General features: G+C 54.6%; 10 protein-coding genes and 1 long non-coding RNA gene across 20 annotated transcripts; 5 read left to right on the top strand and 6 right to left on the bottom strand.

Annotated features, from left to right (window-relative positions):
* The first annotated feature begins 3206 nt into the window (after positions 1-3206).
* On the top strand, positions 3207-18060 carry LLGL1 (LLGL scribble cell polarity complex component 1). 3 transcript variants are annotated; one of them, XM_059878285.1, is made up of 23 exons: positions 3207-3356; positions 6510-6607; positions 8412-8493; positions 8584-8714; positions 9749-9907; positions 10001-10163; positions 10244-10376; positions 10666-10720; positions 10811-10965; positions 11040-11263; positions 11428-11495; positions 12417-12570; positions 12653-12757; positions 13131-13423; positions 13562-13706; positions 13782-13935; positions 15278-15573; positions 15964-16228; positions 16310-16424; positions 16629-16738; positions 16930-17050; positions 17194-17280; positions 17493-18060. In XM_059878285.1, the coding sequence occupies exons 1-22, from the start codon at positions 3276-3278 to the stop codon at positions 17270-17272; spliced, it is 3186 nt and encodes a 1061-aa protein (XP_059734268.1). In that variant the 5' UTR covers positions 3207-3275; the 3' UTR covers positions 17273-17280; positions 17493-18060.
* Positions 18021-30100, bottom strand: FLII (FLII actin remodeling protein). Of its 2 annotated transcripts, none has more exons than XM_024980804.2 (30): positions 30008-30100; positions 28388-28498; positions 27928-28037; positions 26766-26846; positions 26364-26449; positions 26120-26281; positions 25864-25967; positions 25466-25641; positions 25223-25380; positions 24583-24667; positions 23963-24110; positions 23665-23801; positions 23312-23524; positions 22998-23177; positions 22314-22396; positions 22124-22198; positions 21842-21925; positions 21566-21737; positions 20967-21071; positions 20685-20876; positions 20229-20417; positions 20006-20145; positions 19685-19916; positions 19417-19571; positions 19264-19324; positions 19059-19187; positions 18823-18929; positions 18626-18731; positions 18454-18519; positions 18021-18369 (listed from the first exon to the last, which is right to left on the bottom strand). In XM_024980804.2, the coding sequence occupies exons 2-30, from the start codon at positions 28452-28454 to the stop codon at positions 18235-18237; spliced, it is 3738 nt and encodes a 1245-aa protein (XP_024836572.1). In that variant the 5' UTR covers positions 28455-28498; positions 30008-30100; the 3' UTR covers positions 18021-18234. The 2 variants fall into 2 exon arrangements, with proteins under 2 accessions (XP_024836572.1, XP_024836571.1); XM_024980803.2 differs by having other exon boundaries at positions 27928-27999.
* A 708-nt stretch (positions 30101-30808) lies between these two features.
* MIEF2 (mitochondrial elongation factor 2) lies at positions 30809-34982 on the top strand. 2 transcript variants are annotated; one of them, NM_001434841.1, is made up of 4 exons: positions 30809-30884; positions 32406-32563; positions 32718-32898; positions 33286-34982. In NM_001434841.1, the coding sequence occupies exons 2-4, from the start codon at positions 32417-32419 to the stop codon at positions 34338-34340; spliced, it is 1383 nt and encodes a 460-aa protein (NP_001421770.1). In that variant the 5' UTR covers positions 30809-30884; positions 32406-32416; the 3' UTR covers positions 34341-34982. The 2 variants fall into 2 exon arrangements, with proteins under 2 accessions (NP_001421770.1, NP_001071393.1); NM_001077925.2 differs by having other exon boundaries at positions 32718-34982.
* A 1255-nt stretch (positions 34983-36237) lies between these two features.
* Positions 36238-57861, bottom strand: TOP3A (DNA topoisomerase III alpha). Of its 2 annotated transcripts, none has more exons than XM_059878096.1 (19): positions 57257-57555; positions 51047-51106; positions 49923-49996; positions 49092-49167; positions 48287-48395; positions 47633-47776; positions 47361-47531; positions 47104-47204; positions 46615-46689; positions 45454-45536; positions 44727-44934; positions 43702-43887; positions 43492-43621; positions 42411-42524; positions 42163-42328; positions 41411-41551; positions 40720-40842; positions 39502-40190; positions 36238-38490 (listed from the first exon to the last, which is right to left on the bottom strand). In XM_059878096.1, exons 3-19 carry the CDS (start codon positions 49985-49987, stop codon positions 38312-38314), a joined length of 2760 nt encoding a protein of 919 aa, XP_059734079.1. In that variant the 5' UTR covers positions 49988-49996; positions 51047-51106; positions 57257-57555; the 3' UTR covers positions 36238-38311.
* Positions 57862-58067: 206 nt separating this feature from the next.
* Positions 58068-67109, top strand: SMCR8 (SMCR8-C9orf72 complex subunit). The gene is made up of 2 exons (XM_003587411.5): positions 58068-60933; positions 63214-67109. The coding sequence occupies exons 1-2, from the start codon at positions 58571-58573 to the stop codon at positions 63665-63667; spliced, it is 2817 nt and encodes a 938-aa protein (XP_003587459.3). The 5' UTR covers positions 58068-58570; the 3' UTR covers positions 63668-67109.
* On the bottom strand, positions 66747-95562 carry SHMT1 (serine hydroxymethyltransferase 1). Of its 2 annotated transcripts, none has more exon segments than NM_001015553.1 (12): positions 66747-67872; positions 68095-68205; positions 68671-68787; positions 69664-69786; positions 70618-70734; positions 71703-71915; positions 72319-72400; positions 72783-72943; positions 73250-73365; positions 74877-75022; positions 75917-76031; positions 81828-81947. In NM_001015553.1, coding segments are annotated over 11 exon segments (1455 nt in total). In that variant the 5' UTR covers positions 76013-76031; positions 81828-81947; the 3' UTR covers positions 66747-67699.
* Positions 95563-120539: 24977 nt separating this feature from the next.
* Positions 120540-141193, top strand: PRPSAP2 (phosphoribosyl pyrophosphate synthetase associated protein 2). 4 transcript variants are annotated; one of them, NM_001081513.1, is made up of 12 exons: positions 120562-120638; positions 125078-125172; positions 125395-125545; positions 126409-126461; positions 126980-127046; positions 128840-129012; positions 130695-130810; positions 133513-133568; positions 134683-134831; positions 135867-135937; positions 137110-137256; positions 140452-141193. In NM_001081513.1, the coding sequence occupies exons 3-12, from the start codon at positions 125427-125429 to the stop codon at positions 140608-140610; spliced, it is 1110 nt and encodes a 369-aa protein (NP_001074982.1). In that variant the 5' UTR covers positions 120562-120638; positions 125078-125172; positions 125395-125426; the 3' UTR covers positions 140611-141193. The 4 variants fall into 4 exon arrangements, with proteins under 4 accessions (XP_024835544.1, NP_001074982.1, XP_024835543.1 ...); XM_024979775.2 differs by lacking the exon at positions 120562-120638 and adding an exon at positions 122054-122284 and having other exon boundaries at positions 140452-141189; XM_024979776.2 differs by lacking the exon at positions 125078-125172 and having other exon boundaries at positions 120540-120638; positions 140452-141189.
* Positions 135420-137182, bottom strand: LOC132343052 (uncharacterized). Its single transcript, XR_009491712.1, has 2 exons — positions 137066-137182; positions 135420-135875 (listed from the first exon to the last, which is right to left on the bottom strand). It is a non-coding gene; the product is annotated as an uncharacterized lncRNA (long non-coding RNA).
* A 6033-nt stretch (positions 141194-147226) lies between the features above and the next one.
* SLC5A10 (solute carrier family 5 member 10) lies at positions 147227-202250 on the top strand. Its single transcript, NM_001001442.1, is given in 15 exon segments — positions 147227-147374; positions 150321-150392; positions 150647-150751; positions 151052-151111; positions 151752-151856; positions 156343-156448; positions 156709-156789; positions 158366-158571; positions 163921-164056; positions 195329-195436; positions 197760-197910; positions 201113-201281; positions 201398-201613; positions 201758-201815; positions 201932-202250. Coding segments are annotated over 15 exon segments (1794 nt in total). The 5' UTR covers positions 147227-147260; the 3' UTR covers positions 202039-202250.
* FAM83G (family with sequence similarity 83 member G) lies at positions 158175-186617 on the bottom strand. Its single transcript, NM_001205516.1, has 5 exons — positions 186111-186617; positions 173695-173862; positions 166464-166588; positions 164564-165809; positions 158175-159116 (listed from the first exon to the last, which is right to left on the bottom strand). Exons 1-5 carry the CDS (start codon positions 186615-186617, stop codon positions 158709-158711), a joined length of 2454 nt encoding a protein of 817 aa, NP_001192445.1. The 3' UTR covers positions 158175-158708.
* Positions 202251-202259: 9 nt separating the features above from the next.
* GRAP (GRB2 related adaptor protein) lies at positions 202260-223253 on the bottom strand. Its single transcript, NM_001102173.1, has 5 exons — positions 223106-223253; positions 217305-217402; positions 212677-212799; positions 205164-205332; positions 202260-203393 (listed from the first exon to the last, which is right to left on the bottom strand). Exons 1-5 carry the CDS (start codon positions 223181-223183, stop codon positions 203208-203210), a joined length of 654 nt encoding a protein of 217 aa, NP_001095643.1. The 5' UTR covers positions 223184-223253; the 3' UTR covers positions 202260-203207.
* Between the last annotated feature and the right edge of the window lie 20540 nt (positions 223254-243793).

Genomic DNA, 243793 nt, shown 5'->3' with positions numbered 1-243793 from the left:
GATTTGGCAAAGCATCTCAGGCAAGGAAACAGCAACTGCAGGTCTTCTGAGGAAGAAGCCCACCTGGTACCTGTGAAGACTGGAGAGGCGGCCAGTTCTGAGCCGGCTTGCCAGGGACAGATCCTGCTCAGCCTTGGGCTCCACTCCTGCTTAAATTAACTCATTGAGTCCTTACTGCGTTTTACAGATGGGGAAACTGATGGCCAGGTAAGATGGCTTACCAGAGGGTACCCAGTTGGCAAGAGGATGTCTTGGGATCTGAAGCCAGACCTAGGTCCCACCTCAGAGCTAGGCGGGACCCTGGGGTGGCCGAGGAGAAGGAGGAGGAGGAGGAGGATGTAGGGAGAGGCCACCCCACCCAGGAAATGCCGAGAAGTCCCAGCCCGTCCCTGGCCCGAGGCTGACCTGAGGCTGGGAGGCTGCAGGATGGACCAGCTTTCCCTTCCAGTGCTGACTCAGGTGCCCTCCTGCTCCCCCACCTCCAGGACAGGTATGGGGGTCACCCAAGGTCAAGAAGACCCTGTGTGCAAGCCCTTGCCTGGGCTCCCCTGAGTCTGCTTCCTGCTCTGAGCAGGCTTGGCCCTGCTGCCCCAGGGCAACCGTGGTGATCACAGGCTGGGCCCAGGCTCTCGGGGTAGGGGAGGTACAAGCAGTCCTTGGTGCCCCAGACCTGCCCTGTGCCTCTCCTAACCCTGCCTCATGTCTCAGTTTACCCATTTAACTCCTTTCAACCTGATCCGATGGGGCCAAGCTGGGGCCTCAGAGTCACCTGGTAAAGGGCTGTTTTAAAGTCCAGACTCGGGCCCCATTCCACAGGCATTCACACAGGTGTCGGGAACCCCCTCTTGCCTGGGGCCCTCGTGTCTCTCCCTCCTGCCTTCTCTACTGTTGAACTGCCCCTTTCCACGACACCTACCCCAGGTCAGATGCCTCTTCTGGGTTCCCAATACCCCCGGCATTCCCAGTATAGCACAGCAAACTCCGGGTTGCTGTGGTCTTCACTCAGTTCTGTGTCCCTCTAGACTGTGTGGAGGGGGAGGCATGGCTGCCCTTTCAAAGACAGAAATGGAGACTGAGAAAGGGCAAGGACCAGGGTGACAGAGGGGCGGAGCTCAAACAGCAATTACCAAGAACTCTAATGACAGCTGACTCCCACATGACACTTCCTGTCTGCCTGGCACAGTCTGGTCTCAGGGCTTTACAAATACTAATTCACCTCTTGTTCATAATGACCCTCTAAGGCAGGTAGAGGCTGAGCACCACAGAGTTAATGCTTTTGAACTGTGGTGTCGAAGACTCGAGAGTCCCTTGGACAGCAAGGAGATCCAACCAGTCAATCCTAAAGGAAATCAACCTTGAATATTCATTGGAAGGACTGATGCTGAAGCTCCAATCCTTTGGCCACCTGATGTGAAGAGCCGTCTCATTAGAAAAGACCCTGATGCTGGGAAAGATTGAATGCAGGAGGAGAAGGGGACGACAGAGGACGAGATGGTTGGATGACATCACCAACTCAATGGACATGAGTTTGAGCAGGCTCCAGGAGATGGTGAAGGACAGGGCAGCCTGGCATGCTGCAGTCCATGGGGTCACAAAGAGTCGGACATGACAGCCACTGAACAACAAAAACAAAGGCAGGTACTAGGATTACCCACGTTTTTTACAAATGAGGAAACCTGAGACACAGTTTAAATGTCTTGCTCTAGGTCACACAGCTTCTAAAGGCAACTAAGGATGTGAATTAACACCTTCCTAATACTTCTCTATGTGAGGCCTTCACTTTGCAGAAGAGGCCACTTAGGGCTCAGGCAGTCAAAATCAGCCGAGAGTGGGAGGGCACGCACCAGAACCCAGGCCTCAGAGCACCCGAGTTGGGTGCGGGCAGTGGCCGGAGAGGCCTGATGCTTCTCAGTGCAGCCAGCTTGCACCTTTGCCTGTGAGCATCTGTCTTAGCTTCCTCGTCTAGAACACTGGGCTTTCCTCCTTCCCAGGACTGTTGAGAGCACTTAATCAGCTGAAACCAGGAGAGGGGTGTGAACAGTGCTTGCCACACCTGCAGACACTCAAGCCTTGTTCTTATCATCTTCCCTCCTCTCACTTTCCTGCTCCCCGGCTCACCCTTTTTCCAGATCCAATCCCAAGGAAGGGCTGAGCAGGGCTGACATGGGTGGGGTGTGGGGGCTGGGCCTGTGGCTTGGCAGCTGCCTGGGGTCACAAGTCAGGCACGCCTCCCTTGACACAGCTGGTGGGGTCTGGGCCAAGTCTGTCAGCCCCACCTAAGCTTCTGGGACCCTGAGCCCAGAGCAGCCTATTCTCAGCCTTGGAAGGGAAGGTTCAGCCTTCAGGCCATTATCCAGATGAGAAAAGGAAGCCTGGGAGGTGGGTGGCGATAGGCCATCCTCTCTCAGAGTGGAGGGGTGCAGCTTTGTTTTAACAGTTCTCTGCGCAGGGAGGCCTTCCCTCCATCTTGGAGAAGGCCGGATCCAATCTCAGGACCAAATGCCAGCTCCCGAGGAAAGGTCTCTTCTCCCAACTGGGTCTCCATCCTTCTCTTCAGCTCGTGGTGCGCCTCGTGGTGGCCCCCGTGAGGCCACCAGAGCTTCTTAATGGAGGCCACCAGAGCTTCTTAATGTAGGATCCTGGAGATGCAGGAGTTCCCCAGGGGCTGGGGGCGGAGGAGGGCATTCCCGACCGACCACCCAGCTGGGACAGGAGCGTGGCGTGGGCGGTACTCTGGCCCGCTGGGGTATGGTCCACGTGGGGTCCCGGGAAATCCGTCAAACAATACAACTGAGCAATCACTGGGCCAATAGCGCAGATGGGGAAACTGAGGCTGGGGGCTAGGGAGTCACCCGGGTCAGAGCTTTCCTGGCTTTAGGGACGGGGCTGCCTCATAACCTGGGTGTGCTCATCGCTGGTTCCTGGCAGGAAGGGAAAAATCTTCTCCGCGTTAGGAAACACGCGCTGCCACTCAAAAACCAGTCCCCAGTCATCCACGCCGAAGCCCCGCTTTCGGACTACAAGTCCCGGCAGGCCCCGCGCCGCGGCGCACGCGCGGCGGGGCGTGCTCGCGGGCGCCCACTGAGTGCCAGGGAGGGGCGGGGGCGGGCGGTGTGAGGGTCGTCCATTGGCCGAGCGGCGCGTCCGTCGGACAGCCCCGCCCCGTGCAGGCCCTGCCCCGCCGCGCCCGCGCCTGGCTCCCGCCCGCCCGCGCCTCAGGACCGGCGGGGCCGCGCGGCGCATCCTGCGGGCGGCGGCGGGCGGCCGGGCGCAAGATGATGAAGTTTCGGTTCCGCAGGCAGGGCGCAGACCCGCAGCGCGAGAAGCTCAAGCAGGAGCTCTTCGCCTTCCATAAGGTGCGGCGGCGGGCCGGGGGCAGCTGGCTGGGGGCGGGGGCGGGGGCCTGGCCGGAGCCACGTCGGGCCGGGGGAGGGGGCGCACGCCGGGCCGGGCCGCCCAGCTCCGCTCCGCCCGAGCCGCGCGCCTGCATCCCTGCCCTCCGCTTCCTCCGCTCATGTCTCCGCGCCTCGGACTTCGCTGGCCTCTCCCCGAGGGGCCTCTCCGCCTCCGTGCGGCTCTCAACTCTCGCTCTGGTTCCACTCTCTGCCTCTTTATCTCTTTCTTGGGGACCTCGGCGCCCCTGCGCAGCCTTTGGGCCCGATTTGTTTTGCTTTCGCACCCAGGACGGTGGGGAGGAGTGCTGAGTTGGGGCAGATGTTGGGGGGTGGGGCTGGGAAATCCCTTCCCGGTTCCTCTCCTCCCTTCCCCCACTGCCTGGGACTCCCGCCTGAGCTGTGCCCGGCCTGCCCGGGGCTCCAGGGGGGATGCCTGGCCGTGTAACCCACTGCACTTCGAATCCTGGGGTCTCAGTTTCCCTTGCGATGAAATGGGGCCACGGTCTTCCCTGCTGCGGACTCTATCGCGGGGGCAGCCGACCCACCGCTTCTGGAGCCTTGGCGGAGGTGGGGGTGGAGGGCTGCTCCTTCCTTTCTTTCCTGGGTAGGGCCAGAGGGGCCACGGGAAAGGGGCTGCCTTCAGCCCCGCCTTCCTGCTCTGGTGTGTGGTTGAGAGAGGCCCGGCCTGCCGCTTGCTAACTCCCCCCAGGGGTGTCACTTCTGGCCTCAGTTTTACACCCAAGCCCTCTGATCACATGCCCCCTTGCTGCTCTTGGGGCTTCGAGTCGTTATGCTCACATGAGGGTGACAAAATTGAGGTTCACAGAACTGACGACCTGGCCAGAGACAGAGTGAGCGGGGGCTTGGTCTTTGTGTGCCCTTGTCAGTGGGGTTTGACTTCAGCTTGAGAGCCAGGGCCCCTTGCAGGGGCTGCTGTAGATTCCGAGAGGCTGGCAGGAGACCCTGGTCCAGGGAGACGCTCTTTGGGCACTGCTTCTGCACTGGCCAAGGCCGGGACGTTTCTCAGGGCAGGCAAGGTTTCCCAGGTGGCAATAGAGGGTGCCAGGATCCTCGGGCTTGATGGCCAAGGGGCCCAGAGGGGAGGCTAGTGCCCAGGGGTTCCCAGGTGGCCCCTTCCTATGCTGAGTGACTGAGGGTGAGCCCCTGGAGGTGAGAGGACAGCGTGGTGGGGCAGGCGTCATGCTAAAGTGTCACTTCCTCAGCCAGGGAGTCGAGGTGTGAAGTGGGGGCCCCAGAAAGGTGGAGGGGAGGCGCTCCCCCATCTGGCCCCTGGTGGCAGAAGCTGGGCTCCCTGCTAAGGCGGGCGAGGCCGCATTCTGAGTGGGCAGCAGTGGTAGGAGGCGGGTGGACTTAGGCTGAGGGTCACTAGAGGGACTGGCAATTGATCACTAGAAAATAGGTCCCCGGGACTTCCCTGGTGGGCCAGTGGTGAAGACTGTGCTTCCACTTCCTGGGGCTCAGGTTCGATCCCTGGTCCAGGAACTAAGATCCCACATGCCGCGTGGCAACACCAACAAGCAAAAACAAAAAGCCTCAGATTCCCAAGTGGCCGGGGGTGGAGGGTGGTCGGGTGAGTGTGGACTTTGGGCTGTCTTGGGTCCAAATCCCAGCCCCTGCCCCTGGTTGCCTGTTGTGTGTCCACTCTGTATCATCTTAACACATACTGCCTTGAGGGGCCAGTGTCCTAGCTGGGGAGACAGTGAGAAGACGAAACAGGGAGTGGGGTGTGCAGCTGGCAATGGCTGGGCTGGTGGTCAGTGCTGTGGAGGAAGTCAGGCCGGTGAGGGTGTAGAGGAGCAGCTGCTGAGCTGGGGGAAGGCTCCAAAGTGGGGAGGGCACATGCCAGGTAGAGGGATTGTGGTGGGTGTTCTGGTCCTGAGGCAGGAAGCTTCCATGGTGGACTGGAGGAGAGCGGAAGGCCAGCAGCCAGGGGTCCATGGAAGGGAGGTCGGAGAGGGCCAGGTGGTAAGGACTAGGCTTTTGACTTGGAGTGAGCTGGAGGTCCCCGAGGGTCCTGAACAGAGGAACAGGCTGCAGGACCTGGTCAGGTCCAGTGTGGGCACAGTGGTGCCAGTGTTTGCCCCCTCACCCTGGTCCAGTGGTCCACTCTGTCCTCAGGTGGGCTCCCTAGTGCCTGGATGGGAAGCTGAGGCTCGGACAGTGCTGTGACTTGCCCAGGGCCGAGCCAGCTGCTCAGACGACTCAGTCCTTGCCTGGATGGGCTGGGGCTGGAGAAGGACACAGGCCTCAGGGGACTAGGGGTTCTTATAAAACCTGTGTGTTGATGACGCAGTGGTCAGGAGGAACTGGCAGCCACGTGTGGTATCCCACCTTGGTACTGGGGGCTGGGGGCCCAGGGGTGCACCTTCCCGGGGAGGGCTCCTAACCAGGCCTTGGGGTTGACTAGGGCTCCTTGTGCTGGTGGGCGGGTGGGAGAACTAGGGCTTTGCCAGGAGCAGGGAACCCGGTGGGAGCTGTTCCACTGACACCCCCAGTGTGCAGCACTGCCTACTGCCCTGACCAGGGATGGGTGGGAGCCATGTCCCCCAGTTTCCAGGTCGGAGCCTGAGTCTGGGAGGTGCGTGACACCTTCAGGGACTGGGCAGGAAGCACCCTCTGTCTGGGCCCCCCTCTTCCTGTCTCTGGGGCTGGGAGTGGGGAGCAGCCCTGGTTCAGGGGAGTTAAGAGCCTCTGCCTAGCCAACCTTGCGTGTTGGTCTCTGACTGCCATGCAGAGCCTATGTGGGGTACCAAGGACTGCACCCCACTTCAGTCTGCCTGGGCGAGTGGGGTGCAGAGCCCACCCCGTGGGGCAGCTGGGTTTGCGTCTGTGCCCGCGCATCCTCCCTTGCGAGCCGCATTCTGTTTGTTGTCATGGACCCAAGTGTCGAGTGGGACGGGCCTTGGCTGGGAAGGCCTGTGGTGGTGCCAGGGCTCAGGCCCTTCCTCACCTGCGGGAGGTGTGGTCATCCATTTCACAGCTGAGGACACTGAGGTCCGGGGGCCGGGCATGCAGCAGGGACAGAGCTGGAGACTGCCATGGGTGGGCCTCGGGTGGGGGCTGTGCCTTGCAGACACCCCCACCTCCCTGCAGACCGTGGAGCATGGCTTCCCCAACCAGCCCAGTGCGCTGGCCTTTGACCCTGAGCTTCGTATCATGGCCATCGGCACCCGGTCTGGGGCCGTCAAGATGTATCCTTTGGGGTCGTGGCTAATGTGTGGGGCGCCGGGCCGGGCCCCTGGTGGAGGTCGTGCAGCTGCTGCCCTGAGGCGGCGCCTCAGAGATGAAGGAGTCCACAGCTGCCCATCGCTGCAGCCAGTTACCTCGGCAACCCGCCTGTTGTCCCAGCAGCTGTGACTGGGGAGGTAGGCCGGGGCTGGCAGCACATGGTCCCCAGCAAGGGTGGTGGGAGGACCAGGGTCACAACAGGCCTTACCCTGGGAACTGGGTGCACACACGTGTGCCGGCCTGAAGACACGTGTGTCCAGCTGAGGGCTGGGGGCAGTGCCAGGCTCGGCGTGGTGAGCGCGGCGCGGCCCCCACCTGGACGCTGGCCCCGCACAATGGGCCTGTGAGCCGCACAAAGGGCCATTCTCCTGAGAGCTCCAAGGGGAGGGGGTGGGGCGGGGGGAGGCTGGCAGCTGGATGCCTCCTTCCTGCTGTGGAGCAGCCCACCCCCACTGCACGAGGTGAGCCCCCCAGGTGGGGCCCAGGTGCAGGGTGTGGCTGGCCACTACAGGGTGGGATGGGGTCTCCCCATCCGGGACTCAGGGCACTGGTCGGGCAGTTGTGAGTTTGCCAGCTCCAGGGACCAAGGGGAGGGGCTGGGTCTAGGTGCCCCCTCCTCTTCCGTGGACCCCGAGGCATTTGTGGGACAGGGAGGAGACGGTGCCCTGGTCGTCTGCCCCAGGCTGCTGCCTGCCCAGGAGTCCCCTCCCTGCCTGCTGCTCCTGCCTCCAACTGCTGCCTGCCTGTGGGAGCCGTGGTCCCATGGCCCCTTCTCCCCGGCACAGTGTGTCTCTGCCGGTGGCGGGGTCTTCCTTGCACACACACCAGCCCCTCATGCTGACAAAGGATGGGCGGCCAGACGGCCTCAGAGGAGGACGAGCCCCCGTCCCCCAGACCACTCCTACCCGTGTCCTGTGTTAGGAAACTGAGGCTGGTCACAGGGGCCATCCCACTCCCGAGTCTGGCCCGTCTCCCTGGCGACCTGGTTCCCGCCCAGCACTCCTGCCCCTCTTTTGTCCCCTTGTCTGTGTTCTCCCGGCTCCAGCTCCAAGCAACGGCTCCTGCCTTGTCTCCCAGCAACGTTGCTGACCCCAGCCTAGTCTTCCCCGCTGGGGCCCCTTGGCCCGCCGTCCACGGTGAAGCTTGAGGTTGCTGGGACGCTGGCGCTTACACTGGGCACTTGTAGCCAGGCATCCACCTCTCCAAGTCCCTGGGGCCTCTCCCCACTCAGTGAGGCTGCCAGCCCCATGAGGGCATGGATTTCCTGGCCTGCGGCTGGCAGCAGCCTGTGGTTGTGGAGAGGCAGCCTGGACTCTGCTCTGCCCCGGGCTTCCTGGGCCTGGCCTCGCATCTCTGCCCATGATGCCAATGTGCCAGGCCAGCTCTTGCGCCCACAGACCCGTGAGGCTGACTTAGAGCCGTGAACTGGGCCTGGGCCGGGTGTGCCGGGAGAACTTGCGTTCTTAGGTGTCCTGTGTCTGCCCCAGGAGGCAGGCGAGCAAGTCACTGGCCGGTTTTACAGATGAGGAAGGGAAGGCCATACGCAGCACTGACTTGCAGGACCGAATGGGTCTGCATCCTGAGCGTAGTGCTTCTTCCGTAGAGGAGCCCCCAGACCTGGGAGGGCCCCAGGACAGGGCTAGGTGACACCCCTCCCCGTGTCACCGGGGGCCTGATGCAGTGGTCCTGGGGAGGAGGGGCTAGGTGATCCCTGGTGTTGGTGTCCTGGCCTGTGCCTGCTTTCCACCCTTGACCCGTCACCCTCAGCTACGGTGCCCCTGGTGTGGAGTTCACGGGCCTGCACCGAGATGCGGCCACTGTCACCCAGATGCATTTCCTGCCTGGTCAGGTGAGCCTCGGCCCTGCTGCCGGCCCCCAGAAACCCCCTGCCCCGCCCCCGATCCCAGTCAGCTCAGTCCTGGTCTTACTCACCCGCCAGGGTCGAGTCCTGACCCTGCTGGATGACGACAGCCTCCACCTGTGGGAGATCGTCCACCATGATGGCTGCGCCCACCTGGAGGAAGCCATCCACTTCCAGGCACCCAGTCGGCCTGGCTTTGACGGCGCCAGGTACCGAGGGGCTTGGCCGGCTGTGGCTGCCAGATGTAGTGGGGGGCCTGTGAAGGTGCAATGGGGACAGGAAGCTGCCCCAGGGCTGGGACTTGAGGTGGGGTGGTGCACTTCGGGCTGGGCCTGGGTCCAGAGAGCTGCTCTGTGGACTTTGTGGGCATCAGACGGGAGTCCCAGGTGAGCCCATGGTCAGTAGGGAGGGTCTGTGCCCTGGCACTGCCAGGGCCCAGGAGGCCCAGGGTGGGGAGGTTGTGTCCCAGAGCCTGGGGAGCGGCCCTGTGCCCCTGTAGCGAGAGGGGCATCTGGAGCAGGAACTGACCTCAGCACTGGTCCTCTGGACCCTTAGACAGGTGCGGGACAATGGCCCCTACTGTGCGGGGAGGAGAGGGCAGGTCAGAACAAGAAGGGTCTCCCTGGGTTGTGAGGTGCTGGCAGGACGCCCCGGGGGCAACAGCGTGGGGTTCAACCCTCACGGGGAGAGTAGGGGCCTTGCGGTTCCTGGCCCACAAGCCCTTGTTGGAATGGCTGCAGCAAGTCTGACCAGGTCACAAGATGCCCATCCAGCTCAGAAACAGGCTTGTCCTGCTTGGGCTTGGACCCAGCGTGGATCGGAGGTGTTCCAGCTCCTGTGGGGGAGTGATTGGGGGCCCCCTTCAGGGTCAGGAGATGTCTGAGGGCATGGGGCTTCTTGGTGGGGCTTGGAGGCAGAGTCCTGGAGCTTGTGGTCCCTGCCCAGGCGGGACCTGGTTCCTGCCGCTATCCCCTCTGGGTAGGGGAAGGAGCTCCAGGGCTTGTCTCCAAGACCTGGGGACCTATTTTTATCCGTCTCCCTGCCGACGTCCTGGTGAATAATTGAGTGAGCTGGTTATGGTGTCTGCAGCCGCCACCGTGGCCTTCCCGGGGGCCAGCCCCCTGCATGACCAGGGCCCAGCAAGACCAGAGGGGCTGTAGTGAGCTGACAGTCACGGGCCCCCATGCCCTCCCCAGCAGGTGTGTGGGCTCCCACCCTCACCTGCTTCCCCTCGGCCCCACAGCGGCCTGCCCAGCCTCGCCCACATCACAGTGGTCCTGCTGGTGGCTGCGGGTGACATGGCCGCCCTGGGCACCGAGGGCGGAAGCATCTTCTTCCTGGATGTTCCCACCCTGACGCTGCTTGAGGGGCAGACCCTGGGCCCAGACGAGGTTCTGCGAAGGTGAGAGGCCACCCAGCTTCCCTGTGCCCCCTCCACCAGCCCCCGCCCCCCCCACTGGCCACCCCGCCCGCTCACTCCCTCTGCTGCCTTCAGCGTGCCTGATGACTACCGGTGTGGGAAGGCACTGGGCCCCGTGGAGTCACTCCAGGGACACCTGCGGGACCCCACCAAGATCCTCATTGGCTATAGCCGGGGCCTGCTGGTCATCTGGAACCAGGCTGCTCGCTGTGCTGAGCGCATCTTCCTGGGGAACCAGGTGTGTGGGTGAGGCTGGCGGCCACCTGGGGCCTCTGCTCACTGCCGCCAAGCTCACGCCTTTCCCTCACCCCACAGCAGCTGGAGAGCGTGTGCTGGGAGCGCAGTGGCCACACAGTGGTCAGCTCGCACAGCGACGGCAGCTACGCCATCTGGGCCGCGGACACCGGCGACTCCCCAACAGCGCAGCCCACAGTGGCCACCACACCCTATGGTGAGTGTGGGGGACCTGTGTAGGGTTGGCTGTGACCCCAAGCTCCGACTGGCCTCAGTTGGAGAACTTCAGGGGGGATGTGTGGAAGGTGGCAGGACCAGGCCAAAGGTGAGAGCACCCCCTCTGCCCCACGTTGGGTAGCATGCCTTCCCCTTGGGGTGCAAGGAACAGCCGCCCGGTGGGGATGATGGAGGCAGGAGGGGATGGGGCAGTGGTGAGAAATGCGATCCAGGGCCCTCAGGTCCCTGCCTGAAAGCCTGCAAGTGAGGCCAGTGCTGTCTCCCCACAGGCCCCTTCCCCTGCAAAGCCATCAACAAGGTCCTGTGGCGAAGCTGTGCGTCTGGGTAGGTGGGGCCTGCCTGGGGGTAGGGTCGTGGGGGTAGGCTCTCCTGGAGCCCCACCAGCTGCTCATGCGGCTTTCTCACCCTGAACAGCGAGCACTTCGTCATCTTTAGTGGTGGCATGCCCCGCGCCAGCTATGGCGACCGCCACTGCGTGAGCGTGCTCCAGGCTGAAACCTTGGTGACACTGGACTTCACCTCCCGCGTCATCGACTTCTTCACGGTGCACAGCACGCGGCCCGAGGATGGTGCGTACCCAGCCCCCCTCCCAAGACCTAGGCCCCGCGCATCTCTGGCTGCGCTCACCCGCCCCATCCCGCAGAGTTCGATGAGCCCCAGGCCCTCGCCGTGCTGCTCGAAGAGGAACTGGTGGTGCTGGACCTGCAGACGCCTGGCTGGCCGGCCGTACCCGCCCCGTACCTGGCCCCCCTGCACTCGTCCGCCATCACCTGCTCGGCCCACGTTGCCAATGTCCCCGCCAAGCTTTGGGCCCGCATCGTGAGCGCTGGCGAGCAGCAGAGCCCCCAGCCGGCCTCTGGGGCCTCGGTGTGTGCCGGTGGGGAGGGTGGGGCAGGGGTCCCCCGGGGGTACACTGCAGGCTGGGCCCGAGGAGGGGATGTGGCAGGTGTAGGTGGGACATCTGCCGGGCCTTTGCGTCCTGCACGTGGTGCCTGGCATGACTTCAGCTTACACCCAATTCCATCCCCCAGAGCTGGCCCATCACTGGGGGCCGGAACCTGGCTCAGGAGCCATCCCAGCGAGGCCTGCTGCTGACCGGGTAGGTGATACCTCTCCAGCCTAGTTGTGACAGGTATGTGAGCGTGTGTGTGTGTAGGCGAGCAGGGTCTGGTGCCACCTGCGCAGGTGCGAGGCCTGTCCTGGGCCTGGCGGGTGCTGACCTGCCCGCTGACTCAGGCCTGGCCCCTGGTGGGACCAGGTCACCCTCTTCACTGGGTGCACCAGGTGAAGCCTCCCTAGACTCTGGTTTAAGGCCCGTCCCTCCTTGATGAAACTGAGCTCCACCCACTCAGCCTATCCCGGGACCGGAAAATCTGGGCCAGCCCACGCCGAGCTGCCCAGGGTAGGTGCCGGAGAGCCCGGCCTGGGCCTGGCGGGCGCCAACGTGCCCGGTGACTCAGGCCCCACCTTCTTGCCCAGCCCCTGCCGTCTGCCTGTGCCGGGACCCTCAGGCCTCTGGAGGTGTCCCAGCCAGCCCGCAGACTTTGAGCTTCTCCCTCCCTGGCTCTGGGCTGCCGCCGCCGCCCAGGGGCCCTGACCCGGGCTCTATGGCTATGTCCTGGGCTGCTTCCTTCTGGCCTCCCCAGGTTTCCTGCTCCTGCCCTAGCATACTCCTCTGCTTTGGGGGCATCTCTGTCACGTGTTCTGGAGGCCCCTGGGGGCAGAACCCCCATGGTCCTCTGTGCCCTGAGTCACTGCTCCGCACCTTTTCTCATTATTTCCAGTGATATTTCTGCACCTTCTCATCGTCTCTGCAGGGAAGGGCCAGGCAATGTGGCCTGGCATACAGTAGGTGCTCAGTACTTGCTTGCCCTATACAGTTGGTGCTTCCTGTTTGCTGTATGCAGTAGGAGTCCAGTCAGTGTTTGGCTTAGGTGCTGGGGGCCCAGTGAGCAGTTGCTGGCTGAACAGATGTGGAGTGGTGGGGTGGGGCCCTGGGCCTGACGCCGCCTCTCCGCAGCCACGAGGACGGCACGGTGCGTTTCTGGGATGCCTCCGGCGTGGCCCTGCGACCGCTCTACAAGCTCTGCACCGCCGGCCTCTTCCAGACGGACTGCGAGCACGCTGACAGCCTGGCCCAGGCCGCCGAGGACGACTGGCCGCCCTTCCGCAAGGTGCGAGCCCCCCACCCCCTCCTGGCCCGGGGAGCCTGGTCTGGGCTCTGCCCTGTCACCAGTTCCCCTCCCATCCCCGCAGGTGGGCTGCTTCGACCCCTACAGCGATGACCCGCGGCTCGGCGTGCAGAAGGTGGCACTCTGCAAATACACGGCCCAGATGGTGGTGGCCGGCACCGCGGGTCAGGTGGGGCCGAGGTGTTGCCAGGGCTGCGGGGCTCGAGGGCTTCTAGCGGGTCTGCTAGGGTGCTAGAGGGGTTGGCCCGGCAGAAACCCAGAGGTGGGAACGGGGGAGGCCAGCTGGGGCCTTGGGGACCCTCACAGGGTTGGGGCCTGGGCGGGAGCAACCTGTTAAGTGAACCCTGGGAGGGCGGGGCCTGCAGGTCTTGGTCTCCATGGTGTTGCTCAGTGAGGGCCCTGGTATACAGTAGGCACCAGTCAGTGCTTATTCAGAGGATGCTCTCCAGACAGACTCCTGGAAGCACCCTGGCAGTGGTGTCACTGGCTCGGGTGGGGTGGGGGTGTCCTGTCCTCCAAGCTGACTGTCCCCCGCCGCCCAGGTGCTGGTGCTGGAGTTGAGTGACACGCCGGCAGAGCAGACGGTGGGCGTGGCCAGCCTGGACCTGCTGCAGGACCGCGAGGGCTTCACATGGAAAGGCCATGAGCGGCTGAGCCCGCGCCTGGGACCACTGCCCTGGCCAGCCGGCTTCCAGCCCCGCGCTCTCGTCCAGTGCCTGCCACCAGCCGCCGTCACAGCCGTCACTCTCCATGCCGAGTGGGGCCTCGTGGCCTTTGGGACCAGTCACGGCTTTGGCCTTTTTGACTATCTGCGCAGGAGCCCCGTGCTGGCCAGGTGGGCGTGAGCAAGCCCCTCCTGAGGTTCATGGGGGTGCAGGTTGGGGTGCTGGAAGCCTCAGAGGGCCCCGCTGGGGGAGGTCTGCCCCTCGGCTGCTTGACTTGCGCTTCCCTGATGGCCGGCCTGCACCCCCAGGTGCACCCTGCACCCCAGCGACTCCCTGGCCATGGAGGGGCCGCTGTCCCGCGTGAAGTCGCTCAAGAAGTCGCTGCGCCAGTCCTTCCGGCGCATCCGCAAGAGCCGCGCATCGGGCAAGAAGCGCACGGTTGCCGGCAGCAAGGTGGGGCAGCAGGCAAGGTGGGCAGGGTGATGGGGGCGGGGGGCAGGATGGTGGCCCGACCTTGCGCCCCTGCAGTTGCAGGAGGCCAACGCGCAGCTGGCGGAGCAGGCCGGTCCCCAGGATGTGGAGGTGACACCCGTGCAGCGCCGCATTGAGCCCCGCTCAGCCGACGACTCCCTCTCGGGCGTTGTGCGCTGTCTATACTTTGCAGACACCTTCCTTCGAGATGGTGAGACTGGGCGGGGTGGGCAGCCAGGGGTGGTGTGTTCCTTGGTCTTCTGGGAAATGGGTGATGGGGTGGACCCGTGCCTTCTGGAAGGCTGGAAAATACTGTGTGCCTTCTGAGTGCCAGGCTGTACTGGCAACAGGGTACCCTGACCCCCAGCAGCCCCTGGAACAACCCGATGGTGAGGCTCGGTGAGTGGGTGGGGCGGCCTTAGACCTGGGCAGAGAAGGGAGCCCAGGATCTGGGGAAAGTACGGGCTGCAGCACCAAGGCCTAGGCGGATATGAGTCGCCCCGGCAGTGTGACTGGAGCAGAGGGCAGGCCTGGGAGGAGCTGGTTTTGACCCCAAGTGGGCAGAGCTCCAGCAGGTCCTGCCCAGGGCAGTGGTGCGTTGAGGTTTATGGACAGAGCCGCTGATCAATTTAACTTGGCAATGGGGCATTTCAGCCCTGCACTGACTCCCGACCTGTTCTCCATACATCGTGTATCTTGTAAACACGTTTTAAACACAACTTAAAACGAAGGTTACTGGGCAGCTCAGGGTGTGTCTGGCGGACCTCACTTCTGGCACAGGGCCTGTGTTGAAGCCTGGAGCGTGGATACTGATGGCTGGGGTTGCCTGTCACCCTTGGCCCACAGGTGACCCCATTCACCTCAGAAACGCCTTCTCAGAGTTGGCATGGGGTCAGCGTCCAGCTCGTGTGCGCATGGTATCTCTGCATCTTTCCTCCTCCATCTGGGAGGGGAGCCCCCCACTTCTGATGTCATTTGTTGAGGGCCCCTTTGTCTGGGGGGTCTTCCCACTGTCTGCATGTGGCAGCCCGCGGCAGGGGGAGGGGGGCGTGACCTGGTTCCACTGTCTCCCTGAGAAGCGTGGCTTCCTGTTGCTCACCTATTGGTTGCTCGGGTATCCCCTCCCTCCCAGCTAAGATTGTTGCTGAGGTCACCAGGCCATTGAGGGTGCACAGTGTGACTGCCGGGTCCATCTGCACCCCAGTGTTTTTAGCTCACTGTCTACTCAAGAGCCTTCCCTTTCCTACGAGTTGGACTGTGTGGTGTGCATCCTGGATGGGCCCGGGACTTGGTGCCTGGGTGCCCTGCGGGTGGGGCCCAAGTCCAAGTCTTTGTTGGGACTGGTGATGGGCCGCGTCACTGGGATGCTAGGAGAGGTCTGAGAGCTCAGGGTCCAGTTTGATGTGCCTGTGGAGGGACCCTAGAGGGCACTCCTGTGCCTGCAGGGGGCTGGCCGGGGTCACCAGGGATGTAGGAGAGACCCAGTCCAGGGTCCTAGGGCACCAGAGGGGAGGGATGGCACACACCCGCCTCACCAGCCTGTCTCCCTGCAGCGGCCCACCATGGCCCCACCATGTGGGCAGGCACCAACTCGGGCTCCGTGTTTGCCTATGCACTGGAGGTGCCGGCGGCAGTGGCAGGTGGTGAGAAGCGGCCAGAGCGAGCGGTAGAGGCTGTGCTGGGCAAGGAGGTGCAGCTGATGCACCGTGCCCCCGTGGTGGCCATCGCGGTGCTGGACGGGCGCGGCCGTCCACTGCCAGAGCCCTACGAGGCCTCGCGGGACCTCGCACAGGCGCCCGACATGCAGGGCGGCCATGCTGTGCTTATCGCGTCCGAGGAGCAGTTCAAGGTGAGCAGTCTCCGAGACCCCTTGGGGTTCTCGCCTCCTGGATGCCGTCGGACCCTTGGCCTGCATCCACTCCTGCTCACTGGGACCTCCTGAGAGCCTCCAGCCATGGCAGAGGCACCTTGGGGAACCCTGGTGCCCCTCAGGACCCTTGGGTGGTCTGGCAGGAGCTTGTGGTGTGGGGTACTGGCTTCCAACTTGACCACCCAGCATGACTGGCTTTGCCACAGGTGGAGGGGCCTGGGAGGTTTCTGGGCTGTGGAGCTGGGGTCAGGGTGGCAGCTCAGGGTGGGTGGTTCTGGATGGAGGTGGTGGGGGCCGGGCTAGACTGGGGGCACTGGAGTGTGTACTGGCCCGGGCTCCGCTTAGCACCCACTCTACACCCACCTCCAGGTGTTCACGCTACCCAAGGTGAGCGCCAAGACCAAGTTCAAGCTGACAGCCCACGAGGGCTGCCGCGTGCGCAAGGTGGCTCTGGCTACCTTTGCCAGCGTGGCCTGCGAGGACTACACGGAGACCTGCCTGGCCTGCCTCACTAACCTGGGTGACGTGCACGTGTTCTCGGTGCCGGGCCTGCGGCCCCAGGTGCACTATGCCTGCATCCGCAAGGAGGACATCAGCGGCATCGCCTCCTGCGTGTTCACGCGGCACGGCCAGGGTGAGGCGGGCCGGCGGCTGCAGTCAGGGCTCCTGGGAGGCGGGGACGTGGCCCCTTACTGTGCTTCCTGCCCCCTCCTAGGGTTTTACCTGATTTCCCCCTCGGAGTTTGAGCGCTTCTCCTTGAGTGCCCGGAACATCACCGAGCCACTCTGCTCTCTGGACGTCCGCTGGCCCCGAGGTGCCACACACATCAGGTGCGTGAAGGGGTAGCCCCTGGCCAGGGGGTTGCAGCGCTGGGACCAAGGCTGGGCTTGTTCCATCCCCCAATTCAGCAAGCAGCAGGGTGGCCCTCCCCGGTCATCCCTCTGGCCCCAGGGCTCAGGAATGGGAGGGCGGGGGTCTGGCCCTCAAGCCACGAGATGCCTGCCGGGGGTCTGCAGCACAGCCCATCTGTGCAGCCACAGGTCCCGAGAGTCACCCAAGCTGAGCCAGGCTAATGGGACCCCGGGCATCATCCTGGCCCCACAGAGCTGTGATGGAAGCCCCGATCCCATCTGCAAGGAGGCTGGTGAGGAGGCCGCGCGTTAGCTGGGCAGCTTGTCTCGTGGCAGTGGGGGTGTTCTGCAGGAGGCAGCTGCCCAGAGGGTCTGGGGAGGGGTTGGTTGGTGCTATGGTCCACCGTAGGCTGGTCTGGGACCAGGTCAAGTGTGGACGGGGCCTTGGAGCCCTAGAAGGACCCTGTTCACTTCCTCCCTGCAGACACCCCAGAGCCACCTGAGGCCATGCTCTCACCTATGTCCATTGACTCGGCCACCAGTGCCGACACCACACTGGACACAACGGGGGACATGACGGTGGAGGACGTAAAGGATTTCCTGGGGTGAGGAGCTGGCTGGGTCCACAGGAGGGGCTGGTCGCTCCCAACTTCCCTCCCTGACCCTTCAGCCAACCTCATACCCCAGCTGGGCGAAGGACTGAGGAGGGCCTGACCCCAGATCTGCTGACCGCTGCCCCTCCCTGCAGCTCCTCAGAGGAATCTGAGAAGAACCTGCGGAACCTGTCCGAAGAGGAGGCTCGAGCCTGCGCCATCCTGATCAAATGAGGCTGCAGGTGCGCGGCCTGGTCCCCTTGAGTCAGTTACCTCCCCCAGCCTCTCCCGACACAGACCTTGTGGCTCCTTCTGTGTGACCCCCTCCCTCGCCTTGGGGTTCAGGCTGTCACTGCAGGGCCCCCCATCCTGGAGACTGGTGGCACACGTGTGGCAGGCCGCCTGCCCCGTTGGACCTCCTTGGCCTTCTGCTGATCCTGTTTGTCTCTGCTAGGGAGGCCAGAACTGCCAGGTCGCCCCCGCCCTGCTCGGAGCTGGAGCCAGAGGTCCGGTCCTCCATGTAGACCTGCACCTGCTAACTTTGGGGTTCTGTGGGGCCTGCCAGCCTGGCCCTGAGCCTCAGGGACTCCACCGGGCCCTGCCTGCAGGCAGAGGCCACCCGGAAGGTCAGGCGCCACAGGGGAGGCAGCCGGGTCCACGGCTACCACCTCCCAGGCCATGTGCCGTCCCCTCTTCTTTTGCAAACAAAGAGTATTTTTCTAACGCCTGTGCCGGGCACCACAGTCATTTCTAAAACTATTTTGGTACTTGCTCCTGGGCCAGCACCCCCTCGACCACCGTGCTGCGTGCAAGTGTGTGTGTGAAAGCTCCACTCGGGAACCAGGACCAAGGCCTGGCCGTGTGTGCATGTGCGTGTGCGTGTGCGTGTGGGGGTCAGGATGGATTTCCTGTAGATTGTACTCTGGGGGACTTTTTTTCTGTCATTTTTGTTAAATTAGCGTTTTAAAATTAAAAATACTGATTTTTAATATTGAAAATAAAAGCATTTAATATCTCTTAAAGGACAGCCACACCTGCTTTATCCCTGGCAGAAGGGGAGTCACACGTGAGCTCAGAGTGGAGGGAGATTGCTTTGCCAGACCCCTGGAGACACTGGTCAGGGTCACCCCACTGGTGGCGCTGGGGACGGTGGCAGGGGGGCACTTATCCCTCCACAGAGGTGGAGCGCGGTGGCCTTAGGCCAGGGCTTGGCGGAAGGTGCTCCAGGCGTGGAAGCAGCGGGTGAAGGCGTGCTGCTCATTGCCCTTGCGCACGAGGCGCAGGCGGCGGGGCCGCTCGTGCTCCTTGGAGCGCATGTGCTGGATGTACACCTGGGGGGCGGGCAAGGGGTTGGTGAGGGCAGCCCCAGCCTTGGCCCCTCCCCCAGGCCCATCCTTGGCCCCTCCCCCACTCACCTGGCAGGCCTTCAGGCTCAGCTTGATCTCCACCTGGCTGGTCTGGGACCCCACCCACATGTAGACCTGTGGGGACAGCAGGGGACGTGGTCTCCCAGCCTCAGAATGCCTCTTTAGGAACCGTCAGGCTCCCAGTGTGGGCAGAGTCGGGCGGAGGGGGGGCGGGTCTCACCTCTTGGCCATTGTCTAAGAGCATGATGTCATCGTCTGCCAGGTCATCTTGGCAGAAATCAGAGCACTTCTCAGTCACTGCGAAGTAGCCCTTCTCATTGGAGCATCTGGGGGAAGTCAAGGGTCAGGGAGAGGCTGAGGGTCATGGCAGCAGGGCCAGGACTGAGGACGCTGGGAGCGGTGGCGGGGCGACCTCACCGGAAGAGCCGCGTGTGCTTCATGTACTCAGCGTCGTCGTCGTAGGGCTTCTGTGCACCAATGCCCACCCAGAAAAAGTTCTCGGGCTCCTCGCCCTCGTTGATGACCTGGGGGGAGAAGGCTGGTCAGCTCAGGGCCCACTGCTTGCCCGCCCCCACCTGATCACCCCCCCGCCCCGCCTGGCCCCCCGAGCCCCGCCTCCCTGTCACCTGACCACCCGCCCCAACCCCGGTCACCTGCTTGCTGTAGGAGGCCTCAAACATGCTGTTCAGGATGTCCTCTGCCAGCTTGGCCTCGTCAGGGTCTGACGCCCGGCCCACCCACGCGTACACAATTCCTTGGTTGTCCTCGCTCTCAAAGGGAACCTGGGTGTGTTGGGGTCAGGTCAGGCCCACCCTGCTCCCCACCCTGCCCCTCGGTCCCAGCCACACGAGACCCCACCTTGAGGATGAAGCAGAACTCCGAGTTGAGGAGACTGGAGTCGGTGTTGATTTGGATGCACCTGGGGGAGGGGAGGGGAAAGTGAGGGAGGGGTCAGCAGGGAGCAGCCAGGCCCGACCTCTGTGCACCCACGGCCGCCCCGCAGCCAGGTACCGGGTGCAGAGGGCGCTGCCGTTGGTGCGGATCTGGTACAGGCTGGGCTGCAGGGCGCCCTGGGCAGCCTTCCTCTTGCCCCGGTGGATAATGAACTTTCTCTTGAAATGGGACAGGAACTTGGGGTTCTCCTGCTGCTGCGTCATGCGCACCACCTGCAGGTGTGGAAGCGTCAGGGGCAGCTCCCTGGACCCCCACCCTGCTCCCAGTGGGGCAAGCCTCCCCAGGAATGCCCCCCGCCCAGGGCTCTGGGGCAAGGCTCCCACACCTCCAGCTTGCCAGGGAAGAGGCTCTCGAACTTCTTCTGCAGGCTGAAGGTGAAGGTCAGCCAACCCATGTTGGAGGCCTCACGGCCCTGCCAGAAGTACACGATGCACTGGAAGTCCTCCTCAGGCTGCTTCTCCTCCGCCTCGGCTGCCGCCTCCTTGCCCTCCTTGTCCTCGGCCCCCGCCTTCTCCTCCTCCTTCTCCTCCTCCTCATACTCCACGGGGACCCAGTACCTGCAAGGTCATAGGGCGGTGGGCAGGGCTGAACCGAGGCCCCAGCACCGGGGGAGGGCCGGGTAAGGGGGGGGGGGGGTGCAGGGCACCTGCAGAGGAAGACATAGCAATCCTGCGTGTAGAAGTGGCCGAACTCCTCTTCTGGCAGCCGAGCGAACTTCTTGCCCTCCAGCACGAAGCCCTCCATGCCGTCCAGGTCCTCGTTCCATTCCTCCATCAGCTGCTCGGCCTGCGTACGACCCCACCTGTCACGGTAGGACCGGCACAGCCGGCCCTCCCGCCCCGCCCCCGCGGCCCGGGGCTTGCGCCCACCTCGGCCAGAGCCATGGGCGGCTGCCGCGGCAGGAAGAGCGCCGTGAGGTCTGCCTTCATCTGGTCCTTCTTCTCGGCGTCACGCTTCACCTTCCCCGCGAGCCCCGGGCCCTGCAGCATGGCCTCTGCATTGCGCGTGTAGTCCACACTCAACACGTCGTCCCAATTCTTGAACTTGGCCTTGAACACCTGCGAAAGCACAGCCTAAGGAGGCGGGGTCCGCGGAGCAGGGTGGGGCCTGGGACCTGGAACGGGGCGGGGCCGGAAGGGGCGGGCTATAGGGGTGTGGCCTGGGAGTGGGAGGGGCGGGTAGGAAAGGGGCTGGGCTGGCAGCAGTGCTGGAAGCTGTGTAGGGATGTTATGTAGTCTGTAACCCGTTCATGGGGCGTCAGGGCAAAAACGCGGTCACAGGACCTCGGGGAGGAAACCTCTGAGGGCAGCTGCATTCATCCGCACCTGCGCCTCGGTGCCCTCTAGGCTGCGGCTGACCATGGCGTGGCGTGGTCGGTGGAGCATCCCGCACAGTTCCTGGCCCAGCTTGAGGGCTGCGGCACGCACCAGGCGTGGGGACTTGCGGCCGAGCCAGATGAACACGTCGGACCAACAGTCCAGGATGTACACGCAGCGAGTGTCCAGCAGGCTCTGCAGCTGCGGGGCCCCAGAGGCTGGAGGTCAAGGCCAGGGTCAGCCAGCAGGGAGGGATCTCGGCCCAGGGGCCTAACTCCCTGTGAGTCTCACCAGTCGCATCCGAGGCATCAGTTCCACTTTGGGCCGCTTCTTATGTTCCACGGAGAGCTTGTAGTTGATCTGTGGCAGCTCCAGGTAGCCCAGGCCCAGGCCCACCTGGCAGGAGCAAGAGATGGGTTTAACTAGGGTGGGTCCAGGGAACACAAGACCAACCCACAGCAGCCCCTGGTTAGGCTGGCCACTGTGCTCAAGTCCACAGCCTGCTCCTCTCCAGACTAGTCTCCCTGTACCCCAACCTCCTTTCCAGGAAATCCTACCAGCAGAAGGGTTGTTAAACCTGCCTTCCCTCTCTGGGTCCTTACAGATTTTCTAACTGGTCCTTTTCCTGCCCACATCACCCCCATCTTCCTGTCACCCACAGAGTCAAGACCAGGTGCTCAGGCCAGGCACCCATGTACTTCTCGGCCTTTCTCTCCAGTCCCACCTTCCTGGAACCACAGAGCCTGATGCTAGTTTCCACGGCCCCACTCAGACCCTGGCATTTCCTGCCCAGGAGGTGGCACCCTCTCCCCACCAAAGTCCAGAATGAGCCCACAGCCACCACAGTGGTGCAAAGGCCCGCCCATATCCTGACCACTGATGAAGCTCACCTTATACAGCTTAGGCTGGGGTGGCCAAAAGTCATCAGGCACGTGCTTCTTGATCTCGGAGGGCTCCCCACCCAGCGTTTCCCAGAACTCTGGGGGCTCCTGGCCCTGTACCAGCAGCGAGATCTCTGCCTTCCCTTTTCGCTCATTCTTGTTAATTTTCTCTGCAAAGAGCCTGAGGGCAGATGCAAAGCCTTAGTGAGGCCCATACCTCCTCAGGTGACCATGTTCCTTTGCACAAAGCACCCAGGATGTCTGGGCAGGGTGCAGTCCTCTTACCTGGCCTTGGTAGTGCTGCTCAGCGTGGCCTGGGCCCCTCGCCACACGTAGATGTCCAGCCCTCTGTCCAGCAGGAAAACAAACCTGGACAGAAGTGGTGGGAGGGGCTGCAATGGGCCACATGCAATAACTGCCCCTGTGCCTCTGACCTCATCCCAAATCCCTCCTTGCAATGTGGGACAAGGGCTGGGCGGCTTCTTATCTAGAGCCCAGCTTTGTCCCCCTACACTTGTGGGGAGGAGGTACGGGGTTAAGCACACCACCTCACATCATGGGGCTCACCTTGGGTCCAAGGAGGCCCCCTTGAGAGGCACGGGCTCCAGCTTGATGTTCTTCTTCCCATACACGCGGTACATCCTGGGGGCCAGAGCGAGAGTGGCTTGGGGGGGCACCAAGGGCAGATTTACCCCAATGCCCTCCCCCATCCTTCCCGACTGAGTCCAGGTCAGTGCCCCTCACACACAAGCCTCACCTGGTCACGTAGTGCGTGTCCTCCACAGTGTAGAAGCCACTGGCTGTTCCACCCTCAATGTAGGAGATGTCGTTGTCAAATACCTGTGAAAGGGTGTGTGACCTTTTACTGAACTGCCCCCCTACCCCCACCAAATACCACCTGTCAGGAGAAGCAGAGTTGTGTACAGATGGATCAGATGCTATGAATCCATGACAGTGTTAAAAAACAATATAAGATCTATGCCTGCAGACAAAAACACACTTGGGGTGTTAGTATACACACAACCATGAACCCGTTTGCTCCTGTACAAGACACAGCATGGTAAGATTCAAGCGTATCAGGGGACAGGACCAAGCACGTTTACAGAACATGGCAAACTTAGGTAAGTACCCAAAATCTTCTGTAGGTGTCTGCATGTAACCAGCTGGTGGCAGGCCAGCATCTCTCACTGACCCAGTTCACTGGATGACTCTGGCCCTGCCCTTGGCCCCACCTCCTTGGTAGCCAGTCCCTTTGCAACTCTTGCTTCAACTTCCCGTCTCTCCTGGCTACACCCCCACCAAGCGGACTCCCAAACTAGCCTGGCCATCTCATCTTCACCTGACCCAGCTCCCAACCAGTGGTCTCATCTCGCTCCTCTGACCTCACCCCATCTGTCCCCGCACTGGACACATCCCTGTCAGCCCCACCCAGCCCTCGCACCTGCAGGAACTCCTCGCTCTCGTCGCCCATCTCCTCGCGCACCGTGCGGCACTCGGCACCCAGGTAGTTGCGCAGATTGACGGCGTGGATGGCAGAGCAAGCCTTCTTGTCGAGTGTGGCCTCCCCGCCGATCCAGTAGTAGATCTCCCAGTTCAGAGAACCGCTGTCATCCAGAAAAGTCTGGAGGCCGGGGCAGCATCTGGGTCAGCCCCTGCCAGTGGCACCGCCATGCTCTGCAGAGCTCTCCCCTCCCACCCCATCCAGAGTGATCCAAGAGACGCCCCCGCGGCCCCTCGCAGCATCCAGACTCGCACCTTGAGCACGATGTAGCAGTCTGCCTCATAGAACTTGCCGTGGAGGTCTTCCTCCACCAGCACAGGCACGAAGTTCTCGATCTGCCAGATGGTCAAGCCAGGCAGCTGGCCCACGTCCTCGGTGAAGAACTCCGAGTAGTCAAGGCGCGGCTTCTCCAGGCCCTGGTCCCAGCGCCGTACCTTGCCCCCAGGCGCTCCGGCCTCCGCGCTCTCCTGGTGGGGGCGGGCACAACACTGACTTGACTCTGCCCATGCCCAGCTCTGGTAGAACGGAGCCCTTCTGCCCTTGTCCCCTCTCCCACCCGGCCTGGGTCCCTGGCGAGCAGAGCCAAGCCCTGGTCTAGCCGGATTACCTCCTGCTTTCTGTTTTTCTCCTGGGCCACATCTGACATGCCCTTCAGCACCTGCTTGGCCTGGTCGTCCTGGGCCGAGTCCTTGCGCCTCCGAAGCCGCATCTTGCGAGCCAGGGGGTCCTTGGGCCCACTCCCTGCTGAAGGGAGGGGCACACGGCTGACCCGGCTGGCTCCGACCCCTTCATCCCCAGGGCATCCAGCCAACCAGGGGCCAACCCCACACCCCCTATCCAGAGAGAACATCCCACCCTGTTTACAGATGAGTAAGTTAAGGCCCAGAGAGGCATCCCATGCTCACCAGCGGCCGCCGCGGCCACCGTGGCAGGGGAGGCACCCGCCAGCCGCAGCTGATTCTGCAGCGAGAAGTCGATGTTGTACCACTCGGCAGCACGGTCCACAGGTTTGGGGGGCATGACCAGGCTGGGGTTCTCCCGCACATCCAGGACCTGCCTCATGGGTGAACAGAGCCAGTGCTGAGCCCCGGTTCTCCCTCAGTGCCCCCAAACCCCATCTCCACCTCTGCACCACCAGGGCCAAAGGGCCCAGGTCCCCACCCTGCCACCCCCGTGGGCCTGGCTTCCCCATCTGCGAAGAGTGGCCTCACAGGCTGGCTGTGAGGCTTAAGTGACAATGCCGAGTGTGATGTGGATGCCGGATAAGCGTCACCCCCTCCCCACCCTGGCACCAGCCAGCCCTCCAGGAGCCCCTGCTGCCCTCTCCCCAGGACCCCATTGCTTGGTCTTTCCTGGGGGTCTGTCCCCACCCCCAGTGCCAGCTGCCTGCAGATAAGCATCACCTCCTCCCCACCCTGGCACCGGCCAGCCCTCCAGGAGCCCCTGCTGCCCTCTCCCCAGGACCCCATTGCTTGGTCTTTCCTGGGGGTCTGTCCCCACCCCCAGCGCCAGCTGCCCGCCAGACCTCAATCTCCGTCAGGAAGTGGATGGCCTCTGGGAGGGTCACCAGGCGGTTCTTGTTGAGGACCAGCTTCCTCAGCTTCGTGCACCTGTGAGGACACGGTCGGGCCTCAGGAGTGGGCAGACAGGGGCCTTCCAGTCCTGGCTTGGAGAGCCAGGTAGGACCAGAGGATCTGAGCAGCCCGGCCAGTTAAGAAACCAGCCAGCTCCAAAGAGCCCAGAAGGCTGGGGGCGGGGCAAGTTTCCTTGTGGCTGAGTGACTGGAGGCCCTTTCTGTGGCTCCTACAGGCAGCATCCTCCACTATGGCCTTCTGAGAACCAGCGACCCCTGGACACGAGCAAAAGGGCATCAAAAACCACACTCTGCCCTCAAATTAGCTCAGAAGCTGCCAGGGGTCTTCTGTTCTCAGTGCCGGGGACCATGCTAGTGGATGCTGTGACCTCGGGGAGCAAAGGCAGCACAGCGTCTCAAAGGGGGCAGCAGTGCAGTCCCTCTGGCCTTGCCCCTTGTCCCTGAAGGGCGCTTGGGGAACCCACTGGCATGAACCCAGTGTCTTTATCCACAAACTCAAGTCAACCCCTCGTGTTCTGTACAATGCACAGAGACCACGGGGCGCGGGGGAGGCCCCACTTCAGCCCAGCACCTGCAGAGGCTCTCGGGGATCAGCTCCAGCTTGTTGTTGGCAGCCATGAACTCCTCCAGGCTGGACAGCTTGCCGATGCCTGAGGGTAGCCCGTCAAAGTCCAGCTGGTTGGAATTCAGGTACAGCCTCTTCAGCTTGGTCAGTTTGCAGATGGCCGACTGTAGGGGACACAGCAGATGTGGGGTCTGAGGTGGGTGCCAAGATGGCCTATGGCCGCCCCACCCTCCCCAGACCTGCACACACGGGCAGCGAGGTCAGCTGGTTCCGGGATAGGTTCAAGGTCTCCAGGTGCACCCACTGGTCGATGCACAGGGATAGCTCCGCGATCTGGTTGCTGCTGAGGTTGAGGCGCCGCAAGCCAGGCAGGGCGTACAGGCACTCGGGTACGCGCGTCAGGTCGTTGCAGGACAGGTCCACATCTGGGCACAGGTGAGCATGTCAGCTGGGGCCCCTAGTGGCTCCAAGGCAGCTATGTGAAGCCTGGCTACCCCTCTGGCTCTGTGGCCTCAGGCACATGATGGGTGGGAACCACACCCCTTCCCCTGGAGGCACCCCTCCCCCTAGAGGCTTTTAGGGAAGTAGGGTCCAGCGGCCTCCTCCATGAGGAAGGAAGGGGCTGAGGGCTCCCGGGGACTGCCCACCTGCGAGGTGGCTCAGGCCCTCCAGGCTGGTGGGCAGGTTGCTCTGGGTGCGCTGTGTGTTCCGCAGGTGCAAGGTCTGCAAGGCTGTCAGTGCTGGGAGCTGCCTGTGGGGAGACGCGGGGAGACACTGCCTCAGGCCAGGGGCAGGGCCCGAGGGTGGGTGTGGGCGGGGTAGGCGGGATGCCTGGTGTTGACAGCTAGGCAGGCGGGTGTCGACCCAGCTAGGCCGGACCCAGTGGGGAGGGCGGGCGCCCACCGGAGCTGGGCATGCAGCAGCGGGTTCCCGTTGAGCACAAGCGTCTGCAGGTGCACGAGCCGGCGCATCTGGGGGGGCAGGCTCTCCAGGCGGTTTTCGCTGAGGTCCAGGTACAGCAGGTCAGTGAGGTTGATGAAGAGCTGGTTGGGGATGCTGTCGATGCTGTGGGCAGAGGGCCAGTGGTCAGGGCTGCGCTCCGCTTCTGGGGTCAGCCATCTCCCCGGCCCAGCCCAGCACGCGGCACCTGTTGTGGCTGAGGTTCAGCACCAGCATGTTCTTGGCGTTCTCCAGCTCCCGCGGGCACTCTGTCAGCTGGTTGTAGCTCAAGTCCTGGGGAGGGAGTGAGGCTGGGTCAGGGGTAGCAGGGCTGACCCCACCCCGCCAGGCCTGCACACGCTCAAGGGTTGGGATGGGTGCTGAGAGGACAGCAGAGGAGGAGGTTTCCAGGCCAAAGGGAGACAGTGTGACCCTGGGAGGAAGGGGCCTAAGTCAGGGAACTGAGCAACCTTGGGCAAGGCACTGTCCATCGGACGTCTCCAGTTCCTTCATTTGTACAATAGGAAAACCATGGCCCCAGGGACCAGGGCAGTGGGGGGAGGGTCACTGAATAGTAGGGTTCACTGCCAGGTGGTGGGTGACCACTGACCAGGACTGAGAGATCGTCCAGCTTGAAGATATCATCAGGGACTCCTGAATTCTTCAGACTGTTGGCTCGAGCCACAATGGCCTGGGGATAAACCACGAGAGTCCATGAGCCCTGGCTTCCACTCCAAGGAGAAGCAGAGGTCAGGGAAGGCTACCTTCTCCGTCAGCCCACGGGAGACCAATCCTGAGTGCTCTCCCACTCTGGTCTTTGCTTGTAGTCCCTCTACTTGGCAAGCCCTTCCTACTCTACCAATGAGCTCCTATTCACACTTCAAAGCCCAACTCAAACGTGCCTCACAGCCCAGCACACAGAAACGCAGGGAACTTTTTCTGATGGAATAACCCCTCTTCCTCCCAGTTCCACAGGGCAAGATAGGGATGGAGCTCTGAGTCAGAGTTTCTGGCACAGACGGAAGAAGGCTGGACCAAAAGCATCTGAGTGTAGACTCACAGCAAGCCTGCTTTCTGTGCCCTTAGGGCTGAAATCTGCTCAGGCTTTCATGGTGCAGGACGTTAGTGCAGGATGGCCGAGGAGGGGGGGACGGACCAGGGGACGGCACCATGGCCACAGGTGACAGAAGGAGAAACAGGAGCCGCCACTGTGGCTCCCTGTCTGCCCAGTGTCTGCATGGTGACACCCTGCCACTTCACGGCGGTCACTGAAGGGCCATCTCGGAAAATGCAGAGCTCAGCTTTAACCCGACTCCAGAGGTGTGCCCTTCGCATCTCAGGGCTCCAACCTAAAGGGAATGACCACTGGAATGGCCTGAAGATCTGGGACGGGAGGTTCCATGGAGAACAGCAGGAGGAATGACCCACCCAGACCACCTCCCCTGCCCTGCCCCAGCTTTATCACTGGGGATAAACCACAGGCAAGTGACCTGCCCCCGTGGTCAGTTTCCTCATCTGTGAACTTGGTGGAGGTTGGGATCACATGAAAGACCCTTGAGAAATAGCTGGAGTGCTGCTCGGCCAGGATCAGCTATCACAGCAGTTCAAAATGGATCAGACTTAGGTTTTTTCACCTTTTCTCCTACGTGTTACTCAACTCAGGTCATTACTGCATGCTCTCTCCCCCAACCCCCCTGACACCAGGTTGGACAGAGGGGCTGGCCTGGCCCCCAGGCCCCACCCTGAGTTCTGCAGTCTTGGGCGGCACTCACCCGCAGCGATGGTAGGCTGGACAGCTCCCCATGCAGAGTGGTTAGGTTGTTGTGGCTCACTGACAGGTGTTCCTGGGCCGGCACAGGGTGCAGAGGCTCAGCAGGGTGGGCTGGGCATCCACAGAGCACCCACTGGCACCACAGCCTTCCCCTGTCCAGGGACCCTCCCATAGAGCCCCCATCCACCACCAGGGCCTTGCCCCACCCAGGGATCTTCCCACAGAGCCCCTATCTGCTACCACAGCCTTGTCCTACCAGGCACCCTAGGCCATCCAGGTCCAGTCTACTCTTGCATCTTTCCTCTTTCGCACACCTAGCCTCTTCTTGCATACTTCCCAGGAAGGGTGCTCATCCCCTCTCCACCAGTTCTGCTTGTGACAGGCAATGTCCTGCACAGGCTCTGCCCACCTGGCTAGCCCCATCCACCAGGACCCTCCCCTGCCTGCCCAAAGCCTCTTACCAGCTTCTGCAGGGAGGCCAACTCCTCTGGCAAGTAGCAAAGGCCGGTGCGGTTTAGCTTCAGCCATCGCAGGCTGGTCATGGCCTTGACGTTCTCAGGGAAGTAGCCACCCTGGGGGAATGTCACAGGTCTGGGACATGGTACCCTTGCTCTGCCACCTTGTGGCCCCCACAGCCCGTGGGAGCCTTTGGGGGGCAGTAGTCACGTCTAGTTGGGTGTGTGACCCCAGACACATCACTTGGCCACTCTGTCTCAGTTTTCTCACCCGTAGAATAGGGCTGGTGAAAGCCCTCTGATGACAAAAGCCTCCTGAGAATCCACTGGTGATCAGGATGGCTGCTGACCTAAGACCCGCCTCTCCTGCTGGATTCTCGGCCCAGGAAGGCTTATTCTAGGTGCCACCCCACAGTCCGCTGTGCGGTCAGATCAACTCAATGTTTTCGCCTTGCATCCAGGCTGTGCCTGTTCAATTTGTTGAACTGTGCCTCTGCCAAGGCCCCACCTGTGCCCTGCCACCCACCCCCTGCATGAGGCCCCAGCTCCCCACCCTTTCCCACACAGGAATATTCATTAGTTCACTCACCCATTTGTCCCCCAGACTCAAATGCCCACCTCAGGACCCCAGCCCTGTGGCCAGAAGCCTGGGGAGGCTTATGCCTTCAGTGCTCTGGACTGGTGCCTTTTCTCCCTACATCCACATTCCCTGCTGGTGACTCACTCTCCTAGACTGGAGAGGACACTTGGTGACTCCAGGTGAGGACGGTGGGGATGGAGGCAGAGGAGTGTGCATGGTGTCAAGGGTGGGTAAATACAGGAAGAAAGGGCCTGTCTCCTCTGCCCTGACCCCAGCCACTGCCTGGACCACTGCACCCTGCAGACCCAGGCTGACGCTCCACTGACGCCAGCCGGGGTCGACCCACTCATCCACCCTGCAGCCCTAAGGACCATCCTGGAACCAAGCCATCTCTCAGGGCCTCCTCTCTGGTCACCAGCCCTGCGGCCTCATTCTCAGTTCTCAAGAACCACTGATCCGCCCCGAGGCTGGGCTGGTGTTCCCAGCGGCCCTGGTCTGCCAGTTCGGCAGCTGCTCAGACAACTGGCACCCAGGGCCTCGCCCACCTGCCCAACACGCCCTCCACAACTAATCCCTGCCTCCAGGGGTTTCAATGTAAGCCCCTCCACCAGTCGAGAAGACGAGGCTCCGAGAGGGGAAGTGACTTGCCTAAGACCACACAGGATGGGGGTGGCGGGTGCGGGTAGCGCAGAGCCGGCGGCGCAACCATGAGTCAGGGCCCGGCTTGGGCTATGACCTCACAGGGGCGGGGAGGGCTGGGGAGGCGCGAGCTCGAGCTCCGACCGGGACCCCCGGCCGGCCTGCCGGGGCCAGGCGCCAGTACCCTCCCCGGTGGGCAGACCCCGCGCGCCCCGCGCGCCCCGGCGCAGCTCCGGGACCCTGCGCGCGCCTGCCCGCCCCGCCCGGCCTGGGCTGTCTTCGCGGGCGCCGGGCGGAGGCCTGGGACGTCGGCCCGGGGCGGGGTCCGGGCAAGCCCGTCTGCGGTACCGGGCGCGCAGGAAGCGGAGGGGCGGGCCTGGGGTCCCGGCTGCCGCCCGGAGGCTCACCTTGAAGTCGTTGCCGCTGAGGTCCACGCCGCGCACGAACGGCAGCACCCCGGTGCCCTCCATGGCGGCGCTGGGCTGAGGGGAGCGGACCGCGGGCGGGGCCTGGCGCTCGGGGCGGGGACCGCGGAGCCGGCGGGGCGGGGAGCGCGCCGGCCCCGCCCCTCAGCCCGGGGCCGCTCGGGGCCAGCTCTGGGGCGTGGGGCCTCGAGGAGCGCGGTGTTCCGGTACCCCGAAGGGCCTTCTCGGCCCGCGGCTGTCCCTGCGTTGGTCAAAGCCGGGGACCCAGGTGGTTCTGGCGGCAGTGGCAGTAGGACGCCCGGATCCTCGTCCGGAGCCACGAGCCTCAGGGAGACGCTCCGGGGCCAGTGCCCACACTCCTAGGCGTCCCGGGTCGTAGGCCAGCCCGGGTGCGCGGTTACGTGCCCGCTTGCCCCTCGAGGGAGGCCTCCCTGGGCCGGCACATGGCGGTCCCAGTAAGTGACAGGACCAGTATACCCTTCACTGGAGAGGCGGCCGCAGACTACAGTGACCAGGAGCTCCACCGGATGCTTCCTTTGCCGGGAAGGAGCTCACGTTCCCACCGACGAGTCCTGGGAGCACGGCCCTGCGCCTTTAAGGAGGTGCTCGCCGAGGAGCCCCGCCCCGAGGAGCGCTCGGCCGCCATTGGCCGAGGCCGCCTCAGGGCGGCACGTGGGCACGGCCTTGAGCGCTCTGATTGGAGTCAGGGCCCATCCGTCTGCGAGCCGGGGGCCCGCGCCCGCCCCAGGCTTCGGCGTTCCACTCCCGGGTCCTGCACGTTCCATTCCCAGGCGGCCCCGGGGCGCGGCCCGAGAGGCCCCCTGCGTCCCCGGGTCGGGGCGCCGAAGCCGCGACGCAGGTACGGCCGGGGCACGGGGCGTGGCCTCCACCGGCCGCGCGGTTCCGGCCGGGAGAGAGCCGGATCGGGCCGAGCTCTGGTCGCTTCTTGGGCCCATCCTGGCGTTCCCCGGGCTTCGGTGTCCTCGCGTCCGGGGCTTGGTGGAGGCTAGGGGAGGCCTGGCCTTTCCCTCTCCCCTTCCCTGGTTAGGGTCTGCGCGCCCCGGGTCAGACAGGCGGGGGCTTTGTGCGCTTTACAGTTTGGAGGCGGTTGGCAGTCCTGATGAAGGAAGCCGCCGCGGGGCCACGCTGGGTCAACCCCCTCCGCCGTCTTTCCTATTTTTAGCTTGGGAAAGGGGGGCGGGTGCGGGGCTGTAGGCCCCACCTGGCAACCGGGCTCCGGCACCCGCTGGGAGCAGGGCAGCCAAAAGTCCTTGGGGCTGAGTTGGCTCTGAGCTCAGCGTCATCTGTTCAGGCATCCTCAGGGTGACAGTTCTGCCTGGCCATCTGACTGGTCCCCTGGGCTTGTCCCTTGGTCACACACACTCTCAGTGCTCAGGACCTGAGGTCTGGGGCTCAGCTTGCTGGGCCTGGCAAAGATACCTGAGGTCCCAGCCATCTGTACTTCTGGGTTCCGCATGTCTAACGGTTTGTCGTGGCACCTGCTCCATCTTACAGACAAGCTAAGAGTATCTGGCACACTCAGGCCCTCAGCTCACCTGCCGTGGCCTGGGCTCTCAGCAGCTGAGACCCCTCTCCACCCACTGTTGTCCCGAGCCTTAGAATCCCTTGTCCAGGGCACTGGACCGACCCTGCTGTGGTCTTTAGAGCCCCCTTACACCCTGTCCCCACAGCAGGGCCTTCAGCCTTGTCTGACACATACCTGTTGACAGCCAGCCCTTGCCCCCCAGGGTATCGTGGGCCATCTCACTTGTCCTGTTCTTTGACTTGGTAGCCCTGCCTCTGGGGCTGCCCTGCTGAGATTTGGGGGTAACTGTGGGCCCCTGAATTTCACTGAGGTTCCCTCAAAGGCCTGAGGCTGTCCAGTGCAGGCTGCCTGGGTCCCCAAGCCGTGGTCTTCTCTGGGCCTTGGTTTTCTCCTGCAGGGCCTGGTTAGGAACCAAGATAGACCTGCTCCTGGGATCATAGGTTGGGTCTGAGTCCCCACCACTCACTGTGTGATCCACAACCTATTTCTTTGTAAATGGGGATGGTGCTGATAAGACCCACCTCATGGTCTTTGGCGACATCAGGGGGCCTGGAAGGTGGGATCGGGGAGATCGTCTCCCTTCTCTGACCTGCCATGGGCCTTAGGGTCTTTCTCTGTGAGAAAGTCATACAGGTGGGTTGTTTGAGGGTTTTGGTGGGGGGAGGTCTCTGGGCCAGCTCTCAGTCTCCTCCCAAGAAAACCTGCAGGTGGCCCCTTTCTCATCGGAAATTCTCTGGAAGCCCCCTTGTGACCCCAACTCTGACTGTAGAGCACCTGCCTGGATGCCAGGCCGGCCCCTCACTGAGTGGCCCCTGCACCCTGGCTCCCTTACAGGCAGACTGACCATGGCGGAGTTCTCCCAGAATCGGAGCAAGCGGCGTGATGGCGAGGTGCTGGGAGGCGCTGTAGACTTCCTCCTGGCCAATGCCCGCCTGGTGCTGGGAGTGGGCGGAGCTGCAGTGCTGGGCATTGCTACCCTGGCCGTGAAGCGGGTAAGGCTGGGCTGGCCTGCTGACACGGACTCCACAGCAGGGCTGGGGAGGTGGGACTGCCTGAGATTGCACCTGCCTCCGCCTCTCCGCCTGGTTGGCTCTGCCGTGGCCACCCAGGCCTCAGATGCCCTCACCTGTGTCCCTCTGCCTGCAGCTCATTGACAGGGCCACCAGCCCCCGGGACGAGGACGACACCAAGGGGGACGCCCCATGCCTGGAGGACAGCTGGCAGGACCTGAGCCTGCTCAAGGCCACGCCACGCCTCCAGTCCCGGCCCCCGCCCGCCGCCCTCAGCCAGCCGGTGCCGCCTCCAGCCCCCTCACTCTCTGCTCCAGGTGAGCGGCACCCCTTCCCCTCTGACCTGGGTGGGTCCCATTTCGGTGATCACATTCGGGAGATGTAGCCCAGGCCCTGCCCTGGTGACCGTGTGACCTGCTCGGGTCCCTGCTCCCTGTGGGCTCCCTTGTGTGTTGGATGCCTTCTCCCTCCTGCGTGGTGCTGAGGCTCCAGCCACCAGGACGTGAGACCATGGGGGCTGGCACCAGAGCGAGGTGGCAGCATTGTGATGGCGGGGGCCCTCACCTGGGGAACTGAGACCTTGGGTTTCAGCCTCAGGGTGTTGGGAGGGGTCTCAGATGGTGAGAATGCGTCACTGAGCTCAGTGCCATCTCAGGTGGTCCCATCCCAGGCGGGTCTCTGACCCGTCCCCCTTCCCTCTTCAGAAGGGCCTGCTGACACAGGGCCCCAGACATTGCCTCTGCTTAGCTCGCCGGCACCGCCGCTGTGTCTGACGTTCCAGGAGAAACTGCTGGCTTTTGAGCGGGATCATGTGACCGTGCCAGGGGCTCACGTGTCTCTGGCCAAGCAGCTGGCGGGCGACATTGCCCTGGAACTACAGGCCTATCTGCGGAACAAGTTCCCAGACCTGCCCTTCGGGGCGCTTGTGCCCGGCGGGCCACTCTACGAGGGGCTGCAGGTGGGAGCTGCCGACCCTGTGCGGCTCTTGGTGCCCCTGGCACTGGAGCCAGGCCTGTGGAGCCTGGTGGCCGGCTCAGACACTGTAGCCCAAGACCCTCGCTGCTGGGCTGTGCGTAGGACTCAGCTGGAGTTCCGCCCCCGTGGGAGCAGCCCCTGGGACCGCTTCCTGGTGGGCGGCTACCTCTCCTCCCGGGTCCTGCTGGAGCTGCTCCGCAAGGCCCTGACTGCCTCCGTCAACTGGCCAGCCATCGGCAGCCTCCTCGGGTGTTTGATCCGGCCATGCGTGGCCTCAGATGAGCTGCTGCTGGAGGTGCAGCACGAGTGCCTGGAGCTCACCGTGGCCGTGCTGCTGGCCGTGGCCGGAGCCCAGGACGGAGACCTCTTGCTGGCCTGGCCCTTGGAGGGGCTGGCTGGGAACCTCTGGCTGCAGGACTGGTACCCGGCTGAGGCTGCCCGGCTGCGGGCCCTGGATGAGCAGGACGCTGGGACCCGTCGGCGGCTGCTGCTGCTGCTCTGCGCTGTCTGCCGCAGTCACCCAGCTCTATGGCGGCTGGGCCGGGACCGCCTGGCTCAGGTGGTTCTGCGCCTGGGCGAGCAGGAGGCTGACTGGGCCGAGGAGGCCCTGGGGGAGCACTTCCTGCAGGCTCTGGAGCTGCTGCTCAGCAGCCTGGAGCGGGCCAGCCTGCCCAGCCACTTCAACCGCAGTGTGAACCTCCTAGATGGCCTGCGGGAGGAAGAGATCGACGACTTGGGCTTTGCGCTGTACCATGGCCTACAGGCCCCCGAGGGGCTGCTCTAGAGGGTGGACGCAGCTGGGCAACAGACACCACTGCTTTTAGCTGGAATGAGGGGGTGTGGGCTGCCCTCTTGGCTTGCAGGAGCTGCCATGAGTCCCAGGCAGGGATGAGGCCACTGTCATTTTCTGTCTCGAGGGTATCATGCTTCCCTTGGGTGCGGGCATCTCCAGGTTGCTGGTGCTTGGGTGGACATTGTTTGGTCCCCCCCCCACCCCCGGGGCTGGAGTCACCTGGGATCCTCAGAACGTAGCTTTTGGCTGACCCTCAGGCCTGTTTTCCGTGCTGTATGCCTGGTTTGCTCTCTAGCCTTGACTAGCGGGGGCTAACCTGGGGGAAGGCCCTTCCCCTCTAGCCTCGGAGGCCCTGGGAGGGCTCTGTCGTCACTGGGGGAGCCAAGGCTCTCTCTGCTGCTCACCTGGCCCAGAGCCTAGGGTGCCCCTGGCTGCTGCCAGCCCAGCCCCCACTGTGCCAACACCAGCTGTCCTCGCTGACCCTGTGTTCTCCCTGGAGCTGGCCGGGGCTTGGGCGGGGGCGGGTGTTGTCTGCCTTCCCTCCCAGGCATCTCTCCTCTCTGGTATCCTTCCTGCCGAAGTAAAGCTATGCCGCAAGGACTGTGAATGAGAATAAAAAAAAACTCAAATGTCCGTGAGACGCATATTGGGCTCTTACATGCAGCCATTTGAGGCTTTGTGAGCTTGGCCAGAGGGGCTTGGGCTCAACCTGGAAGCAGGAGACTGACCTGGAGTGGCATCTAGCTTTAGTAATAGGCACCAGCTGGTCAGGGTTTTCTTTCTTCCAAAAAGCCTGACCCCTGGAGCCCTGTAACCTGGATGGGCGGGGCTGCCAGGGGGCCCTTTGGCCAGCAGTGGTCCACATGCAGAGAGACATGGACCCTCAAGTGGAGGGCAGGCTCCCTGCTTTGTATAGACGGGGACGCAGGCGTGTCTAGGTGTCCCTGTGGGAGCTGTGGCTCCCATGTAACCCCGTGTGGCAAACGAGCCAGGGAGGAGGGCTTGGGGCCACATGGGCTTGGGGTGAGGCCGCCACAGCTGTGCCAGGCCCCTCCTTCTTGTCCCATGTCCTGAGGCGACCCCCTCCCACCTGGGACATGGGGACAAGGCTGGAGGAGGTGCTCTTGGGCACTCTGGTTGCAGGGCCAGTGGCCTCTGCGGATAAGGAGGGACCTGCCTCCCGGGTATTCCCATGGGCTCAGTGGCTCTGCAGAGGGGCAGAGGGCAGGAGACTGGTTTCCCCAAGGACTGTTAGGTCACATGGTCTCAGGAGCTGCTTGGCCTGAGTGCCTTCGGTGGTGAGCAGCTGTGATGGTTGCAAGGGGACAGGCTGGAGGTGGGGCAGCCTTGGCCTCCTCCCTGTAAGATGAGGGGTCCAGAATACCTACTTCACAGGTGGGGGTGGGGTGTTAACCCAGTGCCGGCACAGAGCAAGGCACTCCCGAACCAGTGACCGAGACAGATGGTCCAGTGTCCGTCAAAGTTGGGGGCCTCTGGAAAGTGTCCAGACTAGACAAGTCCTTTCATGGATTAACTCGCAAGCAGGACCCCTTAGGACAGTGCATCACATCCAGAGCCGACGCAGCCAGTGCTTTCAGGCTGTGCAATTACTAAACAGAAAAAGCCCTGATCAAAGTCTGCACAGGCACTCTCTCGCTGAGGCTGCAGACTGGGGCCTGCTGGGCACAGCCACACTCAGGTCCCTGGGGATCTCACCAAGCCTCCTGACCGGGTTGTAGTCAAGGTCCAAGGGCCCTGACGGGCCAGGCTGGAGCTGGATGGGAGAGGGAAGCCCTTGCCTCTAATCCAGGACCACTGCTGTCCCCAGCCTGGTCCCCTCCAGGATGAGCAGCCTTCAGCCTGGTTTAAGTCACATACATCTGACGCATTTGCATTTTTAAGCATATTCTTTTATAATCAGGATAGTCTTTTAAATACTGTCCAAATAAAAAAAATTAAAAAGTTAAAAACCCCAGTAACGTAACTGTTTGGTGGCACTCAGTTCACTAAGGACAGACACCAAAGCTGGTGTCACCAGCCCAGTGCTCCCAGGGCCACCACGGGGCCTGGACGGTGCTCTGGGTGTTCTCAGCAAAGCCACCCACTTCCTGAGCCAGCAGTTCAGCTCGTGGGCCTCAGGTTCGCCCGCCTGTATGACCTCAGGGAACTTTCCAGGCTGACCCTGCACCCCTGCCCAGCATGAATACTGGTGAAGACAGGATGGTGCACCCCTGCCCTGCGGAGCAGGCCCCTCCCACCTTTGAGCTGAACACGGAGGCAGCTCAGGAACCTGAGACAGAGGTCTGGGGGGAAAGGTGGCCGATGCACCCGGAGGGCAGCGGGGCCTCTGCCCAGCATCCTGGGAGGCCTGTGTGGAAATCTCCCTCACAGTGTCCACCCATCTGTGTGATGGTCTCACCACCTGTGCCAACAGCAACCCTGCCCCCAGAACCTGACACCCTGTGAAGGCCCAGCCCAGGACCCCCAGTCCCACTCGGCATTTCTGGTCCTGGTGGGCACGGGAGATCCCCGTGGAGAGATTGCAACCTACAGATGAGTTGAAGGTCGTATCCTTCAACTCAACAGCAAAAGCACAAACCACCCCACTGAAAAACGGGCAAAGGTCTTAAAAAGACCTTTCATTTCTCCAAAGAAACATGAAAGGCCATGTGAGTGGTGAAAAGCATGCCCAACTGCAGTGGTCACTGGGGATATGCAAGTAAAAGCCATGAGATGCCACCTCAGGCCCATGAGGATGGCAATATGGGCAAGGGCACGTCGGCAAGGATGTGGAGAAAGGGGAACTCTGGTGAGAAGGTAAAATGGCGCAGCTGCTGTGGAGAGCTTAGTGCATAGAATTAACTGACCCAGCAACCCCACTCTTAAGTGTGGATCCCCAAAAATACAGGTGTTCAAATAACTTGCACGCAGAAGTTTACAGCTATACTGCTCCCAACAGCCAGGCAGTGGAAACACCCCCGTGTCCATCAACTGATGACGAGTGAACACAGCGGACTAGCTCAGTCAGAAAATCACAGAAGGCACCGCTGCGTGACCGTGAGGGCCACCCCAGGAGACGGGCACCAAGAGGGAAGCAGAGAGGGGCCACGACTATGCGGCTGTTTATGTGAGATGGTCAGCACAGGTGAAAACCAAAGGGACAAAGTGGACTGGGCCACTGGGCTAAGACCAACACCCAGTGACCAGAGGCTCCAGGAGCAGTTCTGGGCAGCCCACTGTCCAGTCCAGGTGTGAGGGCTGGTCTGAGGGAAGGGTTTGGGGCCAGGAGTCCCAGAACAGGTTGCTGCTTCAGCAGCCATACAACTCAGTCATGCTCAGCTTACTCCTACTTATCATCTGAGCTGCAGACCAAAGTCCACCGACTCCCACTCAGCTCCATGGTTCTTGGGAGGCCGAAACGGCAGCATCTGCACCAGTTCTTCTTTGCCCCAAAGGACAGTGGTGGAGCTGGGGGAGGCAAGGCAGGTCAGCACTGCCCAGTGTCCTGCCAAACTTCCCCAGATGCTACACTGCCAGGGTCAAGGGGCTGGATTCTTTACTGAGGCACCTGAGCTGTGGGGCATCCTGGCTGCAGCTTCTTAATAAAGAAGCAAAAACCTTCTGCAGACACAACCTCCAAACAGGAGCCTCTCCCTGGCATCCCACCCTTTCTCAGGCCATCTGTGGGTGGAAGCCCCTTGCAGACAGGGCCAATCTCCACTAAGGCGCTGACAGCACAGCCCCTGTGAGTCACAGAAGGCAGCCTCTGTGGCTGCTCAGCCGTAGACACAGTGTTCCTGGGTCCTGCACACAGGGCCACTGTCCAGCAGAGAGAGATCTGGACCCGGACTCAACAAACAGGCCAAACCCCGAGAGCTGCTGGTGGACCCTGAGAAACAACGTGCTTCCTAAGACATAAGGATGGGAAGAAGGGCAGGGGGCCCCCTCAGCCCGACGCTGCCTCATCTGTTCTGAGGACAGAAGGGACGGGTATGTCCAGGCTGGTGGCAAAGGCTGCACTTCCGGGGTTTCTTGGCTGCAGACCCTGTGTCTGAGGAGCCGGCCCGAGGCCTCTTGCTTCTGGCCTCCAGCCCCTGGGTTCCTCTCCTGCTTCCTGGCCAGAGGGGGCCTCCGAAGGTCCCTGTGGGGAGAATGGAAGGTTGCTGAGTGCAGACGGGAATGCCCTCCGAGAGCCTTGCCACCATGGCCTTGGTTAGGGGCCCATGTCACCTCACATGCAGAGACGAGGACCTATTAGCCCAGCCACCCGATCGCGTGCGCATGCGACAAAGACACGTTGGCTGTAACCAACACTCGCTCCCACCCGCCGTTCGAGGAGCCTGAGCTCTGGACCCTCCCTGTCCCTCAGGAGCCTCACAGCATGGACTGCCCCGTCACCCAGGACCAAAGACACCACCTCCTCCCAACAGGAGACCCTGATGCCCGCCGTGCGGGAGGTGGTCCAGCCCTGATGCCTCCTAGACAGACTGCCTCCTACAAGGCAGACGTGGGTCCCTTGGAGCAGTGGCGTCTCCAACCCCTGGCCTGCACCCAGGCTCCGGGCTCTTCCTGTGTGTGCAGACCTGCCACGTATGTGTCAGGATCACAGCTGTAGGTTAATAGGAATGAGAGAAAGGGAGAAGGCGCCCATCTTACTGAGTAAACAGGCTGAGAAACCACACCAAACGGCTCAAGGACATACAGACATACAAGGCCATTCGGTCTCTCTCAGACACATGACCAGGTACCTTCAGGTACCTCATCTACCTTGACCCTCTGTCTGGGCAGTGGTTCTCCCCACACCCATCTGCGGGGGGCCGACTCAAACCGTGTAACGTGGGGCAGGTTCCAAATGTCAGGGACAGGGCTTCCGTCTTACTACACCAGGCCCCGACACAGACCCTGCCAGCTTCACAACGGTAGGAGGGGCTCCCAGGTCAAGCCCCACCGTGGGGATCCCAACAGGCCACGTGGCCAGTGTGGGCCTCATGGTCCCTGTCTGGGAGGCACGACCACAACCACCACCCAACGGAGACAAGAGCAGCTGTACATGGAGTATTGTGCAGTGCCGGGCATTTGCCCGGGGCAGAGCAGGCTGCCCGTGACCCCGCGGGTGTGAAGTCCTGGTAGGGAGGGCAGCCCCACCCCTCACCTGGGGCCACGTTCTCGTCCACCCACTGGAAGAAGCCGCACTGGTGCTCACGGGGCTGGGCACACGTGTGGAACTGGCGGCCCTGGTTGGGCCCCTCCTTCTGCACGGTGCGCGTGACAGCCGGCTGGCCACACAGGCAGGATGCGCCACCGCTGCCACCACTGCCAGGCCTGCTGGACCCGCCCAAGAGAGTCCCTGAGCCCGGGGGGTGTTCCAGGGGGCCGCCTGGGGGTCTGGACGCTGAGGAGGGAGGCCCGGCTCCTGGGTGGCCGCTGTCAGCCCATAGAAAGAAGCTGCAGCCACCACTGCCACACTTGTAGAACTGGCGGCCCTGGTTGGGGCCCTCCTTCCGGACGGTGAGCAGCAGGGCCTCCTGGCCACAGTTGCAGGTCACCGAGTTGCTCTCACTCTCAACGGCGGGTGGAGGAAGAGTCCTGGTCAAAGCCTTCGAGGGCCTGGTGACGGGGGGCCGGGGCTGGCCCTGCTGGCCACTGTCCATTCTGTTCAGGGACTGGCTAGCCTGCAGGTAGCCGGAGGTCTGGCTGGCAGGCTGGCTGACTCGGGCAGCGCCCTGGGAGAACCTGAGGGCCAGGATCTCCCTCAGGGTCTCATCACACCCGCCGATGCAGCCGACAAATTCTAGGGGCATGGTTGGGGGCAGGCTGCCTCGTTTAAACTTGAACTTCAACCTGTGAGAACAGAAGATGACAAAGCACTCAATCCTTGGGTTAAGAGTCTTCTCCTGGGTCCACAGGGGGCTGTCCCCGACCCCCACCCCAGGGAAGCCACACAAGGCACAGCCACCTCACAAGAGGGAGGAGGGGGCTGGGGGGGTGGGCTCTGGGACCCAGTCAACCGCCCACACCAAGGTGCCTCTGAAAAATGCCTGTCCTCGGGCCCCACTGCAGCAAGGTCCAGGGCCTCTTGGCTTATGGCTTGGTAATGGCGCCCAGCAGCAAGCGGCTCTGCCCTACTGTTAACCCAGATGTTATTCTGGCAACATTGGAACACAAGCTGTTCTCATTTTTTTGCTTTGAAAATAAATTGTATCCTAAAGACCTATCTGTTAGTATGCAATTGTTACAAATTAACAAATATTTAAAAACCTGCTTTCACTTTGAGAATGTGGTAAATCCTCATAAGCATAAGTTCTCTGAGATCCTTGTGATTTCTGACACATGACCAAAGGTCCAAGGGCCAGTCGAGTGTCCATCTCACCTGTAAACTGGGTGCGGCTGGCACACTGGGCACACGCTCACATCCCTGCTGGCCTCCAGCACGCTGTCCGGGAACCAGACAGCCGACCGACACTCAGGGAAGCCCGTGCAACCGAGGTAAAACCTGGGGAGCAAGGCCGGGTCAGATGGGCGGCCCCGACGCTGGGACGGTGCCATTGGTGGGGACACTTATGTCTGATCACAGGTGATACTCAAGCTTCTGGAGACATGGTCCGTGACACCAAGTGACGGGAGGGCCAGCCTGCACTTGTGTCCTTGAAACCCCCTCAATCACTGCTGATGCTGTCTCCTGATGAGAAACCACCAAGCCGCCACCAGCGCCCAGACTGAAGTGGGGCCTGGCTGCCCAGGGTGCCCTCCGAGCCCCCAGCTGGACGCGCCTCAAAGAACACAGGCCTCACCCTCCTGCAGCTCTGTGAGGAGCAGACGGGCTCAGTGGGTCACTGATCAGGAGGCCTGCGCCACCGTCCATGGAGCATCGTCCATCCCCAGGGGACAAGCCCTGCCTCCACCAGCCCTCAATTCCCACGAGGCCTCACACCCGAGGCCACCATTTCAGCACCAGCACCCAGTCTGGGCTTTTAAATAGGACACAGAACCAGAGGATGGGCCTGCATGACAGTACTGGGCCTCAGGGGCGGGGGTAGGGTGAGGCATAGCCAGACACTGACCCGCCACTCTTTCTGGTCTTAAGAACCATGTCCCGGCTGCACTGAGGACACTTCCTGATGGGCTCGGGCACAGCCGGGAGGGCGTCCTGTGGGGCTACCTCTGTAGCCGCCCCGAAGTACTGGGACAAGGCCTCGTCCAACCTGAGGAAACGGAGAGCATTTCAAGTCAGGCGCCCATCATGCACGTGTGACTCACACAGCATTCTCCCACAAACGGGGCCATGGGGGCCACGTGGCCTGCTCCCGAGGTGGCCGCTCCCGAGGTGGCCGCTCCTGGGAGTGATCCAGCTGCAGGCAGGTGCCCCTGCCTCACCACCTGCCCCACAGCAAGCAGACCTTAGGCCATGCACACACTCCAGATAGTCTGGAATCAAGTCTAAATGGCTCGTGCATTTCTTTTCAAAATTGGCATGGAGTAAAAAAATGTGTTATTTCCAACAGAATACATAGACACTCTACTGGCCACGGGCACCCCCGAAGGCCCAAGAAAACGGGGCACACGCCCACACTTGGTGCACCCACAGGCAAACCACCACCTGCTAACTCAGGATGGGATGGAGATGGCATATCTAAAGCCCAGAACGACTGGACCAGACCCTCCTGGCTGTGGCTGCCAGGCTGACAAGGCTCTGGTGTGAGGAGCCAAACAAACGGATGGAGAGAAGGGAAACTGCAGGTGGGGTGAGTGCCTGGCAAGGCCACAGTGCACGGAGCGGCCATCCCCAGGGCCCAGCGGGCCGCCCAGCACTCACTTCCTGGCTTTGGCCACGGCTTCGATGAACACCTGCTTGTACTTCTGCACCTGCTGATGCAGGACCACCAGCTTGTCCTTCTTCCCCTCGCAGATGAGCTTCAGGTCAGCCTCCAGCTCGGCCCGCAGATCAGGCTTGGACATCTCGTAGCCCATGGAGTCATAGCCTGTGGAAAAGAGTAGCGTCGTGTGGCCTGGATACACTGTGGGGCTTCGTGACCATCACCCCCAAAGCCCCCAGCTCCTCACCTTCCACGAGCCCCATGCCCAGGTGCCCAGGGAGAAAGCGCTTATCTGGCGTGAGCCCGACGTACATCCGGGCCTTGATGGTCTCGATGTGCTCAGCGTGCGTGGCGTCCGTACCTGCAGGCCATTCCTGTCACTCAGGCTCATCCTTAGCCCCCAGCCCCACAGGCCCCTTCCTCTGCCTGGACTTCCTACTCCAGGGGACACAACTCCACTCAGAGCCAGCCGTGCAGAAGCCTCGGCAGCAACCTCACCTCTCCTTCACACCCACTCACTCCAGCAGTCACATCCCGCTGTAAATCCCCTGTAAGCTCCTCCCCCCACCTCCCTCTGCAGTGAGGGCTGGGGCTCTGCCCTGCTCCACCCTCTCCCTATACTCCCACCCCTTGTGGCGCTGGTCGCCCTGGACTCAGCTGCCCTTAGAGCTGTGGTGAAAACTGAGGGGCAGCAGGTCAGTCACAAGGAACCCACCTGTAAAGCCTGGGCCACAGGACTAATGGGAAAAAGTATTCTGGCCCAGTTTCTTTAAGAAAAAAAAAAAATCTGATTTTTAAACAACTATGGGAAATACTTTATCAGAAGCTAAGCACATGGTCATCCATGAAGAACCCGAGAGGCAGACTCAGATCGCATGGGGGCCCTGCACGTGCTGAGCAGGTGAACAAAGCCAAGCGTGACTGCCAAAAAACAACCGCCACTCTCGGCTGCCAAGCCGCCAAACCCTGATGCTCCTGAAGAAGAAGGTACCTGTTTTTACGTGGGTCTTCACAGTTTTAAATGTTGGTACCTTGCTAAATATACAACAAAAACCAACAAATCCCTGTGAGGGCCAAGAACGCTGGTCAGCGTGGCCCAGGTGAGCCTGAGTGATGGGGAGCGCCTGTGTCCACCTGCGGACGCACAGGGCCGCGGCCAAGGGCGCCGACTGTGGCGTCACCTGGACCCAGGGGCTCACGGCTCACACACTCTGTGCCCTGAGGCAAGCTCTTCACTGCTCCTGAGCCGCCCTTCAGCTATGAATTACGGAGAAGACAGCCTCACTTCAGCTAAGGAGTACCAGTTACTATGACAACCAGCTACTGACCAATGCCGTGCTTCTCCATGAGGGCAATGAGGTCAGCCTCGGTGAGCAGCTGGGGGGGACTGGTCTCCCCGTCCACCATCTCCACAGTGCTGGGCTGAAAGCAGGTGCCTTGCTCATAGACAGGGAGGGTCTACAGAGGCAGAGACGCAATGGTCAGCCCACCTGGTCCCTGAGCCAGGAATAGGACGGTCCCCCGCCCAGACGCGTCACCTTGTCACTCCAGCGATCATACGGGTACACGTCCAGATAGTTCCGGGCCAGGATCATGAGGCCGTGGGCCACGAAGCGCTCCTGCGCGATGTCGATCTCCACAGTGGTCTCCTGGCCCTGGGCATCCTGCGAGCAGCAGGCCAGGAAGTGGCGGACGATGAGCTCGTACAGTCGCTGCTCATCCCCCTGCGGGCAGAAGAGGAACCCAAGCGCCTCCAGACACTGTCTGGCCAGTGCTGCCTCCCAGCCCAGAGCTCCACACCCGTGTGCAGGGCAGGCAAATCCATGCTGCTTGTGGGTTCAGGCCCATAAACTTCACAAGTGGAGTCCCCTTCCCTCAAGACTGGAAAGCAACTCCTCTGAGGTAAAGCCTGTCTGAGCAGGAAAAAAGGTGAAAGCAAGTTTCCAAGAGGGCCCGTGTATGCAGGACATGCGGCGTGAAGACACTCAGGCAGCCCCAGACCTACCACAAACACAGGGTAACGGTAACCTCTGCCCTTTCAGTTACTAGAGACACAGTGAGGCCCCCTGGCAGGAGCCTGTAAGACGTTCACACTCAGATCCCAAATCCTCCTCTAAGAACGTCTGCAAGGGAGATGTGACATCCACACACACAGCCACGGTGCAAACGCCTGTCGAATACAATCCTTCAAAGCCAAGCCCAGCAAATCCAGCACATGCACACAACCATCAGATGTCATGCTGCATGACCAGCCCAGTCTCAGGGGGAGAAGGTGGGGGCTGTGTAAGGGCTCAGCGAAGGGCCGCTTGGTCTGCGGGAGGGTCAGGGAAGCAGTGGAGGGAGGGGACAGCATGGTGCGGGGCCTGGATGGGCTGTGGGATCCCTCAGTGAAGCCAGGCACAGACTGTGGGAGGAGAGTGTTGATATGACATCTCTTCCCCACAATGGAAAAGAAATTTTCAGTCACGCTGTTCCTGAAGTCAGATCCCACAGAGCAGATTCAACCTAGGCCTGAGCCCTGACCTCCTCGTGGTCCTGAGGCAGCATGGCCAGGAATACCCACCTGCAGGCTGTCAGTGTATTTGGTGGGGTGGATGGGAGGGTGCGCTTGGTCAGACTTATTCCCATTGCGTGGGGTGGGGCCACCGCGCTCTAGAATGTTTCGAGCAAAGGCCCCCCAGCGTGGATCCGGGGTCTGTTGCTCCACCAGTGCCGCCAGGTCTAGGTCTTTGGGGAAAATGTTCGTTTCAGTTCGAGGATAGCTGATGTACCTAGACAAGGCCAAACACACACAATGAAAAACGGCTGAGGTGGTCGAGAAACGACTGAACTGACCCAAGAACACTGGTGACCCCAGTAGCAGCCCATCTGATCCAAGACGTTGCGGTGCCCAACCCTGGGGAAGTCCCGAGACGAGACCCCAAGGGGAGGAGCAGCAGGCACTCCTGTGGGTCACTCCGAGGGGTCAGAGCCGGTTCCAGGCCGCCCACCCCAGCCCCGCCCTCCCACAGGCACACAGGTGCCACACGTGCGGCCTGCCCTGCAGGGTTCCCGCGCCCCGTCTACGAGAGGTCAACAGTGGGATCTGGACGTACTCTGTGGGATCTTATTTTAGGTTGAAGTGACTCTGACGTGCCCTTTCCATTCTAAAAGAAGACAAGGCCAAAGTCTCTCCATGGAGAGCTGGTGACATCTAGACAGTCTGGTTTCCCCACGAGCTCAAGTTCTAAGATGCTTCACCCTGATTTAGACGCATCAAACTCTCTTCCCAAACGAGGACTCAGGCTTACCCTTGGGTGTAGAGCTTTTCTGCAATCCTCATGGTTTCTTTAGCATTTATCCTCAACTTCCGAGATGCCAGCTTCTCCAGCTCCTGTCAGATGTGTGACAGAGCATGGGTCAGAGAACACAACGTCCACACCCTCTTCTTCAGCACCCCTCGGCCATCACCCTGGCTGCGTCACACACGTGTAAAAGGCTGTGCTGGGGAAGGATTCCAGGCCCGTCAGACAGTCAGGCCACAGCCCAGGGGTTGTCGGACTCAGTGCAGAAGCCAGAATGAGTGGGGACAGGAGTGGACACACTCCTGGGCACAGGCACTAAGGGATCTGACGAGGAGGGCTGGACAGGGGCGGGGCCAGGAACTGCGTTTCTAACAACGGGCTAAAGGACTTATTCCACTGCCGCAGTCTGAAACCTGCACTCTGGGGACACCATCCAGACCTCGGGGCCTCCGATGGTGACAAACATCCATGCAGGCATTCAGGGGGTCACCAGCTATCCCTTCCCTTGGTGGGGGGGGCCCTCTGAAAATGCTGCTGGCTACATATCTGAGCACGTCAACCAGCAAGGGATGACGCACGTAGGGCCACTGCACACAGCCTGTAACCCGTGCTGCCCCTGCCGTCCCACAGGCTCCACCTTCAGAGTGAACACACCCTGAACTCTCCTGAAGAGTGGGGGCTGGGAAGCGGCACCCTAAGGTGTCCTGCTAGGTGGCTTTTCCTGGGGTCACAAAATTTGAGACGCCCTATTTGGGGGCAGGTTCATAAAGTGGGTATGCAAAATGAGGTTTACACAGATTATGCAGAAACAAAGAAAATGCTTTTCCACTTTGGTGGAAAAAACTAGCTATTCCAATAACAACGCTGTTAAAAAAGACAGGGAAAACAGAGGACAACACCAAAACCGCAGCAGCAACCACCCAAGGCTGGGACGCTTCGGTGACTTCTCTCCCTGCTCGTTCCCCACGCCCCGCACAGAGCAGTTACGACACGTTTATTAGCTGCTCGAGCACGTCCTGCTCTGGGGTCTGTTTTCCTTCCTGCGTGGCACCAGGAAGACAGATGCCCCTGGGCACATTCTGCAGCAGAAGCTGGTGCCCCCCCACGGACGCCAGGGCTCCTTGGGGCTGGCACAACGCCCCCCACCAACTCCCATCCAGAACGTACCACAGTGTCCAGAGCCTGAGGCCTCCACTTGCTCTTGGCTTTTGACCTGACCTCTACCACCATCGCCCTGGGATCCTGGGAAGATAGGGAAAGCTGAGGTCACCGTGGCCGGCCAAGCATCTTCCCCAGTTCTCAGGGCCTGCAGAGCACCTGCTTCTACCCAGTTCCCCAGCTTCCAGCTCCAGGATCTGTGGTTCCTGGCTGGCCTAGCGGGTCCTTATCTGCCTCTGGCGAGAGTGCACTGTTTTGGGACAGATTCCAGCTACACATTTATTAACATTCCTGGTTTCACCTGAAAGTTCTACAAGTCTTTCCTTCCACAGTCAAAACTGTTTTCATGGGGTCTTACTGGTGCCAAAAGCTGATGTCCTGAGATGCATGCTGAAAACTGCAGTCCCGTGGGACACAGGACAGAGAGGAGCAGCTTGGGAAGTCCCAGGACAGTCTTCCCAAATCACCACCTTCCTAGACCTTCTCAGACCTTCTCACCTCCATGCACATCTGGTAGAGGACGAGACATGCCGTGTGATTGAAGAGACGATGCCTTTTCCAGCTGAACTCTACCACGCCGTCCCTGTGGTCATGAGTCACTGTCGGAGACACAGGAAGGCCATGACTCGGAGAGAGAGGCCCATCACAGGGACAGCAAGAGCCACCTCAGACACATGACAAGGGGGCGAAGACGGCGAGGCACAAACCACCCCCTGGACCAGTACCCGGGCTGCCCCACAGGCCCCGGCCCACACCTCGGATCTTGTGGAAGACTTCTGGCACAAATGCCTGAATGGCTTTGAACCTCTCCACCACGAACCCCAGGGTGGGGAACTGGCAGCTGCCGTAGCTGATAAGCTGCTCTGCCAGCACCTCGGGGAAGATCTTCTGCAGCCGCAGCGTCTGGAACCTGGTGAAGGCCGCCCCTGGCAGAGAGGATGGACAGAAGTAGACACCACAGATGGCAAGGTCATGGCTGGATGCGCGCCCAAGCCCCAGTCCCCCACCCCCATAGCCCCCTCCTCACCGATCCGCAGGTCCAACTCCTGCCTCACATCCACGGCATCGCTCACTCTCTGGTCGGGCTCCGTAAGGTTTTCACATGCCGTCCGGACAGCGCGGGTGGTGATCTCGGAGAAACGGGCTCGCAGCACCTGCAGGCTGGGCTTCACTGCGCAACAGAGGGGGCACGGGGCAGGCTGGTCACACGGGCTCGCTGCTCCCAAACCACCCTGAACCCTGAGGGGGTGAACCAGTCCAAGAGGCTATGGTGTCCAACTTCACTGGTTCAGTTAAATTAGCCATGTGCTGCCTAAGAGGGAAGCCTTGTGGTGGCCAGGCTGAGAGCTGTCAGAAACAGGGGCTGAATGCATCTCAGCAACCAGCTGAAGAAGCCTAGTGAGTCTCGCGAGAATGCCCACGTCCCTTGCTGTCTTGGGCCTTGGGCCTAGGGAAAAGCACCCCCACTCTCTGAAGCCCAACAGTGGCCTTCAGGTCACCCTCTCACTTACCTGAAATCATTCAGCGGATGTCAATGGTTATTTAATGTCCAGGCATCGTACAGCCTGGACCAAACAGGCAACAAGCCCTGGGCTATGGGGGCCAAGCCCTGACACACGCCTGGTGAGTCTGGCAGGGGGACCTGGGCTGAGCACCACCCACTGTGGCCTCAGATACTCACCGGCCTTGCACACGTGGATGACCTCAAACCCAATGTTTTCACCCTCTCTGTCGCAGTCGGTCCAAATCACCAGGGCCTGGCATTGCTGGGCCTCTCGCTCCAGAGTTTTCTGAAACGCCCAGTTGGGATAAGAGGGTAAGAGCAGGCCCTGCGGAGCGATCGCCCGACAGCTCTGCACTGGACCTGCCCACTGCTGGCGAGGCTCCTTGAGATGCCAGCTAGGTGAGGCCTGTCCCCACCGGGGGCACTGAGGAGGCTAGGTCACCAGAGCAGCCAGCCTGCCCGGGAGCTCCTAGAAGACAGGGTTTATACCATGACACCCACGTGAGGAGCCCAGAAACTTGGCTCTAACACACACTTTCAGCTCTAGGAGTTCTGACCATGTCCTGGGTTAAAAAAAAAAAAATCAACCCTGAATTGAGATTCATCCCAAGAAGGGCCCCCAGTCGGGAGTGAACCAAGGACAGGTGCCCCAACAGCCTGAGAAAGCAGAGTTCAGGGCCAGATGGCCACTCAGGGCCTGCATTCTCCCTCCAGTGCGGGGAGCAGGAGCTGCTCTGACAGAAGCACGCTCACCCCCAAGATCTCCTCAGGTGGCCACAGTCCACACAAACGCTCACCCGGGCCCTCAGCCACTTAGCCGAAGTGGCCTCACCTCTACAGAAAGGATGGGAATGTTTTAAACCATGGTGCCTTGTTTAGTGGAAAACCTCAGTTCTAATACCATCAAAATATATAGAAACCTCTCCATTTAATTACGTGGTGGTTGTTCAACTGCAGGGCCACGCGTCTCCCAAGATCCTACCTTGATGTCTACAAAATTCTCTGGGCAGTACTTTTCAATTTCTGCTTCAAACAGGACAAGAGGATTGCAGCTCTGCCTGGAAAGGAAAACACAAAATCCTAACTCAGCGCAGGAGGGAGAAAGCCATCCCAGTGCCCTGGTGGTGCGTTCCTGCCAGACACAGGCCCCGAGAAAAAGCCAGAGGACATGAGTGAGACTGTGACCTTCGGAGAGGCACTTCCCCTGGGGATTAACAGGAGCTGCTGAGAAGAAATTCTGGAGCCCTTTCCTGTATATCTGCAACAGGGTAAACGCAACCCAAGGTCTGGGTGGGGAGTTCCCTAGTTGTCCAGTGGCTAGGACTTGGCATTTTCACTGTACAGCCCTGGTTCAATCCCTGCTTGGTCAGGGGTCTGGGTATTTTGGGGAACACACCTGAAAGCGTGTATTTATTCTAAGCATGTGGTGAAAATTCACAGCAAACAAGTTAATCCTAGGTCACTGCCATGGTATCTGCCGTTTGTGTCTTCCTAGATTCACAGGCTGGAATCCCAACAACTGTGGGATGGTGCCAGAAGGTAGGGCCTCCTGGAGGCCATTTGAGCTCTTATAAGGGGCCCTGGCCGGCTCTCAAGACCATCTAGCGCTCCGACCTCTGGCCTCTGTAAGTGGGAGAAATGTGTTTCTGTCCTGCACAAGACACCCACTGACTGTGTTTTGCTACAGGAGCCGAATGGACTCAGTTATCTTACTGCTGTAAGTTACCTAACACTGACATGCCTCAGACTTCCCGTGATGCTTTACAGGTCACTGTAATAATCAGAATGTTCTGCCCCCAGGGATTGAACTGACCATTTGCGAAACTGCATCCGGAAATCATGGGCCAGCAAGTGTCCTGAGACTGAGGTCATTACCATGGTGACATTCTGAATGAGGACAAAATTCACGTTAGCCTTGTTTTTCTTTAAACGTCAAACTTTTTATTTTGTATTGGGGTACAGCCAATTTAACAATGTTGTGACAGTTCCGGTGAACGGGGAAGGGACTTAGCCACACACAGACGTGTATCCATTTCCCCCCCAAACCCCCATCCCATCCAGGCTGGCACATAACACTGGGTAGAGTGCCACGTGATACACAATAGGTCTTTGTTGGTTATCCACTTTACATCAGCCTTTTAGCAATTAGATTTTGCCAAGTCAAAGTAGGGAACTTTCATAACTTCTATCAAAGAGAAAAAAAGTGGTTCTCAGGGGGCTGGGGGGAAGGGAGGATGAATGGGCAGAGCACAGGGGCTTTGGCGGCAGTGAGAATACTCTGCATGGGGTCCTAATAGTGGGTACAGGTACACATTCATGCAAACCCACAGAATGCACAAGAGCGGGGTGAACCCTAATGTCAACTTGGGACTCCAGGTATAGATGATCTCGTGTATCCCGTCAACTGTAACAAAGGTGCCATCCGAGGGGGTTGCTGGGGGGCTGTGTTGAGGCAGGGTGTGTGTGTGGGAAACCTCTGTACCCTCATCTTAGCTCTGCTGCAAAGCTAAACACACACAACCTCCCCAAACCAGAAGACTGAAAAGAAATAAACAAATACACCTCTTCAAAGCCAAAGCCACAGTAATATTAATACCATTCTAATTCTGGCTCCATGATGCCTTTTATATTTAAACTACAGTATACTAGCTTGTCTCTTGTCATAGACAGCTACATTGGGACCATGTTTTATAAAAAATAGACTTCCTTATGAATTATAAAATGATAACCTGTCACCAGTGATCTTCAGGTCACAGAAACAGTTTTTCTTAAAAGACACTGTATTGTCTACAATGGTCAGGCTAATTCTCCTTGATTAATTCTAAAACACAAGCTCTCTCTTTAGCCATCACTAACACCCCAAGGAATGTACAGCAAGATGGCAGGTGGATCCAAAAGCATCCTTCAGCCACAGGATAGAAGCCCTGCAGCACCTACCTGGCCACACAGATGATAATCAAACTCATAGATCTTGTTGAATCTTGAAAGTCCTTCCCTCTAGAAAGTGAAACAAAAATAGAAAAAAATATATAAAGCACATAAAAGACAAACTGAGTCCTCACATAAGGATCAAGCAAACTCCTGCAGAATATTACAAATGCAACAGAACTTCCTACAGCTAAATACGAGGCGAGATCACTAGGCCCATTTGTGAAGTGGCCCCTCCACACTCAGGGAAAAGCAGGGACCTGGTCATGTCCACTGAGGTCAGCGGACATGTTTCTACAGGTGAGACTGGACTTGTCCAAGATCACGTGACAATTACTCCAGACAGGATTACGACGTGTGTCACCAGTTCTCTGTTCTTCACACATATCTCTACTTCCCAGCCATACAACTGCACCAATAAACAGGACCATGGGCAAGTCATTCACCTTTCTGAACCTCACTTTATTCTGAGTAAAGTCATCTGTAAGGTCCCTCTCTCTGGCTTTGAAATCCAGTGAAGCTGTGAGTCCCAGTCAGGCCTGGGAACCAGCCTACACCTGCCTCCTTAGCTATACTTTTCTGTGAATGAGACCCTCTCAGAGAAGATCCCAGCCTTCAAAAAGGTGTTGAAAGTAACTACATGTGTGAGTTTCACACCAACACAGCACATAAGACAAGACACAAGCAAAGTGGGACTCTGGGAACCTGCAAGCACCAAGGAGGATTGTGTCCAGAACATTCTCCCCCAGCCTCACACAAATTTTCTGTGGGGAACAATGAGTGCAGATCCCTTCAAGCCACAATGGCAAACTTAAAGTGGGAATTTATTTTCATATCTGATACACCAGTTCACTGGGTCTAGTGCCGCTGCTGCTGCTAAGTCGCTTCAGTCATGTCCAACTCTGTGCGACCCCACAGACAGCAGCCCACCAGGCTCCTCTGTCCCTGAGATTCTCCAGTCAAGAATAGTGGAGTGGGTTGCCATTTCCTACAAACTGCAACTGCTGCTTAAGCCCTTTTAGTCCAGAGAAGAGAAACAGTTGAATCAGCAGCATTTCTACCTCTTTCTAAGAACGCATCAAAGCTTCTCAGACAAACTCCTGCATGGGCTCTGATACGTACCAAGGCCCAGACTCTCTGGCTGCCACAGGCTGAGTCCAGCCAACAGCCTGGCCCCAGCCCAGCCCCCGTGGTATGTGTCCATGGTCCCCACTTTCCTGGGAACAGTCTTGAAACTGTGTTCTAATCCTCTTCCGGGGGATGACCTGTCTAATAAGATGTGTGCACCCCAGGGCAAAGCTCTCCCAGGCAGTCTCCGCCAGTGGACTGTCCTGAGGAACCAAAACGTTTTCCTGGCATTTCAAACTTGCCCCCGACCGACTCCCCCTAAGTTCCCAGCTGAGGACAGCACTCAATTATGCATGATTCCATTGACTGGGTAAGGTGCTCAGGAGTGGGCTGCTTAAATTCCAGCAGAGTTCTGGAGCCTAGAGAAAGAAGAAAACTGTGTATACAGACCAAGAAGGTGGCTTCAGTGATCTCTCTGCAGAGTCATCCATGCCGTCAAAATTAGAGAAAAACAAACTCCCCCCCAGACGCCAGAGCAGTCCCTGTTCTAAGCGCTCTACAGGAAGTGATAACGTTGCTGCCACTGAATTTACAAGACTTCTTCTGAATATAAATCCTCAAAAGATCTATGAGTTACTATCAGTGGTCACTGTCCAAGTGGGACTGCTCTGCTTATACACATTTATGTTCTCTGAACTATCTTCAGTAGTTACTACCGTTTAAGTACTACTATTCAGGAGAAAAAAGGTTTTATCTTAACAGTGAACTTCTCTCAAACGTATATATGTTTCTACATACAAGTCTTTTCCATGATGAGTATCTAATTACCTATCATAAAAAAAAAATAATAATAATTACCTATCATAACTACGACTTGATTTTACCCCCTGGTGCCATTACTTGTTACTTCCATTCTTTTCTACTACTAAGCTGCAAAGGCCATCCCCTGATTCTGAGCTCTGCGTGTGGATGTCTGGGCTCCTCCTTCAGAATTTACGTCCCTGAAAGGCAGGGATTATGTCATGGGAAGCAACCCCTGTGTGAGGGCTAAATAAGTGAACAGACCCATCTCTGTCTTAGAGAGTGACATGCATGGGAGAGAGGGACAAGCAGCTGGAACGTGACCCATGACAGAGATCCCAGCATCAAGAGCTGTGAAAAATGCATCTGGAAACAGAGATGAAAATAGATGGAGAGGAGCCTGAGGAAAGACTTCACAAAACAGGTTACTTAACATCACACAGAAAAATTAACCCAAAATGGATCAATGACCTGAATATAAGAGCTAAAACTCTTTCGGTTTGCCAATGGTTTCTTCAGTTCAGTTCAGTCGCTCAGTCGTGTCTGACTCTTTGCGACTCCATGAATTGAGCACGCCAGGCCTCCCTGTCCATCACAAACTCCCGGAATTCACCCAGACTCACGTCCATCGAGTCAATGATGCCATCCAGCCTTCTCATCCTCTGTCGTCCCCTTCTCCTCCTGCCCCCAATCCCTCCCAGCATCAGAGTCTTTTCCAGTGAGTCAACTCTTCACATGAGGTGGCCAAAGTACTGGAGTTTCAGCTTCAGCAACATTCCTTCCAAAGAACACCCAGGGCTGATCTCCTTCAGAATGAACTGGGTGGATCTCCTTGCAGTCCAAGGGACTCTCAAGAGTCTTCTCCAACACCACAGTTCAAAAGCATCAATTCTTCGGCGCTCAGCCTTCTTCACAGTCCAACTCTCACATCCATACATGACCACAGGAACAACCATAGCCTTGACTAGATGGACCTTTGTTGGCAAAGTAACGTCTCTGCTTTTGAATATGCTATCTAGATTGGTCATACTTAGACATGATAGTAAAAGTATAACCAACAAAAGGAAAATTAGATAAACTGGATGTCATCAAAATTAAACTTTTTTGTATCAAAGAACACTATCAAAAGAGAAAACAACCCACAGAATGGATGAGAACATCTGCAAGTCATACATCTAAGGAGGACCTAGTATCCTGAATATAGAAAGAACTCACAGCTCAATAACAAAAAGACAATTCAAAGCTGGACAAAAGACATGGACAGACATTTCTTCAAAGGCAACCCAGCAACTAACAAGCATATGAAAAGATGCTCAGTGTCATCAGTCACTTGGGAAGCACAAACTAAAACCACAAGGTATTTCACACCCACTAGTATGGTGGTGGTTTCGACTGTGCCAAAGCCTTTGATTGTGTGGATCACGACAAACTGTGGAAAATTCAAGAGATGGGAATATCAGACCACCTGACCTGCTTCCTGAGAAATCTGTATGCAGGTCAAGAAGCAACAGTTAGAACTGGACATGGAACAACAGACTGGTTCCAAATCGGGAAAGGAGTACGTCAAGGCTGTATATTCTCACCCTGCTTATTTAATTTATATGCAGAGTACATCATGAGAAATGCTGGACTGGATGAAGCACAAGCTGGAATCAATTGCCAGGAGAAATATCAATAACCTCAGATATGGAGATGACACCACCTTTATGGCAGAAAGCAAAGAAGAACTAAAGAGCCTCTTGATAAGTGTGAAATAGGAGAGTGAAAAAGTTGGCTTAAAACTCAACATTCAGAAAACTAAGATCATGGCATCTGGTCCCATCACTTTCTGGCAAATAGATGGGGAAACAGTGACAAACTTTATTTTTTGGGGGAGCTCCAAAATCACACTGAAGATGACTATAGCCATGAAATTAAAAGATGCTTGCTCCTTGGAAGAAAAGTTATGGCCAACCTAGACAGCATATTAAAAAGTAGAGACATTACTTTGCCAACAAAGGTCCGTCTAGTCAAAACTATTGTTTTTCCAGCAGTCATGTACAGACTGAGAGTTTGACTATAAAGAAAGCTGAGTACTGAAGAATTGATGCTTTTGAACTATGGTGTTGGAAAAGACTCTTGTGAGTCCCTTGAACAGCAAGGAGATCCAACCAGTCCATCCTAAAGAAAATCAGTCCTGAATATTCATTGGAAGGACTGATGCTGAAGCTGAAACTCCAATCCTTTGGCCATCTGATTCAAAGAACTGACTCACTTAAAAAGACCGTGATGCTGGGAAAGATTGAAGGTGGGAGGAGAAGGGGATGACAGAGGATGAGATGGTTGGATGGCATCACCGACTCAACGGACATGAGTTTGAGTAAACTCTGGGAGTTGGTGATGGACAGGGAGGCCTGGCGCGCTGCAGTCCATGGGGTCGCAAAGAGTCGGACTGAGCGACTGGACTGACTGAGGATGGCGATAACTGGGCTTCCCAGGTGGTGCTAGTGGTAAAGGACCCGCCTACCCATGCAAGAAACTTAAGGAGTTCAATGCCTGGGTTGGGAAGAACCTCTGGAGGAGGGCCTGGCAACCCACCCCAGTATTCTTGCCAGGAGAATCCCATGGACAGAGGAGCCTGGAGGGCTCTGGTCCAAGGTCTTGCAAAGACTCAGACACAACACAACTGAAGCAACTTAGAATGCATCCAGAACAGTGATAATTAAAAAAGGAAAAAGTGTTGACATAATATGAAAAAACTAGACCATCAATGGAGAGAATATATTATGTTCCAGGCAGTGTGGAAAATAGTTTGGCAGTTCCTCAAACAGTTAAAGATAGAATTAATTTATGACCCAGCAATACCACTCCTAGGAATTTACCTCAAAGAACTGAAAATGGGTATTCAAATGAAAACTTGCGTGTAAGCGAACATTTACAGCAGCTCTATTCCCAACAGCCAAAAGGTGGAACCAACCCAAATGCCCACCAACTGATGAAAGAATAAACAAAATACGATCTGTCTATACAACGGGATATTATTCAGCTGTGAAAAGAGATGCGGTGCTAACACACGCTATAACGTGAAGCTTCCAAAAATGCTAAGTAAAAGAAGACTGACACAAAAGGCCACATATCACATGAATCTCTTCGTATGACATATCCAGGACACATCTTTGGGGACACAAGGCAAATTAGTGGCTCCCAGCGGCTGGGAAGAGTGGGGAAAGGAGGGTGACTGCTTAATGGCTACGGCATTTCCTCTTGGTGTGATAAAACCTGGAACTAAATAGAGAACAAAACTGGGGGTGTAGTGAACACTGATGAATGGTACCTTCAAGACAGTTGATACTCATCCATGAAACACGTGGCTCTCTCATCCTCTCTTGCTATGCCCACTTGTTCCTTCCCCCAGCACCCTACACTCTCAGCTTTCCAGTTTTGAACTTGCCAAGCTGTTTCAAGCCAGTGGGTTGCCTTTTGTACATGTGGTACATGGAGCAAAGTGTAGTTGCTCAGTCGTGTCCGACTCTTTGCGACCCCATAGACTAGCCTACCAGGCTTCTCTGTCCATGGGATTTTCCAGGCAATAGTACTGGAGTGGATTGCCATTTCCTTCTCCAGAGGATCTTCTCAACCCAGGGCTTGAACCCAGGTCTCCCACGTTATAGACAGACGCTTTACAGTCTGAGCCACCAGGGAAGCCTATGTGGTTCTCACTGCCTGGTAAAACTTCAAGACTGAGGTCAAATGTGCACCCAGAAGTGCTGAGTGAGGGCCTGCTGTACTCCACACACATATTGGGTATGAGGGATACAGCAGGGGACCCAACAGCCACAGCTCTTTCCTTCGGAGCTGAGGGTCCATGAAAGGGCGACGGGGACTCGGATGAGATGAGCAACTTGCACAGCACATTATGGAACTGTAACCAGGAGGTGCATTCCAAGTAGAAAGGGACACAGTGACAGTTTATCACACTGCACCCTGACCCTTCTGGGGGAAAGAAACGTGAAGAAAAGGTTCCCTGAAGAAGAGACATTTAAACGGAGGCCGAAGGATACAGAAAGTTAGCTGTGTAGACAGGCCAATCTCAAGGAGCCTGGAGCCCTAGGAGTTGGCATAGCCTGGGGCTGGTCACCAGGACGCTCAGCTCTGGGAACAGGTGATGCTGTCAGCCAGCACCCGTACAACCTCTGCTCCAGTTCCCACCACCTATAGGCAAGAAGCAGAGGCCTGAGGACCCTGAGATGTGAAAGAAGGGACTTCCACCCGCGCGCCGAGATATGTCCAGAAAACCATTTCGGGGCCCACTTTTGTAACTGAGAGCTTCCTGAACAGCTTGTAAGGCCTCCGGTCACCCCCTTCCCAAACCTTTTCACCGTCTCTCTCCTCTGCGCCTCCCGTGGTCCAGAACAGACACTATCGCCACCTCGCCCGCCGGAACAGGGGCTCGGGCAGGTCGCCGCGTCGGATGCACCCAGACCGACGACCCCGCAGGCTCCAGAGCAAGCCAGGGGAGTTCGGCCGGCGGTTCCGCGTCTCAGACCAGCTTGGCACCCGCCGCCGCCCAAGGCGGACCTAAGGTCTCCAAACAAACTAGAGACATTAACTCCGTTTCTAAACGGGTTTAGCCCGTCGGTCGTAGCAGGCGCCCGGACGCCCTGCCCCGACGGCGGGGACGCCCGGAGGGAGCAGAGGCCGCTCGTCCCCGTCCCGCCCGCCCGGGGACCTCCTCACCCGCCGCATGCGGCCGCCAGACAGCAAGTCGGCTATGCCCTTGGCCGCGTCGTTCTTCTCGGCCACGCAAAGGATTTTCCGCACGCCTCGCAGGGCCACCTCCATGGCGGCGCGAGTCAGGGCCCGAGTACCGGGCCGCGGCAGCCCCCGGAGAGCGCGGTGGGCGGCCGGAAATATCATCCCCGGGCCCAGCGCATCTGCAGCGCCCGCCCCGGGAACCGGGAGTCTCCAGCTGGCCTGCTATCCCGCGCACAGCCCGCTTCCGCCCGCCTTTCAGCCGCTTCCGCCAGCGCTAGTCGCACAGCCCCGTGAACCACAACTCCCAGGCCGCCCTGCGCGGCCGCCTCACTTCCCTGCCTTCCCGCTCCGCTCTCGGGAAACGCAGCTCTCCGGTTCGGAAGTTGACGCGGACGTTTCCGGGTCACGCGGCACGACAGCTCGAGTCATGTGACACCAAGATGGCGGCGCCGCGGTAGCTGGATCCGGGTTGTGGCGTCCGAGGAGCCGTGACGGTTTCTGCCTTCGGGCCGTGGGAGTCGTCACGCTTGGCTGGTCCGTGCCGCAGCCCGCAGCCGCGCACTGGGCAACTGTCCTGAGGTGGGGCTGTTGCCGTGGTGGTGTGCTCGGGGGAGCGCCGGTGACCTCGCTGCGGGTGCCCGCCGCGGTCGCGGGAGGAGGCGAAGGGCAACCAGTCTCCTGGGTCTTCCTGACCTGCGGAGTTCCTGGGGTCTCCTGAGGCCTCCGGAACCCTTGAAGGAGCCACACCTTTGAGGGGCTGCGAGAACTCGAACCTCCGGTTTGTGATTGGCAGCCTCGGACCCCTGAGGACGCAAAGAAGACTGCTCCGCAGGGACTTTGCTTCCTCCTCCAGAGGCCTGGCTCCCCCGCGTTGGCTACCTCCGCATCTGTTCTACTTCCTCTCCATGTTCTTCCCATATACCTGAAAATATGATCAGCGCCCCTGACGTGGTGGCCTTCACCAAAGAGGACGAGTACGAGGAGGAGCCTTACAATGAGCCGGCACTGCCCGAGGAGTACTCGGTGCCGCTCTTCCCCTTCGCCAGCCAAGGAGCCAATCCATGGTCCAAACTGTCCGGGGCCAAGTTCTCTCGGGACTTCATCCTTATTTCCGAATTCTCTGAGCAGGTGGGACCCCAGCCCTTACTGACCATCCCCAATGACACCAAAGTTTTTGGTAATTTTGATCTCAATTACTTCTCTTTGCGGATCATGTCTGTGGATTACCAGGCCTCCTTCGTGGGGCATCCTCCTGGCTCTGCCTACCCCAAACTGAACTTTGTGGAGGACTCCAAGGTGGTGCTGGGTGACTCCAAGGAAGGGGCCTTTGCTTACGTGCACCATCTCACCCTGTACGACCTGGAGGCCCGCGGCTTCGTGAGGCCCTTTTGTATGGCTTATATCTCGGCAGACCAGCACAAAATTATGCAGCAGTTCCAGGAGCTCTCAGCTGAATTTTCCAAAGCATCAGAGTGCTTGAAGACAGGCAACAGGAAGGCTTTTGCCGGGGAACTTGAAAAAAAACTGAAAGATTTGGATTACACCAGGACAGTGCTACACACGGAGACAGAGATCCAGAAGAAAGCTAATGACAAAGGGTTTTACTCATCTCAGGCCATCGAGAAGGCCAATGAACTGGCCAGTGTAGAGAAGTCCATCATCGAACATCAAGACCTTCTAAGGCAGATCCGCTCATACCCTCATCGCAAGTTGAGGGGGTCCAGTTTGTGTCCTAGGGAATCGGAGCACATCCAGGATCCGCCCAGCCAGGCAGCCACTACCTCTGACCCTGAAGAGTCTGCTGACACCGACCATTATGCCTGCAGACCCTCCTACACCCCGAAACTCATCAAAGCAAAGTCCACCAAGTGTTTCGACAAGAAGCTCAAGACCTTGGAGGAGCTCTGTGACACCGAGTACTTCACCCAGACCCTGGCGCAGCTCCGCCACATTGAGCACATGTTCAGAGGGGACCTTTGTTACCTCCTGACCAGTCAGATTGACAGAGCACTCCTGAAGCAGCAGCACATCACCAGCTTCCTTTTTGAAGACTTGGTGGAGGTCAGCGACAGACTGGCTGAGAAACAGGAGAGCACAGTCTCTAAGCCCCATCACTACGGGCCGCCTTCTGAGTCTCCAGAAGACTGTTTGGTTCCTCAAGTATTAATCAGCGTGGGCTCCTACAAATCCAGTGTGGAGTCCGTGCTCATCAAGATGGAGCAGGACCTTGGGGATGAGGCATCAAGGGAAGCGGCCGTGATGGAATCAAGCAGTTTTGACCCCCAGGAGAACTTGGACTACCTGGAGATGGACATGAAAGGGAGCGTTAGTAGCGGAGAGAGCATCGAGGTTCTGGGCACAGAGAAACCCACCTCTGTGCTGTCGAAGTCTGAGAGCCAGTCCAGCCTCACAGTGCCCTTGAGCCCCCAGGTCGTCCGGAGCAAGGCAGTCAGCCACAGGACCATCAGCGGGGACAGCATCGAAGTCCTCAGCACCTGCCCCTCTGAGGCCCTCATCCCTGACGACTTCAAGGCCAGCTATCCAAGTGCCATTAACGAGGAGGAGTCCTACGCAGAAGGCAGCCAGGGGGCCATCCACTTCCAGGCAGGCATCAGCCCACCGGAGGCGGGGGAGGCCGAGGAGGGCAGCTCGGGCCTCGCTTTGCTGCAGACAGATGCCTCCTGCTGCATCGGGAGGGAAGCTGGTGCTCTGCTGGTGCCGCTCTCCACCCCAGGCCACACACTCTCCGATGAGGACGGGGTCGTGAGCGTTCCCCCACAGCGCTACCGGCAGAAGGACCAAGGGTTCCACGTGGACTTCTCGGTGGAAAATGCCAGTCCTTCTTCCCGAGACAATAGTTGTGAAGGCTTCCCTGCTTATGAGCTGGACCCGAGCCACCTGCTGACCAGCCTAGACGGCAGTAAGACCAGCCTGGATGACCACTCCGATGCCACCAGCTATGGGAGCAGCGTAGCCTCCACCAGCTCCGACAGGACTCCCTCCTCCATGCCTCCTGCTGGCCCCTCTTCCGAGAGGCACAAGAAGAGGGCAGGCCAGAACGCCTTAAAGTTCATCCGCCAGTACCCGTTTGCCCACCCAGCCATCTACTCCCTGCTCAGCGGGAGGACGCTGGTGGTCCTGGGGGAAGAGGAGGCCATGGTCAGGAAGCTGGTGACTGCGCTCTCCATCTTTGTCCCTGGCTACGGCCGCCATGGCAAACCCGTGAAGCACTGGCTCTCCTCCCCTTTGCACATCACGGACTTCCAGAAGTGGAAGCTTATTGGCCTGCAGAGGTAACTGGTCACGGGGTGGGACAGGCCCTGACCGTAGGAGATGAGCTGTCAGGTGGCCATCCCTTGGGGTGAGGTTCATGGGTCCTGTGGGGGGCCCCACACCAACTCACTGTGTCACTTTGGGCAGATCCTTTCCAAAGGGACTTCGGTTGCGAAGTGGTTCCTGACCCTGGTCTGTACCTTGTTGTATCAAAACTGTTTGGGAGCAATTTCTAGAATCACAGGCTCCTTGGCCCCACCTGCAGAGATTCTGATCGGGTTGGCTTGGGGTATGAAGTGGAGTCACGTGGTTTGCAGCAAGGTTTGGGAATGACTGGACTTCTGGATCTCAGGTCCCTGCTGAGTCTCTAGTTCACACTATGGTGTAAATGACTGAGGCGAGGTCTGGGTCTTAGGAGGGTAGCAGTGCTGGGAAAGGCAGCCTTCCTGGCTCCCCCTCCACTGTCCTGTCGGCTGTGAGAGCCAATTCCTCCACCTCTTAAAAACTCTGTCTCCACTTCACTCCCTTGTGCTTTAGCAGTTCCTTTTGGGGTTTTCCACTCTGTTTGTCTAGCTTGAAGGACTCCTGTCCTTGAATGTGCTCTGGGCTCAGCCTCCTCGCTCCTCTCCCCAAACCTGCCTTTGCTCACCTGCAACATGCGGGCATTGAGAGGGGTGATAGCTGGAGTCCAGTCCCTGGACCATAGAGAAGGGCATGCTTGAGTTGCTCCCTTGCAGTGGGCACCCAGGCAGGGCCCTCCTCCCTTCTGGGGAAATAGGAGGGTTGCATCACTGAGCAGTCATTTGCCAGATGTTTACTGAGGCTGATAAGTGGCAGCCACTGTGCCCAAGGCTGGACTACAGATGTGTCCACAGTGGGGCATCCCTGTGACAGGCTGCCCTGCTCCCACTCCAGCTGTGACCTCTCCGTGGGCTGGGTGTTGGGCCAATTGTGTCTGATCCCTGTCTGCTGCTCTGATGTCCACGGGGTGAAGACCTGCCCTGAGGAAGGTAGGCTGGGTGGCAGGGGCAGAGCCAGGCCCTGGCCCCTGGCCTTGGAGTCATGGAGGGTTCCTCCAGGAAAGTGGGAGACCCGTCAACAGTGGCAGCTGAGACCTTGGAGGTTGTCTGATGACTCGTGCCGTGAGCCCTCCCTCCCAGAGCTCCTGAGTGCACAGGGGTTGAGAATTGGGACATGTGCCCCCAGAGGGTCCTGCTTGGGTGTGAGCCACAGTGGACAGGCTGGGGGCCTTGCCCTCCAGGGCACCTGTCACTGGAGGGTTGACCGAAGGACCAGGAGGAGAGTGGGGACTGGGCTTGCTGCGGCTTCTCTAAAGGTGTCCTGGGCAGTGAGCAGCAATGAGGTGGGGGGCACTCTGAGGGGATGAACCAAGGCTAGGGCGGGGGTCCTGCAGCTGCCCTTCAGAGCAGGAAAGGGCTGCCCCCTGGGATGCACGTTGAACCTGGGCCCCAGGGGTGCTCAGAGCTGAGGTGGGTGGTGAGCCAGGCCGGCAGGTAGGTTGGACACTGAGATAACGAGGCAGGTCGAGGCCCCTGAGGGTCAGTGCTAGAGGGTCCAAGCAGAGGGTGCCTCTGTGTGTCCACTGCGCTTGGTCCCATGTGCTAAGTCAATATGGAATCTGAGAGCTGGACCCAGGACAGTCCCTACCCCGCCTCCCCTGGCACTCCTTCCCTTGCTGAGCGAACCCCACCCACCTTCTTGCCTCTGACATGCAGGGTGCTGCATGGGTTACAGATCCAAGTCTGCAGAAGCTCCTGGCACCACACTGGTCAGCACCAGGCTCGGGGTAAGGGCCAAGCGCTGTCCTGAGCACCCCGGACTTGCCCTCTGAGGTGACCCAGTAGCTAGGACCAGCATCTGCCTCACAGACAAGGCTCAGAAGTAAAGGGACTTGACTAGGTAACAGAGGAAGAAACAGGTGCACACGGAGGTCAGGGAGGCTGGGTGAGGTTTGAGTTGTCATAAGCCAGGCACAGCAGAAAGGGCCTGGTGTTCAGGCAGAGCAGAACCTGCCCCCCCACTGGAAAGCTTGGCATGGCTGCAGGGGAGTCCCCAGGGAACTAACAGCTGGGCCTCAGAGACCAGCAGAAAGCGGTCATCAGGGCTTCATGAGCCACACTAGGATTTGACCTCCATCATGAGGGCTGAGGAGCCGTGAAGATCTTCGCGACCACATTTGCCTTCCAGAGAGCACCAGCGAGTGGGGCTGGCCGGGGCTGGCCTCTTGAGAGGGGGCCCATCCCAGCTTCTGCCCCCTGACCTTGATCTGTGTGTTTCAGGGTGGCATCCCCCGCCAGTGCCAGTGCCCTGCACGCCCTGAGCCGCTATAGCCGCTACACGAGCATCCTTGACCTGGACCGGAAGACCTTGCGCTGCCCGCTCTACAGGGGCACCCTGGTGCCACGGCTGGCGGACCACCGTACACACATCCGGCGGGGCAGCACCTACTTCCTGCACGTGCAGAGCATGCTCGCACAGCTGTGTGCCAAGGCCTTCCTCTACACCTTCTGCCATCACCTGCACCTGCCCGCGCACGGCGGTGAGGCCCCGGAGCTGGCTGCCAGTCGCCAGGCCAGCTTCCTGCAGCTGACACTGGGGCTAGTGCATGAGGACGTCAAGGTGGTGCGGTACCTGGCGGAGCTGCTGCGGCTGCACTACACGCAGGAGCGGCGCGGGACCAGCCAGCCTGCCCTCAGGTTCGACTACGTGCCCAGCTTTCTGTACAAGATCTGAGTCCAGCCCGCCTCGGTGACTGAGACCTGTGGCCCAGGGTTGGGGAGGGGTTGGCATGACTGAGCGGTCCTCTGAGCTGTTTGGACTCCTGCTGTTGTCAGCGGGAAGGACACCAAGGCAGCAGCCATGGTTCCCAGGTGCCTCTGGGCAAGGGTGGAGGGCCTGGCCCTCTGGCAGTGTCCCTTGGAGGAGAGTGGTTGGCGTCAGGCCCAGAGGCTGGGACAGAAGAAAGTCTCAGTGGTGGATTAGGGCAGCGGGGCAGAGCCCATGTGGAGGACCACGCTGGTTGCGGGCAGGTTCTCTGGACACTCACACAAGCAAGATCAGGGGGGCAGCTGTTGCTTGGAGGACACGGGAAGCAGGACGAGGCTCTTCACTCGGCTTCGTGGAGCCGCCCTCTCAGGGAGGCTCCTGAAGGCACCCTACCCAGGCCTCACCTCCTGACCAGGCATGGAGGCGCCTGTCACTGGGCTCTCCAGTTCAGCAGGAGTGAGCGGAGTCACTGGCACCCAATTTTCAGATCTGTTCTCGGGGGTGGGGAGCCCCGGAGACAAGGCCACGGGGTTCCTCGAGGAAGAGCCAGCCCTGTCCACCCCCCTGGCCAGGTGATCCTACTCTGTTCTTTCAAAGGGTCTGCCGACAGGCTGGAGCTCAGTTGGCAGAGGTCACCCCAGTCCTCACACCCACAGCAAACCTTTGCAACCACTTCACTACCTCGTGGGGTGTCACGGGCCTGGCGGCCGCTGGGTCCTACTCAGCCAGCCACCAGGCTGGGGTCTCCAGGAAGGCTGTGTGGCAGTCTCAGTGATCTGCCTCAGGGGCTGTGCTGGCCTGGAGCGTGGGCACCTTACGGCAGCTTGCTCTGCTGCAGCCCCCCCCCACCCCGAGTCCCCCACACCTTCACCCACCAGGACCCCCGAGGCTCTGACAGTTACCCCTGATGTATATAGATGGGTGGTTTTTGCAATCTTGAGACTTTTGTACCTTCTTTTCCTCATGCTGTTTTTCCTAAAGTAGAGAGAACTCTTGGTGTTACTGCTTTACGTTTCCCCAAATTGTGATAAACACACCTGAACCAGCCACAGTGGTTGCTCCTGAGCATGTGTGTGCAAGCCTGCTGGGGCAGCATTCCGTGTTGTTGGCTCCATGTCACCTCAGTCTGGTGGCTTCTCCCTGCCTGGGCTTCTGCTCAGGGCCTCCATTCCCGCTGGAGGGCTGGTCCTGCTCCAGAGTCTGTGACTGAGGCCCCTTGGGGGCATTGTGTCGCCTTGTCTTCTCGGCTGTGTACCTGTGCTGTCACCTGTGTTCCCCCAGAGGCGTCTCCGGGGATGGCCCGGCAGCTTTTAAATGTGCAGTGTGGGTACAGGCAGGAAGACTGTCCTCCTGTTACTCCCCACTCCCCGCTCCTCGTGTTCTGAGGCTGCTTTGTTTCCAGGTAGGTGGCTGATTGTGTCTACTTGGGCCTCCTGGGACATGAGCTTTTGTGACACCTTACGTCGAGGGAAGATTGGTGGGCCATGGGGCTCCAGTGACCAGATACAAGGTGATCACTGGCCCACCTGTTTTGTTCCTGGGCCATCAGCATGGACTCAGCAGTTCACACCTCTTACTTGGGAAGCTGGGAGGGGCAGCAGGTCAGTCACACTGGCCTCCTTGAAGCAAAAGTCCAATTCTGGAGAGTATTTGTGCAGAAGCTACACCTTAAGTGGTCAGGAGACCCCCAGGGTGTGGAGGGCAAGCCTGGCTGGTGTGAGCAGGCCTGGCCATGGGGCAGCCACAGAGTGGGCACCCGGGAGCCAGTCCCTTGAGCTGTGTCTTCACTTAGAAGTAGCCTTTGCTAACTAGTGGTTGAACTCCAGCATTTAAATGTTGGTTAGACGCCAGCTCTGCAGTGTGGCTGTTTCACAGGCTTGCTTGATGGCAAGTATGTTTCTCTTCAGAGGATCTCGAAAGGGAACCAGGCTCTCCCTGCCCTGCCACAGTTCCGGAACCTGCCAGAAGTGTCAGATGCACCCAGTCTGAGCGATGGTAGCCTGTGCAGCAGCTCATCTTGTTTGCTCTGTAATAATAAGTGTTCAAACACCAAGACACTTAAGAAATCAGGGTGTTAGCACCCCTTGTTCAGTTCTGGTGTCACCTTGGAGGCCCAGGCACCAAAACCTTGAGGTTGGTTTCAGCTTCACTTCCAGTCTGTTACGTGCACCGCGCCCCCCTGCCACCACCTTTTTAAAGTAGTCCAGGTTATGAAGAACCTGCTCAAGCTGGCAGTTAAGAGATTTCCAGAAGCTCCACACCCGCCGAACCCTTTTACAGCCCCTGGGGGGCTTGCTCCTTCAGTAGAAACTGATCCCAGGTCATTTCCCAGTTGGTTCTTAACATCTTGTTTTAGGTCAGTTACCACCTGCAGAGATTGTAAATTTCACCCCCAAACTAGTGACAAGTCACAGGAAGGCTGATAGATTCTCCCCCAAGTGCTGCTGCAGCTCATGACACGTCCCCAGAGGCCAAGCAGTCCAGACGACCCTGCACACAGCTTGCCGCCCCCTCCCTGGCCTGATGTTGCCTGCCCGGCCAGCTTCTCCACTCAGTCCATGATGCTGCCGCTGCCACATGGTCTCCACACAGACAGGAGCCCTCGGCTAGTGGACAGCCTTTCCCATCTCCCTAGAGGCTTGAGAAAGTGCCTTGGCTCGTGCTGTGAAGCAAACCAGCTGGCTTTCTGGCTTTTCCCCAGTGTTGTGATAGAAACTGCTAAAACTGAAATTTTAAAGAAAGACAGCATTAGCAGACAAAGCATCAAATCTCTACTTCTGCCCAGAAGCAAAACCAGCTTCAGCTAGGGTTTGAGCACACTGGCCCTACCTGAGGAGGTTTGGTTACCACTGCTGTGGGGAGGAGGGAGCAGGCGTGTGGGGTGGGCGTGCGGCAGCCTGGGGATGCCCCTTTGTCTCAGGCCGGGCAGTATGACGACCCCACAGCCTCCAGAGGTGGCGGCTGCCCTGCCCGCTGCGCTGGAGCCCCCACCCACCGCTGCGTTCAGGCCACGGTGAGAAGCATAGGGCGTGACCAAGTCGTATTTGTCACTTTTTTAAAGGCTATTTTATTATTGCATGTTCCTTGTCATGTGTGAGTGTGGGTCCCCCGGGTGAGCTGTGGGCACTGCAGGGTGAGAGCACGCTGCACATGTGTGTGCCCACAGCTCTCGGTGTGGCTACACCAGTTTAACCAGTCATGCCAAACAAATAGTATGAAAAGTGTACTTTTTAAGAAATTAATTTATTTGAGTTGAGATATTTTTGAAATACAAAAATTGGTTGTATTTTTTAAAACTATAATTCTTGTAGACATCCTGTGGTTAAAAATTTGACTGTGCTTATTAAAAATGGTCATCTATGTTTTGCACTTGATATTTGTGGAAAATAAAGTTTCTCTGGGAAGGTGACCTCTGGTTTCCTGATCAGGGGAGGGAAATGGTCGTCTGGACCTTGGTGGCTCCAGACTGGCTTCCAGGGTTGCCCATTCCAGACTGGGAGAGGAAACCACAAACATCCCCCTCCTCCCCAGGTGTGAGAGCCGGACTCCCACCTAGCCGGGTGGCACCTGAACAAAATCATCTGACTTGGGATTCTGGTTGAAAGCACAGGCCAGGATGCTCCTTCCTCACTCACATCAGAGCTGAGCCCTTGTCTGGTGTCATAGCAGCAGCTCAGTGCTTCTATTTGTTGCAATGTCGGGAAGCCCAGGGGATCAAGATGGGGTAAAGGTCCCAGTGTCTTCCCAGTAGCTGTGCCCACACTCATCTGGATAATTAAGGTGGAATGGCTAAATTGTATTCCATTTTCCCATGATAACTGTATTTGAAGCTGCAAGAAGGTGAGGTTCAGATTTATACTCCTTCATAACTTGTCCCAGAAGCTTTAAATGTTGATTTGTGCAGCAGGTAAAAAAGGTAGCAAATTCTGAAAAGAGGCCTTTGAGAAGGCCTGTGTGGGGCCCACAGGGTGCTGGGTCCTTGGGCAGGCAGGCGCTCCTCTAGAAGCCAGGCAGGCCAGGCAGCGGGAATAGGGTGGCGAAGCTCTCCACCTCTGCCCTGAGGGCCGCCACGGCCCGCTGGTGCTCCTCGGCCCCTGCCAGCTTCTCCATGAACTCCTTCAGGGTGGCCTTCACCCCTACGGCGTCCTGGATCTGCAGGGTCAGCTCTATGCCTGTGCCAGCGAGAGACACCACTGCCCACGTGCCCAGCAGCCAGCCAACTGCTCTGCCGTCCAGGCCCCAGTGTGTGCCTCCCACCCACGCCCGCCACCCTCTCTGCCCATGTATTCTGCTGGGCGAGGTCCTGTCCCCTGGCCATCACCGGCCCTGACGAGAGCGGTCCTCCCCCGCCATCCCACAGCCCAGCATGGCCAGCAGCCATGCCTCCCCCTCACCTCTGTGAATGAAATGGGCGACCTTTTGGAAATCTTCTTCCAAGAGCCCTCGGGAGGTCAATGCTGGGGTCCCCAGGCGCAGCCCACTGGGCCGTAGCGCGCTTTTATCACCTTCAAGATAAACAGGCTCTGTCCCCCACTGACCCCCCTGAACCAAAAAGGGACGCATAGGCAAAAGGAATGGGCCTGAAGATACCACTCAAGCAGACACAGCCCAAGGGGGCCAGAGCGGAAGGCAGAAGCCAGGAGGTGGAGCCAGGTGTCGGCTGCACTACTTTAAATACCAGGAAGTGGCCTCCTGGACGTGGTCCTTGCTCCTGACACCAGGCATTCACATCTGCATCTGAGATGCATCTCCCACATCTTACTCATGAGCCGCTGAGAAATCCAGTTTTCCAGAGGGCCCCCACCTCCCGCACCCTCTCCTGCTCTGTCCTGGGCAGGCTCAGTGTCTCATCAGAGGGGGCAGGCAGCGGGGGAAAGCCTGGCTCCTGTCCTACACAGCACATCTTGTCCCCAGAGCAAGTCACCATCAGCCCCAAGAGGTCCAGACAGGAGAGGACCAAGGATGCTCACCTGGGCAGGTGTTCTTATTGCAGGCAATGGAGCAGGCTTCCAGCACCTTCTCTGCCCTGCCGCCATCTGTGCCTTTGGAGCGGAGGTCCACGAGGATCAAGTGGTTGTCAGAACCCCCTGGAAACCAGGTGGGAGACATGGAAGGTGATCCTGTGCTGAGCACAGGGATCCCTCTTCCAAAGAAGTGGCAGGGTGCAAGGGGGCTACAGCAGGTGAGGTCAGGAAGGTGACCCCACCACGTGTCCTGCAGGGCTGTCATCACCTGCTGAAGACCCAGGGTCTCAGGGTTTGAGATGAAGCACAGAGTAGTTGAGAAAGGGAACCGGAGAATGCAGAGGGGGCTGAGGGTGTATGGCCAGCCCAAATGGCCCATGGCTGCATCCCAACCCACCAGCTCCCGGAAGCCTGTCGGGGTGACGACCCCCCTTGGGAATTTCCCACTTGTCTCTAGATCCATCTTCAAGGCTCCCTCTAAGGGGCCTCAGGGCAGCGGGCAGGGGGCAATGGAGGTGCCCGGGTAACTGGCACATCATGTGCTTTACCCCTAATCCTGCCAAGGTGATTGTATCTTCAAAGTGGTGTAGGTGAGGGTATGGAAGAACTTTCTGGAACAGCCCCTGGCCTCCCAGGCATCTCTCAAGCACCTGATCTTCACTGTGAATGAACCCTGCATAATCCCCAGCCACTGACTTCAAAAATGCTCATGGCCTAAGCTGACCCTTGGCCCTCGACCCATCCTCCTACCCCTACCCTCACTGCCCCTAACTCCAGTAGTCGTGTGGCTTTAGGAACCTCAGATGCCCATTTGTAAAACAAGACCAGTGATTCGCAAGGATGTTTCAAGGTTTGAATCCAGAGGTCATGTGTCCAGAGCTGGGACTCCTGAGTCACCCCAGAGCTATGGCCACCTGCCCAGGCCACGACCTACTGCCACACCTGGACGGAGATGGGACGAGGAGCAGGGCCACCCCATGGGCTCACTTCCGGCTGTACCTGTGACCACTCTGTAGCCCAGTCCCATCAAGGCCTCGGCCAGAGCCCTGCAGTTGGCCACCACCTGGCGCTGGTAGGCTCTGAATTCTGGAGTCATGGCCTGCTTCAGAGCAACCGCGACCCCTGGCAGGAAATGAAAGGCAGACCGTGAGTCAAAGAAACACCTGTCTCCACTCAGGCATCCAAGCTTCTCAGTGTCACCAAGGCAGGGTTACATCTCCTCCCAAATGATCCCATTTTAACCCTGCCGTTCCCTGGCTGGCTCTCCAGACCTCTCTAAACAAGAGTTTTTCAGGCAGCCCCTGTCCAGCATGAAGTTCCAGACTAAGATCGCCATGGGAGAGCGGCTCCCTGTCCCCAGCAAAGTGGATGTGGGACATGCTTCACTTAGCTGCCACTGCTTTGATTCGAAGTGAAGCAGCTTTCAGAGCAGAGCAGGGGAGAGGAGTGGCCGATCCACCAGTTCATCCAGGCTCCTCTGGATTTGTTCCATCCCAATGGCTGCTTAAAGGGGCACCAAAGATGGAGGAGGATGCAAGCTACCTGCCCGAGTCCTGGCACAGGAGCCTCCAGTCAGCATGTGGAAAGGGCTGGAGTGGCCAGTGGATGGACACCCCACCATCACAGAGCTGGGGCACCTGGGCGCTGAGCTGGGAGTGTAAAGGGAGCCACCCTGCCCAGCCCCAAACCTAAAACTCGCCCTTCACTGCTTCCTCCACATCCCTCCTTGCAAACACTGGTTGAAAGGGAAGTGACACCTTGACCCCGGCTCCTCCACCAACTGCTTTTCTCCAAAGATGGAGAAGTAACTCTGAGGTCATCACAGATTCTCTAAGGCTTGTGTACCACCAGAGAACTGCTTCTGCCTGGGGTGGGGTGGGGTCGTGAGCAAGGTGGGGATCGGGCTGTGGGGGGTGGGTAGCAGCAGGGAAGCCATGGGGTAGGGTGCATTACCAGCAATGGCGTGGTTGTGGGGTCCCCCTTGCAGGCCTGGGAACACAGCAGAGTTGATGAGCGACTCCAGGTTGTAGCGAGTCTCTCTGCCTGTCTTGGGGTCCACACTGCGCACTCCTGGATGAAGGACAACATGGGACATGGGACAGGCTGTCCCCTCTGTCCTCTCCCTGCCTGGACACAGACCTGGCCCAGACCCCACTCCTGGAGCTGACACTGCAGACCAGGGAGGGTGCTTGCTCCTGAGGGGTCAAGGGAGGGGGAACCAAGCTTTAGAGATTAAAGGAAGGATGAAAATATCCCTCCATCAAGACAGGAACAAGGAGTACACCTTCGGCAGTTTCTCAAAGAGCCGTCCAAGATGATGCCTCTGGAGGAGATGGGGCTCACTGGGCCAGAAATGGGAAAGAAGCTTCCTTTCTGAGAATAGTTAAGGATCAGGGATGGGAGCTTCCAGCATCTCCACTGAGCTTCTTGTGAGCCGGGAACTGCTCTGAGCAGCTTCCCTAAATTCATTCATTTAATCCTCACGACAGCCATCCCAAGGGACAGGCGCTATTGTGATGATCCGGAGGTGAGGAAACAAGGCACAGAGGGGCTGCACAACTAGCCCAAGATCACACAGCACTTCTGTGGAAGAGCCAGGCCTTGCTCTGTGACTGGGTCAGTCAAGTACCACCAACGTACAGCAGGGAAACAAATGTCTCCCAGGTGGGTGGGAAAGGCTGCTGGCCTTGGAAAGCTTAAAGCAGCTGGGGAGGGGCCTCCAAGGAGCAGCAGGGCCCTGGAGGCCCAGTGGGCGATGGTGTGTCCAGCCCTAGCCAGGGGCTGGGCAAGGGGGTCTTTCAGGGGTCAAAGAGACTTGGTCCCCAGAGTGGGTTGTCTCTGTTGATGGAGCTTAGTCACCGGTACCATCTAGGGCTGAAGGACCGTGGGACCCTCATCTGGCTTCTCGGGAATGGAAACCCCAAACAAAGGCTCCGTCATCCAGACCCCTCCCCGCCCTCCTGCCCCACGACCTGGACTGCTGTGCTCTCGCCCCCGGCTCTTCACGGGACCCCGACCCCCCCCAGGGATAAGCGCACCCTTCCTGTAGAAGATCATGCCGGCGCGGCAGCCCCGCAGGGTCTTGTGGGTGGTGGTGGACACCACGTGGCAGTGCTCGAAGGGCGAAGGCACCACGCCGGCCGCCACCAGCCCACTGACATGTGCCATGTCGGCCATGAGGTACGCCCCGTTGTCATCAGCGATCTTGCGCAGCCGAGCGTAGTCCAGGTTCCGGGAGTAGCAGCTAGTCCCTGAGATGGCAAGGGTGATGTGGAGTCACCCTTGGAGAGACCTTGGCTGGCAGTCAGCTCCAGTACGAGCAGAGCCCCTGCCCCGCCCACCCAGTGTGCCTGCCTGAAAGCCGGGGCTGCTCCCTCTAAGGTTCGAGAAATCCCATCCGTGCCAAAAGCAACCCTGTCCTCTGCTCCTGTGTCACAGGATCGGGGGGACAGTTTCCCCACTGTTACCACTCCAGCTCGACAGGGGCCAGTGTGTCCAGATGCTTCTGGAGAGCAGGGCAGTACTAACAGTCCCGAGAGAGACGGAGATACTCAGACCCGAGCAGCCCGGCTGCACAGCAAAGCCAGCAGGGACCAGCACGTGGTGGAAGAGCACACCTCCCGTGTGGGGGCTGGGGCCCTGGCCCGCTCTCACCAGCAATGATCAGCCTCGGGTGGAAGAGGCGGGCGTTCTCCTCCAGCTGGTCGTAGTTGATGTAGCCGGTATCGGGATTCACCTGTGGATGTCACAGAGACTGGGCTCACACTGCTCCCTCCAGCCACACGGGCCACTCCGCCAGAGCACACCCAGCTGTTGAGGGTAAGAGGACTCCCTCCCCTTGCCTAGACCCCTCTGCTGCCCTCGCCCCTGACCAGGACTCGAAGGCAAGACAGGCACAACTGTTTAAAACAGTCAGGTATCGTCACTCTCGGACAGGATGCCCTGGGGGGTTCCAGCGAGCCGTGAACACCCAAGGGTCCCCAGAGCAGGGAGATAAGAGACAGTGATGACGAGACTTCCTGAAGTGCCTTGGAAATGAAGCTCCTTATTCCTACAGGCATGGCCAGTGAGGAAGTTTTGAGAAACAAGCCACAGAGTGGAGACACACACACCCGTACCTTGTAGGGCATAGATTCAAAAAAGATGGACGTGGCAGAAATCTTCTTCTTGTCAGTCATGAACCCATGGGTCAGGTGGCCCCCATCTGGCAGGTCCAGGCCCATGATGCGGCCATGGGGCTCCACCAGGGCCGTGTACACTGCGAAGTTTGCTGGGGAGCCTGGAGTGGACAGACCCGGGAGGCACAATTACTCCTGCCCACAAGGCCATCAATCACAAGTGGCCGCAACAGCCTGGCTGCTGCCATGCCCTCTCCTGGACCCAGGTGCCCGAGTAAGTAGCAGGGACATTCAGAGATAGGGGTGGGGTACCCAGGAGGCATGCATGCAGTAGGCAGTTGAGGGGGATGGGGGAGACCTCATCTCCCCCATCTGGCAGGGTGTCCTGCTTATACTCTCCTTTCCAGGGAGCCCCAGGAGGCTGGCAGGAAGGGGGCCACCCAGGCTTGTCTGGACCTGGCCATTACCTGAGTAAGGCTGGACGTTAACCCCCCAGCACTGGGAGTCCAGGCCATAGACCTGCAGCGCTCGCTTCTGACAGAGGACCTCTAGCTCGTCGATGAACTCCGTCCCACCATAGTACCTGCGGAGGAAGGCGGGAGGTATAGGCCCACTGGCGCCACTTCTGCATGCAGGACAGAGGCCAGGCTCCTAGTGGGATGAAGGAGCAAGGGTGAGAACACACACCCTGAACCCACAAGACGGCTTCCACCAGGCCCAGGTGGCCGTGTCTTGCCATCTGTGGGGAGGTCTGACCCCACATCTCGGATGAACCCTGAGGACACTGTCACAGCCATGTGATGGCCTGTGCCAGCTGCCCAGGGATCAATTCATAGCATGTGGAGCAGGACAGTGCTTTCCAGGGGCTGGGAGAAGGAGTTACTGGTTTGGGGGGATTAACTTTGCATTTCTAATAAAATTTTATTTTTTGTTTAATAATTGCATATCACAATGTATCATGCACTTATGTTTTTTTTATTATTTGTGACTAGTTTTGGCCTGGGACGGAAGCCATGCTCTTCAAGTCAACTTGACCTGCCAGAGAATGGGTGCTCCTCTCTCCTCCTGTTGTAGTGGGAACAGAGCTGGGGGCAGGGGTGGTGTGCCATGGTCACCATGCCCTCAGTCCCAGCAAGAAGCAGCAAGGCTGTAGCACCGCATCTCTGGACAGAGGCACCAAAGTATATCCTCCAGGGTCAACTAGAAACACTGGGACCCCAGGCAGCCTGGGGTTTGAACACAAGCTTGGTGTCCCACAATTCCACTTGGTTCCCAAACTGACCACCCAGAGTCAGTGCGGACTGACAAGCTGAGGGCGCAGGCCCACAAGACTGCCCCCACTTCAACGCCAAAGGCAAGTCCCTGGTCACTGGGCCACCAGCACTGCTGCCCCAGTTGGCTACAAATGACCCCCTCAGTTTCAGAAATTCACTTGAAAAACTCAAGACTCAGGAAAGCACCTCACTCGTGATCCCTGGTTTATTGTGAAGGACTCAATTTGTGAACAGGACAAGGTTCAGGAGGGCATGTGACCCTACAACCCCCTTCCAGGGGGAGGGTGTGGGGGTCCAAAAATTATGACTGTCTAATCAGTGTAGAATGGCAGGTGACCCTCCCTTTTCCATGTCCTCTGGGACACAAGTGTGCAATTTTGCAAAAACCACGTGTTAAATTTTGTCATCACCATCTCTGCCTGATGACAACCGTAAGAAACACAAATGAATATGACTTCTCCTGGTTCTCAGGAAGAGAAGCTGACCGAAATCTCTGGTAGGTAAACCCAGCATTTAAAACACTAACCCAGTTTCCAGTGTGGAAGGTCAGTCTCACCTTGGGGTCCCTGCTTACACAACCTTCCTCTGGAGGCTCAGCCGCAGCCAGCAGCTGCTCCTTCGGGCCTGGTTGTTATTCTAGAAAGGCCCAGGGGGACTGTGCAAGTGAGCCCAAGTATCTTGCCCCCAGAACATGGGTGCCACCACCCGCTAGGAATTGTTAAGAGAGGAGGGGACAGGAGGCCCTGCCATTGAGAACCTGGCTGTTTTCTGAAATGTCCACTCTCTTCCTGGGAGGCAGGCCTGGATGATACTCACATACCTCTGGCCTGGGTACCCCTCAGAGTACTTGTTGTTCAGGCAAGAGCCTAGGGCCTCCAGAACAGCCCGGCTGGCAAAGTTCTCGGAGGCGATCAGCTCCAGTCCAACCCTCTGCCGGTTACTCTCCTTCTTAATGATGTTGTAAACCTGACAAGAAGAAAACAGGAAAGGGGACACTGCAGTTTAAAATCTGCTCTGATCTGAGCAGTAACTGAGTAAAGAGAAGAGACGCTTATACTTTCAGATTTTGCCCTCAGAAGCCAAGTGTAACCAGACTAAGATGACTCCCACAGCACCTGAGGAACAAAGGAAATCCTCCTCAAAGCTTTTAGCACCTGGAAGGAATTAATAGAAAGTGAATTAAGGAGAACAAAACAATGGAAGAGAAGATGATCCTTAAAACACGCATCCCACGGAATTTTAAAATTCTGCGCCACCTTGTTATTTTCATCCCTAGATTTCACCAAGTTTCCCTCCTGAACTTTGTTCCTTATTCCTTGCCTTAAAGTAACAGATACCTAGATGAATCCACAGAGACAGAAAACAGACCAGTGGTTGCTGAGGGTTGGGAATCTGGGGGATGGAGGGGGGCAGTTGCTAATGGGTTTGAGGTTTCTTTTGGGGGGATTAAAATGTTCTAAAAGCAATCATGAATACACTAAAAACCACTGAACTGTGTACTTTAAATGGGCAACTTGTATGTTAAGTGCATTCACTTATCTCATGTGTAAAGCTGTTGTGAAAATACATAAATAAAAGATGCTTCTAGAAATGCTCCTCTGAACTGTAAGAAGAGGGTCAAGTCTCAGTGAGCCCACCCCTTCCCCTTTCCTCAGCAGCAGCCAGCACACTGCTCTTCACAGAAACTCAGATCTAAATGCACCCTCAAGGGACTTTCAGCCACTTTGTAGCCACTGTCTATAAACCTGTCCTGTGTCCAAACCACAAGGCTGTCCCAAACACAGCTAATTTCTGGTAAGAATCAGAGGCCTGAACAAGGACCTCCAACAGCAGAACTTGCGAGAACACCCACAGCCTCACCTCGACATCGTTGTCCTTCAGGGGCTGTGCCAGCATCTTCTCGTGCAAGGACCACAAATTGGCATCTCTGGGTGCCTTGTTGACTGGAGCTGCCATTGTGCTGGTTCAGAGGCACCTAAAAATGGAAAAACTTCGAAAATTAAACTCAGTCACAGCTCATCACCACCTGTCAGTTCCCAAGTTGCTGAAGGACTGACACACGTGTGGGCCTTGTCCCAGAACCGCCTGGAGAGCATGAGGACTCTGCTGCAGATCCACCGTGTGGGACCACCTGTGGATCCCTGCAGGTCACTGGCTCCTCAGGAGACCCGGCCTCCTTGCCTTGAGGCTGCTCCAGCCTCGGGGAGTCCAGCACCCTCTCTTCCTACCTGAACTTCTCCTGGTTGTGGCTTAGCTCCCCAACTGAGCCAGCTTCCTGAAGGCAAGGGCTGATGGTTACTTTGTAAAAAATTTCCCACAGTACCCAGCACAGCCATATGAGAGTAATATTTGCCAAATGAACAAGTGAATTGCTGACTTATGCATTACTTTTTCTATTTCTCAAGTAATGAAAATGAGACTCAGAAAAGTATCTTAGTGGAGGGCTGCACAGCCCACTGGCCTTGGAGGAGAGTCTCAAACCCCACACAGGCTCCACCACCTGGTGTCCCGTGGCTGGGGCTGCAAGTAAAGTGCATGCTCTGGGTTGACCCTTACCTCTGGTAAGGTCCACGGGCAGAGGTACACACCTGGACTCGGCATCATCACAGTACAGCAGGCTTGTGTCTTCACATACGTGCCCACAAAGAACAAGAGTCTGAGCTCAGTGCTATTTCAGCTAAAGGGACAGCGTAAATGTTTACAGGAACTGACCTCCTTTAATTGATGGTTGGCAACTTTTCAGTACTTTCTACTAATTAGATAAGCTTTCATTTCAAATTCACTCCCTTAACAGTTACTTAGTGAGGCCCTTCCCCTCAGCAGCCACAGGTCGGGACTGGGAACACAGTGGGACCCAAACAGACTGAAACTTCACGGGGCTTCCTGGGGGAAGGTGAGCAGGAAACAGCAAGCACACTAAATGCAGACAGATAACCAGGCCCACAAGGACAAGCGCTGGTGGCAGGTCAGCTTGGAGGGTGGTGACTAGAGGAGAGGACACCAGGCTGAGAAGGAGCCCATCAGACGCAGTCTCCTGAGAGCACTGTGAGAATATAAATAATTACACACACACACAGGTCTCTGCGATTTCCTAGTGACAGGAACATCTCTTGTTCCAATGATGCAACTCGGGGTGGGAGGCTCCCAAGTTGGGGCTGGTCCCAGAAAGACCAGGCCATGATGAGAAGCATTTTCAGCCCCCTCAACTCCTCCAGAGAGGGAAAGGGGCTGGAAATGGAGTTAATGACCCCCTCACAGGGTTCAGGGAGCTTCTGGGTGGTGCACCCCAACTCCATAGGAACCCTCCCAGCCCTCGCCCTGAACATTTCTCTCTTCCTCTGGCTGCTTGTCTGTGTCCTTTGTCATATCCTTTAATGAACTGGTGAACGTAAGTTAGTGTCTGCCTGGGTTCTGACAGCTCTTCTAGAACATGTTCGAGTCCAAGGAGGGTCCTGGGAGTCAAGCTGGACAGAAGCTGTGGGTCCCTTGGGGACCTGATACTTGTGACTGGCATCTGAAGTGAGGAGGGGCGGCTGTCTGGTGGGACTAACCTGCGGGGTCTGTGCTCACTCTGGCTCACGTTAGAACTGAGCTGAAATGAGCGACACAAGCTGGTGGGGCAGAACTGCTGGGTGAGGGAAAGCTGCCCGGTCATCTGGTGTCACAGGTGCCATCAACAGCAGCTGGGAGAGTCAAGAGCAGACACAGCAGGAAGAGCATGGTTCTCCTGCACAAGGCGCACATGCAGTATCACTTGCTAGACACATATACTCACTAAATAAACCAGCCACACAGTCCCCAGTCACAGTATCCTCCTTAATCTCTGGGGAAGCAAATATCTACCAGCAGGAAGCTTTAACCAGGAAATCCCAAACTGGGGTTTTTGAAGCAGCCATTATTTTAACATGAGCACAACAGGATCAGAAACACGGCCACTCCCGCAAAACCAGCAGTGAGTGCAGGACTTAGGCCACAAATGCGTCTAAGGCAGAAGTGGCCCCAACCCCGGTGCCACGGCCTCCGCCACATCACCCCCCCCCCGGAGGTGCAGGGAGACGAGGTGGTCTGGACACCTGGCCAATGGCTCCTCTGAACTCAATGGCTGCTTCCCATGTGCCCTCAGCAGGTGGTGGCAAACCCACAGAAAACCAGAGACCAAATGGGTACACTCGTCCTACAGTCTTTTTAAAGAGAAAAGTTTCTTTGAAATTCCAACTGCTCAATGTTAAAAAGGATTCAAGCAATACAGAGCAAGTATTTCTCAACCACCAAATAAGTAACTAAAGTCCCTTTGGAATGCTTTCTCCCCCTTCTTCCAGGAAAGTTACACCTGCATCAGCTCCTAGAGGCACTCAGATCCACTCCACTCCACCTCCGCCTGTGGTCTCAGCATCTCCTGTTAAGATCGCCACCCGCAGGGTGGCAAAGCCGACTGCTTTGCCCTCATAGCAAACTCTTTCTTTTATGGCTGCATCGCAAAGCATGTGGGATCTTTTGGGATCAAACCCGTGCCCCGGCATGGGAGCATAGCGTTTTAACCACTGGACCACCCGGGAAGTGCCAACAAACTCTCCTCTCATCTAAGATGCAAACTTGGGAGTCCCAGTTCCTTCTCAACCCCTGGGTGAGGGCTGTCTGTGTGGTTGGCCCCCCTCCAAGGCTAGCAGGGCCCCCTTGCTCCTGCTGCCACTCTCTGGGGGTGTTTCTCACCCTGCATCCTGTTATCACTCAGGTCAAGTCACCCCCACCCCCAAATGGAGTGCTCAGTTCACATTCTTATTAAATCCACCCAAGTTGAGTTCTTTTTAAAGTTCTTTTTTAAAAAAACCAAAAGTCAAAGAGGTCTGAATTCTTTATTAAAACAATAACTTCAGGATTCTTTGTTTTGTTTCAGTTAAATCTGTAATATCTATTACAGCATAATGTATATCTTGCAGCATTCTAAATTACAGCAAGAAAGGCAGAGAACCCTGACAGCTGGCAAACAAGTGAGACAAAGATCCCGAGACTGTCCTCTTTTACATCAGAGGGAAGACCAGAAGATACACTGAGCGTCTATCCTTCAGGTCTGGACGTTGACTGAGAAACAGGACACCTTGCACTTTTCTCACTTTTTTTTGAACTGTGACAGAAGTGCACAGCTCAGTGACATTAAAAACATCCACATTGTCATGCAGCTCCACCACCATCATCTTCAGAATGCTTCCACCTTCCTAAACTAAAACTGTGTCCCCATTAAGCATGCTCCATTCTCTTCCCTTCCAGCATAGGGTAGCAACTATGCTAGTTTCTATCTCTGTGAATTTGACTATTTCAGGGACCTCCTGTAAATGAGGTCACACAATATTTGTCCTTTTGTAGCTGGCTTATTTCACACAGCACAATGGCACCAAAGTTCAACTGTGTGGCGCAGGTGTCAGTTTCCTTCCTTTTAAAGGCTGGATAATAGTCCACTGTTCAGAGAGACTGCTTGTTTATCCATCCACCCATCCATCTGATGCCTGGGCTGCTCCCACCTCCTGGCTATTGCAAGGAACGCTGCAGTGAACACAGGCGCACAAATATCCAGTCCCTACTGTCAGTTTTTTTGGGTTATACCCAGAAGTGGAATTTCCAGGTCATATAGTAATTCTACATTTAATGAGAAATAAGCTTTTGATATTTAGGAGCTTTACTTCACTATCATTAACCTACAATGGATTCATTCGTTCCTTTAACAAATATTTATTAAGTGACACCTGTGTCCCAGGCACTGAGTTAGGACCTCAGAATACAGAGGTCAACAAGACAGAGGCCCTGCCATTATGAGAAGCAGGATATAAAAAAGTAAATAAGTTCACAAGAGATAACATCAGGGAGTGATGACTGTTGCTGCTGCTGCTAAGTCACTTCAGTCGTGTCCGACTCGTAGCGATCCCATGGACTGTAGCCCACCAGGCTCCTCCATCCATGGGATTTTCCAGGCAAGAGTACTGGAGTGGGGTGCCATCGCTTTCTCTGGTGATGACTGTTAGAGGGCAATAAACAGTCAGAGGGCTTGTTTAGACCTGCCATGGAAAGCGCCTGAGCTGAGATCGGAACAGTGGAAAGGAGCCAAGCTTATGAGACATGGGGCAAGAGCAAACACCAGTCCAAAGGCCCGAAAATGGGAAGAGGTTTCAGTTGTCAAGGATCAGAAATAAGGAACACAACAGAGACGAGGAGATGAGATTCGAGGGCCTAAAGTCCAGTGCAGGGATGAGATAAGATCCTCACCTTGGCAGAATAGAGCTCACAGGTTTCAAACTGTGCTCAAGGACCTAGGTCTCATGTTGTTTCCCAGTGTACCTGTTTGAGAAATACCTGTCTGAAACTAACAACAAGAGAAACCCGACTGGAGAAGATCAAGGTTCATTTCGTGAGAGCAGTGGACATTCCATGGGTCGGACCCCCGCCATGCCCCACTTCCCATCAGTGAAGGCCACATCCAAGGGAGCTGTGCTGAACTCACTGCAGAGCCAGCCTGCAGAGTTTGAGTCCCGCTCTCCACTTCCTAATGTGCTGCGGACACCTGTTTCTCAGTCTCCTTGTGCATGACACAGGGATGACAACAGTCCTGAGCTGGTTGGAGTTAAATAAGGTATACAACACAGAGCATTCAGACAGGACCAGGCAGAGTGACTACTCAACAATCAGCAGCTACAGGACATCACCAGTGGTCCAGTGGTTAAGACTCCATGCTTCCACTGCAGGGGCCATGAGTTCCATCCCTCGTTGGGGAACTAAGATCCCACATGCCATGTGGTGTGGTCAAGAGATTTAAAAAAAGAGAGAGAGAGAGCAGCTACTATTATTATTAAAGAGACTTGGGTACCTTAGGGCCATCTTTACTACCTCTAAGCACCCCGGGAAACACAACCTACTGCAGCTGTCACTGTGTCATGCTGTTGGTGTTTCTGTTGGAGAAATGTCACTTACCTGTGACACTGTCCATGATCATCACCTCAAGCCCAGGGAAACAATCCGAGTAAGTGAATTCACTTCCCAGGGTTACCATCCTTCCCATACCCCCAGATCTTTCCTGGGTCTTTGTCACACAATGGGATCAGCCCCTTGTTGGTCCTGAGGAAATTATTGTCTGTGTGTGTGCCCTACTTTACAAAGGAGCAAACAGGCTCAGAAGCTAGGTGGCATATAATAGTGACAGAAGGAATCTGAACTCTTTTCCCTGACTCTGTGCTAAACAAAACCATAATCGCCCACGTCCACTGCCCGTTCCGGCAAGTAAAAAGATTATGAGCCCATAAGAACGTGAACTGGTGTTTCCAGTCTGCCAGCTCTAATCGCGTTTGTGCTTGCCTCAGTTGATCAAAGGTCGCTTAACTTCCTGGACCTCGACGCTCAGGGCCCTGGGCCGTGAACCCCACAGGGCAGCGCTTGTCTCCTAGGCCGGAGTGAGGGGTGGGGGGTGGGGAGGCCAGGCTCGCCCACCACCACCCCAGGGCGGCCGCAAGTGCAGTGGGACCGCGTGGGCTTCGTGGGGCCCCCTCTTTGAGCCTCCCCTTCCCCGTCTGCAAAATGGGCTACAGGAAGCACCTGGATACAGCAGCGCCGGCAAGATATTGGGACGAGGTGACGCGCTGCACTGAAATCTAGAGTTCCACAAGGAAGGCGGCCGCCGGCACCTGCACCGAGCCTTCGAGGTGCGGTCAACCCAACCGCACGGGTCTTGACCTGGGGCCGCGCTCCCCGGCCCCTTACCCCAGGCGCCAGCAAGGCGCTCCACACTCACCCGATCCCGCTTCTCGGAGCCGCGGGGGAAGAAGCACAGCCAGAAACACCAAGCTCCCGGCTGCTGCCAACACCACCTGAGTTGGGACCCGCGCGCTAGCTCCACGTGATCCACGCTCAAGACCCGCTCCCAAATCTGGCGCGCCCCGCCCCGCCCCGCCCCGGCCCCGCCCCAGAGACACCCAATCAGAGCGCGCATCCTGGAGAGCCCCCGAGTAGCCCAATCAGGACGCGGAAACGGGAGAGCTCCGCCCCCAAAGGAGCCCGCGCTATTGGCTACCGCGGGGTCGGGCCTCGCCCAGTACAGCGGAGTGTGTCTTTGCTCACCTGGGCCAGGGGTCATGGTGCCATCCTCTGGGGCTGCAGGCCAGGGGCTGGGGGTTTCCCGGAAGACAAGAGGTTTAGAGGTGAATTCTGTTGCTTATATCTGTCTTCTGCATTGTCCTACTTACAGGTTACCACAGTGGACATTTAAATAGGACAAAGTGGGGTTCCAACTCCAACACTATTAGTCTGCACATATGGAACCCTAGACCAGTCACTTCGCTTTTTGAGTTTCATATTCTCATCTTTGAGTTGGAGATAACTATATCTTCCTGACAGGGCTGTGGAGAGGTTTTGTAGATGTATCTAAAACACTTGACTTTTTGTCTGACACACAGCAAGGGCTCAATAAATAAAAACCGTTGTTGTTATTCAGTCGCCAAGTCACGTCCGACTTTCTGCCACCTCTTGAACTGCAGCAGGCCTGGCAGGCTTCCCTGTTCTTCACTATCTCCTGGAGTTTGTTAATATGTTAACATTTTAACATTAAACCATTGTTAAGAATAATAAAACCAAGGGCCTGCACAATATAGGGAACAAGCTGACGAAGATTCTCTAACTGAAGGAAGGCTGACTTTTGGACTTTCCTTTTTGTCTCTGTGTTGTCAGATTTCAGCAAGAATCCTGCTAAGTCAGTTTAAACAGAACAGCCCGCCCCCACTTCTCCATATCTGATTTGATTCCTCATATTCTACCAGCCTTGGTGATGTCTGACCACCCAGGCCCAGTCAGCTCGGCCAGAATTCCCTTTCCCCTGATGTTTCCCTTGATAATTTTCCATCCACCCACCTCATCCTGCTCCTTGCTATATAAATTCCCACTGCCCTTGCTGTATTCAGAGTTGAGCATAACCTCTCTCCCAAACTGCAAGGTTCCATGCCAGTGGTCCCTACACCAATTGAAATCATGCACCCCGACACCCCCCCCCACCACCACCGAATAAGATCTGTCTTACTGTGTCATTGAATATTTTTTTCTTTAACAGCTCTGGATTTTTCAGTACTCAGTGTACCCACAACATTTTACCTCTTACAATGTCAAGCAATTTCCAAAATATTGTAACAAATGTGGCTAAAATGTGCCAGTGAATGGATTCAAAATTGATTCAGAAAAGTCCAGGGAAAGACAGTGAGACAGTAAGGATCCATAAGAAAGTCAAGAACCTTCAGTTCCTTTTCAAGGGCTCTATATAAAATCCTGAGCCATATCCTCGAGCTGTTGTGCAGATACTGAAACCCCCCACAAGGTGGAAGAAGTTAACAGCACACTGACCACCAACATGTAGACCCTACACTGGTTAAAGCCAAAAAACTGATAACCGAGATTCCCAAAACGCCACCCTGTTACCACCACCAACTAAGAAGAATGATCACGAGCTGATCACATACCCTTGAACCCTCACCCCTAATGTTGTCTTTGAAAGCCTTCCCAAAAGCCACTGGGGAGTTGAGTCTTTTGCACATGAGCTGCAGTAAACTTGGTCCTGCAGCAAACGCTGTATTTTCCTTCAGTACCACTTGGTGCCAGTAGGTTGACTTTGCTGTGCATCAGGTGAACAGATGCAGGCTTGGTTTGGTAATGTCTGTTGTTGCTATTCAGTCTCTAAGTCATGTCCAGCTCTTTGTGACCCCATGGACTGCCGCATACCAGGATCCCCTGCTCTTCACTATCCTCCAGAGTCTGCTCAAATTCATGTCCATTGAGCCAATGATGCTATAGATAGATATTAACAACATCTCTTTTAAACATATATAAATCCTTTTGAAAATTAGATAGGCCTTTTGTCAAGTTTATGACCCAGGAATGTCTTTGTCAAGAACCTGGGAGCCATCACTTTGAAACAGAAATGTGAAGGATCCAGCAGCCATATCTCCAAGTGTCTGTCACTGGGTAAGAACCTCCTTTTAAGATGCAGAACTACTTCCTGTGATAAAGATAGGACAAGGTTGTTATTCCTCTTGAGACAGGTAGGAAGGAGAAGGCACAACCATTAAAGCAGTTCATTGGGTCACAGAGTCGGACATGACTTAGCAACTGAACAACAACAACAGACTTTGAGGATACAACAAAAGCTGCTGCTGCTGCTGCTAACTCGCTTCAGTCGTGTCTGACTCTGTGCGACCCCATAGACAGCAGCCCACCAGGCTCCCCCGTCCCTGGGATTCTCCAGGCAAGAACACTGGAGTGGGTTGCCATTTCCTTCTCCAATGCGTGAAAATGAAAAGTTAAAGGGAAGTCGCTCAGTCATGTCTGACTCTTCTCGACCCCATGGACTGCAGCCCACCAGGCTCGTCCATCCGTAGGATTTTCCAGGCAAGAGTACTGGAGTGGGGTGCCATTGCCTTCTCCGACAACAAAAGCTGATTGGAACCAATCAGGCCCAAGACAGTGGAAGAGTCGACTTCCAGCAGACTCTGAGCCTCAGTCTGTGCTCAATGTAATGCGTTAGCATCTAAATGACACACACACAGGCAGCATAACAGTTTTGAGGCTGACCCTAAGAGGGCAAAAAGTGGGCAGTGGCCCAGTTCCTAGAAATCCCTGCCCCTTCTCCAACCACTTTACTCTTAAATTCTTTCCTGTGTGAAGCCAAGGACCCTCACTTGGTGACTCGCTAGAGACCTTGTTCACTCCTCCCCACCCTTCTCCTGCAACATCTTTTGTGGCAACCACAAAAGGGACATCAAAGGGCATAAAGTGGACCCATCTACTAGGCTGTGGCTGCCCACTGCAGAGGACGGCTGGGACTTAGTCCTGAAGATTTGAGTAGCCCTTAGGTGGCAGCTAATGCTGCCTGGGAGATCTAGTGGAGACCAGCTCTCTGGCCCCAAAGGAGCCCACCAAGCCCAAGGCTTTTCTCTTCATGTTTGTCATTCTCCCCATTACTCCATTTCTTTGGACCTGAGAAGATCCACAGAGTCCACCACTTGGACTTCCAAATTAAGACTGTGGCAACTGGCAACCTGACTGGGTTAGTTTCCCCTCGTGGGTCCTCAAGTCTGATTCCCCCTCCCTCCTCGTTCTTAGTCTTGGCCCAGTTCCAGAAAGTCAGAACTTCATCGGGGGCCCAAATAAGGAGACCATGGGAGTCTCCCACTACATCTGTGGCCCAGCCCTCTCTGAGTGCCTCTCAGGGCTCACAGCCTCATTGCACCCCTGGTTACATGTGAGGGTCTCAGACTTTATCAACACCTGAGCAGAGGAAGTAATCAAGCACCCTCCTCAGGGGGCCTGTGAATCTCTGGCTGAGGAAGCATCCTGGATGGGCACCTTCTCTCTTTGCCCTGGATTTCTCTCATACCCTCCTTCTCTCATCCCCTGCTGGTTTCTTAGCCTGTCTACTGGTCCTTGCACCTCCCTGCCAGCTTTCCCAGCGGGTGGGGGTTACCTCTGTCCTGCTCATTAAAGAAGTGCCCATCCTCAATAGCACAAGGACAACCTCCCAAGGAGGACTTTGACTTTGTCTTGTTACCACTTTCTGGCTTCTGTTCTACCCTGCAGCTCTGTTTGTTAGAAAAATGAAAGTGAAGTTGCTCAGTCGTGTCCAACTCTTTTGGACCCCATGGACTGTAGCCCACCAGGCTCCTTCATCCATGGGATTCTCCAGGCAAGAGTATTGGAGTGGGTTGCCATTTCCTTCTTCAGGGGATCTTCTCGACCCAGGGATAGAACCCGGGTCTCCCGCATTGTAGGCAGACACTTTACCGTCTGAGCCACCAGGGAAGTCTCTTTGTTTATCTTTTCCTTTCTCTGAAAATGAAGGTAATCTGCTTAGTGACACAGGGCCTAGGTCTCCTCCCTCTCTCCCTGAAGGGTTTAGGACTTGGGACTCTAGTCACTTTTTCTGGCTCTTGTTCCTCCCCTTGACTAACCCCAGAGGTCTCCTCAGGCTCACCAAACTGATTTTGGGTGCTTACAGGGCCCTCGCTGTTGTCTTTGCAAGACAAACCTTTTCTCATGGTCTGATGGCTACAAGCCCAGTTTTCCCTGCTTAATTAGACACCTCTTCAGCCTTGATCCCCTAACCTGATCAGTTTGTTCAGTCACTCAGTCATGTCCAACTTTTTGCAACACCATGGACTGCAGCACACAAGTCCTGGACAGCACTTCCCTGTCCATCACCAGCTCCCAGAGCTTGCTCAAACTCATGTCCATAGAGTCAGTGATGCCATTTAACCATCTCATCCTCTGTCGTCCCTTTCTCCTCCTGCTTTCAATTTCTCCCAGCATCAGGGTCTTTTCCAATGAGTCAGTTCTTGGCATCAGGTGGCCAAAGTATTGGAGTTTCAGCTTCAGCATCAGTCCTTCCAATGAATATTTCAGACTGATTTCCTTTAGGACTGACTGTTCTGATCTCCTCATTATCCAAAGGACTCTCAAAAGTCTTCTTCAACACCACAGTTCAAAAGCATCAACTTTTCAGTGCTCATCAGTGTCTTTATGGTCCAACTTTCACATACATGACTACCAAAAAAACCATAGCCTCGACTATACAGACCTTTTTCGGTAAAATAATGTCTTTGCTTTTTAATATAATATCTAGGTTTGTCATAGCTTTTCTTCCAAGGAGCAAACGTCTTTTAATTTCATGGCTGTAGTCACCATCCACAGTGATTTTAGAGCCCAAGAAAATAAAGTCTGTCACTGTTTCCATTGTTTCCCATCTATCTGCCATGAAGTGATGGAACCAGATGCCATGATCTTAGTTTTTTGAATGTTGAGTTTTAAGCTAGCTTTTTCATTCTCTTCTTTCACTTTCGTCAAGAGGCTCTTTAATTCCTCTTTGCTTTCTGCCATAAGGGTGGTGTTATCTGCATATCTGAGGTTATTGATATTTCTCCCTGCAATCCTGATTCCACCTTGAGCTTCATCCAGTCCAGCATTTCACATGATGTACTCTGAATATAAGTTAAATAAGGAAGGTGACAATATACAGCCTTGATGTACTCCTTTCCCAATTTGGAACCAGTCCCTTGTTCCATGTCCAGTTCTAACTGTTGCTTCTTGACCCGCATACAGATTTCTCAGGAGACAGGTAAGGTAGTCTGGTATTCTCATCTCTTGAAGAATTTTCCAGTTTATTGTGATCCACACAGTGAAAGGTTTTGGCGTAGTTAATGAAGCAAAAGTAGATGTTTTTCTGGAATTCTCTTGCTTTTTCAATGATCCAACAGATATTGGCAATTTGATCTCTTGTTCTGCTGCCTTTTCTAAATTCAGCTTGAACATCTGGAAGTTCTCTGTTCAAGTACTGTTGAAGCCTAGCTTGGAGAATTTTGAGCATTATTTTGCTAGCGTGTGAGATGAGTGCAATTATATGGTAGTTTGAACATTCTTTGGCATTGCCTTTCTTTGGGACGGAATGAAAACTGACCTTTCCAGTCCTGTGACCACTGCTGAGTTTTCCAAATTTGCTGGCATATTGAGTGCAGCACTTTCACAGCATCATCTTTTAGGATTTGAAATAGTTTAGCTGGAATTCCATCACCTCCACTAGCTTTATTAGTAGTGATGCTTCCTAAGGCCCACTTGACTTCACACTCCAGGATGTCTGGCTCTAGGTGAATGATCACACCATTGTGATTATCTGGATCATTAAGATCTTTTTTGTATAGTTCTTCTGTGTATTCTTGCCACCTCTTCTTAATATCTTCTGCTTCTGTTAGGTCCATACCATTTCTGTCCTTTATTGTGTCCATCTTTGCTTGAAATGTTCCCTGGTATCTCTAATTTTCTTGAAGAGATCTCTAGTCTTTCCCACTCTATTGTTTTCCTCTATTTCTTTGCACTGATCACTTAGGAAGGCTTTCTTATTTCTCCTTGCTATTCTTTGGAACTCTGGGGTCAGGCCAATAAACTGCCTATAGGACTTATCTCTGTGACAATCCCTTGAAGAGCCCCACCCACTAAAGTCCTTGGCAGCACACTCCTTTCTTACATTTTGGGCTATCAGTGAAGAGTAAAAGTGTGTCTGACTCTTTGTGACCCCATGGACTGTAGCCCATCAGGCTTCTCTGTCCATGGAATTCTCCAGGCAAGAATACTGAGTGGGTAGCCATTCCGTTCTCCAGAGGATCTTCCAGACCCAGGGATCGAACTCAGGTCTCCTGTGTTGCAGGCAGATTCTTTACTGTCTGAGCCACCAGGGAAGTCCTGGTGGGCTATCAGGGAGAAAAATAAACTGCAGCTCCCATGCCTGCACCACCTCAGGGCTACCTTTCCTTGTGAAAACTCATGGGAAGGACAGGGTCCAGGAAGCCCGGATTGGAGCCCTGCCCTGTGGAGAAGGGATGTGTGTGAAGTGCAGCCAGGAAGGCTACCGGAAGGATGAATGTTACTCGCGGGGAAGAGGGCCACCTGTCCAAAATATAAATAGGAGGATCACTGGAAGCAGGACTGCCCTCAGTCCCGAAGGGGACTCAGGGCTCCAGAAGATTGACAGGGCCCAGGACCCTCCCTGGCTCCCAGAGGACACCTGGTCATTCTCCAGAGGAGCTGCAGCAGCCCTTGATGTGGCAGGTAAGAAGATTATTTTCTATTAGGTATGGGGGCAGGCTGCTCTGTGCTGACTGGTTTCCCTGGACAATCCAGTCTAATTCTCAGGAATGAGATTCAGAACCAAGTGATTCAGAATCCCCTCTTCCCCACCCCATGCAACTGCTTGTTAGGAATTTTACCTCTGCACATCAGTTTCTTCTCATGCCTGAGTGCCACCCCCACCTCATGGATCACTGCCTTATTGTAGCAAAGGGGCTTGCATAACTCAATGAAGGTATGAGCCATGCCATGCAGGGCCGTCCAAGATGGATGGGTCATAGTGGAGAGTTCTGACAAACCATGGCCCACTGGAGGAGGGAATGGCAAACCACTCTAGTATTCTTGCCGTGAGAACCCCATAAACTGTATAAAAAGACAGAAAGATGTGACACCGAAAGATGAGCCCTCCATGTTGGAAGGTGTCCAGTAGGCTACTGGGGAAGAGCGGAGGACAATTACTAATAGCTCCAGAAAGAATGAAGCTGCTTGCTGGGAAGGGACCATTCTATTTCAAATGATACTCCACTCTGGAGATCCTCACAGAGAAGGCACTCAGCCATGGTAACCTGCCTTAGTCCCAACCAGAGGAGGTCTCCATTCCAGCCCACATTATTTCTCAAGTGGGCCCCACTGTCTGGGATGCTGAAGTCCCTGGGAAAGCTACTAATTTGCTCCCAGTTCAGAGCCTGTTAAACCCAATGCTGATTACCCATGCAAGAGACTCTGATACCTGAGGCCCAACAAGGTATCCAACTTCTTCTTTTTTTTTTTTTTTACATTTTTAAATTGTTTTTTAAATTTGTTTTAATTTATTATTATTATTTTTTGTATCTTTCAAGAGATTTCATGTTTCATCTCTGCTGTAGGATTTATTGGAATAAAATTGTTAATAATATTCTCTTATCCTTTTAAGATCTAATTGTTATGTCATAAATGTAGAGATGATCTCTCACACATTCCTGAAATTAGTAATTTGTGTCTTCTTTTTTTTTTTTTCAATTTCTTTTAGTTTTTATTTAAACTTTTTTTTTTTTTATATATAGGTCTTTAGTTTCTTTAGGTAGATATATTCCTAAGTATTTTATTCTTTCCGTTGCAATGGTGAATGGAATTGTTTCCTTAATTTCTCTTTCTGTTTTCTCATTATTAGTGTATAGGAATGCAAGGGATTTCTGTGTGTTGATTTTATATCCTGCAACTTTACTATAGTCATTGATTATTTCTAGTAATTTTCTGGTGGAGTCTTTAGGGTTTTCTATGTAGAGGATCATGTCATCTGCAAATAGTGAGAGTTTTACTTCTTCTTTTCCAATTTGGATTCCTTTTATTTCTTTTTCTGCTCTGATTGCTGTGGCCAAAACTTCCAAAACTATGTTGAATAGTAATGCTGAAAGTCGGCACCCTTGTCTTGTTCCTGACTTTAGAGGAAATGCTTTCAATTTTTCACCATTGAGGATAATGTTTGCTGTGGGTTTGTCATATATAGCTTTTGTTATGTTGAGGTATGTTCCTTCTATTCCTGCTTTCTGGAGAGTTTTTATCATAAATGGATGTTGAATTTTGTCAAAGTTCTTAAACCAAGTTCTTAAAATATGGGCTATGACCCTGCCATTTGGACAATTCATTTGTGTTAAACAAAAGCCCACTCTTCGGCCCTGGAAGGAGTCCCCTTGCCGGCAACAATTCTGCTTATAAAAAACAGTGGAGAATACAGGTTTGTTTAAGTCCTGAGGATGTTACTGAAAGCCCAACTTCTCTGTATGCTAGCGCTGAAACAAATCCCAGAGACAGAGTTTTGGATGAAGTCAAAAAGGACAGCTTTATTGCCTTGCCAGGCAAAGGGAAGCACACCACACTTCTCCTCAAAAAGCCTGTGTGCCTCTACTTCAGAGAACTGGATGAGGGTTTATAGCAGTGGGCCAAAGGTGGGGCCAGACAAGACCGGGGTCTCCCAATCTTGATGAGCTTCTCGAATTCCTTTAATCTTGCCTTAGATTGTTTCTTGGCTGCTCTTCCCTGAATTAGCAGCTGTTCCAATCTGCCTTTTGGAACTCCAGGAAGGTCAGGGAGGCTGAAGTCTTACCTACAAGAAATGGGGGACACAAAGACCTCCATGCCTGGGAGCCCCACAGAGTCCAGCTTGGTTTTAAGGGCAGGAGATCCAACCAGTCCATTCTGAAGGAGATCAGCCCTGGGATTTCTTTGGAAGGAATGATGCTAAAGCTGAAACTCCAGTACTTTGGCCACCTCATGCGAAGAGTTGACTCATTGGAAAAGACTCTGATGCTGGGAGGGATTGGGAGCAGGAGGAGAAGGGGACGACAGAGGATGAGATGGCTGGATGGCATCACTGACTTGATGGACGTGAGTCTGAGTGAACTCCGGGAGTTGGTGATGGACAGGGAGGCCTGGCGTGCTGCAATTCATGGGGTCGCAGAGTCAGACACGACTGAGCGACTGAGCTGAAGTGAACTGAATGGGGCAGTAGTCCCAGTTCACCTGATAGTCCCCTTGGGGAACTCCCCTGGTGGCTCAGCTGGTGAAGAATCCGCCTGCACTGTGGGAGACCTGGGTTCAAGCCCTGGGTTGGAAAGATTCCCTGGAGAAGAGAAAGGCTACCCACTCCAGTATTCTGGCCTAGAGAATTCCATGGACTGTATAGTCCATGGGGTCGCAAAGAGTTGGACACAACTGAGTGGCTTTCACTTAGCCACACTTGTCCTGAAGGAAATCAACCCTAAATATTTATTGGAAGGACTGATACTGAAGCATCACCAACGCAATGGATATGAATTTGGGCAAACTCTGGGAGATAGTGAAGGACAGCGAAGCCTGGTGTGCTGCACCGCATGGAGTCAAAAAGAGTTGGATGCAACTTAGCAACTGAACAACAACAACAATAACAACACCATATTGACTAAGTTCCAGAAACTGTAAACTGATTTCCAGAGCTAGACCTAAAGGATGTTTTCTTTAGGATTCTTCTGCACCCAGACTCCCAACACCTCTTTGCTTTTGCGTGGACAAATCCAGACAGCCATGTAATGCCGTGAATGCTCCCACTCTGTGGCATTCAAGTAGAGGAAAGCCATGCAGTTCCAGGAACTCAGTCAACCACAGCCTTGTCCACTACTGCTGCTTCATCGGTGTTCAAGGGTCACATGGTGCCCAGCACGGACTAGGCCAGGGGCCTGTGTCTGCTTCTACACACATTATTGACATCCACAGTGCATTCATGGCCTTGATCCCCAAGGACTACTCTGTGTATCACGCTGTGTACCCTCCTACCTCTTGGGCTGTGTGATGCCCTGTGCCCTCTCCCCTGTGCCCACCCCCTCGGTGCCCCTGTGGCTGTGTGGGTAGACTCAGACCCCTGGGTCTTGCCTCTCCCTGCTCCAAGGCCATCCAAAGCTATCTGGGGTCTCCATTTACCCACTGCCCACACGGCCTGCCCCACAGCTCCGAGGGGGGCAGAACCCTTCGCAGGAGCCTGGTGTGCCCGTCTGTTCCCCTCCAGACTGCTTCTTTCTCCAGCCCAGAGAAAGTCCTCTTCCCAGAGAAAGTCCTCTTGTTTTAGAGGCTCGGTGGAATGGAAAATCATCTGGCTCACCAGTGTATTCCCTACTCTAAATCACAAGGAGAGGAGGCCTTTTTACAAAGGCCTCCCCAAGGCCTCCTCTCTGCCACTAAACCCTTTTCTCTCAAACCATTTGCACTGTGAGGAAGTTCCCAAATGACTTGAAACTCAAGAATTACGACCTTTCTTCTCTCTGCCTAATCTGCTGGCTCTTCCTGATGCTATAGTGGAACAAGGACCCAGAGTCTCAGCCCACATTAGGTGACAAGAGTACACATATGTAAGTAGATCAAAATACTATCTTCCAGGGAAGGACGTCTTACTCAGAGTGGATGCTAGCCAATTAGGAGAGGCCACACAGCTCAGTGAGAGTGGACGCCTTTGATTTTGCTGCAAAGGCACATCGAAGCATGCAAGGTCAATGTGCCGTGTGGCCTTGAGTAAGATGTTCGAGCTCTCTGATTTTTCACCACGTCCACCTTGGACTCCTCTCTTCCTCTGCTTTCCTCCAGGCTGTGGGCTCTCCAGATATGATCTATGATCTTCATTCTCCTACACATTCTCCCAGACCAGCTCCTCTACTCCCAGGTGGTGTTGACCATCTGAGTGAAGTGTCACAGGTGTTGGAGGAGAAGGAGGGAGAAACTCTAGGGTGGGGGAGGTGTGCAAGGTGGGAGAGGGGCTGCCAAAGAGACCCACTAACCCTGCCTGTGGCGGGTAAGGAAGCCTGCCCCAAGGAGGGTCACATCAGACTCACAGGTCTGATTTCTCTGGACAAAAGGAGGTGGAAGGGAGGTAGGCAGGACAGAAGAGCAGGCAGGATGCTGGAGTTCCACCCACTGTTTCCTCCTAGACATCAGGCTGCCTCTGTAACTTTTTATTTCTCCCTATTTAGCAACACTTAAAACAAAAAGGAACTTAAAACTCCACTGTCATCACTTCCCTGTGTGGCCATGCAAAAGCATTATTCTCAGAATGTTAAAAATATGAAACAGACTTCCTCCTCCAAGCATGATACGGTAGAAAAGATCACACTTAACCTACCTTGATAAACAACTAGGAACTGGGCAAAACCTATCAAAGAGCTCCTTGCAGACACTGAACAATCAGGGGTTGGGGGTTTGGACACTCCGGGAAAAGTGGGGTCTGCCCTGGTTGGGTGTGTGGAGACGATCCTTGATGAGGGGATGGCACAGAGGCTGGTGGCCTTGGCGGGTGGAGAGGGTGGAAGTCAGGGCTGGGGAGAATGAGGCATTGCTTTGTGTGTGGAATTCCTTTGAGTTTGCCAAGTATGTGACTTGCATGTACAGAGAAAAACTCTTCAAAGAGGTAGAACAGCCAGGGAATTGTGAGCTGACAAATCCCCAGAGTTAACAAGGAAAGATGTTCAAACTCTGAGCAGCCCGAGGATCTTCCCCAGTGATGGCAGGGGGCATGGGGTGGACACCCTGGAGCCAGCATACCTGAGTAGTAAATCCAAACTACCCCCAGATGGAAGTTAATCTACTCTCCTCTAGCAAAAGTTTGAAACAAGCCTCAGGCAGAAACCAGAGATGATACTGAAGAACCCAAAGCCACCCTCAGCCGGCTCGATCCCACTGACATTTATAGGACGTGCCACCTAACAACAGAACAGGAGATTACACGTGCTTTCAGGTGATGGCGAACAAATACCAAGGTGGACCACATCCTGGGCCGTAAAACAAACTTCAAGAAATTTAAAAGAAATGAAATCAGAGTGTGTTCTCTGATCACAATGAAACCAAAATAGAAGTCAATAGCAGGAAAGTAATAAAATCTCCAACAACCTAAATGCCCACTGACAGAGGAGTGGATGAAGATGTATACATACACAGTGGAATATCACTAGGCCACAAAAAGAATGAAAATTTGCCATTTGCAATAACATGAATGGACTTGGAGAGTATCATGAAAAGTGAATTAAGTTAGACAAAGACAAACATTGTATGATATCAATTATGTGGGCTTTAAAAAATAAAACTAGCCAGTCAGAATGGCTGCAATCCAAAAGTCTACAAGCAATAAATGCTGGAGAGGGTGTGGAGAAAAGGGAACCCTCTTACACTGTTGGTGGGAATGCAAACTAGTACAGCCACTATGGAGAACAGTGTGGAGATTCCTTAAAAAACTGGAAATAGAACTGCCTTATGATCCAGCAATCCCACTGCTGGGCATACACACGGAGGAAACCATAAGGGAAAGAGACATGTGTACCCCAATGTTCATCGCAGCACTGTTTATAATAGCCAGGACATGGAAGCAACCTAGATGTCCATCAGCAGATGAGTGGATAAGAAAGCTATGGTACATATACACATGGAGTATTACTCAGCCATTAAAAAGAATACATTTGAATCAGTTCTAATGAGGTGGATGAAACTGGAGCCTATTATACAGAGTGAAGTAAGCCAGAAAGAAAAACACCAATACAGTATACTAACGCATATATATGGAATTTAGAAAGATGGTAACAATAACCCTGTATACGAGACAGCAAAAGAGACACTGATGTATAGAACAGTCTTATGGACTCTGTGGGAGAGGGAGAGGGTGGGAAGATCTGGGAGAATGACATTGAAACATGTATAATATCATGTATGAAACGAGTTGCCAGTCCAGGTTCGATGCACGATACTGGATGCTTGGGGCTGGTGCACTGGGACGACCCAGAGGGATGGTATGGGGAGGGAGGAGGGTGGAGGGTTCAGGATGGGGAACACATGTATACCTGTGGTGGATTCATTTCAATATTTGGCAAAACCAATACAATATTGTAAAGTTTAAAAATAAAATTAAATTAAAAAAAATAAAAAATAAAACTAGTGACGATAACAACAGTAACTAAAACAGACTCACAGATGCAGAGAACAAATTAGTGGTTACCAGTGGGGAGAGGGAAAAGGGGAGGGGCAAGATACGGGTAGGAGATTAACAGGTTCAAAACTACTACATATAAAATAAATAAGCTACAAGGATATATTGTACAGTGCAAGGAAAATGACCAATATTTTATAATGACTAAGCAGAATATAACCTTTAAAAACTGTGAATCACTATGTTGTACTTCTGAAACTTATATTGTACATCAACTATACCTCAATTTTGAAAAAAAGGAGTCTTTCTTACCGTAGATCTTAGCAACCTCAGCATATGACTTCTTTCTTTCCGTATCAAGTTGAGAACTTTCACCTTTTCACTTAAAGGAAGCGCTCTACGGTGTCTCTCTGGCAGATCTGAGTTGCAGCATCACTACTCTCACACTTTGGGGGCAGTTATTAAGGAAAAAAAGGGTCACTTGAGCACAAGGTCTGTGACACTGCGGCAGCTGGTCTGATAGCTGACACAGGACAAAGGCGTGATTCACGTCCCAGGCAAAACGGCGAGAGATTCCACCATGCTGCTCACAATGGTGTGCGATTTAAAGCTTATGAATTATTCATTTTCGGAATTTTCCTATTCAGTGTCTTAGGACCATGGAAAGTAAAACCATTATAAGGAAGACAACCACATATGAATCTATACATGTGATACAATGGCACAAAATTATACATACATTGTATCAACATTAATTTCCTGACTTTAATACTATACAACAGACAGTTGTGGATGAAAACTGGGTGAAGGGTTCAATGGGCCCACTCTGCATGATCTTTGAAATTTCCTGTAAATCCATAATTATTTTGAAATAAACTATTTTTAAAAATCTCAAAGAGTGTATGAGACTGCAAAAGAGACACCGATGTATAGATCAGTCTTATGGACTCTGTGGGAGAGGGAGAGGGTGGGGAGATTTGGGAGAATAGCATTGAAACATGTATAATATCATGTATGAAACGAGTTGCCAGTCCAGGTTCGATGCACGGTACTGGATGCTTGGGGCTGGTGCACTGGGACGACCCAGAGGGAGGGTAGGGGAGGGAGGAGGGAGGAGGGTTCAGGATGGGGAACGCGGGTATACCTGTGGCAGATTCATTTCGATATTTGGCAAAACTAATACAATATTGTAAAGTTTAAAAATAAAATGAAATAAAAAAAAAAAGAAAAAAAATCTCAAAGAGACTGAACACATCACAAATAATTTAACTGCTTTTCAGAGCAAAGTCCAACACCCTTTAAAGGAAGACACCAAATTCCAGATACTCAACAAGTAACACCTACAGTGTCCAATAGCCGATAAAAAATTAGGAGGCGTGCCTGGAAGCAGAAAAAGACGACCCATAATTAGGAAAAAAAATTATGACTAGTAACAGATGCAGAATGACAGAGGTGCTGAAGCTAGCAGACAAGGACATTGCTGCTGCGGCTGCTAAGTCACTTCAGTCGTGTCCGACTCTGTGCGACCCAATAGACGGCAGCCCACCAGGCTCCTCCATCCATGGGATTTTCCAGGCAAGAGTACTGGAGTGGGGTGCCATTGCCTTCTCTGGACAAGGACATTAAGACAGCTTTATTTTATTTTTGGGCGCGCTGTGCAGTATGCAGGACTTCCCCAATTAGCAATGGAACCTGTGCTCCCTGCAGTGGAAACAGACCGAAACACTGGACACCAGGGAAGCTCAGGACAGCTTTTTCTTTAGTCGATTACTTTAATGAAAACCCAAAAAGATGGTACGGTTCCCAAGAGCTTAACGCCTTTGTTAAAAAACTAAAGATAGTCCCAAAGATCAGCTCCATGGAATATGCTTGTCTAAATCTTCCCCATCCTCTGAGACCACCTCTGTGTTTTCCCCTGGGCATGCACAATGACCTTCTAATTTCTTCTGTACTGCAGTTGTTTTTGGATATCTTCTTTTTTTTTAAAATTACACTGGGTCTTTGTTGCCGTGCATGGGCTTTCTCTAGTTGAGGTGAGCAGCGGTTAATCTTCATTGTGATGTACAGGCTTCTCAATGTGGTGACTTCCTGTTGCAGAGCACAGACTCGAGGCACACGGGCCTCAGTAGTTGTGGCTGGCAGGCTCTAGAGCACGGACTCAGTGGTTGTGGCTCACCGGCTTAGTAGCGCCAAGCAGCATGAGGTAATCTGCCTGGATCAGGGATCAAACCTGTGTCCTCTGCATTGTCAGGTTGGACTCTCATCCGCTGAGCCACCAGGGAACTCCTGGATGTCTTATTTTTCAACGTCTGGGTCACAAAATGAGGAAAAGAGAAGAAATAAAGGAAGGGAAAAAAAGGCCTGGTCCTTTCCATTCCCTGGAAGTCACTTTAGTCAGAGAGGATGTGGCTTGCAACACTAGGTGGAGGAGCAACAAGAGCCCTGTCTGCACATCTGTAATCAGAAGCAGCAATCAGTGGTTAGAGAACAAACGTGCAGTTCCTGAAGAATGTGGTTCTCCCCTCTGCCTGGCTCCTGCCAATCTCACACAAGCTGCTGTAAACACCCATGCACAGCTGCCCGCCACAGCACTGGTGGGTAGGAAGCGGGAACTGCTATTCTGCTAAGAGCTAAAATTGACTCTGATTAGCCACCCTTTTCTGTCCAAAGCTTAACTTGGAAGTTACAAGCCTCCAATAGACTCCAGAGTTCCAAAAGATTTACCTGAGACAGAGTTTGCCTGGGCAGTTCTAGGTGGGGTGACAAATTTTTCTGGCTCTGCTACCTCTCTAACTTTTCCAAATTCCTGTATTTGATTTTTGACAATTTGAATATAATATGCCTTTTGTGGATCTTTTTGGATTTGTCATACTTTTAGTTCATTGAGTTTTTGAATATGCAAGTTATGATTTCATCAAATTTGAAAAGTGTTTGGCCTTAATATCTTTAAATAGTCTTAACTCTGTGTCTGTGTCTCTCCCTGTCTTTCTGTCTCTCTCTCCCTCCTGGGTTCTCATCATGCATCTATTGATACATATAGTGATGTCCCACACACCCCTTAGGCTCTGTTCACTTTTCCTCATGATTTTGTGTCTATGCTCCTCAGACTCAATGATTTCACTTGCTCCATCTTTACATCTGCTGATTCTTGATTCTTTCCTCGGCCTGCTCACATCTGTTCTGATCCCCAGCGAACTTATTTCAACTGTTGTACTCTTCAGCTCCAGTATTTCCATAGTGTTGCTTTTCATAATTTATACCTTTTTAGTTATATTCTCCATTTGTTCATACATCATTCTCCTGGATTTCTCTAGCTTTTTAAGTACATTTAAGACAACTGATTTCAAGTATTTGTCTAGTAAGTTGACTATCTGGGCTCTGCCAGGGACAATTCTTATTAATTTCTTTTTTCTGTGAATGGGACATATTTTTTTTTCCTTTGCACTCCTCATCATTTTTTGTTGTTGTTGAAAACTGGACATTTTTAGTATTATAATGTAGAAACTCTGAAAATCAGATTCTTCCCTCTCCCGAGTCTGTTGTTATTTATTGCTAAGAACTGACGTGTTCTGTTTGTTTTTGGTGACTTTTCCAAGGTATTTTGTAAAAACTATATTCTTTGCCATGTGTCATGACTGAACTCTCAGTTCTATTATGTCAGTGGACAGAGGTTTTCATAAATGCCTGGAGCCAAGGAGAATAAACAATCCTCCTCCCAATCTGTGCAGACTGGATCTGAGCTGGACGCTCCTACAACCTTGGCCAGGCCACCTAGGACTCTGCTTCATCTTCTGCTTATGCAGAGCCCAAGGGTCCGCTAGATTTGTAAGCCTAGGACCCTGGGAGACCTTTTCTGTGTATGCATCTGGCCCTGGGCGTGCTCTTCGTAGTCCAAATACCCTCATAGGTGCCTCAGTCCTTCAAAGCCTTATTCCATCCACCATCTTTCTCCTCAGCCCCCTTCCTCCCAGGCCTTTCAGTCCATCTGCTGCCCTTTTGTCCACTCACCCTTGCCCCAGATGGCTTAGGGGACTCTAGATCTTTAAATATTTTTGACTGTCACTTCCAGGAAAATGGATTTAACCCGAGGTGGGCAAAATCAAGAGACATCTTGGCACCAGGGCCTTAGGGAACTGCCAAACTGGTTAAAACATTCCAGCACAGTGTTTAAGAACAAAGTCCACACTGACCCCTTTCCCAACAGGCCACACCAGGAACACAGGCTGTGGTTTCCACAACCACCTGTGGCAATAAGGGAAGCAAAAACACCACAATCCCCTCATACTGAAACTTAACTCCCCCACTCCTTCATTAAGCACTCCCCTGGTTGCTGTAAGCTCTTGGTTGGATTCCAGAGTTCCAAAATAAGTTAGTTCTGTTGATTTTTGCCTAATGGTTGCTCCATGGAGGGGCTGACCCCTTGAACTCCCTATACTTCTATTTTCTGTTGCTGTCATGCTCTCTTCCTTTGCTTTTTCAAGACTTTTTAAATTAGTCACTTGTTTTCTTTCCAATTACTTCCTATCATGAATAGTGCTATTAAAAACATCTGCAGAAAAACTGCATATCTTCCCCTTGGGAATCATTTCCTTGGAATATATTCCCAAATGGGGAATTTCTAGGCCAAAGCAAAGAACAGCTGCCCGGCTCTTGTTAAATATTACCAGTTGCCCCAGAAGGATTGGCTCAACTTACCATCCTGCCCACACCTCCAATTTTTCTTTGTTTTTCTCTTCAATCTGTTGGCAACGGTCTTATTTTTTATTTTTCTCATACTTACTCTTTACTGTCTAATATGTGCCAAATGCCTTTATCTGCTATCTCTAAACACATCTCCTCAAAGTGAGCATTTTCATTTTTTAATGAAAAAAGCTTGGAAAGTTCAAGCCACTTGAGGTCACATAGCCAAAGGCAGATGAGGGTTCACTGGCCAGAACATTCCTACAGTTTTTATGAGCCCTGTGGCTCCCACACTGGGTGACGACCTGTATCAGGAATGAAAAAATATGCAGATCCAAATTAAAGCCCAGAGGGAAGAGTCCTGGATGATGGTGGCAATGTTAGTGTAGTATTTAAATATCCCCAAATTCCTACATAAAAACAGTTCAACCAGGAAAGCACACCAAAATCTCACAGCCTAGATCTACAACCAAGCCAGGTGGCAGGGAAACTGTCATGACGGTACAAGGACTCAAGAGGGAGCAGTATACCTACGAGCCCTTGTCAAGGGAACCTATCAGAACCTTTTCGGAGGATTAAAAATGGCCCCAAATTTCTTTCTTTCTTTATGGCTGCGCTGCGTTTCGTTGCTGCACTCTGACTTTCTCTTGTGGTGAGCAATGGCTTCTCTTGTTGCCGAGCACAGGCTCTAGAACACAGGCTCAGTAGTTGCGGTGCTTGGGCTTAGCTGCTCTGTGGTATGTGGAATCTTCCCTGACCAAGGATGGAACCCGTGTCCTCTGCATTGGCAGGCGGATTCTTATCCACGGTACCACCAGGGAAGTCCAAAAAATGCCCCAAATTTCTTTAAAACCCCTCCCACTAAGGAATTATGTGGTCTCTCCTTCAACTCGAGTGGGCCCTGCGACTACTTCAACCATTAGAACACCAAAGAATGAGGATAATGTACCCATTTCTAAGCTCAGGAGACAAGAACCCTGAAGTTTCCACTTTCTGTGTCTTGGAACACTTATTCTGGGAAAATCTATCTGCCATGTCACAGGGCAGACTACTCTAAGGAATGTGGAATAAGTAGCCACATGGAAAGGTTGCATAGAGAGAGGTCAAGGCCTATCTAGTTTCTGGTGGTTGTAGCCATCCCAGTCGGGGCACCAGACAGGTGAACCCAGGTGAGCGGCCTTAGGAACATTCCAACCCCAGTTACCATCTGTCTGACTACAACTGCAAGAGAGATCCTCCATGGAAAAACCACCCAGCTGAGCCCAGTCAACTCACAGAACTGTGACAAGGAAACAACTGTTTTTCATGGCTCTAGGTTTTGTGAAGGTGACATAGCAGGAGATAACCAGCACTACCTTGCTACAGCAAGTTTGGTCCTAAGACCAGCAGTGCCAGCATCACCTGAAAGAGCATGAGAAAGTTAGGTTCTCTAAACTATACCCTTAGAATCCAAATCTGCACAGCAGCCTGACCTCCAGTCACATTTAAATGCCACGCTCTGGGCAGCCCTGCCACTACTTGGAGTGGACACCTGGGCACAGCTGCTCTGGCTTCCTTTTGTGGGCAAACTCCGTTTGTTTTTGTCTGTTTCTTGTCTCTAAGTACATTCCTATTGCTACATGCAGGGTGGTAAGGTTTTTTCCCCCCAAACTTTAAAGCTTTTCTTTTGTATTGAGGTATAACTGATTAATAATATTGTGGTAGTTTCAGGTGACCTGCCATACATATACATGTATCCATTCTTCCTCAAACGCCCCCTCCCATCCAGGCTGCCACATAACATTGAACAGAGTTTCATGTGCTATACAATAGGTCCTTGTTGATTACTCATTTTGAATATAGTATGTGTACATGACCTTCCCAAACTCCCTAACTATCCTTCCCCAACCCCAGCAACCATAAGTTCATTTTCTAAGTCTGTGAGTCTCTGCTTTGTAAGCAAATTCATTTGTATCACTTCTTTTTAGATTCTACATATAAGGGATGTCATGTGCTATTTCTCCTCTATCTGACTTATGTCACTCAGTATGACACTCTCAAGTCCATCCATGTTGCTACAAATGGCATTATTTCATTTTTTTAAATGGCTGAGTAATACCAGGGTTGTAAATTTTTTGTTTTTCTTTTTGAAAAACTTGAGAAATAAACTGTATACTGTAAAACTCACTATCCTAAAGCATAAAATGCAGTGGTTTTCAGTAGGTTCACAAGGTTATGCAACCCTCACCACCATTCAACCTCACAACACTTTCATGATTCCCAAAAGGGGTTAGTAGTAATCCCCACTCCTCACCCCCTCCTACACCCACAAACCCAACATCTAGCAACCGCTAATCTGCTTTCTATTGCTATGGATTTGCTTATTCTGCACATTTCACTTAAATTAATAAAATATGTTGCCTTTCCTGTCTGTCTTCTTTCATGTTACATAATGTTTTCAAGATTAGTGTTCATTTCAATGGTTTAGTAAAACTTTGCTCCTAAACAGCTGCATCCTCCCCCTCCTTCGTGCTGTTATTGCCACAAAGTACATCTCTGTACACAATATGCCCACTTGCACAGATTGCTAACTATTGCCTGATGTAGTTGTCTTTTCAGAGAATAAAAAGAGAGGAGTTACAAACCAAAAATGCAAGAATTCACCAGTGTAGTTCCCAAGATGCAGAGCAGCGCAGAGAAGGGTGGGGAGTCACTGAGTTGCTGCACGGGGAACAGCTGCATGCAGGGAAGATCCAGGAATGTCCTCCCTGGCTGCAGAAATGTCTTTCCACCCTGGACTGAGTGAGAAGGGTTGTCACCCTGGTGACTGCCGACGGTCAGGGAGGATGCTGACACGAGGGGGCGAGCCTGACACAGCACTCCATCACTTGGGCCAGGAAGCCCCTCTTGTTAGGTCTCTGTTGCCTGAGCCTGTCAGCACCCCACCGCCTCTGCCCCCCTCTGTCGTCTCACATGGCCACAGCCAATCTACAGCTAAGTCTTTGCACCTGGAAGTCTCCTCACTTGGAATGCCCCTCCCCCAAGCCCATCTGGTGCAAACCTAATTATCCCCCAATATCCAAACCTCCCAGCTCAATCAGAGGTCCAGGACACTCTGCTGCTGTGCCTACACTATGCTGTCATGACTGGTTCTGGACTGGGAGCTCATACGGGGAAGGGCTGGGCCCTCAAGCTCCAGCACGGAGCTCAGCACAGTGTTCTGCAGGGGTCTTAGCCGTACTGATAAATGCTTCCTTTTCATTACTGTATAAGGCCCCACGACACCAGATCATTAATCTACATTCTCCAAAGTCAGCTGATCATGGATGTCATTTCCATTCTTCAGTTATAACACATAATGCTGCCCAGAACATTCCTTTCCATGTATTCTTGTCTGCTCCCTGGGGTTTCCTCTCAGCACAAAGTAACAGAGACATGAACAACAGTGGCTGGACACTGCCCCCCAAAGACATCAAGTCTTCATCCCTGGAGCCTGTAAATATTCCCTTACTTGGTAAAAGAAATGGCAACCCACTCCAGTATTCTTGCCTGAAAAATTCCAGGTTTTCCATTCTTGCCTGGAAAACTCCTCCTAGACTGAGGAGACTGGTAGGTTACAGTACATGGGGTCACAAAGAGTCAGACATGACTGAGCAATTTCTGTTTTACCACGACTTTCACTTGGTAAAAGGATCTCAGCAGATATGATCAAGTCAAGGATGATGAGATGAAGAAATTTTCCTGGATTATGTACGTGGACCCTAAATGTAGTCACATATATCTTTCTGAGTGGGAGCCAGGGGAAGATTACACACATATACACACAGTTGGCAGCATGTTGTTCAGTTGCTAAGTCGTGTCTGACTTTGCAACCCCGCGGACTGCAGCATGCCAGGCTTCCCTGTCCTTCACTATCTCCCTGGGTTTCCTCAAACTTCTGTCTATCGATGCCTTCCAACCTTCTCATCCTCCGCTGCCCCCTTCTCATCCTCCCCAGTCTTTCCCAGCATCAGGGTCTCCAAGGCAGAGATCAGAGTGATGCGATCACAGTCCAAGAAAGGCTCCTGCTCCCAGATGCTGGCAGAGGCCAGGGGCAGATTCTCCCTTAAAGCCTCTGGAGGCGGGGAGGCCCTGCTGATTCCCAGACATGGCCCAGCGATGCTGAGTTCAAACTTCTGGCCTCCAGCACTGTGAGATAATACACGTATGTGGCTTTAGTCCACCCCTGGCGAGCCAGTACACAACCACAGACAGAAGCTGGTGTGTCTCACACATCTGAGTCCAAGTACGGACAGCCCTGGCTGCTATGGTATCTCCACAGACAGCCATGATTCAGGCTGACTCAGCAGTTTCTGCTCTCTCATCCCCGGGGTGCAACCCTGACTTCATGCTCCAAGAAGGCACTCCAGCACCACATCTGATTTCTAAGCAACAGACAAGAAAGGGCAAAGGGCACCCATGAGCTGTTGTTTGAGAGAACTTTCTAGAAACTGACATGTAACACTTGCACTTCATCCCACTGGCCAGAACTTAGTCATGTGGCCTCCCTCACCATCTGGGAACTGGGAAGTGTAGCCTCTACTCCAGGTGACAACCTGACTAGTTGAAAATCAGGAGATGTAAGATGGAAATAACAGATCCTGGGGTTGGCAACAGCTCTCTTTTGGGGCTATTTCCCTGCACTTGTTTTCATTTTACAACACCATGCATTATTTGACTATTTAAAAAAAAATGTTTGAAGTGAAAAATGAAACAAAAAATAAGGTTTAAAAAAGTTTTAAAAATATCACCATGCATTATTTGTAAGTACACAATGAAATGTTTGAAAGAAAAGGAAAACAAAGAAAAGTTTTTTACGTTTATAAAAATCACCATGTGATATTAGTGTACTTTAAAAGTGTTTGAAATGAAAAGGCAAGGGGACCTGGGGTGTAGTGACTCTCTGTGTCCAAGGCCTGGCCCTCCCAAGGGGGGCTGGTCTGGATGCACCCAAAGGAGCTGATTCTAGAGGAAAACAGATTGAACACCCAGGAGATATGATCTAACAGACTTCCTGGACCCCCACCCCAACCCCGTCAAGGTGATTTTCACACCAAAGCCAGCAGTAGGCTCCACAGTGAGTGCCAGCTCAGAGTACGAGGAAAGGAAGGCATCTGCCAACAGGCTTTCTGAGCACTGTGTTGGGCTGCATAGTGTCCCCTATCCAAATTCCTGTTTATCTGAAACCTCACATGTGACTTTATTTGGAAACAGTGTCTTTGCAGGTGTACTTGGTTAAGATTAAGTTATACTGGGGTAGGGAAACCCTAAATCCAATATGACTGGTTCCTCGGAAGAACAGCAGAAACGCAGAGATCCATACACAAAACCTCCCTATGATGAGAAGGTAGAGACTGGAGTGATGCAGCTACAAGTCAAGGATCACGATGGACTGTTGGTACCATCACAGCTAGTAGAGGCAAGAGAGGACCTCCCTGCCACCTTCAGAGGGAGAAGAGCCTTGCCTACACCTTGGCTTCTGACTTTGAGCCTTCAGCACTGTGAGAGAATACATGTCTGTCACCTTAGGCCCCCCAGCTTGGGGCACTTTGGAAGCCTCTGAGACACTGCTCGGAGCCTGAGACACATAGTGAAGAAAGTCAAGACCCTGTCCTCACTGCCCTCAGTCCAGGAGGGAAGCAGACCTGTATCGAAGCCCAGGAGGTTCTGGGGGTAAAGGGCAGAGACTCCTAACCAACCCTATGGTTGGGAAAACCCCCAAGGTTTGGAAGGATGAGCCCTTCTTTGGAAGGACATTTTCCCAGGTGGTGGTCAAGCTGTCCCTTCCCTGTTGTCTTACACTTTGCCCCTGCTCCCTCCCCACATTTGCAATTAAAGCGTCAGAAACCCTTGTCAATTTCTGGGTCACTGCACATCCCACACTACTCTGTACCTCCCCAAGATTACAGCAATTGGGTTATGTCTGAGTCTCTCTAGGCTGCAAGGACCAGGTTTTCCTGATTTTTCAGTTATTCATATCGCCTAGAAAAGTGCCTGGCACCAGATAAGTGCCCAAAGACTGTTGAAGAAAATGAGGTTAAAAAACAAACTAAACAGGGCATGAGGGGTCTAGGAATGATGGAAATGTTCTATAATTGATTCACTGTGGTGATTGCACAAGTTTACTTAAAAGCATTGATTTGTACACATAAAAACAGGTGAATTTTACAGTATGTCAATTCAATCAAGCTGTTTTTAAAAAACCTATTGAGGGAATTCCTTGGTGGTCCAGTGGCTCCCAATGCAGGGGGTCCAAGTTCAATTCCTGACCAGGGAACTAGATCCCACATGTCACAACCAAGACCTGATGTGGCCAAATAAATATTACTGCCCCCCCTCCCCCCCCCCCCCCCGCAAAAGAAAACCCTATTGAACTTGAATGGCTAACAAGGAAAAGACAGAGAGTACCCAGTGCAACTGGACCCTGAGTGCAAATCCGCTCAGCCTCCTTGGAAAGGGTGTGGCAATCAGTATCCACTGACACTAAAAAATGTATACAACTTGTGGCCCAGCAATCCCATTCACAGATATACACCCAACAAAAGTGCATATATATGTGTCCACTGAAACATATGTGAAAGGTTTCCAGCAGTATTATTTACTCATAATGGCCCAAACCAGAAATCACCCAGATGCCCATCAACACTAGAGCAGACAAATGAACGCAGGGACCGCAGAACCTGAGAAAAAATGTGTTCACACGGAAACACAACTACGCACGACGGCGCAGAGGAAGCTCACAAAGGAGTCCATACTGTAGAGTGGCGCCAGTGTAAACGACACACTGAGTCAGGGGAGCGTGGGCGGCACCAGGGGGCTCCTGAGGCCTCAGTCGCTGGCCTCGCAGATTCGTCCAGTTTGTGAGGACTCATCGACTGCACGAGGCGCTTTCCCATATACAGTTAAAAAGCAAAACCCAAAGGACTGACTTGGTAATGGACAGGGAAGCCTGGCGTGCTGCAGTCCACAGGGTCGCGAAAAGACACGACTGAACACCTGAACTGAACTGAAAGGACTGAATGGAGTCTTGCCTCTCGCTTCTCCATCGCCCCCTGACGGCCTCTCTTGGAACTACAGCCCCAGAGGCGCGACTCCTGACAGGGGACTGAGCCGAAAGGAAGCGCGTTCACCAGGACTCTCAGGAGAAAATTCAGCCCCCTTGACGTCCAAAAATCATTCTGGGGACTCACAGGACGAAAACCCACTCAGAGCCAGTGAGCACCCTAATGGCCTCTGAGGTGGGCTGGACCACGTCACCAACCAGGTCCCCCACCCGCACCCCACCCTCCACCAATTCTGGCCTCATCTCTCAGATGCTGGAACCCCAGCGCGAGTCACCTGCCTCCCAGAGTCACCTGCTTCCGAATCTTCGAGGGTCGCTGACATCACTGACTCACCTCAGGGCCGGGTGTGAAGCATGTGACCCAGATCCACCAATCAGGGCCAGACATTCCCTGATTGGTGGGCATGTGATAAGCCTGGCCAATGAGAGCAAGCCTTGGGACTTCTGCTGAGCATGCTGCGGCAAAGGCTTCCCCAAGTCCTTCCGGAAGGAAGCATGCTTAGGAGCTGGTAGCTGGTACCTCGTGTAGTGTCTACAAAAGGAAGCCACCCCGAGGAACAACAGCCATGTGATAGGGCTAGAGCCGCGGGGCCTGGCTGCCTGCCTGGAACCCTGGGTCCAAGCCTGCCTGACATGGAATCTAGGGTTATTTGGTTATGTGGCAGAGTTTCCTTTTTTTCTTTTTCTGTGCCCTGCAACTGAAAGAAGGCAACAGGAAGAGTCTAGAAGAAAAAGCACTTGGATTGGAGGGAGGGACGGAGCCTATAGTCGGAGTGGGGGAGGGGCGCTACATAAAAGGGGAATTTGCGCTATGACTTGAGAGCAGGGAGCTTTAAACAGAAGGAATTAACTCACTGGTAAACCACACAGGAAATGAAAGCAGGTGGTGAACACCTCCATTTGAGATTTTATTTCTTTTGATTTCTTATCATAAAAATTTTCAAGCACTGAAGCATAGTTTGATAAACTCATTATCTGGCTTCAACAAGTGTCAGCCGTTTTGTTTTATTTAACTTTTTTGTCCAGTGATTTCAAATGTTGCTGACATCTGTGACTAGAGGGAGAGCTTTCACAGCTGTGAATCCTTCCTCCAGGAGCTGACTTGTAGTCTGAACTCAGATGGCGTTCCTGTAGGACCTGTGTGTGCTGTTCAACTGCTGTTGAAGGCTGCCTCTCAGCTTGCTGTTCTTGGCTGCTGGTGTAACTCGTAACGTATGGGCCCTAGCTCTGCTGAAGAATGCATGTGACCTCTTACTGTCACATTGCCACCAGACAAGCAGGGAGCCACAGAGCCAGTGGGTACTCTTTGCTGAATCCTCTGGGGCTAGAACCTAGCCCATATGCAGTCATCAGAGACGTGGAGAGCTGTATAGAGTGCTGCTGTACTTCCTGTTCCACATCCTTTCTAAGTCAGCTAGGTGCTGCGTGAGCAGTTAGTATTTTGAGTTTGGATGTCAGCCCTAAACCAAACCCACTGCTGTGGTCTTGTGTGACTTTTCACCTCTAACTAATTAGGCACGCATCTCTCTCTCTTTTCTTTTGGCTGGGTTTTCGTTGCTGTGCTCAGGCTTTCTCTAGTTGCGGTGATCAGGGCTACTGTCTAGTTGTGGCGTGCAGGCTTGTCGTGTTGTGGAGCACAGGCTCTAGGCAAGTGGGCTTCAGTAGTTGCAGCTCTTGGGCTCTAGAGCGAGGGCTCAGTGGTTGTGGCACGTAGGCTTAGTTGCCCCATGACATGTGGGATCTAGTTCCTGGAGCACGGATTGAAGCCGTGTCTATGCACTGGCAGGCACTTAACCACTGGACCACCAGGGAAGTCCCAGGCATGCATCTCTTAAATGTAAGGATATCTTATGCAACCAAAGTGTCATTATCACATGTAGGAAAATTTAAAATTCTATAATATCACCTCACAACCAGTTTATTTTCAAGTTGCCACAACTGTTCCCAAAGTATTCATTATAGCTGCTGTTTAAAAATAAGGATCCAAAGGAATACTGGGAAAGATTCTCTGCTTGACCAAACTTTACTCAGGCTCCTCTTAGTCCTCTTTGGCCCCATCCTTGGGTGTGTCCTCCAAGAGTCTAGTTTTAGCAAGAATCCTGCCAGGTCAGTTTGGCCAGAATTTCCCACCCTTGATCACCCTGGTTATCTGACCAAACTTCTCATTCTCCACTGAGGTGATGCCTGATCACCCCTGCCTGCCTTCAGCAAAAATCTTGTTTAGCCAGAATACTTCTGTATTCCTGATGTTTCCTTAATAATTCTCCATCCACTGGCCCCCACCCTTGTGTTCCCATGGCTTCCTCTTCGTATTCAGAGTTGAGCCCAGTCTTATGATGAGGCCTCTTTCCCCCTGCTGCAATAGTTCCTAAGTAAAATCTGCTTTTACCACTTTAACTACTGGCAGGCTTGGTTTTCTTTGATGTTGTGAGATTGGAGCATTTTATGGACCAAACCCTAAAATGGTGTAAATTACTTCTGCTCATATTCCATTGTCCAGAGTACCATCACACAGTCCCACTGGAATGAGACTGGGAAATGTAATTTATCTGAGTGCCCATGAGGACACTTGTGAGGTGTCACTTTTACTGCAGGAAGAACAAATCACAGTGGTGAATGTTAATGGCTATTGCTGGTCATTTCCCTAGTACCCATTGTCCCCCATCTAATATTACCCTAGTTTTTGTATCCTGAGGGAAATTGAGCCTGCCTTTGAGTACAGCTGGGAGAGGGGACAAGGTGTTCAGATTCCACCTGCAAGGTTGGCAGTTAGAAGCCATCACAGGTTCTTATGTAGACAAATGACATAAGTAAATGTCACTTATAAATGATAAATAAGTGTGAAAGTAATTTTTTAATTTATTTACTTGTTTTTCTTGCTATTTTGGGTCTTTGTTGCTGTGCAGGCTTCTCTCTAGTTGTAGCCATTGGCATGGCTTCTCTTGTTGCAGAGCATGGGTTCTAGGTGCACAGGCTTCAGTAATTGTGACATCTGGGCTCAGTAGTTGTGACAGTGATTTTTTTTTTAAAGGAACTAATCAAGATTCATGCATAAAATGTCTTTTCAATCTGAGGGAGATTACCTTCATCTCATGCAAACAGGCTCCCCAGAAGAGAGATTTTGTGCCTCCCCGGCCCCCCCGCCCCCCGCCCCGACCCCAGCTGAGTCAGGTGGCCTTTAACACCAGTTCGAGGGACAGGTGTGTGAGTCAGAAACGATTCAATGGATGAAGAGGTTCAGGAGGGGAGGGAGAAGGGACTTCTGATGACCTCTGGCACGTGACTTCCCCTCCCCACCCACCAAGATGTGGTTGCCTGAGACCTAACAGGCAAGACAGCTGTCTTGGGTGGGACCTGCTTTACAGAGGATTGTCTTCAAGTTTCTCTGTCAGAGGAAAATGGTAAAAGGCTGTGTTACTGTTCAAAAGCACCCACTGCCACTTTCTGGAAAACTCTCCTCCCCAGCCCCGTTAACAACCGTCTTGGTCACTTGCCTTCCTTTGGCCAATAGATGAGATGAGTTAAAGAAGAAAAGATTCACTCTGACTCTTGTTAAAGAGTGGTAAGGCAGGCTTTATTCAAGAAGAGTTGTCAGGATAAGTGGGGGTTTGCAGTGGGAGAGAGAGGTTGGACTGACTGAGCGGAAAAGTGGGAATTTATAACCAAGGAGCAGGATGGAGTCTCTGGATGGAAAACTAATCAAAGGAAACAGGAGTACTGGAGGATTCTCTGTGTATGTGTGCTCAGTTGCTCAGTCATGTCCAACTCTTTGGGACCCCATGGACTGTAGCCCACCAGGCTCCTCTGTCCATGGAATTTTCCAGGCAAGAATACTGGAGTGGGTTGCCATTCCTTACTTCAGGGGACTTTCCCAACCCAGGGATTGAACCATTACCTCTTGTGTCTCCTGCATTGGCAGTCAGATTCTTTACCACTAGTACCACCTGGGAAGCCCACAGGAGGTTTCCGATTAAACAAGATTTTTGCTGGAGCTAGGTCAGGGAGATTGCACATCACCTGGGGGATAGTGGAGGATGAAGAACTTGATTAGATGTGGAGGGTAGTCAGATATGGAGGATGGGGAATCCTGGCTAAACTGACTTAAGCAAGATTCTTGCTACAGTTGGACAATGCAGAGATGAACATGGAAGTCCAAAAATCAAAACCTAGTAGAAAAAGATCTCAGAGGAGCCTGTGCAGAATCTGGTCAAGGGGAGAATCTTTGTCAGATGTGAGCAAAGGTGACATGCATCACTTCCCAGCAGAAGCTCCTCTGGTTGACACACAACTAGCAACAGTTCTCTCGTTTTCCCTCCACTGCACCAGGGACTGCACCCCACACAGGCACTGCTCCTCCAGACTGGGCATTGAGTGTAGGTGATCTGGATTCAGCTCCCAGGAGATTCATGGTGGACTCACAGTGTGGGGAAAGAAGGACTCTGGTTAGTAGAAACCAACAGTGGTTTGGGGCTCATCTGTTACTGTGGCAGAGCCCAGCCCTTCCTGACCTAGACAGAAATCTTCATTTCTATCCCAGTGGTGCCTCATTGACAGGACAGGCCTTCTGTCGGCTTCTGTGACCACCTTTCTGAGGCTGAGACAGAACTTGTTTCCCTGCAGTCTCTGCCTTGGCCCCCGCTCCAGCCCTGGCCATGAACAGGGCCCAGCTGCTCCCTCCCATGGGATCGCCCTGCAGTGATGTATAGACGAAGGAGCCTCTGCATGGTGTGCGCCCTCTGTCTGCTTTCAGGAAAAGCTTCCACTTCATCTGGCAAGCTCTTCTGGCACCCAATCTAGGACTTAATGACCATTTCAGAATTTTCATTTATATTTGATATCTAAAAAAATTAACACATATGATTTTTTTTAAAACTGTAAAACCAAGATTAATAAATGTTTAATTAAATGCCTATAAAATATAACATTATAGTCAATTTTCTCATCATTAAATTTCATATTCATAAAACTTTCAGGACAGTGAAAAACATGTGGCTTAGATTTTCTCACATTGCCAGAATTCCTCATAAAGTAAGATGAAAGATGTTTCCTTAGAAATCACAGTCAGTCATAGGTTGATTGGACCACTTGTGCCAAATGATTTAGGAAGCAAAACCATAAAAATCCTTTCAAATTTTATTTTGCAGCAAAGGGTTATATTTTCTGCAATATGTGGGTGACTTTTACATATTTAATAGCGGATGTGGAGCAAATGTCCAAAGGGAAGGCCTTGAAAGAAAGTCTTTTGTTTGTTTCCTGCAGCACTTCTCCTCACAGTGATGTGTTGCTGGGCCTCATGTTCTCACATGACTATATAACACCAAAATTTCTTGTCATCTCTTAAGAACTGAGGATTTAGTACAAAAGTCTTGCCTAAGTTAAAAGGGTGAATAAGTTTACAGCGGTAAATGAAAGCCGTTTTCCAAGTGAAGGCAGATAACAGTCCATGGTGCCCTGGAGGGAAAAAAGCAGATATGAGAGGAAAGCAGGTCCCGAGGCTCAGACCTTCCCGAACCTCACCAGGCCAGCAGGACAGAAATAGTGATTGGCTCAGGACTCTTGCCAGCCTCTAGAGAAATCCTGGAATAAGAGGCTTTAGAAAAAAATAAAAAAAATTTATTTACTTAGTTACACTGGGTCTTTATTGTGGCGTGTGGGATCTAGCTCCCTGACCAGGGATCTAACCCTGGCCTCCTGTATTGGGAGCACAGAGTCTTAGCCACTGGACAACCAAGGAAGTCCCTGGGCTCAGCAATTCTGACATATTAATCCTCTACACAGATAGAGAGATTCGAGGTCTCACAGATTCTCATCCAGCCAACGATATTTCTTCCAGAAACATGTTTTCACTTCAGCCACGAAGTGATGGAATGACATGTAACTAGGGGCTTAAACCAAAGATCTACACAAGGTATTAAACATATACCAAGGGGGGCTTCCCTGGTGGCTCACTGGTAAAGAATCCACCTGCCAATGTAAGAGACATGAGTTCGATCCCTGATCTGGGAAGATCCCCCATGCTGCAGAGCAACTAAGCCAGTGCACCACAACTACTGAGCCTGTGGTCCAGAGCCTGTGGGCTGCAACTACTGAAGCCTGAGAAGCCTAAAGCCAGTGTTCCATAACAAAAGAAGCCCACTGCAGTGAGAAGCCTGAGCACCAAAACTGGAGAGCAGCCTCCTCTCGCCACAACTAGAAAAAAGCCTGCATGCAGCAACAAAGACCCAGCACAGCCAAAAACAAACAAACAAACAAAAGATACACCAGGGGAAGTGCTGAATACAACGTCAAAATCAGCAGTAAGTTCTACAGTCTCAGATATAAGTTTCAAGGACAAATTTATTTTCAAAGACTTATTCCAGTTTCAGGAGGCTGGCAAAAGTGTGTGGCAAATTTATCCTGAATGAACTTACACAGCAAGTGCTATGCATCTGCTCACAGTCTATTTAGAAGCGTTTGTGGAGAGGCTGGTCCTGCCGGTCCACCCACATCTGTTGGAAGATGGACTGTGAGGCTGGGGTGCAGCCCACTCCCCACCAAGTACTTGTGTCCAGAGGAGTGAGGGTCATGATTTCCATCCTGCTGGGGGCCAGGGCTCTGATCTCCCTCTGCATCCAGTCTATGATGCCGATGTACACGGTGGTCCCACCAGACAGCTCAGTGCAGACAGACAGGTCCTTCTGGACTTGTACGTCACCCTTAGTGATGGAGCTGAAGGTGTTCTCGTGGATGCCACAGGACACCACACTCAGGAGGGAGGGCTGGGAGAGCGCCTCTGGACACAAACCTGCTCCTTGTGAGCACCTGACTGTCAGGTAGCTTGAAGCTCTTCTGGGGAGAAGAACAGGATGGTTACTGCCCTGTCCCTCCATGCACCTGGCTCTGGGTCCCTTGTAGCCCAGCCTCTCCTCAGCTAGGGCCTCCCTCTCCTGCCCCATCCACTGACTTGCTGTACTGGCCTGGCTGGCAGGTTATGCCTCTAAGTGCCCAGAGAGAAGTGAAAGTCACATTACAGGGAAGTCATGTGGGATGAAGAAGCACTGAAGACCTGGATTTGCAATGGGGTTGGGTTCAGTCTCTCGGTCAGGAAGACCCCATGGAGAGCAGAGCAGGGAGGGGATGAGCATGAACAAGAATAGCAGAGGGAAAGCCACGGAGGCCATGGAAGCCAGCGGTGGAGGGGTGGGGTGTATGTGTGGAAGGAACAGGCAGGAAATGCGTGGGGACAAGTGCACCGGTAGGACAGCATGTAGGACAGAGGATCTGCCCTTGGGGCCAGCAGGTTTCTATAGATACACTTTCTGGAGGCATACTCTACTGATGCTGACGCTGATAATTTGGCCATACGATGCAAATAAAAGACCCTGATGCTGGAAAAGATTGAATGCAGAAGGAGAAGAATGAGATGGGTGGATGGCATCACCGACTGAATGGACATGAGTTTGAGCAAACTCAGGGTGATTGTGAACGACAAGGAAGCCTGGCATGCTGCAGCCCATTGGGTCACAAAGAGTCGGATATAACTTGGTGACTGAACAACAACAACTCTACATAAAGGCTTCCCTGGTGGCCCAGTGGTTAAAAAAAAAAAAAAAAACCTGCCTGCCAATTCAGGAGCCACAAGAGACTCTGGTTCGATCAGTGGTTTAGGAAGACATCCTGGAGAAGGAAATGGCAACCCACTCCAGTATTCCTGCCTGGGAAATTCCATGGACAGAGGAGCCTGGAGGGCTACAGTCCATGGGGTTGCAAAGAGTCTGACATGACTGACTGCCTAAACAACAACAAACAATAACTCTACGTAAAATACAGTATTACCATTGTATGAACTGCTGTCATGCTACATGATGTGATAAAACTTTTGTATCTTTTTTTTTTAATTTTTATTTTATTTTTAAACTTTGCAATATTGTATTAGTTTTGCCAAATACCGAAATGAATCCGCCACAGGTATACCTGTGTTCCCTATCCTGAACCCTCCTCCCTCCTCCCTCCCCAAACTTTTGCATCTTTGTGAAAAATTCCTTCTTGTTCCTTTGCAGGCCTCCCTGACCTGCCTCCTGTCACCATGGATTAGTCTTCCAGGAAATCCCCACAAAGGGAATCACACAGTCTGCAGTCTGCTTCTGTCTTTTGGCTGCACCTCATGGCTTGTAGGATCTTAGTTCCCTGACCAGGGATCGTTAAGGGGGAAAAGGAGGTTAAAAAAAAGTCAAGTGCTTATCTCTCCATGATGAGATAATGGCAAAGATCTTTTAAGTTTTTTCTTCTGGTTTGTTTGAATTGTTTATAATATGTCAATATTAATCATCATGAAAGATAATGAAGCCTTTTTTTTTTCCCCATGGGGGGTTGTGGATTAAAAAGGAGAAAATCCAGAGGATGAAGGAAAGGACACAAACATGGAAACTTCCAAGTTGCCCTTATCTAGTGACCAGGCCCCTGGCCTCTGCAGCCTCCCCTGGCTGAAAAAGCTGCCATCCTCCTCCACTTGTGGAAAAACTGAAGCTTCATTTGTTCATTCCTGATGGCCAGAGATATGAGGGTGGGGAGACAACTGCACAACAGCTTCCTCTGGTGGCCTCTCCACTCTCTGACTCCACGGAAAAGTCATCCTCGACTTGGAATCCATATGTGGCTGCTAAACTTAGTGCCCATTTTTCAGATGAGGAAACCTTCCCTGAGAAAGGTGCCTTCAGCTCTCTGGCTGAGGTCATTTCTGTGGAGGAAGCTGGGTACAGACCCTGGTCAAAATGACTGACAGTCAAGTCCCTCTGTTTTTGTTTCAATAGTCATTTGAAGAAGTCTGTGTTTTCTGGTTTACCACCCTGCTGAAAACCTTCTATAAAACTTTAGCAAAGACGCTTTTCTTTCCTTAAAAAAATGTTGAAGGGAAATATCTTAGGATTGAGTGTCTTGATTCGTGTTCTATGTGCCCTTGAATGTGGTCAGTGACACGATGCAGGCAAACTGAGCATCCATCATGTGCAGGCTCTGCAAGCAAGTATTAAGCTTGGAAATAGACTAACCAAAAACTTCATTACAGTGAAACTGACCACAACCTTTAGATTCTGGTTCTGATCCTTTCTTGCTCATTACCCATAGATGTGTGTCAAGACATTGACAAAAAGAAAAAAAAGACACACACAAAAGACACCACCAAAGGCAGCAACTTAGTACAAAGTTTTATTATTATCTCTCAATTTTTTGTGGCTTGAGTTCGCTCAGCTGGGTGGTTCTCATTTCGGGTCTCTCATACAGTTGAAGTCAGGTAGTGACTGGGGCTGCAGTCACTAGTGGGTCGTCTGGGCTGGATGTCCATCGTGGCTCCCTCCCATGGCCTAAACCCCAAGGATAAAGAAGGAGGGGGAAATAAGGCATCAGCATATGAGGGATTTCAAAATAGTTTGGAGAATGGAAAGTGGATGGATAAGTGGTATCTGATATAATAGAGCAAAGGAAACTGAAAACTACATGCCTTCAATGAGGAGAAACTGATGGGAAACTGGCAATTTCATTGCCAAATCCTGGGAGCATGATATGTGGGAGCTAGCTCATACTGACTTAGCAGAGACGATTTTTAAATTATCAGGAATACTGTCCCTGTGTGGTGCTATTGCCCACCTCCTTTCCATCAGGGGTGGAGGTAATTCTGAAGTCACCCTCAGACATTCCTTGAGTACCACACTTGTGCCAGACACTGTGCTGGGTACTGGGAAACAGTGATCAACAAAAGAGACAAGAACTTGCCCGCCAGGTCTGGGATGGGAATATTTATAAAATGACCATACACACAAATACACAATTAGCAATCACAATAAGCCTAAGGAAGGAAAAGTACACGATTTTTTTTTTCTTAGAGAAGGCGAGTGGTTTAGGAAAGGCTTAAAAATGACAATTGCACTGCTGCTGCCAAGTCACTTCAGTCGTGTCCGACTCTATGCAACCCCATAGACGGCAGCCCACCAGGCTCCCTTGTCCCTGGGATTCTCCAGGCAAGAACACTGGAGTGGGTTGCCATTTCCTTCTCCAATGCATGAAAGTGAAAAGTGAAAGTGAAGTCGCTCAGTCATGTCCAACTCTTCGAGACCCCATGGACTGCAGCCTACCAGGCTCCTCCGTCCATGGGATTTTCCAGGCAAGAGTACTGGAGTGGGGTGCCATTGTCTTCTCCGGACAATTGCACTGAGATGTAGTTTAAGTAGGAGTTGATGGAGGAGAGGGCAGCAGGAGGGAACCTGTCCCCAGAGGCAGAAACAGCATATGCAAAGGCCCTGTATTTCAGGGATAGGGGAACAGGCTGGTGGGAAAGAACAATAAGAATTAAACAGAGGAGAACAGCCAGACCCCTGTGATGATGGAAACCCAGTCCACACTGACTTCAGGAAGGAGGGAAGGAATTCAGTGTTCCATATTCAGGATCCTCTAGTTATTCTGACTGCATCAACTGGACAGGTAGCCCACTGCGGCTCGAGCATCTTCTGGGCTCCCACTGGCTCAGATGCAGATGATACCAACCTTACGGCATGCAGATAACATATGATATGCAGATGACACCACCCTTATGGCAGAAAGTGAAGAACTAAAGAGCCTCCTGATGAAAGTGGAAGAGGAGAGTGAAAAAATTGGCTTAAAACTCAACATTCAGAAAACTAAGATCATGGCATCTGGTCCCATCACTTCATGGCAAATAGATGGGGAAACAGTGGAAACAGTAACAGCCTTTAATTTGGGGGGCTCCAATATCACTGCAGATGGTGACTGCAGCCATGAAATTAAAAGACGCTTGCTCCTTGGAAGAAAAACTATGACCAACCTAGACAGCATATTAAAAAGCAAAGACATTACTTTGCCAACAAAGGTCCATCTAGTCAAAGCTATGGTTTTTCCAGTAATCATGTATGAGTGTGAGAGTTGGACTATAAAGAAAGCTGAGCGCTGAAGAATTGATGCTTTTGAACTGTGGTGTTGGAGAAGACTCTTGAGAGTCCCTTGGACTGCAAGGAGACCTAACCAGTCCAACCTAAAGGAAATCAGTCCTGAATATTCATTGGAAGGACTGATGCTGAAGCTGAAACTCCAATCCCTTGGCCACATGATGCCAAGAACTGACTCATTTGAAAAGACCCTGATGCTGGGAAAGATTGAAGGCAGGAGGAGAAGGGGATGACAGAGGATGAGGTGGTTGGATGGCATCACCAACTCCACGGACAAGAGTTTGAGCAGACTCCAGGAGTTGGTGATGGATAGGGAAACCTAGTGTGCCGCAGTCCATGGGGTCGCAAAGAGTCGGACACAACTGAGCCACTGAACTGAAATGAACTGAACTGATTGGCTCAGAGCCCTGCCCTTGGAGAGAATCATCGAGCTGAGAGAGATGAGTGGCCCTGATTGGTCAGATCCAGTCACTTGGACTGTGAAATGCTGGGTGGAGCCAATGCAGACCCAAATCAGGAGGTGAGATGCATCAGGATTGGGTCAGTGCAGAAGCAGTGGGTGAACCCAAAGCACCCTAGAAGGGGATTCAGTTTTGTACTCGAATCTGTCTGTGGGCTCACTGGCCTCTTCACAGAGGTAAGACCCTGTAAAGCTGTCAGGCAAAGGAAATGACTCCATATCAGAAAGCATTTTATAGTTTATAGTTCATAAATAGAGATGCTTGTATTCCATGTTGTAAATTAGGAGGTTGGACTGTGAAGACCAGCTGCTTTTAGCTGGCTGTGCTGCCTCTTGTGAGCGATTTCAAGCTTCACTCTAGTTAAAAAGTCAAAGCAGAACTGGAGCTGGGGCATGGTATAGGGCCTGACTTAATGCAGACCATGCTGGCAGGCCACCTGGATTGAAGTTCTTGTTCAGGTTGTTTGTTATTTTGTTGTTTAGTCGCTCAGTTGTGTCCTTCTTTTGAGAATCCATGTAGCCCACTAGGCTCCACTGTCCATGGGATTTCCCAGGCAAGAATACAGGTGTGGGTAGCCATTTCCTTCACCAGGGGACCTTCCAGACCCAGGGATCGAACCTGTGTCTCCTGCATTGCAGGAGGATTCTTTACGGCTGAAGCCCTTGTCGTTAGGCAATTTGTTTAATGTCAGTGTTTCAGTTCCCACAACTATTAAAATGAAGATAATAAGATCATCTCATACTTCTGTGAGGGTTAAATAAGTTACAGTGTTTAATATGTGGTAAGCACTTCACCTGACACACTCCATATGTGTTTGCAATTATTATGTTTTATACATATATAAAACACTCAAATTATAAGGAACTCAGGCAAGCACCACTTCCTTACTTTATGGTAAAAGAAGAAAGGACAACAAAGCAAATAACTGTAATTAACCACAATAGAGGGTTTATTATACGCCAAGAACTGTGCTGGAAACTCAGTAGGTGTTATTTTACTTACTCCTCCCAACAATCCTTAAGATGGGTGCTACTATCATCTCCACTTTTCAGCTGTGGAAACTGAGGCACAGAGACGTAAAGTGAGTTTGCCCAAGGTTGATGCTGCTGCTGCTGCTGCTGCTCCTGCTAAGTCACTTCAGTCGTGTCCGACTCTGTGCGACCCCATAGACGGCAGCCCAACAGGCTCCCCCGTCCCTGGGATTCTCCAGGCAAGAATACTGGAGTGGGTTGCCATTTCCTTCTCCAATGCATGAAAGTGAAAAGTGAAAGTGAAGTCGCTCAGTCATATCCGACTCTTCGTGACCCCACGGACTGCAGCCTCCCAGGCTCCTCTGCCCATGGGATTTTCCAGGCAAAAGTTCAGTTCAGTTCAGTTCAGTTGCTCGGTCGTGTCCGACTCTTTGCGACCCCATGATTCGCAGCACGCCAGGCCTCCCTGTCCATCACCAACTCCCGGAGTTCACTCAGACTCACATCCATCGAGTCAGTGATGCCATCCAGCCATCTCATCCTCCCCATCTCATCCTCTGCTGTCCCCTTCTCCTCCTGCCTCCAATTCCTCCCAGCATCAGAGTCTTTTCCAATGAGTCAACTCTTTGTATGAGGTGGCCAAAGTACTGGAGTTTCAGCTTTAGCATCATTCCTTCCAAAGAACACCCAGGGCTGATCTCCTTTAGAATGGACTGGTTGGATCTCCTTGCAGTCCAAGGCACTCTCAAGAGTCTTCTCCAACACCACAGTTCCAAAGCATCAGTTCTTCAGCGCTCAGCTTTCTTTACGGTCCAACTCTCACATCCATACGTGACCACTGGAAAAACCATAGCCTTGACAAGACGGACCTTTGTTGGCAAAGTAATGTCTCTACTTTTCAATCTAGGTTGGTCATAACGTTCCTTCCAAGGAGTAAGCGTCTTTTAATTTCATGGCTGCAGTCACCATCTGCAGTGAAGGTTACAGGCCAGTAAAGACTTGAACCCAGACATTTGTAATTCCAAACAGCAAGTCCGCACTCGCTTTCACGTGTCGGTGATGATCTTGAGTCTCTAGTACTGGAGGCCCTGCCCCGCCCCTCGCCCGATCCGGCCCCACCCCTCCAGTCGGCCCCGCCCCTCTCACGACCTCGCCCCGCCCCTCGTCCGGCCTAGCACCTTCCTACTGGACTCGAAGACCCCGCCCCTCCCCTCGGTGGGTCCCGCCCCCGTAGAGGGGTCTCTCCTGAGGCCCCGCCCACGTGGCCCCGCCCTCAGGCCTCGCTGTCGCCTCGGACGCTGTTCTCGCGCTCCGAGTCGCCATTTTGCTCCTGGACAGGCCGCCTGGGAACCGGCGCTCTCCTCCTTCGGCAGCGGAAGCTGCGGCGGGGCCGGGGCTGGGGTCGGGGCCAGGTAGGCGGGCGGGAGCCGGTGACGGTGGTGGCGCGGCCGGCGGGCCGGGCCTGTGGGTCTCAGGTGCAGGGGCGGGGGGCTCGGCGGGGGCCGGCCGCGTGCCGCCCTCAGCGCGGTCCGGTCTGTCGGGGTCCGCGGGCCTGGCGCGAGGCCGGTCCCGCTGGTCCGGAACCTGCGGCCGCGGGCGGAAGCGCGGTGCCGGGCCGGCCTCTGTCGCCCGGAAAGATGCTTTCTTCCGCGGCCGGGATGTGGCTGCGAGGCAGGCTTCTGCTGTTCAGGGTCCCCCCGCCTCCCCACCGCGACTGCACAGTGATGGTGCGGATTTTTCGCCCTTTTATTGACACTGACGCGGTTTGGGTGTGTAGCTTTTGCAAGGAGTAAGAAATTCAGGATGGAGATTTGGAGTGAGAAAGTATGATTTCTCATGTGTGAAGATGTTCCGTACACAAGTATAAGTGATTCGCCCACATTATTGAACCCCACAAAGTCCTGCCCGTCTTCTCCGTATTCCTGTCCCGACTTGGTCCGTTGCCCTTATCACCCAGTTCAGCTTGGAGGAGATGCAGCTCGGCTCTGCACCCGCTTAACATAAGCACTTTCACACAGTCTCGGATATATACCGTTTTTTATTCTATTGAATGTATATTCAGAGTTTTACTTAATTACCCCCATTATGTAACTTTTCCATATGTTCACGGGTCGTCCTCCTAGAAAAAGCATGCAGTGGCCATCATTGAGCTTTTTCCTTCTTTCCCTACAATAAATTCTCCAAAGGGGAAATACCGAGTCATGTGTTCTTTCTTTGGCACGTGATAAAAATTGTTCTCCAAACAAGGCGAGTTTACTACAGACGTTTTTTTAACCTGGTGTTTGTCAGGTCCTACCCCCCTGTAATGCGGGGTGTTAGGTCACCCTCCTTGGTTTTGGGAGACAAGCTGAAGCTGACCTGGTGTCCTCTGCTTCCAGGAGGGCCACCTGAAGGAAGTATCTTCATCTCCAAGCCTCACCCTGCCCCCTAGCACTGTGTCTGAAAGGGGTCGACTTGTAGTGTAATACCTGCTTTATTGAGTTGTCATAAGAATTCAGAGCACTCAGAAAATGGTATTTAGCTGAAAGAAAACATTCTGATGGAGAGACAGCTGAGTGCCTGGGATCCCAGAGGCATGGGGACTTAATTACATCTAGGCTTTGCCCTTCTAATTCTTTCAGAATTCACATCCCCAAAATGTGAAGAACATCAGAATAAAAATAATAATTCTTTATGGTGCCTTTGAGCTTGCAAACTGCTTTCAACTCTGTGTGTTAATCAGTGCAGCTCAATGAGGTCAGGCTTTATTCCACCAACATGTGTTATCTGCAGACGTGTACTGAGCCTCTCCATCTGCCAGGTGCTGTTCTAGGCCCTGGGTACACAGCAGAGAACAGCATAGTGGAAAAAGTCTCTGTTGTCCTGAGCCTTAAATTTGCTGGGGAAGCTGTTTTTAGCAGGCTTCTATCTCTTGTCCTTAGGGGAAAGCCAAGAATGCGTAGGTGGTAACTGGGGAGACAAATTGGATATTGACACTGCGACTCCAGCGGCAGTGGAGGAGTGTGAATTTCCGATGGAGGGTGTTTACACACCTTGATGCCAGCCTTTCTCATCTGAGGTGTGGATGAGTTTTTTTTACGATGACTGCTAGCACTTACAGAGCAAGTGGTCTTTCAGTGAGGTTTGGTTCATGAGACTTAGCAGATTGCCCTGTCTCATTCAAAGAGAAGTACGACCCACTTTGTGTGAGGTGCTGAGATTCTGTGGAAAGGGTGTGTTTTCATGCGTTATATATAATTCTCACACATTCCAGAGTTAATTTAGGATAAATAAATGTAAGGGCAACTGAAGTTTATGGGAGGAGAAATGGGAATGTTGTCTTTACACTCTGTTAACACTAAAGCCTTGTGCTAATGAACTTTCTGCCCCTCCATCCCGGTGATTATCTTGCTTCTGAGGATTCTCTTTAAAACTCTTCCTGAAGCTTGGTAAAGGACACAATTTGAATTTACAATAGGAAAAGGAGAACTGAAACTAGCAGCTAGTTCTGTTGTTTGACAAGCTCTTGAGATGGACAGTCGGAGAACTTGGCTGTATTGATAACCTGTTCCCAATTTCCCTGCCTGTGGCATGTTGGGGTCTTAGGTTTCCACTATTGAAACCTGCTGCCTGGACTGGAACCCTAGAGAGCATGGTCAGTGATAAAGGACTTAAACCATGATCAGTAATGCCAGGCCCAGGCCAAGAGTGCCATCTTGAGATAGGCTGAGGACTGCCAAGGGGAGAAGGAATTTGAGGTTTCCCATAAATCTTCAAGGAAAGGAGAAGGCCCAGAGGTGGCAGCTGCCAGGAAAGCAATCATTGTGTATTCTGAGGAAGGATTGGAATGGCTGGGACATCCCTCGGTGTGAGCATTGGGTCCGGGCTATTCAGATGTCTGGAGTGGCTTGTTGGTAGGAATCCTAGAGATGGACTGAGTTACTTCTGAGGACTCTTCCTGCCCCTCAGACACTGTGATTCTCAGTATTACATGTCCACTCAAGAACACCATTTTCCTTTAAGAAGCTTCTTATTTGAAGACTGGGGGATGTAAAAAGGTTGCCACCCCCATGCATATTACGTGCTTGTTCAGTAGATAGTGAACATATTACAAGCTGACTCCTCGTAGCTTCGATTTACCAAGGGTATCCTGTATGTGGGGCAGTGTGTTAAGTGCTGTACAGGAGCTCATCTTACAGTGACCCTGTAAGGTCAGTATTCACAGTGGCATGGATGAGGGTGAGAGAGGTTAGTTTATGTGAGATCTTGCAGTAAGTTGAGGGCAAATAGGAGCTAAGATGCAAACCTGGATTGACTCTAAAGCCTGTGTTCATAACTACAGGAGGATGAGTTTTATTTTTGTTGTGGTTTCCTTTTCCAGACCTCTGTTCCTAAACACAGCCATAGAGGGGTTGAGAGGTGGTGTTAGAAGACAACCAGGATCTCCTCCAATTCTGAGTGTTGGGGGTTAAACAGTATTCTTTCTTTCATTTGCACCAGCCCCCCTGCCCAACGCTATGCTATAAAGCTGGGTCGGCATGCATTTTCTGTAGGGGGCCAAGTAATATTTTAGGTTTTGCAGCCCACACCTAACTCTACCATTGCATCCACGGACAGTTTGTAAACAGTGAGCATGGCTCTGTTCCAGTATAGTTTTATTTACAGAAATAACCTGTTTTGGCCTGCATGTACCTTGCTCATCCCTGCTCCAAAGCCGCTTTCCGCTATACACACCAGTGGTCCTTCTTGGTCTCCTTAGGGCTTTGGCCAGTTGTTCATATGTTTCTGTTTGTAATTAATAGGCCAAGTCCAGTGGGGTGGCCCATGTTTCCCATTGTGGAAGGCCTCTGAAGAGGAAGTGTTTTCTCCTAGCCTGCTTGTGGGACCATGAGTCACCCACCTGTGCCCCCTTGGCTCCCCCTGGCAGTTACCGCAGAGGGAAACGCATGCACAGGGAGGCCTGTTTGGGTTGGTGACCTGCGAGTGCAGCCTGGCTGCACCAGGGAGCACTGGCAAAGTTAAAAAGTACAGGATGGGTCTATGCTTTCTCCTTGGGTTCTCAAATATATCGTTTCAAAATAAAGCAGATTAGAGATAGATTTGTATGATGGTCCCTTTTTATGTTACAAATGAATTTTTATACATTTTTTAAAAATGGGGATCACATGTGTGAATGTGTAAACAGCCCAATGGTATCTGTATCAAACCAGTAATAAGAACTATCTCTTCCGGGAGGTGGGTGGGAGGAGCCTGGGATCCGATCGGAGCTGGTGACCTTAGTCTAAATGCTCATGTTTCAGTTTTTTACAAGGAGAAGGTACTTGTGTAATTAAAATTTTAAAATAACAAATAAGATATGGGCTCCAGGCTTTTCCTCCCTCCACCAGCCTTCCAAGAGCATAAACATAACGGCTGCGTTAACGCGGCAGGCTTGCTCAAAAGACTCCTCCATCCCCCCAGGCCTCCTGGGCTGCTGATCCTGCACCCAGTCCTCTGCCTGCCTTTCTCCATCAGGACACTTGCCCCAGAGTGGAAGGAGGAGGAACATGTGGATGACTCTGAAGGCCTCTAGGCCAGGGTCTTTCTGTGTGCCCTGCTGCTGATCAGTTATGTGGCTGAGTCACTTTCCTTCAAGATTATTGTAATCTGCTCAACCTTGTGTTCCAGTTGAGGAAAGTACAGATGACCAGGTTAGGCTTAGACAGGACCCAGGACAGCTGCAAGGCCAGGAGCGGGGTAGGGGTGGGTGGTTTGGGGTAAACAGGTATTACAGGGAAAGCTGGGTGTGGATGGGTTATTTATTCATTGTTTAAGGATCAGTCAGTTCTTGTCCTTGCTAATGGCTCTGCCATTTTTCTGTGTGTTAATCCAGGAGGAATTTTGTTGTCAGAAACTAAAAGGAGGTTGTCGTAATTGACTTTAAGCAGCAAACAGTAAAACACTGAGCTCTTCAGCTCCACCTTTCTTGTAAGTTTATCATTTATTCCCAGTAGTCATGAAAATAATTGAGACATATGATGACATCTTTCCATAAATTCAAATAGACTCCCTACTTGTCCATATACACGTTCAATGTGAAAGACTCCATTATGGTAAAAACTAATTTCCTTCAGCTCATTTGCTGTTCAAGAATATTCAGGTGTATTTCATCTCATATGACCGTTTTTAACATATTTGGTATCTTTCTAGGCACTGAGAATTGGAAAACCAAGAAGGTTTTGATGTTTTGTGTGGCGCCACCTGAATCAGAAGCCAAGATGAACATAACCAAAGGGGGTCTGGTGTTGTTTTCAGCAAATTCAAATTCATCGTGTATGGAGCTTTCAAAGAAGATCGCTGAGTGAGTATAATCACGCTGTTAAAGTCTGTGCTTGTCCAGTGGTGGTTTACGTTTGATATGCATATTGGCGCTGGTGTTAACTTTGACAGCAGCTATTTTACAGTGAATTTGCATGTCATCCGTGCACCAAGGGTTCACCTTTTGTAAACTGTCATCACTCCTACATGTGGATTCAGGAGACATTTACCGGGGACTCCTGAGTGCCAGCGATTGTGTGAGGTGCTACATTTGTATAGAGCTATTTGAGTACAGAGAACAATGAAGGGTCTATGCTATATGTAGGTAGTTCACAGGTTACAGTTCAGTATAATTTTAGTAACTTATTAAATAAATACTGAACCCCTGCTGTGTACTATACTTTGATCTAGATACTGGGGTGTAAGAGTGAACAAGCCGGTCAGAATCCTTCCTTCTTTAGTGGAGGCGCCAGACAAGGAGGAAGTCAACAAACAGACAAACAGGATGACTTCAGGTAGTGATCTGCGCAGGAAAATCAGAGCGATGGGGCAGGTTGTGCCGCCTTAGCTCAGGTGCTCAGGTGCCTGTAAGCCTGTGGGTGGAATGTGAATTGAGAAACAGGAAATGGCAGCAAGTGGGGGTTGGGGCAGAGTCCTCCAGGCAGAAAGGAAAAGGCAGGAATGTGGCCGCGGAGTGCAGGGAGCCCCAGGACAGGATAGGTGTGGGGTGGAGGTGTGACGGGCTAGGTGACCAAACAGTTTGAGACCCACTTTAAATGTTATAATAACAATATCTCTATTTTTTAAATTTGTTTTATTTTCATCAATTTCTAAACCATCTTAATAGTAAAGGTGTTGTATCTGTTTTATTACTGTTTCCGCTTTTTCCGTCTTTCTCTTCTCTAGGCGGCTGGGGGTGGAGATGGGCAAAGTGCAGGTTTATCAGGAGCCTGACCGAGGTGAGTGATCCTGTGCACTTGTGATGGCTTTTTGTGGTACCTGCCATTCTGGCCCGGCCTTCACCCTCCATAACTGAGCAGTCAGCCTCAGTGTCCAGTGAGTTCTGTCTGCAGGAAGGCAGACAGGGGTGGGCCATCATGGTGTTCCCACCCCAACTAATACCAGCTCCATAGAGAATCTGGGGCAGGTCACAGCCGGGGACTTAGAGGCTCATCCTCAGACCTCACCCAAAGGCAGTTGCTGTCAGCTGACGGAAGCGTGAGCTTGGCCTGGGTTGAATCTGTCCCCTGAGGCAGAGTGCATGTGTCTGGCGTGGCCCTGGTGTCAGGTGGCATTTTCAAAGTGTGTTAATCACAGTGTGTTTGTTATCCTCCATGGAATCTAAAGCCTTGTAGTGAGTTTGTAACAGTTCCAGTTTCCATAGTTTATAACCTTGGGGAATGGTGCAGATTTTCTTACGTGTTTTTTTAAAATGATGTGCCTTGTTCACCCTTCTCGTTTCCCCTTTTCCTTCCAGAAACAAGAGTACAAATTCAAGAATCTGTGAGGGGAAAAGATGTTTTCATCATTCAGACTGTTTCAAAGTGAGTAGCTTATCCACCAGAAATGTTGTTGCTTTCTGGGTCTCTGTTTGGGCTTGAATGTCTAGTATAGTAAGAGTTACCCAGACAAGAAGGACTAAGATTGTTTTAAAACTAGCTCGATCTTACTCAGCTGATCTTTCTGACATAGCTGCTGACTTTCCTGTGTCCTTTCGGTGTGGGAATAGCCGCGCGCTGGGGGAGAGGCATGGGACAGTGAGCACCTATGGCATGCAATGTCAGGAGCCAGAGTCTCACAGAGCTTAGAGGGAAGCTCTTTTAGTTCCCAAAGAGAACAAGCAGCAGGAAAGGTGTTTGCTTAGTTGGGTTCTTAAAGCTTTTCCTGCAGATAATTTAAATGTGGTCACTGGGTGCTGTCCTGCCGCATCATAAGTTAAAGGAGAAGAGAGACAGTAGTGAAGGCAGGTGTGCCTCTGTCTGCCGTGACGTCTGGGAGCCGTGTGTTCTAGAAATTGTCGAGTCACAGGCGTGTGCGCTAGGGTAGAAGATTCAGTGCAGTGAGGTGTCTGTACCACTCCTTGATCAAACGCCACTCTGTCTACACATGTCCCTGAAGGCCTCTTAGATGAAAATTTTAACTCAGCAGTTTTTAATAATGTCTAGAAATGAGTTTGTATAGTACATCAGTTTTTAGCCTAGAGATTCCAAAAATTGCTTCATGCTAAATGTGCATTTATATGTAAAATAAGTGCCTCTTTTTACTAAAAGTATAAGAAAATTTTTAAGTGAAGAAAATTATGTCCATTGACTTAAGTTTTCTGTAATCCAGAGAACCTGCTCACCTGAAAGCTCCAGGCTTCCCATTGCTCTTTTGCACTCTCTTATTCACAAACATGTGTCAGGTGTCTGCCATGTGTTAGCCATTGTTACAGGTGTGCAAGAGGCATAAAAGATTAGAATAGATCACAGATCCTGATCTTCATGGAACCTCACAGATCCTGATCTTCATGGAACCTGGGTTCTGTGACATGCAAGTAACATAATGAACAAGTAGATTATCCAGTTTGTCAGGAGGTGATGAGGGCTCTAGGGAAAACCAGCACAGTGTGCAAGGAAGCTGGCGTGACGGTGGCAGGAGGCTGGAGTGAGGATTGATCGGTGGGTGACCTCTGACAAACACTGGAAGCCGGTGCCAGCTGGCAAGGAGGTCATTCCAGGCAGGAATGGGGGGCCCTAGACAGAGGGCCCTCAGGTGGCCATGAGGACTGGCATGGAGGAGGAGTAGGGTGCAGAGAGGGAGTGGGGTAGATCCAGAAGGAGCCTCAGGAGCCCTGTGGGGCCTTGGGCATCTGCCACGGGCCAAGTGGGAAACCACCCCTGGGTCCTGGGCAGAGAGTCTGTGATCTGACCATGACTCTAAGATCAGCCAGGTACTATTCAGAGAGTGGTTGCAGACTGCCAGGGACAGGGGGAATGTGTGGGTGCAGCTGTTGCCATCCTTTGGGGATGTGGGCCTCAGCCCGGGCAGCAGTAGAGTGTGAGATGCTGCCGGTATCTGGACAGGAGGGCAGCTAAGGATGCCTCTAGGGCTCTGTCCTGGATAAACTGGAGTGAACAGTGCTGTTCTTGTTGGGAAAGGAAGTAGAGTCATTGGCTGAGAGGTGGCGTGGGGGCTACTGATGGAGGCCCAAGAAGAGTGGTGTTTGTCTCTTCTGTGTGTCTGGAGCCTGTCTTGGCTGAGGCGGGCGTGGCATCTTGCTGATGCTTAGCTGGGACTGAGAGAGGTCGTGGCAAGTCTGATACCCTCCCTGCTGGTCTTTGCCCTTGGGTTGCAGGGATGTGAATACCACCATCATGGAGCTCCTGATCATGGTGTATGCCTGTAAGACCTCCTGTGCCAAGAGCATCATTGGTGTGGTCCCCTACTTCCCCTACAGCAAGCAGTGCAAGATGAGGAAGAGGGGCTCCATCGTTTCCAAGCTGCTGGCCTCCATGATGTGCAAAGCCGGTGAGGGGCGGGCATTGATGGTTGATGGGGGTCTGGGAGTTGCATTTTTACCTGAGGAATCGTAAAGCTCATCTTCACTGACTCAGAGCGTTGGACAGTGCCCAGAGTGATGTCGCTTCCAGATGGTGAATCTGTAACAGACGCTCATGCTGACAGTTTGCTCCTGGCCCAACTTTCTGAACACAAAGCTCGTGAGGACAACTTATTTTTTCCTAAATTCTTTGTTTAAAAGATTAAAAAGTTGGAATGGCAGGTGGCAGTCCTATTGAGGCTGTTTTTAAAGTAGAAAAGGCATTGGAATCAGCTACTCTAACACAGCAACTCTCTTTATTTTCACCTCTTCTCTTTCCCACAACAGCTTGGCATATTTTGCAAATCCTATGCGTTATTTTGTGTTGTGCATTTTTCAGTAACATCCTAAGTGTCTCTCTTGTTTCTCAATAATTTCAGAGTTGTTACTTTGTGTGTGTGTGTGCACATGCGCACAAATGTGTACTTGTGTATGTGACTATAGAAGGCACACATCAGAGTTTGCACAGAGAAGAGAATAAAGAGTCCCCACATACTACCTTGTAACACACTTACTGCAGAATAAATTTCTCCTATAGCATTTCAAAGAAGGCAAAACCAAAACAGAAAATGACCAGACCTGAACCCAGTGACCTCCAGGCACACCCTGCTGAGAACTTTGCTGAAGGGAGCAGATGGGCCACCGAGCTCCCGAGAAGGTTCCCTGCCCTCCTACCTAGTCTTGCTCATGATGGGCCACCAGGCTTTCTTGCTCTTTTGGGCAGATTTTGCTTTTTACATTTTTTCCAATTGAATGATATGTATGTGTGTGTATGTGTGTGTGTGTTTGTATGTATTTCAATTTCAGATATCCTTCAAGGAACCAGTGGGATGAAGATTCTTCATTTTTTCCAGTTATAGGCATATGAGGTTTACCTTAATATCTGAAGACATTATATCTTAATCTGGCTTTATCATGCCTACTGACACAACTTCAGGGAGAGGGAATCTCCCTCATAGAATTATCAGAGGCGTTTCTCCATCGCTGTGATTTTGGCTATTTTAAATTGGTATGAAAACTGTGCATCTCTCTGTAAGAAGAATCACCAGTCTTTCCCTTCTGAGGAGGGAAAGCCCAGGTCCCCACTTGCTTAGGAGAGGGGGCGTCCCTGTGTTCACCACCCGGATACTCCCCAGAGCCCTTGCTCTTGGGGCTTCAGGGAGGCGTGGTCATTCATCAGCTCCATGTCCAGTCCCTCCCCCTCTCTGGACAGTAGGGGCGGGAAGCCTGGTAATGCCAAGCTTTCTGTCAAGGTGACCAGCCACGTCCAGGAGCCCATCCCCAGAGCTTTCAGGAGCTCTGTGTCAGAGACGGGGTCACAGACCAGATGTGACAACAAGAGAGGCTCCCGGTGCTCTTAGCACTGAGAGAGTGACAAGGGGTTAGGAGTTTTGTTCTGGGGGCAGAGACCAGGATAATAGATATATTTTCTATTATCTCATAATCTCATTGTACTAAGAATCTGAGGAATAAAGATGCTGAGTTTTTGATGAGAGAGTAATTTTAGATAGTAATTTATTCCCTATGGTATCTTGTTTTATGTAGCTCTTATTCATACAGTGCAACTGGTCATGAAACAATCTGTGTGTGTGTGTCTGCTTTGTTTTCAAAGGTCTGACTCATCTCATTACTATGGATTTACACCAGAAGGAAATCCAGGGCTTCTTCAATATACCTGTTGACAACTTGAGAGCATCTCCCTTCCTCTTACAGTACATTCAGGAGGAGGTGAGTTAGCTCAGACTTCTCAACCTTCTATTTAAAGCTGAAAAATGCATCTCGCATCTCCTTGGGCTCAATGAAGAATTAACATTGACGTGTTCTGCTTAAAGTTGACTTTATGAATGTAACTGGTGTCCTTGAAACTCTTCATCTGCGGAGCTCTGAAGTTCCTCTTTTTTCTCTTGGACCTCAGGTGCCTAGAATCACTAGCCTGGGGTGTGTCCTGAATCCCGAATCCTCTTAGTGCCTTCTGAGTTTACCTTCTCTGGCTCTACAATATACACATAGTTGCAGATATCGATTTGGAGGGGGGTGGGGGGTGGGGGCAGAAAGAGTTGATATATTGTTTGTGTTGTTCTGAAACTTTCTTTCCTTTCCTGTTCTGTAACTTTCTTTCCTTTCCCCAACTGGTGTCTCTTGGTCTTCCCATGTTCAGATATATAGGATTACCTCTTTCTTCATGATTGCTACACAGTATCCCAAAATTCAGACCAACTGTAATGGATAGAACTTTCTATGCCAGTGAAAATGTTCACTCTGCCTTCAGAATGGCAGCTGAAGTGCCCAGTGTGACTGGAGAATGGAATCCTTGATTTCATTTGAGTTTAGTTAATGTAAAAATAGCTGCCTGTTTAGGTGTTAAAGCACAAGTTTAAATGAGCCACAGGTTTTTCATCCATTTCCCTCTTGGCTGGATATTAGATGGTTTAATTTTTCATTCTTTTAAGTGAAATATTTTCAAAAAATTTTTAAGTAATGTTGCACTGAAAATTATTTTTTCAGTACTTCAAGTACTAAAAGCAGTACTTGCTTTTCTCAGTACTTAAGTGCTCTTCTGAAATATACTTGGAAGTGGAATCATGATTGAAAAGTATCTACATTTTTAATATTTTACTGCTGCTGCTGCTAAGTCGCTTCAGTCGTGTCCAACTCTGTGCGACCCCATAGACAGCAGCCCACCAGGCTCCTCCGTCCATGGGATTTTCCAGGCAAGAGTACTGGAGTGGGGTGCCATTGCCTCCTCTGAATATTTTACTAGGTACTGCAAAAATTAAGATTGTCTGAAAGGCTGTGTTAATCTGCACTTGGACAGAATTACCCGTGTGAGAGAGTGCTGTATCCTTTTGCTGTGGTTTTGAAATCTCCGCATGGCATGTCTGTGGACATCTTTGACCCATGAACCAGCATCCAGTGAGATGAACCATCTTCATCCATCTCACTGGATGCTCAGTGGGCCTTTCCGTTCCCTATGAATTTTGTTTTCTGTAATTTGGATTTTTCATTTCTTTCTTCAGGAGCTATTAGATGTTGAAAATCTTGTATCTAGTCTATATATTATTTAACTGTTTTTTGTTCAAGTTTTGCTTTCTCCTGTACTGAATTGGTGGGAAAATTCCACGCCTTGCTCTCACCGACATTTTCTTGCAGCCGCATCCATCCTGCCTCTGAACCAGCCAGCTTCTTACTTTGACCATAAAAACCTTCACCTTCATAACAACTTGTTCTTTCTTTATGCGTTTGATTTCCTGTTTTGAGTCCCGAGGAGGAAGTAGACCTGTTTTTATTAAAAAGTCCTTTCTTTTAAAGTTTCCTTTTCGGCTTTAGTAACTGTTCCTTCATTAGTTATTTCTCCTCTTGGTTGGATTTGGTGCTGTTTGATGATGTTCAATGAGGCATGGAAGTACATAAAACAGTTCATAAAGACTCCCAGGAAAGATGAGGAACATGCGAAAATGAAAATATTTTGTGCTATTTATGTGTGTAGATGGACCAGATGGAGAGACATCTTATCCAATTAGGTATATCTATAATAGAACCTTCTTCAAATTCATCAGGGTTTTGTTTGTTTACTAAGTATTGGTTATTTAGTTTTTTCCACATGCTAGGCACTGTGCAGTGTGCTAGATGGTGGTGAGTGCTTATGTTCCAATTCACCAAGCTAGCATAATTGTGAGAAATCAGTGGGGATATATCAGAATGGAATAACATAATTTAATGAAGTGATTAGATTTTAAGCACATGGTTTGAAAATATTGCCCAGATGAAATCAGAAACAGCCAACTGCTGCTCAGCTGAAAAGCATGCTAGTCCTATCCTGTGAGCTCTGAGGCGTTGGTACCGGGTGTCTCTTCAGTTGTCGTCATCCTCATCCAGGTCACTCAAATGCTCAGAGTGAAGGGCTTCAGAGTAGACCAACATTTGCTTATTTTCTTAAGGGCTCTTAGTATCTTTGTAAAGAGTGCTGGGCTGATTCCATTAGCAGGCCGGTTTCTTTCTTCATCGGCTGTGACAGTTACATTAAGTAGTCACTTGTTTAGAAGTTGACAAATGCCTTTGATTCAGGTCCAGTGAATATCATCCTTGGGCTGTGAAACTACATGTAACAGGGGTCTGTGAGAGGAGTTCCTGTTGATTTTATAAAAATGTCTTTGCTGCCACTTAGATATGAGCTTATTACTGATTAACTCTACTTTTTTCTTAAAATAAGTCTATGAGATTCATGTCTTGATGATATTTTTTTTCCTTAGGTAGGCATTTCTTCATTTTCCAAAGAAGAAATTTACTCTGAGTTTTCTCTCTTTTTGGAAAACGTTCAAGTGACCAGCTGACATTTCTGAGTGTGTTGGGGTGTTGCTTTTTATTGACTGTGGAGCTGGTGTGAGCAGCCTTTGGAGACATGGCAGTCACCCAGCCCCTCCTCTTCTCAGATCCCAGACTACAGGAACGCGGTCATCGTGGCCAAGTCTCCGGCCTCAGCCAAGAGGTAGGTGGGTGCTCACAGCTGCTGTGCAAAACCACACCTGAGTCCAGCCCATTGAATCCCCGTGTTCTGGGTCCCATTGCAGCAGCTCCCACTCTGGCCCTTGCTTTTTTGACCTGGGGACTGATAGTGCACAGCCTGTCTGCCGATTTCATTTATTAGGTGATGGTTCATCGTCCTCCCTTGTCCCAGTCCCTGTCTGTGACTGCCGGTCACATTTCCTACCAGGAACTGTCCAGGACTGTAGAGTCCCAGCCCTGCGCTTGGGTAGCTGCTGGTGGTTCATCTTCACATCTGCAATTTAAAATACCAGCAAATATATTTTGAGGTTGTTTACTGCCTTTTATTCAGAGAACTCAGTAATTTATTAACAGATAATTCTATCCAGCCAAGAAGCCACTGATTGGTATGTGTTAAAAAGTGACATTTTACAAAACTTTCAGACGCTACAGGTGTGCAAATGGGGCAGTGCTGAGAGTTCCATGTAACTGGAGTGACTGATGAGACGGGGGTTCAGAACCTGCAGTTGTGTTTGACTGAGAGGATGTCAGACACAGACACGCCCTGGGGGTGGTGTGGGTTCCAGAAAGCAGTGTTGCAATAAAGTGAGTCAATGGACGTTTGGTCTCCCAGTGCAAATAAAGTTATGTTTATACTACACCACAGTCTATTCAGTGTGCAGTAGTGTTATGTACTACAAACATTGTACATCCCTTCATCTAAAAATACTTTATTGCTGAAAAATGCCCCCGTCATCTGAGCCTTCCTACTCCGCTGAGTCGTTAGCACGCTCTGCCTCACGTGTTGGTTCTCACTGTTAACCAGGTGAGCAGGGAGAGTGCATAGCTCCAAGCGAGGAAGCAGAGGCTTCAGGGAGGTGAGCTAGCCTATAGCACAGGCTCACTCGCTGGCTGCGTGCCCACAGGCCCCGCAGGGGCACGTGTGTCAGGTGGGTTCTCCACACTCTGTCCTGGATTCCCAGAAGCTGAGGTGGCTTCAGTCTCCTTTTTCACTAATCCTTTGGGAAACTTCATTTTCTGAGTTCCTGTGATACTTCTCTGTAGACATGAGTGCAAACCACTTTGCGTGGCTGTGACCCATCTCCTGCTCTCCCTAGGGCCCAGTCTTTCGCCGAGCGCCTGCGGCTGGGCATCGCGGTGATTCACGGAGAAGCACAGGACGCCGAGTCTGACCTGGTGGACGGGCGGCACTCCCCACCCATGGTCAGGAGCGCGGCTGCCATCCACCCCAGCCTGGAGATCCCCAGTAAGCACGGAGCCCTGGGTCACTTCCTCTTTGCCTTTAAGGCTGACTTAATTTCTGTATTGAATGTGAAGTACTTCTTGTCTGTTTCTTAAGTTGGCAAAAACTGGTACCTTTTTCTGGCTCTGACAAGTGCATCTCTGATGGCCCCTTAGCAGTGGTCTGTCTGATCCCAGCAAGACCCATGAACATGCCCAGTTTAGACTCACTTGTGGCCCAATAGGGATCACATTTGTCCGCTCAGTAGTGTGTGCTAGAGCAGAGTTTAACACGGGCAGAAAGCTCTAGGTGCACAAGTTATTCATGGTCCTGTTATTTCTGATGTAAAATACTAGACAAGTAAATAGTTCAGAGGGGAGGCCTTGGTGAAGAATGTCTCATCAGCACAACTCATTATGCAGCCCACTGAAAGAATTGACTGGAAACAAGAGAAAACCCGAGGAATGTGTGTGAATAAGGCAGAGTGTCTTATTCACTGTCTTCTGCCTGGGCCAGGAGGGAACATGAGGAATGTGGTTGTGACTGGCTGTTGGAGTTGTGCATAAGTTTGTTTTTGTCTTTAAGAAACTTATTTCAAGCTTTAATAACGCCTTTTCAATGGAAAAAAAAATACTGCTTTTGTTTGAGTCTGTTAGGGAGAAAAAGCTTTTCCTCTAGCCTCTTTAGGTTCACTGCTCAGGAGGCTGCAGTGAAATAAAACTGTCAACAGACAGATTAGCAAGAGAGAAGACAGATTTTAGGAGGAGGTTGGAATCTGGGGCTTAGGGGAAAGGGAGTAGGGCAGGGGCACCGAGGGGAAGACGAATGGCTCCTTAGGGAAGGGCGGGGGGAGACAGGACCATGTGTCTGTCTCCATGGCGATGTCCATGTAGGAGTGGCACTGACCTCTGGTCTGGGTGATGAGAGCCAGGCTTCTGTGTTGTTCCTGGACCAGGATTTATGACAACTGAATTCTTTTGGGGGCTCTGGTTTTAGGCAGATAAAGGGATGTCAGGAAATCAGATGCAGAAACTTGTGTGTGTGTTCTCTTCTGACCAGTGCTGATTCCTAAAGAAAAGCCCCCAATTACAGTTGTTGGTGACGTGGGAGGCAGGATCGCCATCATTGTGGTACGTGCGCCTCTTCTGTCATTACTGGTTGTCATATTTACCCTCGTTAGCTTGTCAGCTCACCTTGTTAATCGTGCTGGGGATGGTGCTATGGCCAGGTAAGTCTCAAGTGGGTGGGTGTCTTAGGCTAAACGTTTGCTTTGGTCCAAAAACTGGGAATTGTTAGGTGACCTCCAACTTCAGTCTGACATGACTCCCAGGACCCTCCTTGGACTCGGACATGTCCTAGAACAGCTCTCAGAACCCAGGCAGACACTAACTTAATGTTCACCAGTTCATTAAAGGATGTGACGAAAGACTCAGATGAGCAGCCAGAGGAAGGGAGAGATGCTCAGGGCGAGGGCTGGGAGGGTCCCCATGGAGTTGGGGCGCACCCGGAAGCTCCCTGAACCCTGTCATTAACTCCATTTCCAGCCCCCTCCCCTCTCTGGAGGAGTGGAGGGAGCTGAAAATGCCAAGCTTCTCATCATGGCCTGGTCTTTCTGGGACCAGCCCCCGCCCAGGAGCCCTCCAGAGTCACCGAGTAAAGACAAGAGACTCTTGTCGTGCTCTCATTACTGAGGCACCTACAAGCACTTTAGAAGCCTGCTGTCAGGATCCAGGGACAGAAACCACCATATGTATTTTCTGTTACCTCGTACTGGGAGTCTGTGAGATTAGAAACCACTAGACTGTGTATTTTGTTGATAGTAATTATTGTCTTCCCACTATAAAAATATATATAAGACCCCATTTCCCATCCACCCAGTGGAGAAAATTTGGAAAATAAGGAAAAGTAGCACCAAAGGGGAAAGAACCTGGTGGAGTCAAAGCATCTCCTAACAGGTACCGTACTGGGCATGGATATACAGGTGCGTGTTCCTGGAGCCCCTGCCTGGTGGGGCGTTGCTCTGGACAGTAGGGACAGAGAGACGAGGGCCCAGGGGCCATGAAGTGACAGCTGTCATGACTGTCCAGCTGGGAGGCCCAGAGGGAACTCCACAGAAGCCAGTGATCTCGCTGTCTGGACAGGTCACCGTGGACAGCGAGCATGTCACAGGAGAATTAGCCCCTTCTCTCTCCCCATGGTCTACACTTACCTCTGCACATGTCTTTAGTCCCTCCTCTTTCCCCATGGTCTAGACTCACCTTTGCACAAGTGCTCATGTCTTTTGCTGCGTCTGTAATGCCAGGATGACATCATCGACGATGTAGACAGCTTCCTGGCCGCCGCGGAGACCCTAAAGGAGAGGGGTGCATATAAGATCTTCGTGATGGCGACCCACGGCCTGCTGTCCTCCGACGCCCCCCTGCTGATCGAGGAGTCTGCCATCGATGAGGTAACAGAGCCAGGCCACGTGTGGGCACAGCTGCTGGTGCACGTGGGCCCCTGACCTGAGGTCACAAGAGCAGGTGGAGAGTTAAGAGTGGCTTCCTGGCATGGGTTCTGTTTTGTTGGTCACTGGCTGTGGCCTCTGCTCCTGACAGTGGCAGTGGGTGGTAGTTTTAGTAACTTCTATTGATGGAGTACACGGTCCCTGCAAGTACTGCCCGGCGTCAGGCACACACCCACCCTGAGCTCGGACACACCCCTGTGGGGAGAGTGAGAGACATGCAGGGACCTCAGGTTGGGCAGCCACGAGGCGCACGTGGGTTCAGACCCTATTTGCCTGATATTGAGGCCCAACTCCCCCTGGACAGATGCCCGTGACATGACAGAGAGGAGGGCATGCTGGCCATCTTCCTACACGCCTGTGGTGCCCAGCTGAAGTGAGCCGGGCAGGCGTCCCTGCCCTGCTGTGTCCACCTTGGCCCAGCGCCTGGCTGGTGAAGTGAACCGAGCAGGCATCCCTGCTCTGCTCTGTCCACCTTGGCCCAGCGCCTGGCTGGTGAAGTGAACCGAGCAGGCATCCCTGCCCTGCTCTGTCCACCTCGGCCCAGCGCCTGGCTGGTGAAGTGAGCCAAGCAGGCATCCTTGCTCTGCTCTGTCCACCTCGGCCCAGGGCCTGGCTGTCTGGAGAGCGATTGTATGAATCACATGTTTATTATCTTTTAAGAAATAAAAGTGCTGTTTCCTGTACATTCCTGGAAGATCAGGCAGAGAGCCAGTCTGAGTCCTCACGGTGGCCAGGTGATTGCATTCTTGGTGCTGGTTTGGCATGATCCCTGGCTGTCCCTTTCAAGTCTCGTGTGTGGACTTTCTTGTTAAGAACTGTCTTGAGGCTTATTTTGGAAGTAGGAAATATGTATTATAAGTAATAACTTGAGAAGTATTTCCATCCTCTTTTTTTTTTTAAAGGCTGACTTTTTTTTTATAGCTTTTGAAAAATGTTTGTTTCTCCTTTTTTAGATGTTTTATCAAATCTTAACTTTTAAAAATAGCAGCTTTATTGAGATATACCGGAAAGTGAAAGTCGCTCAATCGTGTCCGACTCTATGTGACCCCATGGACTATACAGACCATAGAATTCTCCAGGCAAGAGTACTGGAGTGGGTAGCGTTTCCCTTCTCCAGGGAATCTTCCCAACCCAGGGACTGAACCTAGGTCTCCCACATTGCAGGTGGATTCTTTACCAGCTGAGCCACCAGGGAAGTCCAAAGTCCCCACTTATCCACAGGGGATGGGTTCCACGGCCTGCCAGGGGATGTCCAAAGCTGTGCAGGATAGTACTGAACCCTGTGTGTAGTCTGTGATAATGTTTATTAGTTAGGCACAGTAGGAGATTAACAACTAATGATAAAATATAACTATTATAACAACGTACCTTATTGTGCAAATTTAATGCCTTTTTCATCTTAACTAAGCACTTACCACACACTGTAGCCATAACTTTTGTGGCTTGAGGTGCAACAGTAAAACCAGCATGAATTTGTTTCCTTCTACACAATTTCACAAATGGACGATTCATTCTTACCATGGATCTTCACAATCTCAGCGCACAAAATTTTTTTCTTTCCTTGAGAACTTTTGCCTTTTTGCTTAAAGGAAACACTTAGCAGCTTCTCTTTGGTGTATCTGAATTGCCAGTATCACTGCTCTTGTGCTCTGGGGCCATTATTAACCCAGATAAAGGTCCGCTGGTCACAGGCACTGTGAGTCACTGTTGGGGTGGGGTCTGCCAGACAGAGGGATGAGTCCCCTCCCTGATGGGGCACCACAGTGTGAGGTTTTCTCACACTGCTTGGCTCTCTGCATGATTTAAGATGTATGGGTTATTTATTTCTGGAACCTTCCATGTAATGTTTTCAGACCGAGGTTGACGGGGGGTAGCTGAAACCATGTAAAGTGAAAGCTTGGATGATGGATGGGAGGAAGGTCTGTAATTCACATGCCTTATGACTGACCCATTTAAAGTATACGAGACAGACAAATGTCATATATTGCTTATAAGTGGAGTTTTTAAAAAATGGTTTTTTAAATGAGCCTATTTACAAAACAGAAATAGTCACAGATGTAGAAAACAAACTTGTGGTCACCAAGGGGGAGAGAGGGAGAGGGATAAATTGGGAGATTTGGATTGACATATACACACTATGATGTATAAAATAGATGTTCAACAAGGACCTGCTGTGTAGCACAGGGTACTCTGCCCATCAATACTCTGTAATGCCGTGCATGGACAAGAAGCTGAAGAGGAGTGGATGTATGCATATGTGTGATTGATTCACTATGCTGTACAGCAGAAACTAGCACATCATAAGCCACCTATACTCCAATACAAATTCATGAAAAAAATTAAATATATAATAATCTTCAATATTTTCACAGAATTGTGCAACCATGACCACCCTCGCTTTTAGAACATTTTCAGGCTGCCAGTGGAACTCCTTACCCATTGTCTGCCTGCATTTCTTCTCAACCCACTCATCTTTAGGTGGCCGCTGATCCACTGTCTGTCTCTGTAACGGGTCTACCTAACCCGGCCTTCTCATATACATGGCCTTGGGTGTCTGGCTTCTTTCACCAGCATAATGTTTTGAAAGTTCACCCGTGTTACAGCAGGTGTCAGTACCTGCTATTTTTGCCTAGTGGTATTTCATTGCCTGGATGTAGCACATTTTGCTTTCTATTCATAATTTGGGTTGTTTCCTCTTTTTGACTATTGTAAATAACACTATTATGAACTTTTATGTACAGGTTTTCAGGTGGAGATGTTTTCATTTCTCTTGGGTGTCTTACCTAGGAGAAGAATTGCTGGGTCACATGGTAACTCTATGTTTAACCGTTTGAGGAACTTCCAGGCTGTTTTCCGACACAGCTGAACCAGTTTGCATTCCCACCAGCAGTGAGTGAGCCTTCCAGTTTCTCCACGTCCTTGCCCACACTTGCTGTCGTCTGTCTCTAGCTGTCACAGTGGGTGCAAACCTTAACCTCAGATACAGGTTGTGTTCACACTGACTGAACCCGTGCTGAAGGCAGAGTAACCCCAGTCCTGGAAGTAGGACTCAGAAGGGTGAGAATGTGTCACATTTTCAGACCCATCCAGGAGGCTACTTGGTGTTACGACCTCTCCTTTCTTCCTCTTGATTGGCAGGTGGTGGTTACCAATACAATTCCGCATGAAATCCAGAAGCTCCAGTGCCCCAAAATCAAAACTGTGGATATCAGCATGACCCTCTCAGAAGCCATCCGTCGGATTCACAATGGGGAGTCCATGTCCTACCTTTTCAGAAACATAGGTTTAGATGACTGAACACTGTCCTCTTAATAAGTCCTGAGGGCCACACTGGAGTCGTGAGCATCTGTACTCTGAGGCGCATGCCTGGCTGGATGCATTTCATGGGGGCCGGCTGTGTCTTGTTCCTTCCTTTTGTTAATTTCTATGAAGACAGACCCACTTTTTATGTCCATTTGGGTGTTTGTGAGCTTGAGGGGCAATTTTTATAAAAGAAAAACTATATTCTCTTAAATAGAATAAATTAAGACCTGGTTGTATTCAGTTTAACTATTTAAAAAATAACTTGGAAGAAGATTTTTAAGCTCACAAACGGCCTTTATCAAAAGTTGCTGCAGCCCAAGTGCTTTTAAAAAGTTAGTAAAATAAAATGATCTGCTGTATGATACTGCAGTTGAAAAGCCAAAAAGATTATGCTGTTAAATCCAGTAAACTACATTTTTAGAAACGCTTTTCTAGAAAGCATATGGAATATGTGACAGTTATTTATTTTCTGCAACAAAAGAAGGAATAAAAACATACTGTGTTTGTGTGTGTTTTTTTAAATTTTGTGTTTTGGCAATTGTTTTATAACTAAAATAAAGTGGAAGCTGAATATCCACGTGTGGATGTTGAAGTGTTGGTCAGCTTGTGGGGATTTCTGCAGCTTGGCGTGGTGTAGTTGTGTCTTTGGGATGTAATGTTCCCTGTTCTGTTTGTCCAGGGCCCTGCACGTTCATGACGCATAGTCACTTGACTGCGCCAGGAGAGGAGTTGGGACATCAGCATGAGCCACTGGGGTCAGGTCAGGAGTCGGCATGAGCTGCCGTCTGCATCTTGGCGTGGCTTTGTTCTGCTCCTTGTCTGATAGCACAGTCATACTCGAAACAAAACGCACCGCTGCATGCTCTGGGTGATGAGGTGTGGAGGGAGGGGGTTCCAGAGGGCAAGCGCTGTGACCCTGGTCAGTGTCGAGCATCTCATACTGTCTATCAGAGTTCAGAGCCCAATACTCTGCCTTAGAGTTTATCAGGCTGTGAGATACTGGGGTCATCTAACCACAGTCCCCTCCAGCTCATGCACACACAAAAAGAAGACTTTCTTACAAAGAGAAAAATTGCTTTTTTTTCTTCTAAAAAACCTTAAACCTTTGCTTTCTGAGCATGTGCTCAGAAAGGCCTGAGAAAGCCATAAACTTGCACCTCTGTCTGACCTTGGGTTTCTGTGCAAGCAAGAAGTGAGGGCCCCAGTGGGGTTGTAGATTTCCTGGCTGAGCGTTGATGGCATGCCCAGGACTCACAGCCCGCCTGTAGATTGGGAATGCTGTTCTCTCTCTTCTTTTTTGGTTTCAGAGTTTTATGGAAGTATGTGATGACTCACTAGCTGACCACTAAGCTGACTGTCCAGAGATTTCAGTTGCCACAAACAATGAAGAATGCAGACTTTACAGAATCAGTTGAGAAAAGCAGACAGACCCTGTGGATGGAGAAGACCCTGATTTCCATCACATTATATTAGAAATAGCAGTTTTCAACAACAAAAAGTTCTGAGGCATCTAAAGAAACAAGATTGCACCCATGTACAGGGTCTTCCTTGAGGAAGCTCAGACTTTAAACGTACTAGACAAAGACTTTAAATAATTTATTTTAAACATGCTCAAAAAACTAAAGTATAGGAATTATATGTCACCGAATGGAGGCTATCAATAAAGAGGAATAATAAAAATGAATCAAATGGGGAGGATTTGTGGAAGACGGTGGAATAGGAAGCACCAGGAATCTGTCTCCATCTAAACAGTGGCAAATCCATTTCATGATTTTGGAACTCTGGAGACTTGAAGGTTTGCAACTTCCAGGGAAAGTGTTAAACAGTAAATGTAGCTAACTTTTGTAAAATCCAGCTCTTAGTAAAGTTGCCGATACCTGACCCACACTCCCAACCCTGTGGCAGGCAGCTCTGCACACATTCCTGGAGCGATCTCCAGAGTTCGTGGGAGCCAGGATAGGCAAGAAGTCCCCTCCAGACAGCAGAGATCCGTGCTCTGATAACAAGTAGCTACTTCTTGCTGCAGAGGTACAAAGAGGCTGGTAACCATTGTTACTTCACCCTACCGCCCCCATCCCCACCATTGTTGCAAGCTCCACACTGTTCCTGCTGAAAAGGGGGTAGTTCCTAACTCACTCTATGAGGCCAGCATTACCCTAGGACAAAAACCAGACAAAGATATTACAAGAAAAGTAAACCAAAGTCCAAGATCTCATGAACACAGGTGCAAAAATCCTCAACAAAATATTAGCAAATTCATTCCAACAATGTATAAAAAAAATTATACACGACCTAGTGGATTTATCCCAGATATGCAAGACTTCTCAGCAGTTGAAAATCACTTCATATAATCCATCATACCAACAGACTAAAGAAAAACAACAATTATATCAGTCAATGCAGAAAAAGCACCTGAAAAAATTCAACATCCATTCATGACAAAAGCTGAGGGAACTAGGAATAGAGAGGGAACTTGATCTTGTTAAAGAATATCTACTGACAGCCTACAGTGAACGCCATACTTAGTGGTGAGAAGCTAGAAGCTTTCCAATAGGGCAAGAATGTCCCCTCTCATCACTTGTTTTCAATATCGTACTGGAAATCCAAGCTAATAAGACAAGAAGGATTTAAAAGGTACACAAATGGGGAAGGAAGAATTAAAACTGCTTTGTTCTCAGATGATATGATCACCTATGTAGAAAATATGAATCAAGAACAACTCCCAACTCATTACTAATAAGTGATTATAGCAAGATTATAGGATAAAGGTCAGTTGCTTTCCTGTATACCAGCAAAGAACAAGTGGAATTTGAAAATAAAAATATAAAACCATATACACTAGCACCACAAAATGACATATTAAGTATAAATCTAACAAAATAGGCATAAAATCTAAGGGAAACTACAAAACAGATGAAATAAATTAAAAAAAACTAAATGGAGAAATAGCCTATGTTCATGGATAGGAAGACATGTCAACATGTCAGTGCTTTCCAATTTGGTCTAAAGATTCAATGAAATTTCAGTAAAGATTCCACCAGATTATTTCATGGATTTTGTCAAACTGATTCTAAAGTTTACATTGGAGAGATAGAAGACTCAGAACAGCCAAGGCAATAATTGAAGGAAAAGAACATATTCACACTACTTCTCTTCAAGCCAGCTTTACGTTGCCATAATCAAGAATGTGGTGGGACTTCCTGGGTGGGCCAGTGGTTTAAGACTTCATGTCTACTTCAGGGGGTGTGGGTTTGACCCCTGGTCAGGGAACTAAGATCCTACATGCCCTATGGCAAAGCCGAAAACAACAACAAAATATTGTTGAAAGAAAAGACAGATCAGTTGAACAGAATAGAGAATGCTTATAAACAGACCCACATAAATATAGTTAACCAATCTTTACAAAGAGCAAAGGCAACATAGTGGACCAAAAATATTCTTTTCAACAAACGGGGCTTAAATAACTGGATGACAGTGTGAAAGTGTTAGTCACTCAGTCATGTCCAGCTTTTTGCGACCCCATGGACTGTAGCCCCCCAGGCTCCTCTGTCCATGGAATTCTCTAGGCAAGAATACTGGAGTGGGTAGCCATTCCCTTCTCCAGGGGATCTTACTAACCCAGGAATCAAATCTGGGTCTCTGGCATTGCAGACAGATTCTCTACCATCTGAGCCACCAATAACTGGATATTCACATGCAGAAGAAAAAAAAAGGAATCCAGACTTAAATGTAAAAGTCAAAACAAACTCCTAGAAGAAAATCTAGATGACCTTGGTTATGGCAATGGTTTTTTTCAGATATGACACCAAAGGATGATCCATGAAAGAAATAATTGATAAATTGGAATTCACTAAAATTAAAAACTTCTGCTCTGTGATACTCAAGAGTAAAAGACCCGTCATAGACTAGGACAAGTCTTTGGAAAACAATCATCTGATAAAGGACTAGTAAAGAGAACAATTAAATCTCCATTAGAAAATAAAAACCTGATTAAAAATGAACCATAAAACTTGGAAGTGAGATTACAATATGCTTAGATTTAAGTGATTTTTAGAAAGAAAATTCCGGGATTGATTTGTTATTATTGAAATTCCACCAAGACAAAGTAATAGGACTTTGTTTTTGATCAGTTAAATAGACATCAATGTCAACATATAGAATTCTTTCTTCTTAAAACTTGTCCACATATTTTGATCCATTTTTCTGCGGCATTTGGGACAGGAAACCTTTTGAATTTATACTGAAAAAAATGGGGCCAAAGACCTTACAGACACCTCACTAAAGAAAGTATACAGATGGTAAAGAAGCATATGAAGAGATGCCTTCAATCGTATGCCATCAAGAAACTACAAGTTAAAACAACGAGAAGCACTGCACACTTCTTAGACCAACATCTGGGACACTGAGAGCATCAAATGCTGATAAAATGGAACAACAGGAGCTCATTCATCACTGGTGGGGATACAGAAATGACCACTTGGGAAGATGGTTTGGCAGTGTCCTACAAAACTAAACACACTTTACCATGTGATCCGGCAGTCATGCCCCTTGGTATCTCCTGAAAGGAGTAAAAAACTTACGTCCACATAAAAACCTGCACGTGGAGTTTTATAGCAGTTTAATTCATAATTGCCAAAACTTGGAATCCGTCAAAATGTCCTTCAGCAGGTAAATGGATAAACTCTGGTGCCTTCAGACAATGGAATATTATTCATGCAAAAGGAAATGGATTATCAATCCATGAAACAATGTGGAGGAAACTAAAATGAATCTTAATAAGTGAAAGACAATCTAAAAAAGCTACAAACTATGTAATTCCAACTGTATGACGGTCTGGAGGAGGCAAAACTGTGGACACTAAGAGATCAAGTGTTGGTGGGGGAATGGAGAGAGGAATACATAGAGCCTAGATTTTTAGGGCTGCGAAGATGCTCTGTGATCCTCTAATGATGGATGTGTGTCATCATATGTACATCTAAACCCATGGAACACATGACAGCAAGAATCAGCCCTAATGTAAACTCTGGACTCTGGATGGTGATGGTGTGTCCATGTGCAGTCACCAGTTGTGACTCTTTGGCTGGACAGCTGTTTGTCTACCTGTCCTGGGTGAGCTGGCCCAGAGGAGTTGGATCTGCGAGTGTGGTCAGGGGAGGCTGGAGGAGAGTGTAGACTGTGATTGGACTGCCGTGTGGAATTTCTTCTCCATTCCCTCCCCTGCCACCCTCCCCCTGGCCCCATCCATCAGCTCATGTCGGCCGTCTCTCCCAAGGCCTTTTGATCAGACAGTGGAGGGGGTGGAGGACTCTGTCTAAGTGGTATATTTCCTTCTGAGACCCAGGCTATGGAGAGGGGACCAAAGATTGTTCTTTCAGCTACTTCCTCTCTAGGAGACCAGTTTAATAAATCTGGACATTACCCAGTTGGGTCCCTCTGCAGTACGAAGTGACCTTTTGAGTCATGATGCATTTCCAACAATGAGTAAGACATCTGAGAGCTTAGCTGGCTGAAGGTGAGGGTGGCTGGGGAGGACGGTCTGGGCCTGCCTGAGTTTACCGTAAGCAGCGACTTACTTCTTCCCGGTCGAGTCCTGCATGTGAGGGGGATTAATCTTCAAACCCCCCGCCTCGGTTACCAAGTAACAGTCACGGTTGGCTTTGCAAGCCGGTGTTCCCAGTGCAAGCCACTCACTCATTAACACTTCTGGAAGGGCTGCATGTCAGGGTAAACTCCAAGTGCTCTGTGAAGCCACAGGCCATGTCACCAAGAGCTGCCCAGCTGCATATACCGATTTAATCTGTGAGCAAGCATCTGAGCAGGAGGGACATAGTGGACCCAAGCCATCACTGCCACCACTGGGGAGCATCTGGGGTTGATACAGGGCCGAAGCCCAGCTCTGGCCCTCAAGTGGCTGGATGGGGGCAGGTGGCCACCCTCCCACTTCCTTCCCTGACTGTGACCCACAGCACTTACTCTGAGCACAGAACCGGTCAGTGAGCAGAAAGGTTAAGCATGGCCCAGCCCCTGGCAGATGCTTGCTCAATGTGGGGCCCAGTATCCGTGGTGCTGGGAGACCAGGGGACCCAAGGGGATGATCAGGAAGGGGCTCTTGAGCCTGGTCTAGAAAAGAGGACAGGAAATGTGACAAGCCTCTAGTGTCCAACAGAGCACATTCTAGGACTAGGACTGCTGTGCCTGGAAGTGACCCAAGAGATGCAAATCACTGCCAAGGGCCTCGCGGTCCACTTGAGGCCCGAGGGCTGTAGAAGGACATGGCTGCTGTCATGGCAGTATCCCCAGAGGAGGGGCATTTGCCCCCATCCCTCCTGCTCCTTACCTTAATTGCATGTATTTGGTAACAAGCCTTTTCTTTCTGGGACAATTCTGGTTCCTCTGGGTCCACTAGACCCCTTTACATTTCCCAAGTCTCCTTTGTGTGTAAAGAGGCGCCCCTCCCCCAGGGGTCCCCACCGGGGCAGGGGAGGGGATGGGGTGGAGAAGACCCAGCTGCACTTTGAAGCGTGCACTGTGGGCTGGAATGTCACCGTCGTGCTGGTTTAATCATAAATTTACTGCCTGCCAGGAAGCCTTCTGCTCTGGTCCAGCCCTCAGTCCCACTCGCTCAGAGCCGGCTCTGCTGCAGGATGGCTGTGGACAACTCCACCAGCGACGCCCATACCCCCGGGCGGCAGCTGACCGTGGTGGACATTGCCATCATCGCCGTGTATTTTGCCCTGAACGTGGCCGTGGGCATATGGGTGAGAGGACAGTGGTGGCACAGGCTGGGGCGGGCGCTGGGGCGTGGGAACCGTCCGGGATGTCCCTGGGCATGGCATACTCTCTCTGGAGGCCCGATGCCCTTGGGCCCTCGTCCCAGCCCCGGGGAGATTTGCCGGAGACCTTGACCAAGCCCCTTTCTCTCTTTGGCGACAGATTCTCAAGTCTCTAAAGTGAGGAACAGAAAGTGTCTCTAAGGGCAGGTAGAAAGGGATGCTGGGGGCTTCTGTGCAGCTGATAAGCTGGGTGCTTGGCACAGTGTGCAGTCTTCTGCTTCCCCTCTGATGTCAAATGGGCTCACAGAATCACAGGGGTTCTTGGCTGCGCCCACACCAGCTGAGCCAAATCCAGGGCGGGGCAGTGGCATGCAGGGCCTGGGGTCTCTGTTTTAACAACACCATGTCCACCAGCCTTGCCTAGTTCATAAGCCAGTTTCTTCAGCCTTTGAGAAGAGAGAAGGGCTTTAGGCCACCACAGGCTCCAGCAGCAGTGAGGCCATTGCTATGCAGGTGCTGTGCGCATTTCCCCCCCCCAACAGCCCCATTTGCAGGTGAACCCCGGGGCTTCAGGGGGCAGGGACTTGGGCAGTGAACCCAGGACCCTGCCCAGAGGGGAGGGTCTCCTCCATCTACTCCTAATCCTGGGTGGGAGGTGGACACAAGCCAGCCAGTCTTGTCTCCAGAGCTCCCCAGGCTGGTACCCCTGAGCCCTTACTGGCAGTGGTCTTCCTCTCCTGGTGGAGAATGAGAAGCCCCTCTTATCTTCTCTGGCCATGGCCCTAGTACTAGGATCCTTGGAAGTTGCTCAGCTTTTTGACCTTCAGGGTCTTTATCTGTAAGACATGTATCACTGCCTGGTCCTAGGTCCCAAGTTCCCAAATGGGAGAGGTCTTCTACCTGAGATGACCACACATAAGGGACCCTGCTGCTGCTGTCGATCCTGTAGTAGAAAGTGCGAGTGGTGGAGGTAGAGGTGGAGATGGTGGGGGGCAGGGGGCACTGGAGATGATGGTGGAGGCGGGGGAGGGGCTGGTGGAAGTAACAGCCACAGTGACTAGAATTCATTCTCCTGTGATTAAATAGTAACTCTCAGGCAGCCCAGTGCTGAGTGTTGGGAAAGTTGGGTCTGTGTGTTCTGAGAACAGTTACTTAACCTCCTGTTTCCTCAAACACACCTCGTAGATCTGTACACTCGTCTCTCACAGCTGTTCCAAAGACCACAAGAACCCAGTGGATGTGAAAATCCGTTCCAACCAAGTGTACTGTGTTCTTGGGAGCACCGTGCTGGGGGAGGAGGGGCCCCTGCGGTGGAGGCTTTCTTTTTTAAAAAATATTATCATTACTATTTATTAATTTACTTCCTGGTCTTAATGACCCAGATAACCACAACAGTGTGGTCACTCACCTAGAGCCAGACATCCTGGAGTGTGAAGTCAAGTGGGCCTTAGGAAGCGCTGCTACGAACAAAGCTAGTGGAGGTGATGGAATGCCAGCTGAGCTATTTCACATCCTAAAAGATGATGCTGTTAAAGTGCTGCACTCAATATGCCAGCAAATTTGGAAAACTCAGCAGTGGCCACAGGACTGGAAAAGGTCAGTTTTCATTTCAATCCCAAAGAAGGGCAATGCCAAAGAATGTTCAAACTACCACACATTTGTTCTCATTTCACATGCTAGCAAGGTCATGCTCAAAACCCTTCAAGTTAGGCTTCAACAGTACATGAACCAAGAAATTCCAGATGTACAAGCTGGATTCAAAAAAGGCAGAGGAACCAGAGATCAAATTGCCAACATCTGTTGGATCATAGAGAAACCAAGAGAATTCCAGAAAAACATCTATTTCTGCTTCATTGGCTATACTAAAGCCTTTGACTGTGTGAATCACAACAAACTGTGGAAAATTCTTAAAGAGATGGGAATATCAGACTACCTTACCTGCCTCCTGAGAAACCTGTATGCAGGTCAAGAAACAACAGTTAGGACTGGACATGGAACAATGGACTAGTTTAAAATTGGGAAAGGAGTGCATCAAGACTGTATATTGTCACCCTGTTTATTTAACCCCCATGCAGAGTACATCTGAGTACATGCACAGTACATGAGGAATGGGACAGGCTCTGTGACTTAGGTAGCTTGGGACCCCTGGAGCTGGAGTGAGTCAGGACCACTCAGTCAACCGCTGGGAAAGATGAGGTCCTTGTAGGAAGGGAAAATGCTGTGAGAAAGCCGTTGGCAACATCCACTACATCCTTGAGGATAAGAGAACACGATAGAGAAAAGCAGGGGCTAAGACCAGGGCGGCTCTGGAGGTGGGGCAGTGCACCACCTACACAGCTGGACATGGCCATCCTGGCAAGATGGTGAGAGTCCTCAAACTGTACTGTGTTCAGTGTGGCTGGATCATGAGCACAGAAAGAAAGCAGAGGTCAGGGGGCTGTAGTGGGACAGGCAGCCAGCAGTCATATCAGAAGCTTCGAGTGGTGGGCCCAGACAAACCAGCTTAGTTGTCCTGACCGTCTGGGCAGCAGAGAGCAGACAGTTGGAGTCTGGAAGAACCAGGCCTGCATGTTGATGGACTCGTGTTTCAGCAAGTAGTGATGCCTCTTCCTCTTGGGGGCTGGGCGATGGTCTGCGGTGTGGATGCACGTTTGTTCATCCGTCCATCCATCCATTAGCTGATGAGCCTTTGGGTTGCTTCCACCCTCAGGCTGCGGTGAGTTACACAGCTGTGAGCAGCCACGTGAGGGGGTCATTCGAGCACCTGCTCTCAGCTCTCCCGGATGTAGCCGGGAGCAGAACTGCTGGGTCTCGGGGCCACCTGTGTGTCCCACTCTCTGGGGAGCCAGTGCACTATTTCCCACGGTAGTGGCACATTGTTCCCTGCCTCTGGCCCAGCGAAGGCTCCAGTTCCTGCCCCTGTCTTTGCAGTCCTCCTGCCGGGCCAGCAGGAACACAGTGAGAGGCTACTTCCTGGCCGGCCGGGACATGACGTGGTGGCCGGTGAGTGCCCCCCAACCTCTCCCACCCCTCCTTGCACTAGGGCCACATCTGACCCCTAGGTCAGCCTGCATCTGCATCCCTGCTGTCACTTCCTGTGTCCTCCTCACACCCAGAATCACCCCCAGGCCGGGCCAAGGAGGCAGAGATGGGGCCTAGGCCAGCAGGGGTCCCTGAGCGGCCGTTGTGGGAGGCAGGTGGTAGAAGGCGTGGAGAGGGCATGACTGATGCTAGCTCCTCCCCTCTCTCTCCTCCAGATCGGAGCCTCCCTTTTTGCCAGCAGTGAGGGTTCGGGTCTCTTCATTGGGCTGGCGGGCTCGGGAGCGGCTGGAGGCTTGGCGGTGGCTGGCTTCGAGTGGAATGTGAGCTCCAGAGGCGGGTGTCCGCTGTGGGTGGGAGTCGGGTGGGGTGGGCAGCAACCTTGTAGGTGCTGGATGGTGCGCATCAGAGCCCACCCCTCCATGGCCAGAGGCAGTACCCAGCAACCCAGAAGGCCAAGATCCAGGCAGACAGGGTTGATGGGGAAGTCGGGTCTACAGAATGCTGCAGGCAGGGAGCCCTGAGCCTCGGCCATCATCCTTAATGTTCAGGGCTGCAGAGAGGAGGCGGGGACAGTTCTTGACCCTGTATGCCCTATCCTTACCTGCCTCTGACCCCCACAGGCTACCTATGTGCTGCTGGCCCTGGCATGGGTGTTTGTGCCCATCTACCTCTCCTCGGAGGTGAGTCTGCCCAGGGACAGCCCAGCTGGGGGCCTCGGGACAGCCAGGCCTGGGGTGGAGTGGGTGGTGGCGATGGGCAGGACCCCTGGCTTCACACATGAATTGGTAAGTGAAACCACAAGTCTCAGCTCTGGGTTTGTTTCTAGTCCAGCTTAACATTCCTATCGACCCATGGAGTCAGGTCCCCTGGGCCCTCAGCCCAGGGGCCTTGTCTGTTGGTCTCTACTGTACCTGCATGTTGCATCTGGAGGAGGATGCTCCATCTACCTGAGCACACAGGCTGCACACCTGGGCTGCAAGTCACATCCTCAATTATGCCGCTTCTTTGGTCCCAGCCGGGCGTCACTAAGTCTGGTGGTTCACATTTCCTGGATGTCTCAGTCTCGTACTTCCCCATCTAGCCAGAGCTCATCTGGATTTGTTATAACAGCCTTCCAACTTGTCCCCTGCCCCCAGCCACAGCCCCCCATGCATCCCTCCTGTCTCAGCCTGCTACAGCCCAGCCTAAGCCCCTCACCATGTGATCGGAAGTGTAAGCCTGGAATTCTAGGCCTGGTGCTGGGGCTGTGAGATGCTCCGGGCCCAATTGCTAGCTGTGGCCTTGAAGCACTGAGCTTAGCCCGCCGGCCTATGCCCCTAGATCGTCACCATGCCTGAATACATGCAGAAGCGCTACGGGGGCCAGCGGATTCGCATGTACCTGTCTGTCCTGTCGCTGCTGCTGTCCGTCTTCACCAAGATATCGGTGAGCCATCCCTTCCCCCACCAGCTTCTGGCCAGCTTAGCCGTAACATCCCTGCTCTGGGGCCCTCAAAGTGACCGACAGCCCCTGATCAGCCTCTGCCTTGTCTGACAGCTGGGGAGACCAAGGCCCAGAAAGGCACACTGACTTGCCCAGGATCACACAGCTGCACCAGGGCCCTGGGAGGGGGCAGAATGGAGCCCTGTGACTCCTGCTTTGCCCCTGGGTTCTTGTCTGGGCTCTGGGTCCTGGTTCTGGCCAGCCAGGAGTGCCCACTAGGGGGCGCCCAGAGCCTTCTGTCTCTGGCCCAAGGTGGCAAGTGGCTGTCAGCTCCACTGCCAGGCTGACTCCCCTTTCCCTGGGGGACCTGGCCTGGGCACATCCTGTCCACATCCTGGGTCTCACAGGAAGCCAGGATGGGGGAGCTGGTCCCAAGCCCATGGGGCCTCCATGGCCACTCCAGGCCTGTGTTCTCCCTCCTGAGTCCCCATCACCAGCCTGTCCCCAGAGGCCATCCAGCTGCTCCAGCTCTGGCAAGGCTCAGAGGTGGACAGCGGTCCCTGCACAGACCAAGCCTGGTTCCTCCCTCCTGCCTGGCAGCTTCTGCAGGGGTGTCCAGGGCTTCCTCCTCCACGACCCCAACCCCGGGACCCCCGGGAGCCTCGGCCAGGCCTCCACCTGGGCTGCCAGGCCCCTGCTGGGTGGGCGTGGGTTTCCAGAGGGGGGTTGGTTAGTAAGCCGGCCCTGCCTTTTCTCCTAAGAGGGCCTCCCCCAGGGGTTTCTCTTAGAGGGGGCGCTGCTGCCCTCCAGGACAGCTCCCATGTGCTTCCTCCTCCCTCTCCTGCCCCACCTGAGCCCCCTGCCCCTCTGGAAGCAGGGACTCAGCACGGTGGGGGGTGCAGATATAGCACAGGGGGTGGACCTCAGAAGAGAAGGCGGCGTTCCTGCTGGCTGGCACAGAGCTGGGGTCTAGTGGAGAAAGGGATGCTGATGGGGAGGGCAAACGCCAAGGAGGCGGGGGTGGTGTGGGATGCTTTGGCGGTGGTCATGGCAGGGGGCTCAGACCCTAGGGGTCAGACATTTCAGGACCAGAGGAGGAGCCGGTGGGGGGTGACAGGGAGCAGCGGGCCTGGGACTGACCAGCAGTCACACAGCTGGACCGAGGCTGCATGTTGCTCTCAGGGGCTGCTCCCACCCCAGGCCAGAGGGCTGGTAAGAGGTGAGTAAGGGATCTGAGTGTCCAAGGAGCCCAGGGGCTTTGAGCAGGGGTGACACGTCAGGCTTGTGTTAGTGCCGCCACCCTCCCCCACCAGAGGATGCACTTGAGCAGACAGGGGCAAGAGGTGAGGGGCAGGGTCTGCCAAGGCCAACCTCTGGGCGTAAGGGGTCCCCCAGCTCGTTTGTCCTGTTGGTGGCTCTGAGGCAGAGTTCACATCCCACACTCAGAGCCTGGACAGGGTGTCCAGAACGGTGGGGGAGTAAGTAGGGAGAGTCCTTAGAGGACACTTTGTGCACAGCCCTGTTTACAGACAAGATGGTGGAGACCTAGGGAGTGATCAGGGTGAATCAGGCAGAGACCACGGTTAGAGCCCAGAGTGCCGATCACTGTCCCACTTTGTGATGAGGTGTCTCAGTTGTCATCATTCAGTCGCTCAGTCATGTCCAGCTCTCTGTGACTCCATGGACTGTAGCTCACCAGGCTCCTCTGTCCATGGGATTCTCCAGGCAAGAATACTGGAGTGGGTTGCCATTGCTTTCTCCAAGGGATCTTCCAGACCCAGGGATCAACTCCTCATGTCCTGCATTGGCTGGTGGATTCTTTACCACTAGCACCACTGGGGAAGCCCCAGGTGACTCAGTTTACCCACCTATAAAATGGGAGGGAACCCACTGATGTCAAGGCTAGGGCTGCATGGATGAAGTGGGAGGAAAGCAGGGGGAATGCTGATTGCCAGGCCAGGCCTTGGAGGGACTGGGCTCCCCTGACCAAGGCTTTGGGCTGAAGCTGTTTGCAGCTCTGGAGCCCAGCCGGGCCCCTGAGGCCCTGACCTCACTGGGCGGAGCCCCTGGAATGCCCCGTGTGTCCACATGCCCAGGACTCACCCCAGTTCCAGCCTGCTCAGAGACCATAGGGGCCCCCTGCTGCCAGCCTCAGGCAGGGACACTAGTCTACAGAGAGAACCGCCAGATGACCCCAGGGGGCCTAAAGGCTGGAGGGTAGCTGAGCTTCATCACTGTGTGCTCCAGGCCGGTCACTTAACCTCTGGACAATAGAGAAACCCGGTCTGACACCCTGGGTCATTTAGGGGCTCGAGGCCAGTTGCTTCAAACCTCTGCACCTGTGTGCCCCTCTGTGGAGTGGAGCGGCTCCCTCAGGGCTCCCACCTGCCCCACCCCAGCTTCCCCTGCTCTGGGTCTGCAGAGGCCAGGGGGCTGGTAGGGGCTGAGCACCATGCCGGTGGTGCTCCACACGCACCCCCCACTTTACAGACAGGGTCCCTGGGGCTCAGGAGGTAAGGTGACCTGCTCACCAGGTTCACAGACCCAGGGCTCTTAGCTCCTACCCAACTGCAGCTTGCCTGGGCCCCCAGGACAGAGTTCAGCAGAAGGAGGGGTCCAATGGGGCTGGGGGACAACCTGGAGCCTGAAGTTGACTGCACACTTACCTGGCCTCCAGCAGCACCAGGAGCCTTTACAGAGGCCGCTCAGGGTCCCCGAGTCCCTCCTCCACACCCATGCCCTTGCTGTCCCCACCGTCCAACCATTACTCTCGGAAGGAAGTCCCTGGGCTGCAGAGCAGTTTGGGAAGCAGGGCGTCGGGGGCAGGCTGAGTCCTGAATGATGCAGATATGGGAATGTTCCTGGATGGAGGGACCTGGGTGAGCTGAGGCCTGGAGGCAGCAAAGTGCTGGGCATGGAACAGCAGCCAGTCTGGTGTGACCAGAGTCACTTGGGCTTAAAGGCAGAGCCTGAAGGCTGGGCACACAGACTAGGGCTCCCTTCTGAGGTGACTAGGGTCTGGGGAGGGGCCTCTTTTTTTTTGGCTGTTCTGGATCTTGGTTGCTGTGCAGATTTTCTCTAGTTGCAGGACAGGGGCTTCTCACTGCAGTGGCTTCTTTTGTTGTGGAGCACAGGCTCTAGGCACACGGGCTTCAGTAGTGGTGGCACGCAGGCTCAGTAGGCGCAGTTCACGGGCTCTGGAGCACAGGCTCAGTAATTGTGGTGCATGGGCTTAGTTGCCCTGAGGCCTGTGGGATCTTCCCAGACCAGGGATAGAACCTATGTCTCCTCTACTTTCTAGAACCCGCCCCCTGCTCCCATTGCCTGGCCACTCCCATCTCTGATACTTGCCAGGGCCTGACCATAGGGAGGTCCCTTCACCTCCCTGTTCCTGGTCTGATGGAGTGGGGTAAAGAGGGGTGGGGCTTGGAGAGACCTTCCTGCTCTTATATTCAACAGCTCTGGGCTCCTCAGCTTGGGCTGCTCTGGCTCGCTGCCAGGGGTGGGGGCAGAGTGAGGGGCCACTGTTCCTAGAGCAGCTTGTCAGCGTCCCCACACTGGCTGGTCTCTGCTCCAGGAGAGGGGAGCGGGGGAGCCTGGCGAAGCAGGGGCCTGAGAGCCTGACTTCAGCAGGGCTGCTGGACCCCTAGCTGGGCCGGTGCTCTGGCCTCACGCAGACTGTCCCCCATGTGGCAGCTGACCCGTGGCCTTTGGAGCCTCTTGGCCCCACAGGCTGTGTTTTGGAGTATCTTCCTGACATGAAGCAGGTTTGGACACTTGGGGGTGGGGCCCCTGGTCTAGCCCCTGGGTCCTGCAGGACGGGGTCCTCCCTCCTTCTCCGGGCACCCACTGCACAGTGAAGGTGTGTGTGTATGGTCTGTAAGGCCTGTTCCAGCACTGATATTCTCAGGCTCACCCCAGAGCCCTGACTGTCCTGTGCTCCCCAGAGTCTGGGACAGCAGGACTGAGTCCAGTTCAGCCCCTGGGATCAAGCTCCAGCCTGAGACATGGTCCTGGATTCAGTTTCAACCCCATGGGGAGAGTTCAATAAGCAAGAGCGCCCCTCTGTTCCCCCAGCCTGGCCGGCGTAAGCCTGGTCTCTTCTCGGGGGCTCTGCCTAACAAGGAACAGAGCACAGGGACCCATTTTACACAGAAAGACGTGGGTCTGGAGACTGAGACACAGGGTCCTGTGCTCTGAGACCCACTCCTCCCCAAGGAAGCCCTCCAGGACTCTCCTTCTCCATCCCCAGGCAGGAGCCAAAATGAACAACAGGCTGCTCCCTGGTGGGTAGGGGGCGCTTAGGACTTTATTAACATCAGCAATGTCCCCTGCCCACCATTGTCTACAGCCAGGATGCCCGCCCCTGCTCAGGCCAGGCCCTGGTGGGTGAGGCGGTCTCCCCTTCCAAGGCCACTGGGCAGGCGCGTGGTGCTCTGGGTCCTGGGGTCGCCTTGGGCCTCTACACATGCTTCTTTCCCGTCCCCAGATTGACCTGTATGCGGGGGCCCTGTTCGTGCACATCTGCCTGGGCTGGAACTTCTACCTGTCCACGGTCATCATGCTCGCCATCACGGCCCTTTACACCATCGCAGGTGCAGCACCCGGGGACACACGGGAAACTGGAAGCTAGCCCGTGGGGGTTCGGGCACCTCCTCCTGTAGCCTGGGACCTGGCCGGTTTGAGCCAGGCACATGGGCCTCTGCAGCTGCTCAGCCGGCCTGGTTGCTGTGTCCACCTATGCCAGGGCAAGGGGCACGGGTGTGGGACAGCTGTCCCTCCCAGAGCTCGGTGGCCTCCCCGTCCCTCCCCCGTTGAGGCCAGGCGCCTCCAGCTCTGTTGTCTCCACTTGCAGGGGGCCTGACTGCTGTCATCTACACAGACGCCCTGCAGACGCTCGTCATGGTGGCGGGGGCCGTGATCCTGACGATCAAAGGTGAGGGCCATGGGCCTATCTAGTAGCAGGCCCCCCATGTCGGCACTGGGGGTGGGTGTCCCCACGAGGCCAGGCTGTGGGGCCCTCAGCCCCCTGCCAGCCTCCCCTGAGTGGCAGAAGCCTGTTCCCCTCTCACCCCAGCTGCCCTGTGGCACTTCTGTCACCAGCTCAAGCTGGCTGGTGTTTGGCTGCAGAGCTGACGCAGGAAGCAGGGCCATCCATATCCACCCTGGCTCAGTTATGGGAGGTGGGGCTGTGGGTGGTGTGCCCCCACACCACTGGGAGACCACATACTTGCCTGGACATCTGCCCCCACTGTTTGAAACCTTGTACAAGACCCCAAGAAGTGCTGTGGCAGGCAGGACAAAGGCAGGGTGGGAAGAAGGGATTCAGACCAGCATCTCCTGGTCTGGGAACAGGGAGGGGTAAGCTTGGGGGCTGTCCCGGGGGTAGTGAGCTCCCCAACCTGGGAAGCATGCAAGCAGAGCCAGGAAGAGCCCATAGAGGGCAAACAGAGGCCTTTACAGTCTCTTCCAGACTCAAACTCTAGAACCCTTGTTTAGTGTCTGTACCTTTGCTCTGAGCGCTCACCTCGGCCTGGCCTGGGCTCCGGGTGGGAATGACGCTGGGGGCTGTGGGGAGGGGGTGGGGAGCTGGGCCTGGGGCTGCCTGGGCTTTGTGTACCTGCCTCCTCACAGACCAGGGGCCTGTGTCCCTGGAGCCCACTGCAGGAAAGCACCTGGGCAGCCAGGCGCAGTCTGGTTAGGGGTGGTGGGGCAGTGACCACAGACAAAGCAAAAGCCACAGGCTTCCCTGGTGCCTCAGCTGGTGAAGAATCCTCTTGCAATGCGGGAGACCTGGGTTCAATCCCTGGGTTGGGAAGATTCCCCTGGAAAAGGGAAAGGCTACCCACTCCAGTATTCTGGCCTGGAGAATTCCATGGACTGTACAGTCCATGGGGTCACAAAGAGTTGGGCACAACTGAGGGACTCTCACTTTTGGCCCAGACCCCAGGGCAGACAAAGAACAGGGAGTGGTGAACGTGATCTCGGCTCCGGCCAGCTGGCTGGCAGTGTGGCCTTGGTGGCTCTCCTGCCCTCTCGGGACCCTGTTTCCCATCTCAGAGCCATACCCCCCTGCCCCCCAGCCACTCTCAGCTCCACCAAAGTCTCATCCTTCGGAAGCCCCTGGGTCAGGACATTAGCCCTTCCGACTACTGGGGAAAGTCCTCGAGTGCCAAGGAAAAGACGCGTCTGCGTCCTCGAGTCGACAGTGAGCCTGGTGGGGGGCCCCCTCCTGGCCGATGGGCATCCAGAGGCTGCAGGACATGGGGTGCCCACGTGCAAAATGTTCCTTTAATATTATTACTTTAAATACAAATAAAATAGTCTTTTGAATTCACTTTTTTTTAAAAACCCTCTATCTCCATACCTTTCCAGACATTGGGAAAGGTAATGGGAAAAAGTTGAGTCTCCTGTATTTGTGAGACTCCTGAGTTACTTGTGAGATGAGGGCAGTGGGGCCAGGAGTCACAGCCACTGGCCGCTGACCATCACCATCCCACCCGCCCCTGTAGCTTTCGAGCAGATTGGCGGGTACGAGCAGCTGGCAGAGGCCTACGCCCAGGCCGTCCCATCCAGGACCATCTCCAATACCACGTGCCACGTGCCCCGGGCAGACGCCATGCATATGTTCCGAGACCCCTACACCGCGGACCTCCCGTGGACTGGGATGACCTTCGGCCTGACCATCATGGCCGCCTGGTACTGGTGCACTGACCAGGTGAGGGTCCATGTCGCCGCCCTCCCCCATTCCTGCCTTCCAGGGTGCCTGTGGAGGTGCAGGTGACCCAGGAACCCCTTCATGGTGAGCCCAGGCTGGGCAGAGGCCATGGACGGTGTGGGCCCGGGCACGGGGTGCTAGGGGTCCTTGTGGTCCCGGGGGGCATGGGCCCGCCGTTTAGAGTCAGATGGGGCCCACTGGCTGCCACCTGTCCTGGCCTTCAGGTGCTTTGACTGGGACAGTTTGGAGTACGGGATTCCAAAGGGGCTGGGGTGTTCCTCGGTGGCCCTGCTGTTGGCCAGGGCACTGGCATTTCGGGCCGGCCTTGGGCTCCCAGGACCCGGCAACATGCGGGGCCCTGGGCCGCTCTTGGCCTGCCAGTGCTGGGGGCCTGCCATAGCCGGGCCTGCTTTCCTGCTAGAGCTCTGGGCACTGTCGGCAGTGGGGCGGAACTGCGGGGGTCCCAGGGTCCTCAGTGGCCGCGGGAAGCCGTCTTTCTCCCTGGTGCCTGAGGCAGGGGCTCCGTAGTGGTGAAACCGCTGGCCCTGGGGGAGACAGAGTGGACAGGTGAGACCCAGGGGCTGGAGCCAGCTCCATCCCTTTGCGAGGGCTCTGGCCTGCAGTGAGCATGCCTGGTTTTGCTCCCTGGCCCTGCCCCCAACAGCTGGGGCTCCTGGACACATTGCCTTCCCTCCTCTGTGCCTGTTTCCCCACAGGTTCTACGGGAGTGATCCTGCCCTTGTGGTCACATCAAGGCCAGTGCCTGCTCCTCCCCAAGCCCCTGCCTGCCTCCCCCATCTGTAAGGGGTCAGATGGGCCTCCACCTGGGCCTGGTGCCTGGGGGCGGGGTCCCCCTCCCAAGCTGGCACCAGGTGGCCTCAGGGGACCACGCTCCCTCCCTGGGCAGAAGCAGATGATGTCCTGCCTGCCTGAGGGCTGTGGGTACCTTCAGGCAGCACTCAGGTGGGAGGAGCCCTCAGGGGCACTGGCCTGACTGACCACTGTCCCTGATTCTGGACCACGGCACAAGGACCCCACCCTGGGAGTGAGGCCACCTGGCTGGGAGTCGACCCAGCCAGTCATGGTGGAGTGAACGGGGACAGACTTCCTGGGAGGCGGGCCCAGCAGTCCCATCCACAGGACGGGACACTGAGGCCAGGGCGGGTGCCAGCCGGTGAGGGGCACTCTGCATCTCCCAAGTGTAGGTGTTCCATGTGCTCGCCAGGAGACCCTGCCTGGGTTGTAACTGTGGGACACAATCCAGGTGGGAAGGATCCTGGGCCTCAGTTTCCCCAGCTGTGATAAGTGACATGGTCACATGCTCGAAAGTCCCTGTAGGCTGTACCCACTGCAGGCGTCTGCCCAGCACCTGGGAGGACTGAGGCCCAGCCCTGGTGAGTGAGGGTCTGGACGAAAGGCCAGCAGTGGAGGGTGGGCAGGGGGTGCCAGGCAGCCCTGTGGACCAGTCGCAGCCCCTTCCTCACCAGGCACCTCTCATTCCCTCCCCGCTTAGCGTGGGCCTGGCATGGCCCTGCATCCAGGGACGGGACAGCACTCAGGAGATTCTCCCATGAAGGCCGAGTGAGTCAGCACACAGGCTGGCCTGGAGGTCAGGGCTGGATCGGCCTCCTTCCTGGATAAGAAGGTCACACGGGGAGGCAGAGGCACTGCTGACCCCATGGGGGTCCAGAGTGCCAGGAGCTTGGGGCCATGCCTGGCCTCAGCCCAACCTCCCTGTCCCCCTCCTGCTCAGGCTGGGTTTACCTAGGGAACCGCTGGGCCTCAGACCAGATCCCCAGCCACGCAGGTACCCATCCACTGGGTCCTACTCAGCCCCTGATCCAGGCAGCCCTACGGTGTGGTCAGCACCATGTAGCAGCTGTGTGTGCTGGGGCCATGAATGCTTTTCACCTTCTTCAGACATTTCTGTGTCTCCCAGCTTGGCCACAGCGTGTAGGTGACACTCAGAACCCAACAAAACCAATGAAACAGGAGGAGGGGCCTGGCCAGGCACTGGGCTCCCCTCTGGGGGCTGCCGTACCCTCCCACTGCAGCTGCTCGTCTGCACACAGACAGGAAGGGCCCTGGGCCTGCCCACTCTGGCGGTGCTGGAGCGCACTTGGTCCCGTCGTGGCTGTAGTTTCAGATGGACCGTCCCTCTTGGGCAGCAGCTGGGTCTGTCTGCAGAGGCCACAACCTTCAGGATCTGCTGCGGACCGGGCGCCATGTTGAGTGCACAGCCCCTGTCACCCTCGTTCCCATGAGCTCCTCTCTTGTCTCCATCTCACAGCGAGCATCTAAATGCTCCTGGGCCAGCACATGGGCCCTCTGTCAGGGTGACTCGCCGCCAGTCAGCCAGAACTGGGCTTGGCTGGCCACACGAGGCCTCATCCAGGATGTGCAGTAACCCTGAGGGTTGGGGGTCACATCCCACCTTGCAGGCAAGGACACAACACTTCGGGGCAGTCCTGTGGCTGAGCAGGGAGAGGGAGCGGCCTCAGGCGGGGCCTCTATGGCAGCGGTGCTGATGCTGCTGGGGACGGCGCGGTGGTCCTGGCCTGGTCTGCAGGGGCACCACTTCTCCAGCTGTGGAGTGGGGCAACCATAACTGTCCCTCCCCAGTCCCGGGCCTGGCCACCGAGAGAGTATGGAGTGAAATCGCAGAAGATGGCAGGGATTCAGGGAAACGCTCCTGTGAGGAGTGCAGCCCCAGCTCTCGTAATCACAGGACATCAAGGGGAGGGTCTACAGAGAACCACAGCTCACCCCCACTGCAGACAGGGAAACTGAGGCCCAAAGTGAGGAATGGAATGTCCCAAGTCAGAGCTGGTGGAGAGGAGGTGGAACCAGCCTGTCCTGCAACCCCCGTGCTGCCAGCCTGGCACTGGCCATGTTTTAAGAAAAGCAAAGGCAGTTTATTCTGAACTGCAGCAGGGGAGGCGGCTCCCATACCTCACGTTTGGCAGAAACTCAAAGGCAAGCAGAGGAGGGGGAACCTCTGCAGAGGCACAGAGGGGAGGCTGGGGGGGGCGCCGACGGGAGGCCACCAGCCTGGGGACGCAGGAGGCAGAGACTGAAACGGGGCGCCTGTGAGAACTGTCAGGGTCGGAGGACGAGTTGGAGACAACAGTTAGAGAAGCTGCCAGTTATTAATTAGGTCCTGGTCACCTGGGGCTGATCGTTACAAAGTCACCGTGCAGCTTCCTGGGCGGGTGCTGGAAACAGCCATCTGCCTTCCTGCCTGGCTCTGAGAGACATCAGGGCAGTGGTTTCCCAGGCAGGCTGCCGCAGGTCGTGGATCAGAGTACTATAGTTTTTTTCTATTGGTCGAGCCACAAGGCTTGTGGGATCTTAGCTCCTCAGCCAGGGCCTGAACCCAGCGCTAACCACTGGACCACCAGGGAAGTCCCAAAGTTCTATTTCGGTATGCAGCTCAGCCACCGTCCATGCGCTGTTCAGTCTGAATGGGATGGGCTTCCACAGTTAGAATGTGTGAGTATGCCTCCAAGGACACACTTTCGCTTTTGGATCTTGAGGTGACTATAACAAGAAAATTGCACCGAAGCCTAAATTTTCAGGGATCACCATCTCTGATCCAGAGCTCCTTTATCGAGCAAGTTTACAATCTTCAGGGCATTTTCTGAGATGTTTAGAGGGACCTCTGAAGAAGCTCATGACAGTTTCTCTTAAGGGTGCCGAACCTAAATGGGCACCTAGAGGCACCTAGGATGGACATTTGCAATTTCTAGCCTTTAGAAAATCCACTTTCATCAAAGCAAAGGTTTACCCTAAAACAAAGGCTTGTGTCCACGCCTATGCACAACCCTGTGATTCTGCACTTGCTCCCCAGGATGGTAACTGTCCCCAAGCAGCAGACCAGTAGGCACCTAACTGCTAGGTGCTTAATACCTTCACACAAGCAAGAACCCGGGAAAAGATGGAGAAAGATCGCATCGAGGAAGCACCTGAGGTCCTTGGTGAAGAACAGGCTATAGGGGCTTCCCTGCTGGCCAGTGGTTAGGAATCCACCTGCCAACGCAGGAAACACAGGTTCAATCCCTGGTCCAGGAAGATCCCACATGCTGTGGAGCAACTAAGCCTGTGCCTGAGGCCCATGCGCCTAGAGCCTGTGCTCCGCAACAGGAGTAGCCCCCGTCTCGCTGCAACTAGAGAAAACCCAAGCGTAGCAATGAAGACCCAGCACAGCCAAAGATAAAAAAAAAAAAAAGTCTGCAAGCCTCTATTTCCCACGTGTGTCCTTCCCGCCCCTTTGCTTTGATGTAAACGTAGGTAATTTTCTTCAGCTGATGAAAAGGTGCTGGAGGATGAGCCAGGGAGGGTGGAGTCGCCAAGTGAACCCAAGGAATGTTCTAGTGGATTCCATTGGCTGCACCCTTAGAGCTTTGTAAATTGCTCTGTCCCCGCCTGATTTAGCAGAAAAACATCTATTTTAGAGCTCACCCTGACTGGGACCCTGTAATTAATTGCTTCACCAACAGCCATGTCAGAGGCAACTGCTAGGAGCCACTTGTCAAACTCGTGTGTTTGGAAAATAAGTGAAAATCACAAAGAATTTCTACTTTTGAACTGCAGGAAGTGATTTAAACTGCAGAATAGCAACCGAAAAATACTTGCATTTAAAAGTTATAGACTGCACAGCTGGGAACATACTAAAAACCATGGAGTCGTATGCTTCTCGTGGCTGAACTGTGTGTGAATCATATCTCGGTAACGCTGTTTAAAGTCCCATGTTCTTAACAAGTAGAATCGTGGTGTCAGAACTGGAAGGATCTCAGATGCCATCAGTTCCGACTACCCCCTCCCATTCTGCAGATCTGGAAATTGAGGCCCAGATAGGCGTCGCCTGCGGCTGCATGAGAAGTTGCCCTCATGTTGCAGCTTCTAGCTCCTTCCACAACTGACACACAAGCTTCCCCAAACCCAGGTCCTAAAGCTCCAGACCTCTGCCTGGGACACAAAACACAGCTGGAACCAGTGTCTACTCCTGACACTTGCATGAGCCTGCCGGCCTCTCGTGACAGCGCAGGAGGTGGCGGGAGGGTGTGGGGGGTGGTCCCTGACACCGCTCCATGGTCTTCTCCAGCCCTGACAACTGCCTGCCGGAGTGACAGGCCGGGCAGGACCAACACTCCTCTGCTCGACAGATGGGAAGACTGAGTCCTGGAGAGAACCTGGGCCCCAGATGCTCAGCCTGCCAGCAGGGGTGCTGTCAGGGGTCAGGGAGGGTGTATCCAGGGCTGACAGGTCAGCTTCCACTTCACGCACTCCCTGAGCCCCGCGGAGGCGGAATCCGGGGCAGCTGGGACTCACCCTCTCCCCTGCCCCCAGGTCATCGTGCAGCGGTCACTGTCTGCCCGGGACCTGAACCACGCCAAGGGGGGCTCCATCCTGGCCAGCTATCTCAAGATGCTGCCCATGGGCCTGATGGTCATGCCGGGCATGATCAGCCGCGTGCTGTTCCCAGGTACGACACGCTCCGGGGGCGGGACTGCAGGATGCCGAGGGTGCCAGGAGGAGAGGCCAAGGACAGGCAAGATGTTTCCCGGCCTAGGGGAGCGGGGAGGGGCATGGTTCCTGGGCCACAGTCAAAGGGATCCACACGGAGGTAGCTGGATATGAGGTCCAGGCAAAGACCACCTACTGCTGTGTGACCTCGGGGTGTGAAGGAACACCTCTGTGCACCGCCATCCCCTCATCACAAACTCGGGAGCAGACCACTCGCGTGACCCTGCACACTTGTCACTTCTGGGCATGCTACATGTGTCTTCTTCTGGCTCCTGGTCCCTGGCTCAGGCTACCTCTGTGGAATGCTGGGTAGTAACCTGCCGCATGTGAGCCCTGCCTGGTTGCTACCACCCCCCACCATAAGATCTCCCCATAACAAAGAAAGCCATCAGCACTGCGGATGCCCAGCAGGTGGCACCTGTGGGTGCCCAGTCCTGGGGGTGGGGCTCCCAGGACCCCGACCCACCTGTGCCTCCTGGTCCACAGGACGTGCGGCCTGCATTCTCCTCTGGGCGCCTGCCTCTTCTCTCTCCTGACCCTGGGCCCATGAGGAGTCACCCAGGGCTCCACCACAGGTCCCACGGGTCATATGGGGGGCGCTCAGCTGTCGGCGGGGTGCCTGGGCCGGCCCGTTGGCCACCTGCTCCGAGTGGCGTCTCCGGAGACAGGCCGAGCGATCCGTCACCTCAAAATACTCGTCTGACACGGAGGAGGAGGCCAGTGAGGCCCGCCGGGGGCCAGGGCCATGGTCAGAGCTGCCCGAGAGGCTGTCCTGGTCACTCAGGGTCACGTAGTCATCGTCGTCTTCCTCCTCCTCCCCGTCCAGCCCGTTGGGGACCACCTGTCCCTCGCCGTCGGGGTCATCCGGGGTCACAGGCAGTTGCCGCTGAAGCGCGGCGTGGCCTGGGCCCACCGTCCTGGACAGCCCATGGTCCATCCCATTGTGGGGTGATTCCTCCTCTGGAGTCTCCAGGGCCCAGCCAGCACCACCGCCCTCCTGGGCGAGCAGGTCTGCCACTGGGACCGTCCGGGGCTTGGGCACAGGCGGCCGTGGCTGGGCGTCCCCCTGGGGGAGGCTGTTCTCGGCAGGGATGCCGTCTGGCGGGGCACTGGACTGGAGGGCGGGGCCGGGGTCCTGGCTCTGCCTCCACAGCTGAGTCCCCGCCTGGGACGTGTCTCGGATCTTGATACGGTTCATCTGACTGGGCTGGGGGTTCCAAATGTTGGGGTCGATGATGTTGATGTATCCCAGGATGTCGCTGCCAGGCTCGGGGTCGGGCTCCACCCACGTGGGCAGGTAGTCGAACATGTTGGCCCGCTCCAGGTTGAGCAGCCCTGGGTGCACGGGCAGGGGAGGCTCGGGGAGGTCTCCTGGGCGCTCAGCGAGGACCGCACCCCGCACCCCCGCAGGCTTTGCAGTGTCCTGCTTCTCAGACGATGACTTGGCAATCTCGTCGGCGCTCTTGGCCTTGACCAGTGCGTACTTGGGGTTGACGAGCTTCTTGGCCACAGTGCCCGAGGGCACCAGCGGGACTGAGGGGGGCAGGACAATGGGCTCGGGCTCAGGTTCCTTCTCCATGGGGATGTCCTTGAGGCAGACGCTGTGCGACATGAGGTACAGCTCCTGGAACTGCCGGTCAAACATCTCTACCACCTGGCCCGACAGCACGGAGATCACGTTCCGATCCGTCCTGGCGGCCGACCACGTGAAGCTGCAACACAGGGACCTGGTCAGGTGTGGGGTCTGGGCCCTGGATGAGGGAGTCCTCCCCCGCCCCAGTGCACCCAGAGGCCAGTGTCCGTCAGACTGCAGCCACAGAAGGGTTTCAGGAGAAGGGAGCAGAGGCAGAGGAGGGGGCTGGAGCCCCAGGGTCAGGCCTGGTGTGGGACCTCAGGCAGCCCCATGCACCAAGCCCCTCCTGGAGGTGCAGCCTGGACAGGGTGTGTCGTCCAGCACAGTGACTTGTGCCACCATCAGTATCTGCTCGCCCACCCTGTGTGGCTGTGGGCACCTCCCAGCTCCCTGTCCCTGCTTGATGGACCCAGTAGAGCTGGGCCCTGCCAGCCTCATCCTGCCCCCACCCTTAAGCAGCTCTCAGAGTGACCGCCCTGTGAGCCCGGCCCACACTCCACCTCCGGGCTGCTGACACCTCGAGGCTGGAACAACAGTCTGGCAGAGGAAAGTGTCATTCTGCCTGCTTCTGAGACGGGCGGGTGGTGTGCGGGCGGGCCCAGTGCCACTCACACCTCAGCAGTTTGGGGACCAGTGAACCAGAATAACCAGGGTGTCATAGGCAGGCTTAAGGGCAGAAACCAGCTGGGAACTGGAGCCGCCTCTCCCCCATCCCCCGGAATGCCAGAGTCACCTGTAAGAGCCACAGATGGCCCGGTCGCCATCCACGAACATGAACTTCTGGGCCAGGGCACCCTTGAACTTGGTGGCCGACCGCGTGAAGAACTCGGTTCCTCCGCTGCTCCGCACCCTGAGATTCTGGGTTGGAGACAGGAGACGGAATTACACAACCCAGCACTGAGCACCCTACCTGGGCCTGGGGAGGGATCCAGGCGAGCGTGGACAAGAAGGATAAGACAGAGGAAGGGCCTAGAGAAAGCGGTAGTGCATGCGCGGGTCCTGGCCAAGGTGGGTAGGGGAGATGGGTCCAGCCTGGGGAATGCTACTGCAGGTCTCCAGCAGGAGGGGGAGGTGGACACGTTTCAGGAAGGTCCAGCGGATGCCTGGGGGCTGTGTAGTGGGGTATGGGGTTGCCCTGAGAGACCTGGGTCCTGCACTCGGGCAGATCTGTGGCCTTCCCAGCATGGGTGACCGCCGTGCCCACCCCCTCACCCCACCCCCGTCTCCCCGTCACCACGGTGTCCCTGTTCCCTGAGCCCTGCAGGCAGGGATCCTGGCAACCTCCCCCTCTTCCCACAGAGCCAACCCCCTGCCTGGGCATATCCCCCCTTGCTGGGCTGGCACAATCAGCTCAGGAGCCGGCCAGAGAGGTCCCAAGAGACCACGGAAGGGGAGCCAAGACCCAGAGGGAGTAGAGGGTCTCCCAGGAGTCAGAGGCAGACCTGGTCCAGCCCAGCCCCCTGTCAAGGCTAGATTCCTCCTGCCTTTCTCTGGGCGTCAGAGCCCTCCCTCTCTGTAAGTCTGTGGATGTGCTGGGATCCGGGGACGGGCTCCCCTCCCATCAGGAGAGCTTCCTGTTTGGAGGGAGGGGCAGGCATGAAAGCCCAGTGGTAGGGGGACCCCAGGGTGGGCAGGGCAGGCCTGGCTGAGACCTGGGGGTTGAGAGGATAACTGAGGGCACCCTGACGTGAAACCTCAGGGCAAGAGGCAGAGGGGCTCAGGGGGGTCAAGCATCACCCAGCTCGTGACCACCCCAGCTCCCACTCTGGAGGACTGAGCTCAGGAACTCCAATTCTAACACAAGCCCCAGGGACTCTGAGCCTGAAATCCTTTGTGTGCCCCAGTGACAGAGTTCTTACTCCCTCCCGGGGGGCCCTGTTCACACCGGGGGTGCTGGCCTGTCACGCCTTCTGCAACACCATCTGTCACCCTCACCCAGTGACAGCTTACTAAGTCATTCACTGATCCCTGCTGAGGTCCCCAGCCCACAAAGGGGTGACCGAGACAACAAGCCCACACTGGAGAGAGGGGAGCAGATAGGTAATGACCCCGGCTGTGGGCAGCCTCCCGGGAAGGCTGGCATCCAGGCTGATGTGTGACAGATGAGGAAGAGCTGGTCAGGGTGGGCAGAGGGTGCGGCACCCCAGACTCAGGACGACAAAGGCCTGACCGAGAACCAGGAGGACTTTGGGGGAGAAGGGTGGGCTATGGAACCTACAGAGTGGGGCCAGCCAGATGCTGATGAAAGACCCTATGGGGCAGTAGGGAGCCACAGAGGAATGAGAGTAGGGAACAAGGGGCGGGGGGTTCATCCAGGAAGAATGCATGCATTCACAGGGCGCAAAGGCTGACAGTGGAGGGCAGGGTTCTGTGCCTGAAGGAGGGGGGCCTGAGTCCGGCTGGACGAAAGACCTGGAGGCTGTCTCCACTCCGGCCCTCGGCCCTGGGTACTCCACGTCTGTCCCTTCTGTGACGGGTCGCAGACCCCTTGCCTGGGGAGCCCCAGGGTAGGACCCACAGAGGTTGAGGGGCAGGTTCCAGGGATGCCCACCTGGCCGTATAGCCCAGCCCAGAAGGCAGATAAACCTCTGCTCCCAGGCTGGCTTCCCCCACTGCCTGTCTGCATACAACCAGCTCAGCAGGAAACTGGCCGCGGCCCAGGACAATTAGTGCCCGTGACTTTGTACCAAACACTAAACAGGCTCAGGGACCAGAAGTCTGAACAAAGCTCCTGGAGGCGGTGTGAGGCCTTCCCCTGTCACCTGTGCCTGACCGCAGCCCTGCTCCAGAGCTTCTGTGGGTTCCTGGCCCAGAGCTTGGCACACTCAGGCCGCAGCTTCTCCTCGGCCTTCAAGGACTGAGGACTTGAAGGACTCCCCTCCCAGCCAGGACTCCCCTCCCACCAGTGTCTGCCCCCACCCTCCCCGAAGCTTGTCCCATGAAGGGCTCAGAAGGTCACCACCTACAGCTCAGAGTGTCTCAATCCGTCGGGGAGGCAGGCCTCAGCTTCGCCCGATGCTTTGTAAGACTCTAAGTGACTCTCTGACCCTCTCTGGGCCTTAGTTTCCCTGACTGCGTGATGGGGGCCTGGCCTACCACTCCAGGCCTGTCCAGCCCTGGGGCCCAGCAGCAGGCAGGGGCTTGTGGTGGCTCCCCGCCATGGCAGCACCTGGCTGTTTGGTCCTGGGTGGGGGTGGGTCCGGTCCCACCCCGTGGGGCCGGACCCAGATGAGGTAACGTCTCAGGAGCCAGAGCTTGGGCAAGCAGAAGTGGAGGATCCACAAAGCCGCATTGTCTCTGAGCCTGGGAAGCCCCTAGCAGAGCACACAGCAGGTGGGGGACACAAATGGGTTGCCCTGGCCCTGGGTGATCCCCGGATCCTCGGGAGCCTGTTTCCTGATATGTATGGGAGCAGTGATGGGCCAGAAGAGGAAGATAGCTGGGCAGAGCTTCATCCACTCCCAGGGTGCCACCGCCCCAAGGGTGGATGGACGGGGCAGGGTGTGCTGGGCACAAGGGCTCCACGGAGTCTCCTGTGTACACATGGGGCTGGTGGAAGGTGGGGGGACCAGCCCAGACCCCCCTTCCCTGAGCAAGTGGGTCACTCTTGAGCTTTGGTCAAACAGCCCCAGTCCTGGTGTAAAGGGATGCAAGCTGGCCTCCCCCTGCCTCAGTGTTCTCAGCTGTGAAATGGGCCTGTCCACCCCCTGCTTCAGGGCTGCTGTGAAGATTTGAGTGCATCAGGGGAGGGGCTAGGTGCTCAGCGGCTGCTCCCTAAACTGAAGGGGACAAGGAGGGCTGTGTCATGCAACACGATGGGAGTGGCATCTCCCTTCTCTCTCCCTTCTACTCAGAGAGAAGGAGCGGGAGGGACACAGAGGAGTGGAAAACATCTGGAACGGTGTGGACTCGGGCCCAGGGAGGCAGGGATGCTTGGCCATACACAATGGTCAGGTGGCTTAGGGAGCAGACTGATTTGCCCAAGGCCTCCCAGTGGACAGGGTCCAGTCCCCAGGGACTGACGACAGCCCGCACCTGCACCCTGGCGGCTCTTTCACCCTCTAGGCCCTGCTGGCACCTTCTGGGTTGGAGGAGGCATGGGGAGGTCCAGAGACCACGCTGAGCAGGGCTGATGGGTGACAGCAAGTTCAGGCCAGGTTGGGGACAGACAGCTGTGTCCCAGGTGCCTTCTTCTAAAGGGTCTGTTTTATGGGGCAGGGGGAACCAACACTCCCCCTGGCGTCCCCCAGGAATAGTGAAGCTGGGATGGGATGCACCCTTGGGGGCAGGGGACAGAGCAGGGGTGGGGCGCTCCTGGCTCCTCCCTGGGGCCAAGCCGATTGGCTTCGTGACATTCTGGGCCAGGCAGTTCTCTGTTGGGGGCTGTCCTGCGATTGCTGAGCAGCATCCTTGTCCGCCACCTGCAAGATGCAGGTACCGCAGTGCCCTCCGGGTCACGGCCAGCAAAAAGTGCCCTGAGTCCCCTGCAGAGCCAGGCCAGGGTCCGAGAAAGCAGGTCAGGAGAAGGGGAGGCCCAAGTACCAGAAGGGGGCGGGGACCAGCCTGTCCAGGAGGAGCTGGAATCCGTACATCCTCAGCTGGCACTTTCCCATGGCCACCCTGCGTGGGGTTCTTTTGTTCCTCAGAAATGGGTCTAGCCTTCGCCCGGGTGGCTGCTGGTTTTTCCAGTTCAGCTGCACAAAGCCAGCTAGCTTTTCCAAGCAGCCAGGCATCTCACAGCTCTGGTGCCATCCTAAGTGGTGACCTCGAGGCCTGGCTCCCTGGCCTGGGCACCCCTCAGCACCCAGAGTCACCCCAGATGTGCCCAGTCCTGGGCATGGGGTCAGAGGCTGGGGTCGTCTTCTCGAGGTCTGTTCCCATGTGTAGTGTGGGCACTTGTGCCCACGTCCCCTGGGCCTGGGGGAGTCAGGGCCCAGCTGAGCAGGCGGGCGGGGGTCTGGGGACAGCTGGGAGCCTCAGGCGGGGGAGGGGCTGGCGCCAACCCTCCCACCTCCTGAGAGTGGGCTGAGTCCAAGCAATACTGCAGCTGTTTTCAGACGGTGTTGTGTCAGCTCAGGGGTTCGGCTGGGGGGCTGCCCTGAGAGCTAGACGTGAGGGGTCACCAGCCAGACCACAGCTCAGAGGGGCGCGGGGAGCATCGTGGCACTCACACCAGAGCTGGGGCCACGGCTGCCCCAACTGCAGACAGGAAGGAAAGGAGTTCAGGACCCAGTACCCTGCCCTCACAGGCCTACCTAACTCTTCATGGAAGCCCTGTCAAATAAGTGACAATATTCCTAATTTTCAGGCAAAAAGGCTGAGGCCAGAGACCTTAGTGTCTCTGCCCAAGGTTACAGTGCTAGAGGGCAGAGCTGTGGCCCAGGCCTGGCCCCTGGCGTTGCCCTCAGACTGGCGCCCAGCACCGCCATGGTCGTGAGTATGACCCTAGCAGGGACAACCTGCACCCTGGGTCCCATGACCTGAGGGCAGGTCACTGCAGAGCTGGGCAGGGGCGGCAGGCCCAAGGGCGGGCCCCGGGATTACCGGCAAAGGAAGTGCTCCTGGGACAGGTCTGGGCCCAGCCAGCCTGCGGGCAGGGAGGCAGGCTCTCGACAAGGTGACACTTGGCCAGGGCTGGGCCAACAGGAGCCTCTGGCTCCCTGCCCGGGCTGGGAGGGGGTGGACTCAGAGGCGAGAACAAGGCGGCCAGGGTCACACATTCCTTCCAGTGAAAATACCTGGTCGACCCACAGTGTCTAGCTCCAGAGTGTGTCATCCTGTGGACCCGCCATCTTCTGCAGAGCAGGGAAGGGTGAGCGGGGCAGGCTGGGCCACGCTCTGGGCTGGGGCCTCGTTCCCAGCCTCCTGCCCTCAGCTCAGGGCCCGGGGTTTGTAACTCCTGTTGCTGCTGCAGCCATGTGCTTACCCGTCGCTCAGAGCAACTTCAGAGCCATCATTCATCTGCTTTCACCCTCAAACCACCCAACGAGGTATCCTGGTGGCCACGGAGCCCTGGAGGCTCAGGAAGGTGGGCCTCGCACCAGAAGGGGGGCAGCCGCATGGCCAATACCAGGGTGACCGCCTGCCAGGTACAGCCTCAGTCCAGGACACTGGGCACCAAGGGTGTATGGCCCTGTCTGCGCCGACCTCCCATCACTGACTTTTAAGTTCAGCTCCAACTTGGTAGAACGCCTCTGGGCAAGTCACAGGTTCCCTCTGGCCTCAGTTTCCCTGAGCGTCCTGGGAAGCCTGGTCTGGATGGCCTGCCCCACTTGCCCACTTCTGGGAGCTCCGGGCACTTCCAGGAACCTGCATCAGGGTTTCCCTGCTGGAAGAGCAGGGGCACTGGAGCCTCTGCACAGACTAGCCTCCTCCCTGTTTCTTCATCTGTACGTGGAGTGGGGGACTCAGAAGGTAGACAGCTGTGATGTATTCAGGGTCCCTGCCAGGCACGGGGCAGGGGTGCAGCAGGAGGGGGCCGGTTGGCCTCTGAGCACAGGAGTGGGCTGGACGAGAGCCCTGAGGCTCTGTGATCTCCTGCCCACAGGACAAGGCCCCTGCGGTCACCTTTCAGAAGCTACCTCCTCCACACCCTGGACCTCCCAGCCTGAGCTGTCCACCCCGGGAATTGGCACTCAGTACTAATTACACGGCAGGCACCACAGCGGGCCAGCCCACCAGCGAGACCACATAAAAATGTCCCAACAGCCAGAGACTCGCACTGCCGGGAGAGCTCACACCCACTTGAAAGGACTCAGCTGGGACGGGGGTCACTGGACAAAGCCAACTAATTATGGGCGCTGGAACCCAGCCCCTCGTTAAGAGGGCTGGCATTGCCCAAGGCATTCTGACCCATTGGAAGCTATGCTCAGCCAGAGGGCTCGTGCTGGCCCTGCGCCTATGCCTTGCTCACTGGCAGGGGTGACACCTGGCAGTGCCCACATCCCCAGTTGGTAACGTGGAACAGCCACCCCTCCTGCCGGCTGCCAAGAGGGGGGCCTAGTAACCATATCAAGGGCCCAGGACAAGAGCTGTGACAGGATCCGCTGTCGTTGGTCTATACCCTGGGGAGTAAGCTGCACACAGGTGCCAAGCAATGGCTCCCTCCACCCCCAAAGTGTTCTTCGCTAAGTGATGTCTGACTCTTGTGACCCCATTGAATATAATCTGTCAGGCTCCTCTGTCCATGAGATTCTCCAGGGAAAAATACTGGAGTGGGTTGCCATTCCCTTCTCCAGGGGATCTTCCTGACCCAGGGATTGAACCTGGGTGTCCCACATTGCAGGCAAATTCTTTACCGTCTGAATCACCAGGAAGGCCTCAAGTAAGGCACCAGATGCCAGGGTGTCTGAGCAGAAGAGCCTAGCCACACGGGCCATTGACCGCTGCACTGGACCACTGAGCCCAGAGAGGGGAGGTCACGTGCTCCAGGCCACACACAGCAAAGCAGTGCTGGGAACCCAGGCCCAACCTGAGAATTCCGTCTCCATCTCCGGTGTCACTCCCTGGAAGGCCCTTTCTATTCCACTGGCTCCTCAAGTCTGTTTCAACTCTGCAGCCTCCAAGGGAGCCCTCCCTGACCTCAACCCAAGGAAGCTTCCTCTGTTGGGTCCTAAAGACTATGGGTGGATGTGATGTGGAGACAGACTTGGGCTTAGGACTTCCTGAGTTGAAGTTCTCCAGCTGGCGTGTGAGCTGCCAGAGCCAAGGGGTGAGCACCCTGTCACTGGAGGTGAGCAAGCAGAGACAGACAACCACTGTGGCATGGGCTGCTTTGAGACACTGGTGAAGGAGCACCTCACATGGGCTTTGACAGGTAGTGTCCTGTCCCCAGGGCACCGAAGCAGAGGCCATGTGACCACTTGGTGGGCAGCCCTAGACACCGAACTCTACATGCTCAGCCCCAACCCACATGGCAGGTACTCCAAGAATTTGTCAATGAACTGAAAGACTGGCCAGTTCACCTTTAGGTGCCCCAGATGCATGCGGGCCCGCTCACACATGTGCAGGAAGTACTTGACATTGCTCTCGTCCACAATGATGTACACGGCCACCTTCCTTTTGAAGCCAGCATCCAACAGGTCCTTGAAGATGTCCACGTCGGTGAACATGTCCATGACCACAGCAATCACCTGCAAAGAGGAACGGAGACCGTCAGGGCACGCAGCCAGGAGGACAGGTGCCTCCATGCCCACCACCCTCTCCCACACCTGCCCACTCTGGCTCTGCTCCCTGCGGCCTTGGCTCTCCTGGCCCTGAGGCTGCAGGCATAGGACCAACACTCAGGGTGCAAGATGCCCAGTGGGTGGCACAGGCTGGACTCTCTCTCTGGACAGCAGGGGATGGAGGCAGGCCCAGTCCACAGGCCTGCCTTTTCCAGAACACAAGACCACAGAAAACCAAGCCCAGTGACTGGGAGGTGAGGAATGTGGAGGGAAGGGGAAGGTGCTGAGGAGCCCAGAGGAGCTGACTCAAGGCCCCGCAGTGGGAAGGGGGCAAGTTCTGGGGTTCAAGCCCTGGCCGCCCCCACAAAACTGGGTGGCCCTCCCTGCTCCTGGGGCTCAGAGCCCGGTCCTGTTTCCCCTCCTGGGCTGCTTTCCCAAGGCGGGCAGGCCACGCCACGCCTTCCACCCGCCACCTCAGGAAGCTGAGATGAGCCAGACGTGTCAGCACCAGGGAGGAAGGCGGGGGCTGCGGCCGCCCACCGGTCATTGGTCCCTGGACAGGCTCCCTCGCCGCCACCTCTCCAGTCTGGTTTGGACGGAGTCCAGAGTGCATGTGCTCTTCCTGTCCTCTGACCACATCTGTGCCACAGCAGCAGACCTCAGCCTCGGGACTGGCTCTGGGTGGAACCGAGAGGTCAGAGTGCGCCCAGCCCAGTCCAGCTGAGACACGCCCAGGCCTGGCATTCAGGGGCCCTGGTAGTGCAGGGCCAGGGAGTAGGGTGGTCAGCAGGTGCCAGGCCTGGCAGGGCTCAGTGGTCAGCAGGCTTTGGCACTCAGTCTCTCTCCTTTGCCCTCCCTGCCCCACTGGGCAGCAAGGGGAACACAGCAGACCAGGGTCCAGTGCTGCTGAGCCCTCTCACTCACTAAGGCCAGTGCCATGGCTCCATCCTGGGTCTGAGAGCCCCCTGGAAGAGTCTTCCATCGAAAGGCGGGCAGGGTTGTGCACTGGGCCGCACAGTGAGCTGGGCACAGACAGGCTCAAAGCAACCAGGCCCAGGGGAGCCAGAGTTCCCCCACCCCTGCCAGGAGGCCACCTGGCAGGTGGCCCAGGGCCTGCCCGCATACTCCTATGAGCTCACGCGGCCCCTGCAGGCCCAGCAGGGCTCCTCCTGGGCCCCAGGCCCCTGCTGACGCTGGTCACACGTCTGTACCAGAGCCAGTACTGCTGGGGGCCCCTCCCTGCCCTGCCCTCTCTGAACAGACACGCAGCCTCCTCACATGGCCCCAGCCAGGGCTCCTGGGGAACCACAACTCACTGTCTGAGTCCCTCAGGGGTGTTTCAGGCAAGCCCGGGGAGCAGAAATAGTCTGTACAGGGCTGGGGGGCCACGGGGCAGTGGCAGCACCAGCTGAGGGACATGATCTCTGACCCCAAATAGGCTGGGGTCTTGAGAGGAAATGAGCGCCCCATCCCTGGATGTATGCAAAGGCCGAGACTGCTTGAGGGGGTGGACAAGAGGACAGATGGGATGCGGCATCAGAGCTGGTGGGCTCAGCACACCCTTGGGCTCCACCAAGGAACCCAGGGACCCAGAGTGGGGTAGGGGTGGCAGCAGGGACCCTCTTGCCTGGAGATCCTCCCCACCCCCCGCCCCATGGTGACTCCAGCCCTTCTGCAGGCATGGCCTCACATGCCGGCCTGGGGAGGGCTCCGCTAACACACTGCTCCTGGAGCAGGCCTAGGTCCAGGCTCCGCCAACAATGCCAGAAGGGGATGTGCCCTGGGCCCGGGCTGGGGGACATGCCATGACCCAGCAGGACCCACCCCACATGTGCCTTCTCCGCGACGCCCGGGCAGGTGGGTGCCCGGTCTAGGCCGCCAGCTGTTGGGCTGGGTCTGCTGGGGCCTGCCCCTCTCTCCCCAGTAGAGCCCCACGGGGTCCCAGGCATTGGGCTCAGTGCCAGGGGTCAAAGAAGGGCTTGTACAGGTGCCAGCGGAGCTGGAGAGGGGTCTTGGTGCTCGGGAGGGTGGGGTCTGAGGCTTGTCCATGGGGCCCACCACCTTTCTTAGAGGCCTGGAGACCTGAGTGCTCGTCTCTAGGGTCAGAGACTGCAGATGAGAACCCGGGGCCCTGTGCCCCACCCAAAGCAACTTCTGCCTGACAATCGCTACCTCGTCCAGTCCTCAGACATGCTGTGAGGTGCGGATCATTGCCCCCATTCTACAGACGAGGACACTGAGGTACAGGGCCACTCGTTCACTTGCCTAACGACCTGCTCAGGTGGCGTGGCAGGAAGAGAGATGGAGCTCTGGACCCCAGCCTGCCGTCCGGGATGGGTGAGCTGCAGCCTCTCTGGGTCTCAGTTTCTTCATCTGTGAAATGGGGATGATGATGCCCAAGGCTGTGCCTGCTGAGCAACCCCAAGTTCCTATGCTTGGTCTGGGTGCCCCACACAGCCCATCCAGGCAGGCCGCAGCCTCTCACTGTGTCCACGGGTTCTGAGAGGCAGCTCTGACCACTGCTGCCCCACCTCCCTCTGCGCCACCAGCTTGGGGCTCCTATCTCACAAGCTGACTCTCAGCCTGAGGCTTCTGGCACCCCCGCTGCTGCTCATGAGACCCCACCCCCGTGACCACAGAACCCCTCCTGGGGCAGAGGTGCACTGTGGGCAGGGGAGGGTGGGGGAGAAGGGGCAGTGGTGAGGCGACCCGGGGTCTCCCTGCCGCTGGAAGACCATGGCCCAGCCTCTGAGCATCTCTCCCCAGAGGCCCAGAAGCCACAGGGGCTCTGACTCCACCAACCTCTCCCTTCACACCCCAGACCTCGCCTCAGCTGAGCCCACCGTCCTCCTGACCAGGCACCTTCCCCTCCTCCTCCACGCTGGTAACATCTTCCCGTCCTTCAAACCCTGACTCAAAGGCTGCCGTGAGCAGGCCCCACATCTGTTTCTGGAGAAGCCATAGCAACCCACTGAGTGGCATGCCGTCTCTCTAAGGCCTGACCCTGAGACCCAGGACTGCATGGGCAGTTTCCCTCTGCACTGGTCCTGCCTGCCCCCACTCCAAGACCACGGAGATGCCTGCAGAAGCTTAAGGGGCCAGCAGGGGTCTCTCCCCTCAAAGTGCTCCCCAGAGGAAGGGGAGACAGTCACACCCACCTGCCCTGGAGCCCAGAGGTCACCAGAGACACGACGCACGGCAGGCAAGTCCCCAGCATTCACTGGGCACTTTCACCACCTGGAAAAGCAAGAGGTGGGTCTGGATCTCTGGGTCTGTCACTAAGGCTCAGGTGGACACAGGACGGTAGCAGCGTGGGCTCTAGACTGTCCTCCCAGAAAGCTGTGTGACCTCAGGAAGGGCCTTAGTTTCCTTGTGGGGTGATGGCAGCACCCACCTGCATGGCTATTGGCAGGTGAAGTGAACCAATGCAGGCACAGTGCCATTCAGGGTCCAGAAGCTGTGCTCAGCAGACGGAACCAACCCCAGCCCTCTGGACCCACAGCACCCTCAGGTGGACAGGCTGGAGATCACTGCCCACCATTTCTGCTTCCTTTTCTGCCAACCGGAGGGCAACCCATAGGAACACCAGGGGCTTGCTGCAGACTGTCCTAAGAGTGGGTACAGTGCCTTCAAGACCTGGGATTCCGCTTCCAGCCACAAGGGAATATCAGAGCCTGCACTTACCCACCTGCCTTAGCAATAAACACCAGGCAGAAAAGTCTGTGAAGCCGTGGCCAACAGGCAGCACAGCAAGTGCAGGGACCCGGGGCAGAAGGGAGACAAATGAGGCAGTCAGCTGCAGGACTGCCTCAGTCACCTCCAGGACACAGCAGAGTCCCGGGGCTCCCGGAGTTGAGGAGATGAAGTTTGCTCAGAGCCTGGAAACCAGGATTTTCAGGACAGAGGAGAGGAGAGGGCTGCACAGAGAAAATGCCACAGAGTTGCCTCTTGAGGATTCAACTGGAGACTGAGAGGCACTCTCTCGGTGGTGGAGGAAACCACCAAGACTGGAACAGAACTGCTGGAAAGAAGCGGCTGGAACAACGGCTGGTAATCACACAGGACCAGGAGTCATTTACGTTCCCCCAACAGAGTGCAGGCTCTAAGCACCTGCAAGAGGGTCCCCAGAAGGATACCACCTACATGATGGGCAAACATGCCCTGGACCCGAGGCCATGAGGTTTTTCTATAAAGGCCAGGTAGCAAATGTCTTAGGCTTTGCAAGCCATGTGTCTCTGACACCCCCTTCAACTCCAAAAACAGACACAGACAACTCATAAACAAATGTATACATCTCCATTCCATTATTTACAAAATCAGGCTGTAGGCCAGATTTGGTCCATTGTTAGCCAACTTCTATAGTAGACTAAATCTGCTTTGGTCCTACCTAATAAAGCTTAACAGCAAGCCTCAAAGTGTTACATTGTTTCCAAGAACTGTATCCCCAAACAAAGCTCCAAAATGTTTAAAGGAAAAAAAAACAAAAAACAACTCCCACAACATAAAATTTTCAAGTCTAGTATCCAATCAAAAATTACCAGGCATTCAAAGAAACAGGAAAACAATGAGCCTCAAGAGGAAAAAAAAAAAATCGATCAAAGTGAACCCAGAACGAATACAAATGGCAGACAAAGAAGTGTGAACAGTTATAACTTCATCCTATATGCTCAAAAAGTTACTTAGAGACGTAGAAGATTTTTTTAAACAAATACCAAATTGAAACACAAGAGGTGAGTTTCAGCATTTACGATGAAAAATACAGTGGATGGGACTAATAGAAGATTAGATACTATAGAAGAAAAGATTAGTGAGCCTGAACATCTATCAGTAGAAATTATCCAAAATGACACACACAGAAAAGACAAAAAAAAAAGCAAGACAGAATAACCAAGGCCAGAGTGTCAGTGAACTTGGATCAACTCCAAAGGTCTAGAGTACGTGTAACTGGAGTTTCAGCAGGTGCTGAGGCAGAGGATGGGGGAGGGAGGATAGAAAAACATTTGAAATAAAAGGCCATAACATTCCTACATTTGATGGAAACCACTGGGCTTCCCTGGTGGCTCAGACAGTAAAGAATCTACCTGCAATGTAGGGACCTGGGTTCGATCCCTGGGTCAGGAAGATCCCCCGGAGAAAGGAATGGCTACCTACTCTAGCTATTCTTGCCTGGAGAATTCCATGGACAGAGGAGCCTGGTGGGCTACAGTCCATGGGGTCGCAAAGAGTCAGACACCACTGATCAACTACCACTTCCACTAGACTTTTCATTTATCCCCAAGTCCAGAAGTTTGATGAATTCCAAGCAGAGGACACATGAAGGAAACACACCACGACACATCATAATCACATCACTTAAAATCAGTGAAAAAGAGAAAACCTTAAAAGCAACCAGAAGGGAAAAGACCATCAGCCAGTGAGGAACCACGCAGACGTCTCAGAATCAACGCAAACCAGAGGACATGGGAGCAAGTGAATGGAGAAACCATTAATCTGGAATTCCCTACCCAGTGAAAACAGCTCTCAAACCAAAGATGAAATACGGACTTTTTCAGGGAAACAAGTGCTGAATTTACTCTGGTCAACCTGCACTGTGGCTGTCACCAGCCCTACACAGGTGGAGGGGCTGAAGCCTGGCGGGGGGAAGCTGAGGCTGCCCTCGCTCACTAGGGTGTGGAACACCTGCCCCCAGCCCCGCCCCCACCAGCAGGGCTGGGCAGACCCGGCCGCTGTGCCTCAGTTTCCCACGATGCAACATGGTGCCTCTCCCCTCCCCACCCTGATGCTGAAAGGACCTGCAAGGCCTGGGGAAGAGGCCTCCTGGGAGCCCCAGCCTCCCCGGCAAACGGGGAGGAAGTCTGTATACAGGGTGACAATGCCAGCTCAAGCCAGGGCTAGCTTGCTGACACTTGTACCGCTGTCTCTTCCTGGTGGGGGGCGTGGTGGGGGATGCTGTCACCATCTCAGAGTTACACAGTTGGCTGGTGACAGAAGCCTCCTGCTCCTGGCTCCTCTCCCAGAAGGGATCCTGCATCCATTCTAGCTGTGACTCCACCCGCCGCCTCCCAGAGCCCACCCTGGGTCCTAGAACAAAGCCCTGGCAATCAGCACTGCCCAGAGAGTCACTGCCTGGGCCGCCCAGCTCTGCTACACTTTACAGTGTGTTGGGGGGCTGGGGGGTCGGGGAGGGGAGGCTATGGCACAGCGCTTCCCTCCTCAGTCATGGGGGAGTAGACTGGAAGACCTGCGGTCCCTCCCCTCTGACAGTCATCAGCTCTGGCACCTTCTTTCTGCACCATTAAGACAGAAGCCTCATTAAGGCCAATTAAACGAGATTCAGGCCACCCAAGCGCCAAATGGCTGCAATGGGCCAGGGTCAGGAAGTACATGCAGGTCCCACCCAGCCCAGTGGCGTGGGCCCTGCCCTGAGTCTGATAGATATCGGCCACAGCTCAGGAATGCTACAGAGACCAGAGGCCGCAGAGCGTGGGGTCAGGTGACCAGGGCTGTGCCCGGTGGACGAGACAAGAGGACAAGCCTCTCCCTCTTCCTGCCGCCCCCAGGGGCCTCCAGCTTCCAGGTGCAGGATCCAGACCCAGGCCCGCACAAGCCAAGAGTTTTCAAACTGGAAAATCTCAAGTTCATCAATCTGAAACATTTAAGAGCTCAGCTTCTCCAGGATCTACGAGCAACAGACATGGTGGGGTCATGGAGCATCCTAACGCCCCAGCTTAGGGGGCCTGGAAAGGACTTGCCCAGAGTCACAGAACCAGCCCCACAGGGCAAGGCTCCTGAGCCACTGGAGGCCCATGTCCTCTCTGCTGTGTTCCATCAACCCCTGCTTGAACTCCTCCAGGATGGGGGCTGGGGGGCTCACAACTTCTCAAGCCAGACCACCCTCAGGGATAGGCCATCAGGATGACAGGGCTGAGGGAAGAGACCTGGCATTTACTGAATCCGTGCCAGACACCATGCTTTTCCCGTGCAAATCTCACAGCCCCTTTGGGGCAGGTGCTGGCATCAGATGGTGCTGAGCAGGAAGGGACGGATGATCAGACAGGTGGAGCGGTTACCTCGGGCAGCATGGCCCGACAGCAGAGCTGGGCTCAAGCACGGGTCCCCCAAAACCAAAGACTGTCTTCCCACCGCCCCACGTGGCGTTTAATCTGGGGGATCACTCAGACCTCACAAAGGAGGCTGGTGCAGCCCGCCAGCCAGGGCCTGCCAGGATGAAGGAGGTGTGGCCCCAGTAGGGGGCAGTCCAGCTCCCCGCACTGAGCATTCTCATGTATATGACTGCCTTATTAAGACCAGTGCCCAATCCCCATCTTACAAACAAAGAACCTAAGGCCCGAGGTCATTCAGCAAGGGGGCCTCTGAGAGGCCTGGCCTGGCCCACCTCTGAGGGCCCAGGGGAAGGACCCTTGGCTGCAGGGCGAGCCTGCTGGACCCCCCAAGACCAGAAGCTCAGTGCAAGCCTGCCACTCAAAGCCCTGGTATGTTGGACTTCCCTGGTGGTTCAGTGGCTAAGATCTGGCCTTCCCAGTGCAGGGTGCCTGGGCTCAATCCCTGGTCAGGGAACTGGATCCCCACATGCCACATGCCCCAACTAAGAGTTCACATGCCACAACTAGAAAAAACAAAGACCCTGGTGGAGCTTCAGCAGGCCCTGGCCCCTCTGAACCTCAGCTGTCATCACCTGTGACCTGGGAGTGATGACAGGCCCTGGCTCCCAGGGTCGTGGAGGGAGGGCAGGGTCGGCTGGTGTGGGGCAACCTGCCCGGGCGCTCTGGAGCCTGGCGTGCACCCAGCCCAGAAGTGCCAGCCCTCCTTCTTGGCAGAGTTGCTCCTCACTCTCCTCAACCTCAATTAAGACACAAATGCTGCTGGGTAGGAACCTTTGGAGAAGATAGGAGCCAGCACCTGGGACTATATTATCAGATGGTTCCCCACCTGGGGCTCTGGGCTGGAAAGTGCTCCCCAGACCCACTGTGTGAGGCTGGCTGGTGCTGCCCCTGGAAGCAGCCAACTGGGCCACCCCAAGGCCTCTCACGGTGTCAGGGCTGTGAGGGTACCGCCTTGTTTGGGGACAGTGAGAGTCCCTGGTCCTCAGGGGCCTTGGCTCCCTGTAACTTTGTGCTCACCAGGCCTTGGGGCAGTCAGAGTTCTGCTCCTGCGGGAACCCAGAGTCTAGGAGCCTCATGAAAATACTTTTACTGCCCTGATTCAAGCTGAGGGCCCACAGTGAGGCTCCACGGCTCTCATGAGGGGCAGGGCTCAGAAAGAACAGCCGAGACACTGCTCCTCCAGGGAAAGGGGGCTTAGAGCCCCCAGAGCTAGGTCCTAGAAAGGCTCCTCCAGTGTTGGCTGGGTGACAGGTCATTTGCTTTCTGCGAGCCCCTCGTCTGCACAGACGGGACCACACCTACGCTGTGGAGCTGGGAGGATCCAGGCAGGCAAAGTGCCCGCTCAGCACCTGGGGTACAGCTGGCATTTAATAAATGCCTCATTAAGCTCTTTTATTCTCCTGGAGCCAAGCTGTGAGCTAGGATGGCAGCGTGGGAAGGCAGGGACCAGACAGAAAAGACGTGGGGTCACTCGGGCACCATGGAATCTGGTTCCAGTCCCTTCTTGCTGTGTGGCCCCAAGCAAGAAACCTAACATCTCTGGGTCTGGCCCCGGCCTGGCGGGCACAAGATCTGGTTTCGGGTCTAGGCTTTACCCCTTACTCTCCTTTGTGCCCACCCCACCGATTCCTCACCCACACATGATGCAGCCCTGCCCTCGGGGGCCCTAATGAAGAAGTCCCGTGGGGGGGAACCCTGAATGAACAACCTGCTAGAGCATCTCCCCTTTTGCTGGCCAAGGCGGGCCCTCCACAGCCCCAGCCCGACCCAGCCCGGCCTTACCCCTTTTGCAGAGGCTGCAGCCGCCCAGGCGTGATGCTACAGGCGTGATGCTACAGGCCCGGCCTCTGGTATGCAGTTAGAACCCCATGGCAGGTTTTTCCCCAGATAAATCCCTGGCTCCCAGGGGCTGGGAGAAGGGCAGGCAGATGACCCTCTATCTCTGGGGCCTTCTCAGGACCACCTGCCAGTGGAGTCAGACTCTGGACCCACTAGTCTTTTTACCAGAGGAGGGTCAGAGTAGGAGAGATCCTTAAAAGGCCCCAGTGCCTTGCCCGTTTCACAGATGGCTTGACCGGGGCTTGTGCCGGGTCACAGGTGGTAGAGGAAGAGCCGGGACCTGACCAAGTACTTGTGGATCCTGTGCTGTGGCCCATTAGTTCCACGCTCATCTCCTGGGAAAAGGGGAGAACTCAGCGTTGGCTTTGATGGGAACACGGCCACTCCCAGTGAGACGGGCTGAGTGTGTGCTGTGTCACTTCCCTGCCCCCGGGTCGGCCCGCTGTGCTGACGACAGTCTAGGCTGAGGAGGCGGTGGGCTGGGCTGTCCTGACTCAGCGCCACCAGCCCCAGCCCAGGGGCCCAGGTGGGCAGGGGGCCAGCATTTTGGCCAGGCAGCCGGACCGCAGGGTCTCCATCCCAGATGGGGAGAGAGGGTGTTCTCCCTGCGCTGGTGCTGGGGGCAAGAGGAGGATTCGGGGGTGAGGGAAAGAGAGGTGATTCATGGGGAGAGAGAAGGCAGGTCAGGCTCCTGGCGGCCAGGCGGGCGGCCCAGGCAAAGCGCCCTGTCAGCACCCGTCAGCACCCGCCGGCGTCATGGCCCCGCCCTGCGAGCCAGGAGGCGGCAGAGCAGGGAAACGGGAGGGTCCCAGGTAGCTTGGATGAGCGGCCCCTCCCTGCTCTGCCCCTCACTGGGTCCTTTCAAGGCCAGGGCAGGACAGGCAGGGGACCTGTCTAGAGTCTGAAGACAACACCAGTCTGGTCCCTTCCCTACCTCTCCACCCAAGAGCTAGCCAGGTGACCTTGGCAGGGACTAACCTACTGGGCCTCAGTGGCTACATCTGGAAAATGGAGCAGATAACACTACACAAGACTATAAAGTGCCTGATACCCAGTAAACAGCAGCTCTGGTTATCAGGGCCGCCCCCTCCACCCTCCACACACTATGTTGGCCGTGGGTCCTGGGGTGGACGTGGCAGGGAAGACATGGGCTGGAAAGCAGGAGCAAGGCTCCCCATCAGGTGTGAACAAATCCCCCGTCCTCTATGTCTCAGTGTCCCTGGCCAAAAGGGGAGGCACTTGGCCTCTGAGGCCCCTCCTGTTGAGCCCAGGGCTCACTGCCACGCCGTAGGAGCATGGTCAGTGAGCCCCTACCCTGGGAGGGATGAAAGCAGGGCCAACGCCCACCTGTTGGGGGCTGCAGGTCAGCACCGACTGGGACCACACAGACCAGGGTGCAGGCCTGGGCGGGACTATCTCCTGGCTCTGTCCCTTTACACAGGTGATGCTGATAAGCTTGAGGGCTTTGTGGGGAGCAGACGAAGTTACAGGGGGCATGGGGCTGCATGGGATGGCTGGGTCTTAGCCCCGGACACAGAGACGAGAGAGGAGGGAGGAGGCCCTGGTGCTCAGCCTGGCCCCAGGCTCCCCTGTCTGGACCTGGGGAGACAGACCTGGATCTGTCTTTCCATTTTGGGGTGATAAAACTTTCCAGCTGTTTCCGAGCAGTCTGGGATCTGGGATCCACCTCTTTCCTACTTCCGGTGGGGAGGAGAGGCGCCCCAGCACGGCAGGTCAAGCCCCCTCTACCAGGGTCTCAATTTCTCCATTTTTAAAAAGGGGGTGGAGGCTGGGTAATGGGATCCAACAGGCACTCCTAGGGGACTGGGTTTCACAACCTCAAGCCTGGCACCCACACCAGCAGCACCCCCCTCCGCCATAGCAGGTTATTCAGTCTAAAAATTGTGACGGTCCCTCCACCCCACCTCTTCCTCACTCCGATACCCGACTCCATCCTTACTGTTTTCATCCCCGCCACCTCCGTTTCACAGAGCAGAAACCCAAAGCCCCAAAGCTGCCTGGGATCAGGCAGAGAGCCAGGCTCCCCAACACAGGCTATCCGACCCCGCCAGCCCCCTCAGGAAACAGGGACTCCACCTTTCCGGAAACTTAAGCCATGGCCATCTTGTCAGTGCCTGGCCCACTTCTGGTCTCTTTGCCCAAGAGCTCCCCTGGGCCCTGTCAGCCAGGATGATCCCCAAGGCCACTGTCTGGGTTTTGAGCGGGCCCAGAATAGTGAAGGGGTTAGATTCAGCTAGAAATACCTTGCCCTGCCGGGCCAAGGCCTGAACAGACACTGCTGACCACTCACTCCTCTCTACTGAGTCCAGAGCTGGCTTATGAATCCTCACTTGCAAGGCAGGCTTTATCAGTCATCTCAGAATGTGCCTTGAAACATGGAAGCAAGAGAAGGCCCTGCTTATGGTCATGGCTATCCAGCAAGGGCCTGGCTGGCTGCCAGTGGAGAGACCCCTTCTCAGTGTGTCAGCTGAATGGATATCCACGGCGGGACAAGGCACAGCTCGGCAGGGGTTGCTCCGCAGGAGGTCCAGACAATGCCTGAGGTCCCTTCGATCCAGGTTGACAACCCTCACTGGGACCTGCTCTGCTTCCACCCCCAGGAACACACCATCGCCAGTCCCCATCTCCCACTCGGGGAAGGTTCTGCCACTGCAAAGCTCATGAAGAGGCTCAGAGAGGGAGAGCTACTTGCTCTCAGTCACCCAGCACAGCAAGGAAAAAGGCACAGTTGAACTTGGATCTCCAGGCCAGCCTCGGCCAGACTCAGGCTACTTCTCAGTCTCCATGCTTACCCCAAGCCCCAGACTGTCTCCACCATCCACAAAAGCAACACCAGAGCACTTGGGAGCACGTGTGCGCAGGAACCTCCTGCTTCTCAGAGCCATCCCCGGGGACAGTGAGGGAAAGCCCTGTGATCCTTCCTGCCCCACCCTGTCCAAGCACCTTCTTTTGGGGAATCTGCTCGCCAAGTCTGAGGAAGTCAGAAACACCCCCCAACGATGCACAAAGATCTTTTGAGCAGGAGCAGCCTGCTGTCAGCGGCCAAGGGATCCAGGTGCCCTATCGCTCTGCAGAGAAACCGAGGATCCCGGCGAAGGCAGGAGGGAGGCAGCCCAACAGGCAGCCGAAAGCCCGAGCTGGGCTGAGTGCGCGCGTATGGGCGCCTGAGACACCGGGACAGGTCAGGCCTGCCCGGCTGCGTCTCTTGGGGACTCTGGCCGGCCGACTCACCTTCTGGGCCTGACTGATCATCTTGCGCACCACCTCCTTGATGTGGGCCTGCCCGTCGATGGGGGGCTGCATGTAGACGCTGGCCCGGGTCACGCCGCGGTAGGCGATGGTGTCGGGCCAGCCCAGGTCCAGCTGTGGGATGGAGCGGTCCGACTTCTGGGGCCAGTACTCCAGCGAGGGCAGCGGTTCGGCCTCGGTGGGGGTACCCTCGGCCGCGCTGGCCGCATCACCATCCTCCGGCCCGCGGGGCTGCGTGCCGGCGCGGGGGTCCTCGGAGCCGGGGTCATAGACCTCGATGGTCTCCAGGATGCGCCGCAGCTCCAGCTCCGAGAGGAAGTCGCGGATGTTCTCGCGCTTCAGCACCTCGTAGAAGGCGTCTCGGCCGTTGGCCGCCAGCGCCTCCAGCGCCAGCCGCTGCTCCTCGCTGTAGAAGAACTCGGGCTTGGCTTCGCTGGAGCGCCAGTTGACGTGGCTGTCGTCCAGGCACTGCACCTGCGAGAAGGCCATGGCGGCCGCACGCTCCGCAGCTCCGGGCCGTCTCCGGCTGGGCGCTGAGCGCTCTGGGGCCTCCGGCCGCCGCCTCTCCTCTGCCCCGGACCTGCGGGAGGGGCGGGCGGGCAGGGTCGGGTCAGAGTGCAGGCGGGGCCGGGGAGGGGCGGCCGCGCGGAGGAGGGGCCGGCGGGGGGCGGGGGCGCACGCCTCCCGCTCGGGTGCCGGTACCTGCGGGGGGGCCCGCCTCCCGGGGGATTTTTGGAGCCGCCACAGGTCCTGGCTACTTCTGGGGGGAACTAGGGTCGGCAAGGGACTCCCCAGAAGTTCCCAAGAAGGAGGGTCCGGAGTCTGCTCTCCGACGACCTCTGGACCTGCTCGGCGGCGCCCCGCATCTCCAGGGCTTCCGGGGTGGGAAGGGGCCCCCAAAGCTCCCAGCGCCGCGATCGGCAACCCTAGGGGTCTGCGCGGAGGAGGTTCGGGGCGGCGCGTGAGCGGGCGGGTCTCCCGGGGGCCGAGGGTCGGGGGTCGAGGGCGCGGGCCTGGGTTCGCTTACCGGGCGCGCGGGCGGCGTGGGCGCTGGCGGCGGTGACTAAGTGCGGCCCCGCCCACCCGGCTGCCGCCACCTGCGGTCACGTGCGGCCGGGGGCGGGGCCGGAAACATTCACATTCACCCCACCCCAGACGGACAGACGTCTGGAGGGTGTGCGCGCGTCTTCTCCGCCACCACCAGCCTCAGGTGGCCGAATTCTGAACCGCTCAGGGACCAAAATCCAAGCGCTTCTGGGCCATTGCAGCCCAGAGAGGGACAGTGTTCTCCTGAGGACACACAGCAAGGTGATAGCCTTGACACGCCCCTCCCTCACACTGCTGGTAATCCTGGTCCAACCTAACCGTGTCCAGTTTCCCAGGTGGGACAGAAAGCATGCACAGATGCTCACCCGTTGTGGAAGTAGAGTTGGGGTGCTGGGGTGGGAGGCTCTGAAGCAGGGGCGGGGCCGCTCTGACCCAGCCTCAGGGGCCCTCCCAGAGCCTGGTGTAGACAGGGCAGGCACCCAGTTCTAGGTCCCAGCCCCGGCTTCCTGCTGAGAACAACACCGCCCCCCCCTCCCCCACCCAGGACTGGTCCTGCATGATGAGCCGCGCCCAGGCGCTGGGGCGAGGAGGGCGGAGAGGGGAGCAGTGGGCTGGGGTCAGGCCCAGCTCTCTGACCTGCGTCCCTGGGGCTTGGGACCCCGGTGACGGGGGTGTGTGGGGACCACATCTGAAAGCAGGCTGCCAGGGTGGGGACAGCAAAGCCCATTAAAGCTCGCCAACCACAGCCCTCACCCCGTCGCGTGCCACAGCCAGTCAGCCAGGCATCTGGCCCAGCCTTCCCACCCCCTCCCAGCCATGCACGGACTGCTTGGGGCTCTGAGGACACTGCTCTGTGCTGCAGAGGGTTGGCTGTTGACATCTCTAGGCCTGGGCCCTAGAAAACCTACCTCAGGACCCTCTCCACCCCCCGGTCTGCCTGTCAGGCCATCTCCCCTGGGTCTGCTGCCCTCAGCGGTGGTGCTGCCTCCCGGCCCAGTGTCTCTATGGTCCCATCACGGGGTTCTGCCCTCTGCCCTGGCCCGGGGGCTTCACATTGTGTCTGAACACGGTGCCCCTTCAGGTGCCCCCAGCACCTCCCAGGTAGGTGCACACACACCTGCCTCCCCACCCCCACCCCCCACAGTCAGATGTGAGAGGGATGCGGCCCCTGGGGTGAGCACAGCACTGGGAGCCCTGAAGCCTGGCTAATGGCCTCTGCAGCTGGGGACCCATTCAAGACTGTCTCTGGGCCTTGGCATCTCCTTTTGTTCTTCCCCTGGTCGGAGGCCCTGGGCTCATGAAGGGAGTCCTGGCTCTCAGGGCTGAAGGGCCTCCAGCCCTGCAGTTACCTGCCCATAATTTTAGAATCACAGGAAGCTGTTGAAAAGCCAACAGAGAGCTTGCAGGCACTCTTCACCCAGTCTTCCCCAGTGGTGCCATCTTGTATAACCACAGTACGATAACCACAGCCAGAAAGCTGGTTCAGATTTCAGCAGCTTACGTGTGCTTGTTTATGTGCACGTGTGTACACCCTCATCACACACGTAGGTTTGTGTAACAACTGTCACGATCTAGGTGGAGAACTGTCCCCCTGCAGTCAAATATCTCCATCCTAACTCTGGCCACCACTGATCCACTCTCTGGTGATTCGTTCGGGTCAACGTATATCGGTAGCTCATTCCTTTCTATTGCTGACTGATACTCCATGGCATTCTAGTCTTTATTTCTATGGGTTTGGCATTCTTAGCCTCCACATGTAAGGGATATCATATGGTATTTATCTTTCTTTGGCTTATTTTACTCAGCATATAACCCTTGAGATCCATCCACATTGTTACAAATGGCAGGATGTCTTTCCTTCTCATAACTGAATAATATTTTCTTTTCCAATATTTATTTTATTTATTTGATTGCACTGGGCCTTGGCTGCAGCACATGGGATCTAGTTTACTGATCAGGGATGGAACCCACACCCCCTGCATTGGAAATGTGGTCTTAGCCACTGGACCACCAGGGAAGTCACTGAATATTTTCATATATATCTATATGAGCGTCACATCTTCTTTATCCATTCATCAAAAGTATTGTTTAGTTCAGTCGCTCGGTCGTGTCCAACTCTTTGCAACCCCATGAACCGCAGCACACCAGGCCTCCCTGTCCATCACCAACTCCCGGAGTCCACCCAAACCCATTTCCATTGAGTCAGTGATGCCATCCAACCATCTTATCTTCTGTGGTCCCCTTGTCCTCCTGCCCTCAATCTTTCCCAGCATCAGGGTCTTTTCCAGTGAGTCAGCTCTTCGCATCAGGTGGCCAAAGTATTGGAGTTTCAGCTTCAACATCAGTCCTTCCAACGAACACTCAGAACTGATCTCCTTTAGGATGGACTGGTTGGATCTCCTTGCAGTCCAAGGAACTCTCAAGAGTCTTCTCCAACATCACAGTTCAAAAGCATCAATTCTTCGGTGCTCAGCTTTCTTTATAGTCCAACTCTCAGGTATCTTGGCTATTGTGATCAATGCTACAATGAGCAGGAGTGCAAATGTCTCTTCAAGGAGGTGATTTCATTTCCTTAAAATATGTACCTAGTTGTGGGACTGCTGAATCATATGGTAGTTCTGTTTATAATTTTTTAAGGAACCTGCATGCTGTTTCCATAGTGGTTGCACCAATTTACATTCCCACCAACAGTGTACAAATGTTTCCTTTTCTTCACATCCTGGCCAGCTCTTGTTATCTCTTGTGTTTTTATAATAGCCCTTCTTGCAGGTGTGAAGTGATAGCTTATTGTGGTTTTGATTTGCATTCCCCTGATGATTAGTGATGTTGTACAGGTACTTTACACATACCTGTTGGCCATTTGTTTCCTTTGGGAAAATGTCTGTTTAGTTCCTCTGCCCATCTTTAAAGCAGATTTTGGGGGTTTGTTTGTGGGTTTTAGTCTTAGATACTGAGTTGCATGAATTCTTTACATATTTTGGATATTAGCCCCTTATCAAATATACAATTTGCAGATATTTTCTCCCATTCTTCAAAATACCTTTTCATTTTGTTGATTGTGTCCTTTGATGTGCAAAGTTTTTCAGTTTGATGTAGTCCCAGTTGTTTTATTTGTTTGTTTTTGCTTTTCACTTTTTTTTGCCTTTGCTTCTGGTGTCAAATCCAAAAAGTCATGGCCCAGACTGATGTCAAGGAGCTACCACCTATGTTTTCTTCTAGGAGTTTTATGGTACCTGGTTTTCATTCAAATCTTTAAGCCACTTTAAACTGATTTCTGCATGTGGTGTGAGACAGGAGTCCAGTTTCATTCTTTTGCATGTCACTGTCCAGTTTTCCCAACACTATTGATTGCAAAAACTATCCTTTCCCCATTGTATATCCTTGACTCCTTTGTCGTAAATCAATTGACCATGTATGTGAGAAGATCTGCCTGCAAGTCTGGAGACCTGGGTTCAATCCCCGAGTCAAGAAAATTCCCTGGAGAAGGGAATGACTATCCACTCCAGTATTCTTGCTTAGAGGATTCCATGGACAGAGGAGCCTGGTGGGCTGCAGGCCATGGGGTCACAGAGTTGGACATGACTGAGCGGCTAACAGCTTCACTTTCTCTTTGCTTCTGGACTCTCTACTCTGTTCCATGGAGCTATGTGTCTGTTTGGCACCAGTACCTCACTGTTTTGATTACTACAGCTTTATGATTTGGTTTGAAATCAAGGCCTGTGATGCCTCCAGCTTTGTTTTTCTTTCTTAAAAATTCCATTGGCTACTCAGGACCATTTATTGGTTCCATCCAGATATTTTAGGATGGTTTTTAATATCTCTGTGAAAAATATCATTGGAATTTTGATAGGGATTGAATTGAATCTATGGATCACTGTAGGTAGTATGGATAGTTTAACACTATTAATTCTTCTCATCTGTGAGCATGGAATATCTTTTCATTTTTTGGTGTGTCTTCTTCAGTTTCTTTCAGTGTCTTATAGTTTTCAGTGTACAGATCTTCCATCTCCTTGGTTAAATTTATTCCTAGGTATCTTATTTTTTTATGCTATTGTAAATTTTTTATGTATTGTAAACAGCATATTTACAATACATAAATGAATAGCAATTTTTTATACGTTGTAAATAGCATTAAAAAAAGAATAAGATTGTTTTCTGAATTTCTCGTTCTGACAGTTCACTCTTGGCATACAGAAACAACTGATTCTGAGTATGGATCTTGTTTCCTGTGACTTTATTGAATTTGTTTCTGCAGCTTTTCTTTTCATCCTTTTCACTGATGATGTTTTACACAAAGCAAAAGCTTTAGTTTGTTTGTTTGTTTTTCTTCTTTTTGGTTTTGTTTGTTTGTTTGGGGTTTTTTTGGTCACACTGTGCAGTTTGTGGAATTTAGTTCCCCCACCAGGGATTGAACCCAGGCTCTCAGCAGTGAGGGCTCAGAGTCTTAATCATTGGACCTCCAGGGAAATCCCCAGAGCTTTAGATTTGATGAACTCTATTTTGTCAATTTTTCATTTTATGAATTATGTTTTTGATGTTAAGTCTAAAAACTCTCCATTTTGCCCCACGTTCTGATGATATTCTCCTATTTTTTTTCCTTGAAGTTTGATAGTTTACACTTAAATCTGTCGTCTATTTTGAGTTAATATTTGTGTGAGGTGTGAAGTTTAGGTTGAGTCATTGGCTGTGGATGTCCCCAGAAGGGCTTTACCAAGGAGCAAAGAGCCCGAGAACTGTTTCCCAGGACCACACAGTATGGGAGGCTTCCCAGGTGGCCTAGTGGTAAAGAAGCTGCCTGCCAATGCAAGAGATGTAAGAGACACGGGTTTGATCCGTGGGTCGGGAAGATTCCCTGGAGGAGGGCATGGCAACCCACTTAAATATTCTTACCTAGATAATTGCAGGGAGAGAAAAGTCTGGTGGGCCACAGTCCGTGGGGCCACAAAGAGCTGGACACGACTGAATGGGCTGAGCAGGCACACAGTATGGGTTTGGGAGAACTGGACCCAAACGCAGGTCTGTGTGCTTTTCTTTTCTCCCGCTTCCTCCTGCAACATCAGGGTCTAGACTGGCTCCCAGGGATGAGCCAGGCTGGCCTGGGAGTGGGGAGCACCCTGTTTACTCCCTGAGGTGGTGTGTCAAGTGACCAGCTTAGAAGAGAGTCATTCAGTCAGTCAACAAACACAGCCACACCCTGCCACGCATGAGCTTATGATGTGCACGCCTGGGGCCCAGGCTCCCCAAGGGGCTCCTGCGGTAGCGCCTCTGGAGAGGCAGGAAGGCGCCCTTGGAGAGTGATGCCTTAGAGTCGAGAGGAGTCAGGAGGAGCTCCCTGGGTTTCAGAAGAGTATTCCAGGGAGAGGGAACAGCAGACACAGAGGCCTGGAGTTGTGGGTGACATTTTGGTGGTAGTTAGGGTGGTCACGTGAGCAAGAGGCTGTAGTGCCCAGCTAGAGCTCCATGGTCGTTCCTGTGGGTGATGGGGGCCACAGGAGGCTGTGAGCAGGAAGGAGTGTGGCCAGACTGATGGACTTAGAAGTTCCCACAGGGCGTGGGTTACAGGGGCTAGGTGGTACAGCCCCCCAGTCCCCAAGCCTAGTGACTGGACTTGGCACTGGCTGAAGGGAGGGAGGACATGGAGGGCAGAGAGGGAGGCAGCCCTCAGGCCTCCAGCGTGGCCTCCACTGGGTGGGGGTGCTGATGTCAAGGTGGAGCCAGTGGGGACACCCCCACAGGCCTGCAGAGTCCAGCACCAGACAAGGCCAAAGCCTCTCACTCAGGCCCCTGGCCCTGCCTTCGGCCTGGGGCTGCTGAGTCCTGAGTTGGCACAAATGGGGGCCAGTGTTTAGCTGGCGACGACACCTCTGCTGCTGTCACAAAAGAGAGGTTGTTCTTTCCTGACGCTCAGCACAAACCCTGAGGTGCCCAGAGGCAGGGCCCCATCCTGGGAGCCTGCAGTGGGCTGCGACAGGCTGAATAAACCTGGGCAGAATCTCCTGACTCGGGCTTTTCAAGCCATTATGTGGCTGTGACTCTTCATCCGTCCCTCCGGGAGGGCTGAGTCCTCCAGGTGCCAGAGCCGGCCAGGCCAAGCCCAGAACCTGTTGGGAGGGGCCAGTCACCTGCCCTCACCTGGACCCAGAGTCCCTCCAGGGGACCCCGGGCTGTATCCTGGGTCTGACTATGTGTCCTAGGCAAGTTATGCCCTTTCTGGTCCTGAGTTCTCACATCTGCACAGTGGTGGGCAAGGCAGCTGGATCAAACAGTGCCTGAACTCCCCCCTAGGGCTTCATGGGCTCCTTTCTCCCTTTCCTTCTGGCCTTCTGTGCCTTTCCCCTTCCTCCAGCCATTCACTTATTTACTCACTCATTCATTCACAGATGTTCACAGACTATCTTCTCTGGGCCCAGCCCTGGACTGGGTGATACCTGGGAGCGGAGGTGATTCAAAGCCAGTGTCCGCCCTTGGGGAGCTCCCAGTCTGGTGGAGGAGGTGAAATATGCAAACAAATAATTGTGATTCAAGCCTGGGCTTTAGGAGGCCTTGGGAGGAAGCTGCTCTGCCTGGGAGGGGTTGGGGGACAGTTATGGAAAGCCTCCGAGAGCTAGTCCTTTGCAACAGGCGTGAAGCCGGAGGCAAACAAGGGTAGGGATGGAGCAGGAGCAGTGGGAGGAGGCAGCCCAGCCGCGTCTGCCCAGTCACAAAGGCGTCGGGTGCTGGGTGTGTGTGAGAAAATACAAGCAGGTCAGGGTGGCCGGCACGGGTGCTGGGAAGACAGGACCTGGGCCCAGCTGTCCAGGGCCTTGAATGTTGACTGTCTGAATGTCGTGGAAAGGAATTTTTTTTCCAGGAAACCATGGGCTCCAGAGTTGGGGAGGGGGCTCCTGACAAGGAAGTGACAAGAGCAAAGCCGTGACTCTGAAAGGATGAGGCTGCAGAGGGTGGAAGAGGGCCAGTGAGAAGACAAAGCAGCAGGTGGAGGGAGCCCAGTGGAGGGGGCAGGTGACGGGAGGAGCCCCCATGGGCTGGGGGCTGGTGCACTGGAAGTGGGGGCTGTTGGTACAGATGTCCTAGGAGCCTGGCGCTCAGGATAGGCTGGGCTGGAGACGGGCCGAGGATCGTGGGGGCAGAGTGATGCTACTCCAGTCCCACTGGCTCAAGGGAGGAGACCTGAAACCCTCCGTGGTGGGTTGGGCATCTAAGTAGGGATCTTAACCCAGGAGCGCTCGGTCCATGAGGAGGGCTCAGTGACAGAAACGTCGATGCTACACGTGGAAACATTCTGACCCCAAACAGACCCCTGTGCCGAGCAGCTGCATTCCCGTTGCCTGTTCTCCCTGAGCGCAGGTCACTCTCTGTTGACCTCTGCCCCCCTCCCTGCCCCCACCACCGCTGAAAACCCAGGGGTCAGGGCCGATGGTGCTGGAAGGGAGGCGGAGACTTCAGATTCAGTCCGGATCTGGGTCGAGGCCCTGGACGTCCACTCAGAGGGCATGCAGTGGGTGCTGTCTCCGCCATGGGGAATGTCAGCAGCGAAACCTGGGTTCCATCCTTACGGCCCAGATCGAGGAGATGACTTTTGAGCAGCCCGTGGGAAGGCTTGGGAGAGGGAGGTTGGGTCGGGGGGAGGCTGGAACACCATGAGAGGAGTGTGCAGAAGGAGACCAGCCTGGAGGAGCCTGGCGTCTGGCGAGTCTTGTGGAGGGGCCTCCATTCTTGTTTGAAGAGTCCTTTGGAAGCTGCTGGAGACAGTCTGAGGGGAGGGCCTTCACCTGCTCCTCTGGGGAGAAGGGCTGGGGGCAGGAGGTAGGGGGAGGAAGACGGCAGATGGTAGACTGACCACTGACCACTGACCACTGCTTGGGCAGGCAGCCCTGCAGGGGAGCCCCGGCCCCACGTGGGGACAGGGAGCCAGCGTCGTGGGTATGGACAGGCTCATGGTGATGGACAGAAAGGCAGGGAGAGAGGGTGTCTAGGGACAGAATAGTGCTCCAAGACTGGCCCCCTCCTTGTCTGTCACCTTGGCCGGGAAACTGAGGCTCAGGGCTGAGCAGCAGCTGATGGCAGGTGGTAACAGAGCAGGTCCAGCCAGGCTCCTTGCCCACCCCAGGGTGGCAGGCAGGCCGGGGACACTGAGGATCCTTCTCCTGCAGATGACGTGGGCTGTGTGGTGCCAGCCGAGTGCCTGCGGGCCTGCGGGGCTGAGATCGGCTGCTCCAACATCGCCTACCCCAAGCTGGTCATGGAGCTGATGCCCACGGGTGAGGCCCTGGCTGGGTCTGACAAGGGGCCCTGGGGGTGGTGGAGGCCACTCTGGATCCAGCGTGATGCTGTGTGACACCTGGGTGGGATGTTCTGCTCCTGGGGGAAGAGAGGAAAGGAATCAGAAAGCATGTAGGGTGCCCACCGTGCACCAAGCACCATGCCCAGGGGGTCGCACAGGACTGACCTGCACCTGCTTCTCAGGAACCCTGGTGCTCTAATCATCATACCCTCTTTGTTTTTTTTTTTAATTTTTTGCAACCCTGCAGGGCACACGGGATCTTAGTTCCCCAACTAGGGACAGAACCTGCACCCCCTGCGGTGAAAGCACAGAACTCTAGGGAAGTCCCTTATCATCCTGGCTTTACAGATGGGGAAGCTGGGACCCAAAGGTGCCCTGGATGGCCAGGGAAGTCCCTTATCATCCCAGCTTTACAGATGCATAACCTGGGACCCAAGGTGCCCTGGCCAAGGTCAGGTGACAAGCGAGCTGCAAAGCTGGAGTTTGAACTCAGGGCTGGGGGATCCTCTTAGCCTGTGCTGGCCCTGCCCCCAAGAAAGGCTGCCACGCTTTCGTCCTTCAGGCCTGCTGGGTGTCAGGCCCACTCACAAACGACCTCTCCTATATGTTATGAGGCAGAGTTCTTAGCTGTGTTTACAGATGTGGAAACTGAGACACAGATGAGAGGAAAGTGACTCGTCCCAGGCTTGTAGCTTGTGGCTAAGACACAGAGCTCAGTCTCTGTGGCCCCCAAGTCCACTGTTGACTCTGCCGGGGCCCGAGGCGCCCAGCCCTGCCTTGAGCCTACAGCTTCTGCCTCCCTGAGACCCTGCAGACCAGAGAACATGGGTGTGTTTTGGCCATTTCCACATTCCCGGCCAGTGGGATACAGGATGTGAAAGCAGATCACGGTGAGGGGTGTGGTCCCACTGAAGCAAATGGAGGAGACGGCTGTCCTCTGCTGGCTTCACCTCCTGATTCTCAGCATCCCACTGTGGGAGCTCGGACCCCACCCTGCTCCTCTCACCCTCCCTCCCTCCCAGACCAGGCCTGGGTTCTGCCGCTTGCTGGCAGAGGTATTTGGGGCAAGCCTCTTCCCTGCTCATAGCTTTGTGTCCTCATTTGCAAACTGGGGATAATGATGCCTACTCACCCCTCAAAGTGGTTGTGGGATTAAACACAGCACAGGGAAACTGACTGGCACAGGGGTTGGCTGCCCTGTGGGCTCGCACCTTGGGGCGTCGTCTGCCTCTACTCTTCAGAGGGGCTCACCACAACCCCTAGAGATCCAGCTCCAAGATCTTGAGCTCCCCACCTGAGAAATGGGAGGAGAATAAACCCCAAGGTAATCCACCTCCCTGAGCAGGAGAAGGAGGTTGGAGAAATGTTTGAGGGGGAAACCATGATTTAACTCACTTTGCTTTGGGCCCCATCTCAGCCAGCCTAGTGAACAGAGGGAGCTATGAGATGCCTGGAAGTCACACAGCAGGTCAGACGCAGAACCAGGGCCAGGCAAGCAGTGGCATCTCCAAGGCTGAGCCCTCGGAGGAGGTGGCATTTCCTGGAGTCAGGGAGGGGTGTATAGGTGTTGTGGGGGTGGAGGATAGACAGGGAGTCTACAGAGGTGGAGGAGGTGCTTACACACTTGAAGAAAAAGCACAAGAAACTTTGGAGACAGACTTGTGCCAAAGCCCAGAGAGGGAGCCAACCAACCTAAAGTCACACAGCACTGAGTCTCTGTACCCTCAGCCCCTTTGGAGCCTACAACCCCCAGGAGGCCTTGCACAGCAGGGCCTTGCTCACCTCAGTGTGGGCCCTTCATTCATTTTCAAGGGCTTTTATCCCCCAGGTGGGCAGCCTTATCTCCTCTCAGCCTGCCTGGCAGCCATGCACAAAAAGTAGCAGAAACCGCAGGCTCTGGACCCCTGCGCCCTGCCCGGGGTGTGGGCTCCAGGCTGAGGGTCCCTTGTCACTCCCCCACTACCCCTGGGTTTTGCCTCTGGCCTGCTGTGCCTCCCTGGGCAACTCTCTTCTCCTCTCTGAGCTTCCACCTCCTCACCCGTCAGATGCAGTCCGGGTGTGGAAGCACTCTGTCAACTGGCAGCTCTGTAGAAAGAAGAGGCTGAGAGCAGACACGTTGCCTGCAGCCGCAGGAGCCCACTGTCAGCCCCAGCATCCCAAGTCAGGGTCTTCCTCCCACCACCTCCAACACCCTCACCCCAACCCTTCTGGGCCTCTGCCTGCGGGCACTTGGAGGGGCCTCATCAGTAGGGCCCAGGAGCAGCCCAGGGAGGTCACAGTGGCCTGTACCCCTCCCCCAGGTCTGCGGGGGCTGATGGTCGCTGTGATGATGGCTGCGCTCATGTCCTCGCTGACCTCCATCTTCAATAGCAGCAGCACCCTCTTCACCATGGACATCTGGAGGCGGCTGCGGCCCCGTGCGGGCGAGCGGGAGCTGCTGCTGGTGGGACGGTATGGGGGAGGGGTGGGGAGGAGGACTTCTCCAGCACACCCTCAGCCCAGGAGGAACCCCCAGAGGTGGGCACTGAGGGATGAGTAAGAGTTTGCTGGTTGGAGATAGAATGATGCCAGGAAGGAGAGGAGAGGAGAGGCCAGAACATCCTGCGCCTACCTTCCATATCCAGCCCCTGGCCATGCCCATCCTGGGTAGCTCTCTTACTCCAGTCGGGACCTCTGAGGGAGTCTGCTGGGAAAGCCCCCTTTCCCAACACCCAGAGATGTCTTCCCTGGGTCTGAGCCCCTAGTCCCCTGTTGTATCCCAGTTGCTGCAGACATGCCGGGAGCCAGTACTTGGGCGTGGCCACACCCAGGCTGTAGCTGTCCCTCTGGCCCCACTGAGCTTCTGCCCACATCCTCTAAGCCCTGCTTGTTCCGTTCTTATCCCTCTATGACTCATCTAATCTTTCTAGAATCTGCTCAAGTGCCCCTCCTCCTGGCAGCCCACCTGATACCCCCGGGCAAGGACTGAGTCCCCTCCCCTGGAAGGCCCCTGTAGGAACTAGAGCCCAGTGGCTCCCATAGATCAGGCAGGTCTTGTAGGTCCCACTGGTGTTCTGACGCCGCTCCTGTGGGTGTAGCTGTGTCTGGCCCGGCCCTCCATCCCCAAGCTTGGCTAAGTCCCCAGGAGCTCCCGGGCTGAGACTCTGTGATTGGTGAAGGGGAGCTGGTGCCCTCTCAGGGGTCCTGCCCCCAACTATCTCCCTCTGAGCCATGCGACCCCCACTTTGCCCGCCCCAGGGACCCTGCTCTCTGGTGCTGGGCTTGACCCAGCAGTGCCCCCTCGGGCTGAGAGTGCATGGCACCCATCCTCAGGGTGGGGTCCCCTGAGCTCCGGGCAGCTGTCCCGTGACGCAGTACAGCCGCCTGTGTTGGGACACGCCAGCCGGCAGGTATGGGCTCCTGCATGGCCCGGGCCTCATCCAGGGCAGGGAGCCCCTCCCTCTACTCCCAGGGTCGGCACCTGGGCCACTTTTCCCAGCCAGGTGACTCCCTGAGCCCCTCCAGCTCCAGCCTCCCGGATGCTGGGACTGGGCATTCTCCTACTGCCCAGGGGTTTGCCTCGCCCCCCTGGCTGGACACAGCAGACTCAGGGCCCCTTTGGTGGCTCCACAGCCCCTGCCTGCTGTTTCCTGGCCAAAGTCCTGAGCTGGTCTCCCCTCCATGCGGCCCACCCCACAAACAGCACCCTTGGCCCACCTTCACGCCCATCCCCTCAGGCAAGCCCACCCTGGGCCCTGCCAACCTGCCTGTGGGCGCACAGCTGTGTGATGTGGCCTGGCTGCTCACCCTCTCTGGGCCCCAGGGCTCAGCCCTACCATCTGCCCTCTTGAAGCACCAGCACACCCCCAATACCTCCAGCCTGCTTCCTGCCTAAAACAGCACCGCTCAAGCTGTGTTTCCCCAATGCGGGCTCTGGGTCTCTGGAGCCCCAGTCCAAGAAGAGACAGAACACAGGGCAGGGCAGCAGGGGTCCCCCAGGAGCCTGGCATCGCCTCAGGTGGGGGGCTGGAGGAGCCACCACAGGCCTCGGAGTGTGATCACTTCATGACCGGCGTCCGGAGCCTCACTCCCTGGTCCTCCCTGCACCCACCCCTGCTTTTCAGTCCGCTAGTGCCGGGCCTCCCTGGGACCCAGAGAGGTCTCAGAGACACCTGGCCTTGTGGGGCTCCCCTAAAGTGACCACAGCTGCAGCCCAGGGACAGTGGAGGGGGCCTGCCCACCCAACAGCAGAATGGGGTTGGGGGGGGCAGGAAGACTTCCTGGAGGAGGAGGAGGGCCTCGAGCTGGGCTTTGGAGGATGAGGAGGCTTTGCTGGGGGAGGAGCTGATTAGGGCATTCCAGGCAGAAGGAACAGCCTCTGGGTTTCGGGTCCCTCTGGCAGCCTGATGGGGGCTGAGTCAGAAGAGCAAACCCCAGAGGCTGGTGAGGGCCAGGGCCACACTTTAGGCTGGCTGCAGAGGCCCAGCCCTGTGAGAGATGCTGAGTCTGGTGTTGGACGCAGGGCCTGTACAAGGAGGGTGGGGTGCAGCCTGCCTGTGCCTTTGAAGAGGGCAGCGCCCGCCGCCTGCCAGGCGGAGGGTTAATTAGCCCTAATCAAGGGGGCGCCTCCTTCCTCCACCCTCTCCCTCAGGCCGGGAAGGGGAGGACCCGCCCAGCTGCACATATGGCCTATTGCTGTCCTTTCTGGGGTCCCGGAGGGTCCCACCCATCACCCACCTTGGGGGTGAGGGACATCCAGGTGAGCCAGGATACAGGCAAGGGGCCCTTAAGCAGAGAAGAGCATATGGACACCTAGCCCCAGTTTTGTCCCCCAATGCCACAGGGCCCCCTCTTCCTGGAAGCCCTCCTGGATTGGTGCTTCCTCTGGGCTCCCTTGGCCTAGCCCTGAGCACACGATGACAGAACACCCCACTCCGGGGGCAGCACTGAAACCAGGCCCGCTTGTCACCAAGACCTAGCCCCAGCACCCCATCAGTCTCTCAGGCAGGCTCCTCATGAATGCTTCATGGAGGAATGAGTGAAACACGTCCCTGCTGGTGTCGGGGGGCGGGGGGGGGGTAGAGGGGGCAGGAAGGGTGCTCACACCAGCCAGAGGCAGGCAGGAGCTGAGAGGAGGTGTCCACACAGGGGGGCAGGGAGAGGGGCTTCAGGCCACGCACAGCAGAGGGTGGGGTGTGCCACCAGAGGTCCCAACTCCTTCAAAGGCCCGCCAGGATTTGAGGAACCACCAGGGGCTCAGTCTGGCCTGGATGTGAGGGCAACAGGTCATTCACAAGTTTGTATTGAGTGCCTACTGTGTGCTGGGAGGTGCAGCAGGGAACTAAAGGATGAGGCTGCTGCCACCAGGAGTGGGAGATGGCAAACCTAGAGAGGTGGAGTCGGGCCTTGAAGATGGACAGGAGACCAGGGGGAGATGGCAGGGATGACCGGGAGCACTGCAGGCCGAGTCGGGGGCGGTTCCTGCAGGCAGCGGGGAGCCATGGAAGAGTCTGGAGAGGGCAAGGCCAGCTGTGTTCTTGGAGGAGAGGAGCAGGGGCTGGGGAGGAGGCTGGAGCTCTGTAGCAGGGGACAGATGGAGAGCCAGCCTCAGTGACCCAGGGGAGGTGGGGAGGGGTGGGGGTCTTGAGGACGGCCCGCCTCCTGCTACCTGCAGGCTGGTCATCGTGGTGCTCGTCGGCGTGAGTGTGGCTTGGATCCCCGTCCTGCAGGGCTCCAATGGCGGGCAGCTCTTCATCTACATGCAGTCGGTGACCAGCTCCCTGGCCCCACCGGTGACTGCAGTCTTCGTTTTGGGCATCTTCTGGCGGCGGGCCAACGAGCAGGTGGGATGTGGGAAGAGTGGGAGGCTTCAGGGCTCATCTCCCCTGCTGCCTGGGTGTTGAGTGGGGGAGGCCTGGCCTTCCTCCCGAGGCCCCAGCAGCCCTGCCTTCTCCTCCAGGGAGCCTTCTGGGGCCTGATGGCGGGGCTGGCAGTGGGTGCCACGAGGCTGGTGCTGGAGTTCTTGCACCCAGCCCCGCCCTGCGGCCACCCTGACACGCGGCCCCCCATCCTCCATGGCGTCCACTACTTGCACTTCGCCGTGGCCCTCTTCCTGCTCAGCGGGGCTGTGGTGGTCGCTGGGAGCCTGCTGACACCACACCCCCAGGGCGTCCAGGTGAGCCTGCCCTCACCCCTGGCCTCTGACCCTCTCTGACTCAGGAATCTTCTGGGTCTTGACCTGTAACCCCATCTAACCCTGGTCCCTGCCCTCTTTCCGTCACTGACCCCTGTCTGGGCTCACCCCTGCCCTTCCCTCTAGATCCAGAGCCTGACCTGGTGGACTCTGGCTCAGGACCTGCCCTTGGGAGTGAAAACAGGTGTGTGTGTGTGACCCTAGGCCCCCCTCTTGCTCCCACCCATGGCAGGGTGGCAGGCAAGGGTACTGGGTGGGACCCTGTGGCCCTCATCTCCCCGTTCCTCCCACTACCCCCAGGTGATGGCCGAGCATCCCAGAGACACGCCTTCTGGGCTCGTGTCTGCGGTGTCAACGCCATCCTCCTCATGTGCGTCAACATCTTCTTTTACACCTACTTCGCCTGACGCTGCCCCCAGAGTACCCCTTTCCCCGTCAAGAACACCGAGGGCCAGAGGAGGGCAGCGCGCCTTGGGCCACAGGGCAGGCCAGTGCCCAGCGACTGGCCAAGCCAGCCAAGTAGGAGCCCTGAAAAATTAGGGAGGAAATGGGAAAAAAAGAATGTCTGATACTTTAAAAATAGTAGTTGTAATTGGAAAGAAAATGAGATTTCTCACGGACATACTTATCTTCTTTCACTGTATTTATTTTGAGTTCACGGGCCCAGGTCATGAGCAGCGAATTCACCAGAGCTCAGGCCTCTGAGCGTCCCGGGTCGTATGGCAGCGCCATCCCCATAGACACCCAGCCTCTCCTTAAGCCAGGCCCAGCAAGGCTGCCCCCATCCTGGATGCTGCTGGGCCTCAAAGTCCAGCTCCTGCCCCAGCTCCCCACCGGGTCTGCAGTGACCCCCGCTTCCTGAAGTCCTGGTCTGGGCAGAACCTGGGCCTGAACAAATACGGCAGGTGCAGCTGTGTCTTCTAGGGGGCCATGTCCAGGGCTACCCCCTTGGAGTGCATCTGTCCCATGGGGCCAGTGGCAAGGAGCAGCTGCCTCCATTCCTCCCACCCCTCCCCTCCTTCCTCGGGACCTCGCCTCTACCCTGCCCTCCTCACTAAGTGTCTGCAGTGGACAGGGGTGTTGGAGGCCTGTGGATCCCATAGTCTTTGAAGGACAGCTGAGAAGTCGTTTTCCACCAGGGTCTGTCCAGAAGTCCAGGTCACTGGTACACAGGGCCCTGGCCCCCTTCCCAGTAGCCAGCCCTTGGGGCTTTGAATGGAGAGACAGGCAGGCCCAGCCTGTGGTTCCTTGGCTTGGGCCCCCAGTGGGTGGAGCCCGAGTCCTCAGCCCTCCTGGGGTGGGGCATTGGTGTTTGGAGTGGACGGGCCCTGCTGGCCAACCTGTGATGTCAGAGGCCAGCAGAGGCCGTGGAGCCCCCCAGACCGGTGGGCGCTGCACATGGCAGTGGTTCCGGGGCGCTGGGCCCATCCCAGTTAGCATGAAGCGCCAAAGGCCAGCCAGACAGTCAAGACGCCCATGCTCCCGTCCAAAGCCCTGGATTGGGGGTGCCAGTGTCCTCTCTCCACGTGCCTGGTGGACGGCGGGTCCACTGACTCAGCCCCTGGGCCCACTCCAGTCACATGTGCACCGGCTGGACGTAGCTCCGCGGGAAGAAGCCGATCCGCCCAGAGAGCCGGCCCCGCCACCAGCTGGGGTCAAGGCGCTCCAGGACCTCAATGATGTCACCACGACGGAAGCTGAGCTGGGAGGGATCCTGGGCCGAGAAGTCAAACTGGGCCTGGGCGAAACAGGCCCGGGGCGGCTGCAAGGGAGGAGACGGTCAGTGGGCTTTCAGGAGCCCCCCGCTGGGCTGTCCCCATGGAAGCCCCAAGAGGAGGCAGAGTTGGGATTGAACCCAGCTCTGTGTCCAGGTTCAGATGACAGCCATCCCCCCACCCCACCCCGCCATGGGCCTTCTGCTGCCCGCTCCCTGCACATCTGCAGCACAGACCCTACATCTCCACAGGGTCTGTCCTGGCAGCCCAGCTGGGACCACATGGCCAGCAATCAAGGGACCAAGTCCTGGGCCTCAGCATGGGACTTTGGTTAGATACCTGTGCGTCTTGGGGGCTCTCTCCTGAGCTTTTGACTCCAGGCCCCAGACCTATGGGAGCAGGCCTTTATATTGTAAAGTGATGTGTGGCTATGAGCAGTCTGCTGCTGTTACCCTTGGCCAGGCTTTGAGGCAAAGGATGTCACTTTGCACACTTCCATCTCTCAGGATGGGCTCTAGTCCCACCTGTGCCCCAGCGGCCGTGGGTAAGTCCCTGACCTCTGTGGGACTTGGTTGCCCTCTGCGAATGGCTGCTGGATGAGAGCTCCCCGCCGGGCACGTCAGCCTGGCGCCATGATGATCACACCCAGCACCCTGGACCTGCCTGCCCACCAGGCACTCTGCTCCGAGCCTGCAGAATCTCATCTGGGCGGGCGATAGGATCATGGACAGGCTGTAATTAGCGGTTCTCTGCCCAGGACAGAGGAGGCAGCCTGGGTCCCAGGGGCCGGGCCTGCTCTGCAGTCGCCTCTCAGGGTGGGTGACCTCAGAGCCAGGCGGTGGGTGTGGGAGAGCCCTCCGGCAGCCCCCAGCTCCCTCGTGGCCCCCTCACACTTTCCAAGGGCAGAGCTGGCCTGGGCAGCAGACCCACTGGGGGAACCATCCCTGAGACTGAGCTCTGAGTGGGCCAGGCGCTAAGTGTGGTGATGGGAGGAGGGTGCATAAGGCGGGGAAGGGGGTCCTCTGAAAACACTGTTTACTCTCCTATCAGCTCCCAGGGCTCATCCTACTGGCCCCAGGGGAAGCTGAGGCCCAGGGGAGGGAACTGGCCCTAAGATCACACCTGGCTAGGAGCAGGGGTTGGGGGGCCTAGGAACAGGCAGGACTGGAGCAGCAGCCTGCGGCCCCCTCTCCCTCCCCAACAGAACCCGAGTTCACTAGGCTGTGCAGGGTCCTGACCTCCAGCCCCAGGCCTTGCTGACACCCCGTCCCAAGGAAAACAGTATGTCAGGTCTAATAAACCCACTGGCTGATTTCATCACCCTAATGAGACTGAGATCTGGTCCCAGGGCCCCTTGATGAAAGAGCCGGCTGGCAAATTGCTGTTATTGTGAGAACAAGGGGTGGCTAGACCCCCTCCACCAGACCGGGACCTGGCCCACGGGCACCCCCTGCCCCACTTCCCAACCCCACGCCACTGCTGGCAAGCAGAAGCTAGTGCTGACCCCACCCGGCAGGCGGCCTGGGACGAATCCCGTTGCTCCCTGAGCCTCAGCTTCCTACCTGTGAGGTGCCGGCTCCCAGGAGGCTCAGCAGGTGGCATACCTTCACTCACTCAACACACAACTACTGAGCGCCTACTGTGTGCACGCACAGCTTCTGGCTGAGAATAAGCCAGGCTCTGCTTGCCCAGCAGTTTCTACCCGCCCTTCCCACCTCCCCCTGCCCCCCAGCTCCTCTTGCTTCACGACAACCCCCAGGACAGAACTGGAGAAGCTGTGCTAGACCCTCCTCCTGCCGCCCCCCAAACCCACCCACCTTGGGCAGGGGCTCCTCGTCCTGCAGGAAGACCTGCCGCTTCTTGGCGATGGTGGTGGTCCGGTAGAAGGCGACCAGCTCGTTAAGAGAGTTGAACTTCTCCTCCCACAGGTAGTACTTCCCTGAGGGGTCGCGTAGCACCTTGAAGTGCTGAACCTGGTCCCCGTAGCTGGGGGAGAGGCCATCTCAGAGGGCTGCTCGGATGGGCCCTCCCCCTGCCCCCTGGAACCTGGCCTTTTCCTCTCCGGGTGAGGACTGAGTCCCCTCCAACGGGCTCCGTGCAAGGCACAGGGAATCTCCTGGCCGTGGAGTGTGGAGTTAAGGATGTGGACCCTGGATCAGGACACTTTCTTGCTCTGTGACCTTAGGCAAATCACTTACTTTCTCTGAACCTCGGTTTCCTCATAGTAATACCTCCCTTCTGGGTGAACGCTCATTGGTTGGCAACATTGCATGGTTCCTCTGAGAGAGCTGAGCAGACAGCACCTCCTCTCTCCAACGTCCCCTCAGCCTTAACTCTCTTTTCCCTCCCCGACCTTATCCTCTCTCAGCCCTCACAGTCCCTTGAGGGGTGAGTCCTAAGAGCATCCTGACTTAGACCAAAGCCTGCCAGTGTGCAAGAGGCTCAGGCTATGGGATGCTTCCTGTCCACCCCCACCCCCCTTAAGAACCTTCTATGGCTCCCCACGGCCCTCAGCCCTCGGGGTAAAATCCTAACACCTTGATCTCAAGGTCTGGCTCTGATGACCTGTCCAGCCTCAATTTTCTTCAAATACACTGTGATGCGATCAACGTACCCCTTTCTCTTCTCCCTCCCTTTACCCAGCCTTGCATCCCAACTGCACGGCATCCTACCCCTCTGCCCAGCACCTTCCAATTGAAGGGATGGCCTGCCTCTCCCAGACTGGCCACAGGGCAGAGGGACCTGCCGGTGCCTCCCTGTGCTCAGCCTATCCCATGCCAGGAGGGGCCGCACATGACTGGGCAGCCTGAGCTCCTGCAGTGCTGCCGTCCAAGTGCTTCGAGGGCCTGGACCGGAGCTCGGAGTCCATCCCCCAGTTGCCTATCCCTGTCTGAGCTCACTTCCTCCACCTGTCAGCCCCAGGCCTGGCGTGCTGCCTTGTTAAAAGTAAGATGTGAGATTTAAGATGGAGATTTGTCCCAGGTAAATACCTTCCATTCTGTGTCTCTGGGCCTGGGGGAGGGGGAATCCTCCTGCCCCGCCCAAGGCAAGGATCCCAACCACGCCATAGCTTCTCTCTCCACTTTCAAGCATGCCTCCAGGCCTCTGCTACATTATTTCTTCCAAATTCTTCTTCAGTCAAACTCTTATTCATGCTTCAAAGCCTGGGTATCATGGCCCAAGCTCCGTGAGCTGCCTCAGATGCCCTCAGTCAGAGTCAGGGGACTCCTTGTCTTCCTCAGCCCTGTGCAGCCAGCCAGCAACCCGCTGCTCACAGATACCCAAAGTCAGGAAGGCAGGAGTCGGCCCAGGCATAGCCCAGTTGGGAGAGAATCTGGTCAGGGACACTGTGGGGCAGCCCAGGCATCCATGCTCACTGGCTGTTTCATTCCCAGACCCCGCTGACACCCCCAACCCCCACTGGCTCTGAGCTGTACTCCCAGCCCCTCTAACACACGTCCACGCTCAGGGCAGCCAGCTCCACCTGCAGAACTGAGGCCAGAAAATGCTGGAGGCTCTGTGACCAGGCAGAGCCATCACCCCGGCCTGAGACAAAGCCGCTCGTGTGCCGTCAGCAAGCATTGTTCCCAGGTGACTAAGCACCTGTGCTGTCGGCTGTAGGATATGTGTGTCCATGTCCCAGGATGGGAGGAGGGCAGGCAGGCGGGCAGGCACCTCCCTCCTGTCCGGCCTGCTGCAGCCTTGGTTCTTGACTCCCTCGTGCCCTGTCCCGGAGAGCCTGGGGTTCTCCCAGCCCCTGGACTGTGGCCGTGGTGCTGGGGAGGCAGAGTCCCTAATTCAGTGCCATCTCCGAGGAGGAGCCGGGGGTGTATTCAGCAGCTGTCCTCCGGGTGAGGGTCGGAGGGTGTAGGGATTTTGAGGAGACCTCAGCTCCAAGTGAGCACAGTTCTGAACACTCTGGTGTTTGAAGGTTACCTTCAGTCACCCGGACGTCACCCAGAATGGAGTGTTTCCCTGATCATACCCAGGGAAGGGGCGAGACCTGGGAGGGGGCAAGGGATCCAGCAGTTCTAGAACCTTATTGTTGTTCAATTGCTAAGTCAAGTCCAACTCTCTGTGACCCCGGGGACTGCAGTGTGCCAGGCTCCTCTGTCCTCCACTATCTCCCAGAGTTTGCTCAAATTCATCAGACTGACAACCGGCGGATTCCCAAACCTGGGAAGCTCTCGTGGTCCAGTCCTCAGCCTGTGCATGGCTCAAGATGGGATAGCAGGGCTCAGAGGGGAGAGGAGCCCGCCCACGGCTGGGGGCAGCTGGTCTGCTGTGTCTGTGAGCAGGTGTGACCCTCCTCTGAGCCAGCCCCTGGCCTGACGAGTGACCGACCCTCCTCCATGTGACAGGGATGAGGACCCAGCACCTGGGCAGACTTTCTCTCCCGGCCAGCCTGTCTCCTACCTCCCCAGGCCCGAGTCTAAGTCCAGGTGACCCCAGAGCTAGGAGGGGTGGCCCTGCTGGGTGAGCCCTCCCGAGCTGGAGAGGGCACCAAGCCTGATGTATGTGTCTGATGTCTAGGCCTGCGCATGCCAGTGTCTCTCCATCACACCTGGATGTGTGCGTGTGTCTCTCCCTGCTCCGGGAGGCCGGCCATGTGCATCCATCTCCGAGCAGCCATGGGTGTGTGTGTCCCTGTTTGTGACCCTCACGCCCACCTACCCAGGGGGGTGAGGGCTGGGCCGGGCCCCTGGGCTGTCAGAAAAGTCTAAAGGATGAAGTCAGGCCTAATGCTAGCTGCTGCTGGTCCTGCCCAGCAGGTTTTTCTGGCCTGGTGGCGGCATTAGCCAGGGTGACAGTGGCCCAGGGTGGATAAACAAGGCTGGGGTAAGGTGTCAGGATCCCCAGGACCCCCCAGTCAGGGCTTGGAGACCAGGTTGGTGGCCTGGTGGAGGCCAGGTTGCTGACTGCCTACTGGGTGATTTCTGATAAGGCATGGCCCTTGTGCACTCAGTCTTCCCATCTGTGAAAAAGGAGGGGGTGGATGACTTGTTCTGCAGCAGATGTGAGATAGAATCAAACTGACCTTGGGAAGGGAGTGGAGAGAGAACCCCCCAACACCGGGTTTTCAGCCTCAGGGAAGGAGAGCGGAAGGGCAGACCTGGTCTTTCAGGTCATGGGGGTGTCAATGGGCACTAGATCTGCTGTTTCTGGCTGTGTGACCTCAGGCAAGTTACTGCACGTTTCTGAGCCTTTGTTTCTTCACTTGCACACCAGACTTCTGAGGTCACTTCCTCCCTGTCTTTGCCTGCATAAAACTATGCCTTCTTCCGATTCTTTCTGCCTCATTTTCCAAGAGCCTTTTTCATCTTCCAAGATTTTATATAATTTACTAATTGTTTAATAAATTATACATACACATCTCCTCATACATACATGTATAAAATTATCAGTTGCTCCAGTGGAACCTGGGCCTAAATGACAGGGAGCTTTGTTGAATTGATGGCAGCTGAGTCCCTGAAACTGGGCATGGGGCCTGGTGCACAGTAGGGGCTCAGCAACCAGAGGGGCAGAGCAAACAGTTAGGACCCCAGGCACCTGAGCCTGAAAAGAAGCAAGCATCTTCCTAGTCTCACTAGGGAACAAACTGCTTCCAACCAAGGAGCCCACCGCAGCCTGTATTAGAGTGGGGGCAAAAGTAACACAGCCAGGCCATGCGCCCCTGCCCTGGCCCTCAGGCCGCCAGCTCAGACATGCTCCTGGAGGTGGGGGTGGGGGTGACCGCCCTCTGTAAACTTGTAAAGGGCACCCAGCCGTGGCCACCGTCGCTCCAGGAGGCAGAGCAAGGCCCGTAAACCCCACCTCTGACAGCTTTATGAGGCTTGGCGGGAGCTTGTGGGAGATGCCACTCGTGTAGGATCAGAGGTCCCGGGAGCCCTGCCAGTGAGGCGGAAACGCTCTTGCACATGCATCTGTGTAGTCATCACCCAGAAGGGTGGCTGTCAGGTCACTGGACTTCACAACGTCCTGGCTACTGTCTCCACACTGGAGATAAGGACGTTACAGCCGAGGAGGATGGGATCTGCTGAGGTCACACAGGAGGAGAGCTGGGCTGCCCAGCCCCACATGGCCACTGGCCTTTCTCTAACAGCCTGGGACCATGGGGCTGGGGCCAGGAGGCACTGTGTGGTCCTGGGAGGGTTGACATGGCAATGACAACTATAGCTGGCTTTTGGGATTGTTGTTGTTCATGTCGCTAAGTCATATCTGACTCTTTGCGACCCCACGGACAGTAGCCCACCAGGCTTCTCTGTCGATGGAATTTCCCAGGCAAGAACACTGGAGTGGGTTGCCATTTCCTTCTCCAGGGAATCTTCCCCACCCAGTGATGGAGTCTGTGTCTCCTGCACTGGCAGGTGGATTCTTTACTACTGAGCCACCGGGGAAGCCAACATTTGGGGAGAACTTGCTGTGTGCTGGCAGCATTCTCAGCCCCTTGCATCGATGTTCATCTCACAGACGAGGAAACAGACCAGGGTACCTTGCCCAGGGTTACACAGCTCATATTCTTCCTCAAAAGCCCCTCTCCTAGCCACAGATGCCCTGAGTCTGTTTCCTGCTCTGAGGTCTGCCTGGTGGTCCTCCAAGGGCCCTGAAAGGCCCGCTGACAGAGGATGGACCAGAGTAGGGGCAGGACCCAGGATCCTGGCCCTGGGAGATGCAACTGAGGCTGGAGGGCGCCACCTGGTGGTGCTGTGTACACACCACAACCCGGGCACCCAGGGTTCTGGCTCTGAGCTAGGGGAAAGGGCTTGGGCAGGATGCCTGGGGTGGAACAAGGGGGACAGTGTGTGTGCGGGGATTTCTCTGAGGGACACTCCAGGCCCCTTTCCCAGAAAGCACTGGTGCTGGCTCCCTAAAACTGCCCATTCCCCTCCTGCTCGGACAGACAACTACTCTCCAAGCCCACCTTCTCTGCCCCACCTCTGGGTCTTCACACTTGCTGTTCCCTGGGCCTGGCATCCCCTCTCCTCTTTGTGCACCAAACTCCTACTCATGCCCCAGGGCCCAGCTCAGATGTCATCTCCTCCAGCCTGCGGAGTGCCTACTGCCATCGAACTTCCCTCCATCAGGCATCGTGGAGACCCCAGTCCCTCACTCCCCAAGGGACTCCTCCCCTGTCCTACACACACACACCCCACAGGTTGAGCTGGCTGGCCTGACCCCGTGCCTGGGGTGGCGGGTCTGCATGCCCCGGGAGGCTCCAGGAGAGGGCAGGGTGCCAGGGCACCCACGGCGGAAGTTCAGGCCATGGGATCCACTCTCAGGTGAGGGGGAGGCAGGTAGGAGCTCAGTTCAGGCTGCAGAAGTGGCCAAAGAAGCCCCTGTGCCCTGCTTTGCGGTGACCCTGGAGCTGATTCCTGGAGCGAGGCCAGACCAGCCCGCCTGGCGGGCGCCTTTCCCAGGAGATACTGGGCCCTGGGAGCCAGCACAGGGAAAACTGCCACTTCCTGTTCCTCGGGGACCCACTGGCCTCAAGGTCTGGGCTGTGGAAGGAGGGGCGAGCCAGGGGGCTCCAGACGCTCAGGGCCAAGAACTGGTGTCTCACCACCCCTGAGGCTCAGAGAGGAGGAGAGCCATTGCCTTGGATCAGGAGCTCAGCCTGTTCCCAGGGGAAATGGAAGTGAGAAAAGCCAAGGCTGGTGACAAAGCTTGGAGAGGGGCGGGTGAGGGCTGTGACCCCTGGTGTGGGACCACCATCCCCAGAAGCTCTCCTGACCCCGACAAGAAGCCCACCTGCCAGGGCTCCAGTGTGCCAACTGCACACCACCACAAGCTCTGTATAGAACAGACAGGAAAGGCCTCCCTTGGGGCACATTTCTGCAAACAGGAGCCTCATGGCCAGCCTGCTGGGAGACACGAGCTCTTCCCTCCCCTGAGCCTGGTGCTGCATCAGACTTTTCCCCACAGAAGCCATCAAAGCCATCCTATGTACGTTTATCCATTGGAAAATCAGCCAGCCATTGGCTGTGACACATCCAAGTCCTAGAAGACTGGTGCCATCCAGCACCCTGAGGCCATGCTGCCCATGTCCACCCACCCATCCCATCCAGCTATGTGCCCAGTGTCCTCAGCAACCCTGAAGGTGGTATTATTGTTGATGGTCCCCAATTCACGGGCACATGCCACCTCCCTGACCCTCCAGCCCCATCCCAGTGCTAATGCCAGCGGCTCCGTCTGGCTCTTTCCAGGGCCTGCCTCGATCCCAGCCATCCTCCTCCTCAGTAGCCCAAGGGATCCACTTCCTTCCCCTAGTGGGGATGCTCCGTGGAGGCCTATTGCTCTGGGGGAACCCGCCTCCTGCTAGGGACCTGTCAGGCCATTCTCTCTGGATTTGACACCCCTCCCCACACTGGCTTTGCCCAGTCACCCCAGGGGCTTTCCATTTGCTGTTCCCTCTGTGCGGAAGCTCTCCTCCCAGTCCTCACTCCTGGGGCCCCGGACAGCCTGCACTGCAGCTGCAGATCTCTGCTCAAACCTGAGGCCATCCGTCCCTGCCACCTGGCTCCTGCTGTGTTTGTTTCAAGGTCTGTCTCCCCGACTAAGACACAAACCCTGAAGGACAGCAACTTTGTTTTTTCCTGTTGTTTCCTGAGTCCCTGATGCTGCCCGGCACACTGCACATAACTCAGTGACTAGTCCTTGAATTGCTGCTCCCACATCCCCCTGTTCCAGGTGCGGAAGAGGCAGGACAGAGACGAGCGGGGCCCGACCCCCTCCCCGGCTCCTGCCCCTCCTTCCACCTGGACTCCTCATTGCCCCATTGTGACTTCTGGTTTCTGGTTCCACTTTGCCCAGAGGCTGCCACCCTGCTTCAGTGGCAGCCACTATTCTAACGGCTCTCGATAGAATGACTCATTTGCTCCTCGCAATAATTCATTTTACACGTGAGGAAACAGGTACAGAGAGGTTAAGTGACTTGCCCAAAGTCACACAGACAGGAAATGGCCGAGCTGGAATGTGAACCTAAGCACCCTGGCCCCAGGGTCCATCCTCTTGACTGCATAGCACAAGGGGGACCCTGTCCAGAGCACATCCTGGACACCCACCCCGGGGGGCTTGCTGCTCTCCCCCTGCAGCCTTGTCATATCAGCTTCCCCTGGTGACTTGCTGCTCGTGGAACAATGGCCGACCCTTTGGCCCAGCATGGGAGGACTCCCAGTCGACCTCCAATCCTCACTGTCCAGGGCCACGCCCTGCAGTCGCCTCACCCCCAACCCCGAGACTGTCATCTGCTTCCAGGGGTCTGTTGTTCCCTCCTTGCTCCGAGGGCCTGTCTTTGCCCACCCTCCTCCACATATTCGGGTCAGAACTCACTTCACAGAAACGGAGAACTCCCCTGGGGAGCTCTCACTCTCCCGGATCAGGAAGGCTCCCTGGTGGTTCCGCTTCATCAGAATCTCTTCCGCCAGCTGCCGGGAGATCCGGCCCGAGTACCACCTGCAGAGAGGGCAAGGTGAGGGCGGGGGGCCAGCCACCCTGCCCGGTGCCAGGCACCCATCACAGCCAGGTCCTCCCAGCAGTCCTGGACACAGGAGGTGCGACTGCGCCCACTTTACAGACTATCAACCTGAGGCCCAGAGAGGCAGAAGTCATGTACCCAAGGTCACACATGGTGGCAGACAGGAGCTGTGCCTAGTCCCAGCATTCTGCCTCCTGAGCACAAGCCTTTGCCACCACACCAGGCAAACACACGGGGCTTCTCATGTGGCACTAGTAGTAAAGAACCCACCTGCCAATGCAGGAGACACAAGAGTCTCGGGTTCAATCCCCGGGTTGGGAAGATCCCCTGGAGGAGGGCATGGCAACCCACTCCAGTATTCTTGCCTGGAGAATCCCATAGACAGAGCTTAGCAAGCTACAGTCCACGGGGTCACAAAGAGTCAGACACAACTGAGCGACCTAACATGCGCACACACTCAGGCAAACACACACCTCAGTGAACTCTGACCCAGCCACCCCCACCTGGGCTTTTACATTTCCTGTTGTAGTTTCTTAAAAGTGAAAAAATATTTTAAAGATGACCAAAGAGAAATGGGTTTCCCCTGGCTCAGATGGTAAAGAATCTGCCTATAATGAAAGAGACCCAGATTCAATCCCTGAATGAGAAAGATCCTCTGGAGAAGGAAATGGCAAGCCACGCCAGTATTTTTGGCCTGGAGAATTCCATGGACAGAGAGAGCCTGGTGGGCTACAATCCATGGGATTGTGAACAGTCAAACACAATTTATTTTGTCTTTTTTTCAGTCAGACCCAATTTAGCGACTAAACCACCACCAAAGAGAAATAGTAGCTTTGCTCTGATGAGGAAGGGTCTCTCCCTGTACCCATTTCACAGATGCATAGACTGAGGCCACCTGGACTTTTTCTCACAGGTTCGATCAAGTCCCTCTTCCTTCTGACCAAACATAACCAGGTATATAGAAGGCTCCTGGTAAATGCACGAGGCAGTCTGGCGGAGTCTGGCTCTTTGGGAATCGCCTACCCTCAGAGGGCCCAGGTGACCTCCAGCTGGCTTCCCAGCCCCAGGGTTTTAGTCCACTCTTGATGTTTACATGGGGAAACCAAAGCCCAGTGTGACCGGAATCTCACCGTGAGACCTTGGCGCCCCGAGGCCGCCAAGCCTCCCTTCCCTGAGCTGTTTCCCTTCTCCCCTTCCTGAGTCTGAGCGCCCAGCCGGCAGATACGAGGCGGGAATTTCCTGTCATGTCAGGATGTTGACAGAGAGCCCTGCAAGCCCAGCACGGGGGCTCAGGTGCAGGCAGACGGGGTCCTGCCCGCAGCCCTACCTACCCCTCCCCTGCCTGCCAAGTGTGAGCGCTGGCAGCTCCTCCGAGTGATGTGCCCGGCCTGGGTGTGGGCGGGTTGGGCCCCCAATGTCTCAGGTGGTGACTGAGGGGAGTAGGACAGGCACCCTGCCCAGCTCATGGCGTTGGCTCCCTGGTTCCAGCCAGAAAGAGCAGTTCCAAGGCTCCTCCCCATCTTCCACCCCAAAATAAAATCCTGGTCCTGACATTGTTCTAGACGCCACTCCTGGGAGCCCATACCCCAAAAGTGAGCTTCTAGCCCACAACTGCCCCCATACTGGGGGGTGGAGAGGCCTGGGCCCATCTCACAGCGGGTTTTCCTGGAGTGGAGGCAGTGGAGGTGGCGGCCAAGGGTAGGGCTCCAGGCTGCCTCTGAGAGCTCAGCCTGGGTCTCTGGGAGTCCCGGAGGAACCTCCAGGCCAGAGGCTAAGCTGGGACGCGGAGGGCCCAGGGCTCGGGGGTGCCCAGAACGGAGCTCCTCTGGGAAGCCCCCAGCAGGAACCCGTGCAGGTGCTGCCGCGGGGGGAGCAGGGGTCCAGTGGGGCCCCATGTGGGCGTTTCCCGAGCCCGGTGTCTCTGAAGAACCCACAAAACCCCACAGGAGGCATCCGCGTGTGGGCGGCCGTCACCCTCAAAGGCTTTCACAACCGCAGTCTTGAGGAGGGTGCCCAGCCCCCTCCTGGTCCTCGGTAGCTCAAAGGACAGGATGGGAGAAACCAGCCTCCCCGTCCTGACACCCCCAGAACCCAGCTCACTCCTCACTTAGCCCCCATTTTACTGATGTGGAAACTGAGGCCCAAGGAGGGGCAGAGGCCCCCCGCCAATATTTGCCTGGCAAATTTCCCCAACTCCATCCTGGTGGGCACAGCCCAGGCCCACAGCACCTGAAGCAAACCTCCCTCCGTCTCTGACCCTGGACAGGCCACTCGTCTCTGCCACAGTCTCCTGGCCCACAAGACGCTGACGAGAGCACCTAGCTCGCAGGGTCATTGGGAGGACAAGGGTGCCGCCACCTGCAGGGGTTTACCGCCACTGCTCCGACCTTCAGCCATGCGCACCCCACCTCCCCCACTGTTAGCTGGTCTGCTCACACTCCTGGCAAACTTCTACTCTACCTCCCAGGCGCAGCAGACTGTGCACTCCTAGACCCCCACACGACTGGGTCAGACCCTCGGTGGACCTTGCCTGTGATGCCCAGAGGCCCTGGGAGTAGGTGGCCTGCATCACACCTGCCCCGGGCTCCCTGGGCTGCAGCATGGTGGCAGTGATCAGGGCCCCCCTGAGACCCCTGCCCTGCCATGTTCCACACTGGAGCCCCAAAGGCTGAGTCAGTTGCTGGCTGGACTTTCCCCACTGCTATTTCAGAGCTAGGGCAGGGGTGAAGTTAGCCCAGAACGCACCTGGACCTGGCCTCAGCCAAGTGGGGGATCTGCCCTTGGTCCCTGATCTGTCCCAGACACTAGTGGCCAAAGACAGCCCCAGGGACCCCAGGGCCATCAGACACGGAACCCTCCACGGCTGCTACCCACCCTGGTGGAGACTGGCTTCAACCACCATAGTGCCCCACAGGGCATGGCCCTGAAATCCATCAGCTTTTCTTTCCTTCTGAGTAAACCAAAGCCTCTACTTGGGTTTCTCAGTGGCCTCCAACCTCCTAGGCTCCCAGCCTTCGCTGGGCCACAGCCTCCACCTGGAGGCTCCCACTTCCATTGTGTCTTTCACTGACCTGGCCCTGGCTGGTGGCCCTGGCAGGTTCTCTCCATCTGTCTCCCTTTACGGAAGTCAAGGTCACACAGCCCTTGCAGGCTGGGAGCCCAGGCTACAGGACCTGTGGCGGGGTAGGAGTGCTTGGAGCCCAGACAGGGGACCTAGGTGGGTAGAGGCCTTGCCCAACACAGGAAGCCGGAGGTGGTGGCAGCTTTGGAAAGAACTCGAAGACAGATAAAGAGGAAACAGCCTCCAGGCCCCACCCTGGCAGTGCACCTCCCTCTCCTTTCACCCCACAACCACACACATGTTGCAGCTCCCAGCCTGCCCCCTCTAGCCTGCCCAGCCCTGTCACCTGCCTCCGCATCAGATGCAGGACCCCCATCCACGCTGAAACCCATCCGTGGCTCCTCCCACCCTCCACCCAGCATCTGAGGCCCCACTGCCAGGCCCACAGCCAGGGGTTCTCATTGCCCCTCTCCCCGGAATGCCCTTCTCTGACTACGCAGCTAACTCCTACACACATCCTTCAAAACCTCAGTTTGTCACCTCTTCCGAGAAGGCCTCCCTGGTTAGTTATCTCGATGCTGACTGCCTTCTCTTGTCATACTTTCTTTACCTCTTGTCTCTCCCTGGGACACGTTGCTCTGACCCGAGCATCTCATCACGTGTCTCCAGCATCACCTGGGCCGGGTCCCTGGGGCCATAGCCAGTGTTTAGTGAATGACTGTGTCTCAAGGCTACTTCAGCCTTCACTCCACACGTATCCACTTGGTTTTTCATAGATTCTTGGCCACTTAGGCCTGTGTCGGGGCTGAGACTAGGGCATTCAATGTTGAAAGCCTGACCAGAGGCTTCCCTGGGCCAGCAGGTCCCAGGCCTGGGGATGCCTGGGCCCCACACTTGACTCCTGCTCTGCCCTGTCCCAGCTCTGCTTGGCTGGTGTCCAGCTCTCCCATCTCCTGCTCCAATGGCGGGGCCCTCAGGTCTGCCTCCTTCCTGCCCCTCTCCTCCCTGGCCCCTCACCCCCACCCCTGCACAGGCTCCTAGGGCCCCCCATGAGTGGAACCTCGGGCCTCCTTGTGCTGTAGACAGAGAAACAAGAACAGAGAGAGCCAGGGCCTGCCTGAGGCCACGCCGCAGCCGTTGGGCCCAGCGCTGAGGGCCCAGGCCCCGTCCTCTCCAGGGCCCGGGTGCTCTCGGGTGTCCCAGATCCTCGGTGTTGTGGCCTGGACTGGCCTGGACTACCACCACTTGGGACAAGTCATCACATCTCTGTCCCCCACTTCTGCTCAGGGTACAGACAGGGGGCTCCAGATGGATGGAGGGAGGCTGGGGTGAGGCCTTGCAGGTCACTCCGTCTGGGCCAGGCTGGGAGGGGACATTTGGCAGCGGGGCAGGGGGTCCTGTGGATGTGAGGGAGCTACTCACGGGTGGGGCTTGAGGCGGATGTAGTTCTTAGGGACAAACCCCTCGGCGCCCCGCAGCTCGGCCTTGTACCAATTCTGGTCATCCTCCATATTCAGGATCTGTGGGCAGGAGAGACATGGCTCCTGGTCACCCAGGAGTGTCAGCTTCCCCTGCCAAGGGCACACGGGGCTGGAGCTGGACATCCAAGTGCTGCCACCCAGACCCCCAGCACCCCATGGGGTTAGGGCAGACCCCAAAGCCCCTCAGTCCCTGAGCTGTGGCCCTGGACATGGGGCCCATGGTACTCGACACCTCCGCTGACCCGGGGAGGGGGCAGTCTGAGGAGCCCCACCAAGTGGTGGTCACCTGGGGTCACCCACATTTACAAACCCGCACACCTGAACTCAGGGGTGATGGTCTGGTGGGGAGTTCAGACCCTGGGGAGCAAATGGGAGGTATTTGGGCTGAGACAAGGCTCGGGTCACAGGCTCTGTGTCGCCCTGCAGGTGGCCCGAGGGGAACTGAAACCCAAGTGTGGGTGGAAGCTGCTGAGGGTGGCGGCGGGACGCTGGGCTCCCTCCCCTGTCGCTGGGCAGGCTCGCCACGGGTCACCCCTTCTCACCCCGGCCCCCGGGGCTGCTGTCATCAAAAGCTATTTCACAGAGGAGGACGCAGGCTCCAAGAGGAGGTGAGCAGGACCCCCTCACTCTTCACGCCAGTCCCCCTTCATTCTGTCTCTGGACCCTGCCCAAGGGCAGTCTTCCCTGTCCGTCCTAGAGCAGGTCCATGTATCAGCTCCAACCCGGTGGGGATGCTTGGTTGAGACAAAAAATCAGACACAGATGAGCCACCCAAGCAGAGGCCCCATGGGAATGAGGGCTGGGGCAGCAACTCGTCTGACCGCCTGGCCCGCCGAGCCCCCTCCTTCCTGTCCCCACTGTCTGGGCCAGGCTAGCGTCCCCAGGGACAGCCGGAAGCAGGTGGCTGACTCAGGAAAACTTTTGCTGAAAACCAAACAACACAAAACAAATCCCCCCCACCCCAGCTTAATGGGAAAATCAGGGCCTATGGGACACAGATTCAGTGAAGGTTCCCGGCAGCCTTGGGCTCTAGACCAGTCTGCCTGCCTCTAACTCTCTCCGCAGCCTTGGCCTCGGTTTCTGCAACCATAAAATAGATGCAGCCTACATGGCATGTGGTGGTGTTTTGTGACCTACAAAGTCCTGTGTGGACATGAGGCTGTAACACATCTCGTCTATCCCAACTTTGTTTGTTTTCCTGTCATCTCCACTCCAGGGAAAGACTCAGAAATGTTTTGATGGGTTGCGGTAGCTGAGGTCTTGCCGTCAACATTGTTCAAAGCACCCAGACCCTCTGAGACACAGGAATTGCCAACCCTCCCTGGTGATGCTCCCACCTTGGCCCCTTCTCCTGGGTGCTGTCCTGTGCCACTACCCCCTGGCCAGTGTGGTCACTGAGCACCTCCTGCAGGGCAGGCCCTGTGTCCAGCCCAATGACACAGCCGGGAGCAGGAGGTCACGCTTTGGAGGGCAGAGGCAGAGGGAGAAACAGGAAACAGACAAATAAACAAGATAATTTAATGCAGTGGGGAGTGCTCGCAAGATATACACCAGGAAGATGTAGATGCCTGGTTGGGGCAGGGGATTGTCCACAGGGGTGGGGGAGTGGGCAAGAAAGGCATCTCTGAGGAGGTGACTGACATGTGAGCTGAGGCCCAAATTATAGGAAAGGCTGGACGTGAGAGGATGTGGGGATGTCGGTCCATGGCCGAAGGAATAGCCAGTGTAAAGGCCTTGAGGTGGGAGCAAGCTGTCCTTGGAGCAGAAAGGAAAACTGTGTGACTGCAGCTGAGGTGGGGGCCGGACCGTGAGGTACACAGGGAGCGAGAGAGCTGGACGTTATTGTACTCTGGTGGGAATGAGGAGGCCATTCAGATTTTTATTTTCAAAACCAAGACGAGCGGGCTTCCCCTGTGGCTCGGTGGTAAAGAATCCACCTGCCAATGCAGGAGACTCAGGTTCGATCCCTGATCAAGGAAGATCCCACATGCCACAGAGCACCCCGACTATTGAGCCTGTGCTCTAGAGCCTGCGAGCTGTAAGCACAGAAGCCCACGCGCCCTAGAGCCTGTGCTCAGCAACCAGGGAAGCTGCAGCAATGTGAGGCCCAAGCACAGCAACCAGAGAGTAGCCCCTGGTCCCGCAACTAGAGAAAGCCCACACAGCAACAAAGACCCAGCATAGCCAATAAATAAAGAAAATTATTCACAAAAACAAACAAGAGGAACCACTGAGGGCCACTGGGGGAAGGTCAGGCTCTGGGTTGTGGCTGTTGTGTGGAGACCAGGCTGTGGACTGGAGGGAGGGATGTGAGGAACTGGGCCCAGGTGAGCGGTGATGGGGCCCTGGACTGGGGTGACTGAGATGTGGTCAGATTTGGGACGGTTTAGGGGGAACTGCTAACAGGCTGGCTCCGAGATGCAGAGAAAGCAGCCAAGACCACCCCAAGTTCTGGGCCTGGGTGCTGGTGGGCAGATGTGGCCACCGGGTACAATGGAACAGCTGCGGGGGCAGGTGGGGAGCTCAGGGCTGGCTGTGTCCAACCTGGGGCACACCGGCCATCCCCGTGGAGGTGCTGAGGCCATGGGCTCCCTGAGTCTGGGTTCTGGGGGCCAGGCTGTCGATGAAGAGGTGGAGGTAAGCCAGCACCCACATCTTTCCTCTAGCCAGGAGCGACGGGTACTGTGCACCCAAAGCAGCCTACTCCTGGGAGGGGGCTATGTTTTAGGGAAGTGACATTTGGGGCTATTTGTCCAGAGGGTCATCTAAGAGCAGAGCTCAAGACTGGAAGAACAGCGTCCTGCCAGCTCCCAGGGCCTGGGATCTGTATGTCCACTGGGCGCTTACAGCTGGTGCGCTGGAAACACGCTCGAATGGACGCCCTGCGTGCTCAGTCACCAGACGGGAGTTGGAGAGCAGGGCTGCCAGGCGATGTCGCAGTCGAACTTTTGCAGTTACAGAAATCGGACTCCAGACCACATAAGGTGGGGGAAGCACTTTGAGCGCAAAATTTACGGAGCTCCGAAGATGTCACGAATCAACGTAAATAGTATTTTAAGAGAATATGTTAAAAAATCAAAATCAATGCAAAAAATTTTCATGCTGTCAGTAGTTAATGATAATGTATCCATATCAGTCTATTAATGTAACAAATGAACCAGGTTGATACTCTAAAATGTTACCACGGGAGAGGGTATGCATGGGTGAGAGCGGGCCTGCGGTGTCAGATGCGACTCCCTCTGCACTACCTTCTCGATTTTTCTGTAAACCTCAAACTGTTCTAAAAATTAGACTGTTTAAAATTTAATGCAAAAAAAAAAAAATCCATCAAAATCTTAAATCAAGGCAGGATTTGACCTGGCACCTGCACCACCGTGAGGAAGGGCCCTGTCGCCAGGTCTGGGCCTGGAAGGCCCACTTGTTCATCCCTGTCCATCAGGGAAAGGCAGGGGCATGAACAAGGAAGTGGGACTTGCTGATGGCCCGCCTCCCAGGACCCAGGACTAACTCCTCAGGACATGCTGGTGTTTTTTCCTAGGCACGAATCCGGTGCCTAGAAGAGGCTCAGCTTTCCCTTTCTCACCTGCAGAATGTCAGTTTCCTATCCCTAAAACTCAAATCTACTGAGTACGTGTGAGTTGGCTCTCTGTGTATATTCCTCTGCATTCTGCCTTTTTGCCACTTCACGTTGCCTCATGAGCATTTTTGCATTGTTAAATGACCCTTTCCCAGATGGCATTTTTAGGGACTGTGTGGTATTTTATGCCACCACGGAGCATGGAGCTAGGCTGAGTCCACGCTGCAGACTCACTCACACCCCCGCTGGATGCATCTCCTCCTTCACTCTCCTCCCCCGCCTCTTCTCTGCATGGTTGGGTCCCGCTCATCCTTCAGATCTCAGCTGAGGTGTCACTTCTTTTGAGAGGCTGCCCAGACCCCCCCCCCGCCCCTAGTCTAAAGCTGTCCCCCTGCCCCTCCCACCCTCTGCATTCCATCTTCGCGGGTGATTGCTTCCATCCATCTGTCACCTCCTGGCATGACTCACCCTCTGGAATGTCAGGTTTGGGAGGACAGGGATTGGGCTTTGTCCACTGCCTGTGGCCTCAGCACTCAGGACAATGCTCCACAGGCCAGCAAGGGTTTGTTGTATGAAGGAAGGAAAAGGCAGCCCTTCCCATGGCCTGTCATGCCTCGAGAGGTCCCCTCCTGGGTCCTGGCTAACATCTTAATCCCGCCTTCCTTCCTCTGACACCCCGTGTCTTGCTGAGGTCCTGCCCTGTGCCAGCACTGGTTTATGCCCCTGCCCTCAGGAGCCCGGGTTAGAAGCAAACACAGCAGAAGATGCCAGTGCTCTAGCCAGGGTTAGTGGGAACCCGGCCAGTCTCTGGGTGGGTAGAGAGCCCAGGCATCCAGGAGGGAAATGGGTGTCATAGTTTTTACAGTGATTCCCTTGGGGGACCCCACAGATCCATCCCCACCACACTGTCCATCACCTGCATCTCAGGGGGAAAGCACTGCCCACCCCATTCCAAATTCCTCATGATTCCACTTTCTCCCAAGCCCTGGAGTCTGGAACTAGAGACCCAAACTCTCTCAGATTGGCTAACAAGGCCTTTGAGCTGGTCCTAGACCTCAGAGTCTCCTGTACTGGCTGTTTGGTCCTGGTGTCAAGCCTGCCCCACCCTCAGGTAACCACACGTCCTCAGGTCACCACCCCCTGCCGGCTACCCAGGGGGCCCAGGGCCAGCATCCCAGCACAGATAAGGGGGGACTTCCTCAAAATGATGTGGCCCTTCTTAGAACTGTCACCCTCTCACCCCAGCCCAGGTGAAGGGGTTCACACCTGACCCCACACTGAGCAAGTCATGGTGCCTGGGGGCCTCACTTAGTCACCTGTAAAATGGGGCCGTGGCAGATTAAGTGGGCACTGGAGCACACCACCGAGCTCAGACCTGGCTCCATACACGGTCAGCCCACGGGAGGTGCTATCCCTTCTGAGGCCTGAAGCTTGGGGCAGCCCGGAGCGGGGCCCCAGCTCAGACTGGAAGGATGGCCGGTCTCATGCCCACCGGGCCGGCGTGGAGCCTGGGGCCCAGGGAGCTTTCTGAGTGGGACTTGATGGCTAATCCAGCACCCAAATCGTGCCAAACACTCCCGAATCAGGGCCCTGAGCTCCGCTTCCAGATGCAGGCATGTAAGCAGGGACACTTCCTGAGAGAGAGAGCCTGGAAACCCCTCTGCCCTGGAGGGTGTGTGCTCCTTACAGAGGTTCCACGAGGGGAACTGCGTAGCATTGAGGCTCATCTCACCTGTGGGGAGGCCCGTCTAGACCCTTAGTCACAGTTGTTTTATCCCCGATAGGTTAGTGTGTGTACTTAATTCCCAAGATCCTCTCTCTGTCTCAGTCTCTTTGCCTCTCTCTCTTTAACTCATTTCAAATGAGTTAACTCATTTCTTTCCTGGGAAACTGGGTGTTGAATCAGCCCCTGCCACTCACTACGCTGAATTCTCAGAATGGCTCCTAAGGGAGGGAGCACTAACTAACTCCCCATTTCTCAGATGGGAAAACTGAGAATCCGAGGCAGAAGGTGGCTTGTCCAGAGTCACGTAGCCAATGACTGGAGAAGCTGGGCCTATCTTCCTCCAGAGACTAGACTCTATTAGAAGGGCCATCCAGGCCTTGATTTTAAGCACCCACCCCATATCACATACGCACAACTCGGCCAGCCCCGGCCACCCTACCTTGAGCGTGTCCCCCTTGTTGAAGGCCAGCTCGTCACTCTCCGTGGCCTGGAAGCTGTACAGGGCCACAGACTCCATACCGCCGTCCCCGCGCCCCGGCAGCTGGGCTGCTAGCAGGGCCGGCAGCTTCCTGCTTCCTCCGCAGTCGAGGACCAGCTTCCTTTGTTTTGAGAGCGTGTTTGTGCTTTTGAAGCTGAGACCGAGACTTCCCCTGACGGAGAAACAGGAAGCAGAGATGTCCCAGACAGGGGGTGTGAGCCACGGGCCCCTCTCAGACTCCAGGGCGTCCCCCAGCAGCCCTGGGAGTGGGTCCTCCTCCTGCACCCACCTTACAGATGATAAAACTGAGTCTCCAGAGCAGCAAGAATGCTGAACTTGTGGTCGCCACCACTCCCACTCATTTACCAATCCTTCCACCACAGTTTCTAAACTCTGACGCCCCCTGTGACCCACTATTGACCTGAAGCTCCTGGCCCAACCACCAGGGCCTTGCCTGTTACTCCTCCCCACCCCACCTCTCCAGACCCATCCTTTGTTACTCCCCTTCCCTCTGAACAAACCTGGGCTGCAGCCGCAGCAGGGGGACATCTCACATGCCCAAATCGCCCCCAGCCTTTCCACACGCATGGCCCCTCTTCCCCTTTCTCTTCTCAGGAGACTCCTATTCATCCATCAGTGCCCAACTCAGAAGGCGCCTCTTCTGGTTTAAACACTGGGCACCTTCAGTGGAATGGTGAGCCTAAGGTCAAAAAGGACTGAAAATAAATGCGGACCTTTGCTTAGGTTTGCTGTGGGTGGTGAGATCAGTGCGGCAATTCTGGGATGAGGCTGAGTCTCTTGGGAAATAACCTAAACCACTGAATGTGGTGAAGCCGTCAGAACCAAGGACGGAGGATGGAGTTTGCTGTGCAGGGAAGGAGTGTGACCACGGTCCCAAAAAGAGAGAGGAAGAGCCCTGGGGTGTTGGACGGGGACTGGCTGAATCAGCGTGAAGTCAGCTTGGTTTTATTTTTTTGTTTAAAAAAAAAGAATTTTTATTCCTTTATTTATATTGATAAGGTGACATCTTGCTTTCAGATATTATGATTATGATCCATTACTATTATTTATGTTGATGCTTACATTGTCTTAGATTTAATCAGTGGGACCCCTTCCAGATGCCCCTTGTCCTTAAAAATCCCCGTGGTTTTCTGAGCACCTCCCATCTCTCTGATGACACATCCCAGGCTCCTCCAGGACTTCTGCCTCATACCCAGAACCAGCCCTTCCTGAAGGGCAGAGGGAGGATGGTTTTAATGGAAAGTGATGTTAGAACCCAAGGTTGAGCTGGTACTGGGTGTGCTTATTACTGTGGAGGCATCATTGCTCCCAGGGCCTCTCCACAGACAGAGACAGGAAAAAAATAATAAAATCGCATATATCCTATATATTTAAATAAATCACTATATATATTATATATGGGGCTCCCCTAGTAGCTCAGACAGTAAAGAATCTGCCTGCAATGCAGGAGACCTGGGTTTGATCCCTGAGGGGGGAAGGTCCTCTGGAGAAGGGAATGGCTACCCACTCCGGTATTGTCAGCTGGGAAATCCCATGGACAGAAGAGCCTGGTGGGCTATAGTCCATGGGCTCACAAGGAGTTGAACACAACTGAGCGACTAACATGGATATTATATATAATCATGGAAGCAACCTAGATGCCCATCAGCAGATGAATGGATAAGAAAGCTGTGGTACATATACACAATGGAGTATTATTCAGCCATTAAAAAGAATACATTTGAATCAGTTCTAATGAGATGGATGAAACTGGAACCTATTATACAGAGTGAAGTAAGCCAGAAAGAAAAACACCAATACAGTATACTAACGCATATATATGGAATTTAGAAAGATGGTAACAATAACCCTGTGTACAAGACAGCAAAAGAGACACTGATGTATAGATCAGTCTTATGGACTCTGTGGGAGAGGGAGAGGGTGGGGAGATTTGGGAGAATAGCATTGAAACATGTATAATATCATGTATGAAACGAGTCACCAGTCCAGGTTCGATGCACGGTACTGGATGCTTGGGGCTGGTGCACTGGGATGACCCAGAGGGAGGGTAGGGGAGGGAGGAGGGAGGAGGGTTCAGGATGGGGAACGCGGGTATACCTGTGGCAGATTCATTTCGATATTTGGCAAAACTAATACAATATTGTAAAGTTTAAAAATAAAATAAAAAAAGTAAAAAAAAAAAGAAAAGTAGCAAGAACATAAAAAAAATAATCATTATATATATTAGAAATGTGTTTCCTAGTAGACAGAGTTGGTGTCTGCATATTTCTGCATTTACCTCTATGTGTAATTACAAAGCTGTGGATAATAGATTAAAAATGATGCCCTTAACCACATGTGAATTGGTTAGTTCAGGTAAGAGGGATGTGAGTGTCATGTCTTTCTCACACCTTTTCAAAAGGCTTGAAATTTTTCCATGTAAAAAGTTGGTAAGATAGATGTGACACTACAGTAATCTCAAAATAAAAGGTTTAGTTAAAAAAAAAGAAAAAACAACAGTTGAGGGAAAAGAAGAGGGCTCTGGCAGAGCTGTCGCCTCCCTGGAGCCCCCAGAGGGCAGAGGGCAGCGACCCCGACCCCACTCCAGGACCTCTCCTCACCTTTCCTCCAGGCCCCTGCTCAGGGACAGGATGTTAGCAGGTGTTTCTTTGCGGCTCCAGCTCCGTTTCAGCTGAGGTTTCAAAGCCTCAGAATGGAGCAATGTGGTGGGGAGGAGGAGTGGAGGTGGGGGTGGGGGGGGTGGTCATCCACCCAGCCCCAAGTCTGAGATGCCTGGGAGGCAAGAGTTGGGAGGGCTCCCTTTATAAAACTAAGTAGTGTCCTCTGGGGCCTGGGGGCTTGGGGGCTGGTTTATTTTGTTTTTCAAAATGCTTATTCTGTGCCAAGTCATATACAAAAATGTGAGTCGCTCTCCCAAGGTCTGCGGTTGATAAGTGGCAGAGCTGAGCCCAGGCCAGAGCTGTGACCCCTGGGCCATGACCCCTGGGCCATAACCCCTGGGCCATGTGGCCTCAGTCTAGAGCCAGGAAGTGGGGGTGGGGGTGGACGGGTGAGCAGCAAATCTTGGTGGGAGGGCATATGCGCCCAACTCTCAGAGGCCCAGCAGGACCCTGGGAGTGGGACTTGACTGGGAGGACCCCTTGGGGGTTCAGGCACCCCACTGAGGGTGCATGCTGGGGCCTAAAATGAGGGGGTGCAGAGCTGGCAGCTGGGAGACCATTAATGGTCCCATCATGGCTGCAGCTGAGTCCCCATGGGAGGCCCCTCAAAAGCCACCCCCTGAACAAGCACTGGTGGCCACTGGCCATGCCTGGTTGTAGCAGAACCAGCCACTTAGGACTGTCTGGTCCTTAGGCCCCCCAGCCCCCTGTTCCAATCTGATTAACACCCAGACACATCCAGGGCCTGACCCCTGGGCCTGCGAGTGTTCCCATAGGTGACAAAGGGACTTCATCGACATTATTGAGTTGAGGATCTTGAGATGGGGAAGTGGTCCAGGGTTATCCAGGTGGGCCTGAGATGTGATCTTGAATATCCCGGGGGAAGGCGATAGATGAAGCAATCACTGTGGCTGAGGATGGAGGAAGGGCGAGTGGCCGGGGGCTGTCAGGAGCACAGCTCTGGAGGCTGAAAGGGCAGGGAAGGGGCTCTCTCCAGGGCTTCACGAGGAACCAGCCCCACCCACGCATTCTCCTCGGCCCAGCGAGGCTGAGCTGGGGCTTCTGGCCCCCAGAACAGTAGAGAGTGATCTTGTGATGTTGAGCTTGTGGTGACTTACCATAGCAGCCACAGGAAATACACACCCCCTCCCTCGGGGCCGTCCCGGTGTTGAGTCAGAAATGGCAACTTGAGACCAGGCCATGAGGACAGCGAGCAGGAACTGACCCCTCGCCCCCCATTCCAGGCCCGGAGCTGGGCCTGGGGCTCCAGGGACCACGATCTGTGAAGCTGGAGCTCTGTAGTTCAGAGACTGGACGAGACCCTTGGATTCTCTAGAGAGGCTGGATGCAGCCTTCTGTTATCTGACAGCGACGGACACACCCAAGTGACCTCTCTGGGATTCATCATGGGGCGGGGAGGGCAGGTTTACCAGGAGAGTGGCAGAAAACCAGATGTGCTCCTCTGCCCATCATTGAGCCTCGACCTGTGCTGGCTCCAGGAAGGCTCTGTGGATGAGATGCTGACAAGGAGACAACAGACACAGAGCCTCCACCTTCAGAGGTCAGCACCCCCTGCAAGGTGAGCTCAACATTCCACTGCAGACTTGCTGCCCATGAGACTGGTGAGAAGTGGTAAAAATAAAAATATTGAACGTTTCTGGAAATGGCCCTAAGGGTGAACAGAAATGAAGAAACGTTTGTTCAAGAACATTCATGACAATTTGATAAGAAAAGTGAGAGTCTGTGGTATTTGAACCAAAACCACTCTCTCCCTTCAGCCTCCTCACAGCTGGTGAGCCTCCAGACAGTTGTGCCCAGGACCCAGGGCCCCTCCTCATAGCTCCCAGTTAGGACTTTTTTCCTGGGAGGAGCAGGCTGTCAGTGTCACTGAGGCTGACTGCCTGAGTGTGGTGGAGAGGTGGACGCCCCTCCATGAAACAGGATCTCTACGCAGAGTGCAGTGGGCAGGAGTTCCTGGCACCCTGGCCTCCAGCCCTGGCTCCTGAAGTGGTGGCTGCTCATGGCTCTCAGGCTGCCTCTCCCTCTCCAGCTCCTAAAGCAGGCGTGTTACTCAGAGAGAACGTACCCATTGTTCCCTGGGTTTTGCCTGGGGATAGAAACCGGCCATAAAATGGACAGCTCCTACTCTCTTCCCAAAGGAACTGACCTCTCTGGCAACAACACAGAGTGAAGAAATTCAAGCCTGAAATTCTGTCAAGAACGGTGGTGATTACGGAGATACGGAGGGGAGAGTCCACACCCAGGCTAGACTGGAAGCTAACTAGTTTTCAGTACAATACCCAGGCAGGAGCCCTTCTGGGGTCAGAGCAAATAATCAAACAGGTGTTAGTTGCTCAGTTGTATCTGACTCTTTGCGACTCCATGGACTGTGGCTTACCAGGCTTCTCTGTCTATGGCAATCACACAGTATTCCTTCAAAGGAGCCAGAATTTGACTGCATCTGTTGGTAGAAAATGACCCAGGATGTGATTGGAAGACAACAAAGAAACAGCAGGAACTTAGTGGAGTTTAACGGCTGATGTGGTCCAGGAATGAGAGAGCCCTAGCAAGTCCCCTGACATCCCACATAAATGGAAAAGAATAAGATCTTGCCATTTTCAACAACCTGAATGAGCCTCAAGGGCATCATGCTAAGAAAAATAAGCCAGATAAAGAAAAACAAATACCTTATGGTATGATTTCACTTAAAAGAGGAATTAAAAACAAAACAAACAAAACCACAACAGCGAAAACCTCAAGCTGGTAGATGCCAAGAACAGATTGGTGGCTGCCAGAGGTGGGAGGTTGGAGGTGACGAAATGGGTGAAGGTACAAACTTCCAGCCATAAAATAAGCCATAGCTCTTCACTTCTATAAAATAAGACATAGGGATGTACTGTCAACATGGTGACTATAACTAATAAGACTGTGTTGCATATTTGAAAGTTGCTAAGAGAATTGGACTGTGAAGAAAGCTGAGTACCGAAGAATTGATGCTTTTGAACTGTGGTGTTGGAGAAGACTCTTGAGAGGCCCTTGGACTGCAAGGAGATCCAACCAGTCCATTCTAAAGGAGATCAGCCCTGGGCATTCCTTGGAACGAATGATGCTAAAGCTGAAACTCCAGTACTTTGGCCACCTCATGCGAAGAGTTGACTCATTGGAAAAGACTCTGATGCTGGGAGGGATTGGGGGCAGGAGGAGAAGGGGACAACAAAGGATGCGATGGCTGGATGGCATCACCGACTCGAAGGACGTGAGTTTGAGTGAACTCCGGGAGATGGTGATGGACAGAGAGGCCTGGTGTGCTGCGATTCATGGGGTCGCAAAGAGTCGGACACGACTGAGCAACTGAACTGAACTGAAGAGAATAAACCTTAGAAGTCTCCATCACAAGATTTAAAAAAAAATTTTTTTTTTAATTAAAGAGAGCACCCTCTTGTCAGTCCAGCAGGTCAGCCTGACTAGATTAGAGCCTCTGTTATCCAGTGGTCAAAACTCACTTTCCCCAAGAAGGTGTGAACCCCTTCCAAATTTGTCCTTCCTGGGGTACCCTCCCTCAGCACTAAGGAACCATAGGCTTTCCTTAGAGTTACCCTTTGGTCACAGTTAGCAATTCATTCTCCAAACTTCTGTTTAAACTGTGGTCTCCTGACTAGACTCTGACTGCTACTCTTAGCAGATATTACATCATTTGGACTTTCTTAAAAAAAAAAAAAAAAAAAAACTACTCAATAATAAAATCTGGTCAGTCTATGAGGAATTGATATAAAGAACTCAGAAATAGAAAATTGATGCAAAAAGGACTGAGGGTAAGTACTAAATGTCTTCCAGTGGAAAGTGAAAGTGTTTGTCGCTCAGTCGTGTCCTTCTCTTTGCGACCTCATGGACTGTAGCCCGCCAGGTTCCTCTGTCTATGGCATTCTCTCTGCAAGAATAATGGAGTGGGTAGCCATTCCCTTCTCCAGGGGATTTTTCCTACCCAGGGATCAAACCCAGGTTTCCCACACTGCAGGCAGATTCTTTACCTTTTGCAGAACTCAAACAAAATGAGAAGACTCAGGGCTGCAGAACAGGACATAAATGTATTACACATGTTAACAAAGTCAAAGTAACAGAAGTTGCCAGGGCTCAGTGTAAAAAAATATTTTGGTCACCTTATCTTTTATTATAGAGAGACACTCATATCTAAGTTTAAAATGTATGGTTTAAAAGAAAGACTCCAATGTGTTAATGACTTTCACAAACTCTGTCTTAACTCTACAGGAATTCTTTGTAAGGAATTCACTTTCCTTTCTCCTTCTTCCTCCTCCTCCTCTTCTTCCTCCTCTTCTTCCTCTTTTCTTTTTCTCATTTTACTTTCATTTTGAACCCACATTTCTTATGGTTACAAAAAATGCATCTCAAATTTAGAATTTACTCAATTTCACTTTTCTTCTTCATATTCTAAATTGCAATAAAATTATTTTTAATGTTTATTTTAAGAGAAGCATAGGCTGATATTGGAGAAGGAAATGGCAACCCACTCCAGTATTCTTGCCTGGGAAATCCCATGGACAGAGGAGCCTGGCAGGTCACAGCTCATGGGGTCACAAAGAGTTGGACACGACTGAGTGACTAACAACAAGGCTAACATCACAGGAGAAAATCCAGATGATTGTAGGTTCCAGTTATACAACATTCCAGGAAAGGAATCAGAAGACGATCTGTGGTGGACAGGGGCTCAAGGGAGGGAAGGATGAATACATGGAACATGGGGTTTGGGGGAGGGCAGTGAAACTTTGCCAATGTGGTATCATAATGGTGAATACATGTCATTATACACTGGTCAAAATCCACAGAAAGAACAACACAAAAAGTGAACCCTAATGCAACCCTATGAACTTTATTTCATAATTATGCATTGATATTGGCTCATCAATTGTAACAAATGTACCACATCACAATGCAGAATTTTAATAGGAAAATGGCTGGGTGAGGAAGACGTGAGGTGATATATGAGAATTCTCTGTACTTTCTGTTCAATTTTTCTATAAACTTAAAACTGCCCCTCCCCCCAAATCTCTTAATTAATTTAAAACCACACACAGGCCATGGATCATGATCCCAGTCTTCATGATCATATCTGTCTGTCTGTTCACTCACCCTATAGAGATGAGTGAAGCTGGGTAGGGAGAAATCTGTGAGATAGTCATGAAATACACACCTCCACTGGTGACGATGTTCTACTGCTTATTGTCTCTGTACTTTCTTTAGTAAATTGCTTGGATTTCTTTCTGTTGAGTATGTGTTACTTTTCTAAAAACAAGTCATTATTTAAAGTAAAGGAAAATTCTTAATGAACTAATGTGACATTGCTCATGCCCTTGAATTTGTGGATAAAATATTCATATATTTATGTATGTATGTGTTTGCAGTTAAAAAAAATGAGACTGCAAAACTTTATACCAATATCCTTATGTTTATTGATGAGAAATAGAATTATAGTTAGCTTTCATTAGGTGTAAGTTCTTCCTTTTTTTTCCCTTTCTCCCTCCACCCACCCCGCCCAACCCGTATTGTTTAATCACCGAGTTCCTCCGCTCCCACGCTTTCCAAGGCAAACCAGCTAAATAAAAATTCCTTGGATTCTTCCCGCTCATTAAATGGCCCACGGCCCTTGTGGGAGGTCCACAGTTGCATCTGAGATGAAGCTGTAGGGGGGAACGCATTCATAAACTATATGTTATATTTATATTATTTAACCTTTCCAGGAATCCGTTTTACCGGGGGAGGGGTGGAGGGGCAGCCTGGGTAACGGAGAACCGGGATCGATCCGGAGAGCCTCTGGGTTCGGCCGCACACCCCGCAGCCCCTCGGTCGGCGGCCGCGTCTGCCCTCTCATGGCATCTCTCGGAACTACAGGCCGCCTTTCAAGCCGAGTCGGGAGTCCGGACCTCGGGTCCAGCGGGGGACCGAGCCACCCGGGCGGGGGTCCAGGCTGAGGCCTTTCCCTCGCGTCATCCCTGCCTCTCACCTTCCCAAACGATACTGCTTAACAAGAACTGAAAACTTCCATGAACAGATGAATGTTTTTGAGGACGGTTTTTAAAATGTCAGTAACATAGCGCTACTCTTAAGTGGAAGTTTTGTCACTTTGTAAATAACAACAGGGAAATTACCGTAAAAACGAGACAATGTTATGAAATGCTGTTGGACACTGTTTCTCACAAAAGCCAGTGCTCTTTAAAGAGTTCAAAGGGAAATTATGTATCAGAAAAGCTTTTTTCAAACACATTTTAACATTTTGACCTACACCATACATAAAAATGAAACAAAAATTTCACAAAATAATACCCTTATTTTTCTGATATTTTCTATTCTATTTTATTCTATCTACTTTATTTTTCCCATTAAAAAAAAAAACTTGAAGTATAGGTGATTTACAATGTTGTATTAGTTTCGGGTATACAATGAAGTTTTTTTTTTTTTTTTAATATAATTTTATTTATTTATTTTATTTGGGGCTGTGCTGGGTCTATGTTGCTGTGCTCAGGCTTTCTCTAGGTGTGGTGACCAGGGACTACTCTGTGTTCCGGTGCACAGGCTTCTCATTGCAGTGACTTCTCTTGTGGAGCACGGGCCCTAGAGGGCTCAGGCTTCACTCATCCCACCACGCAGGCTCAGTAGTGGTGGGGCACCAGTTAGCATGCACACATGTACACGCTACACATGTCTCACATATGCAGCGTGGTCTGGCATGTGGAATCTTCCCAGACCAGAGACTGAATCAGTGTCCCCTGCATTGGCTGGCAGATTCTTCTCCACTGAGTCACTAGGGGAGTCCGGATTCATTATATATATATATTCCTTTTATAGATTATTTTTCATTACAAATTATTATAAGATACTGAGTATAGCTCCCTGTGCTATACAGTAGGTCCTTGTATAAACATATGTATCTATTTTATTTATGGGATTCCCTGGTAACTCAAACCATAAAGAGTTTGCCTGCAATGAGGGAGACCTGGGTTCGATCCCTGGGTTGGGAAAATCCCTGGAGAAGGAAATGGCCACCCACTCCAGTATTCTTGCCTGGAAAATCCCATGGATGGAGGAGCCTGGTGGGCTACATACAGTCCATGGGGTCACAAAGAGTCGGGCACAACTGAGGGCCCTCACTTTCACTTTCATTTTATTTATAATAGTGCTGCTGCTGCTGCTAAGTCGCCTCAGCCCACCAGGCTCCCCCGTCCCTGGGATTCTCCAGGCAAGAATACTGGAGTGGGTTGCCATTTCCTTCTCCAATGCATGAAAGTGAAAAGTGAAAGTGAAGTCGCTCAGTCGTGTCCGACTCTTTTCGACCCCATGGACTGCAGCCTACCAGGCTCCTCTGTCCATGGGATTTTCCAGGCATTTATAATAGTGTGTATATGTTAATTCCAAATTCCTAGCTTATCCCACCCCATTTTAATATATTTTTTTAATGTTCAAAGGCAGGTAGATGCACATGTGTAAAAAAATGTTGGTGGGGACTGAAGCTGAGTGATGGTATAGGGGGTTCAGACTTTCTATTTTTGTGCATGTTCAGAAGTTACAAATTAAAAGAATATTTTAAAACTCACTGGTTTGGGACTTGCCCGGCAGTCCAGTGATTAAGATTCTGTGCTTCCACTGTCGGGGGCATGGGTTTGATCCTTGGTGGGAAAAATAAAATCTCACATGCTTTGTAACCAATTAATTAATTTAAAAATGTAAAAAGAATTTTAAAAACTCATCAGTTTGGGATTCCATACATGGATTTTACAACCCACTAAGGGGTCATAACTCATAACTGGGAAATTTTGAATTACTTTAAGCTGTGCAGAAATTTACCCTGGACATGATCAACAGAGATTAACCTGGATGTAATCAACAGACCTAAAGAAAGAAGTGCTTTTCCAGTGCAGTTGACCACCCCCTTAATGGCCACCAGCAACATCTCCCTCCCTGCATACACCTGTCATTCCCACAAGAGGTGAAGCCCATTTCTCCACCCCTTGAATCCAGGCTGGCCCAGACTAGGAGAATGCATCAGAAGTGACATTCTGGGACTTCCGAGTTCAGACCTCAGAGAACCAGAAACTTCGGATTCATAGTGCTTGGAATGAGCTGCCAGGTCATGAGGAAGAGCAGTGGGAAGACACACGAGGAGTGCTGAGTGGCCAGTAACAGCCCTGCCAGCACCAAGCCAGCCCCGCATTTCCAAACAAGCGCTTGGCTTCCCACCTCAAGAGGTTGCCAGATAAAACACAGGCCACCAGATAAATCTGATTTTCAGATAAACAAGTCCTTCTTCAGCCTGTCTCAAATATTGCATGGGACATACTTATGCTAAAAACCAGTCATTGTTAGCCTGTAGTTCAGATGTAAGTAGGAAGTCTGTATTCTCATTTGCTGCGGTTGGCAATCCTACACCTGGAGCACCTGAGGGCTTTCTCTGCAACTGAGGACACTCAGCCCAGGTGAAGGGCACCAGAGCAAACATCATCCGATGAGGCAAAGGCCACCTTTCCCAGCCCTTGATGGGAGGGACAGTGCTGGGGTGAGCTCTATCCAACCCCTGTGCCCTGGCAACCCTGAGAAGCAGGACCCACTCCTTTGCTCTTTTTCTGTCCCCTCACCTCTGCCAGGGCTTCTGAGGGTTGTCCCCAAATAAATTCTTGTCTCAGGTCTGCTTTGGAAGAACCAAGGAGGAGAAGGGGATGACAGGATGAGATGGTTGGATGTCATTACCGACTATTCAATGGACATGAGTTTGAGCAAGCTCTGGGAGATGGTGAAGGACAGGGGAGCCTGGTGTGCCGCAGTCCATGGGGTCATAAAGAGTCGGACATGACTGAGCGACTGAACAACAACAAACTGAGACAGTGAGCTTAACCGGGGTTAACTGTTGTAATCGCTATAATTATCCACTCACACAGAGTCTCTCACAGCAGAGGGAAGCAACCTGAACATCACAACTGACATTTATTGAGCCCTTACTGGACACCTGCTCAAGATGCGTTTCCTCACCAGCACCCCTCTGAGGCGTCGCAGATGGGGAAACGGAGGCTCGGAGAAGCTCAGTGCCCCGTGCCTTTCCACTGCTCTTCCCTCTGTCTTGAGCACCCTTGCCCGTCCTCATCATCACCACTTCCCAGTCTGGGGCCCCAGTATGCTGTCCCCGTTCCGGGCTTGATCAGGCTCCTCGGGCTCTGTGGCATTCATTAGGCACCTACTGTATGCACAGCGCTGTTCCAGTGAAGGAGACGGACCCCCTGCACCACAGGGCTACCTTCTCATGGGGCAGATGGGTCAGAGCACGGTGAGTCAGATGTGGGGCTTGGCAGGTGATGAGACGTGTCGTGGAGCGGCGGTCAGGAAGTAAGAGCATTACCTTAAGTAGAGTGGTGAGGCGAGGCTTTCCCAAGGAGGTGACAGGAGCAGAAACCTGAAGGAGGTGAGGGAGTCACCGGAAGACCTGGGGGAAGAGCATTTCGGGGAGAGGGAACAGCAGATGCAAAGGTTCTGAGGTGAGAGTGTGCTGGGGGTACGAGGAGCGACAAGGCCAGTGTGGGGGGAGCTAGGGGAGGGGTGGGGTGAAGCCAGGAGGCGACAGTGGGGCAATAAGGGCAAGTTCACTGAGAAGCTAACAAGGCTTAAGCTGCAGTGCCCTCACCTGCCCAGGTGTCCAGAGCACTGGGAGGGGCCTTGCAATAAGTTCATATGCAGGTGCCTCTCCTGGAACTCTGTGTGGTTCATGGCAAACCGTTAAAAAGCCAATTTAAACATCTTTTTCAAGAAACACTGGTAGGAAATGTAATGCATTTCCTTTCACAATACTTAGTTAATGCCCTGTATTTAATTCATTTTATCCTCTCAGGAAACTTTCCCATGAAAGTGGCATATACCTATGTGCAGCTCAAGGAGTTTCCACAGTTGATTGTCCTTGCTCCTCGTCTGTGTCCTGAAGCATCAGCTTCGCTCCTCTTGGGCTCTGCCCTACTCCAGGGCCCAGCTCAGCATCAGCACCAGGAGGGATCTCTGCACACGCTGAGATGGGGCAGTGAGTGGGTTTTGTAAAAGGCCGGGCACTGAGGCAAGGCCTCCGTGCTCTGATCGTCTCTATTCTACAGAAGGGGAGCCAGAGCAGCCAGGCGACTTGACTGGAGCCACACAGCAGAGTGCTCGTTAGGGCTTTAGTCCACAGTGGCCGAGCTTACATGGAGAATAGGCGGCAGGACAGGGCCATAGCAAGGTCTGTGGCCCCAGGCCCCTCTGATGCTCTTTCCAGGCTTCCCACCTCGTTTGATGGTCTGGACCCGGGATTCCGCACCCCCACAAACCCCGCCCAGAACCTGGGGCTGGGCTGAGTCCCGGGCGGGCGGAGGGCGCTGCGATCTGACAGTCGCCACCAGATGGCGCTGCCGGACTGAACCTGTGGGAAAAGAGCAGACGAGCAGCCTGGCTCCTGGGCCTCTGGGTCCCTAAGTTCCTCAACTGACCTGGCTCCACGCTGTGGATAGAAAGACCCTGAGCCTCGCCTGCTCTGAGCACAGGGACAAATGTGGCTCCAGATGTCTCCTCCCAGGCGGAGTGACCTGGAGGGCCCAGGGAGGGGGTCCCCTTCAGCCTGGGGACTGCTCAGCAGATGTGGGCAGTCGGCCTGTGTCTGGACGTGGTGCCCAGCTGCCTGGGTGCTGGCACCGGAAGGGCCACTGTGGACTAAAGCCCTAACTGGAGCACTCTCTGCTGTGTGACTCCAGTCAAGTCACCTGGCTGCTCTGGCTCCCCTTCTGTAGAATAGAGACGATCAGAGCATCTCCTTTAGAAGATTGCTGTGAGGATTGAAAGTGGCGTGAAAGTGTTCACGGCTCAGTTGTGTCTGACTCTTTGCGACCCCATGGACTGTATCCCACCAGGCTCCTCTGTCCATGGGATTCTCCAGGCAAGAATACTGGAATGGGAAGCCATTCCCTTCTCCAGGGAATCTTCCCTACCCAGGGATCGAACCAGAGTCTCCTGCTTTGGTAAGTAGATTCTTTACTGTCTGAGCCACTAGGAAAGATAAAACAATACGCATGAAGCACTTGACTGCTGTTTTTCCAGGGACTCCCCTTGCGTGCCTCTATCCCTTCTGGTTCTGAAAACTCACCTCACCTTCAGCAGGGTGTGCACTAAGCCTGGTCTCACAGACTCAGAGACATCATAAACCAACACTTCTGAATTCTCCCAGTGGTCCTCTGGGGTTGGTATTGCTTATCAGACCCCCTCTGTGAAGGAAAAAACAGAGGCTCAAAGAAGAGGAGGAGGGAGGGACTTGCTAGAGCAAGTCAGACAGAAAAAGGACTGAAGAGGGAGTCCGTGTGCAGGTACGAAGTGATCTTCCTCTGTTTGTTTTTTTACTTTGGGCCTCGTGGCATGCAGTTTCCCAAGCCAGAGATCCAACCCATGCCCCTCTGCAGTGGAAGCGTGGGGTCATAACCACTGGGCCACCAGGGAAGTCCCAGGAAGTGATCTCTAAGTGATATTGTTAGATATTGTAAATGGGGGAAAAAAAACAAGTATAGGACAATGTATAGTACATGTCCACATTTGAGCTAAAAAGGGTCCATCCCTTTTTCTATCCAAGAATAGAAAATATAGGTAGAATTGCCTATATGTGCATAAAAAAATCAAACAAGGTATTATTTACCCCTAAGGAGAGGAACTGAGTGCCTGGGTTCTGTGGTAGAAAGAAGACTTTCGCTGCACACTTATGAAATACCTAAAAGGGTTTTTTGTGTTATTTCTCTGAAATAAGGTCAGGGAGAGGAAAATAAATACATTAATTCAGGGGTGCAAATTCCAGAACCAACAAGAACCAGGAAAGAAATATGAATACATTGAGACATTAAGGAGTGGTCGAGGGACTTCCCTGGAGGTCCTGCAGCTAAGACTCCTTGCTTCTGATGTGGGAGGCCCAGGTTTGATCCCTGGTCAGAAAACTAGATCCTGCACGCCGCAATGAAAGACACTGCATGCCACAAGTAGGAGCCAACACAATCAAATAAACTAATTAATTAAAATTTAAATTTAAAAAAAGAAGGCAAGTGGTGGGGACTGAGGCAAGCAGTCTGTGTCCCACCTGACAGGATGGCCCTGCTCCACGGCCTGGGGGGTGGCCAGGCTGGAGGGAGGGGATCCATCAGCTGGCTGTCCTATCTATCTGCCATCACCAACCCACCCTCCCCTGTGGCCTTCCACTTAAGAGGCTGGAAAAGAGAAATGACTGGCTTTCCTAGTCTCCCTTGCAGTTAGTTAGGATCAGTCATGTGACACAGTTCTGGTCAATTAGATCTAAGGAATCCGTAGGGTGGGGGGTGGGAGGTAGGGGTAAGTTCTGGGAAATTATTTCTCTGTATGGTAAGAGACAGATTATTTCAGTTCATCCTAAGCTTAACCATTTCTCTTCCTTCCTGTCCTAAATGTAAATGCAGGTGCAATGCCAGGTACACTTGCAGCCATACTGAAAACAAGAGGGAAAAGTCAAGCAATTGCAGAGATATGAACCCTAATATCAGTGGACTGGTAGGCAAAGCAGTGCCAACCATAGCTGATCTCCAAGCTCACTGGGATGGAGGAAAATGCACTCCTATTTGCCTGAGCCACTCTGATCCGTTTTCTATTTTTTTGTAGCCCAACACATTCTTAACTGTATAGAAAATGTGTATTTGATAGAACTCAGAAGGTATGGGAAAGGAGAGGCTGGGCAGGAGTCTGGAGGGTAAAGGTCCAGGAGAGAGACTTTCCGTTCAGAGGTGGGGGAGGTCTGAGCGTGTTTCTTTTATAATAACCAGCATTTATTGTGCACATGCTGTGTACTCCAACAGCAATTTACCAGATCAACTTACTTCTCACCACAGTCCTCTGAGCAGGGCCTGGGTTTATCCCCACCATCCAGAGGTAACTGGGGTCAGAGAAGTAAAGCAGATTGTTCGGAGGCCCTACAGCTACAGGCTGGACAGCAGGACCTGAGCTCTGGCAGAAGCTGTCAAGCCCAGGGTGGACTCTGACTCCTCTGTCTGCCCCTCTTGGGGCCTCGGTCTCCATGTGAAAAGGGGTGTGGGTTCTGGTGGGGGCTGGGACGTGCCCTGCTGACCCAGAAGGCAGAAATCAGCCTGGTGACCATCTCCCCTTCCACCTCCATGTCCATGTCCCTCACCTCTGGTGGTATGGGGAGGCTAGTGGGTCATGCAGCCCTGATGGGGAGATGCCTGGAGGGCACAGCCTGGCCCTGGAGACATTTCGACTCTCTGGCCCTCTGGGCCTGTTTCCTTCTCCTGATTGAAGGAACTGATCAATCAGCACCCCGAGGCTACTGGAAGGAAGGCTTGCAGTGACCTAAGCCCTGTGGGTGTGGCGTGAGGGTGTGGACCTCCAGGGCCATCCCCTCGTCCCCTCCCAGGGCCCCAGGTCCGCCCCAGGCATTTCCGGGTGATCTCAGGAAATACCAGACCCACCCCACTCCCCACCCCCCCCACCGAAAGCTGCCGGCAGTCCAATTGCCGCCACCGCCCTCCCCTCCCCCTCCCTGTCCCTCCTCCACCTCCTTCCGGTCACAGGTCTTGCTCACATCTCCACCCTGGTCAGTGCTGGACTTCAGCCCCCCACCCTTCTACAAGGTCTCTCCCTCCAGCTTTCACTTAGAGAAGGGGTATTGGGAGCAGGCTAGGGTCCTGGTAACTGGACCCAGGCAAGGTGATCTGTGATTGTGAAATAGCTTGAGGGAATTCTGAAAACTTAGAAGAGGAATCAGGGAAGCAATCAGGGAAGACTGCTTGTAGAAGGTAACATTTAAGTCTGGTCCAGAAGGCCAAGGAATTGACCAAGGACAAGTGTTTCCAGACAGGAATTCATTTATTCAACAAGCATTTATTGAGCACCTACTGGTGCCAGTCCCCCCATAGGCCCTGAGCTCTGGCAGGAGGCAAGATAAGTTTGTGCCCTCTTGGGTTTCGCAGTGAGGTAATCAGAGGAGTAAACACCAGCTCACAAGCTGGGCTCAGAGCTACCGAGGAAGAGTAGGCGGGGGGAGGTGAAAGGGGCCCCATGCTGGTCTGCTGGGGGCGGCCAGTGAGGGCTTCCCTCCCCTGGGAGGGCACTGCCTGACTGCTGAAGCAGAAACAGCCATTACTTAGGCAGCAAGGGAGGGTGGAAGGGAATCCAAGGGAGGGAACAGCAAGTGCAAAGTCTGAAAGTCAAGAGGATGCAGGACGGCTCGGCTGCTGGACAGTGGACTGGATCAGGAGGCCACAGAGGCTCAGGGCAGAGAGGTGACTTGCCTGAGGTCACAAGCGCTGGAAGGCAGGGATGTGGGCTCAACCACAGGAGTCTCTGCGGCATTTTGAAAGGGGCCTGCAGCTGCACAGCCTCCCGGGGCAGGTATTGGTGGAGGGACAGCTAACTGCCGGGAGGAGACGCTGCCCTAAGAGAGGCAGCAGCGGAAGTCGCCGTGGGTCGGTGGAGGCTGTGGTGGCCGTGATGTGGTTTCTTCGGGGCCCCTGTGGTAACAGCCCGGGCACTTTGCCTGCCTCCTGTGGCTTTAGCACCCACAGAGAGCCCTCACTGGGGCACGCCTGCTTCCTGGAGCTTGGACCAGGGCCGGGAACCCAGACAGGACCCTCTGTCCCGGGACACCTCCCAGTCTTTTATCTCCTGGGACATATTTAGTGGGAGATATTTAGTGGGGCTTCTTTTACAGAAGAGGAAACTTGGGTTCAGAGAGGGCTGGTGGCTGGTCTGGGACCACACAGCCAGAGGGTGGGGTCAGGTGCCCACAGCTCTGGGCTCCCTCTCTTTCCCCACGCTCCTAAATGTGACTCCTGCAGTCACGTCCAAACCAACAACTGCCATTGGAATCTTTGTTCAAGGTGGGCACTTGTGACCTTGGGCAGGTCACCTACCTGCCCTGAGCCTCTGTGGCCTCCTGATCCAGCCCCACTGTCCAGCAGCCAAGCCATCCTTCATCCTCTTGACTTTCAGCCTTTGCACTTGCTGTTCCCTCCACTGGATTCCTTTCCACCCTCCCTCGAAGGGAAGCAGGAAATCCTTGTTCAATGCAGACCTTCAGTCATGATTCACTCCCGGCCTGAGCCCAGGCTGAGTGCATGGGACAGGCTTGACAGTCTCTGTCTATGGGGGAGTGGGTAAGGGCACAGACTGGGCTCCTAGCTCCAGGCTGCTGCCTCCTAGCTGGGTCACTTCGCCTGCCTGTGCCTCAGTTTCCTCGTTGGTGAAATGGGATCATGAGAGTGCCTTCTTGTTGGTGTGAAAGTTTGGTGTGAAGGTCCAGTGGGATGATAGGGGAGGGCTCAGGAGAGGGGCTGCATGGTGGGGTCTGTGTGGCTGTGACCTTGTGGTGGCCTGGCCCCAAGGAGGTGGACTCCGGACCTGCTCCAACCTTGCGCTCACCCCACCAGGTTCTTCACACCTCGCTTCACAGGGTTCGGAGGTTGCCCAGTCTTGCAGCTGGTGGGGTGGTCAGGACTGGAACCCCGGGCGACAGCCCTGTCAGACAGGGTGGCTGTAACTCAAGTCTGCAGGAAGTGGGGAGGTGCATAGGGTAAGCGGGTGGTGGCAGGGGTGCACTGTCTGTCTTTGGAGAGAGCCCGCACGGGGCATCTGGACCTCCGGACATGTGGCGAGGGGCATTCCTGGCAAAGGGAACTTTGAACAGTGAGCGGTTGTGCTGTCGGGGGGGGACTGGGGGAAGGGGCAGGGGCAGGGTCTTCTGGCCATGGGAGGGGCTGTGGATGATTCTAAGTGTGGTGCCAAGTCCTTGGAGAGGCTGAGAGGGGTGACATGTCCTCCTGTGTTCTCCCCAGAAATTCTGCCAGGGAGGGGGCCAGGCCCTGAGTGCAGCGAGGAAGCAGAGGCTCTGAAGGTCCCCGTGTGCGCCTGTGGTCTGGTCCCCAGCACAGAGCAGCAGCCGGACCGGGATCCCTAACTTGCTCTTTGTGTGGGGTGCCGAGTGTGGCTACAAGCACCCCCACCGACCACAGCTGGGGTCCCTGGGCTTCGGGAGGGCTTTCCCCCAGTGATGGCCCGTCCCCTATCGTTCCTCAACACACACATTCAAACACTGTGCCCTGGGAGAACCCTGCAGGGGAGGAGACGCAGGTAAGGGAGGCCAGGCCCGGCCCCAGTCAAGGAGTTGCAGGACCACAGGGTGGCAGAACCCACATCACTGTCCAGGGGGAGGTGCCAGGATGCCCATGGCATCAACGGAGGCCCCCAGGGCAAGATGCCCACTGGATCCTAAAAACCTATGAGCACTTGGGCCAGGCTGACTTCTAGAAGGATCCTCCGGGGTGGAGAGGTGCTCAAGGCAGAGGGAACAGCACATTCAGGCGCTCAGAGGCAAGCACATGCAAGCCATCTGGGAGATCCCGGGGAATAGGTGGGGCGCAGGGCAGGATCTGGGAGCAGTGCCAACAGAGGAACCTGGCAGGAATGAGGCAGGGAGGCCCGAGAGGACCCGGGCTGGCTGGCAGTCTGGGTGTGTGGGTGGCTTGTATCCAGCCACTCAGATGAAGACGGTGAAGATGGAATTTTATTCTCATCTTTCTGCTCAGTATCTCTTAGATAAGCACAGTTACAAAAATTAACAATATTTGCTTTATGTCCTCAACTTGTATTTTCTTATAAGAAATTAAAGAAAGAAGTGGAAGGAAGACAAAAAGGAGGGGGAGGGAGGAAAGAAAGGGAGAGAAAAATGAGAGAAAGAAGCAGAAGAAAGATTGGGGGGATTTTTTTTTTTTTTTTTTGCCTTTTTCTGGTCTAAATGGCCAAAACTGTTGCACTGCCTCACCCCTTGAGGTCATTGGCCTCCTGCCGTCTCTTGAGACCTCTGTGTCTTGGCTTTGTAACTGCTGTTCCTGGGTCACCCTCCCCCAGCCTGATGCCCCAGCACAAACCTGCTTCACAAGGAGGGGCTCAGAAAAGGAGCAGGTGCGTGGGAGGAGAGGGCAGAGGGAGAACCAGTCTGGAGGTGAGGTCCGAGGTCTCCGGAGAGACTGGTAGATCCCGACTGTCTGCTCCAGCAGCCCCAGCCAGAGGCCTCTTCCAGAGCCAAGGCCAGTCTTCTTGCTTTTCTTCCCACAGCACTGGATCCTGAGAGTGCGAGGGCCCGCTGTGCATGTGGCCCTGGAATACACGCTTCCTGCCCATGGTCTCCTATGCGAAGCAGGTATTATTGAGCTATCCTGTCCGCTTAGTCTTTCATGTGTTTTATGACCTTGGCAGTTTTGAAAAGTACTGGTGAGGTATTTGTAGAATGTGTGCATGCTTTTTTTTTTTAAAGATTTATTTATTTATTCGGCTATGCTGGGTCTTTTTTACTGCACTCGGGCTTTCTCTAGTTGCAGCCAAGTGGGTTTCTCATTGTGGTGGCTTCTCCTGTTGCAGAGCACAGGCTTTAGGCGCTCTGGCTTCAGTAACTGAAGCTCAAGGGCTCAGTAGTTGTGGCTCACGGACTTAGTTGTTCCGAGGCATGTGGAATCTTCCCGGACCAGGGATCGAACCTGTGTCCCCTGCATTGGCAGGCAGATTCTTGACCACTGGACCACCAGGGAAGCCCCTGCACTTTTTTAAGGATTATTGTTATTTTTATTATTTTGGCCGAGTTGTGCAGCATATGGGATCTTAGCTCCCCTACCAGGGAAGGAACCACGTCCCATGCAGTGGAAGTGTGGAGTCTTAAGTACCGGACTGCTGGGGAAGTCCCTTAAGCATTATTGTTAAAGATATTTGCTACTGCTACTGCTGCTAAGTCACTTCAGTTGTGTCCGACTCTGTGCGACCCCATAGACGGCAGCCCACCAGGCTCCCCCGTCCCTGGGATTCTCCAGGCAAGAACACTGGAGTGGATTGCCGTTTCCTTCTCCAATGCATAAAAGTGAAAAGTGAAAGTGAAGTCGCTCAGTCG

This window comes from Bos taurus, chromosome 19 (assembly GCF_002263795.3).
Source record: "Bos taurus isolate L1 Dominette 01449 registration number 42190680 breed Hereford chromosome 19, ARS-UCD2.0, whole genome shotgun sequence".
In the NCBI taxonomy this organism is placed as follows: domain Eukaryota; kingdom Metazoa; phylum Chordata; class Mammalia; order Artiodactyla; family Bovidae; genus Bos; species Bos taurus.
This window is presented reverse-complemented; position numbering and strand designations above follow the sequence as displayed.

Excerpts from the sequence above, each read along its gene's own strand:
- TOP3A (XM_059878096.1), bottom strand. The coding sequence starts at position 49,987 with ATGGTAATGACCTCAGTCTCAGGACACTTGCTGGCCCATGATTTCCGG. Across the intron at positions 43,888-44,726 it reads AATACACTGACAGCCTGCAG|GGGGATGAGCAGCGACTGTA; the intron begins GTGGGTATTCCT and ends TTCTGCCCGCAG. Across the intron at positions 42,329-42,410 it reads GGGCATGGGGCTCGTGGAAG|GCTATGACTCCATGGGCTAC; the intron begins GTGAGGAGCTGG and ends TCTTTTCCACAG.
- SHMT1 (XM_024979876.2), bottom strand. The coding sequence starts at position 76,012 with ATGGCAGCTCCAGTCAACAAGGCACCCAGAGATGCCAATTTGTGGTCC. Across the intron at positions 68,788-69,663 it reads GGGCTACAGAGTGGTCACAG|GGGGTTCTGACAACCACTTG; the intron begins GTACAGCCGGAA and ends CCTGGTTTCCAG. Across the intron at positions 68,206-68,670 it reads CAATAAGAACACCTGCCCAG|GTGATAAAAGCGCGCTACGG; the intron begins GTGAGCATCCTT and ends TTTATCTTGAAG.
- LLGL1 (XM_005220411.5), top strand. The coding sequence starts at position 3,276 with ATGATGAAGTTTCGGTTCCGCAGGCAGGGCGCAGACCCGCAGCGCGAG. Across the intron at positions 10,721-10,810 it reads TGGCGAAGCTGTGCGTCTGG|CGAGCACTTCGTCATCTTTA; the intron begins GTAGGTGGGGCC and ends CACCCTGAACAG. Across the intron at positions 16,425-16,628 it reads CGAGGTGCCACACACATCAG|CCACAGGTCCCGAGAGTCAC; the intron begins GTGCGTGAAGGG and ends CCATCTGTGCAG.
- FAM83G (NM_001205516.1), bottom strand. The coding sequence starts at position 186,617 with ATGGCCTTCTCGCAGGTGCAGTGCCTGGACGACAGCCACGTCAACTGG. Across the intron at positions 173,863-186,110 it reads TGATCAGTCAGGCCCAGAAG|GTGATTGCTGTGGTCATGGA; the intron begins GTGAGTCGGCCG and ends TCCTCTTTGCAG. Across the intron at positions 165,810-166,463 it reads GCCATCTGTGGCTCTTACAG|CTTCACGTGGTCGGCCGCCA; the intron begins GTGACTCTGGCA and ends CCTGTGTTGCAG.
- PRPSAP2 (NM_001081513.1), top strand. The coding sequence starts at position 125,427 with ATGTTTTGTGTGGCGCCACCTGAATCAGAAGCCAAGATGAACATAACC. Across the intron at positions 125,546-126,408 it reads CTTTCAAAGAAGATCGCTGA|GCGGCTGGGGGTGGAGATGG; the intron begins GTGAGTATAATC and ends TCTCTTCTCTAG. Across the intron at positions 130,811-133,512 it reads TACAGTACATTCAGGAGGAG|ATCCCAGACTACAGGAACGC; the intron begins GTGAGTTAGCTC and ends TCCTCTTCTCAG.
- MIEF2 (NM_001434841.1), top strand. The coding sequence starts at position 32,417 with ATGGCGGAGTTCTCCCAGAATCGGAGCAAGCGGCGTGATGGCGAGGTG. Across the intron at positions 32,564-32,717 it reads CTACCCTGGCCGTGAAGCGG|CTCATTGACAGGGCCACCAG; the intron begins GTAAGGCTGGGC and ends CTCTGCCTGCAG. Across the intron at positions 32,899-33,285 it reads CCCCTCACTCTCTGCTCCAG|AAGGGCCTGCTGACACAGGG; the intron begins GTGAGCGGCACC and ends TTCCCTCTTCAG.
- GRAP (NM_001102173.1), bottom strand. The coding sequence starts at position 223,183 with ATGGAGTCTGTGGCCCTGTACAGCTTCCAGGCCACGGAGAGTGACGAG. Across the intron at positions 217,403-223,105 it reads ACAAGGGGGACACGCTCAAG|ATCCTGAATATGGAGGATGA; the intron begins GTAGGGTGGCCG and ends TCCTGCCCACAG. Across the intron at positions 203,394-205,163 it reads ACGAGGAGCCCCTGCCCAAG|CCGCCCCGGGCCTGTTTCGC; the intron begins GTGGGTGGGTTT and ends CCTCCCTTGCAG.
- FLII (XM_024980803.2), bottom strand. The coding sequence starts at position 30,070 with ATGGAGGGCACCGGGGTGCTGCCGTTCGTGCGCGGCGTGGACCTCAGC. Across the intron at positions 26,282-26,363 it reads CTGAACCTCAGCCACAACAG|CATCGACAGCATCCCCAACC; the intron begins GTGCCGCGTGCT and ends CTCTGCCCACAG. Across the intron at positions 21,072-21,565 it reads CCCAGCCTAAGCTGTATAAG|GTGGGCCTGGGCCTGGGCTA; the intron begins GTGAGCTTCATC and ends TGCTCCTGCCAG.
- SMCR8 (XM_003587411.5), top strand. The coding sequence starts at position 58,571 with ATGATCAGCGCCCCTGACGTGGTGGCCTTCACCAAAGAGGACGAGTAC. Across the intron at positions 60,934-63,213 it reads AAGCTTATTGGCCTGCAGAG|GGTGGCATCCCCCGCCAGTG; the intron begins GTAACTGGTCAC and ends TGTGTGTTTCAG.